Source organism: Acipenser ruthenus, chromosome 22 (genome assembly GCF_902713425.1).
Source record: "Acipenser ruthenus chromosome 22, fAciRut3.2 maternal haplotype, whole genome shotgun sequence".
NCBI lineage: Eukaryota > Metazoa > Chordata > Actinopteri > Acipenseriformes > Acipenseridae > Acipenser > Acipenser ruthenus.
The window spans coordinates 23945701-24234058 of NC_081210.1; the positions used below are offsets into that span (position 1 = coordinate 23945701).

Here is a 288358-nt window from a genome sequence, read left to right on the forward strand (position 1 = left end):
TCTTCAAGTACCTGTTTAAAAAAAAAATAACTAGAGTGAATAGCTGCAGTGTAGTTAATGTACCTAGATTTTTGAAGTGAAGCCAATATACTTTGAGAATACACATTCGCTAAAGGTAGTTTCCGTTGCAGACACACAAGCTGCATTGCAGCTCTGTAGGTCTGTGACTCTGTGAGCTTTGCAGACTTGCTGCAGCTACTTCCTAGAGCAGCAGCAGGGTTTCAATGTCATGTGCAAGCTCCACTGTAGCAAAACCAACATGATATCCTTTTGTTATACAGGCAGCACTTGGAGAGTTTATACTTTCAACATGGGATTATAAAGCAACAGCCTTCCTGAATATGTACAAGCTGTTTTTAAAATCCTTCGGTGCACTGCACTTTCAGGTTACAGCTCATGTTTGACTGGGATGATTGTGTGTGCGCGTGTGTGAGTGTGTGTGTGTGTGTGTGTGAGTGCTAGTGTGTGTGTGTGAGTGTGTGTGTGTGTGTGTGTGTGTGTGTGTGTGTGTGCGTGTGTGAGTGTGTGTGTGTGTGTGTGTGTGTGTGTTCGTAAATATCCCAGCGAGGCTGGTCTGACTATCTCAGACTGTTAATATTAATGGTCTTCCCTCCCAAGCTCGTCGCTAATCGAATGAGCCCTACCTGCTGTAATATTGCTGCTGTTCTTGCTAATTTCTCTTGTTGTCATGTTGTGGCTCCACTTCAATGAAAACGTGAATTACTCTCCTCTTAGTCGGGATAAGTGTGATTTTATTTGTAATTAATTAGCACATTTGCTTATGCAAATGTAGGCAATTAAGTCTTATTATCTTAATAATTGCGTACTAAACAGAATACTCCCCTAATCCGGTTAGAATGCAATATTTATCTACCAGGAAATTATGTATGGCTAATTAAGCTCATTAGTCTAAATTGCTAATTAACTGTCTCTAATTACACTGGGAATATTTAGTTCTGGAATTTGGTGGCGCTTTCTTTTGCTCTTTGTTTGTTCTTCCTCCCCCATTTAGACGGGTGGTTTCAGTCTGATTGACGTCTCTAATGAGTGGCACACAGCTATCAAAGTGAGGCGTTCACTAACAGGAATGCAGACAGCGAAGGGTAGCTTTTATTGAACTCCTTAATCTGTATTTGAAGCATGGCAGTTCAGGGGTGTTATAGTGTGGGTGGGGGTACACCTTACAAATTAGGAGTCGATGGCACACGTTTGCATAGGGACACAATGATTGATGAAATTATTGTACATTCATTTCCATTAAAGTGATACCAAAAATCTATTTGCAACTCCAATGCTGTAACAGACAGAAATAGACAAAAAAAAAACCATTCACCTCTACGTTCCACATCAGGTATGCATTGAAATGAAAAGGGGAGCTGATATTTCTCTGATATTACAGTATAATTCATTGTGAATTGGCTGCCATCTATTTACAGTACTGTATACCCATACACAATTCAAGCCATGTTCACATTCCTCTGATATTCTATCCAAAGTCATGTGAATTCATGGCCATCATTTTGATCCCAAAGAATGGGTGCATTTGGGGCTTCCTATACACAAAGCTGGCTCCCCGGTCCCTGTAACCCACCCCAGGGCTAATGTGATCAGTGGTGTCCCGCCCCTTAGAGCTCTCCGGATGGACAGGGAGAGCTGCTCATCCCCTTCCATCTCTGCACTCATCCATTAGCCCTGACAGGCTCCATCATAGACAGGCCATTCCCCTCAGGGAATACACATCCTTCTGGCAGGGTGTTTAGGGTTAATCCTCAGGGCCATTAACAGAACACGATTTCAAACCGAGCCTCCCAAAGATATCTCTGTACAAGATGGGTATAAACGCCACTTTGTACAAAACATTGACTGCAGAGTAAAAACAGGACATGTAGGAGGTACATTATTCTACCATTAGGAATCATAAGGGGCACTGTAGAAATAACTAAATATTACTGCTTATCTCAACACCTCAGATCTGTATTAAGGTATAGGAAAGATAATTCCACTCAGAACTGCATACTGCTCTAACAGTATAGGAGACTCAAAACATTAGACCAGTAAACTCATCCAATACACTATGTCTTATATTTTTATTTTTTTTAGTAGATGACACTAAACTATTTAGTTAACCTGTAAGTTGCTTAGTGCTGAAATGGTGAATATGGCTTTTTTATTTTTTTAAAGATATAGGAACTAAACGAATGTGTAATAGATTTGTTGTATAACCTGTTGTGTCAATGGTCATCTATGGTTTAAACTGCAATAAAAAGAGTTTGATTTACTTTTGCATTTATTTCAAATGTAAATTTAATTTACACCTACAGCGCTCGATTCCAGTGGATGGCAATGCAACAAGATACTGTAAATATGAACGTTTGAAATAAATAAATAAATACAAATGAATGCAAGATCCTCAAAGAGCAGGGCATTGGCTGGTAAATGTATAGTAAAATAATATGATGCTTTAGGATTTTCATTTTTGTTCATTTAAACAGTGCAACTGCAGTCCAGACAGCTGTATACAACACAATCTAGCTTGTCCAAGCTGCCCTAGATTCACTTTCAAAAGACATGCACAGTGCTGTATACTCAAACATACACATGAAACATGTGTGTTACAATAATCTGAAAAGGAAACATAGCACCAGCGTGGTAATGTATACAGCTCTGAGTCCTGTGCAGGACTGACTGGTTTGGAGTGAGGCAGGGCAGGGGAGCTAGCTGTCTGGAGTGAGGCGGTGCAGGAGAGCTAGCTGTCTGGAGTGAGGCGGGGCAGGAGAGCTAGCTGTCTGGAGTGAGGCGGGGCAGGAGAGCTAGCTGTCTGGAGTGAGACGGGGCAGGAGAGCTAGCTGTCTGGAGTGAGGCGGGGCAGGAGAGCTAGCTGTCTGGAGTGAGGCGGGGCAGGAGAGCTAGCTGTCTGGAGTGAGGCAGGGCAGGAGAGCTAGCTGTCTGGAGTGAGGCGGGACAGGAGAGCTAGCTGTCTGGAGTGAGGCGGGGCAGGAGAGCTAGCTGTCTGGAGTGAGACGGGGCAGGAGAGCTAGCTGTCTGGAGTGAGGCGTTGCAGGAGAGCTAGCTGCCTGGAGTGAGGCGGGGCAGGAGAGCTAGCTGTCTGGAGTGAGGCGGGGCAGGAGAGCTAGCTGTCTGGAGTGAGGCGGGGCAGGAGAGCTAGCTGTCTGGAGTTTATTTATTTATTTATTTATTTATTTATTTATTTATTTATTTATTTTACGGTTCACAGGTTTAAAAAATAATTTTAAATTTAGAATTTAAAAAAAGCTTGATTTTTATTTACCAGTGATTCTATCAAGCAGTTTTCGGTGTGTATAATTTTTTTAAAATAAATACCTGTATTTGTTTCTACTGAAAGGATTGTGGTCATTATTTAAGAAAGCATTCTTAATCTATAGGGAACATGAATGAAGGGCAGGTTAATGACTTCATTGTTTGAGATTAATCTTACAAATTCCATTTGTGGGGGTAGAAATCCTGTTGTATCCCCTTTAAACCAGAAAGCCTTTTTTGATACCACATTAATATCATAGGACTACCATTATCTGAATAGCTTGTACTGTCTATGATAGTTCTATTGCACACTATTCCATTCACAATCAAACAGAATTGCTGATGTATATATTTTAATGTTATTTAATGTCTGAATACTTCCTTGGAACACCAGTGCACAGAATGAGGATGAATTAAAAACTCCCAGTCCAGCCAAAGACCGTAGCTTAAGTCGTCAGAAGGCAGAGACATCAGGGTATTGCTAGCGTCTTTCATTTATCCTTGATATTCAGCAACAAAGCCCTAAGAGATTCCTCTTTACAGAAGATATACACAATAAACAAAACTCTGCATGCCCTGCTGTGGAGCGCGATCTCCCGCTGGAGCACATCAATCTCTCCTGCACCGTCACCTCACAACACAGCCATCCATCACGCCGCACTTTCTGTCTGAGCGAGCAGGAAAATAAAAACTAAAAATGACAGCCATCCCTCTCCATCAGGAGCACAAGTCAACACAAACTTTCATTGTGCTGCTGGTAATTACTGCGCCCCTCGGACCCATTTACTTTACATGGGCTTTCATACATGAGGCAGGGTCTCAGGATACTATTGAATGCACTAATGTGACCGTTTTTTTTTTTTTATAAAGTTTATATAGATTTATAAATCTAGATTTGCAATTTGACATTATTTAGATTTTCCCACAGTTTAGGTTGAAGTATATTTGAACTGAGTCTCGCATTATAAAACCTGCCCCAATTGCGATCAAAAAGCCATCAATAATACTAAATAGAGGTTTGAGGAAACTCTATTTCTGGAATGCACAGTATTCAATTATAGTTACACACGATAGACACATGCTGCACCCTTTGAAGAAATGACATTACACGTACATCAGTGCATTTACGGCATAGCATGACTATACACAGTATGCAAAATACCAGGGTTTTATTCATCTCTTCACCTGGGCAAGTTTTATTTAAAATGTAAAGAGTGGATCTTACCCGACTTTAATCTGTACAGAAATCTGACAATAATCGACCACAAAGATATGCTTTGGTGCCAATCAACATATCAAGAACAACAACAATTGTAATCCCCCATATAATTATAACCTATAAATCCAGTAGATTTCAGTGATGCCTTCCTCAACAGTTATAATTGTATTGCAACAGGAAAAATGCAGGTTGCTTTCACAACAGTGAAACTCAACATAGACTAAGGGGGGGGGGGGGGGGGGTTCATGCTCTGCATTAATTCAAGGCTGCATTGCCTTGATTTGTTGTTACCTTCCCCATATTGGATTATCAAGCAGGATCATTTTGTAGTTTAAAATCCTAGTTCATTGTCTTTTGTTGCTACCTTTTTTGTGTGAAACTGCTTTCACGAAAGGATATGCTAACAACATGGTAATACAATAAGTGAATTTATAAAAGTGAAATTTGCAGAGTCTTCTACATTGCTTTTCATCACTTGAGATTTTACCAGTACATCGGTCGGTCCTCCATATGAAATGTTTATTAGCATTATTATAGTACAGTAATGGTATTGGTTTGCAGTTGTGCCATCCACAATTTCATACACTTGTTTCAAACAGCCAAAAACAGACCTCTTATGATTACACGCTCAATTTTCGGTATGGTTTGGGTTTAAGGCTTTGGCTTGCTGCATGCTTATGTCTCTGTGTCTTAACAGAGTAACCATTAAACTGCTTGTTATTGAGTCAACAAAAAGCTGTCTTGAACTTTATTTTGTCACTGTGGGATATATATATATTATGTCAATTTGTTTCGTGCTGTTTCTGTCGACAGGACGTCCCTGTAAAGGAGGCACTGGCTTATAGAAATATTTGAAATAAATGAGTAAAATGAAGAGACTATGAGCCGGGCGGCTCCAGGGAGACCGAGCTTTAATTAGAATCCTTTCACCTCACAGCCGGCGTCACTCACTTACACCAAATCACATTAAGCATTAGCTTTTTTTCATCATTTTTAATAACAAATGAGTTATTATCTGCTCTGTCTGGTAGCTCTTTGGAGTGTGTTTTCTTTTCCTTTGCACTGTACAAGTTTGCGTTTTTATTGAGATTCACAGCACAGGAGCTATTCCACAACCAGCATGGTTGAACTCACAGCCCATCGTTATCAACACGCAGCGACACTCCACCAACACACACAAACCCCAGTGTCTCCTTCTATCTCTTTTCTTTTATTAAAAAAGTTTGCTACACAGTCGGTCCAGAATTAATCATCAATAAACGGCAATATTCATTTTAAACTTCTCTTTATTTTTCCATTTTTCCATGTTTTGTTTTTATTTCACTTGGTAAAATGTTCTTTTTATTGCCTGGTTTAAATGCCCGGGGGAGAGATACTGCATGCACAGCCTACAAATATTATAATTCCTATCGTATACAGCTATGGGCAAACATTGTGCATTACCTAGAATTTTAGGATTGAGACATAATAAAAAATAATAATAAAAAAACTACAGGAACATAACTTAGATCTTTTATTTAACATCATGTAATCAAAGAAACTTAAAAATGATATTGTAAAAGTCTACCTGAAGCCAGAATAGTATAATATTTCATGTTAGATTTCGAAATGTCACATTTTTCAATTTTTGCCGTTTTTTCGTTAAGTATATGGAAAACTACAAACCGGTATGTAATTCAATATGTTAATGTATCATTATTCAGCAGGTTTCATTCGACTTTATAAAGCAAAATGAGTTAATTCTATTGGGTGATGCAAAACTTTTGGCCAGAGCTGTACTTACTTTTATTGTGTATGTGTATGGTACACAGAATAGGAAACTACAAATGACATCCCAGGTAATATCCTATTATGATTACTAGAGGATTTGTGCATTTATTAGGAGTCATACACAAAAATAATACACAGTAATACAGCATAAAGGCCCACTGATCCTTTAAACTGGTCTCATTCTACATGGTAACGTATATTCATGAGTGTGCTGAAAGGATAGTGAAGGTCATGTATTATAGAGGTGTAGCGTTATCTCTTATACCGCACATGCAGAATTTGGGACACAAATACTGTACACCATGGCTCATAATTTCCAGGCATTTTCCAGATAATGCTTTTCTGTTCAGGTTTTGAGAACTACAGTGACTCCGATCCTATATTCTTCTCTGTCTCTTCCTTTTATCGTTTTATCTTTCCTTTCCCTTCTTCTCTCACACTCCACCTCCCCTTCTCCTCCTACTCTTCCACACTCTCTTTCTTTCTCTCCTCCTGGGTATATCCAGCTTCTTTCCATCTTGTTGTCCTCGGGATATCATCGCTGTGATTTATTAGAGACCCACTAATATTTAAAGCTCTTATCCCCTCCGTTCCTGCAGTAATAATTTAGCACAAAGCCCCTTCAGGCTAAAACAGGATGTAATAAGGGAACTGTTAACCCTGTCAGTTCCACTGCCTTGTAAATCTACATTTCAAAACCAGTTTAAAGTTAACACTACAATATCACTTTACTAGCTGCTACAGCAGTGCTTCCCAGTTCCTTAGCTTTCACCACAAGGGCACACTGCCTCCCTGCCCCTCAGCTCTCACCACTAAGCCATACTTCCTTCAAGTCCCTGTTCTAACCACTAATCTCACCGACCCTCAGCTCTAACCACTAAGACACAATTCCTCCCAGTCCCTGAGCTGTATAAACTGAGGTCCACTGCCTCTTAGTCTTTCAGCTCTAACCACTAATCTCATAGACCCTCAACTCTAACCACTAAGACACAATTCCTCCCAGTCCCTGAGCTGTAAACATTGAGCCACACTGCCTCCCTGTCCCTTATCTCTCACCACTACCTCACTGCCACCCAGTCCTCGCCACTAAACCCCACTGCATGTGTGTGTGTGCTGTGGAGAAGCCTTGCAGCCTTTGCATATAGCTGTGTGGCATAGAAGACCCGGGGGAAGATTGACTGTGAGAAAATCATTCTAAGAAATATATAATTTCTGAAAAGTTTGGAGCACAATTAATTTAGTAAGGCACTGCAGAACATTGTTGTAACTCTGTAGACTGGTCTCCCCTACGTGAAGCTTGTTGAGCAGAGAATGCCTCACAGTCCTGTAACCCGAGACGCCTTCAAATCTTATTACTTTCCCCAAAATTAAAACCAGAGTTTTAATCCTGAAGACGAGCAACAATGATTTCTCTCGCTTTATTGCTTCTGAAATCCCAAGACGACCACCAAATAAAGAGAGGGAGAGAGAAAAAAAGAAAGAACTAACAAATAGAAATAAAAAGAAGGAAAACAAACAGAGAATAGCCCGGGAGGAAGGCAGCGTTTTGTGATCCGTGCGAAACGCGGTTTGCACCAATCTGAGTTTCTGTCAAAGTCTGAAATTTAGTGCCAATTCCTTCTGAGGGATATTTCCTTGAAGGAATGAGCACCTTGTGAGCCGTTTGTTACCGGATTCTACCTCTTGATTTATTAATCACTACAGACTGAGTCTGTTTTACTATCACTGTGGACAAAGAGAAAAACCACCTCTTCTTCTACTGATACACTGTACAGCAAATACCAACCAGCCAGGAGAGCAGACGTGTTGGTAGAGGACTGGGAGCCAGAAGGGCAGGTCTACTGGTTAACGCTGGCGACTGAGAGCCAGGTGATTAGGTTAGCAGGTCGGAGGGATCTTCCCCGAATATAAAGCCTATGAATTTGGCTTGTCCTTCTGTCCTTGTCCCCCTGTCTCTGTCCTGAACGATGTGGGACGGCCTGCCCCTGCTCCTTGCTGCTTGGTGACATGATTTATCTCCCTCTCTGTCACTAACCCGATAAAGGGAATGAGCTGTTTGATTGCTGGAGGTGCCGTGGGCTGCAGGAGTCCTGGGGCTGGCAGGGGAAGAGGGAGGGAGAGGGTGGCATCTAGTGGTGAGCTGATTGTCTAGGAGGCAAGGGTTACATGTTCCACAATGGAAACTCACTATATATGTGGATATACAGCATGAAGTTCCAAATATGCAGTGTATTGCACACAATTTGAAAATACGTAGACATTGGACTGTCTACATTGGAAACCTAAATTCAATTCAAACATATCTGAATGGTACTTTCCATTCAGTTTTTCATAACTTCTAGCATCCTTTCATAAAAGCCGAACTGTTGGAGTGTGAATTGCTTTAAAGTCCCTCTTCTGGACGTCAAAATATTTAAATTTCCGGTAGCAGTTTTTGACCATTGCTGATCGCATGCAACTTTGTGTCAAAAATGGTCACATACTGCAGTCAGTATCCTGTCCATCGCGATAATCTATAAGACTTGGAAAAATGGTATTGAGTGAGAAGAAAACTTCAACGTTTAGCCTCAATGTTTTAAGATTGTGGTGATCCGGACTATGGAGTTTATTTAACTGATCTGATAATCACCACTGAAAATCAAACATTGAACAGTGCATGATGTGAGTGCAGCTTTAATGTAAAAATATGGAACCAAGATGGGTCCTGTCTTAATTATATCATTAAGTGTTTATGTCCGCCATTGTTTTGATCAATTTAGTCACCCTTCCCCAATATTTATAGTTTAAAACTCAATTCACTTTATGCTCAATGACAGATATTTATTACCGAGTGTCTGTGTAAAAATAGTTATTATTATTGTTATAGTTATTAATCTCTCTCTTTTTATAATGCCTTTATATTGCTTTCCGATGTCTTGCACAGTCGCCAACCTCATGAGCCTCTATTTCTGTGCTCCCTACTAATCCAGGTGACGGAAATAAATGAATTGAATGAATAAATAACTACTGTAGACTGACCGTCAGTAAACAGTGAAGACAATATATTCAAAACACTGAGACTAGAATGTAAATGAAAGGCAATATATACGTATGCACACACACAAACACACACACACAGTGATCTAAATGTGATAAATAAAGGAAGGGCCCTGTGATATGACCTGAATGAGTGACAACAAGAACAGAGCCCTCTTCAATATGAATTAGAGTGCAGTCATCCTGCCTGCAATAAAGCACGCTGTGTGAGAGCCATCAATCTGGTCTGGCAGTGGATTATTGCACAGAGCTGATCTCTGAGCCCGCCCCCTGCTGGGAGTCACAGGGCCGCCCCACTGGCAAGGCTGACCGAGCCGGTGATAGATTCAATCAAAAAATACAGCAGTGCTCTCTGACCTGCCTACTGCCCTGTTCTATGGCACTGACACAGGCGGACACCCCCCACCCCCCAGACACTCTATTGGAAGAATATACGGAATGTGTGCTAACATTCTAGAAGCCCTTCATTTGAAAGACATATATACTGTATATCACGCTCATGGAAATTTTAATAGAATGTGACCATATTACAGGAAAACGAGGCAGCACTGTATTCTTTTTATCATATCCCTCCCAAATGAGAGCAAGCTGCTTGTATCAAATTTGATGAACAGAGTTGTTTTTGTTTTAAAAAATGTGCTATTTTTTGGATTATAAGTGCACACAGGTTCTAAATTGATGTCAGATGTAAATATTGATGTTGTTTAAATGTTAACCAACACTTCAAAGAGCTTGTCATCTATTAAAAGTAATGAAAAGTGCTTTCTTCAGTTTGTCTTGAAACAGGTGAAGCTCTGCTCACTTGGTTAGACCAGGTTTTTGTCGCACATTAGCAGTTCATGGAGAATAAGCTCACTCTGGCTCATCTGCCCGATAAACTTTGATATATAAGATAATGAAGGAGTCTGTCCCTGGGTACTTGGCTGAGTTATTGACTGGTACAAGAATATATAATCTAAGGGCATCTCAAATGAAATTATATTGCCCAAGGATAAAGAAAACGTTTTGGCAAAAAGCTGTTCACTATTACAGTGAATTATCTGGGGAACAAGCTCCAAGAAAACTTAACATTTCAGTTTTAAATAAAAAAAAGAGGTTAAGAAAAATGTAGAAACACATGCCATAACACTGTCAATATGGTGCGAAGGTATTTCTATTGTCCTGGAGGGACACTTGACTATTCCATTGTAGGCTAATCAGTTGCAATTCGGCCTCTCAGAAAATAAAACGACAGCCGACTTCACAGATTAATGTGTCCCATTGTGTTGTCCTGTCCAAATCTCATACTGTGTGTTGGTGTGTGAGTTATTGCTTCTGACTGATAAAATGGCTGGCTTGGGTGAACAAAAAAAAAAAAAAATGAAAACAGAATGGGGGAAAAAAGTAATTCATTCTCTGTGCTTTTAAAAGATTGAGTGCATATGGAAACATGCAGTTTGTTCCTCATCATCCTAGTGTCACTTTATTCAATGCTGATGGACATGATGCTGGCGCTCTGTCCTGAACAAGTAGACCAGTCACCCTCTGCACACCACTGGATTTTACTTGGCAAACTGGTAGATTATTTAACAGATAAACAGTCATACCACAAAATAGACAGAAAGGGAAATTAGAAAAGTTCAGTCATTGTTCTGTTAAGAGGCACCTCCCCACACGCACAGACACACACTCACACATCGCCCTATGCAAGATGAATTATTTACAAGATGTGTTGGGAGTGGGGGGTTGCAGAGCTTCTAATCTGCCACAATAACTCAAAACAAAGCAACAACTTGCTGACACTTTAAAAAAAAAAAATCATTTTCCGGTAAAAGGTTGAAGTCCTTAAGCAGCTCCTTTGGATAGTACCTCCCAGGGCCATCCTTCATCTTTAAATGGCAGATCAATTCCGGCTGAGGACTTAAAAGGCTGTTTACTTTATTTTCCATCAGCGTGTGTCCGTTCCCCCCCCCCACACCCCCACCCCTGCCTGCCCGTGAGGAAGCCTTCCCATCAGCCCCTGTGCGGGCGAGGGTCACCCAGCCTGACAGCTCTTCAGCCTCAAAGTGCTTTCACATAAAACATTCATTAAATATTCATTTATCTTGCTTTATCTCGGCATAAACTTGCAGCGATTACAGACATGTAAACAAGAACCACAGTGCGCTATTTTTAATAAATACAACTATACACCCTGGGCGCGCCAGTCTGCCCAACACTCACAAACTTAGTGTCGCCGCCACTATTTTGCTTTTTGTTTGTAGAGTCCATTTAAACCCTTGTGAGGAATAAATATACACAAGACATATTGTCACCCCCTCTGTGGGGGTATGGGATGTGAGAGCCTGGGGTGGGCAAGTCAAAGGAGATCCTAACTGGGACAGTTGGTACTGATGCTGAACCATGGGACTTTAGGGGTGCAATAGTATTGGTGGCACGATATGGGATTGTAAATGTGTACCCAGTCCCATGGATTGTCTCTTTGGGGAACCTGATAGGTGCACCAAGTGGGATGGGAGCAGGGGTGCAAATTTGGCACTATGGCATTAGATTCTAGCACCGGGTACCTCATAAAACACCAGCATCCTTAAATTCTGGCACATGTTTAATTTTTTTAATGATTCCTTGGCAACCATAGATGATGATAGCTTCTCATTGTGTCTGGACTACTCACATGACCACCCACACTTATCCACAAAACATAGCAAGGGGGAGAGGGGCTTGAATAGTTTAGCACCAATTTTCAAAACAATTTGTACCCCTGGATGGGGCTAGACAGCCAAGTAACAGAAAGAAGGAGATAGTGGAAGCCAGGATGGCAATGAGCAGCTGGAGGGCACACCAAACTGAAGTACCCTCTACTAGTTCTATAGAGTGTGATCCTGATTTGAAACCTGTGCCCACCTGACAGTTGTGCTGCCTATTGGCACGAGAAAATTGCGACCCTAACATATAGAAGGTCATAGTTATAAAATATAAATGTGGGGTCAAACATATCACTGGGATCTTTGGGAGATTTACTAAAGCTTGTTTGCACCCCCACCCCCACCCCAAGCCCCACCCAAGCCCCACCCAAGCCCCACCCACTAACACCCCTAGTAAACAAACACAATTAAACCTATCAGATCTTTCTAAGAAACCCAGTTATTACCAGATTATGCCATTTTAAGCAAACTTGCCAAATGAATAAAACAGTTATACAGTGTCTAGTTATTGCTATAAAGGATTGCTGGGCATATTTACTGTTTTTTTGTTATTTTATTTTTGTTGTTCTTTATTCTCTTCAATGCCCTGAATTGGGCTCAGAGTGCTGATGCAATGTTTAGACATTGAAAAAAGCATTCCACTCAGTGTAGCAGCTTGAAAGAGAGGCATTGCTTCGTTGTGTGTGAATTCCGGGGCTGGCAATTAAAAAGTAATATTTTCTGCGGCCGATGTTGGGGTTCCCTTGTGTGCTCTCAGCAGCCGGCACTGTCGGAGATGGAAATTCAATTCAGGGAGGATTTGCCATCGTTAGGGCTGGGGAGGTGGGATATTAAAAATCTATTTAAGAAACAAACAAAAAACACAACATGGCCCAAAATCATGCGTCTTAGGTAATTAAACAAACTGCAATACAAGTATAAAATAATCACCAACACATTTAACTCGTTATGCTGAAATCCAGCAGAGATTCAGCAAGGGGATTTATAACAAGTGCTGAAAAGGTAAAGGGGATATTTTAAAGCAAGCACAAAGGCACGTTTTCTGAAAAGGAATACCATTATCGTATAAAACTAACAAAACATGAGTTGCAGGCAGTTTATTTATTGATTTTTTTTTTTAATTGTTAAAAGTGTTTTATTCTTTTCAGAAATGTGAACCAATGCAAGTCTGTCTGTCCACTTGCCTTTCACAGTGTGTTGATTAGAGGTGTCACACACACACTACTATGTGTTATTACATTGTAACTAATGGCATTTAACATCACATTAAAGCCTCCCAAATACTGAAACAAAAGCAGGAAGTATAGCAGACGTGAATGTTCGGTTACTAATGAGTTCTCTTCAAGACAGTAGACTGACGATCAGACCATGAAAGCAATTAAGATTGTTTGCTGTCAAAATCCATATTTTAATTAGTCTTTTATGAGAGAGAGAGAGAGAGAGAGAGAGAGAGAGAGAGAGAGAGAGAGAGAGAGAGAGAGAGAGAGAGAGAGCAAGGGGGGGTGCACAGACTCATCTCCTGTTGCAGGAGTCGCTGTAATAAAAGCATTGTTACCAGAGATCCACATCCACAAATAATTAGCGCCGTTGTTTTAGCAGGACTAAATTAGCTTAACAGCCTAAACAGAATTTATTAAAATGAATTCCCACTTTATTATTCCACAGGTAGTTACACACACTTAACCAAGCTCACAAAGCTGATCGAATGAAAGCGAAAGACAGAGAGAGAGAGAGAGAGAGAGATAGTGAGAGAGAGGGAGTGAGAGTGAGAGAGAGAAAGAGAGAGAGAGAGGGAGTGAGAGTGTGAGAGAATATTATGGTGTAAGAAATATTCCTTAATTACTTTACTACATAATAGCTGACCAAATAATACAAAGACTAACTGTATTCAGTAGGCGATTTCTTCAGTCTGCAATTACCTCCTATTGTTCAAAAGCATTAAAAGCCTTGTTAATGTAACAAAATGAGAAACAATTGACAATGCTTAACAACATACTTCATACAATCTACATTTTCTTCATGTGTTATTCCTCACATTGCTATTATCATATTAAGCGTACAAAATGATGTATGGCTGTGTCTGTTTACCAGACAGTTACCAAATGGTTGTGATCAAACCATAGCACTTCAGAAATTCAGTTTTGGGAGTTTTCAGAAGCAGACCCAAGTCAAATGCCAAATAAATAAATAATGAAGCTGCGACAACAATACACTAGAGGACACACTTATTAGGGCATTAAACAGGTAAGAAATAGTAACAGGTCCCTTTAATCAAACTGATGGACTGTGAATTAAACTACAGAGTTGATTTATTGTAAAATTAGCAGGTTTCTTTCAACCTTTAGACAAAGTAGTTGTAAATTCTAGACTGGAGTAGCGGTTTGAAGGATATTAGCCCTCTTTCCCATCCCTCATTCGAGCGGTCGGGGCTGGTTTAGTTTGCTGGTGCAGTAACGACCTGTGTTGAGTTGTAACTCCTGGAGGCTAATGGGCTGGGGGAGAGGGGGAGAGGGGGAGAGGGGGGAGAGGGGGGGTATACTGTGATACATTGCTTGCCTGCAACCTTATCAAAAGGGCTTAATATAAATGACTATTAACACCCACTCCTGCACACACTCGCCTTGCTAATAGCACCGATATTTCTGTAAAAATAAACAGCGCTCTCATTAGGTGCCCTGCTATAAATATGAGCTCTAATAGCTGAAGTTTGCCGTTCAAATAAATATATATTGCTGCCCCGCTCTGCATTTGTGTTGTCTGTGTATCAGTGTGGTTGTGAGTATACTTGGGGAAAAACATAGCTGAGAAATTGTTCAGCTGAGAGCTGGTGGTGACATGAATAGTTATTAATTGAAAAATAATGTTAGTCAGGCTCTTTGTATATAGGTGCTGGCTTGTGTGTGTGTGTGTGTGTGTGTAAGTGTGTGTGTGTGTGTGTGTGTGTGGGAGGGGGGCAGGTATTACTGTCAATGTGCGGACAAAATTTGAGAAAATGTCCCCACAAAGATAGTAACTCCTGAAAAAATGACGTCCCCACTTTGTAAAACACCTTTTTAAGAACTAAATATGCCTTAAAAAAAAAAAAAGAAAAAAAAAAGAAAAAAAGGTGCCAAAATATTTCATTTGTTGTCAACTTTCACCCTGTGTGAAGTTTTGTCTGACTGGAGTTAGAAATAGTAGATAAAAAATATAGAGTCAATGAGAAGTCCTCACAAATATAAGAATGCAAACATCTGTGTGTGTGTGTGTGCGTGAGTGTGTGTGTGTGTGTGTGTGTGCGTGTGTGTGTGTGTGTGTGCATGTGTGTGTGTGTGTGTGCGTGTGTGCGTGTGTGTGTGCATGTGCACATGTGTGTGTGTGTATTTGTTTTATCTCCACGTATGGATGTATGTCAGCAAGTCTCTCTGTATGTGTGCTGTGTGTTGTCATGATATCAACACTAGTACTAGAATGCTTGTTAAAAAAGTACTAACAGTGAGGAAAAATATATTGTACGTAATCGTAGGCTATTGAGGAGTGCTGGTAGACAAAGCAAAGGTCAGTGCACAACCACTGAGGAAAGGAAAGGTGGCACTGGGAGTAGAGAGGGTCTCTCAGCAAGTAAGAAATGAAATAGATTGCTTTTGAACGGGAGAGTAGCACTCAATTACAGCAGTGCTCTTTATTAAACAGGGCCTGCAATACTGCATGAGGAGGGGACACATAAATGATCAGCCTTCCACAAGAAAATAGCGGGAGGAGACACTGGGGCTCCATGGGTTAACAAGGCCTACTCTCAGTCACACTGACACACACACACATTGAGCTTCACAGTCTTAAAACTGTGGTGTGCGGACACTTTTACTGCTTCCTCCATGAAGTACGGAAAGGTGAAAAACAATGGGGGCATCATGACCCTTTATCATTTCTACACAGCGGTGATGCTTGCCGCAATCTGAAATTAAAAAAGAGTGTTTTGCCTTGTTTACTGGGACAGCCTGTGCTTTATTATTGTTCCTGTCATTGAAAAAAAGGCGCCTCCTCCCCTCCTGAGCTGAGCTCTTAGCACCCCAGGGCAGCAAGCAAGCCATCGCTTTCCCAGCGTTTATTTATCATTATTTATTATATGGATAGGGCTCTGCTGGGCTCTCTCACATTTTCTGCCTGGGAGAGTGCCGGATAATGGCTGTTAATATTTTCCAGCTAATTTCTCATTAATCGCAAGGCTGAGCAAGAAAAAAAAAAGAAAGCGGACAAACTTATTAAATTAAAAAGCAAGAAGAAAACAAAGAGAGAAGGAAATCTTCTCCTCTGCAGATCTTCCATAACAGGTAGAAGCGCGGAGACAAACCGAGAAATAAAATATTATTGGTTCAATTAAAATTAATTGAGGCTGAGCAAAATAAGGTATCCCAAGGCGTTCTGAAATGGGAGGCTGATCTCCTTAATAATAATTCTGCCTTTTTTTGCGGCAGCCGGGGAATGAAAAAAACATTATTGCATATTAAAGAAGAAAAAAAAAATTAAGAAAAGCAAAAGCAAGGGGGGGAAAACAATCCTGCAGGTTATGGAAACTTATTAAAACAAGCTACTTATTGCTAATAGAACTATCCTATTTGTGTTAAACACATAGAAATTAAAACTAAAGACAATTAAGGTGCAATCAGAGAATGTAGGGCTCTTTAATTCAACCTAATTAGAGTTACTGGGCAATGAGGTTTATAGATTAAGCAGGGTCCAGGTATCTCTCTCTCTCTCTCTCTCTCTCTCTCTCTCTCTCTCTCTCTCTCTCTCTCTCTCTCTCTCTCTCTCCCTCCCTCTCTTCCTCCCTCTCTCTCTCTCTCTCTCTCTCTCTCTCTCTCTCTCTCTCTCTCTCTCTCTCTCTCCTTGCTGAATATTGCAGTGTCAGTGACCCATACTACATTAATACCATTCATCACTGCCTCTTTACCTCCAATTACCGCCCCGCGCAGACAGGCGCCTAACGATTCCTGCTAAACCTCACGTTATATTTACACCCCTAACCTTGTTTGCTGGGGCCGACTGCAAAGTCGAAATTAAACAGAGATCTAATTCCGCTCCCTCCTGTTAATTCCTAACGCTGCCCCCCACCCTTTTCATTTTAGAAGCTTTTTTAGTCGTCTTCTCTTTTTTTTTTTTGCTGATTCTGCTCCAGTCCTTAATTGAATAATAATAAACACCCTAGCAAAGACTGCTTCACAGTGCCTGAGTATTAAGAGGAGGTGAGAGAGACATTTATCAGCTGAAGAGGGGCTTGAGACAGTGGCGTCTCTCATAGACTGTACTGATGGTGTGTTCTTGTTGCTCATTGTTTGTTAGGTGACAGTGCTTGAGAGCGGAGAATGGAATGTTTTCATGTTTATTATTGCAGCTTGTGCAAAATGCTGCTGCCAGAGTTAACAAGAACAAAAAAAAAACAATGAACACATTACCTCTGTGTTGGCTTCCTGCTTCTAACATATAAAGCTTTAAATGGCCCTGGTCCCCTATATCTAAAGGAATTGCTGACCCCATATGTCCCTAGACGCTCTCTTAGATCACAGGATGACCGTTTGCTCAATATTCCACGGATACAGAGAAAGAAGGCAGGTGACAGAGCGGTCAGTTCTTGAGCCCCTAAGGTGTGGAATGATCTGCCACGATTTGCAAGGGAGGCACCATCTCTCGCTGCTTTTAAAACCACATTTTTATAATTTAGCATATGCATTTTATAGGGAAAATGTATCACCCTGTTTTATGCTTATAGAAAAGTGCTATATAAGAAATAAAGATTGATTGTTTTAATACTCATACTCATACAAATAGGAAAAGTACAGAAAAAAACGTAAAAGCTGGTTAGCAAAATACATGTCCATTACCTGATAGAAAGTGATCGATGTGACTCCAGCCCCAGATTATTTAGTGTGTCTCGGGCCGTTGCTTGATTCTCAGTTTCCCTAAAGCGTAGATATATTTATGGCCAGTGGATCAAGTGTTGCTTCAGAAACATCAATCTGTCCGTCTGTCTGCCTGTCTCTGTATCTATGTAGGGGGCCTGCAATGGGGACACCATTGTGGCGACCAATGCATTTGTTACTGTCATTCAGCCTGGGGTTGGGGGCAAACGTGTGTATTGCTCATAGAGGGAATCAATTTTTCATTGTTTCTGTTTCTGCTCCAGGCTAGAGCCTCTGTTCTATATATTGACTGTTATGCTAAAGGGCTTTCTCTTAGTCAGGTGAAACTGGCTATCACTAAGAGCAAGAGAAATCAAGTGGATGGCATTGGGAGCAGTGAAGTTACTGCTGGTGTCAGAGTGCTGGTGTCTTCCAGAGTAAAGCTAGAGTTCATCTATTATAAACTGACCCGTCGGCTGCATGGGTTCCACACAGTATGGGGGTGGGGGTGTGATCTGTTCTGTTGTAGAGGGTCAATTGGTGATGTGTAAGTGAGAGGGGAGGTTGTACAATATTGTTTGATCGTCTATGTTAACCCATCATTATTTCACAGATCACTGCAAACATGGATCCAAAAACAGTATCCATTTAGTTCAAAGTAAATTAAAAGTGTTACCTTTCGGAATAAAAGCTCATTTAAAGCTGGGGTATTATTAAAAACACCTGTCATCAGCAGATCATGTTCTTATCTCAGTTTCTAAACTTCAGCTCGCCACTCGCAGGAAAGAGTTCTGGTGCCACCTGCTGGCATTCAGAGGAATGTCAATACACTCTCCACTGCTCTCTCTGAGGTGAAAATGCAGCAGTAGCCCCACCTAGTGCATAGCTGTGGAGTTGAAAGTTCTTGACAACAGAGATTGTAAAGTTTGGAAGCAAAGAACAGCTTTTTACCCTGCAGTCAGGTCCCAGTTGTGATAAAGTCCATTTTTCCTTGTTTGTTTGTTTGTTTGTTTGTATGTGTTTTGCTTGGGCTGGTATGATTTTCTCAGTGTATAGTGATAACATGTATTATACAATTAAAGACAAGTTGTGAAAAGTACATGTCATTTGATTTATTGCCATGGAAATTAATTGCTTGGCATATCAGTGCTATTATTAGCAGTTAGTTACACAATGAGCTGACATTCAAGATTCAAAACCCTGTTCAAATTTTAACTTCAAAACGAAAAAGTGCTCTCCAGTCATGAAGTCCTTCCATTACAAGAAGTATTCCAAAAACGTCACTTTATATCTATTTTATTTTGACTTGACAGATTACGTTTACTATTTTATGAAAATGCCATCCTTAATACAGGTGTGTAATACGTAAAAGCTGCATCTCCCTGCTGTAAATCAGTGATAGTCAGAATGGGCATGTCTCTTTCACGTCACTCCCCTCAATAGGTAACCCTAGCCCCTCCTCCACCTGCCCTCGCTGATTTATTCGGGGTACTCTCCTGACTCATAATCCCCATCGTCCTCCCCCTCCTCTGTATCATCATAGAACTCTTCCTCTTCCTCCTCGAGGTAATTAGAGGTCTGGCTGCCGACCCTCATCTTCATCATTGAGGATGTGACGTCTGGAGAGAGGCAGAGAGATGCAGCTGCATGTGACTGTATCTCAGAACAGACATGTTTATAAATATTTAGAATTTATGTAAAACCTTACAGCACAGTCTATCAAAAGCTAATATTTAAAGTAACTTAAGTAGCTTCAATTGTCATTTTTACCAACAGATATGGTCATTTTTAACAATGGGATAATGTTATAAAAAAAAAAAAAACTTTAATTAGTTTTAATTCTACAAGGACAATAACTTACATTTAATAAACAGCAGTGAGCCAGCAAATGCACACACGTAATGAACAAGCTTTGCAGGTTGAAATAAGTTGTGAAACTGTGTTTATCTGCTGTGAGTCTTGAATATGAGATGCTTGATCACTAAAGGTTTGTTTCCAAGTGCCATTTATTTTTAGGAAAGATCCTCTTAAATTTCACTTTGTGACAACATCTCATCTTTACACAATGTGCTGAATGGTAAAGAGTATTGATGCACCAAGAGCCAGCTTTATTAAAACCAGCAGCTTCTCTCAATGACAGACTGCTCAAATAGATCATTAATCTCTCTGTGTTGTCACTGGTAAGTGGAGGAAATTGTCCCTGTATTTAAATCTGCTGACAGATGTCTACCATTTTAGAGCAAGAAGAAGGAATTAACTTATTGATGCATGAGTCCTTCCTGTTTTGTTTTTTTGTGTATAATGAGAAATTTTAATGAAACATAATCTTCATGATCTAGCAGATAATGTCAATTAATAATTAATTATTGCTATTAAGGACTTTTTAATGTTGCAGTCTAGTCAAGATAGTAAGCTTGACAAGTATCCACAAGTGGGATAATGACCACAAAGCTAATGTGATTGTTATTGATTACAGTACTCACACGTTACTTCAGAGAGGCTTCCTGATGGATGTGTGCCCCTCACACCCACATGGGAGTGCTGTGGAGAGTACTCACCTTGATCAATCACTTGGAGGCTAGCCGAGGCGTAGGCCTCTCCATACGCATTGCGGGTGTAGCAGGTATACACACCCTCGTCAGACTTCGTGACACCCTGAATCTGCAGCCAGCCGGTGATCCCATATCGCTGAGGTCCTCCTCTTACCTGCAGGGGGAAGAAGATAGACAGGGGGAAGATACAGAGAAGGGCTGGCTTGCAAGTGAAAGTGTGTGTGAGGGGACTTCTGAGAGACCGAGGCAGGCACAGCGTGCTGTGATTCTGTACCTGAACTGAGATGTGAGCATCATCTCCAGGCAGGAAGGTCTCCTTCCCCTTCTTCCTCCATCCCAGGTGAGCCATGGGATAAGCAGACACCTCACAACCAAAAATGATGTCATTTCCTGTGTAGTTCTGCAAGTCTCGAGGTGCGCGAGAGATCAGGGGAACTGCAGGGGCGAAAACAGAAAACATTAGCAGGGCATTCAGATAAATGATAAATACAATTTTCATTGAGAAAAGTATGGCATACTATACCACTAATACTACACTCTGGTGTTCTGGTGATTTCAAAGGCACTACCAGTCATTATTTATACATGGAGAAGCAGAACAGGGCTTGAAGTTGTTTACAATAATATTACAGTTGATCGATTCCTCCTTTTTTAATATGAATTGAAGGTGGCTGGTTTTGTGAAGGTACCCGTTTGTAAAAAGCAGCTGGTATTCTTTCTATTAAATTAACTTAAATAGTTAGCCAGTAGTACTTGAGCTTTTGTGACAGAATTGGGGTGTGGTGTGTTTGAAGTGAACCGTGGCATTTTTTCACGTCTTATACAATTGTGATGCCATCTCATCATAAGCTGTCGGAATAGCTAGCTGTCTGCAATCCCACGTTTAGCAGCACAGCTGCATGGTTAAGGGAATGCACTCTGGATTTGGTTGGGCTGTTGCTGCTTAATAAATTAAAGGCTATTCATGCTGCATTAGCTTGAAACTACCTTGAGCATTGTGCAAGTGGTCATGTTGATTTTTCTCAGTTTCTTTGATAATTATTCAATGCTGATATCCTTACATGATACAAAGCTCATCACATTCAAAAGGTACCAAAGCGTAGCTACAGTAATTACTTATTCTTAGCACATGCCTAATTCAAAGCTAATTTAAGCTGAATAATGACTGTAGTTAAACTCCATATTTACTATCACTGCAAATTGGGATCACTATATTACTCTTGCTTTTAAATAAATGAAACCTAAAATGTATGTTTGCAAAATAAATAAATCAACAGATGCTTTACCTGTGGAGCAGGGGCCCTGTTGTTTGACGCTCAGGTTGGCCGCACCCCCATAGCTGGCCTCCCGGAGTCTGCACTCGTTCTTATAGGTCCTGCCGTCAGATCCACACACAGTCTCCCCAGAGAGACACATACACTGCGGCTCGGGGGTCCTGCTGGAGTCATTTCCACACTCCAAGCCCTCCCCACATCGCCCGTAGAAACGCTGTTTCCCATCGGGGTCACAGATCTGCCCCTCCACATTCCCACACTCCTTACAGCACCCGCACTCATCCAGCACCACGCCCGCCGGGCAGCTAGAGGGCGCTGCAGGGCACAAGTCCAGCCGGCACTCTTCACAGCTGTCCCCTTCCTTCAGCAGCCGCAACCAGCCACGATGGTAGAACCGAGGTGCGCCATGAGCCAATGGCACAGAGAGAAGCAGAGTGAGAGTGATTACAAGGGACATAGGGAACCAGAGTGACAGCGATACAACGCTATCCCTTATTCTCTTACAAAAAACCTGTGTTATTAGCTGCTATGGAACTTGATTCCCGAAGACGTATGCAATGAACTCGTAGCCTACAAGTTTTCATCACCCTTTCAGATGTAGTGTTGTACTCTACCGTGCCTTGAGAAGCTGATATGGAAGGAGCGCAGAAAAAAAATCAATGTATTGTTTTACTGCATGTTGTCCCTTGCTGTTTCCAGGTTAAGCTGCACGAGCAGAAACACAAACTCCATCAGTAACCATCAGGGACATCAATCACATTCCTCCACAGAAAGACGGTGAACTGCACCGAAACGTCTGAAATCTTCCTGGTAAGATGAAAGTTGAAATGAAGTATTTGCTTGAAAGATGAGCGGCTGAAAGATTAGTTTAGAAATAAAAGAGGTAATCTTTTTTCTTTGTCTCTTTTTGTGTGGAGTGGTAAGGCGTTGTATCTTGCACAGTCTGAGGGAAAGTGTTTGTCTCCTTTTGCTTGGCTATGTTGGCACAATCTTCAAATCCATTCCTGTTTCGAAGGCGGGGTGGTGGGTATAACCTGAATGAGAACAAACAGCCTGGAACAGAAAGAAACCATTTCTGTATAAAGATGTCCCGAGCAATACCTCTTTATACTGGTGCCAGCGCTTCTTGCCAGAGCTAACTCGACATGCCCTTTCAAAAATTGTTACTGCATGTCGAAATCATCCACAAGCCCAGCCCTGAGTCACACCTGATTTGAGACTATAATGGTTTAACTATGACATACTGGGGCCTATTCACAAACTATAAAGAGTGTTTTAAGGAATATTTTTTAAAGAATGTATTAAAAAATAAATAAAAAAAAACATTAGGCTAAACAGTGGTTTGAAAAATGTGAATAAACTTTTGGCTTTAAAACACTTCTTGGAGTTTGTCAATAGGGCTCAGTGTTGTGTGCATGTGTAATTTTAAATAGTGGTTGTGTGGGTTTCTGTACACCTATATATTGTGTCTGTATGGTGTTCTATTTTCCTGTACTGTCTTTATTTCTGCTTTCCTGTATAATGTGTCTGTAAGCCTGTGTTTGTTTCTGTTTTCCTGCATATTGTGTCTGTGTCTGTTTCTGTAGACTTGCCCATTATGTCAGGGTATCTTTGTGTGTTACTGTATACCTGTATATTATGTCTGCATGTATTTCTGTTTTCCTGAATTATGTCTATTTGTACCCATGTAAGTGTGTGTGTGTGATTCCTGTCTCCTAGGTTGCCCACTCTGCAGTTTCCAGCTCAAGGTGAGAGATTCCTCAGCCCAGTGCCAGGCTGTCAGGCTGTTTGTCTTGGCCCTGGGCACTCGCCAAACACAGGGAGGGAGCCAGTGATTCCAAGTTGCACTATGCTTTTTATTAACAAAAGTTTGACTGAGCGGCACAAACTTTATTTGAATGTGTAATTGGTTATGTGTTGGCATTCATATGTCTTGGCATTGATTTACCCAAGCAAACAGGGCAAAATAAAGCCATGCCAGTACAAGGTTCTAGAAGAAAGAAAGGAAACACTTGAGACTATAGTGGTGCGAGAAAAGGCTATTTATTTTTTTAAAACATACATTTACTGTCCCTAAATCCTAATCAAAAAAGTAAAGATACAGACCCCATTGAAAAACAGTAGCTCCATTAACAGGTGAAAAAAAACAGCAGTCAAATACCTACTGTACCACATAAAAACGGCACGAACCTAACCAAACCTTTTAGAAGCGAGGGATGTAATCTCCTCCCCCCACCCTCACCCACTACCCACGGAGATTCAATTTTCTCTTTAATATAAAAAGCGGCAAAATAATTCTCCCGACAACAATAGCTCAATACAATAATAGTGCCATTCCTATTACAATCAAAACTTGGTAATACCGGCTTTAAGACCAGGTGATTTTTACAACAATACTGGATTTACATTATATACATTATACATTATTAAATATGTAAATAATAAATAAATATGCTACACACAAAAAAAAACACAGCAACACATGAGAAGAGAACGTTGCCTTAGGTTTATTAACCTGCTACACAGGTACGTATGCAGCAAGTTTACAATGCACTGCTGCTAACAATAATTACTGTTTATATTATTTAGGTTCCAGACTTTTTATTTGCAGTAAATATTCCTCATAAATAAATTAATGTTAGTAATACTGAAATTCCCAGCTGTCTAACTGCAGCTAAATGATGAGCAGGTTATGTCTCTATTCTGAATTTTAATCACATATTATATATCAGATTCTGCCAATCTGTGGATGAGAAACGGTAGAATAACAGTCACTATATTTAAAAAAATATATAAACACGTGCATTTTTCGGTCCACTAAAATAAATGGCTTTACATAATCTCTGTAAGTAAGAAATTGGAGTGTCCAGTGTGAAAACACAACACGAAATAATACATTAACGTAGCATCCAAAGTAGCGCTATAGCATTAAAATATTCAATACAGAAACATGCTTGAGTTACATAGCAGTGTCTAAAAACAAAATCCAAAGAATTTAGACAGAGTGAAGAGAATATATAATATGCTGAACTGAGGAGCAGAACTATTTCTTTAGTTCGGATGAAGAATTCCCTAGTCCCTTCCTCAATAATGTGCATCAGTTAATGTGGAAGTGATCAATGTCTGACAGCAGGTTTATCATGTTTCAGCTGAGAAGTTTCCAAGGCAACCTCAGTTTGCCAGCCACAGATTTTCACTTCAGATGTAAAAACGGGCATGATTAAGTCTGTCCCGAGGCACTTCACAAGTAGGAGTTGGGAAGAACGAAAAAGGACAGTGTGTCAGACATTGGGAGACAGGTCCATTTGTTTGCTGCAATATAGCAGTCTCTTCTGAGTCCTAAGGAGGTTTAATTATTTAACTCAACCCTAGATTATTTAGCAAAAGACATGCTTAATATAGGTTGATAGATTCTGTGGTGGACAGCAGTCTGACATAAACCTTCTTATGCAGTCCTTCATGTATTTTTACTTTGAGGATCCAGTTGTATGCAATAACAACACTGCAGAAGGAATGGAAATGATTATAAATACTTTAGTACCTGGTCTCTTTCCCCTTATACCTTGGGTGACATAACCACAGGGATGGCCTTCACCTGACACAGGCTCACAGTTGGATACTTTTAAAATAGCAATTAAGAAAGGAGACCACTGCAACTTGTCCATTCTATTCCAAGAATAAATCCTTTAAAAATGTAGGGGGTACAGTGCGTGTTCAGAGGAAGAGGTAATAGATCCAGTAGAAAACATTGATTAACATGAACGCCAGGGGGAAGAACATGCGGGAATAGCGGTCAATGTTGTGTGGATTTTCCACATGGAAGAAAGCCAGAATTCGCTGAACCTTCCCCTTGAGAGCCACGAAGAACTGCCCATTACCCAGGCCCAGCTCTGCCTTTGAGCCCACCTCTCCAGGAGTCACCACTCTCACACAGTCCTTCTGGGTGTAGTTTCGCTTCACCACCTTGCTGGGATGGGCGAAACTGGTGCTGATGACTGGAAGCGTCCCATTTGACTCCTCTAAATCTTTCCTAAGCTCCTGCAGGAGAGGGAAGCAGAGTTCACTAAGAGGGGTAGCAGAAACAAATTGAGAATTTGTGATCAGTTTGAGTCAACTTGGGCCAGGGGTTTTTCAGCCTGTTTCTCTTCCAGCCAGTTCCAGTCCAGGACCTTGTTTCAACGATCTACTTTTTAAAGTGAATCGTCATATTCATTGGATCGGAATGTAGCTGGAAGAATCACAAGTTGGAGACCCACTGAACTCAGTAATATAGGAATTTGTAGGATTATCATACTCAAATCGAGAATGAAGGATGCCGAGATGGAGCCGAGACGCAGTGTAACTTACCCGCTGCACGTCCTGGAGAGTGAAGTGCTGCACAGTGCAGAAGTGTGCAATGGCATACTCCAACAGAGCCCCAAATATGAAACTGAAGCAGATCCCCAGGTACACGTCAATAGCCTTGATGAAGCAGTTTGCGTTTGGAAGGGAGGTGCGAGCGCCCATCATCAGGGTGGTCATGGTCAGGACTGTCGTCACCCCTAAAGAGAGAAAGCGAGAGGAGCAGAGGGCGTTTATCTTTCAGAGTTGAAGAAGAGACCTGTCCAATAAGTGGCTTCTGACCCACTTGTTTAGATTTAGTACTTTTGTTGGAACCCGGTACTTACTGCTTTATCTCCAGAGTATTTAGATAACATTAGGTGATCAACCAAGGTTTTAACATACATAAAGAGTGTAGCACTTGCTCAAGATCACATTTTGGGGAGAATGTTAATATTATGGATCACTGTCAGTTGGTGGCTCACCGATGCAGGTGCGGGCTGGGACAGAAGACTGGCTGATCCAGAAGGAGACCCAGGACAGCGCAACCAGCAGTGTAGATGGGACGTACGTCTCCAGGATGAAGTACAGGATGTTACGCCGCAGTGCAAAGTGGAGGACCAGCTTGGGGTAGAAACCTGAGAAAAAATATGAGCCACTTTTAAAAACCCCAAACCACTCTCATTACCTCTGTATTTCTATTATTATAGGACCAGCTTTAGTTAGAGCCATGAAACTCTCATAGCATCCCCCCAGAACCTTGGTGAAGCGCCCTGTATTCCAACATTAGAGAACACACATATAAAATGGTTAAATAATGCCATGCACCATGAATGAAACTTGTAGCAATAATTTGCTTGTAATTGTGCAGCCATCTGCTATTTGTATATTACATGGATAGATTGATCTGGGTAATCTCTATCAGCAAGGTTCTTCTTAACAGACAATGCTTTGACAGTTAATCCTTTGCTAAAATGTATACACACTGTATACACACTTGATGGCGTTAGTTACCTGTCTCATACACAGCTTGTGACACAGAGGTGTAGTAGCTCTCCACTGAGTACTGTGCGAGCTGCAGTGTGTCTAGACCTTTCACTGAATCGTTCCCACGTGTCCAGTAGAAAACCACATCCTGGAGATTATAGCCCCCTGTGTGGAGAGAGGAGTCACCGAGATAAACCAGGGATCTGTTCTGGGATACCCCAGCCCAAGCATGGTGGAATGATTCTGCTTGACCTCTGCTCAGTCCTGGTTCTTAGAACTACTTTGTTTCAAATGACCACAGGTGCCAATCTGAGCTATCAGACTAACTCCTGTAATAATCAGTGCACAGCATCCAACCTGTGATAATGTGATTCTGTAGGTCTTAAGAAATCAATTGATCTAGGAGGTGTTTACCATGGGCTTGATTGCTGGCAGTGATCATTGATAGAACACATTTTAACAAGGTATTGATAAAACGAGGTGCGGGTCAATATATTATCACATATTATTGGGTAGGAGTTATTATCAGGAGCAGTATTGGTACTCACAGCTCTCCAACTGCAGGGTGCACACTTGCCGATCCATGGGGTATTTGGTCAGGTCCATGTTACAGGCAATTGTAGCCGTTATCCTGAAAACAAGATTCAGCAGAGGAACACCTTTTTGAAAGCAGACTACATTATGCAAGATATCGGCATTTATTTGTGTTAAAATATACTTATATAGGGCACTTTCTATCACTTTGTTTCAGAACACAAAGTCTCTCTGACAGAGGTAGACGGGTTTGGATGGCAGGTATTGAAGGTCCTACCTGAGTGCGTAGAGCACAGTGCCATTGCTGAAGATTCGGATGAGGCGGTTCTCCACAGTGATGTCATGCAGGAATGACTTCTTGGAGTCGACAATGAATGTGTCTGGTACCCAGAGAAGCTCCACTAAACGTCCGTCCAGACTCAGGCTCTTATTGCCCTCGAAGAGGAGTCGCTCGTCCGTCCACCGCTGCCTCAGGAAGATGGTCGCTGTGTAGTCCTGGGGGGGGGGGGGGGGGGGGGGGGTGGACAGAAGGGACAGATTTACTCAGGTATTTTTTCCATACAAAACAATATGGTAGCATGTTTGGTCCATTTGTCCATAGACAACTTGTATATTGTATATACTTTATTTACACGTTATAGATTCCTAAAAAAAATATGTAAAATGGGTTACATTTGGGGTTGTTGGATCCCACTGTCCCGTATCAAGACTAACCCTACTGCAAACAATGAAAAACTGTGGAAATCCTCGGCAGCACCCCATGTACTGAAGCAGCGGTGGGTTAGTGTGCTTGTACGTTGGCTAGGGACCGCTGCTCCTTCTCAGACTCACCATGTTGATTTCAGAGATGGCGTCAATACTCGCGATGTCCAGGCTCATCCCAATCTCTATCGGACCTTCTGGGAAGAAAGAAATGGGGGAGTTAGCACCTTGAGGACTGTGCTACTTTATTTGGAGTGCAATTAAGGGCTTGGTGGCACAATGGATTAATGCAATTCACCTGTTGTCCACTTATTTAATACGATTAGCACTTGGAAACTTTGAGGTTCTCAGACATTGCCATCTCTAAAATAGGTAATGGAGACTTAATGTAACTGTCACAAACAAATCACTAACCATTGAAATTGGGCCTCAGGTAACGGTTGTAGCCTTTCATAAGTTTCTGGATGGTGGGTGAGAGATCAGAGTCATTCCTGTCAGGATGCTTGGCTCCAGATAACACGCACGTGCTGGAGAGAGAGAGGTAGAAGAGATATAGCAGAGACAAAGCAAGGAGGAGCCTGAAAACCACCTCAAGTGATGATCTGCAGCCTTTTTTGTCTAACAAGCAAGAGATTGCACAGTGAGTACCATATCTCACTCACCTGTGCATCAGGAAGAGAATGAGGGGGACACAGGTCAGCAGGGAGACAAGCATCTTCTTCAGCAGTGTGGGTGCAAATCCTGAAAAGAAACATGGCAGGAAAATGAACACAAAAAGAGTCCTGACATAGCTCCCAGGACTCATCTAGTGAACTTCCAGGGATTGGACAAAATATTACAAAGGTCTACCATAGCACTGTCAGCACAGTGGGTTGGAGAGGCATGGTAGAGCAGTGTTGGTCGTATGTGATGAGTCAAGGTGTTTAAATTGCATTGGAGGGATACATGATCACCCCTCAGTGATTACTTGAAGAAAGTAGGGGTTGATAAATGAAGCAAATTATTCTATCCAGAAGCATTGCACTTTGTACAGTCTTGGATACATTTACTTTTGCATGGAGACTAGAGAGACAAGGACTTAGTAGGTCTGTCTGTTATGCAAAGTTAATTGTTGACTCCAGACCTGTAACGTCATGCAATCATGAGTCACTGTAGTTTGCTGGCTGACCCACTAGGTGGCAGCACAGTAAAATACAAGACTTAGAAATCCAGTGAAGGAAGTGCAGCTGACTCATCCAGATGTTCATGCTGAGGTACAATGCCTAATAGAAAAGCGGCTGTGGTTTGCATTTAAATGTGACAAATAACTGCAAAATAGAATTAAGCCTGCAGTGTACCCACTGTACTGTAACGGCAATTTAGCTGAAATGCCCAAACTATTTCTATTCATTTCCTTGCCTCCTTGCAGCTCCAAGCTGTGGAAAGACTTTTTGTATCCTGTACCGTACAACACATGGCCTGAGGAAACACAGCTTTTTGAATGATTTTTTTCATTCTTTCATTGACCCCTGTCATATTAAAGTATTAGCCTAAGATTAAATTGTATAAGCCATGTAACAAATTCTCTTCAGCACAGGGGGGGTTTTTTGTAATTAAAAAGTCAGCCCTACAGGTGCAGTTTTGCCCCAAATAATATATATTTACTACAAATACCCGTACTGTATATATACACAGACAGATTGCTATACCATCTGGAGGAAGGGAATTCCTCACCTTCAGTGCTGTGAGGGTTGAGTGCAGTAGTAATCTTTGTGCGTGTGCAGTGAATGTGTGTTTGCAGTTAACCTACAGTCAGTAGTTCCACTTGCCTGCAGGAGACTACCATCTTCCTCTGCTCTTATCAATGTTTTCTCATTGGAAATTAGAACCCTGCTGTAGTAGCTGGTGATGGTAAATTGCATGTGGAAAGAATCATCCACTCTGACTACTTTGTGTCTGCTATGCTTGCTTGAATTGCTTTCATTTATTTTCTGTTTTACAGTGTGCTCAATACTTGTTTTAGAAATCTCTTTGTAGTTTTGTTTTTATAATTGAGAACCTGTGCTGAAAATGACTGACACAAAGTAAAACATATAAAAACATTGACAACCCAGTCCTGCTGTGTAAGACCAGAATCAATCAAGCCCCTCAAAGAGGGATGAAAGTAGTTGTTTTTAAGATAGCTAATGGAAAACGCTGTATGAATGCCTTTGTATTGTATTTTCTTGTTATTTAGAGCAGTTCAGTTAATCCCTTTCATCAATCTTTATTTATTTTACTACAGTATACCGGTGTGCACCAGTTACCTTGACAACAAGTTTGCATGCTTTTTTATACTGATATTTTCCTGGACTAAACCAACAGGGAAATTTGCATCACTTTACAGATATCAAATCTTAACTGATGTGGTTTTTGTTTGTTTGTTTGCTTGTTTTGTTAGCACAGAAACATGTATTATACTTATGATTATTATTGTCTGACATCAATAAGCCATTTGAGGCTATGTTTTCATGCAACATGCATTACAATAAGGTTGTTGTACAGAATTGCTGGGAAATTAATGGATTCTATAAACCAGACCCTTGAGCCTCATTGTAAGTGCACCCACCCACAGTGATAGAGCCAGCACTGTGATGTATAACTGTTATTAATCTTGCAATTAATTCATGTAATATAGGTTTGTCTGTGTCTGTCCTGGAGAAGAGCAGAGACAGAACATTGCACATCTGTTACATAAGAGAGCGAACCCATTACGCACTGTGATCAAATCACATTTTCTAATTCAAATGTATTTATGTAATCAGGATGGAACCCTTGAGAGTCCTGGCAGGTGAAGGCGGCAAGAAAAAAAATTCAATGGCAAAAGCAGACAAATCATTCAAACAGGACTAAATCACTTAAAACAATCATAAAAAGAGTAATACAAGACAAATGCATAAAAAATAGAACAATTCCAATTTACACAATCCTGGTCATCGCCAGGATTTGAAAAGCTGGTCAGATTTAAAATAAATATTTATGAGTGATATAAAAAAAAATATTATGTTCAGAGACAATGAGTTCCAAAGATGAGATGCTTGATAGACAAAGGCACGCTGGCCCACATTAGAGCTGAACTTGGGCATTTTAAAAGTAGGCACACCATTTGATCTTAGTGCATAGTGCTAAGTGATCAGGGAGCAATATAAATCAGTTAAAAAGAGATTGTCTCTTAACGGGACCCACACTGGCCCTTATGCAACGTGAGATGGTAATTGCAGTCTGTACAGATTAATAAAAAAGATATACTAAGGGGAGCTGGAACCAAGGATGATAAAGCAATTCATTATTATTCATCATATTCTGAAAAAAAAAAGCGAAATTAATCATGGATTTGAAATCCCATGATGACAGAGCCTTTGGTGGAGTGAAGCTTGATTTCAGATAAACATTTGTGTGTGTGTGTGTGTGTGTGTGTGTGTGTGTGTGAGAGAGAGAGAACAAGAGTGAGTACTATGTATGAGAGACTGTGTAAGACTAAATTCTGTCTTTCTCTTCAATAATAACTAAAATGTTTATCTAATTACAAATCTAAGTGTCATTTTTACAAAGAGTGTGCTGCAAGTGTACACTTGATGGTCCTCTGGCAATTCGGAGGATTCTTTTCATCCCAAACTAATTTGTCTGTCCAGAACCTAGCAGTCATCTGCAACACACGGGGGTTTAGAAATGACGACAGTGCACATGCAATATAAGTAAAGCACAGAGACAGCTCCAGGGGAACCAGCTGTGATTGTCATTTAACACAGCGCAATATATCCAAGTACATGACAAGCAGATGAACTAACTCATTGTATATACACTGCTTTAATTATTAATACATAATGATGGACATCTTTCACTCCCCTCTCCCTTGCTGAGTGAGAGACGGAGAGATACTTGACATCTGTTTGTGTATGGAAAGTCTAAAAGTCAGTGCTCTCATGCATAGTTTATAACAAATTCATATGCAGGATCTTCCAAAAATGAATAACACATTCCCTTATTCATATTATCAACAGCAGCCCCTGTTCATCAGGATGTCATGTTAGGGTTGGAATTTAATATGCATAAACGGTTCAACTTCGTGTGAGTTGAAAAGTAATTACTAGTTACTGTATACGTTCTCTTTAGCCTGTCTTTCTCATATTGGTGAAGCCTCTCGTTGACGCCTGGAAGTCGACTCTTTCTCCCTGAAGAATAAACTCAAAGTAAGCTTGTATTTCTTTATTCTCTTATGCAAGTTCACCATGGTATTTTCACACTGTATTTTTGCACTTTTACCCTGATTTTCCCATGGTAATACCATGTATTAACCAAAATGTACCCTGGTTTACCATGTTTATTAATATGCTTTACCACACCTCATTGTTCTTTACATTGCTATGCTTTACCATGCTTTCACTGTACTTTATTACGCTTTGTTATGCTTTTACCATGGGAAACTTTTATAAGGGTTGACCCTTTACTGGAATGTCAAAACAACCTCAGATTATGTATTACAAAAAAAGAAAAAAAAAATGAATGAATTAAATATTAAAATCTAATAATCTGAGAGATAACCAACAAGCAAAATCCTTTGTATATTTCTATCCTGTTCTTGACTGTTCTCTCCGGCACGGCAACACCACGATTTAAAGGGGGACGGGGTTCATTTAAAAGAGTGACACACTCACACTCTCTCACACTCACACACTCGACAGAATCAGATCTTCAGGAATGCAGCAGCAGCATTGCTACAGCACTGTGAAAAAGGTAATGGGAATGAAAGGAGTTGTGCTATATCAATGAAACCTGATAACTCATAATACAATTTGCATTGGGAAACAAAAGCATTACGCACAGCTATCTGCAGTCAACGAAGTGGCAGTGAATGATGAATTAATGTTGTCATGAATACAAGTGTCACCACATCTGTCGCCCTAAAACAAAACAATGAATACTCCTGATATGGAATACATTGTGACTGAAGTGTATCATTACAGCTCAGGTTAGAATTTGATAAGAACAAGGGGCTTACCTGGAGGCTCTTCTTAGCAGGTGCAGGCTTCACTCTTCTCTCTCTATCTGTGCTCAAATCGTACAGTTCTCTTCAGTTTGGGATCAGTCCCGTCACCTCCACATCACACAGCAGCCTAATGGGGCACCAAATTCCAAAAGCAATGAACAACAGTGAGTGTGTCTCTGTCTCTGTATCTCTCAGCATCTCCTGCGCTCTTTAACTCTCACCACAAGTCACTGCCTCTTCTATCTCTTCTAAGTTGGGTCTCTCTCTCTCTCTCTCTTTACTGCATGCCTGGGATATAAATGCTGCTCAAAATCTCTCTCCTCTCTCACACTCTCTCTTTCTCTCTCTCTCTCTCTCTCTCTCTCTCTCTCTCTCTCTCTCTCGCTATCAGTTCAGTTCAATTCAAAAAGATATCTTTGGCATAACAAGCAATTACAACAGGCGCATGAAAAGAAAATACACAATGCGTGTAACTGTAAATAGCATTTTTGTTTAAAAATACATTTAAAAAAAAAAAAAATCCAGTCTGACCAAATCATATGTACAGAAACAGGCAAGTTTAAGAAAAAACCCCTATAAGAATGTGATATAAAGGTCAAGGTAAAGAAATTTGTATCTCAGCACTTCATGAGGTAATTTTATACAGGGTCTGCCTGGTGTTCAAGACACAGGGAAGTCGGGGATGGAAATCAGTAGGAATGTCTATTCTCCAGAATGTCCTGTTAAGTCATTGCTTTTGAGAAATCCATAATTTAAAGGAGTCCGGCCATCATATCCCACTGGCTCGATGCAGGCACAACATCTAGCCCTTCTGATGCCACTCTTACAACCTATCCCATCAACAGATCTTCTCACCAGTATCTCTAACACCCACAGCGCACACTGCCATTAAAGAAACATCACCATCAATATCAATCAGACTTGAATCAAAAAAACTGCAGGGGGATAATAATATATACTGCTTCTCTGCAAAGTTTCCAATGGAAATCTTTACAAGTTCCAGATCTGTCAGGAATCTAAACACTACAGAGACTTGTAACACTACAAGGTTAGTATGCAATACCTAAAGGATGAAGCCTGAGGATCAAAAACCAAAATGTCATTTTCAGACTATGGTATTGAATACTGCCTGGTACGTGTCAGTATCTAGTGGAAGTGTATTGCAAGTGTAAATATTACCTTGTGGGGGTGGTGTCATTTTACATAGATATGGAATTATGTTTCTGCAGCCCAGGGTAAGATACTAAGATACAGGGTAAGAGATTGTGGATATTAATCCTGACTTGACTTGTTAACAATTGAGCAGTTGAACATTTCGAAGTCTTCAATTCCGCACCCATTTATATAAACCCCTTGCAGATTTGTGAAGGAAATTTTTTTTAGTTTTTGTGACCCAAATAAGATTGTGCAAGTGTGTTTGACCCTGGGTGTGTGCGTGTTGAGCAACTGGAAGACCTCACTTTGATAGTATAGAATTAGACGTCTGTAGTCTGATCACAGTAAAATGAATCAAGAACAAATCAAGGGAAAAAAAAACTAATGATACTACAATGCGTGTTTCATCTCTGTATTTAACTATGTGCCGGTGTGTGGGTGTGCTTACCCAGTTCTGCAGATGGGATGGGACATAGTCATGTCAGGATAACACTGGGCAACCCAGGTGACACAAGAGAACCAAATATTATGGGCTTATTGATTAAACAGGGTTTGCTGCCTAATATGCTTTCCAAAATGAAATTGATTAATCCAGATCTAATAAGGTTTTACCCTCATTCAGATTACAAAGCTAGATGTTTTTCTAACAATTATAGGCTTTTCAAGACAAACATTTTATTTTTGCTACAGGTAGCCTCAGAAGCAGAAGCCCTAGAAAAGCAGGGAGGCCTTGTCTACCAAGATGTCTGAGTTTCACATGAACACTGCCACTAGTTAACTGGAAGCTACCAAATAGCATTTATTAATATGAATAAACATGTCCCAAATCTATAACATTGCTATTCTAGAATGCACAGTACCTAGCTCCCCTTACCTGTTCCCAAATCTTCATGGTTTCTGTTAATGAATGAGAGCGAGATGGATACAAGGCTGGTATGTACTCAGACAGCAGTAAGGGTGAAACGGAGCGATTTTCTTGTTTTGTAATTTTCACAGTAAATATATTATAAATAATAACTTGTAAAATCCATTACCAACCTGATAAAAGATAGCTGGGGGGTTTGGAATAACTATATATATCATTGATATCTCCAGTCTTGCTATTTAAATCATCAAAGCCACTTATTATCACTACCAGTTTGGTTTAAGCTTTATAAATCTGTATATAGATGCTTGAATAAATTACTTATTACTATAATTATTGTATTGTATTCGATATTGTGTTCATTACTATATTTTCCATTTCATTAATGTGTAGGTTCCAGAACAAAGTTAGCCAAATTAGGTCTAGATAACTCTTTTTTTTTGTTTATCAAGACAGCTGAGGCAATCGAGTGAGGTTTGATTAGGTAGCCAGGCAATCCTACCCTCTGACTGTGCACCTGCTAGCTATGATTACTGGCAGGCTAATGAGGAACAGTGGTGTAAAGGTGTGAGGTAATTGGAAAGCAACGTGTTTAATATGTGGCAGGGTCAGACGCTCAACTCCCAGCCTGGCTGCGGAGAGAGACAGTGTCTAAACTGAGTGCTGTGCCCTTGATAAAGAAACAGAATAGCCAAGAGAGGAAAAGCCATGTGGAGAGAGAGGGGTGTGGGAGGAGAGTAATATGGAAGACATTGTCTTTAGCTCTAGAATCATCTGTTTCTTATACTCCCCAGTGTATCCCTCATATTGTATTGTTGCTTAGTTCTGTAAAGAAAAATATATCAAAAATAGTTGGAGATTGGGGGGTAAGTTGAATGTGGGAGGCAGAGAAGCTGAGAAACCAGTTCTGTATAACAGGCTGAGAGAACAGGGAAAGGACTAGGATTTTTAAACAAAGTGGAGAGGAGCAGAGCAGGACTGTCTCTGTGGAACAGCTCTGTCTGCAGGGATGTAGATTGGTTATCCAGTGATGGACAGGATCCCATTCTAAATGACAAAAGGGTTGAGTATAAAATCAATGTGCCTAGATTTGATGATTTTTTTTACAATTACATTTTGTTATCAAGTTGGTCTTTTTTCTCACACTAAATAGAGCTCAGCGTGACATAAATTAATTTGAGTTACATAATATCAGTTTGCTCAATGCAGCCAGGCTGTTATCATCACAGAACAAGATCTATTGATCTTATCCCTTAACAGAATCTATTTTTGCTCTTGCTCATTTGACACATTCAGCTTTGGATGTCAACAAAACATCAAAACATTCCAAATGTCAAGAATGCTGGAACTCAGCAGCAATGAACTCACAAAATAGCAGCGGCCAGATGGCAGTTGGTTCTTTAAAAGTAGACCTACTCAAGGCTGGCAAAAAAAAGGTAACACTTTATATTAAGGTGCTGCTTATTAATGTTTTATAAATGTATCATAAATGCTTAACAACAATGTTACAGGGTGTTAATAAATCATTATATATGGTTTATAACCATGCAATAGCCATGGACAGAATTACGATTAAACATCCCAAAGTACAATAGGTGTCTAAAAACTGACCCCTTTATAAAACTGTAATTCTGTAATTCAGCACCTTAATATAAAGTGTTACCAAAACAATTGTAGAAAGAAAGAAAGAAAGAAAGAAAGAAAGAAAGAAAGAAAGAAAGAAAGAAAGAACTAGTGGCTGGGAAGAAACAAAAATACACCATCCAATCAGGATGGGAGCTGTGCCTGGCTCTGTGTATTGGGCTATATTGGGTTATTTCTGTCTATGCACCCAATAAACTACTGCATTCCTCAAAATAAGATGTAACACAGTAAGAAAGCAATATTGTGTTTCTCTCCAGAGACTGAATAGTTCAATAACTGCGAGTGAAACCCAATAACCGTGCTGCCAGAGGCACAGTGTGATAAAGTTCACGTTCCCCTGCTCAAAACAAACTTGCTGTCTATATAACACGAATACCTACACCTGTAACAGCTTCCAATAATCCATAGAGGCTCAGGTAGGGTCCTGTTACCTGTAAGATAAGAAGTGAACTTACTGTATAGTGTTGTTGCAGAAAAAAATAGCTTCAGTTAAAGTTACAATACAAGTGAATAAATAAAAAAGATTAACCAACAGTAAGAGACTTGTGATTTCACTGTTGTGCCATTTTTTTTTAAACCTAGGTTAGTAGCCCTTTAGCTGAAGAACACGCTTTTAACAACAGATAAGGTTCAGGTGTGGGGACTTGTGCATTTATAATCAGCTCCGAATTCTAGCTAATGTGATCTGTAGCAGGAAGGCCAGTGTTTACATACTGTTATAGAAACACAATCCATTAGACCCTCCTGCGCCATCAGCATTACATGCCACACTTCATTCCAAGTTTATAAAGACAGATTACTAAAGTGAACTACAAAGGCAGTGTTGTTTTAGGAACAAAGGTGGACTTTAAATGAGACACCCAGGATTACTCAAGGTTCTACGTGCTTCGAATGATAAACCATGCAAGCCAAATACTCAAGAAGCATAGAGAAAGCAGTAAAAATGCCTGTCCTCTCCCCTGTGTCTCTGGAGCTGGGCGAGTGCACTGACTGCTCTTAAGATCTCTAATTGGGAACAGCTTCTTACTCACACCAACACTGAACCTCCCCACATTCCCTGTGCTGTCCACTGCACCAGCGTTGCAGTAGTGACCTTCTTAACCTCCATCTGCTTTGCAATAGCTTCCAGCCCATAACCTGGCAACAGTAACACAATGAGATCAATTTGCACAGCCGTACCTTAACTGGTAGTGTTTACAGATGGGCATTATTCTTACACCCACGTGCCATTCGCGTTGTTTCGTTTCCCCTCTTTTTTGTTCTTTTTTTAGGGTCATCTGTCAAAATGTGGACCCTTATGCACAGACTCTGTCCAAGGTGAACATTACTGCATTAAAGTTCCAAACTTTTATCATAGACACATTGCCTCCTATAGACATTGGGTACGATCCATTTTATTTACAAGATCATAAGGGTGCCTCAGCGTGTGTGTGCACTGGATTTGAATCACATTCTTGCAACTTTTGTTTTTAAAAGTTTTTAAAAGTCTTCTATATGTAGGTTTGCCTTGGACATAGCCCCAGACCAGACTGAGCTTTTTGCATCACAGATAATCAAATCAGTCCCCTTCCATAAAACACCTGAGAAAGTCTTCAAATTGCCTTGCAATATAGTAGTGTCTCTACTGTTTGACATATGGATTCAAAAAACATTAGCACTCCATGCCATCAATGAAGACAGATGGTCAGTGTTGATGTTCAATGGCAGTTACACTTGGTAAAGATGTGATCCTTGAGGGTACTTCATTAGAAAAAATCCTTAGGGTACAGAACAGGTGACCAACTCTGGCTCGATCGCTAACTGGTAACTGGTTTGAAAACAGAAATATCAAAGCAGTAATTGATAGACCTGAACCGGTTACTGGTTGCTTTCCTATAAATACATACATTTCATTTTCCAGCAAAGAGATGTAGAACATACTTTTCCCCATTGGGATGAAAACCGATAAAGAGGAGCCCAAGATAAAAAAAAAAGGCATCTGGGAAAATCCCTGCCAATCCTTATGAAATCTCACGCTGATACCACCTACAGTACTACCGCAGTGATATTCAGGATATGAATACAAATCCTGTACTATTCATATTGCGATCACTTATCTGTGATAGTAAAAGAAGAGCTTTAAGTTATAGAAACTTATGTTTTTTATAGATGCATAGTTTTTTTTTAATTATTATTATTGATTGGTTTGTTGAGGGCTGGGTGGTAGCTGAGATAACTTAACATTTAACATTTCTAATTGCACTACTAAAGGTCTCCAAGAATAGAGTGATTGCATTTGTATCATGAAACAACCCTGCAGTATCTCTGTACTATGCAAGATATGACTTTGGAGCTTAAACAAACAGATGCATCTATTTGCATTCATTTTGGGCAGCAGGTTCTTTGGATAAGGTAAGTTCATGCAATAAACTAAACTTATCCTAGCCATTTCTCAACAAGTCCCGTACCCCTGCTAATGGGGACCGTACACTAAGATATGCCTGATAAGATGTTGCTCTGTGGATCTCCCCAGTTAGATATCTTCTAATAAAAAGGAGTGTCGTTGTTCCTACTGAATTCAGGACATTTTATCAGAGTGGTGAAGCATGGGGTTAGATAAGTAGCGATATTCTTTCAGTGTGTAGCTGTTGTAAGCATCTTCCTCATTCTGCTGTTATACCTGGCCAGCACAATGCAATCCTTTCAGTGCATGCCGACGCAGCCAGGGGGGGCTGGACACTGACGCACACTGCTAGGATGTCCTGGGGGTCTTGCAGCAGCCTGGAAACTGCCTTTGAAGAATTCATGGCTTTTATTGGAATTTTCCATCAGACTGGAATGACATGAGAACCGAGAGAAAGCCAGCCACTGTCACTACCAGGAGGGCATTTATTCAATTTATTTTACCATGGCATCAAAAGTACAAATCGCAAGACAAGCACGACTGAACTCATGAATTAAACACAATATCACTGGGTATTGAAGTTATTGTCAATGGAAACTGTATAAAAGCACAATACTCAGATATACTTGATATTCTGGTAGAATACTCAAGTCCCCTTTGGCCTCAGGTCCCCTGAAAGAATACAAATGAATTATATATACAGTATATGTATTTTGGTTGTGATGGCAACTCACAGCTGAACTGGAACAATCTATTGGTGATTATCCAGTCCAAGCACGAATGCTATGTAAGGCTGAAGATTTGGAAAACTGATTCCTGAAGCGTGCTCTGGAAGCCATGGTCCTTGAGCACATTGCTCTGTTCCAGTAATTGTAAGGTATTTTTGGTGCAGGTACAGTAGATGCACAGCACGGTTAAAAAAACAAACATTATAGAATGGAAAAGATATTTACTTACATAGTTTCAGTTTCAGTTTTTGCTGGTCTGCTGTTTTGGGTGTAGTTATCTTTCATATACTCCAATAGTGGTATAAAGTAACCTGTATACAGGTCTGAAGTGTTGAAAGAGGTCCTACTGCAAGTGGAAATGATACTAATTAATTGGTGTCCACTTGAAGACCCCAGAGATGTACCCTGCTTAGCTTAATCCAGATGGTTGTCATGCTGATGCGCTGGGGAGACTGCACTGTGGTTGATCCCCGGAGCCAGCATCGCAGTCGTTGTGTGTGCTGATGCTCTAGGGAGGCAAAATAAGCTGATCCCTGGAGTCAGCATTACACTTCAGCCATCAACACCAGTCAGAAGGATATCTACATCATTATATGGAAGGAAACGCAAATGGATGGAGACACAGATGGATCACATTAGTTTACTGTAAAGCTGCGTCTTAGTTGGTGCTTATCTTGGCGAGAGCCGAGTTCAAATCAGCATGAAGTTTTAACATCTACTCTTGTGTAATGGAAATCCTGGACTCATTGAGGGCTGTGCGCAATAAGAACAGGTTTGAGCCCTGCAATTCAGGGCAGTAGAAACTTAGGTACTGTACAGAGAGAAAGAGTTGACTTGAATTCCTCTGACTGTAACCAGAGAAGGAGGGAAGGAGATAACGTGAGAAACACACAGAGACACAGAGGGATGACACAGGCTCGTCTGTGTGCAGTGAGCAGATGGGTTCTTGGCAGGCTGTGTAAACAGGAGTCCATCTGGAGAGAAGCTTGGGGACAAGAGCTGGTTTCCAGAGACAGTCTCAGACAGCAGGTATAGCCTCCTCTCCTCCATCTCCAGAACTCCTGAGCACGCAACACTGACCACACACCCAGGTGTGAGCAGCATTGGGAAGGGAGGAAGGGAGGGGTACCTTCAAAATCAACACTTTCTGCTTCTTGCTAGTTAATTCAGCTGTGTTTAAATCCAGCAATGGGACACAATCAGCAATAACAACACTCCCAAAGAACCCAAGTGTCAGCTGTTATGCTTAATCATCAAACTTCTGCTCAGCGAGTGTCGACTTTCACCCTGTGTGGAGTTTTGTCTGACTGGAGTTAGGAGTTAGAAATAGTACTGTGTATGTATTTTATATATATATATATATATATATATATATATATATATGGTAGAGATGGTAGAGACACACACAGCACGAGATCCGGAGAAAGCGCTGTGTGTGTCTCTACCATCTCTGACACCAGGACACCTTTGCTTTCAGTAAGTGCTGCTAAGGAATCACGCCACACGCTCCTAATAACAAACTGCACCCTAATGAGGAGAGCATGCCCCTCCTTGGAGTGTGGTCCATGGTCTGCTTGTTAACTTACAGAATTAATTAGTGGTCAATGGCTGAATGCATTTCACAATGCAGATCTTAAAAGCTCTATTTGAAATTCTAATATACAGTAAGGTATTTTTGAAATTCACACACTAGTCAAAGGTTTACAAATAATGCTGGTATCCAGAATTTATAGAGCCTCTACTGGGACGTAAATCCTGTGTTTCTCAATGTGGGAAGAGTGAGGCTGTTAGTCATTCTACAGGTCTTGTTGCAGAATATTGCAATAGCGCTATTGTTTTCAAAGACAATGTTATATATCTGTGCAAGAGAGATGAGAATGGAGTGTTTTTTCGTTTTCATTTTTAAGGTGCTGGATGACAGTGCTGGAGAGATGAGATTGAAATGTTTTAGTCCAAGTTCTTTTAATGTTTTGTTTTTCTTTCCCAGAAATAGATACCTACCCTTGAAATAAAAAAGCAGAAATATGGGATAACCTGTGTACTTAACCAAGGCAGAAAATTGATGTTTAGTATTGGGCGTCATGCTTTACTATCAGTTATCTAACTGGATGTCAGTGCACTGCTGTCAGCTGAAGGCAGTGCCGGCATTTCTAGTTGCAATTGGTTAATGAAATAAAAACTGTGCATAGGACTGTCACATAAAAAGCATTTCTCACATCATTAACTGTTAAAGCGCTCATTAAAAAACTTCACGACAGGAACAAACGGCTCATGTTTAACTTTACAAAACCCAGAACGTAACTGTGTTATGCCTTTGTACTAGGTTCTGAGCTCTACCTCCACTACAAGGTAATGATTTAGGTAGTCTTCCAGGATGAGGCAAATTAGAATCTGGAAAACTACCAGTATGCTCCATATCATACTCATCATTCAGTCCCACAGGGTTTTGCAACAGAAAACAACACAGGCAAAGGTAAACATAATGTATGCATTGCGGACTGCAGAATGTGGTCCATACAGTTCAATAACACTGCTCTTAAATGTCCAATTAATGTACTCTCTATTCCTGAGGACACACTTTTTACTGACAGTTTAACTTTCCGCAGCCTATGAATGAAGAAATCCATAATAACAGTAGGCTTGAAAGTGTAGTTAACGCAACGCCTCATTGGAATAGAATACCTTGCTTTCTGCACTGTTGCTCTGGGCACTCACTGTGATAAAACAAAATGAAGCATCCCATCTGTCTATAGCATAACACCTCAGCAAAAGCTGAACTCCCTCATGACAATCTAAACATCATTAAAAGTGAAAACATGCATACAGGTAACTTTTTCTCAAAGCTGTGGAAAGTTTGTGTATAGTAGTAGTTTATAATTCAAGGTGTTCATTTGTTTTTTTTGGTTTGGGGTTATACAATGTCACTAAAACTTTTCATACCAAGAAATAAAAGTTTAAACTCTTTTGTCCAAACATTTGGCTACTTCTATGGAATTAATTACATACTGAAAATCAGAAAATGAAATAGGTTAGCAATCAGCATTTTGACTACTGTATAAAATAGAACAGTCAATTATGGTTAGCGCTGCACTTTTCCTTTCCTTACTTACATATCAATTCTGATGGGATTTCAAGGCAATTGGAAACACGCGGCACAGCTTCAAACTGAAATTCTGACTGACATCTGCTTTTTGATGAAGCTTTTTACAGAGCATATAATGAGGTTACTGTAGCATCTAGAAATGTTGCTTTCAAATACCCGGCACTGCAGGACGAGCGCATTTAAAATGAATGACAGTGTTTTCTGAAAGGGTTCAGTGCTGGATTAGGATTTGTGAGTCAATATTATGTACCTACTCGGGCACACTTCACTAACTTTCATAAGCTGCTGTTTGTATTCAGTTCATAACTTTTATAATTAATTATATTGTTTGTTTAATTGTTTTCCTACTTATGTAACTGGATCCAGACAAAAATGTGACCTAAATCGTCAAACTTCCGGTTTACTTATCTTAGATGTTTATGAAAAACAATCTATTAAATAAAGAGAAAGCATGGGTCCAAATACAGGGAGACATGAAGGATAAAATGGCCCCAAATTTCCCAGATCTGTATTAACTAGAATTTTATAGGGGAATGAGTTAAACATCCAACAAGCGTGCCAGGCATCTACCACCCAATTAAATGCAGGCAGCAAGCTTCTTATGCTGCAGTGTGTAGCAAGTGTTACAGTCCTTTACAGCCAAAGCTACCCAAAGGTACTTCACATACAAATAAAGGCAAATATGCACATTAAGGCAAGAGAAGCAATGCCAATTCATACCCTGTGGCAACTGACATTCCCTGGACATCTCCTAGTCCATTTATTGACTAGGTCCTGCTCTTCCAAACCTCTGAGATCTGTTGAAATCTCAATCCAAGTTGATATGGCTGTAGGCTGTGCTTCCAGAATTCCTCTTCCGAGCCCCTGGTGGAGTCAGATGAATCGCTTCCTTCCCTCGCTGCTCCAGCTGCCCTGCATGATTGAAAAAAGAAATGCTACTATTTTGTTACACAGTAAATGCAGGGAGACAGTGCTGGAGAGCTGAGAATGGAGTGCTGTATCGCTCACTGTTATAGGTGCTGGTGTTCATTATTAAGTTGCAAAGTGACAGTGCTGTTCCTGCTCATCAGGAGTTTTAACAGCTCGTCAATGAATATAGAGAAGACCTGCACTATTTTTTCTCAATTCTGGCTGACTCTGTGCTCTCACCAACCAGTTGTCTCATTGTGTTCAGTAATTGATCATTTCCAGAGAACAAAGTGCTGTAATAAACTGATATCGGAGCACACTGCCAATTCAGACTGAGTGATGGAAGTTTGCTTCAAAACTCTCCGGCCTGGTGATCCGTATGTGTAATTACAGCTGATAGGAGGGGAGGGGCCACCACACCATTGGAGGTCGTGGCATGACACAACGATTAACCCTTTGATTCAGCCTAGCTGAAAGTGTTAATTGATAAAAGCTTGTGGTTGAGACCAGCCGCAGCGAGATGAGAGGTGGTTGTGCCAGTCACTGCAGTGTGCGTGAGGAGACAGCAGAAGGCTTCAGGGGAAGGAAAGGCAAAGCGCTGGGGGATTGAAGCGTCTGCAAAAACTGCCTGATAGTGAGCATGTTTCATTCATTAAACAGTGTTCCCTGTTTAACATTTACAATTTATATTGACTGACACGTCTGGGATTGTACTGGGGGTTCTGGAAATTTAAAGAAGGTAGAGGTTAGATCAGAGCTCTGCTTTCCTCGACCTCGCAGAACCCCTTCTTGACAGATCAGCAATACACACTGTGGTTGAGCATGACTCAGAGGAGAGCAGGGGGTCATCACTTTAAATTAATCTGCTTTTTAGAGAAGAGAAAGGAATCACTCATACTAAACTCATTTTCAAAAAGGCTCTGCTCGCATAGGAAAAGCATGACTGACTGGCATGCTAATTCGAATATGAATGGACTCAATGCAAATAATGATCTCCTAGCTTTGTTGTTAAATACATCCTGGACCAGAATAAGCTTTATCATATGTATATAGGCACTTTTTTAATTCTCATAAACTATTCAGATGCTATTCTTGAGATTGTATTTTTAAAATTTTTGAAAAAAAAGGTTTGCATCTGCTGGGTCAGCATTGGGACCTTGCTAAATCATTCAGTATTTTCCAAGTACAAAATGATTAAGGTGCAGTATGTGACCTACAAGAATGATGTGACTTGTACTTCACGGAACTGGCATCACCTTGCCCAGTCTGCTGTGATCTGCGGTTTCCATCTGCAACAGGCCCTGGGAAGAAACCTACTGTAAACAACCCCTCAATATGAACTTTTAATTATCCTAGTAATTCAGTACAAAATACCCTCCTGCTGTCCTCTTCAGGAATGGAGCCTGCCAGCTCCCTGGACCTGGGGAAAGGTCCATCTGACCTGAATTAATTGCCTGTAGTTAAAGTGGCATGTGACTGTTTGCACACAGTTACCAGCCTTTCTCTGTAATGAGGTCTCCAGTGAACAATACTGGAATTAGATCTAGCACCAAACAGCAGCCGTTTCACAGGTTGAGAATGTGAATCTCATACCAATACCCTCCGTGCATACTTTACACTTCAACAGGCTTGCTTTTCTTTCACCCACCATTAAACAGATGCTTTGATTAAGTTGCATCGTCTTTTATCCTCTGTAGAAAAGCTAGCCAACACCACACTTTTGTGTTGATGCTTATGCTTGCTGTTTTTCACATTTTCTTATCAGATGTTCCTCATTTCACACGTCCACAAAACAGTCATTTGCAGAAATTCTCTTCAACATAAAATCTGTTTTAAATAGGGGCATACTAATACTCGTGTTTTCTGAGTAATTACCTTTGAGAAGTGTGTCGGCGGGTATTAAATTAAAAACTTAACTATTAATGTGCAGTCTCATCTAGACCTCATTTTTACTGCAATACTGCTGTAGAGGCCATAAAACGACAATGAAAAGATGTTGTAAAACTAGCAAATGCAACTGATTCATCACGTACATGTTACCTTTCATTAAGCCTAACTCGAGTCACCGCTGTGGAAACTGGGATATGTATTTCTTTATCGAGTTTAATCAGAGATAACACCTTGCCCAGGACTACAATCCCACAATTCACTGCAGACATGACACATCTCTAAGAAATCTAAGGAAAATAAATTTTAAAATGATTTAATATCAAAAGGATAACAGAAAGATAAGACAAAGAATCACTTATAAAATCTAAATGGGTTTTAGTTTGATCACGACAGGTTCTATATTAAGTAATGCTGTCAGATTGTTGTTGATTGTGTAAACAAGGGAAACCGAAGGACCGCATTGTTTTGTGTTGAGTAATGAACATGTTTTATTCCATTTAATTCATACCTAACAACTTCAAATTACTTAAAGGTAATTGTTTGGAAAATATGAGTTTTGGCACACGCGTAATTATCTGTAGGCTAATTTGTAATTTAATTTGTAACTATACAACTTCAGCGGTTAAATCAAAGTGAACATTTGCCAATTTTGTGGGTGATAAGTGGCATGTTTCCACCTGCGCCATAAAACCAGTTTGTAAAACTTGATCTATTTCCAGTATCAAACTGGGCTGCCATCAGTTCCATCTGCATAACAATCTGTCAGGTCAATGCTTTCCTATTATTCGACTACATATAATGTTTTACAGTTTAAAGAAGAGAAATATGCCTTAACTGAGCACTTGGTTCCAAAACGCTCAGGCAGTTTCATGTACATTATGTTAGTACACTTGATACACGGGATGCATGGTAACAACTTTCTGATCTGAACACCAAACAATAATAATAACAGTAACCCAAAGATGAAAATGGACATGGTTAGTTGTCAACACAATAATACAAGCATGAGAGTTACAGGGGCTAAAGGAAACACGGCTGCATTTTTATTTATTTCTTAGCAGACAGCCTTATCCAGGGTGACTTACATTGTTACAAGATATCACATTATTTTTACATACAATTACATTATTTTTTACACATTATTTTTACATACAATTACCCATTTATACAGTTGGGTTTTTACTGGAGCAATCTAGGTAAAGTACCTTGCTCAAGGGTACAGTAGCAATGTCCCCCACCTGGGATTGAACCCACAACCTTCTGGTCAAGAGACCAGAGCCCTAGCCACTACTCCACACTGCTGTTTGCGATCGCTGTTTAAACATTACAGGAACTTGGCCTGTGTCCTCATAAGGTAGGTTTTGTCCGAGTGCTTCCTCCTGCTTCCTTGACATAGCAAACATAAACAAACATACACACACACACACACACACACTGACACTCACGCGCACACACACACACACACACACACACACACATCTGCAGAGTAAATTAAATAAAAAGTTAAAACTAAATGAAATCTGAAAGCTGCAGCATTGAACGAGGACCAGGCTGTCTTCTCGTTTGTGAATGTCACCTCCTCCAAGGTGTGCAGTCTTTGATTCTTCAGGTCTGCGTGTTTAGTGGGAGCCGCCGGAGATGGATGCATCATGAATAAATTGTCAGTTAAGGGTTTAGGCTCCAGCCCTAATCAAAAGTCGCAAAGTCCCTGTTTAATCAATCAAATTGATTTGCAGTGGCATTGTTTCCACAGACAAAGATCCATGGCTACAGCTTTCTCACAAAGCCCCTTTTCTCTTGCTTTACACAGCTGGTTCACAGGTATGACTTCCATTGCAACAGCAAATCACCTTGAGCTAACATTTAAGCCTGCACGCTCTATATTTGGACAAGTTTTATTCCGGTTTGAGTAATTAAGACTGAAATGGCTTGAACTGCTTTTCAATGAGAGTCTTATGTATTAACCAACATGTATTATTATTATTTGTTTATTTAGCAGATGCCTTTATCCAAGGCGACTTACAGAGACTAGGATGTGTGAACTATGTATCAGCTGCAGAGTCACTTACAATTACGTCTCACCCGTAAGACAGAGCCCAAGGAGGTTAAGTGACTTGCTCAGGGTCACACAATGAGTCAGTGGCTGAGGTGGGATTTGAACCAGGGACCTCCTGGTTACAAGTCCTTTTTTTTAACCACTGGACCACACAGCCTACTTATGTAAATGTTGCACAATGCATACCATTTTTGCTAGACATTTGAGGTTCATCTAAGGAACATGCACCCCACAGCAAGGGTGTCTTAGAGAAACACAGTGGGGTATGTGCATTGTTTTGTGGCTGACAGTGTGGTTCATCATTTGACCCTAATTTCACTTCAGGCTTATGTTGATGAAAGACAAATGTCAAAATGCTAGTGAAGAAGCCCACTAAGCCACACAGCCAATCCAAAAGTTGACTTTGTAGAACCAAGCCACATTACACAACATCAGTCTCCATCAATCCCCTGCCTTACCTCCTGCACAGATCAATGCTGATGGCGCATCAAATGATTGCCAGTGTACATGAACACAATGGAGATATTTTAAATTGACAAAGGTAAAAAATAAAGGTACGTTGGTATTCATTAACAGACATCAAGTACTTCGCAGTGTACGCTTCTGGAATGGCAAATGAAAATGCAGCTCATCAAAGTCTGAAAACACAATTAGGTGTGAATTGTCAACAGGGAACAGTGCAGCTCAGATCTTAAACAGGGATTATAGAAAATGTCTACACTATACTACTGTGTGGTGGAGGACGGATAATTCTAAATCACATTGAGGAAAGGGCCTATGATCTTTGTCCGCTCCTTCTGCATTAAATACATTGTACAGTGATATAACTAAAAGACAAGTACTAAAACAAGATCTGAACAAGAGCATTATTCATTTCTTTCAGAGTAAAAGGGAAATAATAAAAGCTGGTCTCCCGTGTAGAATAAAGTGAATAAAGAATGGTTGCAGCCTAGACTTGGTGTGAAAAACGATGTTAAAAATCTCCGCTTTGTGCTTAATTTGCCATAGCGTCAGTGAATCGTAATCGCTGGCAAGAAGAGAGTGCAATCAAAGAGCATATTTAAACCTGGGTATAATCAGCAATGCTGTTTGCAGTCTTGTAAGATGTCTTCTGTATTGCTGACGTGATCATAGGGTCCTGAAGAGACCCTGCTCTGAGCTGTACAAACAGGTTGCTGTCGTAGTTAAAGCTCAGTGTGAAACAGAGTTAACAGTTACTTTATTGTGAACATTACTGATGGGATTGCTTCTGCAAGAGGCCATTGCTGATAATGAAATAGGTCAAACAGGAATCATGTCAGCTTGCAATGCAGTTATTAGTATCACTTATCTATTGCTGCAGGGTTGTTAGGCATCTTTAGCCTTTGTATTGTCTCCCCACAGACATTTACAAAAACTTTTCAACTAGTGTTAACCACCATCTTCCCAAGGGCTTACATGTTGTTCCAGAGGCTTGTGGTACAGTGCTACAAAGGTTTGACATTATGATCTGCAAGAGATTGATTGACAGGAGTTTCAGGGAACCTGGGAAGCTTGCTTGTCTTCTGTGTGGTATAAACCAATGATCACTCCATTCTCAGCCCTCTAGCAGTGGAACCTGCACCTTGATAGTAAGCACCAATACACTCCACTCTCAGCTCTTGAGCACTGCCACCCTGCATCTTAATAATGAGCAATTCTCAACCCTCCAGCGCTACAAAATAAGAGCTAAATCATTGCATTCTAATGAACTACTAAGAAAGCTAGAGAAAGCTGTGAGGGCATTGACATGGGAGCAGGGATTTAAAAGCATGAACATGTCACATTGCCGCTGGGAGGCTATCAAAGCACTATGAGCTCCAAAGGAAACCAAGCAGGAAAAAAAAAATCAAATTCCAAGCCTTTATCGATCTTGCTTTTCACTACAGTCCCCAGTGCTGTACTGTATGTAGTGTGTGCTGCAAGAAATCTCTTGAAGCTGTGGTCTCATACACTTATATATTTAATTGATACTAATATATTATTATTATTATTATTATTATTATTATTATTATTATTATTATTATTATTATTATTATTATTATTATTAGTCATAGTGGGGCTTATTTATACATGTAAGAGTATGACTGTTTTTAACTGTTGCATTTGAATTTATATTTTTTCTATGTATTCATCTGAGCAGCTTCATTAAATTGTATATTGGATCTGTTTAGTTGCATTGATTTGAATATTTTTAACAACAACAATTCACATTTCTATAGCGCCTTTCATCACAAGGATCCCAAAGCGCTTCACACACGCACACACACACGCACAGCTTTTTAGCTTGTGACAACATAATGTTTGTAAATCACATGATTTGACAGATTGGGGCCTGGTCCCTACAAGCTTGTTTTTATTTTTACTTTAAAACTCTTCTAGACGTTGTTATCGCCTGGTCCCATGAAATCTACCCCCTAGCCCTGAACCTTTGATATTCAAGATTACATCTTCCGATCTGTTCACTTTAATGCTTAAACCATTCTCAATTTAGATTATGAACACAATGCCTGAGGTGACCCTCTCATTGCTGATTATCTTTCCTTTTGACTCCTTTACAGCTTGTATATTGTGCAGTATTGTGGCAGCATCGCCACTGAATCAGAGAGATAAGCTAGGAAATCTCTCCCCCCTTCATGAAAAACAGCAAAAACATAAACTAAATTAATCTAAAATCCACTACACAGAGTCTTCCAGTGTTAGTATCCAGAAATGTATCATCACAGTATTGCTGCCACCCTTTTCTTTAACAGTAATTACAGTGTGCACCCCTTGCTATTTGCTGTGAATATAAAAATGACTAAACCACCAAAAAGTACTCACTTAAGGCTTGTTACTACATTGCAGTGTTTGCCCTGCAATTAAAATCTATTTTGTGATGATCTGACTTACATCTGCACTAAATGCTTACATACTGTCCAAACCCCCTCATAAAAATACATACAACATAATGCAGATTTGAAAGTCCAAGCTTCTTCTTGGGACAGGACTGACAACACAGTGAAGCTCTAACTGGACCATGGAAGTTGTTGAATAAAATATATACAGTAGAATCGAACAGCGCAGAAATCAAAGCTAAGACCACATGTTCTTTCCTGCTGTGAAAGAAGAGAGAGGGTTTTTTTTATTGTTGATATTTCCCCCTGGAGAATAGACCTACTAAGTAATTGTACAACCTAAAACTCCCTGAAGAGTATATATAGTGTACAAAAATGAAGAAAAAAATGAAACAAATGAAACAAATGAAAAGTTGTTTTTTTTTGGATGTACACAAAAGGTTTAATTGATTAAAAAATCTTATATATATATATATATATATATATATATATATATATATATATATATATATATATATATATGAGCCATTCCTAGGCCATCACTACTGTCTGGGCTTGTAGGGAGAGTGGAGCTGAAGGGTAACCCTCTGCTCTCTTTTCAAGAGAGATGGGGAGACAGACCATCCCTTGATTCAATATTTATCATAGGAAAAGCCAGCCGTCAGCATTGAGCATTAAAACTTCCCTATAGTCAGCCCCCAGGGCTCGATGACAGGCATCCATTCCAAAAGACCTGGGCTCTGTGGAAGGAGGACAGAGAAGAGCTTCACAGCTGGATGCACGCAGTACATACCATTGACTATCACCCAACGAAATTACCTTTTTAATATTGTGTTTGATTACCACATTCCAAGCACTTCACAATCCATTAAGAAGACAATATAGAAAAAAGACAAGCAATAACCTATGACCTCAAACATAAATCCAACAGAAAAACAGGAACAGATTTGGGTATCATTTTGAGGGCTCTGTTCATGCCTGTTTGCCCTCAAGGAACAGCATTTAACTAACAGTTAAACACTACATGGTACAGAGAAGTCTTGAAATTATGTGCATTTTAAATGGCAGAGAATTCACATTGCTGTGTATTGCCAGCCCTCTATTATTTACTGCTTGGACATCAGACCATTGGATTATAAATAAAAGAGAACATTTCACCTGTACTTTGTTGTCTGTCTATATTATTGGATTACTGCACCTGCTCTACACCTGCACACTAATTACCACTTTGCCACAAAGTGTCAGCCTGGTTCTATGAAATAGAAGTTAGGACAATTAGCTATTGCACTATTTCCTCAGCGCATGGATAGTGTATAAACATGTGAAGTTTAAAAACCCTTCACCAACCAAGCACACAAACACTTAATGCTTTATGTGGACAGGAAAGCAAAGGAGATGAATAATGACACTATTTCCCAGAGGGCTAGCCCTTCTAGTTACGAAGATGAACTCATTACGTTGTTGTGAGCGGATGTAATGACAGTGATCGCTCACCGGGACAGTGACAAATCTGCCTACGTGTTCATTCATGTATCATTTTCTGGGCGTGGTACAAGACAGGCCATTTTGATAACCGATATAGGGTTTCTTGATTCAAATGCTATTTAATTATGTGTTTCTCCTAGCTCCTCTGCATACTGCCTAGTGGCCTAGTGGCAAATGATAAGATATTGTGAGTGTCCCAGCTCTATGTCATGTAAATCACACTGCTCTGGTGCCATCAGATTTAGGCTGTACCATCCTCTTCTCTGTTCTTTGGTGACACCCAGTGGACAACACATATAATTACACCATAAGCACACAGGGTGGGACTGTATGTACTGTGCTGTACTGTATTATACTTTTTATTTGCATAAGACTGACAGTTTGAGAATGCATAAGTCCGCAATTCAGAAATAAACCATCAAACCAGAATGACTCACCTGAATAAAAAAATAATAATAATATAATGACAATTACAAACACACAATGAAAAGTTCTCTCAAAAGTTTATTGTTAAATATTCTTTATACAACATCTCAGCAGGAAAAAAAAATACATTTTTTTTTCTTTAGACTCATTCAGTGAATTAACCAAAAGCATTGATGAGTGGATGAAGCTGATTGGATGGCACTGGTGGGTTCACAACCCCTGAAAGAGTATTTCTCAACGTGTTGCCATGGCTTGGACTCCTAAACTCTCATGGACAGGTTTTCTTTTCTTTCTTTCTTTCTTTCTTTTTTTGTCTGAGAGGCTCACAGTGTTCAATAATAATATCGTTGTTCAGAGAAACCAGATGGTCACCTCCAGGACAGAACACAAACTGACTACCACATAGACACAGACAGGGACTACAGATACTAGAACAAAGAGGCAAGACCCAACCCACTCTCAATAGCATAGCCAACAGTCTCTTACAATGTAGGGTGCCAATTGTAAAAAAAAAAAAAAATCGGTTGTGTTTAGTACTGCAGGCAACCTTAAACTGTTTGTACACACTCCTCCTTTTATCCCATTTTGAGCACAATGGGACATACAGTTGGCAACTATTCAGCTGTTGTAAACAGCATTACATTACTGATAGAAATACACTTTAGAGACACCTGTGCACTGATAGATGTTTAAATTGCATGAACCTGGTACCCAAAGAGGCCGATTTGAATGATCTAATCAAAATGTTAAGAATGGTGCATTTTCCCTAACAGAACTCTAGTAGTCAACGTTAATATGATTTCCAGTCTCTCCAGGTTTTGGTGGGTTGGTGGAATTTTTTTTTTTTTTTTTTTAACCAGTGTCAATACAAACAATAACATCTTGTTGGAACAAAAGACAGGAACACACGAAACCCACAGGAAGTTACAGAAACATACTCAGAAACACTGAAAACGGTTTGCTCAGTCGGTCAGGCTGGGGCTTCTGGGGGAATGGTTTTGGGCGGGGGGGGGGGGGAGGGGATTTGAATTTAAACATGAACATCAAACGAATACGAACAGAGCTTGGCTTCTTTCAGCTGCAACTTAATTATTAACGTGTAAAAACACAGGCAAACACTCCCGCTCATCCATGCATTTATGCATACTGTCGATACATGCCCACAGGCACATCTTTAGACAATGCTTTATTTTATTTCATATTAATGGAAAAAATCAGTGGCAGAACATTTTGTTTTAAAACCTATTGGTGCTAAAACAGACCAGCAAGACTGAGGTGGTCTGTTACAAATAGGTGTATGTATAGGAAACAAATAAAATAAGCATAAATAAAGTAGAATTCATTATCAAAAAGCCATTAATCACATGCAAACATATAGATTTTGTAATGGAATAAACAATTAAATGTAATAAAATAGCACTTTTCACTATAGAATTACGCGGTTGCAATGCAGAATTCATACTTGGTCAGTTCAGAAAGCTTCATGGCTGTGTTCTTGCCAGTAGGAGGTCTGTCAACTGCAGATAGAGCATATTTCCTGATGTGGTAAAGATGTGGCTCACATCAGCTAGATGCCACTAAGGAGTAATAACTGCCCTCTCCCATCAAAATCCTCTGTAACAGACATTTTTTCTCCATCCGACTTTAAATTGTAACTTGTGATTCTGAAGTTGAATCACTGTGGTGTCAGTCCTTTGTCTGGTGTAAGTCTTAAGTGGAGTGAGATGTGCCTGCAAGCATACATACACACCCACATAACATACACACTGTATCCGTACTACCCTCTAACTTATAATTGAATGTTTGAAGATGCAATCACAAGGACTTGCTATCGACAGCCATGTCATTATCCAAATAAAATGCAGGTTCTTTCTTAAAAATAATCCTACGCCTAAATAGCAGCAGCAGAAAATAAAACTACATTCATACTTTTATTTTACTCTCCCTAATTTTTTTCATGCTTTTATTTACTACTGAGGACAACTCAATGCACAGTATTAATTAACATTAATAAGGCATCAAATAAAGCATAGAACTTCATAATAAGGCCAGGATTTACTAAGGTCCAATGTCTGCTTCACAAAGTTTGAAAAACATTTTGTAATGCCCACTTTAAAAATGTAAAATAGTATTTCAGGACCTGTATATTTTAAAGAATCCGTGTAGGATTGTTTATTGTTTATTACAGTGCAGCCCATGATCAAGATTGCTAGCTAGATTTTTGCTTGCAATTTTTTTTTTATTTCTTCATTTGCTATAGGCAACAAAAAGTTGAAAAAGAAAACTGAAAGTACCGCCCACCCACTCACCCATGATGCCTGCCCTCCTGACAAACTGAGAAAACAACAACATGCGTTAGAAAAAAGTGGGGCAGGAGACTCCAGTCCTCAGACCCCTAGCTCTGAACCCCCAACCCCATGCCACCCCTGAGTCTCCAGGGTCTGCCCAGGGGAGCCCCCTCCCCCCTGAATAAACAGAGGTGTCCTGGGCTCTCCACCAGGGTGGAAGGGGGTCCCAGTTCACTCCTGCCTCAGCCCCGGACTCAGGATCAAACACAGAGTTCATGGTCTTTGAACCGCCCGTCCTCCCTCTTACATCACACTCTCAAAGAGCTGCAGGGATCGCATGATGTTTTCATCCTGCGAGAGACAGGGAGAAAGAGAAGAGAAAGATTTATCACTCGAAAATACCACCAAAGCAACACGATTCAGAGTCAGCATTTATAGCCAGTGTCCCGTAATCGTGTTTAATTTTAAACACAAATCTGATCCCTTAAAGTCCCTCATGCTATGTTTATTCAGTTTAGTTATAACAGCATGCACCAGGACACCTCTAGAAGGTGCTGCTGTGCTTGTCTGCTTCATGTGGACAACAATGATGATCAAGAACTGCCTGAATTATACGGCACTACCCTGTAAAGACACTAGAGGGAGATGTTACTCCACAAGGTAGTCACAGTCGGTTTGACGTGAAGCAACAGGGTGCAAAGAAAGCAAGAGGACGAAAACAAGAAACGTACTTCTTGACAAGACATGATGAACTCGTCCAATGTTACAACTCCATCTTTGTTTTTATCCATTTTCTGTCAAAGGAGAAAACAGAGAGACAGTCCTGTATAATTACAACAGTCAACCAGAAGAAAAATCTGTTATTATAACTGTGATTGTGTGTGTTGCATTCCATCACATGTATTTATTTGTGTTTTTGAATTTTTTTTTTTTTTACAGTTGATGAAGGGTGAGTTTGGAGTGCTTGCTGACCTGGAAAAAGGTGTCGACATGTTGCCGTGGCGCGTCTCTTCTCAGCACTGGGTATGTGTACTTGCCCATCATGTCGTAAATGGCTCTCACGATGTCAGTCATCTCCTGCGGACACAGAATGAAACCCGCACACGAACAAGGTCAATCTGGTCTATTATAGATCTACTCCTAAATACACTGCAGTGCTAATAAGAACCCTCGCCATTAACGTAGACAAAAAGGATCCTGGCCATTAGACCTTCGTATAATAGAGGGTGGAACTCCCAGGATGGAACAATGCTTCTCACCTCCTTGTTAATGTAGCCATCATTGTTGATGTCATACAGGTTGAAGGTCCAACTCAGCTTCTCCCTCACTGACCCTCTCAGCAGGATTGAGAGCGCCATCACAAAATCCTGGTGGAGAGACAGACAAAGAGACAGGCAGACACTCCCGTCAAAACAGTTGAGGAGGTTTAGTGGTTCACTTTTGTTCTTCTACACCAAGGATCTAAATTATAATGCCAAGGGATTTTTTTTTTTTTTTGTAGTTAATAGTTCTTCTGGTATTGAGATAGTATGGGTTTAACCTTATATATTCCACATATCTGTCCTCCCATGCAATACAGCAATTGTATTGTATGTTGTAACTAGGTTGCTGAGTATCTGGAAAATGCCTTGAGAAAACTCTGTTTTAAAGGGAGCTGAATCAAAAGAAGGTGTAAGCCAACAGCTACACACACACTTGTCAGACCCTGACTGTCAGTCAGTCTCAGAGCTGGAGTTTGCTGATTGAGGGTCAGCCCTGTTATTGTGGAGAGAGAAATAAAAAATAGAAAAGCAAGATTTTCCTGAAAAAAACTGAATGTTGTGAATGCTGTTGTAGTACTGCTTCAAGACCTCCTGGGTGCCGAGGTGTAAAAACACCACAAACACTACTTCGGCAGCCAGCCCATTCACAGGGTTTCATTAGATCTTCTGTTAACACTTTGACTCCCCGGTGTCTCACAGACTTAAAGCGGTGATGAGAGGCACTGGTTCATTTCAGAAGAATACATGGAGGTGTTCTCTGTGGTTGGGAGTGAAATGAGAAATCCAGCAGCTTCAAAGAAAACACCTTTTGGGACTATGGTTAAACAAGCCAACAAATGTAAGATTCTGTCAAAAAATGAAACACAAACACAAATAGCCAGATACGTACTTAGTTCATTGAGCAACTGTCTTAGTTTTTACCTCAAATTTGACGGATCCATTGTGAGCAGAGTCGAAGGCATTAAAGAGATAGTGTGCGTACATGCTGGCATCTGCAATTAGAAACAGTGTTAGGTGTAGATACTAGCACTTGTTGCTCTATAGTTCAGTAAATCATGCTGTTTTTTGAAGCCACAATGGCATTTACTAGCCCACTGTCCGCCCCCAACAGAATGGCACTCACCTCCCTGTGGGAAGAACTGTGCATAGATCTGCTTAAAGGTATCTTCATTGACCACACCACTCGGGCATTCCTGTCAGGGAGAACACAGGGGTCAGGGCACTAACAGGAACCGTGTCATGTAAGAAAACAATTGAGGAGAAAAAAAAGAAGGATAGCAAGAAAGAAAGAGGGGGAGGGAGGAAGTGGGAGAGAGGGGTGGCTGTAAGAGAAGGGAGAGAGGTGTAGGGAAAAGGGGAAGGAAAGAAAGTAGAGAAGTAATGGAAGAGGGGAGGTGGCGAGAGGAATAGGGAAGAAAGCATGGGAAGGGGAGCAGTGGGTTGGGAGGGATGCGTCAAGGGAAGGGGTGTGTTTTTACGTTTTTGAAGCCGCGATAGAGCACTTGCAGCTCTCTCTTGGTGAAGTTGGTCTGTGCCTCCATCTGCTCCAGCCCTTCAGGCCGGTGACACACCATCGTCATCTCTAGGTCATCTTCCACCTTGTCTAGTGAGAGAGAGAGAGTGAGGGGGACCAAACAAGAATGAGTGAGGGCAGTGGGGATCAGTCAAGAAGTGGAGACCAGTCCAAGTGCTGAAGAGAAGGAAAAGAGGTGAAAGCAGAAGTCACAGATTCATTTATTAATCTGAGATTGCCAAGAACAACTCTCGAGTTGTGATAACTCATTTCCACTAGCGTTCTACATCAGTCAAAACACCCGATCATCTATATGTACAGTACAGTATGTATAAATGAAATCAAGCCACACACATGCTTGTTATTATTTAACTAAATTGAGTTTCCCTAAATGTTATGCAATGTTGTCACCATCTGATTGCCACTGTAAAAACATTAGTCCCTGTTCACAAAGCTGATATATATATATATATATATATATATATATATATATATATATATATATATATATATATATTAGGCTTCTCGAACTACAATGTCATTAAACTGAAATAATACAGTAATTACAAATATGGCATAGTTACAGAGCAACAACATTTCCTAATTACAAAGGAACATGCTATCAGTGTTTTGCAATTACACTGTATTTCCATGTGTCTGTGTATTAACAATGTAATTGCTATGTAACCCCATGTGTCATTACATTGTAATAACAATGTAATTAGCTAATGGACCTGCAACATCAAACTTTTAAGCATGTTTTAGGAATGAGTAAAACATCCAGGAACATTTTGGTTTCCTGGATGTTTTATTCATGCTTAAAAGCTTGATGTTGCAGATTCCCTGGTTAATTAATCCAAAAAGCATGCTGCCTTCCTCCTTACTGCGTCTGATTTAAACATGCAGCTCCTGGGAGCATTGGTGACAGCTACTGCTTCAGTTTTACTGCACAATTAAACATTCATTCATGTCTTTCCACAAGTCTAAAACCACAAAAGCTACAGAAACACATGTCCCAATGGAGAACTCTTACACAGACGATACTGCAAGCACAATCCAATAAACTCCACCACTGGAGGTCTGAGGGCAAGCAAATTCAGTATGCCTTAGTAGAGAGAGCCATGTACTGGAGATGTGCGAGCCATCGGGTACAACACCGCATAAAGAACTAGAGACTGCAAGCACAGACTGCAAGCAAGCACCCTCACCACTATGCAAAAGAGATGGGCTCTTCCTGCATTCGTGGTTATAGAGTTTTGGTAACAGTTCACATTAAATGTCTCTAATTACTGTGTATTTACAATGTAGTTATATAGTAAATACATGTGTACTTACACATAATTACAGTGTTATTATTATGCATAATAACATTATAATCATATGTATATATACATGTATTTACTAAGTAACTACTATGTAAATACACAATCATTTTGAACTTCATCTCATCTCACAGACAGGGGGAACTTTAATGCATCCCACAATACACTGCCCATCACATCAACAAATTCAAGAGAACACAGTAATGGGAACCCGAGTGCCAGGAATTGTGATAGAAAGAACTCCCCCAAGTGTGATACTATACAGTAAATTTATCCTGACACTAAAGTAACAACAAATTCAGAATTACAAAAGTTAAATACTTAAAACTGACCAGCCTTTGAAAGGGTGACCGGTAGCAAGAAGAAACTCTGATGTGTTGAATGAATAATATTTTTTCAGGAATGATTTATTAAAACCTGTTAATAAGAGACGTTAATAAATGCAAATTGAAGCGACGGCAGTCATGAATCACTGCTTCATTGGCAGGAAGAATGAAGCAGCGGGACCATTGTTATTGGAGGAGACTAGAGACAAGTCTACTTCAGACCCCTGCTCTTTCCCTCCAAATTCCTAAGCTTTCACTACTAGGTCACACTACCACCCAGTCCCTCAGCAATCACCACTACTAGACCAAACTATTGCCTAGTCCCTTAACTCTCATTACTGCTAGACCACTCTGCCTCCCAGTCCCTCAACTTTAACCACTATCTTCCCTGTCACTAAGCTCTTACCACTATGCCTTTCTGCCACCAACTTCCTCAGCTCTATCCACTTGACCAAACCGCCTCCCAGTCCATCAGCTCTAACCACTGCACAACCCTGCCTTCCAGTCTCTTAGCTCTAAATACTATACAACACTGCCTCACAGTCTCTTAGCTCTATCTGTACAGACAGATTAATTATATCTGATGTTCCTCAGTCAGCAGGCTCCATCATAACAGCCTCTCAGGGCCATCATTGTAACTGCCAAAGTGTTCAGTGTCCCTTTGCCAGGGAGACGGATTTCCTCTCTCCAGCTCCCGGTCTGCACAGAGTTCAGCACTCATAAGGAGCGACAAGGCGGTTGTGATTTATAGGCTATAATCCACCATTAACACCAGGCCTACCAAAGTCTTTCAACTGGGAGTTTAACTGTGCTTAATAATCTGTTATAGCAATTTATGAAATGTATGTAATAAAATTTCATAGCAACTTATGAAACGTCAAATGAGTAGATAAAGCAAATGTTGGACCCGAAAAGGAAAAGTCATGTTTAACAGAATATAGACACAACCTGTTATGACTTGGAGCTCAGGTTAAATGGTTCATCAGAAAGATATATATATATATATACCTGTGTACAGTAAAACCTGCCAAGAGCGACCACTCATGAGAGTAAGCAAAGCAAAAGTGGTCACTTGTAACAGTTGTAAAATGGACACTTTCACAATGTACAGAAAGGCTACTATTAATGAACACCAAAATGACTGAGTAAAGGGAGTTTGCCCTCAACGCTGACCTCTACCTGCTGCTGTGCTTATCAGTCGTGAGTAACCAGAATGGATTATTAGCTATACTCACCGGTGTGCTGACTTACTCACCCCAGGTGTAACACAAACAAGCCTGTCCCAAGATGTTTAGAATTTGATCTAAACATGTTTCCATCTCCATTAAGTTTTCTTTAACTTATAACATTTTTGTTTTGACTGCTTGGATCTGGCGTGTGCATTAGATTGAGCTTAAATGGTGTCTGTTTGGCACTGTATATATTTCTTTTAGTTTTTTTGGTAGGTTGGAAATGCTCCAGTTTCTTCAGTTTAAAAATGTACATTATCAGAGCAGTTCCATAGCTCAGACTGTTCTAGTAAATCAGGGGCTACACTTACACAAGCATTAGTGCAGTTTTGTATTTATGAGTGAAGTTTGCAAATACTAGGACTCAGCAAAACAACAAGTCTCTCTCCAAAGCGGTGCTAAATGGGAGCTAAGCAGGTTCCCTTTGAAGAGGTAAGGTCTGTGTGGTGCTGTCTCTGTGGAACTCTCTCTAATTAGAAGTGTCCTGTGGGGGAGAGCGATGCTCTGGGAATCACAAAACAGGCTCCTCACATCCTGCCTGTGCAGCACATTGCAAAACCATCAAGAATGAATAGGGACAGAGTAGCGCCCCCACTGGCAGAGAGGGACCGCAACTGAAAGGAAATCATGGATTTCAATACTGTGTAACACGTTCAGATAGCTCTCCACACTGACTGTGTATTTTTTATCAGGTTTCGCAACATGAATAAAGTAAAAAAAGTTATTTATTATCTGGCTCCATGCAAAGCGAGGAGCAGCATACTAAAACTATGCTTCCTGTCCATACATTCTCCATATTACACATCTCACTAATGGAGGTCATTGTCACACAGGTGTCAGGATGGCCAGTCAGGCAGGAAGGCAGGTGTCAAACTATTGATTAAAGTTCAGTGTTTTTGCACATTTTTTATTGCTGTTCACAGTTGTTTATTACTGTCTTTGGGTTATTTTAAAGTGGGTATGCAGCTTCTTTTGATACAGACACAATCAGATAAACAGTCTCCTTAGCTTCAGAGCTCTCTTACCTTCTGCAAACAGTACTTTTATTAACACACAGTAGCACTGGTGTTAGTGCTGGAGCAGTTTACAATACACACTGTTCCTATAGCCTACCAACCCTGATTGGGCTTTCTGCAGCCTTTTAAATATCCGCCTGTCTATCAGATGGATTATTTAACCAAACTGATTAATTGATTGACCAACCAATCAAGGCTTTCCATTCCAACCACATGCTCACATCTATCAGCTCACATGATGAATTTTAATTCGAGGTGTGCAGAACATAGGAGCAATGTACACTAATAATGTGACAGGGGACAGGTCACCCTGTCACAAGCAATTTACTAAGCTGCATTGCAAGAATTGAGGAGAAACCTTTCACCTCAAGGTCACAGAATTGCAGGTCAATCCTGTTTTTTTTAGTTTTTTTTTTAATATCCTCATGATTAGAAGAACCAATGATTCAATATAGACACACTTCTACACAGTTACAGAGTCAGGTACAAACTTAGTTCCTATTGCAATTGAAGGAAATCAGCATACAATCTATGTATGAATCCGCAGTGAGGCATGAGCTTGGTTACTGTTCGTTTTCAGGAAATTCGTTAAACAGAAGTAGGTCACATTCATCATCTTTTGCAAGGCACAGCGAAGGCGCTGCCTAGGTAAGGTAAAATAATGGTACTGCAGAAATGGTTAATTTATTTTTTTCTTTCACATTTTTGGGATAGAGCAGCCACCATCACATCGAGTACCTTTGCTACAATATTTTTGATTCTTGGGTCTGTATATACAGTAGCCACCTTTATCTTACACACTACTGTATTTATCTGAAGCTGTAATGTATTTGCTGGTTCTGTATATGCCAGTCAGTAAGTATACCCCTGTGCAGAGCTGTGCTTGTAAAAACATATACACCTGTCCCTATTATTAATATAACTCTACCTGTGAGGAATGTACGTGCCTGTACCTCTTGTACGTACTGATTCTTGTACCTTTCCTTAAAAGCATGTACCTGTCAATAGAGTACGCACCAAAACTTTTCCTGTCCAAAACTGTAACAGTCAATAGTTTACACACTGTACCTGTCAACAGACTATCAATACTTTGTACACCATGACGTACTGTACACATCTAACAGTCCTTTAAGAATACAGATAAGAAGAAGTATGTACACCCACCTTCACCTGTGCCAGTCAACAGTGTCAATAGCAAACACTCCTGGACCTGTGCACTAGCTGCAGTGGAGGAGGGTGTCAGGAATACTCACTGTTGCTAACGTCGATGAGTCCCAGGAAGTGAAGCAGTTTGAGCAAGGAGCACAGCACCACCACAATGCCAAGCGTCTGTAGCCCTTCAGACTCGCCCTCCTTCCACATGCTCCCCCCTCCCTCTCTCCGTCTATCCCAGGCTTGCTCCGGCACACACACTCTCTCTCTCTCCCCTCCACGAGGGCCAAGGTACTCCACTCTCCTTCACACGAACTTGTGCACCCCCACTCGTCTTGCTCCTCCAGTTGGACTAACACGCTGCCTCTGTAGTAAAAGCCTTTCTTCCAAACACTGCCTCTCTCTGTTCCACGCTGGCAGGTAGACTATGGAGCTTCGGGGTTGTTCACTACTTTGGTTATTCTCCCCTCCCATTCTCTCCATCCCATACTGACTCTCTCACTGTTTATTTCTCTCTCTCTCCCTCCCTCCCTCCCTTTCTTGCTCTCTCTCTCTCTCTCTCTCTCTCTCTCTCTCTCTCTCTCTCTCTCTCTCTCTCTCTCCCTCCCTCTCTCTCTCTCTACTCCAAGCACTGGGAGAAATCTTTGTGTTGTGCCAAATTCTCTTCAGTGTCACAAGCCAAAAAGTAACAAGCCAAACACCTCTGTAGGAATTTAAGTCTATTCAAAATATACTGTTTTTTTCCAAGCTTATGGAAAATAGCCATTTTATATTTTAACTGTAAGTATTTTAATTGTCGGAATTAATGTTTTAATTTTTGCTTGTTTTGTAAAGCGCTTACGGATGGCTTGCCATGAAAGGCGCTATATAAAAATACACTGATTAACTGATTGATTGACAGATTTCAATTAAATCTTAAATAACCGAAACTTCACAAATCTTCCCGCCACCCTCTCTCCCCCTTATTAACTTGTTATAGTCTTCATAACTCCCTGCCCTGTCTCCCTCCTTGCTTCTTTCACATTTTTGCTTTAGAGACACAAGCTTCACCCCTCTTTAAAATCTGCATACCTCTATGTGCCTCATATTTGTGATTCACATAGACATGCTTCTGTTACTTCATACAGCGAGGTTATAAATGACTATGGATGATTTATTTAAGTATAACAGAAATTAAAAGGGATTTTATTCCCAATTTACAACATTATACAGCTCTATAGAGCTGATATTTTCAAACAGACTTACAAGAAGCTCTATGGGGCATGCTAATCAATTTCTTCCATATCTGCGTTGTTTGACAAATATGAAATATACTCAATGTATGAAAAGTCAGACTGGAGAATAAAGTAACAACTTCATACACTCCTGTGAAGTGAAGGGTTAAGACGACAGCCCCTGAAATCGTTCTTGTTTTCTTACATCTACACACAAACGCTTTCTTTCTGTTAGAGGCTGATCTGTGCTGAAAAGCTGTTCCTCACAACTTAAATATATTTACCTGTCCCAGCCAAAGTCACACTTTCCTCTGTACCCGCTGAGCACATACGCTATGTAGAGAGAGGGCATCGATTGGAAACCAGACTGCTATAAACTGTCAGTGTTACACACTGGACTACAGAACTACCCCTCATTATAATATGCCCAGGATATTACTGTCATTAGTGAACACATTTTACATATTAACAATACATTGTTTTACAAACGCTTTAATTTTTTTTTTTAACTGCATTAAAAAAGTTAAAATTATATTTCCAGATATCAGTACTGTACCAGTACACGCGTTTCCAACACTCATTCCAATTAGGGAGTGTGAAGAGGTTTTTAAATGGGCTCCTCCGATGTCTCCCTCTGGAAGCCCATTCTCAGAAGTCTGAGTTCTCGTGATGGATGGCCCCTGACTTGCAGCCCTTTCTTCTCTCAGTTTTATTTATGCATCACTATTTAGCTGGCCTGGGCACCTGCTTCTCATGATTTAGGTAGACTTTAGTGTGCAAGAGAGCGTACTTGCAGTTGGGGATTGTGGAAACTGATTTTAAATCTTGTTGGGTTTGGAGGGACCCTCTTCAAAGCACTGCTTAATATAAATCCCAAAGATAAAAATGAAAACAAAAACATACAGTACCCCCTATCGATTTCAGTCAAAAACAGCTTGTCCATCTAAAATACCACAAGATGATACCCGAAAAGCAAGCCTTGGATCTTGCACTTGAAACTCTTTTATTGGCTTTGAAATGTTTTCTTTATACAGAGTTTTCTTCTTTAGTAACATAACTTAAATGATCTCAACAAGTGTTACAAAGAACATGACACAGGGCTCTTAAAACAAGCAATGAATACCTGCAACACATATTTATGTGTGGTTGACACACAACAGATATTATATTTATATAACAACAAGTATTGACCTAGGATTGAATAATTTTTTTTTTTTAATTTATCTTGCATTTATTCAAATTCAACGGCAGACAGGTGCAGTGCACTGTTCCAAATTACACCCCATTGTTCAACAGAAGAGATGCTTCTGTTGAACCACATAACCCCCCCCACACACACACACACCTCCGTTTCCATGAACCACATAACCCCCCCCCACACACACACACTTCTGTTTCCATGAACCACACAACCCCCCCCACACACACACCTCCGTTTCCATGAACCACATAACCCCCCACGCACACACACCTCAGTTTCCATGAACCACATAACCCCTCCCCACACACACACACTTCTGTTTCCATGAACCACATAACCCCCCCCACACACACACCTCCGTTTCCATGAACCACATAACCCCCCCACACACACACACCCGTTTCCATGAACCACATAACCCCCCCCACCCACAACCCTCAGTTTGCATGAACCACATACCCCCCCCCACACACACACCTCCGTTTCTATGAACCACATCCCCCCCACACCTCCGTTTCCATGAACCACTAACACCCCCACACACACACCTCCATTTCCATGTTTTTTAATTACTCAAGTTGGCTCCCAGTTTGGGCAGGAGCTTGAATTCTCTGGTCCGATTTCACTCCTCGGGTTGGCCTGAATTCTAAAGTCTGAATTCGGGCTGGGAGGAAATTCCATCGCTAAATGTCAATCAAAAATGTTGTAGGGGGTGGGAACATACCGTATGAAACAAAGGCGAAAGAATATCTAGATGGATTTATCTTTTAAATCATTGACCGTCTGCAACAAATTCACATCTTGACCTTTAACTCGCAACTATTTCCTGCCCAAATTTACATGATGACTCAGGTAACTCAGAAAACCATGGAAACGCCTCCTTTTTCACCAACTTGAGCTGTCCATCAACTCGAGTTCGAGGAGAAATCAGACCAATCCGAGCGCACTGGAGTTGGCTCTCCATGGAAACAAGATATAAGGAAAGTCATTCTCAGAACTCTGCAGTTAAACAGGTTTAAACGTAGGGTTAAACTGAAATTATTTACAATAAATGAAAACCGTTATAGAAACAGAGTACTCTGTAAACATTAATACAGTTCTGCAGTCACTTGTGTGGATATCTGTGAAAAACACTATCACTACAGTACTGACTCATGGTGCATACTCTGTATTTCTCAATGTGTCTTTGTTAACAGCTGTGGTTTATATTGAAAAACCGAAATGAGTCACCCGCGCATACTGAAAGTCTGCTTAAAATGTGTTTCCAGCAGTAGCGGAAAATAGTCAAAAGCACTACACAGGCGTATAGCAATTCTATTACTTCAGTCAGGGATATTTTAAATTTAATTTAAATAAAACCAAATTATACTTGCCGATGCCAACATATTCCAGGTATTAAAACAATAAGTGGAGGGGAAACACGCACATGAAAAACAAACAGCCTTATAACATGATAATGAACCTCTACAGAGAGACGTGCTGAATAAATTATTTTGAGCAATAATCTTATAATTGAATATAATTGCCATCCTTGTCACAAATTAACAGAAGTGAAAACAGATTGCTCTTTGAATTAAAATTTATAAGCAAGTAGGGCAGTACCATTCCTTTTTCTGTTTGTTAAACTTTAAATGGAAGTAGATATAGTTTTGCTCAACATGATTGTATAATTAGTTCACTTTGGAGGCTCGTTACGGTCAGTAAAGACACTCTTTTCAGTCTCTTGTAAGGAGGCACTGGTTAATTCTATCTACCCCATATTATAATGGCAATGGTAAACTCTGTTAACCCAGTAGATAATTCACAGCTTATTGAATCAACATACATCTTTAGTCTAGTGATCACTCTTTTCAAATGCAACCATCGGAAACAAAATCAAAAAGCAGAACATTGAGACAAAAAGTTTCCTAAAGAAAAGAAGGTGCTTCCACCTATGAGGGATATGTATTAACTCACCAATACAAAATATCGACATTTCACTGTTAATAATAAGCTGTTTTTGTATATTACATTTTATATTACCGTGTATAAATCTTGTGAGCATACAGCCACCAACCAAATGCTTCATAACAATAAAATCCAGCATCATACTGATACATAATCAATTGTGACATGACTCATTGAAGCACTGATACAATGCTGTCCACAAACATCTTTAACCCTTTGTGGTCCATTTATTCAGTGTCAGGCGTGTCAGGTCTAATTTATTTTCACACCAGCTGTTTATTTTACATGTGCTGTTTAAAAGTCATTTTATTCACAATAAAACAAGTTTAAAGGCACTGCATATCAACATGACACTCTGCATCTCCAGCCCTGCCCCACCCCTTGTTTGCTGTATTTATCACATATCTCTTCACACTCCACGCAACTCCTCGTCCAGGCCCTGGTAGTCTTCCGCCTAGACTACTGGAACTCTATCCTGGCCGGCCTCCCTGCGCCTGCCACCCATCCGCTCCAGCTCATCCAAAATTCCGCTGCTCGCCTGGTGTTCTCTCTGCCTGGCTTCTCCCATGCTACTCTACTGCTCCGCTCACATCACTGGCTTCTGATCACAACTCGCATCCAGTTCAAAACCTTGTACTCGCCTACCGATGCCTTGACCAGACTGCACCCAGCTACCTCCAGACCCTCAACTCTCCCTACACCCCAACCTGACCTCTCTGCTTCACCTGCACTAGAAGACTGGCTGTACCTCCTCTATGCTCCCCTGCCTCCAGTGCCTTCTCCTTCTCCACCCTCGCCCCGCAGTGGTGGAACGACCTTCCTACGTATGTCAGGACTGCCCAGTCCCTGACCACCTTCCGGTGCCTCCTTAAAACACACCTCTTCAGACAACACCTATAAAACTCAACTCCTTCTGGACTATATAGCACTCTGCCTTTAATGCATTTTAACTTGCACTTATCTGCTCCCTATTTTACTGTATGTAATCCTGCACTTAACCCAATCTGTAGTATTTTGTATTTCATTTGCTCTCGTATCTAACCCTGATGTAACTATTAACACTGTTATCTGCTCTTGAACTGCCCCGATATCAAACCGTACTGTGTTTTGTATTTGCTCGTATTAGGACTGAAGTCATTGTATTTTGTATCTTGCTCTTAATTATACTGTAATTCTTTATATGTATTTTTTGTATACAACTGTAAGTCGCCCTGGTTAAGGGTGTCTGCTAAGAAAAAAAAATAAATAAATAAATAAAATAATAATAATAATAATAATAATAATAATAATAATAATAATAAATCATCTCCTGATTTATCACCAAACTCCTCAATAATGCTATGCAAGTCATTATTTTATTACTACAACATCATCTCAAAAAGCTTGGCAAATGTCCACGACTTTCTTTGAGCGCTGGATGCAGAAGCAGCTATCTCGTTTGTTTATGTCCATGTTATGTTGTCATGAATGGACTATGTGTATTGCTCAGATCCGCCTCCTTTTTTTCCTGGCTTCTCTCTGCCTCTCTTTTCCAGAGAAAAACTGACTAGGGACCTGTGATTGACGCCTTTTTGATGATGTCGGACAGGGTCTGACATCGGACCAGAAAGGAAAAATGTTAATATTGGACCTGGTCCGACATAGGTTCCGCAAAGGGTTAAACAGCTCTGTGTTTCTCAAGGCCACTGAGAGTTTGTTTCCAATTCACTGGAGCTCAGTATAAGAATGCCTTCTCTCGCAGTTTTTTTTATAAACTACTAAGCTGTATTTTGAACTACGCATCTATCATCGTGTACTACTGGGAAGCACAGGCTGAAAGGGGCATTCCATTTCCTGATGTTCCAGTTTTTTGTGTGTGTGTGTGTTTATAAGCATTTCTCACAGCTCAGCACTTTCTAACTCTCTGGCTGCTATCCATCTCTGGGCTGCTTGTTAGCTCTGCTAGACAAGCAGATGAGGCCTCTGCACCTACTTGCCACAGTTCTGCTTAGGGTATGTAAAACCAAGGCAATAAATAATTGCTGTGATATTTACAAGGACAAATTGTTCTGCATATCATTAATTATTCCACCCAGAGTGGGTGCTGCTGTGGTGGGGGACTGGGGTATATTTCTAAAAGTAGGTATTTCTGTCAGTCTGGCAGCCAGCCAATCAAACAACACATACAAATGTAGTGATGTCCTAAAAACAGAAGGAAGAAAGCAGAAGATTTATTGTCAATCAATAAATCAAGATAAAGAATAAACCGCTGCCAGTAATTAGTACGTTTGTAAGGTTGCTCTGCTTAGTTGCCATTTCTTATCATATATACCAGGGACACGCAACCCGCAGCCCGTTTATCATCTGACTGCGGCCCAGTGTATTCATTCCATTTCACTTATGAATATATCGGAAATATGTTTTTTTACCTTTGTTGACTTGCTTTTTCAGATTTTTCGCATAAAAAGCAGCACACCATTTTAATTCGTACTGTGGAGGGTAATTGCTTCTCATCAGCTTGTCTCCAATTAATTTCATGAGTCTTCCTCTCCTTTCTTAAATGCACAAACCCACTGCATTGAAAGAACCCATTCCAAACACAGGAGGCTTGTTGCTAGGGAAGTGACATCACTGCCCTGTGACTTTTGCTACATTGCTACCTGCTGTACAACTGAGCAACTCGTCTGCTAAAATAAAAACCGCTTCAGCAAGTAGATATTTAATTTGCTTTGTATTATTGTGCAATGTGTGTGTGTATGGTATAACAGTACAATATTAATTCTCTGTTTTTAATTGTTTTGTATATTTTTGTTTTCCTGTTAGAAAAGAAGGTGCTGCAAACTTGGCACTTGAACAAATGTTTAGTAAACCTGAAAGCTGAAGGTGTGCCAGGGACCGTTTCACTGAGAAGGCAGCTGCTGTAACGCACCGCAAACAATTTCAATCAATCTTTCAGCACGGCAATGAGTTTTTTTTTTTGTTTTAAGTCTCATCAAGGCAGTTTTTTTTGACTGCACAACATTTAAATCCCACAGTAAATTCGATTAAATGTGATTCCCCAAAATATTAAGTATATATATAAACAGGGATTCACAATTCGCAGGTACGCATAAGCACCAATAAAAAAAAAGATGACTTCCACATTGTTCCACTTTTCATATAGACAGCGAGGGTGCTCACGCTTGCAAGGTCAAGCATATTATCTAGCAGTGACCTATACCTGCCTAACCTCCCGATTTTCTGGTGAGTCTCAAGGTCTCTGGGAACTGTCAACTATTGCTGACCATAATTAAACACCAGTCCCCATATTTCACTTAAGGTCCAGAGGGTATCAGTTCACTAAAAAGTCCATTCCTGCTAGCACTATCATTGGCTGCTTCATGGTTTTATTAACAAAAAAAAAAATGGAGAGCGATGGGTTATAACATTAATCATTTTCTTTTAATGGACACCTGAAACAACCAATGATAGCAGGGATCTCGATTTAGCTGTCCATTCTGAGCGTGGGTTTTCACATGTCAGCATTTTAAAAGACAAATATCGATCCCGTCTTTCTGCCCTGATGCATATTCATGTGTGTAAGATGACCACTGAAACCATTTATCCTGAACCCAGCATCCTTGGCAAATCGCTTTGAAAATTGGTGCTAAACTGTTTTGAAAGTTTAGCACTAGAGAGCCTACTAGTGATAAATGATTAAATACCACCCTAATCAAGCTCCCCTTACAACTTCTCACATGACACAAACCTTCTCTCCTGTGTATGTGGTTGAGTGTGGGTAGGCCATTTGAGTAGTCCAGACCCAATGAGAAACTATCAGCATTTATGATTGCTAACAAATAAAAAAATATAAAAACAATAAATAAAAATAAATAGAGGCACCCTGGCATTAGAATCTTGCTCCAAATTTACACTCCTGATCCTTGGCGTCCCAATTGTTTGAATTGTCGGAGGAGGAGGTGGAGCTAGACACCAAACCATTTGCTGGTACTCGCGTGAGAACCTAATGATAAACGTTATGTGAGCCCCTGTGTATAAAGAATGTTTGGATCTAGAATGCTTTGTTATTTAATTTGAAATAATCAATTAAGCATGTATAAAGTGGAATAAATGATCCAAAGCTTACAGATTGCAGAGCTGAATGATTTACACAAACCCAGCAGCATTGTCTTCTCTTACTTTCAGCTGAATACCTGCTTGTATATTCAGGAACATACCATGAGATGTACTGTGCAGTGTGGAGGGCTTATACACCAATTTACAGGTCTTTGCAGTCTGCATAGTGTTCTCTGCAGGGGGTGTGCTAACTCTCAGGTACTGTATATTCACTTTAACACATACAAGATTAATAGCTCTTCTGCAGAGTTTGCTGTGCAAACTGTTTTTAAGGGTTTATGTAAATGAAGCACACTCCTAGTCAAGCACAGATATATAATATAAACTTATGTCAATGATACATGATGTGTGTTGCTCAAATACTGTGCATTGAAATAAACAGTCCACCCTGCAGTGGCTCCCTCAAACAGGATTCAATCAAACACATGCTGAAGATTATATTTAAAAATCACAATAAACCAATAGAAGTATAATCCTCACTGAGGACACATCTAAAAACTGCAAGTCATTAATGCTGCTGTATATTAACACTAAGAAATGAACCCTGGGCCTGGGGTCCCCAGAGGTTTCATCTCATAAATGTTGTCAACAGAGATAACAAATATAGTTGATTTGATTAACCCCAGAAGCAGAGCGCTGATAACTAAACAAATTACTAAAAGAAAATGCGTAATCATTTCCTTGGCTCTCATTAGCACATGAACTTATTCCCAAGTCCCTTATTGCTCTTCGCTGCAGACAATTCAGTTCTCTGTACGGGGTAGCCAGTGTATTTTATCACCACACTGTACATTCATTTCCTTTGCATCAGATATACGCAAGGAGCCCAACTGACCACAGAGCACTGACCTCAGACCCATGATTAGCACTAATCTTGGACTTCTGGAACCTAATGTTACTTTAAGTAAGATAGTTCAAGGTGTGTGCGGTGAAACCAGCTGCTGGAGCAGTGATTCCCAACAGGCTAATGGTTAATGAACTGATTTAGGACCTGGACTGGAATGGACTTCAAGGACCAGAGCTGGGAACCACTATGTTAGAGTAATGTACAGAGTGATCAGCAGCTCCCAGCATAGCTCCCATTAGATCACTGCATTACAATCAGGAAAATAACTAGAAAGTATTCACAATAGAAGGATGGTTGAAACATGCAAGTACAAAAAATGACTTAGGATAATTGCATTTATACCTGTCACAGACAAAGGAAAATAAATGGTTTTGTTATGAAAAGCCTACTCACATCATCAAACCATCAATTTAGCATAAAACACTAAGACAACTTGTTAATATGTGGTGGTGCACCATTTGACCTCTGGAATTGTCTATGTTGATCCCTTTAAAACCACCGTCTGTAACTAATTTGTACTGAATCAATCTGTTCAAAACTGCTGATGAAGGTATATGCAGGAGGCTTTGGAAATGATATAATTTGTTATTGTTGTTGCTACAAACAAGCAAAACAATAAGGATACCAGTAAAACCCCAAATGTTGATCCCTGATTCAATCGGCTGTGCCTCTATAATTAAACATCTCTATAATTAAACATACCAACCTAGTCTTCAATGGAAACACCCAATGCTTGCAGAACTGTAAAAATGCATACTGGGTTTTACAATAAACAAAGGATTTAATTTGTTTGTTTTTATCACGAGAATTGAAAAGTAATATGAGTTTGTGTTTCTTCAAATTGCTGTAAGTAGCAGAGGGAATATCTGATGTAAAGGCTGTGACGTTTTTAACACAGTATCGGTATAAACGGACATTAACTGTCAGTGTCCTCCTCTGTAATTGAGCTGTTTATAATAAGAATAAAACACCAAATTAAAACCACTACATAAAACCTCAATACAAAGTCATTAAACAAGGAATAAAAAAAAAGAGTACATGTGAGCACTTTAAAATGGCAAGTGGGAGGTTTAGAGCTTTAAATTGAGTGGGCTGCTCTCAGACTGTCCAAGCAAGCCACCTTCCCTAACAAGACGGATGCAAACCACTTTGTCTCCTGGTCCTGATTACTGATTGTATTCGTTTTTGTGAACAGCCTAAGGATGCCTCTAATAAAACTCTTACTGTGCATATTTTGTTTTTTTATTACTTCATTTTAATTAATACTTTAATTACGCTCTGTAATGGATTATGTTTTGTTTTTTTTCCTGCAGATCAATTTAATGTAACAAACAGCTGAAGATGTAATTGAACAGTAATTCAGGTTTTTATTGTTTGCTTTTCCCCCCATTATTCACACTTGATCTTATTATCTCCTATAGGCAAGCAGGATGTGCTCATATATTATTATATATACAGTACACCCTCACTATAACGAACCTGTTGGGGTCCAAGCCTTTGGTTTGTTATATCGAGGGGTTCGTTATAGCGAAAGGACAATCAAAATGAACGATAAACTGTTGGGAGTAAGTTAATGAAATGAGATTGTGAATTACATTACATGTTCGTTTCATGTATGCAGTATTCTGCCTTTGCTTTATCCTATCTTTAATCTTTAATCTTTATTTCAACTTTCTTGAATCTAGGTCATGGCAACTGTACCCTAATATTTCATGAAAAAATGTTTTTCAACATACCATACATTTTTTGTTCCTGTCAGAAAATGTCCCTTTGGACTTCAAAATAGGGAGTCTTTTAAATATACAATCCGATAGAGCTCGCCTTTTGTTTTGTGGAACATTTTTCCTTTAACAAAACCCAAGATTAGATTTGGTATCTCTTTTTTTAACCATTGTTCCTTTTAACAAAGGATACTGTGTGTGTATGCGACCATACAAATCATGTTACAGTACATTATTACCATGGGTAATTGGAGGTGTCTGCACAGGTTGCACACTGCTGATGATGGATAACACCAGTGGCTGAACTGCTATCGCAGCGATTCCTAATTTAAAGGAAGCATCTCATTCCACACACCCCTTCCATTAAGCACCATACACACTCACTTTGATGTAGCATCACCTCCGTGTCTCAATTCAATTTAAATTACTGTTGTAAATGGCTTACTACATACATTGATTTAATAATAACACAGCTCTGCACTGCGGGAGATTTTCAAAAGCTTGTATACATCTGAACTATATTGTGGACACCATAGAGGGCAAAACCTACTGTGTCCTTAGCACCACCCTTCTCTGTGATTGGCCATAATTTCAGTATGCTGTGCAACAGAACCCTGCTCAGAGGGGATCACCGTCTGGTAGTTGACTGTGTACATTACACCTGCTAATCCACCCCCGTCAGTCTCCTGCTTGTACTACATGGATACGAGAGGGAGATAAGTGTATGGAGTATTTTAAATAAATGTGGTGTGCAGGGTGAGTCATACAGTCAGAGGAGCACAGGTTCGCATCCTGGCTGTGCAAAGTTGTCAGTTTTCACTAAAGATTCCAGAGGGAGCATCGCATTAGCTCTGGCGCTCCTGCGGGTTAGGCAGGCAAAACTGGCAGGGACTGTTTCTCCTCGCTGCACTAAAGCAGACCCTACCGGCTAGACACCTAGTGAGCTCAGGCTGACACCTGCAGGACTGGCCTTTGTCCTCCAGAGGCCGGTAGCTCCATGATATCCACTCTCGAGTTCTCCTGAGCTGTGTGGGGAATTGCTGCAGTGAGGGGAAAAAATAATTGGACATTCTAAATTGGTGAGAAAATCAGAGGTAAAATAATTAGAGAGAAAAAAAAAGAATAGAAATGAGGCCAGAGCAGGAGGAAGTTTTTAAGTGGGTATGTGCTCAGGTGCTGGCAGGATGAATGGAGCAGCGCAGGCTGCAATGAAGGCAAGGCCTGACGTTTGCTGTTTCAGAGAGCTGTTAATGTTCTCAACCTACTTGCTGTGTCTCTGGAGGATGCTTTGTCAGGTAAGTGGGTCAGCTAGCAGGTGACCAGCTTACCACAAATACCTGGCAGTGAGAGAGCTTCCTTTAGTGATGCGCTGCTGCAGTTTCACATCTGCCAACGGTACGGCTTTAGCTCTAAGGCATTACCAGCCCTATACGGCCCTACTGGTTTATCAGCTGGGTCTACAGCATTTCCAGCACAGTGGTTTACATAGGTGCTGTTGGGTTTCTTATCCACGTAAGTGTATTTGAATTAGGAGTCTAAGTATCTGTCAGTTCCATTGTTGTCTTACAATAGCAACTGCATTTTAGACTGTTCACTTTTTCTGTCACAAAAAACTATTTATAACTTATTTAATTTCAAGTAGAAATTAGCTACTGTATTCACTTCCAGTAAATGTATATTCAAGCCTCACAGATATATTTCTTCATACTTTGAAGAAGTCTGGCCTAGCGAGGGACTACAGTAAGGTATTAGTGATCAACTTGTTACCATGCACTTTGCTTTTACCATTCAAATTGCACTGCAGGTATGCAATTTCCTGTTTCATGGCCATTCGTTTTAAACTCCCTCTCCCCTATTTTAGAAACTGTGGCAAAGTGGTTAACAGTGTGCAGGTGCAGGTGATCAATAATCAGACAAACAACGATAATCCAGGTGCAATGAAAGTTTAATTGTAAAATCTAGTGCCTGATGGCTAACAGCAGTAAACAATAACAATGTTAATGAAGCAATACAGCGGCGTGTATTGCTTATTTATAATCTGTGGGTTTTCCCTAAAATAATAACAGTCCTGTTTCAGTTCACCCACACGTAACACAAACACAAACACCAGTCCACAGTGCATGCTCTAGTGCTCCTAGTGAATACAGTTCTTTAGTGACAACAAAAGTACAGTGTTGTTGATCAGGTTTACTGCTGGCCTTTGGCGACAGCTCCGGATCGTGTTAGCCATCCAAATAATTACAAACAGTATTATTAACAACAAACAAAAACAAACAAAATACTCACGTTTCACAGCACAGGTTCTCCTTCTTGTCATTTAACGTAACCATTCACAAAGGAACAGATCACATCACTATGTCCCCTTTTTATAACGTCACCATGACCCTTTGGTCAACGAGCGCACCCGCTTTTCCAATCTGCGGATGCCACGCCGTTTCCTGTCTGGGTCATTGAGTTTGTATACCATAGCTTTGCCCACTTTCTAGATGGCCGACTTCCACCTAACCCTGGGAATAAAGTGTTGTGCCATTTAGTGCAGGGTATTCTGTTCTCTTTATGCAGCTGCCTCGCAGGTCGGGAGGGAGATCTGACACCAAGACTCATTCGATCTCTGTCACAGAAACGCTTTTAAATATAACTGCCCCTACTGGGTATGTAATTTACACTGCGTGCATGCTGTAGATGGAGTAAGGCAGGCTAATACTCAACCTTATTGTAATATAGCTAGTAACAAGCAAACTGTATTAACTGCTAATATTGGAAGCAAAACCGTGATTTGCAAGCGGATGAGTAAACTTGTTGGCCAAAATGAATAGATCCATCATGGAACAAATAGTTGTGGTTTCAATCAGGAACTGTATTTTCAATGAACTAATGTTTCGCAAAAAATGTTGCGGGATTCGGTTTAACAATTTTGTTTCTTGTTTGAAAGATACAGTTTCAGTTTGAGAAAATATTGACTGGACTGTGATGCATCTTTTCAAAATTGTTTGGAAAGCCGCTAAAACGAAATAAAACAGGAATAAAACATGTATTGTAAAATGCAGTTTTCCAATGCATCACCACTGTGTGAAGAAAAAAGCTATATAATGTAAAAACGCTGTTGGCAGAAGAGTTGTTGGCTGGTCTCTGTGTGTAAGTAGAAATGACAATGGAGCAGTGCTTGGAATTTGAAAAATCAGGAGGGTTCATTCGTATTCAGGGGTAGAACTCATTCCTCCTGGTGCGCTGACCTTACACAAGCCAAATTAAATACAATGGTGTTCAACTTCAGACCTCACGCTAATCAACGTTGAACAGATAACCCAGGCAGCTACTAGGTGATAGACAGGGCTGCTCTCCCAGGTAACGTTTAGTTTTAGTTAATCCAGCTAATCCGGTCCCAGCATTAAGAGATTATCATAACATTTTGTTTTGTCTATTGGTTAAATATATTAATTTGCTCCTTTAGTTACCAGTTGTTTCATCTTGAATTATATCAGATCTGAATGAAAGCTATGTATTATGTTTTTTTTCAATAAGGAAGCAGATCAATCCTAAACTCCATGTCTATTCCCCACAGATCCCTCCACCTGGATCACTAATGGGCATGTCGACGGTGAGTAATTGCCTTTCTGCTTCCAGAAGATTTGATTCCTTTGCTAATGTGATTGTAACTAAGCTTGTGGCTGCGCACTTAATAACTCCTGCATTTCCAAACACTTGTCATCAGGCAGCTTCCCTTCACTCCTCTAACCCCAGCTCTGTTGCTACAGTATCTGGCTATCTGGAGACCCTAGGGACAGCCTTGGCTCATCCCAGGAAAACAGCTGCTCTCCTAAGCAGAACATTCATTAAAGATACATTTACAGATGTTCACAGTACCCGTTCAACTGTGTGCCCATTGCAGAGCGTGATCTAATTGAGATTGAAGTCAAAGGGCATAGAAAATGTCATGCATAAAGGATAATAGAAATATGTCACCGAATGTCATCTAGTTGAACGATTATAATAACATGGCTCACATCACTAACCAGTTTGGCACAACCTGGCACAATTAGAAAGAAAGGAATGGAAGGTGTTCAGGTCAGGATTGGCATGCGCCTGCAGAGCAGTGATGGGAGGGTCATGTGGCACCTGGCAGCACCACGCCTGCAGCCTGAGCCTTTGTTCCTCAGTGATACCAATAGAAACTTGGAATAGTAATGGCAATAGTTTCAATGATAGATCTTTGTCCGTGTCGTATTTGTTACAGGGCACTTCTCACAAAGCTTTACAAAATTATTTTTCAAAGTCTGTTGTTATGAATAAAAATAAAATTGATTTTAAGTTTTTTGTAGATTAAAATAAGCCAACAACAGTCTAGAATATCAAAACTGCATTTTATTAATAAAAATAGACTAACATTATTTATCGCTAATAACAACTAACTACAATGAAAAACCTACCTTTTTTATTAATGCTTTAGTCTTGCCACTCTTTCATCTCAATAGTGGACAAACCATCGCCTGCTCATGACTGCCATTGCTCAACAGAAAAAATAACGTTAATTTGTTTTCCTAAAAGACATAAATCGACTTCCCATAGGATTTTATTTTGTAGGAACACATTTACTTAAACACGGCAGTCTAACAACTATATTTATGTCAACAACATTTTGTTTTCTTTTTACAGTCTCCCTTCTGGCCTGTCTGTAGCACTGCCCTCGGGGTTAATGAACAGCATGTTCTAATTCATGTCAGGTGTCTCCCTCTTATGGAGAAACCCCAAAACTGCAAAACTCTAAATATGAGAGTGTGTGCCTGTATGTCTACCTACTGTACCTGCAAACCTTTAGATGTGTGTGTGGTTATCTAATTAAGACACATATTTACAAACGAGGTGGGAACCACAGCAATCCCAGTCAATGTACAGGAGGGTTAAGGTAGGTTGCACAGTAACACCTTCTCCTTACAGATGCAGAACCACAGTGTGTTCAGCCAGCACAGTGTTTCCAGTGTTGAGAAGAGCTGCAGTAATAAAACAGGCCAAAGGATGGCAGCCTAGACCACAGGAGCTCTCATGCACAAGGAGGCTGAGAGAACGTTGCTATGGGGAGGGGAGGGGATGGCAGGGAAGGGCAGGGGAGGCAGCGAAGCAGCAAATCAATAATAATAAGAGATACACAGGACAGAAAGAAGGCACCGTTACATTACAGCTTTTCAGTCACAATCTCCTTTTCCATTATTTCATTCCTCGTTACAACAGGCAAACTGTAACTCTAACACTGTTTAAAATCTCAAGCCAACTGCGCTCAAAGTAATCACCGACAATGGGCTGTGTCTTTCACTCTCCTGTAAAATGATATGCTATATTCACATATTTATACCTGCAATGCAGTCGCCTTTTACTGGGGTATTTGACTTACATTTTAACGCAGCTTAATATGAAGTGGTGAATCAGGCTAATACACCCCCACCAGGGATGATAAGGGCTATTCAAACTTAAGCACACTGATGTATAGAAACATTTAAACAAAACATTTATTTTACAATGTCTTCAGTGGTTCAGTGCTGGAACAAGTGTTTACTTGTGTTTTGACAACACTGTGTGATTTCACCCAGGCCAGTGGCTCAGTGCCATGTTTATCCTCAGCAGAACACGGGATCGATGCCAGCTTAACAATGGAGACTCTGCAGCCGGCAGGATCCTGATTATCTTGTCTCTCCGAGGAGAAGGGCGTTGCGAGCTGTTTCCGAGTCCGATTCCTGGCTAATTAAAATGTGTTCACAAAAACAGCTCCTTCTTGTATGGGTTGTTATTCACCTGTCTTTATCAACAGCCGTTTATTTTTGGGACAATTATCAGAAAAAAAGCGGTTACATTGCAGGCAGCCTACAGTGTGTAAAATCAAAACCTATGCTCCTTCATAGAAAGCAGGGACCATGCACCTCACAGCATCCAGGATCAAGGTATCTTAAACTGAGGTTTGTGAACTTTCTGGCCAAAAGGCAATTTTGCTTCTTACTATTTCCAACACTCTCTTTCTCCTTATACCAGCGTTCTCCTCTACCCTGTAAAGAACAGGACTGACGGTGACATGAGACACATCCGTGTGCAAGTAAAAATGCACGGCTACAAAATGACCTACATGCAACCAAGTTGGAATGATCAATCACACACACACACACACACACACAAGCAGGCTTTGGCAGGACTGTTCTCAAACTGGGGGGGCGTGAGGAGGTTCAGGAAAAATAACAAAAATTACTGCACACATCTTAACCGATATATATATATATATATATATATATATATATCAACTCTTACAGCTGACACCTCGTGGTATGTCACTGTTTTTTAGATAGCGCTGTGCATCTGACTGGTGCCTTTTAAGCTTGCATAGTATTGGACAAAGCTTGTTGCCATCTGGTGATGTATGTCATTTATCATCGTACTGTGTGGTGTGCACATTAGTGAGCTTTGGACACAGTCGGTAATCTATTATTTGCAGTGCTTAAGTTTGCTCTTATTACGGTGGATCAGTGTCTGGTTCATGCAAAAGAAACAAAAAAACAACAGCAATGGATGTGTACATATGTGTAGAGGGGGGAGGCGTCAAGTACCAGAGACAAGAGGAAGGGGGTGCAGTCCAGAAAGTTTGAGAACCACTACTGTAGGTGGATCATACACACAGACACACAGTGGATCATATACATGACCTAGCAGTGCAGTTACACTGCAATCTTACAATACACATTTCTCATTTTCAGGAATGTTTCTGGGCTCTCTGGCACTCTGGAGTTACACGAGCTGCACCCAGTAGGGTTGAGTGACACCAGGCAGGTAGAGTGCATCAGTAATTCATGACCATCTCCAGCTGATGGATGGAGACTGTCAAGTAAACTGAAAACACACCTGAAATAAATTTGCGTCATAAAAAATGCATGAAATCAATTTTGTAACAAAGCGGCAAGGTGCTTTCAACTTTAGTTTTTTTCTTTCAAGATTTTTTTTGTCTACTTTTTGTTATTTATATCATTACAGTTGTGTAGCTGTTAGGAAACAAGCGGATGAAAACAAACTTTTCAAAGAAAAGCTTGAAATGGCACAGAGGGAATAAAATATACTGTCTATAAAAACAAACAGATTCTCTCTGCTCTACTTTGATCTGTAAGAGATGCTGACAACCATGTCTGTTTGGCTGGAGTTCTGAGCTGAAGTGGGGCAGGCAATGGGTTTGAGTAGCTCAATGGTTAGAGTGCTGGGCTGCAGTGTGAAAGGCAGAGGGTTTGAGTAGCTCAGTGGTTAGAGTGCTGGGGTGCAGTGTGAAAGGCAGAGGGTTTGAGTAGCTCAGTGGTTAGAGTGCTGGGGTGCAGTGTGAAAGGCAGAGGGTTTGAGTAGCTCAGTGGTTAGAGTGCTGGGGTGCAGTGTGAAAGGCAGAGGGTTTGAGTAGCTCAGTGGTTAGAGTGCTGGGGTGCAGTGTGAAAGGCAGAGGGTTTGAGTAGCTCAGTGGTTAGAGTGCTGGGGTGCAATGTGAAAGGCAGAGGGTTTGAGTATCTCAGTGGTTACAGTGTGGAAGGCAGTGGGTTTATTTAAAGTTAAACCCTTTATAACATAGGCATGGATAGAAATATCACGGTAATAAGGATTATGCTAATTTGGATTCCGCTAATGAATATTATGTTAATAAGAATGATGGTAATGCAGATTATGGCAATGGAATGAGTGTGCATGTGTTAGTGACAGGAGGGGGATCTCATGCAGGCAATGAAAGGATTAACTGAAGTTTCAGACCATGAGAGTGCAGCCCAGCACTGAGCTACTGAAACCCTCTACCTTCAACCTTGCAGCCCTACACTCTTAACCACTAAGCTAAAATGGGAGGAGTCTATAACCATTTTTTCTATCTCTTATTAAGTAAATCAGTCCCCCTTTCATCTGCAATTAAGTCACCCATGCATCCACTGTAGCCCTGGCACTACCTCCCCTCTTACTGTGCTGAGCAAGTTTCATTTCTCTGAACAGCCACGCTCACCGGCTTTCCGATGCGATTAGCTTTCTCAATGCTTATCTTCAGCAAGCGGGGTGATGTGGCTGAGCTAATCCTCGGCTCTCAACTCAGAACAGGCAACTGCAAGACAGCTTGGCACTGAGCTTGAAGATGAGCTATGAGCGAGGGAACAGCAGTGAGCATGCAGCCTGGCCATTAGAGCTGAGGGGCTGGGAGGCAGTGAGGACTAGAGGCTACTGGAAGCCCAGTCTAAAGATTAGAGCTGTGGGAGCCTACTTTTAAATATCGTTCTGAGCTCTCAATCCCCAATTTTATTAGATTTCTGTCTGAAGAACATGTGCGATTCCTAGGCTTTCCTCTCTTGCAGACTGCACAGCTACCATTCATGAGAAAGAAATTAAAATTAAAACTATGCACTGAAATCCCATCTCCCTCATTTTTGTAATGCATGCACTCATACATATTTTCCAGAAATACTTTATTAGAACCTGTTTGTTTAGTCCCTCTGAACAGAGCCAAGCCTTGTACAACACCAAGGGGTGCTGTGTAGGAACCTCTCACCTCAACCAGGAAATGGGAGGCTGGAATGCCCAACAGTGTAAGACCTTGAGAAACTCAGTAAAGTTAGTATGTAGGCTGTAGCCATTTCCTTCAATACAATAGAAAGCAGAGAAATCAGAGATGCTCCTGGCAGTTTAATCCCTGAAGAAAGCCATTGCGTTTAAAACAATTTTACAGCACTAAACAAAAATGGGACACCCATCACACACACACAAAAAAAAACCTTTCGTCATATCCTCCCAAAAAAATGGCCTTTCTCTATCTTTCCCATTCTCTCTCTCCACCTTTGTCCATATGTCTCACCCCCCCTCCCTTTCAATTCATCCATTAAAAATAGAAGAAAAAAAAAATAGTAACAAAACTCCAATTTTAAAAAATGACAGTTCTATTAAGCCTTGTCGCCCACTCTCTCCGGAATCAAACTTCTGAATTGGCAATTCTAATAGCAGGTCTGTCCTCCACACTGCGGCAGAAGTGAGAGTAGAGCAGCCAACACTGGGTTTTACACACACATGCACACTGTTACCAAGTCTGTGGTGCTGCACAATGGACTTGCACATGAAATGTGGGAGATTGAACTGGTCCAGGCTATCTTAAAACAAATCACTATATGCACCCACACCCATGAACTGCTGGAGAGCTAGTAGATGACACAAGTCCAAAGCTTTTACTAAACTTGATAGCACACCATCTACTAAGGAAATTGCAGTGCTATCTTGCAAGTGCCACTTGACAAATCAGTGCCACATGACCAATCCTGTTAAGAATACGGTTTGTTAAGATGAATAAAGAAGAATTCAGAGGTTTGCTCATACTGACTGGATTTTTCCTAGACTGCCTGCTTTCCGCATCACCGTGTCGTGTTGCGGTACAAACCCCGGATCCTGACAGTGATGAATGGCTTCTCTGCTGAATGACTGCCTGCCCCAGGGCTGTTGGTTTTCTGTGATGTACAGCAACTGCACATCAGCCAATAGCAATTAGTAAAGCAGCTGATTCCAAATAAGAAAAGGACCATATATCCTTTGAAAAAATGACTGCAGCTCATTTGTAGAGAAATTGCAACAGCCAGCGACCGCAACATAACAATTCCATAAGGCGCCTTTCTCTGCAGAGGAAAGATAAGTCATCTAAAACACCCAATTCTCAGCTCTCCAGCACTCTCACCCTGAAGTTTAATAATGAGCACTAAAACACTCCATTTCAGCTCTCCAGTACTGTCATCACATGACCCAAGTACAATAAAAAATAGGAAAAGCTAGACGGTACATCTTAAGGGAATGACTGTACCATTGATATGAGGAGGGTTTTTATATGAAGTCACTACCTCAAGTGGTTTGACACAGTGGCAACGGTAGCTTCATATAAAAACTGTCAATGAACAGGAGAGAATCAGAGAAAACAGCTGTGTACTAAGTATGACGCAAATATCTCAAAGCATTAGGTCTTCATTATCTGGAAGCAAAAAGTCACATCAATAAGGCATCCATCTTAGGTCCTAAATGAAATTGAAGGGTGTTGTTAAGAGTTTTCCAAACACTGAAAATAAAAGCTTGTCAGCTGAAATGGTTTATGAGATATTAGGAGTTGTACAAGCGGTGTCGGGTTTGCAAATTCATATAAGCTCCCCTTGTTTGGCTTAATTAAAAAGAATCAGGTGTTTGACTCAGCTGTGCTCCTCCTGCCTCTGCTCCTCGCTCTCACACAGCAGTTCAGAGGAGAATGTAAGATCATTTCAGTGGATTAAGTGAACAGCAATAAATGCTGCTGTCCATATTTCACAGAATGAAATGAAAATCGATAGGATCTGTATAAATAACTATGTCAGAGGCAGCTACTGTAGAAGCTAAGTGCTCTCCACAGGAGAGTCTCCAGCCAGTCTGTTCAATTTGTCGCCCCTCCCTGGTTGCAATAGCAGCGCGCTTCGGATCACCATGCAGGTATCTGTGATCTATACGACACGAACAGGAACTGACACTGGCAATACTATTGTTTGACTTAGATTATGATCTTTTACGGGATTCAAATGAATATGCAACCTGCATTATCTTGTAGTGCCGATGTCTCATTTCAGTATTTACCGATATTATTGAAACTTTTTTTCTTGCTAAAACAGACTTGTTGGCACAGTGCAGCTTTTTCCTGAGACAGATATTCCTGCTGTTGTGTACGAGCTGGGACTGTTTAAGTGGAAATGTACTGGAGCAGCTTCATTGATCCTGCCAGAAGACAAATCTTTAGCAAGGCAGCCTGCTGCCCAGTGAATCTCTAATGCTGGATAATGGGCTGCATACTCCCTTCCCTTTATTGCTCATAATATTCCAGACCAGCCTTACACTGTCTCCCTCGAGGCTGTGCCTGTGATTGATCTGAGCAACACATCAACAACCTGTGACCTAATCAGCACCTCAGTTTGATTCTATTTTAAGTGTACTTATTTATAAAAGTGGATGTGAGAGAGGGAGGAATTGGGGATCATTGTGCATCTGTATGACAGTATATGTACATTGCAGTGTGCCACTGTATGGGATTAGGCATGTGTGGCCGTGTGGTGTATCAGTGTGTGCTTGACTCCCCAGTGTGACAGTGTGTGATCACAGTTGTAGAATATTCAGTGCTGGTTCCTGGGCATCCAGCAAGAAACTAACACTGTGTGATTGAGTTGCTTTCCATCAGCTCTAATTGGTGTCACTGTCATTTTGAACAGTTAGTAATCAATGTATTATTTATTTCTTAGCAGCTGCTCTTATCCAGTGCAACTTACAATTGTTACAAGATATCACATTATTTTTACATACAATTACATTATTTTTTACACATTATTTTTACATACAATTATTATTTATACCCACAGTTGGGTTTTTACTGGAGCAATCTAGGTAAAGTACCTTGCTCATGGGTACAGCAGCAGCATCCCCTACCTGGGATTGAACCCACGACCCTCCGGTCAAGAGTCCGGAGTCCTAACCACTACTCCACACTGCTGCCCAATGCATTCTTAAAGCAGATGCTTATACAGGGTCTAGTACAGTCCTTTGATGTGTTACTCCTCCAGTAAAACTATGAATCTTATACGCAATTGCATAGGGAACATGTATATTTCTTATTGTTTTTACCGCCTGCTAGATATTTAACACAGTACACTGCCCTTTTTTTTCACTGCAGAATTTACTGAGGGGTCTCGCAGACAGCGTTTCTTTTGGAAGATGCTAGACAAAAGGAAACAAACAAGGATGAGCTTGCATGGGGGTGTGAATGCAGACATCCTCGTGTATACCCAGGGGGTCGCTGGTGCAGACACAAACACACACACGATCTAGCTGGGCGGGAAATCAAACCCCTGCTATGCTCTTCTACAAGAGTACCTTGTGATCCCATCTGGAGGGGCTGAACTGCTGCTTTTAAACTGCAGTGCCTTTAACATCACAGTTCTCAAAAGCCATAGGGGTAGAACCCTTGTGTAAAAACACACTGCAACACCACTGACATGTGGGGAGGAAGTCCTCTACTGTGACCTCCAACCATTCTGTATGAATCAATACATATAACGCAGACACTGAAGCTGTGAGCTACATTTTCCACTACCCAAAAGTAAGCAGTGCTGAAAATGCTTTGTTTTTAAGTTTAACAGCCCAGTTTAAGGGTCGTAGAATATGTCATTTAAGAGTAAAAGAAAAATATCAAACAGGTATACTTACAGATTTTCTTTTTACGGCATACCTTATCATTACAACATACTGAAGGGTCAAAAGCCCTGCTTCTATCGTCAATTTTGAGGCAATGATTTTGGGCATATTTGTTAAAATTCAGATATTATTTTTGAAAAGGGGCAAGGCTAAAAATACTCTCCAAAGACACACCTTGCCCGAACTCAAACTGAACAAATGGTTTTGCGGTCATCAAACATAGGAGAATTGTGAGCGCTCTACACAGAACATTGCTTCTAAATCACACTGTAAGATATTGATATTTGTTATTCTGCACTGGATTTCAAAGCGCCTTGAGCTGTATCCACTTTAAATTGTTGTTGTTATTGTGTCTACCACTAAAGAATATGACCCCCACCCCTTCCATCATTTTTCCATTTCCCGTCTCTCCACCCACTCCTTGCAAGCCTGATAGCGACACTACCTGAATACATGACCCCTCAGCTCTGAACAGCACAGGAATCACACACAGTCGGTTCTGCATTTGGCAGAGACATCAATCTCTGAGCATTCTTAAGGCATGGAGAGCACACGTGATGCAATGCTATTGAGATACTGAGATAAGGAATTGGGATAAAACAATCATTTGTGATAATACAGAGTGATGCCTTGCTATAGATTTATATTTTTAATGGCACCACGGTAGCTACACACGAGTCGGAAGGAAGTGATGACAATGCATATAATATCAAGTACTGAAATAGCCTTGTTTAACTGTTGCCATGGAGCTGCTGTGTGTTTCTATTCCAATGCTAGCTTTTGAAACATCATGCACAGACGTATGGGCCTGCAGGAGAACAGGTGTTTGTTAATCATGTTTTTAATCTTGGATTTTTATTAGCAGTATAATAAAGGTTGTTTCTGATTTGTTTTTGCTCCATTTCTTCCCATCCAGCCCTCCCTCCTTGGCAACGCTACCTGCATACACAAGCTGGTCTGCCTGCCTCCCAGCCCCCAGCCCCCAGCCCCTGCTTTGTATTCCAGCCCTCACCTTGACATTCCAGCTCAGCTCCGATCCACTCAGACACTCTGTCTGGAAGGGAGGCGAGTGAGCAGATAGATGACAGTGACAGGAGGACTCAATCAAAAAGCCAGGCAGTAGCAACAGAAAAGATAAGCCACAAACACAGAATCAGGTTTTTAGAATCATGTTAGAAGAAACACTGGTATTGATAGGGACCTACTCGGTGTTATTAAAATATGACATATTAAATATCACATGTCTGTGTGAGTGCCACTTCTGTTCTCATTTATTCTTTTGTGTTAATGGTGGTACTCTTGTAACCATGTGTTGGGTTTTAATTATCTTCTAGAGGCGTTTGCATGTATTCTCACAGGCTGCCAGTTCCCTAAGGCTCTGAAACCCCAAACTATGCTCTTCACTTTGATTGTTACTCACATCAGTAAGTTACATTTCTTTTAAAGGTAGACTAAAGTGTAACCAGAGGGGTTGCACTGCATTTGAATGAGGATAAGAGTGAGCACAAACTAGTTTTACAAGGCAATTACATGTGCAGGGAACTGGTTTGTGAGCAAACTCTTGCTCAATCTAATTCAGTTAGAAAACAGTCTGAAGAGTCTGATCTCTGGGGAGTGCTTCTCTTTGGTACAAGTATCTCAGCTTGTATTAAAATCACTGCAATTCCCCATTGGAAAAAACATATAGGCCTACTATTGATCTGCTAAAAGCCCTATTATTTTCTAATTAAGTGAATTAGAACAAACCATTGAGGCTGAATGGATAACTGTAGCATTAATTTGAATGCCATTTTATAACCTCAGAGATATAGACTATCTAAAGGCAAAGCCATAAATATGGGTTGACATACCATGATTAATTTAAAGCAGCTTTAATTTTACAAAATCACACCATTTCTAAATAGATTTTTTTTTTGTTGACATTTTTCTGAGCAATTTTCCTGTAATTACACCATTTAGCCAGCTGGTGGTGCTGTGTGCTACGTAAGAGTCCAATTCAAAGAAAGCATAAGTGTATACTGCACTGTATATATTTAGGATTTAGTGTTTCTGCAGGTCCCCAGTCCAACTGTAGACAGTAGAACCAGACAGAGAAAGAGAGACTGGGAAAGATTAAGATTCATCCTTCTATATTAACAAGCACTCCTGAATGTAAATGAGAGATGAAAGGAGATATGACAGAGAAATTGAGCACTAAATTTTACATTGCTTCTTTTAATGAAGCATCGGCATTCAATCAGGGGAACCGTCGAGTTCTATATTAATTTAGTGTCAACTCAAGTCTATAGGGGCCCCAGTTTCATCACTGTCCCGCCTCTCTTCGTCGGCTGCCAGAGATTTATCGAGTTTATCACGTCTGCGGCTTGGCAGCTGGGAGCAATGGAGTGTCAATGGGTCAATTTCTTAACACTTTATTTAAGGGTTCATTTTAATGCCTTTTATCGCTTGAGTTTCAAGTTACACAAACATAAAAAAGAATGCTTCCATTATTAAGAATGTAAATCTAAATTCACTCACATTGAATTCATATAAACGGAATATCTAATGATAAATAAATTCCACACTATAACTGGATCCCTCTTGAAAACAACCTGGTTGTGCCAACTTAATAAAGTTTTCTGGTGTTTTTTTTAAATCAACTCTTGTTTACAGTAGCATCCCTGTGTCTGTTCATGATAAAGCTCTCCCTGTTTAATGAATTCATGATTTAATGAGAATAAGAAGTCATTAATTCATGTTTACATAAATCATTTATGATTACTTTATACAATTACAAACTCCTGATAAGTTTCACTTTTTTGAAACCACTTGTTTGAAGTTCCTGACATTCAGTTATTGTATTAATGAACAGGTTTTTGTTCCGACTGGGTACCATAAATAATGCTACCTCAAAGGGGTTTAACACGCATACAGTTCTACTGTTTAAGCCACTTATTACAAGACGAGATAGCTTGAGCTAACGAGATAACAAGTACTTGCACAGATGTCTTCCATTGTAATTGTAGTTGCTGTATTATTACATCGTGATTAATAGAAAGTTATATAAGGGACGGAACTGTGCACACACTATAATTGCTTAACTAAATGACCCATGCTGGTATTTAACTCTTTCTCCTTGACTGCCTTCCTCTCTCCTCTCTGAGCTCGTAACCGTGTACGTCTGGGAGCTGAAAGAACCCAGCTCTGGTAGCTCTCAACTCAACCCCTCCCTGTCAGCATCCCATTATTACAGCAAGATCAGCTTCACACAGGGCAGCCGCTCAGAGCCAGCACACACGTTTCAAAAGCAGCGTGCCTGTCCGGCCCCCACTGCTTCCAAAACAAAATGCTGTGCAGCTCGAAAGCTGCTGTATCTATAGAATGGATCTCCGGAATATTGTCAAGACATACTAACTATAGCATTGTATACTGAACTAACACTAAAGGATGCATTCAATATTATTCTTTAGGTTTTTTTGTTTTTTTTTGCAAACACCCTTATATTTTTATTTTTATTTTTTATTTTTTTGAAGTGTTAAATTCTCTTGAGCACGACCTAGCAATAAAACAACAGCAGCGGGGTTTAATAACCAATTCAAACTCGGCACCAGTGGGATTGTTTGTGACACTTTAAAATAAGGGCTGCAAATTCAAATGAACATCCACACGTTTCACTAATACCAGAGGGAGACAGTAGCATTCAAAGAGCAACAAGTCAAATGACTGTCAAACTACTAAATCATCTATTTCCAATATATTGTATCGTCTGCATCATGAATCATCTGTTTCTGATACTGTAGGCTGGCCCTCTTATCGCCACCCTATCTAATGCATAGTGTGATTAATCCAGCACATCGTGCTGTGGAAGGCAGATAGTAGTCTGCACAGATTGGATGCCCTGTTGTTGTCGTTTGGTTGGGGAGAGATGACTATGTCACAAATGAATGGAGGTTATGGGGTTACAGCACAGAAATCCTGCCAGGTAAGGGTACGCTAATACATTCGCTGTAACAACACATGCAAAGTTAGGTAAAGCAGCTACAGAGCCTCTCCATGAATATCAAGAACACAAAACTGTAGAGCATCCTGTTGTTGAAAACGTTGCAAAATGTTTATCGCAGTTACAAAACAGGTTCCAATGCAGCAGCGCTAGGTGATATCACGTCCCAGTAACTTTCTCATTAGTTTCTGATACTCTCAATATGAGGCAAGCTGTGCACCAACGCCTGTGCAAAGCAGTCATCAGGGGCTCATGTACCGAATATCAATACAACAGTAAATCAACAGACCGGGACATTGGAGCATTCATTCTTACAGTAATATTACACCCTGTCTCACACGCAGTGTTGAATATCGAACCGTGATCCTGAGAACCAGGTAGCACACATACTGCCCTTATAAAAGTCTATAAGCATAGCAAAGTGTATTAAAGCACAGTGAAAGCATGGTAAAGCATACTGTACGCAAGCATTGTAAAGAATACAGAGCTATGGGAAAGCATATTAATAAACATGGCAAGCCAGGGTAAACTATGCTAAATGCATAGTATAACCACGGGAAAATCACAGTAAAACTGCAAAACTACCATGAAAACTTTAATAAGGGTGAATCTATCTCAGATCAAAAGGAGACAACAACATCGCTAGTGCATATTGCATGTAAAATAAACTAGCATGATAAAGCGTGAAAAAAATCATGGGAAATTATAGTGTACTACCTGTGCAGGTGTTCTAAAAGAACCTCCCAGCCAAGTATAGTTAACCATTACAGTACGCCTCCCACTACTCTACCACTGAGCTACACACTTAGAACCATCATGCATCCTAAATGTTAACACAATGCTATGCTCTTGGAATCTATCCTCAATGTAAATGCATTGTATATTGCTGCATATCGCCTCAGTGTAAATGCATTTGAAGATCGCTGCCTAATGTGCAAAGAATATAAGCATCTCGTGAACAGTGAATTACATGCAACGCAATTTGTGGCCACTTGGCTACACCCTGAATAAGTCAGTTGAACACTGAACTCTTAAGATATACAGTATCTCTACTAAACTCTAACTAGAAACATCTCAAAATGGGTTAACTCCTTCATATAGGCACCACTCCCGATAGCTGGAGGCATCTCTATAAAACTGCATTGGGATTCTTGGAATCACATTTGATGCCTGTATTTCAAAGGTAGTGTCTGTGTTTAATAACTAGACAATTCTGATGTTACTGGATTTCTATGCTATTCAATTAGATTTGTGGCCAAAAAGTGTTCCTGTATTTGATGTACTCATATGCAGTGTGAGAGCTCAGCAGCGGGAAACGGTTTGAGTAATTTCTTAGCTGCTACCACAGAGAATCCCCATTCTCCACTTCAATTAGTTTAGGAGAAATGAAATATTCTCTCAGTGCCGGGCACGCTGACAGTGAACGAGTGCCTGTAGTTATAGGGCAATATAGATTGGGCAGATAGACAGAAATGAAACATTCTTAATGGAGGAGTGGGGGGTGGGGATGCTGGGTCCAGATAATCACTTTATCAGGGCCTTGGCCTACAGTGGTTTCTACATGAGATGACTACACACAGGCACTCTTAAGCTATTGTTTTGTGTATTTCAGGCAACAAAAGTACATAAAGTAGACGGTGTGTTTCTTTTTTTTATAATCCCTGCCCTTGTCGTGTACACAGAAAACATTTTTATAAAGTACTAACATTGCTTAACCTGAATCAGCACTTCAAATAAGTGGATAAGGGGGAGTTGTACAATGAAAAAACATTTCCTTTGCAAGTTGGGCCAGTGTTGGAAAACGTGAGGCATGCTGGAGTGATGTACCTGGCCTGTATCATCTGGCAAACAGAAACCGCCCGATTGACTCGCTTCTCAAATCTGAAGCAACAGCAGCAATATTACTACAGGTGGAGAGCACTATTTGGAAGAATGTTTTGGAAATCCTGTGTCTCTGTTGTAATTCTACTTAAGCCTTTACAAGGATTTTCTGATGAAGCAAGACTATACTGCAGCAGTTCCCCAAGACAGAATCTCAGCTGGGTTTGATAAGCTAGTAAAGTAACTCAGAGACTTCTAAAATGGAAATGGAAATATATATATATATATATATATATATATATATATATATATATATATATATATATATATATATATATATATATATACAGTATATAGGCAGGGGCGAAATTAAATAAATGGCTTTACATAATCTCTGTAAGTAAGAAATTGGAGTGTCCAATGTGAAAACACAACACGAAATAATACATTAACGTAGCATCCAAAGTAGTGCTATGGCATTAAAATATTCAATACAAAAAAATGTCTGAGTTACATAGCTCTTGCAGTGTCGTCATGTGAACCTTCATCATTGATGATGCATGCAATTGTCTGAATCATTAATGCACAGAGCCGTGATATTTCACTCAGGCACTATTTACGCATGGTTATTAAAAAATGTAAATTAATGGTGAAAATTTACTTTCAGCTAGATATATATATATATATGTGGTTTTAAATTAAAGATGTGTACCTTGAATGCTCTGAGTCTAAATGATTATATGCAGTCATCTAGAGTGTTCCTCTCCTGCAAATGTTTTTTAGGTAACTAAAGATATTTTGCGTGAGAGAGCGAGGCTGAGAGAGGGAAAGTGTGGCTGCTGTCACAGTGTTTCAACATCAGCTCTAAGCCAAGAAAGAAACAATGAATTTGAAGCAACCAATTGTCTGGCAGATATATAGGAAGATGTTGAAGGGCAAGTCATTCTTTGGCTGTTGCTGGCTGGGGAAGACTGGATGTAAAGTGACAGGTTCAGAAAAACAGTTTTCACAAGGCCTTTACTGGTCAGCACAGCAAAACAATCTTTGTGTGTGATAGCGATATTTACAGCTCGCCTGAAATGACAGCTCCAGTTGTCGTGACAACGAGAAGCAACTCAAAATGACAGCCCTAGCTGCTGCTGTGTCAGAGCCAGACATGTTTGTTCAATAGTCTGCTTCTCAAGAGACTCACAGCTTCTAAAGAAGCACATCATGTGAAGGGTAAAAGAAGAAGAAACAAGACCATAATAGGAAAAGCACACAGGTCTTTGTCAAGCAAAGTAATGCACACATAACATCCTCTGAGATCCACCTACTCAATAAGATCTAGAAGTACAGTCCACTGGCCCCTACAAAACAGACTCTGTGGAATCTAGTGTGTATAAATATACTCAGGTCCATACACACCCTAGCAGCAGGAATGGAAAATGCATACTTAAAGACCTGTGTATCCAAGGCTGAGGCGAGGTCTGCTTAATGCTTCTGCTTCAGCCTGCCGGGTACAGCATGCAGCCATCCTCACAAGGCAGCAGGATTCCTTCCCAGCATGCCGATCTGTCTTGACTAATTGGGACTTGTGCTCTTAAGCTGTGGGGTGCCAGTGGGATGCCAGCTGCTGCTCTCAAGTGATGAGGTTTTAGAGAGCAGTACTAGGGCAAGGAGCTAAGCACCAGGGCAGCTATGTAGGGGAGATCCAGGGCAGATAAGCCATGTGTAGGGGAGATCCAGGGGTCGAACAGGGCAAAGAGAGATCAGGAAACTAGAGAGGAGCACAAGGGCAGTGAAGACTGGAGTGATGAGACTAAAGAGAGCACAGTTACAGGGTCCTTTATTGTACAGCTCCGGGTATTTTGATACTGCAAGAATGATCTTCTCTTCCGCCATTGTTTACTAAAGGTGCGCAAGGGAAGCTGTTCCTTATTGGTCAGTTCCCTAGCTGCCACACAACAAAACAGCAAAAATAGACACCAAGCCTATTTTTCTCGCATCGCTTCATTGTCGCTTTCGTGTCACTTCAGTGTCGCATCGCAGGCAGTGTGAACGGCTCGTATCAAAAATTTATGTTTTATTTTTTTTGTCGTAGTGCGGTGTGTCGTATGACACATTTGCTTGTTGCATCGTGTCCAGTGTGTAGAGGCCTTAACACTTAAAAACACTGCAACATCACATGTGCTTCTTGCTTGCTGTCTCTAGTGGTACTGTGCTCTCATCTAAGCATTACAAAGGCACTTCTCTCCCAAGGCTTATGTCCTTTAAAAGTAACCATCAGCTGGGAGAGAGCGAGGCTGAGAGACGAAAGCGCGGCCACTGTCACTCTGTTTCAACATCCACAGGGGACTCAGGCAGTGCTCACAGGGATGGGCTGGGAAAGGAGAGCAGGGGATTATTATACAGTACAGGGGAACGTCAAATATCCAACCGTCACATAACCACCCTGATCAATGAACTGCCTCACTAAATAAATAAATAAATAAATAAATATTAAAAGGCTACGAGAGTAATGGCATTGGCAGCAAATGCAGCTTCAGCGATGGAAACAGAAAGAAAGCATTATAGCAATCAGCTTTTCAGTGTGTTCCCCTTTAAGAGCAGTGATGTTTCAATACACCAGTCGAGAAAGCTTTTTTTTGTGCAATGTGTTTATATGATGGAGCGCACTCTTGCAGATATTGGCAGCGTGTTGTTGTAGCTTTTAACTGCATTTGAATTAAACAAAGCAAGCTTCATAAACGCAATGCTTACTGGCCGTTTGTTTTAAATAGCCGAAGCAAATTTCAAACCGAAGTGCTTATCGGCTGTTGGCAATATCAAGAAAGAGCGCAAAGTACCGTGACAGAGACATTAAGAAAGCAGAACCAAGGAGGCAGGGACTTCTAGAGTTAAGAAAAAAGCCATCAGTTGCAGGTTACTGTACATTTACATTTACATTTACTGTTTGTTTTGTATTTTTGTTTTAAAAGAAAGCTTTGCGTGGAGATGGCTTAAAATCAGCATGAAGTTTTAACATCTACTCTCGTGTAATGGAAATCATAGCAAACCGCATAGCAACACTGTGTATTTGTAGCCTAATTAATCTCATTTACGTTTGCTTACTTTTAAAGCAAAAAATGTCCCCATGTTTAAAGCAGTTTGCGTGTTGTTTTTGTTCACTAACCTATTTATGGATGTGTAAATGCTTTTTCTATAGATGTTCGCAAATCCGACTTTTTCACATATCCGCCTATACCCCAATCCACAGGGAGTGGGATATGCGACATTGTACTGTAGTTATAAATTACATATTTATTGAAAGGGTAGTCGGCTCACTCTCTCCCTCTCATTTTATAGCTATGAGATAGATTCTCCGAGCTGTTTACACCAAATCGTCATCGCTGGTAGAAAACACCTAACTAGTTACCAAACCAGAAAATTCTTAGAAAAGTTGCTTCTTATAAAAAAATGAACTAAATTCAGTTTTAAAAAAAAAAAAAGCCAAAGAAAATACACAGCTGGAGTGGGCAGAACATTCTCCACACTACCTACAGTACCACGCTGTCTAACCCATTATCTCATCAGAAAGTGTGCTGTCTAATCCTATATTTCCCCTGCTGGCTCCCTGTCCAAATCTCTTGTGAAATCTCAAACCCCCCTGCTTCCCTGCAGCACAGTTACTTTCCCTCGGGGGTTTCAATGGTCCTGTCACTTTCACTAGCAGCAGTGGCCAAATTGATGCCCCCAAAGATAAAGGTTAGATCTGAAGTGTCTCCTGGATCTTATTTCTTCACTCTGACTTGCCAAAACCTCCAGAACTAACCCCAAGTACAAACACTTGCACTGCCTGCTGGATATCTGATGCATAACAGGTCATTGTAATACATGTAGCCCATCTCATTCTAGTAGTTCAATTTATTTCCAAACTGGTGCAGTTTGTGTGGCGCCAACAATACCTAGCTACATTTGTGATCAACAGACCTGATGCACAGTACTGGCCCATGTCTCTGTGAGATCATTTGCTCTCTGTGCAGGATATATTGTTGTAATCTGTACCAAAAAACTAACTTGGCAGTATTCACCCATAACTGTGTTTCAGTTGTCGATCACGTTATTAATAAACCTCAATATACATATATATATATATATATATATATATATATATATATATATATATATATATATATATATATATATATATATATATACTACCGGTCAAAAGTTTTAGAACACCTCTATTTTTCCAGTTTTTATTGAAATTTACGCAGTTTAATGTCTCAATGTACTCTGAAATTAAAGCATAGAACAAATAAACAACTGGAGATAAAAAAGAAATCATGGAATCGTTTTGTTTAACAAAATTTAATCTAAATTTTTGACTCATCAAAGTAGCCACCTTTTGCAGATATAACAGCCGAACACACTCGTTGCATTCTTTCTACAATGGAAATCAAATATTGTTCGGAAAGTTCTTCCCAACACTGTTGCAGAAGTTCCCACAAATGTGTTGCACTTGTAGGTTGCTTTGCTTTCACCCTTCTGTCCAGTTCATCCCAAACCAGCTCGATGGGGTTTAAGTCTGGAGACTGTTCTGGCCATTCCATGATTTTTAGCCTACCGTCTTGTTCTTTTCTTCTAAGGTAGTTCTGACATAGCCTGGAGGTATGTTTTGGGTCATTATCTTGCTGTAGGATGAACCCCTGGCCAACTAGGCGTATACCAGAGGGTATTGCATGGCGCTGCAAAATGATGTGGTAGCAGTTTTGGTTCAGGGTGCCACTCACTCTGTGCAAGTCGCCGACTATGGATCCAGCAAAAGAGCCCCAGACCATCACGCTTCCTCTCCATGTTTGACAGTTGGTGTCACACACCGAGGAACAATCCTTTCGCCTACTCGACGGCGTACAAAAACCCTGCGTAATGAACCGAAGATTCAAATTTTGATTTATCGGTCCATAAGACCTTCATCCAGTCTTCAGTAGTCCACTGGCGGTGCTTCATGGCCCAGGCAAGCCTCTTTTTCTTATTTTGCCATCTTAGCAATGGCTTTCTTACTGCCACTCGACCTGTCAAACCTGCAGCTCGAAGTCTTCTCTTCACAGTTGAAACTGAGACTTGCTTACTTCGACCAGTGTTAAGCTGTGCTTGAAACTGTTGTCCTGTGAGCCGCCTATCACGCAAGCTGTTGACTCTCAGAAACTTGTCTTCTGATTCTGTTGTGGCTTTGGGTCTGCCAGACCTCTTCCTGTCAGAGTTTCCTCCAGTTTCCAAGTGCCTTTTGATGGTGTAGGAAACTGTACTCACTGACACCTTGGCTTTCTTTGCAATTTCTCTAAAGGAAAGACCTACACTTTTAAGGGTTATAATGGTCTGTCTGTCTTCCTTTGTTAATTGCCTTTTTCTCGCCATTATGAGAGCAATATACTACTTCCTGCAGTACAATACTGTCCAAATAATGCTTAAGAGGGTGTAGTAACACAGTCTGTTCCAACACTGCTTTTATACAGACAGAGGGTTTGTAAGTAATCAACAAAAGTTGGGACACCTGTAGGAATTGTTAGCATCAACTTTCAAGGCTTAATTTACTTCCATTGCTGCAGAACAGCTGTAAGTTGTTAACCCCTTACTTGTTCCCTGAAAAAGGCCTTTTTGTATAACTCTGAAATGTACATTATTTTTCAGTTTTTGGTAACCTAAACTTTTTTTTTAACCTCTGGCAGTTTACCACTTACCTTTGTACCATTTCAGGTTATTCACTGGACTTCACTGAAAATTGGGGTGTTCTAAAACTTTTGACCGGTAGTGTATATATTTAACCAGTCTGCTTGTTCAGCCTGAATTTCGTTTTAATCTGAAAACTTACTGTAAGAATACAACCTCCCCCAGCTCAGTCCTACAATCTCGATTGGACTTCATTAGACCTCAGTAAGGTCTTTGGCCCCACCAGCACAATGAATAATAACCACACAAGGTTAAGGAATGTTTGCTTCATTCACTCATTCATTCACACAAACATATTCATTCATCCAAACACAGGCACTCATATTGTTTACTTTTGTTTTTAACCATTCATTAAGATACAGAATCTATCTCGATTAGCAATGTGATGATGACTCACCCCTCAGCACAGACTGCACACATGGCACACAGCATGAGCCAGAGCCCTCGAGGCCAGTGAAACATCTTTTTATGATTTACACTGATAAAAACCTCAATACTGGCTTATGACAAACTGAAGACAAGAGCTTTTAGGACACAGAGAAAATGAAGCAGGAGAGATGGAGACAGCAGCATGGCAAGACAGGTCCAGAGTAAGCTGGCTGAGAGGAAATCAATAAACTAAAGTCCAGGGAGAGCAAACGTGTAGGTATAAGAGGCGACTGCAGGGCGAGAGAGCAACAGAACAGAGAAAGAGAGACAGGTACTGAAAGAGCGACGGAGGACGGCATGAAAAAGGGGAATATCAAAAGAGGAAGTAAGAAACAGATACACAGTAACTGTCTTCACTGATGTATGAAGTCTTCTCTAAGCGGTATCAACAGGTTTGACTAGGTGAGCTCACACCAGGACTACTAGCATGTGCAGGAAAAGCAGTCAGTGTTGGGGTTAGGAAACGGGAGGTTGGCTGTGCCTGCATTTTGGTCCATTGCTATACAAAGGGGGGGCAATTGTATCCCATGACAGAGCTTTGATCCTGGCACAGAGCTCTCTGCTAACTTCATAATTAAAATTAGACATCTCTTTTTGGCAACATTTCCCCCGGAGATGAATACAGCTGGCCACGTCAGGATTCCGATTAGCGTCTTCCTGTGGAGGGAGATTAATTACCCAGCATTTGGACTGGAGCAGATATCTAAGAACGCCTAAACACCAGCCTGTCCACCCAGCACTGCACTGGAGAAAGCGCCTGCACTACATACAACTGGACTCGCATTCAATCTGTTTATAAAGCATAATTAAACTTACCATTAGTGCAGATTAACTGTAGTTCAAATTTGCTTGCCAGTGAAGTGATATGATGGCTGGAGAGTAAACTGAGGCCCTTTGCTTGCTAGCCCTACCCTGCTGAGCAGCCACACACAGCAGCAGGTCATTAACAACAATATGGGAAAACATAGAATAATAAAAACACAGCCATTTGAACAATTAAAGTCACACCTAAATGGGCAATTCCTAAACATCCCATAATTGCGCATTGTTTCCTCCCACAAATCATTCTCAGAGAAGATGAGAGCAGCAGTGGAAGCAGCATAAGAGCATCTCTGACCCCCCATCAGACCCCCCTCAGAGATCCCGAGCCTTCTTGTGCATGCGCGCTCAGTGATATAGGAAAAACAGCAGTCAATTTCCCACAATTCCCATTCCACTTCCACAGCATTATCATGAGCTGTATATCATCACTGGAATAGGCTGTTTCCAATTACCCTTTACACCAGCAGTTCTCTAGATGACTAGGATATTAGAATGATTTCACACACCGACTAGGGATCATTACAAGTACATAATAGTGTTCTGCAAAATGTGAAGCAATGTTACTGTGATGTGAGCAGCAGTAATTGACTCCCCCTAAAAAAATAGAAATAATTACCAATAGTACAGGCTTGCAGAGGCTCTGGCTACTGTATTTGTTGCATGTGTTTTCCTGTGGTCAATTACAGCAAGCAGGTTTAAACACGTTGAAAAGGGTTAAACAATCACTCTGGATGGTGAAGGGACTCAGTGGAGGAAGTAGGGTGTAGAAAAGTGCAGGCTGGGAATTGTTCTGACATCATCTATTCCTGACGCTTTTTCTGTTTGACCTGTCTCTCTAATTTTAAAAGGTGTAATTTCCAGCATACAGCTGAAGAGCATGAGAATGTACCTAAAGGGTATCTATAACAAATACTGAAAGAGATCTAGTATCAGATAACCTTTTCATATTCAGTGCTGCTGAGATATTCATTTTGGAATCTACCTTGAATTTATTAAAATCCAAAGACAGAATGACCCGGTGAATCGCACTGTTCCAAATGATGCCACGTTGCAGATGCAGAGCTTGATCTAAGAAAAGGAATTCAGATGTTTACTTGAGTTTTAAACATACCTTGTTTTGTATACACAATCCAAACAAGATGGGACAGGATACTGCACTGTTGAAGTAATGTGTTTCTAGTAAGCACTGCAGGGTTTTCTGTAACACTGGTCCTGCTGGTTCCCTTGACTGCGCTCGCTGTGTTGGTTAATGACAGCCACAGCAGTATAAAGACCTCTTACTCCTGAATCCCAACGGAAGCTCATGATGACTGTGTTTCATTCCACTAACGATGAGCTTAATGCATGCAATCGCCAACAACCACCTGTGAGTAAGACACTACACAGAGAGAGTGAGATGCACACACACACACACACACACACACAGACTGTACACACACAAACACACACACAGACTGTACACACACACACACACACACACACAGACTGTACACACACAAACACACACACAAACACACACACAGACACACACACACACAGACTGTACACACACACACACACACACACACACACAGACTGTACACACACAAACACACACACAGACTGTACACACACACACACACACACACACACAGACACACACACAGACTGTACACACACAAACACACACACAGACTGTACACACACACTCACACACACACACACACAGACTGTACACACACACACAGACTGTACACACACAAACACACACACAGACTGTACACACACACACACACACAGACTGTACACACACAAACACACACACAGACTGTACACACACACACACAGACTGTACACACACACACACACAGACTGTACACACACACACACAGACACACACACACACAGACTGTATACACACACACACACACACAAAGACTGTACACACACACACAGACTGTGCACACACACACACAGACTGTACACACACACAGACACACACACACACACACAGACTGTACACACACACACACACACAGACTGTACACACACACACACACAGACTGTACACACACAGGCAAATTCTTATTCCTCTGGAATTTTGCTTATTATATTATTCTCAAACTAGCCAATTTCCAAAACGAAATGTCCCTGTTTTTATTATTATTATTTTTTATTTTGTACCCTAAAAAAGTGATGTGGAAGATCCTCGCTACTAGTTATTCTTTTCACATTTTCCTATACCTATTTACAAAATAGCCCTCAAGCGCTAGTATAATCTGTTCAACAGCACAATGAATGCACCATTTTTTCCACTAACAATAATCAGTGCAAATTCTGCCAAGCTACACCTACTCAGTAAATAAATGCATAAATTATGCATGGAATAAAACAAAAAAAAAACAGGTAATTGATCATTTGCATGAAATTGTTTAATTGCAGTTGCTGCTCATGTTTTAGTCAGTGTCTAATGCTGTATGGATGTTTGGATGTTCTGTCAATTGTCTGTTCCTTCCCCTTGAAAACAAGATATGTCACCTCAAAGATCTGTCCTGGTTTGCTACATTAAAAACAATTAACTAAAAATGTAATACATTCACTCCACAGCTGTGGAAAAACAAACAAGCAAAATCCTAAAAAGACACACTGCAGGTGTTTTCAGTCTGGATTCCCAAGCATCTAGTGCTAGACAAGCCACTCCTCATACACATATATTGAATAACAGTAAAAATGTGTGATTGCTCCTGTGCACACATAAATATTTAAACAACCAAAGCATTAAAAAGCATGAGCAGAATGCAATACAGGTTGCCACTGCATTCAATACACAACACCCCTATACAATACTTTCACTGTGTCTGTCTGAAACACACATCCCCTGGAAAGAAGATCCAACACATTGAGACATGCACAGTAAATCAGGTGTATGAGTCATTTGGATAATTTGCTACTTGCAGCCAGCATTTTTCCACTCTCAAGATTGTGTTTGTACCTAGATAGTGGCCAAAAAGCACGCACATGGCAATGCAATACTGTGGCCTGCAGGTGACAGCCAATGCCTTCAGTATGACCCCCTCTGGAGTTCCAGGTTTGTTCCACTAGCTCACCTCAAACCAATTTGTTTTCCAGATCTCTAGATTAAATAGAATATCCTAACTGTGTATGTTTTGCAGATTCACGCGCAGTGCTTATTTCAATTGATTTCTTAAAATTACAGTTAACGAATGGTGTTGAAATAGATTTACTGACAGAGCATTGACAATGTAGGTAGGCAGACAGATACATAGTTCAGAAAGAGAGACACCCTGGAGGGCAGGAGGCTAAATCCACAGAATTTGGGATTCACCTGTTGAGGTTTCACCCTGGAACTAACACACTGCACCAACCACTGTCAAAAATGATGATACAGGGATGTACAGATCTCTTTTATTGTTAAATTCCAATAAATAAATAACACTAGACATGAAAGTACTCTCCTAAGCTCCCTGAACACACGTGGCGTGTGAGGTAAGGGGCAGGTTTTGGAGAAGGGGGTGAAGAAACCTCCAGATCCCACCCCCAGTGCTTCCCAGCTGGAGGAGAAAGATCCCAGGTGTAAACTAGCAGCAACAGAATAAAAAAAAAAGACTTCAAACAAAACACAATACAGTGAAATAAAAAGCCCAGAGCTGTTTATCTCAAAGAACCGTGGTTTGTTTTGTTTGATTTTTCCTTCAAAGCACCCCCCCCCCCCCCTCTCAATTTTTCATTAATATTGAATCACCTTTTGCAATTGATTTATATTTGATAATGTTTAGGTTTTTCTTCCAGCTCCCTGCTTACCTTTGGAGGGTCTTCGCTGTTTGGTGTGCAAGGACAGGGTGCCCACCACTGCTCCCATGCTTATGCCCGCTGTCAGGTTCACCTGCCCAGGTGTGTTTCTTTGTGAGCCTTGGTCCCGGCTTCTCACTCTCAGTTCTGGGCCCAAACTGGGAGCTGCTACCCTGAATAATTATCTTCTCACTCTCTATTTATTTCTGTGTTTGCATGAGCATTCAGTTATCTCTCTCTCTCTCTCTCTCTCTCTCTCTCTCTCTCTCTCTCACACACACACACACATACACACACAGCACCTGCCTGCCTCCCTGCCTCCTTGCCTCCTTCCCTCCCTCCCTCCCTCCCTCTCGACCCTGCTGCTATGTTATTATTCACAACGAGAAGCTGTCAACGCTCCAGTACTGGTGCAGATTCCCCAGGACACTGAAAGGCTGACTGAAGGATCAGAACCTTTTGTTGGAACAAAGCTGACTCACACATGCAAACCACACTAAACTACATTACACAGCCTAGCTCCCCACCACACACACACACAGCACCCCCTTTGCATACTAAAACACCCATCCTGTCTGCATGCATGATTAGCTACCATATAGATCTGAATGTGTGTGAGCGAGTAGTTGAAAGTGTGAACTGTAACGTGTGATGTGTGTGTTTCATGTATTTACATGTTTTTTGCGAGTATTAGAGATATGTCAACATTTTTCTTAAATCTGAATTGTATATGCTACAGTCATTCTCTCAAGCCAGGCATTCGTTCAACAACAAATTCATAATGATATTGAAAGTAAATCCAAACCAAAGACTGGTTTGGCAATGAGGCTAAATGAGACGGACTGCCCCTGATATAAAGATATTATTAAGTAACTTAGGGGTTCAAGGTGAGGACTGCAATCCAAGAGATCTGAATTCTGAATCTTAATTAAGATCCAGGCTTGTTGGAAACAGCTTATGAGTGGCATAGAGACTTTAGATCCCAAGTTCAACTGTCAACACTGACATAACATCAAAGAGTAGGAGTTCATTTTAATCTCTGGTCCCAGATTATAACACAGAGAGGTGATCAACAGTACAGGGAATCATATAGGAGATATTGAGGCAACAAGAGTTACTCCAGTCTATGTTTTTGGATCCACCTGTGCATCTGTGAATTATTTACCGAAACCTAATAATTAGTAGGCCATTATTGAATAATACGTCTATTAAACCAGCAGTGAAAGGGCCCTTCCGGATGGCAGCCACCGACAGCAAAAGCTATTCTGGGACTGGGTTAAAAATATGTATACACTACCGGTCAAAAGTTTTAGAACACCCCCATTTTTCCAGTTTTTAATGAAATTTAAGCAGTTCAAGTCCAGTGAATAACTTGAAATGGTACAAAGGTAAGCGGTAAACTGCCAGAGGCTAAAAAAAAAAGTTTAGGTTACCAAAAACTGAAAAATAATGTACATTTCATAGTTATACAAAAAGGCCTTTTTCAGGGAACAAGTAATGGGTTAACAACTTACAGCTGTTCTGCAGCAACGGAAGTAAATTAAGCCTTGAAAGTTGATGCTAACAATTCCTACAGGTGTCCCAACTTTTGTTGATTACTTACAAACCCTCTGTCTGTATAAAAGCAGTGTTGGAACAGACTGTGTTACTACACCCTCTTAAGCATTATTTGGACAGTATTGTACTGCAGGAAGTAGTATATTGCTCTCATAATGGCGAGAAAAAGGCAATTAACAAAGGAAGACAGACAGACCATTATAACCCTTAAAAGTGTAGGTCTTTCCTTTAGAGAAATTGCAAAGAAAGCCAAGGTGTCAGTGAGTACAGTTTCCTACACCATCAAAAGGCACTTGGAAACTGGAGGAAACTCTGACAGGAAGAGGTCTGGCAGACCCAAAGCCACAACATAAGTTTCTGAGAGTCAACAGCTTGCGTGATAGGCGGCTCACAGGACAACAGTTTCAAGCACAGCTTAACACTGGTCGAAGTAAGCAAGTCTCAGTTTCAACTGTGAAGAGAAGACTTCGAGCTGCAGGTTTGACAGGTTGAGTGGCAGTAAGAAAGCCATTGCTAAGATGGCAAAATAAGAAAAAGAGGCTTGCCTGGGCCATGAAGCACCGCCAGTGGACTACTGAAGACTGGAAGAAGGTCTTATGGACCGATGAATCAAAATTTGAAATTTTCGGTTCATTACGCAGGGTTTTTGTACGCCGTCGAGTAGGCGAAAGGATGGTTCCTCGGTGTGTGACACCAACTGTCAAACATGGAGGAGGAAGCGTGATGGTCTGGGGCTCTTTTGCTGGATCCATAGTCGGCGACTTGCACAGAGTGAGTGGCACCCTGAACCAAAACTGCTACCACAGCATTTTGCAGCGCCATGAAATACCCTCTGGTAATCGCCTAGTTGGTCAGGGGTTCATCCTACAGCAAGATAATGACCCAAAACATACCTCCAGGCTATGTCAGAACTACCTTAGAAGAAAAGAACAAGATGGTAGGCTAAAAATCATGGAATGGCCAGAACAGTCTCCAGACTTAAACCCCATCAAGCTGGTTTGGGATGAACTGGACAGAAGGGTAAAAGCAAAGCAACCTACAAGTGCAACACATTTGTGGGAACTTCTGCAACAGTGTTGGGAAGAACTTTCCGAACAATATTTGATTTCCATTGTAGAAAGAATGCCACGAGTGTGTTCGGCTGTTATATCTGCAAAAGGTGGCTACTTTGATGAGTCAAAAATTTAGATTAAATTTTGTTAAACAAAACGATTCCATGATTTCTTTTTTATCTCCAGTTGTTTATTTGTCCTATGCTTTAATTTCAGAGTACATTGAGACATTAAACTGCGTAAATTTCAATAAAAACTGGAAAAATGGAGGTGTTCTAAAACTTTTGACCGGTAGTGTATATATTTTTTCCAATCTACATATCATTTTTTTTAAGTTACATACGCACTATGGGCGTGTTATTGATTACTTATTTTTTTTGGAAATATCTTTAAATATTGTAAAATAAGCAGTTTGTAAAGATGATGGACAGCTTTGTGGTTTGGTGGATGGAGTGGTTTTGTTGGTGTGTGGTGAGGCAGTGATTTATTCCGTACCAATCTGATGCTGAGCTTGTTCAAGACCAATTTAACTCAGTCTTGCTTGCTGTAGCTCCATACTGCATGAAGGATTTTGTTGGAGATTTATAATGATAATTTAAATCTCTCCTACAGCTATAACCACTCCACAGGTAGGCATATACAACATTTAAAACAGTATCAAAAACACTGGCATTTTATTTTGCAAGAAAGGGATACGTTTACAACAAGAAGCAACAACAGCAAGCACATGTTATTGGGCGCTTGTTATTTAATGGCGATTGAACCAGAATGCCACATTTATAACGCAGCCCTGTGTGTTGCAGTCTGTATATTCACATCAAGGTCGGAGGGTTGCCACCTGTCTCTGTTTATCCTGGATCATCCCGGTTTTGAGGAAGCTGTCCCAGGATTTCAACATGCCTTCCCGGAACACTAAATGATATTTACTCGTATGCTTCCAATCTGCTAAATTCAGCCCACGTTAGATATATCAAGTTACAGTACAATATTACAGGTCCCATATTAACTGGTTGTCAATACTATAGTAGTGATATTATCAATGATACCCATTGGATGAATACTGTATATGATTTTTACCACCTCAGAGGTAGCAACCCTACAAGGTAAAGATTTCAATCCTATAAGATTTAAAATTGATATATTTGTATACTGTATATATAACACAAACCTTTGTCAAGAAAATCACCTTCTTAATCTCATGTCAGATTTGTAAGTAGGTACATTTATTTATTTATAAAGTGCGTTTCATACTGCAGTATCTCAAAGCGCTTTACAAGTCAATAAAAACAAGTTACAATAAAAAAATGAATCGAAACAACAATAAATCAAAAACATCGATATTAGCAGAGAAATTAAAAGAGAAGAAAGAACACATTTAAAAATGTGTATAAAAAGTGAGTTTTCAATCGTGATTTAAAAATATAAAGTGTCTCAGCATCTCTAATGTCAGATGGTAGTTTATTCCACAATCCGGGGGGGTACTGTAACTGAAAGCTCTTTCTCCTTTGTAGATTCAGCCCTTGAGCACCAATTACTTTGTTAATGTCTCTAATAAGAAAGCACGATAAAGCAGCTGGAACCTGATCTCTTATGAAAGAGGGGAAACGAATTCCAATGAGGTAGTACACTAGTACTGGGGATCTGAGAGCCAGCCAATCCAATACAGTATAAAAAACCCCATAAATGGACTTGTTTTAATCTCCTTCACACAGCCCCAGGCTGCCATTCACAGCAGAAGCCAATCCTCTTATCTCAACATGTGCCGAGCTTGTGTGCCGTTTCTAAATTCACTACAGGTTTGAAGTAAAGGACTGCCGGATTCGAATGATCTAACCCAGCAAGCAATGAGGAAATAACCCATCGAGTTTCAAATTAATTACGAACATGTCATATCTGTTCCATCTTTGAGGGTCATGCTTTTAACAGAGAGCAAACAAAAAAATAGACTTACAATAGACTTCAACCCCAAGGCCTGCCATGATGCACTGGGCCTGCTGCTAATTTAATTCAGAGACCTAGATTTATGACCCTTGAACTCCCATTGAGAATCAATTTTTAAGAATTTCACAATGAATGTCATACTTCACCTCTTAACCTCCAATAACATGTCAGCTAAAATGCCATCAATCTGAACCTGCATTTCGCACACTGTTATTCACAGATTATTAATGATATGCTGCATAATGAAGTCGATTCCTGATGCTGGGGAAGTTGGGGGAACACACTGGTTGAAATAATGATTGAAGCCTCTTTTTCAGCCAAAATAATTTTGGTGTGTGCAATATTTGCTTTCATACAATTAACATTGATTTGTGCTGCTTTTGCTCGAGAAAACAGATGGTAAAAAAAAAAAGCTTTGTTCTTTTTTTTATTAAGCGTCTTGGGATCGTCACATACAAATGTATTGTGGTACTACAGTACAGTATACACGGTTTACTGCTCAGTTCATGCAATAAAACAGTCATGAAATCCAGTGATTGCACACCACTTTCAGCATCAGAAGTTCAGGAATAACCAACACGCAGTGACTTAACGGAACTGCTAAAACCACTAAAGCAAACCAATGGAAATACAGTGCACTGTAACCCGTCAGATTGGATGGCTGATCAGAACACTAGGAAATAGTCCAGCCTCCCCCATCTGATTCCAAAGAGTGACACACTTTTTCTAGCGGTTCATGAGGTCACCCAAATCCCTCCCTCGCAATTCATGCAAGAGCATTGAACAGAGCCAATAACTCAATGAAGGCAAGCTTTGAATGTGTGAGCAAGCAGGTTTTAGGCACAGCCTTCAAAGATGAAGTGGTTCTGGGACACCTGTCGTTGACAGTGGTATTTGATACCATCGGACAGATTGATGTAATGCATGTTAATTTAAACACTATCTCAATCCAAAGAAACCGCCCTAAAGTTGAGTTGAATTACCTTTTATTGTCACTCTCCTATAAGATATTATACTATTCATCTGTCCTTCTATATGCCAACACTTCCCTCCTTTCCGGTTAACCGTTAACACAATTCGGTTTTCTTTCATCGTGGCTCTTTTAAAAACTTCCAGTGCACTAGGCCTTCACCTCTGGGAGTCTGTAGCAGTCTAACCCTTCACGTTATAGACCTCATTAACACACCACACCACCTTTCATTAGCACTAAAATGTAAAACCAGAACCATACCCCTGTATTTATCCCCAGGTCTATCTCAGGGCACCTAGCATCTAGCGGGTGACAGGCAGAAACCAACATGCAAATGAACCGTGGCAGGATCGTACAATGATCCAATTAGCGAAGAGGATAGATTCAGGTTGTTTTATTCTAGTGTCAGTGTCCCTCTGGGATTCTAGGGCAGTTATCTTTCATCAGCAAAACGAATTACCTGCCATCACGCCGGGAGAGAAGGGCTGGGTACAGGACCAGACTCTAAAACCACCACGCACCAGATTAATAAACTGCTGTTCAGGCTTTATTTATGTGTGCTGCAGGGTTTGAAAATAATGTGGACCACTGAATATACAGTAGAGGGTAAAGAAAAGCCTGCCAAATGCACTTTACTTGTGACCTAAAACAAATTGTGTGTGTTTAACCAAAATTAAGATCATGCCTGTGGTAAAGACTTAGTAGAGAACTACCAAAAGTAACTGTCCTCATCCTGTTACAAAATGTGTGAAGGCATAGAATTGTGGGGGCATAATAATTATTTTTTAAAGTAAGTGCAATAAGAAAAATTATTAAAAAGTACATTGACAGTAGAGCCAGCACTGGGCTTTTTTTATCATCATCACGCTGTATTTGTATTTAGACAAAGGGTCAGTGAGAGTAAATTCCTTCCCAATTCATGCCACACCAAAACATTGCAATTATTGTGGCTGTTGCCTCAGCCAACTCAATGCGTACTGCATTAGTATGATGTCCTGTAATGAATGAACCATTCCTGGCAGCACTATTAATCACACTATTCATGCTCAGGAAACTCAGCTTCATTAATTAGCAATAACATTATATTTTACTGCAAAACAGCCAGCTGGACGTGAGCACAAAGCCAGCACAAAACTCCCTGTGGGAGAGCACAGTGTTTCTCTCTGTCTAGCACCTATTCTTCTTTCCTCTGTCGTTCAAACATTTTAAAATGCTCACTGCAAATGTACATGATGTAAAAAATGTATACTGAAGTCCAGTGAAATCTTAGGATGAATGAAGTTCAATGGCACTACAGAGGCGCTACAATGGCAATGCATCACGAATGTGTTTCTGAGAATGGTGGAAACAGGATGCATGAAGTGCTAAAATATCCCCTCAGCAAGTTTCCCCTTTTTGTTTCTTAAATACTTGGTTTTCCAATGTGAAAAAAGAGAAGTCACTTAGAAGCTCCGAGCATTGCACAGTAATCGGCAGTGACGTTTTTTGTAAAAACATCAATCAAGTAACATATGGTTTCTGTACCAAGGGGCAAAAGAAGGGCAGCTATGATGTTAGAATCCTTTGTTAGAATGGGCCAGCAGGAACATTTTCATAGTTTACCTATTCTAAAAACTAATACACACTGATAAGCAATTTAAACAAAAAATGATATCCAGCGTGTCACCATAACAGGTGCAATTTCAATTTGGCAAAGGTATAGTGCCTTGAAGCTTTGAATGAAATGCTGTTACAAAACAAGGGATTTTAATTTTGAACAGCGCTGGTGCGAAGGCATCTTTAATATTCAGCGTAGTTCCAGACTGAACTCCCCTTGGCAGCTGTTTGAAGTGTCTGATCCACTGTTACTGTCTGAATCCTTGTATTTCTGTGTTTAAACAGATATTACACAGGAAGTGACAGGGTGAACTTCAAAGCATTTCTCATGTGTCTTGTTTTAGAATGGCAGGGGAGGAATATACATACCAGGAATTGGATTTATTGAAAATTTAGAACTGTCTATCTGCATGACACCTACACCAACGGCTTCAGCAGCACTCAACAGACCTCTGATTTACAGTCCTGTGGTTTAATAGTGTAAGGTTAGCAGTGTAAGGTTTGAGATGAGCGGTGGAATGTGCCCAGGACTGACCCGCTTGGCAGGCCTAAGTCAGCGTGTCAACCCAGAATGCCAGAGAAGCTATAAACTGGCACAGGGACTCTGAAAAGGTGGCAAGAACAGTGGCACGCTTTAATAATTCAAAAGCCTTCCAGGATAGAAATGAATGAGAGCATGGAGAATCTGTTTGTTTTATTAAAAGAAAAGAGGAAAGCGACACAAATTAATAGAGCAGCTGGGATTGAACTGCTTCAGTGCTCTTCACACAATTTCAAAGCACTGTGCCAGCCAATATCAGCTGCACCAGAATGCAACTTCTACACAAGACCAGCTACAGCTGAATGTCACTGTGTGGCTAATTCAATTGGAGACGGACAGCTGGAATTGGACACAAGCTGGGCACTGGGGCTTGCAGAAAATTCAGCTGGATTATTTCAGACTTTCCATTTACTGTAAACCCTTTGCAATTACTCTGGTTCAATCTGCATTGCATTCATGCCTTCGTTTAACTTGTTTGTGCTCCATCGCTAATATTTACAGAGTTTCATTTTGAGTTTCATTAAAATTGCTAATTGTTAACTGTAAAAATGCTGTCTCCTGATGGCACATGTTGTATTCGAAACCCAACAGTGCCACCCGTGATCATATTTAGTAAATGCAAGTTCTTTGATTGTGACGTGTGCAATCTACCACACCTTTTAGAGTGCAGTTGCAGTGAGCCCAGGTATGAAATATTCCATGGATTATAGTTAAAGTGATGTAAAACCAGCAGTTTGACAACACTAACCCAGCTATCAATGCAGTTGACTGGCAGTTGTTTTCCTGTACACTGATCTACAGTACATTTGTCACAGGGCCTGATAGAAGTGATTATATGACTAATCTATCCTTTCATGCTCTTGCTGTTTTTATATCTGTATGAGCAGCTAAAGTCAGTTTTTAGTGCAAATCACGCAGTGCACTGTCAGGGAGCCCACCTCCTGGAATAGCACCCCTGACAAGTCAACTTCAGCAGCACAGCTGTTTTCACCCTTAATATATATATGCATTTTAATGTTTGCAGGTTTCTGTAAGCTTTGCCTTACAGTACATTCAATCAGATCTGTTATCTAGATTGGCACCAGGATTGAATTAGTGTTCAAATTCAAGAACTACGAGAGGCTAGACCATGAAAAAAAGGTACAGTAGCATTTATTTTTTTGCACATGAAATGTTATAAAATAATAACCATGTTTTAAAAAGTCACATCACAGCAACAGTCAGACACATTTGAACCCAAGTTCAGACACAATAGAAGAATGCCAGTGCCTCATCAGTGGACTCCAGGAGAGTGACTGGGGAAAGCAAGATTAAACCTCTACGACCCTGACACTGCACCGGGTGGCAGCAGCGATTTCTCACGGCGAGGCACCGTGCCAGCCTGCCAGACACTCGCTAATCTAATTCAGCATCGTTTGTTTTAGGTTGTAGTTATTTATTTGGCAGGGTAGGACAGAGCCTGAGGGATTACAAAATAATCACTTCTAGACTCCAGTGCATGTTCCAGTAATTGATCTTACTGCTCACAATCTCCTCTGATAAGACTCGCTCATTCTCCCCCTCACTGCCTTTCCTGCTTTATCCTCTATTTTTTATGCCGTCCCCTCTTCTCTCCTTCAGCCTCTCTTTCTTGCTCTTTCTCTGAACATTTTTTACATTGTTCACTTAGAGAATGCCTTTAAGAACAATGCTTGCATTGCATGATGACACTTGTCATTGTTAACTGGATGAACATTAGAGTTCTGCAAAAACAAAGCAGTCAAAGGAATTTGAATGGAAATTGGATGTTAAAGACTATCAATACAGCAAGAGATGGACAATTGAATTTCTACTTCACTTGTACTATTTTGACTATTCAAAATAAGCTTCCTTCCTCTCTCAGCCCATTATTATAATTTAATTAAAATCGGTTCTAATCCGTTTATACGCATGACGATATACATCAAATAAATTCACATGGTTTACAAAATTAAAAAAACAGCACCCTGTAAACTATACCCTTGCGCTTTCACTGCTATTAACATGCAAGACTCCTTCAGTGATCCATGAAATACCAATCAGCAATGAATACTAAAACACAAAACATCACAGAATTTAAGTAGCTTGGTGAATACTGTGATGGAATTAAGAATAAGGTAGCAGGACTGACGCAGGTGTCTGGAGAGATGATGAAGAGTATCTCAGTCCAGGGCATGCAGGAGGGAACAAAGCGGCCACGAGGGAAGTGGGCAGCGGCATCTCGGTGAAGATCTCATTCAGCAGCCCCTCCGCTGGCTTTGTCTGCCACAGCTGTAGCCATGGGGAGTTAGTATGCGTGGAAATAGCAGAGTGTGGAGAAATGAAACAGCGATCACTGGAGGGTGAGGCACAACTGCGAGAGCACAATGAGTGCTGTCAAGGGCTATCAGTGTTGTGCAGAAGGGTATGGCACAGTGTTGTGTGCAGCACAAGGGAGGAGGCACAATCAGTGCTGTGCATTTTTTAGCAAGTGTAAACACATGATTGGCTAAGACAGAATGAGGGCTATTGTCTGGGCTCCCTCTAATACAGCAGCCCTGCAGGTGTAGCCCAAACTAGGACAAAACTAAATGCCTGGGAATTGTGGAATTGTGGTTTCAGACTAGGCCTTAATCCCTAGTCTGAAACCACAATTCCCTGTGCAATGGTTTTAAACTGCAGGATACCTGCCCTCTGGTGCTGACCTTACTATTCCCCTGCACTGTGAATGCAGTTGGTTGAGCAGTGGGGTGTGACAGCTTGGGTGCAGGCAGGCGGTATGGAAGTCTGCCATGACGCTGTGTAACTCATTCAAGGCGATGCTAATCAATGCCTTTTTAATGGGATAAATGCTTTGCACTAATTCGCAGCTGAGGCTCACAGTACAGTGTTTCAATGTAGTTCAATTGAAACCATGCAGACTATTGAGCCAGGAGCTTGTTGGTTGCTGATTGGTTTTGGACAGGTATATATAGGTATATATAATGCAAATGGTTGTAGGTTACAGGGTTAAAAGCATTGCATTGAAAGTGTATTAAATTAATACAAATAGCTCAGCCACTATAGAATGAACTCATTTTTCTTCATCAAGTCAAATGAAACCTGCTGAACAATACCTTAACATATTGAATGACATGCCGCTTTCTAGTTTTCTATATACCTAACGAAAAACTGACAGAAAGTGAAAAATGTGACATTTCTAAATCTAACATGAAATACTGTACTACTATCATGGCTTCTGGTAGACTTTGGCAATGTCATTTTGTAGTTTATTTGATTACATGATGTTAAGTAAAATATCTAAATTATATTCATATAGTTTATTTTTATTTTTTTTAACTATGTCTCAATATTAAAATTCTAGGTGATGCAAAGCTTTTGGTCACAGCTGTAGCATCATGAAAATCAGGAGTTCAGTCTGCATAAATTATTTAATTTTGTCACAGTGTTTTATTAGTTTGTCAAAGAAAAATAAACTATAATAATAAATACATATCCTCCTATGAGCGCTGGCCTGTGCTAGCTGGAAGCAGCTTCACAGAACAGTGATTTCAGCAGCTGCTCTGTTTCCTCACATGACGACACCGCTCACAATTTTCAATTATTAGGCTCAATCTGTGTGTTGAAAGATGGAACTTTTCCAGGTGAGTAATTAAGTTTTACTCGCGAGGAGAGTAGCGGTTCCAAAGAGACAGAGTGAGAGACAGAGCGTTACTATACCCCAGGTGTGTGGGGTAGAAACTGAGCTTTTCAGTTTCCTCTGTACTTCCCCCCCAAAAATGTTCATCTCCTCTATGTCTCCTTTTATTGCCACTGTAGAGTTAATGCAGTGGGAATTAGACTGGCTGCCCCAGGAAAAGTGTAATTTGTAGAAGGCTCTGAGCCATGGGCACTGATGAATCTCCTGCAGTCCGCCCCATGCCAGGGGACTGATTTATTTAACTTCTGAAGTCTATGACTTCTGTTTAATGTTAAAAATGAAGTCCCTTGATTCTCCATCACTTGTCAGATAGACATGTTTATTAATCCCAAAAGCAATTGTTAAATTTGCAGTCTTTTTTTATCATAATGTGTGAAGCTAAAACACTGCAGCATTAGAATGGAACGCGAATTTGATTAATGAGTCGCCTTGAATATGGGCCGAGGAAAGGAGAGCTTCATCTCTTCATTCATGCGAGTTCAAGAGCTCTTTACAACTGTACACAATCAACCCCTTTCCATTGTGCATGCACAAGGATTATTTGTAACTCTTAATCAAGGCTGTGAACTTCCACACTGTCCAGATATAATGTTAGTTGTTCTTAAACTACAGTTAATTAAATCGACCCTGTCACAGTCAACCACCCTTGGATTCATGAATTCACACACATTTTGCAGTGCATTTTGCCTTTTTCTATTCTTCTTGTGGTGTGTGCATTATCTAATATTTAAATGTCATTTGTGCAGTGGGGGCTGGGCATTCCAAGGTTAAGACAAACCTCACATGACATCACTATGGTTCATTATGGAGAAGATCTGTGTATTCTACAGGTTCCACTGTATTGAACAGACTCCACTGCATTGGTTGGATTTGATAACTCGGATCACTTCCATTGTCTCCATCATGATTACACTGAGTATGACAATGTGTGTGAGCTTTACACTGAATACATCCGTAGAACGCTTACAGGTCATGTCGGCACGGGTAGGTGACAGCTGTCTGCATGAACCACAAAAAGACCTCCCAGATCTAAATGACAGACCTTTAAATATATAATGTGTCATTCCTGAGACAGCACACAGGTCTTTTTAAATCCACTGTAACTAATGCATGCCTTCATTGATCAGTGCAAACTGGCACATCGTATGCAGGAGGCTTTGTATATTATAACACCTATAACTGTCACAAAGTAATGAATAGCCTACCTTTATATGTCAATGACCTCATCACCAGAAGCTGGAAACAATGCCCCCATGCACCATATATACACTTTATAATGCAGAAATACCACATTGACACCATCCACATTACAGGATAAAACCATCCCCAATCTCTGGTAATTCCCAGTACAATAGGTTGGGTATCATTGCTTTAAAAGCAGAAGCAGCCTTTCTCAGACAAATTGTGTTAGCTGCCTCTGTCATTCTTTCCTTTGTGTGAGTCACTGGTAGCCTCTGTCTAAATGTGAAGAGTAGTATGGCTAAGCAACTTTGTTCCAAACAGCATCTGACAATCTGTTCTTCCAGCTCAGCCATTAGATACAATTACACTAAGTTTTATTTCGGGTCATTCCCCACATGATGTGTGGACTGGTTGAGTTCCTTCAGGTGGGAGAAAGTGCACCCAATAGAGTTATCAACACCTTCCCTGGCATGCTAAGGCCTCAAGCTGGGCCACAGATTCAAAACAACTGTGATGGAAAACTAGTCTGCAACCCTTGTCAGCACTTTGTGATGTAGATCACCTGAACCTTATCCAATTCCAGCGTTAACGTGTAAACTCAATCCCACTCTTGAGCCCCATTAAGCACGCAATTAGAAGTAATCAATTTGACCTTTAATGTGGTTATGTGCCTTGTATAGAAACCAGGTTAGGTGCTGTATAGGTGGCGACAGGTTTGCAGAAGGCATGAACTTGAACATGTTGGTGCTGGTTGAGTTGCAACATGCTTTATTAACCATTCATTGAGATCTGAATGAACCAGCTTTCAGAGGGAGGAGAACAGAGGACAATCATTGGAACAGCATTGTGTATGTTCAGAATGGTATCCACTGAAGAATGAGAAATAGAGCAGACCGAGGAAGAACATACTGTGCTTGTTTTGAACTCAAAATCTGAATCACTCACAGGCAGTGAATGAGAGGTTTCGGAAAATAGCAGACTGCTTCTGGGAAAAAAGATAATCCACTTTGCATGACGAAGGAGCTACCACATAAACAGGATCCAACATCTCCCACATTCATCAATCCCCATCTCCCACATTCACACACTGACTCCACACCTGTAAACAAATACACTCAAACACAAGGGTGCACACACAAAATATGCACAATACACAGAAAGCTCCCTCATGCACTCTCACAGGTACACCCCCTCCCACACACATACACAATATACAATAATATGCTAATTTTACAATAAGCATATAAGTATACACAAATACAAACAAAGTAATGCACCTGTCGCATAAAACGCAAACAAATCACAAATTACAAACAGCAAATTGATATTTATGTACTAGACAAAATAATCCACCTGCACTTTCTTTTACTCACTCAAACTCATAAGACATCTATGCAAAACACTCACAGTCACTTAAATACACAAAACCCTAATAATGCTTGAGCTCAGAAATAAAATGAAAAAAATATATACATAAATAAATCGAGTAAGGAAACCCTACCTTTGCGAAAGCCCACTTGTTTGGTTTGCATGGAAAACGTTCCCATCACCACTCCCATCTCCAGGCTGGAGTATGTGCGTATCTCCGTCTCTCAGACTAAAATACTCTTTTTGCTTCTCGCTCTTTATACTAGATTAGCGTCGTGTAGTGTATTGTAGTGTACTGTAGTATAGAACAGTGTGGTGTGTAGCGTAGTTCCACGTCTGTCTCACCCAAAACACGGACCAGCAAAAAGCTTCTCTCTTTCTCTATCGTGGGGGACTGGGAGAGCTCAGCGTCTGCAATGCGAGAGGGTCTCTGGAAAAAAAAAAAAGATTCCCGAAGACAGCGAAAGAGAGAGGGAGAGAGAGAGGCGGGGACTCTGTACTTCCAAACCGATACTCTGCGTGATTCTGCACATACACCAGCGCGATCAGTCCTGCTGTTATCACAGAGCATTCAGCTTGCTCACAACCGGGCTAAGAAGGGGCTCCGCGGGAGGTTGAGCTCGGTGTGCGTTGGGATGAGGACTTGCTTTTAATGCGTTAATTAAATGTAACACCGGGGAAAGCTAGTTAGCCGAGCAGTGTACTTCTCCACTGTGGTTTTATTCTACAGAAGGATGAAACAGTAAGGAAATAGCACGTATATCTCTCAATAGACCCGCTGAGTTGCTGCATCTCGTTTACAGCGATGTCCTTTAGTTTAGTGGAAGGAAAGTTGTTGCGACTGTTTGTGAATAATCCAGCATAGTTTATCCAGGTGCAATTTTGACCTGGAGGAACAGTAGTAGCAAGTGAGTCATATTAAGATATTATACCATTTACCCAATTAGGTTATTTTTAAATTCACCTTCACCAGCATACTTCTAATTCCAGCCGCTGGTGAGCCAGTGAGAGCGAGCTGGGGATTTGAACCCATGTTGCCTGGTTTCAGCAACATATTGATGTTTACAGCAATTCCATTCACTTCGAATTGCAGACAACAATCCACAGGCCTTAGAATCTCACAGTAAAGACATTTTAAAAGGTGTTGTTCTGTTATTGACCCTGCATAATCAGCTCTTCAGGATTGCTTTAACTGTCTTCCTCCTTGAGGGGAATTCATACAATCACCATCACTGGTGTACCCTGCTCCAAGATGGTGCTTTGTGATTTTCTGAGCTGGTGCTAAAAAAAAAAAAAAATGTACATTACAAATCCCTTTTCTGTTCTTAAGTCAGCTGTTTATTGTGTAATCTTAAATGAATATGCATGCTGGAGTCTGTGTTATGTACCAGCTGTGTGCCCAGTAGGAGGCCAGTAAAAATGTGTTCAACCAGCTTAGCATAGGGTTGAACCAGTAGAATTCCAGCAACCTATCCAGTTCGAACCAGGACAGACAGGTCTGAGATTAATAGTGAGCAGTGGCTGGAGGAAGAAGGGTGGTGCTGGAGCAATGTGGAGAGGCTACTTCACAGGTCAATGAAACTATATTATAAGAAACTATAGTAAAGTTAGCTCCTTTATGACACACAGCTATATATGTATACACACACACACACACACACACACACACACACACATTGGCATACCATACCATTATTATTTGTACAGTCTTAGATGATTATTTTTTTATTGATTGTAGGGCATTTAGAACACTGCCTCCTAGCCTCCCTTATCCAGGCAATACTCTGACCTCAGGGGGATGAAGCAAAATGCATAACGAATTCAATACTTTCATTACTCATTTACTCAAGTTGAACTACTGACACTACTGAAATGGAAATGAAATCGTTTGACATGCCGGGATGGAAGATGTGGTGTGCTTTTAAGCTAATGGAGGTGTGGGTAGATAGCTCAGTTATCCCCACAGCCGAGGCTGAGTGTGACGTTTGAGAAGTACTGCAGTCCGGTATACGTGTTGTTAGGGTTGAGGGAAGAGAAAGACCGTTCCCTGATCTGATAAGGATAATTTGTCTTCCCCCACAATCTCGTCTGCCCCAGAACCTGAGGATTTATGGAGTTTTTAAACGGGGGGTATTTAGCGATAATTAACGCTCGTAAAACCCCAATCTTTCATCCGGCTGAACTTTCATACATCAATCGAAACAATAGCTCAGAAACGAAACGCTGCACCACATTTCGTGAATAATGCAGAGCCTGGAGACTGGAATTATTTCAACAGGACGACTGTTGATATATATAAATGAGGAATTAATTAGAGCTCTTAATTTTTAATGATGTGTTTAAACATCATTAAAAATTAACAGCTCTAATTTATTCATCATTTTATATATATATATATATATATTAGACACCCCATCTAGTCGGTAAGCCTCAAATTTCCCACTGTGCTAAGGAGCCAGCACTCCAGCATGGTGCTTTTCTAAATAAATAAATACATTAAAAAAAGAAGAATTTCAAAAATGAAAACTGAAAATAAAGGTTCTTGGCTTTACAATACAGAGATACGCAGTACACTCTCACCAGCCTTGCTCAGTGTGCCACCACCCTGAAAAAAGAAATTACTGCAATATGCCCTGGTAAAAGAATGGCAAAGTGTAGTTATAAAGCAATGTGAGGGCATGGTAACCCTAAAGCACAGACATGGTTTAAGCCATGGTAAGGCATGGTATAAGCATGGGCAAAGCATGGCAAACTAAAACATAATCAGTATTTTTTAAACACACGTCAACAGGAGCTAGGCTTTACTTTATTCATACTGATGTGCACGAGCCATATTAAACATCTGGAATCGGTGAAGCCATCAATTGACAGTAATCCGCGTGACACATGATTTCCTTGATTTCAGTGCAGATTGGGTCTGGAATTGCAGTGTGTGTATATAATGCAGTTTGACTGGCTAGTAAGTGTACATTATTAGATAGCAAGAGAATGTAATCTGCAGTTGCTGCACAATGTGTTATAGTGATCCCAATGCAATCCAAGTGCTGCTAATGGTAGTAACGGGGCAACTAAAGTGCAGCCAATCTGTACCCTGCTGTCATTTGTTCCAGTTCAGTGCACACAGAGAAATGGCTCTGCGTGTAACTGACATGATGCCTGCTTAACACACAGCACTGACACCTGGTGTTCATTAATGGCAGTACACCACTGTAAGCTTTACTGTAGCAGTACCTGTTGTGTATACTGAACAGCACAAACAGGAAGCTCTTACAATGCGGCAGCTCTGAGAGGCCTGGGAGTCAGAATGTGTTTTAATTTCAAAACAATATGATATTACATTATATTAAATCACAGCATACTGTTGAGAAGGACATACTATCATATGTTATAGGCAACTACAGTGTTTAATGACAGCTAGTATTTTATATAGGAGGAGGCCCCAAAGAATAATAGTGGAACAATACCAAATCAATATTTGATATGAAACCATAAAATACCATTTATGTTTGCAATGTGATACTGCACGAAATATTGTACCGTATGAAGCAAAAAAACAAAGCATATGTGTCATCACTGCTGTAGGGATTGGCTGCCTTCTAGTGGTTTCAATATGAAATCACACTCGAGTTCAGTGGAAGACCTCAATGTTGTTCCAAAAACACAAGACTCATGAATTACTACACAGTAACTACAGTAAGCACGGGTTCCAAAGAATCCTAATTATATCAGCCCTGGTGTTCAAGAGTCTGTATAAAAGCAAATTATATTGGTTCTAAATAAATAAATAAATAAATAAATAAATACGGGTCAATGTCACCACCTGTAGATCGGTCGTCTTTTGGGACATCTCCCTTATTAACCAACACAGTGGATTACAAGCAGTGCTTCGCCTACTGTGATAAACCTTTACTAACAGCGAACTGATGAAGGGCTTTGCATACTTCGTTAATGATATACCGAGGGACTTATTCACAACGCTCAAGCTCTGTTCAAGTATGTTTTCGGGTGTAGTTTTAAAATACTGTGTAGTTTCATAAATGTGATGCTTATTTTGTTTATTAAAAAATACTTTTAAAAACATTTTTATTGTGAATTACAAACTGTGAGTAACACCCAGTGAATCCTTGCAGGGGCTCCACAAGTAGGATTTCTTCACATTGCTTCATAGTGTAGCTTACAAACTATATTAAATATGGCTGTTTAGTGTTTGATGTAGGTACACCTCTATCAGATTAGTAGTTCAGAAATTCTGTGCAGATAGATGGAGTTTTAAAACCAGCAGAGGCCTCTGTCACTGCAGAAAACTAATATAAGCGTAAAATTATGTGTTTTGCTTAATATGAACTTCTAGTGTAGCTCCTTTCATAGGAGGTTTAATAGCAATCATCTTTCCCTAATGTCAGTGGCGATCTCTTCCCAGAAGAGGGCAGTCTTGTGCAGTTTGTGCACACATGCAGCTCTCCCTGTAACAATCTGGAATCTCCAAACTAGTACGTTTCCTGGACTGATCAGTGGATATTATATTGAATACTTAAACACTTGTGATACCAGTTAAATTGGTAAATTACAGTTTGTTATTTGAAGAGAGAATGTCTGTTCAGGGTAACCAAGATATTTAGGGAGTAAGGGGTCTGAGTAGTGAGGTAAAACTGGCAATTAACACCCAAGCTATTAACACACTCCGTAGCAATTAACAGCCAGTGGCTGTGCATTTCTTCACCTGTCCCAGTACTTTGAGATGTATAGCGCTATGATCTGTCTGCACCACATTTACTAAAACATCTGCTCTGTTCTTACCTTGACCTGGTATTGCATTTGAAATATATTTTTGTCCACAGAAGAAATTAAATATTAAACAGTGAAACAAAAAAGAAAAAAACAAGCAAATGAAAAAAAGAGAAAAAACCATGTTGCACCAAAAAATGCAGTGAAAGATGGACCTTTGAAATACAGTATACCATGATAAAAGCCTAGCAGGTGTAGTGGATGCTTTAAAGAAAAGATCATTATGTCAAATCAATGAAAAAACCATAGTCAAAGCCGTACTAAATTACAGTACGAATATACCAAGATATCTTTCAGAATGGGACTGACTGGCAGCACAGAAGGCTGAAGTCCATTGTTTGTCTCTCTGCAGGCCAGGACTGTCAGCAGAGTCTGTCTGTCACAGGCTGTGCTTGACTCCTGATTACTGTATAGCAGCTCTTTAGCCATGCAATGCCAGCACTGCACTAGTAATACTGCTGGGCTATCATATTTCATTTCTGGAGGGCTACACTGTTTAACTTTTGACCCCCCTGCACAGGCAAAATTCACAGCCCAGCGAACAGACTCTTTCATTCCATCTGGCTTGATGGAGCTGAAGCAATATCCGCTCCCTGGTCTGGAGTGGGCAAAGTGTAACAATAATCGTAAGCTGAGAGGACTCTGCCCAGCTCACAGCACTGTCCAGACAGAAACACATGGAGAGGACTACTGACCACCAACTAAAAACGCTCTGTAGTTCTCAAAAAAGTTCTGTAGTTCAAGTGTGGTTGCTATTTAGAATGGGACTGACTGGCAGCTCTTTGAGATAATTTCTTTGCAATTTGGAAAACTTCTGGGTAGTTTTAATGTAGTCAATAACATATCAATAGTTACAATGTCAGAGAGAGACACTGCTTCCTTTACCATGGCTGTATCGCTGTATTCAGTTACCACCGGCACATCTAAGTGGAGGAGAGGCACTGGAGCTTTTAATGCCAGGGCATAGTGAAGTGGACCTGCTCCAATTCACGGCTGTGTTGGAGTTCCTAATGTAGGCATGATTAAAGAGCCCCAGACAGCCAGGGGGCTGCCAGCAAGCCAGGGGCTGAGAGTAGGAAGATTAAAGAAGCTTTGATCAGCTCTCCCTGAGGGAATCAGCTGCAGGCCTTTGAGAACTCCCGTGGATCCACTCCAGTATACAGAGCTGCAATGATCAGGGAGGGGTGTATAGTATGGTCTGGCTGACATAGCTCACATTTAGAAAATAACTTTTTTATGGCATAAGTAAAGAACCAAAAAAAGATTATCAGCATAACAAAAAAGTGGGACCAGTTTATTAATAAAGCTAATAAGAAAATGTATTTTGACACTTCTTTAAACTTTTTGTGCAGCAAGTACTGTACCCTACATGTCATGTTATTGCTGCAAACAGACATGACTTGTATTTCTGTTCTGTTTTCTCATCCTCTCTCCTTTGTATTGCCTAAGTGCATAGCAAGTAGAGAACAATAACTGCAGGGCATTTAAGCATTAACTGCTTGTTAATGAAGTAAGTCTCCATCTCTGGTGCAGATTATGTTAAAATCACCATTTACAAATGGAAGAAAATCATAAACAGGTGGCATACTTGGGTTTTAATCTTTTAGAATGCAAGGCGTCATTTCTTTCGGATTTACACCAGTCCCAGCTATCCTCTAGATCTGGCAAACAGAACACGCTTGCAGACAAGCAACATCTGTGTTTTCTTTCCCGTGGGTTGAATGACAGATGTTTAGTATCTTAAAATACTTAAATTAAATAAAATACACTGCATGCAATGGAAAGCTGTACCTATGTACCTGAAGCACAGTAACACAATGTACAGACGTGCTCAAATTTGTTGGTACCCCTCCACAAAAAACGAAGAATGCACCATTTTCTCTGAAATAACTTGAAACATCCACCATTGTTTATTCCATATTTAATAGAAATCAGACTTTGCTTTTGATTTTTTATTCAACATAATATTGTAAATAATAAAATGAATGAAAATGGCATGGACAAAAATGATGGGACTGCTAAACTAATATTTTGTTGCACAACCTTTAGAGGCAATCACTGCAATCAAACATTTTCTGTAGCTCTCAATGAGACTTCTGCACCTGTTAACAGGTAGTTTGGCCCACTCTTCCTGAGCAAACTGCTCCAGCTGTCTCAGGTTTGATGGGTGCCTTCTCCAGACTGCAAGTTTCAGCTCTTTCCATAGATGTTCAATAGGATTCAGATCAGGACTCATAGAAGGCCACTTCAGAATAGTCCAATGTTTTGTTCTTATCCATTCTTGGGTGCTTTTAGCTGTGTGTTTTGGGTCATTATCCTGTTGGAGGACCCATGACCTGCGACTGAGACAGAGCTTTCTGACACTGGGCAGTACGTTTCGCTCCAGAATGCCTTGATAGTCTTGAGATTTCATTGTGCCCTGCACAGATTCAAGGCACCCTGTGCCAGGCGCAGCAAAGCAGCCCCAAAACATAACCGAGCCTCCTCCATGTTTCACTGTAGGTATGGTGTTCTTTTCTTTGAAAGCTTCATTTTTTCGTCAGTGAACATAGAGCTGATGTGACTTGCCAAAAAGCTCCAGTTTTGACTCATCTGTCCAAAGGACATTCTCCCAGAAGGATTGTGGCTTGTCAATATGCATTTTAGCAAATTCCAGTCTGACTTTTTTATGTTTTTCTTTCAAAAGTGGAGTCCTCCTGGGTCTTCTTCCATGGAGCCCACTTTCGCTCAAAAAGCGACGGATGGTGCGATCAGAAACTGACGTACCTTCACCTTGGAGTTCAGCTTGTATATCTTTGGCAGTTATCCTTGGTTCTTTTTCTACCATTCGCACTATCCTTCTGTTCAATCTGGGGTCAATTTTCCTCTTGCGGCCGCTCCCAGGGAGGTTGGCTACAGTTCCATGGACCTTAAACTTCTTAATAATATTTGCAACTGTTGTCACAGGAACATCAAGCTGCTTGGAGATGGTCTTGTAGCTTTTACCTGTACCATGCTTGTCTATTATTTTCTTTCTGATCTCCTCAGACAACTCTCTCCTTTGCTTTCTCTGGTCCATGTTCAGTGTGGTGCACACAATGATACCAAACAGCACAGTGACTACTTTTCTCCATTTAAGTAGGCTGAATGACTGATTACAAGATTGGAGACATGTGTGATACTAATTAAAGAAACTAATTAGTTTGAAATCTCACTATAATCCAATTATTTATTATCTTTTCTAAGGGGTACCAACAAATGTGTCCAGGCCATTTTAGAATATCTTTGTAGAATAAGCAATAATTCATCTCTTTTCACAGCTTCTTTGCTTTATTCTATGACATACCAAAGGCATTCAAGTATACATGATAAAATAGCTTTTAATTTCATCACTTTTCAGGAGGAATGAAGCATTATTTCAATGAGCTTTAAGGGTACCAACAAATTTGAGCATGTCTGTATTTGCACAAATTGCATTATTTAGTCACCATGCACTGCATACACCACTGTGTTCTGCCAGGGCTTCTGTGCATATGATGTTATTTAATATAAAGAAGACTCTGGAGCTTTGCTGTGCTCATTTGATGCATACAGTAGCTCTATCACATTTTTAAAACCAAGTGCTTAAAAAAGCTATAAAAAGCTAGCCTTAAAGCACTCCTGTTGTTCTCAAAGAAAACAAGTGTTAATACAAAATGTGCTCCTGGGATCTTGATTTGAATGCATTTTCATGCTGCACCACTACTGCGGATTTGGAAATGTTTTAGTATTTCTCATGTGGCTTCTAAATAGATACAGTTTCAGTTACTACGGTAGCTTGAGGAATATATTATTGCTATCCAAACTGCCTGGTAATTGCGTAGCATTATTTTGAAAATGTGACATTTTATGTATCATTTATCTATTATTCCTACTTGTTAAATGGCATCAATTGTATTGCATCAACTGATCTATGATATGCAGGCTGTATCATACATGTATTCTGCTGAAGTTTCTTGAGATGTTTACTGCACTCATTTTTCTGTGGCACTGTTGATTTTAAACAGTGAACACTGCTTGCAGCAAATGCCATTAGAAATCATCATGGATGTATCCCTTAATTTTGCAGCTGCCCAGTTAAAAATGGGGTTCACTCCTGCCTAGGAGCTGTTTAAAATACCATGGTCCTATTTTGAAGAAAGAGCAAATGCAAATATAAGTAAATTTTCATGATATAAAAAATAGGAAGAAACAGATTAGTATTCTAAGTAGCATCTTGCTAGTTTTGTTCCTCTTAAATGATTGTATTTCTTTCTGAAACTTTGCTTTTTCACTCACTCCTACTCATTTCATGACTTGCTCTCCCAGCACATCAGCACTGAGCTATTCAAAACCATTGCCTTCCACACTGCCCCCCAGCACCCTATAGCCACTGAGCCTCAAATCCACTGCTTTCCAAACTCAATCCCAGCACTCAAATCACTGCTACTGTACTCATACCTGCTTTGTTTTGAGCCCTAACTCACAGTTCTCTCATTAGCTGCAGTTGCAGCAGCTGTAGTTGGTTTATCATTAATTATGCATATTTTAAATCCTGCATATCCCAGTAACCTGCATGAGTTTTCTCTGATTCTCGTTTCAGACAACCATTACCTTGTAGAAGTAGAAGCTTTTCACTGCAAAGCTGAAAAATCAATATTTCTGTTTGATGGTGTCCTTTTAGTCTCTAAACCTGGTGGACTGCTAGCACAGCGGACAGCATAACCACATCTATGAATGCAGTCCTGTACTGCGCTATTTCGGGAGTGCCTGGGTCTTTAGCAGCATCCTCTTCTGGTTAGATAATTCATTAGCTTTTCATACCCCTAGAGACCTGGGTTCCAGTCCAACCCAAATCAGGTCACACATTAAATGACTTAGAGGTGGTCGCCAGTGCCTGTCCATCCACATCAACAAAATTATTACACACAACTTGGCACAGTAGTCTCCACTTGAGAGAGGCTTAGGTCTGATCAGCAGAGGATGCTCGGTCAGGATTGCGGCACCATATGCTGCAGAGCTATAAATAATATAAATAATACATCCACATATGTACGGTATTAGGCCGGTTGAAGAGATGCGCTGTAAAAACAGATAGTAGACAGTACATTAAGTATACCTAGAACCTTATTCTGCTATCTCTACTATGGCCGAGTAGAATTATAAAAATGATCTTTTCACTTTTAACATCATCCTCGTTCACATTTAAGACCCAGAGCTGAATGAATCCATCTCGTTCTGTGTAACTCAGAGGAACAGATTTCATCTTGTATCAGACATATGGTAGCAGCTCTTGTGCTGAAGAAATCTGTCAAAATTCCAACATAAAATGATGAATTCTGTCAAAACGGTTGTAGTGTAAATTTGTTATAACTTTTTGGTTTGTTTTATCTGTCTCTGCAGATTTGATCTTTTTTCTCATACTAAAGTTACTGAAGTTTATGCTTAATTAAACAGTTTACAACAAAGACTTGACGACTGCCCCCCTCCCCATCCCCACCGCTACACAAAGAAGAAATGAATGGGTTCTTTATCATGCTTTGTGGAATGAGAAATAAACATTGTAAGCTAATATCAAAAAATGTCTCAATAGCAACACAGTAAGGCCTTGGTTATTACCTCATTAAATAGACTTATGATGAACACCTGAAGAAATAAAAAGGTAGGAGCCATCAGCCTTTCCCCAGGGCTTGTTAACAGAGAACAGGCTGCTGCTGTAAAGTCTGGGGTCCCGGCCTTGGTTAATCACTGTCCTGGATCCTGACACCACAGTGATGCTGCTAATCATGATCCAATGACCTTTAATAGCAGACATACAATACTGTAATTGCTGTATAGGGAGGTCAATGCAGCCCTAAATATTCTCTGGGGTATTTAAAATCCAGGCACATCAACTAGCTGTTGTCCATGGTGCTGAAGCTGGTTAATTCCCCATGTACTTTAGACATGCTTCTGGTCAGAAACCAATTGAATTAATTTAAAATGTATATTAAATATGGACTGGAGAGGAGGGCTTTTAACCAACCACAGGCCAGAATTTCCAACCAATATAGTTGCAGTACTGTTTTACTGTGCTAGAATGTTGTGCATAAATACTGGTCTAGGACAGGGAACCTCCAGAGAGTACACAGTACAGAAGTGTGAGGCTCAAAGCAACAATCATGATAAATTATTAGGTTCTGCCTCTGGGTGAGCACGTGTTGCATCATGAAGTGTGAAGTGAAATATTGCTGCTTTAGCACAGCAAGAGGTGTGCGGCTCATAATGTTACAGTGCTGGATCTATAAAACAAACTTAACAGGATGCAATTCACTGAAACATCAGACACAGCATCAACAGGAAATGAGACCCCAGAGATCCCTGTAGATTTACACCCTCTCCCACAATCAGCATGCTGAGCACTTTCAAAAACACAGCTCCCTGCCAGCTGCATGGGCTATAAACCAGATGGGCTTGATGTATAGACGGAGATTAGAGCCGCATCAATCCTCTGAGTTGACATTAGGCCTTATAGCAAACACGCTTTTACATGCTCTACAGTTTTCAACCTGGCTTACAACCAAGCATGGCTTTTTTTTTTTAAATAAACCGGCTGTTCATCAAAACCAGCACTTAACATTTCCATGGAGAAGCACATCAGCAATTAGGGAATACTTAAAAATAAATACACAGAATGTTATGTCTCATTAGAAACCAAGATATTATTTATCCGTTTTAATGACCTAGCAGTTTTCAGAGCCCTCATAAGTTTGAGTCTATTTTTGTGAGTCTCTGTGGTAAAGAAGTTCAGAAGACTGCATCTTGAATTGGTTGCCTAGCTAGCTTTACAGTACTTTGAAATGAGCTGTTTCCTACTGGTGTGATCACAATCCAGGTGTTCTGTACACTGTTCTTCCAAGTATTGGGACACAGTGTCTGTACTGACAGGGATCCAATCTGGCACTATTTGGTTTCAACCCTGTATTTTTTGGCTAAGCCAACAGTTTATAAATACAGGTTTGATCCATGTCGGTTTTGGCTCAAGTGCAATTTAATAGTTTCTATTTCCTACATTTGTGTTACAACTACAGACACAGTACACAATATCTAATTAAAGCTTACGGTAGATGACGAGGGAACACTTTTGTAAAATAAACTAGTATTCAAGTGCAAATAAACTCAACATAAGCAAGCAGAGTGCTTACGAGTAAAACACATTTCTAAAGGTCTTTGCACCAAAATACAATCTGCTTCTTTTGTGTGAAATCAAAACCGATAACAAATACCTTTGTCATACATTGACTCCCTAACTGAACATATAAATGGCATATACTAGTTTTGTAATATTACCAGTTTTACTTTCCTTTCCCCCCCAAGAAAACTAAAAAACTAAACAAATGGAGCACATTTTGGTGTGAAGGCATTAATAAATCAGGCTCATTGACTCAAATCTGGTCTTACTCATTGGTCAGCTTTTGACACTTGACAATTAAGGCCCAATCTGTAGATCTCAACATAATGCTAAAAACCCACATGCTCCTGCAGCACCCACTCTCGCTGTCCCTCCCACTTACACAGTCACCAAGCTGTCCCACTTCAGCAGCAAGTTACTCAGGTTGATGGATGGCTCTCGTATGGAAACGAGATGGTAGTGAGATTGATGTGCTGGGAGATCAAGTAACAAAATGAGTAGGAGGGAGTGGGAAAGCAAAGTTTCAGAAAGGAATACAATTATTTAAGAGGAGCAGAACTAGCAAGATGTTACTCAGAATACTAATCTGTTTCTTCTTATTTTTATACCATGACAACTTACTTAGATTTGCCTTTGCTCTTTCTTCAAAATAGGACCATGGCATTTTAAACAGCTCAGTGGTTAGAGGACAAATTACCAGACAACAGTGTGGAAGATAATGGGTTTGAGTAGCTCAGTGGTTAGAGTGCTAGGCTGCAGTGTGGAAGGTGATGGGTTTGAGTAGCTCAGTGGTTAGAGTGCTAGGCTGCAGTGTGGAAGGTAATGGGTTTGAGTAGCTCAGTGGTTAGAGTGCTAGGCTGCAGTGTGGAATCAAAACTGTGAGGAGGAATGATGTTCCACAGCTCTCTTTACTGGCTTTAAATTACCTGTAGAATTGCTGCAGTGAAAATACAGCATGATAGCAATCACCATGCTGCTGGCAATTCTCTCTCTCTCTCTCTCTCTCTCTCTCTCTCTCTCTCTCTCTCTCTCTCTCTCTCTCTCTCTCTCTCTCTCTCTCTCTCTCACTCTCTGGCTGACAGAAAACTGCACTGACACTATAAGTGACAACACTGACAAACACTCATTGACATCCTAAGTGGCACTGCGACAGACACAGTCTCTAACAATAATGCACACAGTGACACATTCAGTGATGCACTTACTGGCCCCCTTGCCCAAGCCTAGACCTGCATTTTCAATTGGTGTGAAATCCTTGCAGTTTCACTATACAGACGGGGAGAAAAAGACGACAGATTGACTGTAATGTTTTTATTTTAACTGCAGTTATGCTACAGGTAAGTTGTATTTGACGCCTTCACATTTAGTTGATGTGCTTCCTTTGAACAACAGCTGTGTAGATGACAATGAAGTTACAGCTGAATTTTAGACAAACCACTGCATTCCCTCTGCAGATACCCTTTAGATTCACTATTGGGTTCGGTTCATTCAGAAGTGCCACAGTCAATGAGCTTCGCCTTTTCTTTACTGCTATTAATTGAAATGAAACCCCAGAGAAAGGAATAGAAAGACAAAGAACTCTCTGCAGTGCTGACTGAAGCAGCCTGCCAGCAAGCTCGGTGCACAGTAAAGTCCTTTTATGAGACAGGGAAGCAGATAACTTATTGTTTATGAGCTAAGTGATTTGCTGCTCAAACTTGGGAAGTTTCTAATCAGTTTTAATACCAGCAGCCCCTCGCAGTAATATTGAAAAGTTAGTATAACAGATCTTGTGCTGACCCACATAAAACCGTAATTTATTCTTTGGAAAAAGTTCAGCTTGGACCTATGGAGTGTGATGTTCAGGTAAATGTTGTGTACATAACAAATACGTAATGTTGAATGTTTAATGGTAAGAAGTATGGGTGCTTGAAGCTGTCCTTACACTCAATACTATTCACAGAGTTTCAGCTGGTTTATTTAAAGATTGTTATTTAAAGTCGGTTTTGAATAATTTGATAATCATGCACAAGAACGCGGATTAGAGAACATGATCAAGTTGGGAAAATAAAGGTACAGTACCATACAGACAAGGTCAACTACCAAGGTAATGCCTGGTTATCTGTGTGTATTCTGATTACAATGCTTTATGAACACCAAGCTGTGTCTAAAGTGTTCTTTAAAGAACTTGTGAATTAATTTGAATTAATAATAACTGAATTAGAAATACAGTAACTCAGTGGCCAACTAGGGAGACACAAGTTGAAGTGATTTATTTCTGTAGTTATGAAAACGTTTGATTGATGGGATTAACGTACACTTAGAAAATTATAATCTTTTTGTCAACATTTGTTCATAAAGATCACGTATTGCTAATTTCACACCAGTTCTGCACTCAGACTCAATATTTTGTTCATACTGCAGTTATGTCAATTTCTGAAAGGTACATTGATGTTTATTGAATATCTTACAGGACTCACGTGTGTCAGTAATTGCTAACAGCAATCAAACCACAATTAACATGACAATTATCATATAATTGTTTTGTGAGAACATGCTGATATGGGGTTGTGATTTTATAGCTATGATGTAGTCATAAAATGACTGCAACACTGCTTGATAAATATGGTATAACAATCATAATTATAGGCTAGTTTCCTAGCTATTATAAACAGACATAAAAAATGCAAAGTTTTTTAAAAAGCAAGAGATCCATGCTTATACTATGAATGCACTGTTCTTTAGCATGGTTAGCTGTGTTTTCCCATGCTTTACCATACTGTAGTTCCCAGTGATTCACCACACTCCCCTATACTTTCACTATGTTTTAATAACACTAGCCTGGGCCACTCAGGAGGTAAACTGGACCAACACAGCAGTGTTTCCAACAGCGTTTTTAACATCTGCTAATTCTCTTGCTTTTTTCCATGATTTGTGTTCTTCCTCAGTTTTTGGGGGGGAGAAAAGTCCAATTCCATAAGATACTTTGAATTACTTGCTTGTTTGATTCCTTTTTTTAATTAACAAGTGTTTTCTCCTTTCATATATGTATATAACTGCAATAAACAATTTGAAAAATGACAGTATAAAACTATTCAGTTGGGTCAGCAACAGAACTCAGAAGTGCTTACTGAGATTGCTTCCAATTCTTATATAGTCTGGATATGTAGAGTGGTTGACAGCGTTGGATCTCAACAGCACAATTGAGTCCTTGAAATCTGACATTTCCAATAACCGCTGTGGTTTTGAAACAATACAAAAGAACACCCCCCTGAACACTTTCTCATCCTCCCTTAACCTCCCCTATACATTGGAGCATTGATTGACAGAGAGCAATGAAGCAGCGTCTGCTTTATATCAGACAGGCCTGAACATCGCATTGTACATCTGAGCAGGTGCACACACACCAAGACAGGATATCTCTGGATTTGATCTGCAGTACAAGAGACTTCAGTCAGTAGGCTGATGGTATGAATTCTAACATTTAAACACAGCTCTCCTGGTCTTTTTTTTTGTTTGTTTGTTTGTTTGTTTTCTTAATACTATTAATGTTAAAGATGCATACATTTTAATAATGCAGTACACACACATTAAATCACTGAAATTAATAGTTTTAGAGTGACACTTCAGTCTTACGAACACCCTCCACTGATGTGTTTGTAACTTTGGGGGTCTACTGTAGAACCTACAGCACAGACATAGCCAAGTTGTGAACATCATACAGAATATCAACTGACTTAAATATTAGGACTTTTACTGAACTTACATTTTTCACGTAACCCACGAGCCAAATAGACTCTCTGTACAAAGCTCCTTATCGTTTAAGCACATTTAACGAGCGACAGTATCAGTTACGTTTACAATTCCTCTGTTTAATCTGGTTCTGCTTTGAGTTGCCAATGGGGATCACTACCTCCGCTCTAAACATCCTGATTAATCGGGGAGCAAACAGTCAGCAGCCTGATCCCCACTATGTCACAAAAGACTGGAGGCTGCGGGGTTTAGATAGAGAACCTCCCTTCCCCTTCCCTTCAAACTCACAGGCATGCCCTAGCTGACCTCCTACAGTATATAGAGGGGATTGATGCTTTATGAATAGCATCAGGGAGGCAGGTTGACAAATTATTCATCTGCAGATTCAGCTCTGTAATGAAAGCAAACTGTGACTGATATCTCTGCAGTTGACAAAAAAAAAAAATATATATACAATTAATCTAATCCAGTGTGCGGTTATGAGATTTCTGTACCATGATCCTGGGAGCAGTTTAATGTTCTTCAGCAGGTTCCCTCTGCACCCCTCTGATCACAAAGAGAGGCTTTCAAGAGAGCTGAGAGCACAGAGCACTCACATTCACCAGGGATGGGTCACAGGTCTCTAAAAGATACCAACAGGGAGGTATGCCTTGGCTAGAATGTCCCACCCTGTCCCTCTTGAGATCTGATCCATTTGCCCAGTTAATCTCCCCTCTTTGAGATCAGCTTCAACTGGTTGACAGGGGATGCCTCTCTCACAAAAGGTGACAGATGCAAAATTGTGTTGATAAAGAACAGAAATACGGTTCACAATAGATTATGAGCCACATAAAGACATCTGCCAAATAAACAAATACTAATAATATAGATTATGAGGTACACATTGAGATGTTATGGCATTTGCTTTGCACAAAACCAGCTTTCACAATTGAAACTTATTTTATGTAGAAACAACATAAGGAGGGCTAAGAGCAAATGACCAGCAAACGTGTGCATGCAATCAATGCAAAAACAATGAGAGGACATGGCAACTTGGCACCCAGCTGGAAATCACTTTGGATTTTATGGTGCAGCCCTTACTACAACAGTGTTTAATCGATGACTGATACAGTGTGAAAGAGCTCTGCTGGAGCTGAATAGCATCACTGCGCAAAAATCAACCCCCTTTCTACAGCCTGCCTAATTCAATACAATGAAAGCTCCTCTAGTGCAGTCAGTATTAAAGGAGATTAGAATGAAATGCAGAGTGATAACCAGAGAGCTGATTTATTGAGGAGCTGCAGATCAGACACTTCAGCATTTATTAAAACCCTTACTGTATACTCATTTCATATATTGAATTCTGTATAGAGAATAAAGTACAGAGTGGCAGTGCTGGAGAGCTGAGAGTGGAGTGTTGTGTTGCTCATTATAAAGATACAAGGTGGCAGTGCTGGAGTGTTTTCAGTACTAATTCACCGTTAAGCCCTGACTGTCTATACGAAAGGAGACAGGAGGCACGTGAAAAAGCTTGTGAAAAGTGCAAAATGACCTTGCAAAACTACCAAGAACCCAAGCAGCTTTCATACTGGGGGTGTACAGCTAATACACTGACAGGTACATTTAGGTGTTTCAAATCCCTTTTCCAGCAGATCAAGCTTTTTCAGGCACAGCCATGGGGGGGGGGGGTGAGCTGTAAAACCCAGTTGCGCTCCTTTTCAGCAGGTTTTTTGATGGCTTTGTTTTCTTTCCATCCCTGGTTCCCACGCTGATGCAGCAGTAATCATATAGAGCCTATAAAGAAGCCATCATTGATCTCAGCACGTGTATCGAACAACCATCAAGACAGCGTGCTACTGAGGGTTCTATTGAACTTCTTAGTTTTAAAAACAGTATGTGATGACTGAAACAGAAAATTACACAAACTGAATCTAAACAAAATAAAGAATACATTATTTAAGATATCTCAGCTTTTCTCATACCCATACCAACTTAGAAATCTATATTCCTACAAAAAAAGTTTCATTGTTGTGAGATTTCATAGTCTATCAAATTCTTATGGGATATATTTTGTGAGGAATACAGTAGCAAAGTGTCTTTTTATTCTATGTTTAATTTACTACATTTTTATCAGGGGAAGGCACATTTACCAAGAGGAATAAAAAACTAGATTGTATTTCTAAACTGAAGAGAGGACAGTAGCTGACAGGACACGTGTTTTCAAAGCTGCTCAAATTAACAAATGGTTAGTGAATGGTTATCAATTACCCCTGCCCTACAGCCCACTGCCCTACAGCTCAAATACAAACTCAATTCAGAAAGGATACCTTACCTTTCGCATAACCCTGCAACCTCCTGCTGGAATGAACTGCGATACAGTGTCCAGGTCTTGGGAGGGAGAGTAGAAAAAACACACAGCACTTTATCATTATAACGCTGTGGTTTTTTATTGACTCACATGTAAATGCTATCCTGCACAATATTAAGATATGATCATTAACAGTTTTATTTACCAATATCACCTATAATGTGCAAATAAGAATTTCAATAAAACCCTCCCTGTTCACTATGCTTTTTTGCAGGAATGTTTTGATTCATTTCACATTTTTTCTTAGCTAATACGTTATTTCAATGTTTTTTTTTATTATTTTCTTTTCATTATGTGTCCTAAATCCAGACTGTTATCGCAGGATATGGTTGAAAATACACACACTCTGCACCAAATGCATGGATACGGAACAAACAAAAGTGTGTGTGTGTGTGTGTGTGTGTGTGTGTGTGTGTGTGTGTGTGTGTGTGTGTTGTCTCTCTCTAATAATATTGCCGCCTAAGCGAGAGATGCAGATTTTTTTTCCTCAAACATTAAAGCCAGCATTAGTGTGAGAGAGTTTTGTCTACAAGATGGCATTGATAGCATTTGACAGGAAGGAGTTTTGAAGGTCAGTTGAAGTTCACTTAAGCACAAAGTGTCCAGCAGGACAATGCATAAGTGAGTAATGAACTGAAAGAGTTGAAGCACTTCCTGATGAAGCCAGAAGTTAAAGAGCCCCTGAATACTAAATCGTGTAACTCAATCGGGTGACTGGGAGCATGTTCAAATTCCTATTGGGTTCCTATGGGCAACCCCTCCACCTCTTTGATTGTGTTGTATTATTTATATTATTTATATACAAAAGGTTTAAAGCAAACATTTTGATGTCATAGAAGAAATACTGGGTCTTTTTTTAAAAAATCTGATCAACAGCGGTTCTTAAAACCACCGTCCCAAAATGTATAAACCTGTTTTACTGCAAACCTGTTTCCACTGAATTTGAATGCTCTTAAAACCAGGGTCAATAAATCACCCGAGCTGGACTGAAGGTATCAAAACAGCTGTTTAGATCATTCCCTTGTGGTTTAAAGTCCATGTTTGGATCGAGAGCCCAATAGAGCTCCATTGCTTTCACTGCGAATGTTAAATTAAAGCGAGCAGTCCATTTACCATTACAATGCAGTCTTAACCACACATGCATTTAGTTACTATCATTAAGTGCCACAATCCCAGCTAGGTTTTATTGGGACAAGGGTTACCTATATAAATTATATCATCTTTATGATAATAACCCAGCACACTAAGCTGAACCATTTGTTTTGTACTGATTAGAATCTGTACCATTTTAAAAAAGCCATTTTGTTAAATAAAAAGCTAAACTTTGAAATCCAACACACATTCTCCTACAAGAGGCAGAATGCTGGTGACTGCAGAAGTCCACACTTGTTAAAAAAACATATGATGTTATTAAGGTTCAGTGGTGTGTTCTTACCTTTGTTGAGTGTCCCAGTGAGGAATCTGTGGATAGACCGGGCAAACTTCACCAGCCCCAGTTTACAGCGCTTGGCACAGCCACTCATCCTGCAGACCAGAAAAACCCGAGAGTGGAGAGTATATCCGCCTGTATTTCAAGTGCCTGCCCAGTTTAAACAAGTCAGTCCTTTACCTGCCCCACTCAGGACACTTGCTTTGATCAGAACTCTCCCTCCACAGCTGAACTACAGACAGTTCCCAAATCCATTCAAGGAAAAAAGCTGTGGACCGTTCTTTTTTTCTGAGAGCGTTGCTGCAGTTGATAAAGTGTAATTGATCTGCTCTTTTCAAAGTCTTGCCAGGTTTCTGCTCCTCTCCCTCTCCTTGCCTGGGCTGTACAGGTCAGTAAAGTCTTGCCAGGTTTCTGCTCCTCTCCCTCTCCTTGCCTGGGTTGTACAGGTCAGTAAAGTCTTGCCAGGTTTCTGCTCCTCTCCCTCTCCTTGCCTGGGTTGTACAGGTCAGTAAAGTCTTGCCAGGTTTCTGCTCCTCTCCCTCGACTTGCCTGGGCTGTACACGTCAGTAAAGTCTTGCCAGGTTTTTGCTCCTCTCCCTCTTCTTGCCTGGGTTGTACAGGATAGTAAAGTCCGTCTTGTATTTGATTTTCAGCACTCCTGGTTGTGGACAGCTCCCTTTCTCACAAAGCAGCATGCAGTACACCTCCACTCACTCACAGCGCTTGCTCTCTCTCTCTCTCTCTCTCTCTCTCTCTCTCTCTCTCTCTCTCTCTCTCTCTCTCGCTCTCTCTCTCTCTCTCTCTCTCTCCCTGCCTCTCTCCCCTGTTATGTGTCAGGAGAAGTCAATTTGTCCATCCATCCGTACAGGATCCTAGACTGTGCTGAAAAGGGCTGTTGTCAGATGATTTGTTCTGAAGCGGATTTCACTCTGCACTCTTCACGGTATCTTGGGGTAGGGTAGAGGGGAGAAGGGAGGGTGAGGGAGGGTTAGAGAGAGGGACATATGGAGGAAGAAGAAGAAGATGCGATAGATATTTGTGTTCTGTCTGTGTTGCCCAGTTGAGTGAAGCTAAAAATATAGGGACTTATTTCAGACTTTATCTGTGAAAACCTCAAAAACTACCACCTAATCAAGTCACCGTACTTCAGACAGATTGCCAGCAGGAGGCACTCCCAATGCACTCACCATCAATCAGCTTGGATAACTTAGAACAGGGGTTCTCAAACCCGGTCAATGGGACCCTGTTCTAGCTAACTTGAAATCTGCAACTGTTTGAAAGCTGAACACAAGTAAAAAGGTCAAATTAAGCAAATGATCAGTTCAATTAAGGGTCTAGTTAAGTAATTGAGAGCTCAGCTGGAATGAAAACCAGCAGACACAAGGGGTCCCCAGGACAGAGTTTGAGTAGCCCTGCCCAGGAAAGTGGCTTCTAATTACACAAACAGCTTCCGGATAATCAGTGACAAGAGTAAGGGAGACAGTTCCTTTTAGCAGGACAGAGGGTAAATGGATCATTTTTCTCAAGGCATCTGCAGCCTCATTACTGTGGCTGGTTACAGTCTATATTTAGCTTGTTACAAAAAAATATAGATTGGAAATGCAGATGTAAATATAGATGTGCGGTCAACGGAATAATTGAGAAACTGAGGATCATGGCTGGAGTGCACATTGAATACTGATAGATACTTCTGGCTTAAACAATATGTAGATTGGATAGCACAACCTCTGGATAAATTTAGGAAACAAATAGGAACTAAAGTTATGCGCTTCCACGTCAACTGTGAAGTATTTAAGTACAGGAAGCGTTAAGAGGCTTGGCAACTGGTTCAGCAAAATACTAATTTGGGATATGTATAAAAAAGTCCACTCCCCCACCTCAACACCCTTGTAGCCTGTGATAATATCATAGATAAACCGGTATTAACTTTTTTTACCATTTATTTGTCTGAATGAACTACTGTTTTTCTGTCAGTGTTGAGCCATGCCTTTGACAGGCAGCTATTAATTAAAAAACAAAAGAAAGCATCATATTCATAGCTGTGATCTTTCCAGGAGAACTGAGTTTCAGCCCGGCCTGACGTGAATAATTTATTGCCGAGTTAAGCATTAAAAATGAAGTGATAAAAGCTGTTGTCAGATTGTTAGAAATGTTCAACTGAAATATTGTTGTAGGTCAGCTTTGTGAGCAGTGATGCTATCCCAGGTATGGATTATCCCTTAAATCAGCATCCCAGAGATGACTGGGCAGGGAAAACAGTGTGCTGTTGAGGGGGAGATAAATATCACACTGGCTGTTTTTACACAGGAAAGCAATGCTTCATGATATTGTGTGGAAATTGCTCCAGGGCTGGGAGGAGCCATTAGCAGTGATGCAGATTCTAATACAGCCCATGATGGAGTGATTGAAAACCTTGTTACCGCCTCGTCCTTCAGTCTGTCTGTTTCTTCTAGTTGTCTGTCTGACATTTGTCTACCTTTTGTCTATCCGTCCCTCTGCTTGTTACACTCTGGCCAACAGTCTGGCTGCAATTGGCAAACAGTTCTAGAAAATTGTATGTATCGCAAATTCACAGCGACGCAAAAGAGGTCATGCATTTTAAAGTGACAGTTAAGGAAACGTCATTTGCCATGTCCCCTGTGAGAACATGGCCTATCAGCTTATGTAATCGTGCTTTACTGGAGAGAGAGAGAGAGAGTGAGAGATAGATTGCTTTTGGTTTCATAGATGATATATTCCCTTCTGAGTACTCAAGCTAATTTTACCTTTATTGACAGTTACTGTGTGCAGACTGTGCGAGAGCAAAAGGCAGTCAGTCATTTCAAATTTTCAAAGGCTTCTGCCCTACACTCCTCGCTTTGCACTAAGCTACTCCATTTAATAAGGTTCCTACAGCACTAACGGTGCATTACACACAGGCGTGTTTAAGTAAACCTATATATATATATATATATATATATAGTGCACTCTCTCGTAGTTTATGAAATGGGACAGCCCCATTAATGTCCAGTTCAGTTCAACGTCTCTCAGCTGATTCCAAAAACCTGCTGCAGCATTAACAAACAGCTCAGAGGCCATTACTGCTGAGGGCTTCAACTCCCGCAGTTCCTGCTGACATGTGTTACTGGGTATCTGAAGTTGGCTTTCATATTGCAAAGCTGGGTAAGACCTAATGCGTATTTGATGCCATATATCTGAAAGGTAGGATAGTAAAAACTGTTCACGAAACACACTGTTTGTCTCACATATATGTGTAGAGGGCTAAATGACAAGTTCTGAAAGTGTAAATTCCCCCTCAGGATTCAGGCTTTGGTATTGTGCACATTGCTAGTAGATTCTACTGCTGCCAGCATCACAATATATTATTATGATAAGAACTCTTTGTCTGATAGGCATGAGGAGGTTTTATAGCATTGTTGTGTAAATATCTGTGCTATTACACCATTAAATTTAATTCACGTTAATATGAATCTGTTTTTGCCAGTTTTATCCCCCATTAATAAACATCAGAGTACATTAACTTGTAATCTATAATTTATGTAACACCATCACACCCCACTTCTCTGACTTCTATTTAACTTAACAAGAAATCAATGATGTTATACTGCAGGTGTAGTATAGCTAAAATATTAAAGGAGAGACATGCACATACAACCTTGAACCAAGTAAAAGGTTATGATTGAACAGAAATTGCAAAAAAACAACCAATAAACATTAATTTAAGTTATTAACCTCCTAACCACAACATATTTTTTATAATGTAGTAACCAATGGATTACTAAGAACCATGCAACAGCAACAACAATATCATCAATCTACTGCAAAGCATCACATTAATGATGTTATGCATCAGTTGTGGTGTAAAAGAGGCCGGTGAGCAGTAATGGCAACATGGGATTTTGCACACTTGCAGTAACCACATAAACACTTGGATCCTCCAGGTATGCCCTGAAATTCATCTGAAATTGTTACTGATTGAGTCCTGTAACTTTCCAAGTCAGGATAACTATCTGCTTTAGATTGAGCACCAGCTGCAAATTAAAGTTCTCTCTATAAAGCAGCACGGCTTTCTACTGACACTGCAGGAGGCATTGAGGGGGGTGGGGGGTCGGGGGCTGGCTGGCTGGGAGGGGTCCCAGTCCCTTAGTTATCTGCACACTGGCACAAACTGTTGAAATAAATGTATGATGTAATGAATAAACCTGCACCCAGTCCTACTTCAATTAGCGCTTGGGAGTAACTAATGCAAACAGGAGCTCTGGAAATAACATGCAGAATAGTTACTATCCTGATGCAGGTTTTTTCAGGTGGTGCTCAAACGTGATAATCAATAAAGTAAAGTTGGGAATCTGGGTTTTAGAATAAAGGTTTTTAACAGCATTTAATAAACCTTCCTCTTGCCATAGTCTTGTGAGGTTCCTCTTGGCAGAATTGGGGAGGTCAATATAGCAGAACAAACAAGACACACTCACATGACAGGTTAATTTAACATGTGAATGACAGAAAAGACAATTTGTAATAAATAACAGTTGCATCTCCCTGTTCGAGGTCAGTTTTAGCTTTCACGCTCAATTGGTAGGTGTTCCAGAACTTCACAGATTACTGATCTACAAGGAAAAGTCTTGAAAGTGATAGCTCTGTGCCACTCCGGAAAGCAGACATTGATTCCTATTCCAGCCCCACAGCCATTGAGAATGTGTGCCCATCATGTAGAATCAGTGATGTCATGACTGCTCACGGTTGCCTTGACAGTGTCAGGGCAGGTGTTTCCAATTTTCAGTCCAACTGTTGGCAAGACCATATGCATGAACAAGAGTAAATTAAACTAAGTGTAAAAAAAGAAAAACTAGAAAGAAATTGAGCAGAACACACACTTGTTGTTTTTTAAGCAGAACATTTTCAACCAGGGGTGAATCAGTCAGAATTCTACGACAGCCCAGTTTGACAAAACTGTCATTTTTTATGGCAATCTACCTAGAAATAGTAAAAATCTCAGTATTTTTGTACGAGGGTTTTATTGGTTGATATCCCACAAGCATATCGAGAACGCATACTATATGCCTGTTCCTTGGATGATAAATTAAGCTGTTGAAAAACAGACAGACTGTAATCTTGAAGATTTATGAACATGACCATATATAACCAGACACTGGATCATTGTTTAAGAAAAACTGTAAGCAGTTCAGCTTTTCTATCTACGTAAAACCTGATCAACACAGAAGCCAGCTGTGCTGACACTGAGAACAGAAAGCTTGCCTGGAAATGTTGACCCCCCACTTCACAGCACTGAGGGGAACAAGTGAATCTTGACATGTAAAAATACACTAGTAAGCAAAAGAATTAAGGCCACTGCTATAGATTAATCAAACATTTCTATGCATTAGAAGCATTTGGCTGCTTAATTTAATGCACGTAACTTGCATTATGACACTAACTGGAAGCTATGCTTATAAAATGTTAATGTAATTGACTTGTATTTGCTACAGCTGAGCTTTTTCTGGCACTCCTGTGACAGAAGTATGACTTCAAGGCATTAAAAGAACAGAGAGCTGCAATAGCTCCTTCATACGAATACAAAGTCATAATGAGCTGCATTCAGTACGAATTACTATCTGATTAGAGTTGAATAGTTAATCAGTGATATATCAACAATTTATGAACCCTAAACTCCTGACTAAGACATTAAAGGGAATAACAGTTTGCGAACTGGTTCAATCAAAAAGCTTCATTATTATTTATATATTTATAGAACATTTTTTGTTTTTTTTCAAAGTGTATTTTCATGAATAAAACATGGTTTGATATCATTGATTTTGTCTTAAAGTAGATTATTGTCAGCTTTTTTTAACAACAGTCTAGGAAAGTTGTCAGGGCACCAAACCTTACATTATTCATAAAACAGACTTAGACTTTATTAACTCCTGAGGTAATCCTTTGTGAATATGAATAATATTTTCATAAACCAAATATCTCCCAGAAATTCCTGTATAATACACATCTAACAGTGGATTCTTAAAATAATTTGTTATTTATGTATTTATTTACAATTGTATTCATTGGAGAAACCACATGAGCTACAAACAGCTCGTTTATAAAGGTGTCCCAGGAGGGAGGCAGGAGCAAGTTACCATTACATACAAGCATGCAGTGAGCACACAGTTTCACTCAAAAAAGTCTCTTCAAATGAGAAAGTGACACTGTGGATCTGAGTTCTATGGGTAGTTTATTCCGGTCTGACTGGGCAGCTGAAACAAAAGCTTTCCTTCAATAGTGCTGCTCATTGTGGCTGAACATGGTTTAATTGTCTTTGTTTAGTGCAGCTGTGCACAGTCGATGAGCAGGTTCTATATTGTGGAAGGATCTGTTGAGAACCTGGCTTTCTGCCTCAACAGAGCACATAAAAGATTAAAGAAAGATAAAAAATCATATTAATTTAATAATACAAATGAACAATAGTACATGTTCAGCACATGTTCATTGTGTGACCTGAAACTCAGGCCTGGGAAAAGAACCTGTGTATTAATGGTTTTAATAGATATTTCTCCCTTTTTTTTATTTATTGTGTTTCAGAGAAGGCACACAGAGGTAATTTATTTTTTTAAATACAAAATGTTCAATGTGTTCAATCAGGGCAGAAAGCCAGGAACTGATTCCATAGAAAGCTGCAGGGGGTTCTTGCTAAATTGCACACAATTGCTTCTTACAACAGATTCTACCATAATATCCCCTGCTTTCAGCAGTTTCGGATACTGCTTTTTCAATGCGCTAATCATCCTGTCTCAGATTTTGTGCTATTGAAAGAATACCACAGGTCTGTAGGAGTGGTAATGTTGAGCAAAGACTTTTACAATGTGAATCTAAAAGAGATTTTTTGTCACATGTATCTTAAAACTATGCAGCCTGGTGGTTTAAATAATGAACTAGGGTTGTCTTGGTTCCTATGAGCATGCTTGCATGTATTGTGAGAGGCAGGCTGACTCGCTGGACACAATATCCCTTCTCTGTATTTTCAATTGATAGATATTATTGTATCTCTGTAAGTAGTACTGGCTGTGATATGTATATTTCACATTTTCTTTTCCTCAGTTCTGACTATTCCAGCATTCTGAATGTCTTAAATGTTTTTAAATATTTTTCAAATATTGCTTAAATCATGTATTAATTATTTGGTCTGATTTCAGGTGCATTAAATTGTCTGAAACAAATCACTAATAGTTTTTAGCTGGGATGCTACACGTGCATTCGTTGCCTTGACTATTATTTGAGATTGTGATGTGTGGTTCAGTCACACGGCACTGAGGATAGTCATAGCTATGACTGAAACATCTGCACTTATTTGTACTTTGCACTTTAACTGCACTTGCACCTTGTGTATAAATAAAAACAAGCTTTGTTTTTGCATTGATGGCTTTTTGGAGGGTTTTTTTTCTCCAGCATCAGTGAGTCTATTTCTACCTGCTTTCCATCTATTTATTGAGACTCTTATGCATCTGTACCACACATTTGTTGGACGCATTCCTGTAAGGCGCAATAACTTTTGGATTACACATACCGCATATAAACATATTGGTTCTTTCAACTAAGTTCTAAACAGTTGTTCCAAAGACAATAATACACTCTACTTCTCAATGCAACAACTCTGATCAGTACAGTTGAGGGTTTCTTTTTTTTAATCTTCTGTTTAAGACAACAGTGAATTATATTAGTAACAGCAACAGCAAGAAAGGCATAACAAAAGCAATTATCACAATAATATTTCATATTCAGCAAATTGCTCCAGATCTTATACACTGCAAATCACTCATGAATAACATCTCCTCGTGATGTGTCAAATTTACAAGTATTTCCTAATGAAGAGAACGTGAAAACTTTACGTTGTGTACATTTCCTTCTATAATATATTATAGTACAGTATAATATAAAACTCAGCTGTATTTGGTCATAGTGGGGAAAAAAGCATAGAAAGAGACCGGAGACCTTCTGATCAACGTTATTGGCTTTTGATCTGGTATGAGTTATTTTTAATACAGTTGTCAGGACAGTAGCCAGAGAACAAAGAAAACGTCAGATGCTCCATAGAACACCTGACAGTAATACGATGTTAATTCTGCTGTCTCATAGTTTTTAAACCCGTTCCTTCTCCAGTGCTACACTGAGACCCTGACTGATGCCAGCTAATGCAGGCTGTAAAACAGGCCAAGAAGCAAGTGGCAGAGAGCATTGATTATTCTTTTTAATCTATATATAATTAAGTAAGGACTTGATCAGACTTGGCAGCTGCTCAAACCCCTGCACTTGAAGCGTGTGATGATTCAGCATTGCGGGTGGAGGAATGCAGCGAGGACAGTGTTTAATGTCATTAGGAGAGTTTCAGGTTAACCAACCAATTTAACTCTAACCTCAGGGAGGTTTACCCTTTAACTCTGTATTAATCCCACTAGTAGGACATGTGTAAAACACACATATTGCACAATATGCATTTAATATCAACAGAAGCACTTTAGACTAGCAAGCAACTTGACCACCTGTACTGTAACCTACTATGGTTTTGGACTGAGACGGCACTTTTATACTGTATGATTTCACTCATGGGTAGGAAAATTGGAAATTTAACAGAAACTGTGAATAAATTCAAACTACAAGCATATGTTATCTAGCAGTACTTTTGCAGGAGCTGCAATTTCAGTGTATTCCCAAAACACTTCGGCAACTCAGGTTTAATTAAGTACTGTAATTAATCTTTTTCAAATTGCTAAATAAAAAAAAGTAATCAGTATTGAATGTGATTTCTATTTGTTGATGTGTACTACAGCTGATAGGCTCAATTCAAATAAATGTTAGTAACTTTCAAAATAATGTTATAATCGCATCAAATGTGGATCTTTTTTTATTACTGTTTTGATTCGATAAACACAAAACAGAAAATTTACCAAAGTAAATATTGCTCTAAGTAAAACTGCTCTGTTTATTGGATTGATTTATATTGTTGTCCTGCTAAAAGTTATTCAAGTGAAATGTAGAAATTAAGATTCACAGATGTTTCCCTATCATTTTGTATTTATTTTATTGAAAGCTGTTTCACCAGGGGGGCTAGTCTGCCGGTTGCAGTGGGGAGCTGGGCAGTACAGCTGCTTGTATAGAGAGCAGCAAGCAGTAAAGCACACACCATCTATCACTATAAAACATCGCCCAACCCACCATAAAAAACAATAGGGGCGGGAGGAGCAGTTAGTTTTAATTGCAATGAGTGTCTGTCAATCAGAACCCTGATTTCATTGTATAAAAGTCATCTTGTATTTTTTTATTTCCTATTCTGCCTTAGTATCCATCTCTTATATTATCTTATGACATTTATCCAGCAGCACTAAGCACAAATCAACAGTCACCATTGACACTTTATAGGGAAAAGATGTTGGTGACAGTCTGTGCACATTGCTCCTGTTCTAACTTATGTGCATTTGCTAATTCCCTTTTCCCTAAACCTTGCAATTGTACGGATGAATATATTTCAATAAAAAATGCAATGCTGCAGCAGCGGAAATTTGAAAAAGTTCATTTTTCAGATAGAAAATTACATCTGGATTGTTGTACTATACGGTAAACAATAATATCCTGATGTCCCTGCAATACTCTGCTTGGCCTACCACACTAATTGTGTTGGTATGCGTTTCTTGTCAGTACAACAGACTCAGCATTTAATATAGGCCAATTGAGAAATACTGAGGGGACAGAATAGGGAAAACCAAGACACATATTGGTTATGTTAAGAAAGCTTAACTGTACAATATGCAACAAAGAAAATACTCTTTTACTTATTCTTAAAAAAAGAACACCAATTGTATTTGAATTACAGCTACAGTTGCTCATCAGCTCTTTAGTATCTTTGAGAAACATGCTGATTCATACTCTGGTGTATTTTTAACTTAGCTTGATAAAAAGAAAAAGCTTTCCCCTCAGCAGTTTGCTATGGCAATGCTATCGATCACCACAATGTGTACTATATTATTGTTTTCATATGGGAAAAGGTGAGAACAATTCTAATACCAAAGGGAAGGTGGGGTGCTGCATAGGGAACAAGGTGGAAAAAAGGAAAGGTAGATAGGCTTGCAGTCAGCACCTTATGCAAGATAAATAAGTAGGAGGCATCATTTGTGTCAAATTGTTGTCAGTGCTGGAGATGAAAATTGCCTGAGAGCAGATTGCACTGTCAAACTGTAGTGGCTCAATGGGAGCATGTCCAGTCCCAACATTTGGCAGCAGAAGGTGCTACTAGGTTTGAGAAATCTTCTGACAGGTGAATACCAAAACTTAAGAGAATGCTGATCACAACTACTGGTATATTAGAAATATTTAATATAAACAAAACTAAAGATAATATTTACTAAGCTACTTTAAAAATGAACACCCTTAAAAAATACTTCTTTTCAATAAAAAGTGCTGCTTTGTTCCTGTCGCAACATATAGGTTCTGTAGATGTTGCTGTTATTGCATTCCAAAATAAACTATTACCAGAAAAGAAATAACAAAAGAGCAGTTGAAATCTTTGGAATCTGGGAGAAATTTGAACACAAATCACAAAAAGCTGTGCATTTTTATTTGACAAACAACATAGCTCATCTTTAAATGTTGCAAAGTCAGCTAGAAATAACTCATGGACATGTAGAAGCCATTTAATTAAGATGCCTTGTTGTTTGAATTGAAACAATAATAGTTTTAATTGGTTTTAGAAAAATAGAACAAAATTAAACATGCCCATGATCTGTAAATGACAGAGCTGTCCTTGGATGGCACGTTTAGTGCTAGGATGCAGTGGCGGTTCATTGACCAGCGACTGCCTCTGTAATTGCTCTTTTCCCATCACAGCAATATCCAAGGCTGGCACTGAAATCAATCAGGCTAAACAGAACAAAATCATTTCACAATTAAAACCGAGTTATCAGCAGCCTGGGGTTTGGCTCATTACTTTCAGATGAGAAACGAGTATTGCAGTGAATACTGTACTTTTAGTGGTGGGATCTCTCATAGTAAAAAAAATGAACTGGCAAAACATAATCAATGAGCTATAACAAAGAATAACAACTCTATCTATTATCCAATATTTCTACCCTGATTTGTGGGTAAGGGACTGAGCCCGACAACCCCTATGAGCGAATCTCTGTAGAAAACAAACATCAAATGAATGGAAGTATTTCAAAGTCTTAAAGCCTCAACCTGGCCCTTCCACTCCTGGTCTGTGTTCCAACCCATTTCTAAATTGTTTAATTGCACCAATTAAACCTCCATCCATACCCTGTTAAACCTGGAGGGAATGGCGCTCCAGGACCGTGATTGGATATAAATTAAACACATGAATAGCATTCATTTAGGCTGGTAAACAATGCCTACTTTCTGTACAGCTGGACAGAGACATAGAAAAAAGTGAGTGTCCTTGCACAGAACTACAACCCAGAGGAAACCTTGGCTTAACAGAAATGATTTGCACCTATGGCAAAACAATGGGTCCTGATACAGTAGCAGTTTAACCTAGGAATTTAGTTTAGGGATAACCTAGCCTTGTCCAGTCTACCAGCATCCCAGAAAGGTGTTTGGAGACACTGTAGGGATCATCCATTAACATGCTTGGTATTGAAGGAGAAAATAACTTGCATCTATGGAATCCCGGGTTCATTGGAAGGAATACAGGACTACTGTTTTTGTTTTTGACAAAGGTGTATCTGGAAGCTTGCTGTTGCAATCGATTCCTGAATTCTACTCTCACTCTGAGCACTGACAGTCTTATGTAACCCCAGGCTAAAATGGAACAATCTAAGTGCTTTTAGAAACTATCTTGTGTTCACTTGACTAAGCCCAAATCATTGCCCGTCTTAATGGATTATGTGAAAGCAGAGTAATACCATGCCTCTCCTCACCCCAGTCCCTTGCTGAGAGCACTGAGCTGGCAAGAGGTCCTAAGCTGAGTAATGGATGTTTGACACATTGAAAGAATATGAATTACGTATGGCATTTAAATGGAATGCGTAACGAATACGCATGGCAACTTTGCTGCACAGCTTGAGTTGGCATGTTATCAAGCTTCTTGCACTTTGTTCGTTCCCGGTGTCTCAATGTTAATTGTGAATACTGTATACTGCATGCGGTAGCTAGAGAATGGATCACAGAAATACCAAGGCAGCTAATTGAAGCCTGTCTGGGAATTGCCAGAAACACGTGACCAATAAGTCTAGGTTTGTAATAATAAAAAGTTTAAAAAAAAACAAAACATCATTTGCAATGCATGTTTGTGACTGGTGAATAAGTGACTGGATTCTTGATTTTGGATTCTGGATTTCTCAGCGCTTTGATTTTGGATTCTGGATTTCTCAGCGCCGTCTTAGCCCCCCTCAACCTAACCTACCAATTTACCTATCTGTCAACCGAATTTTTGGAAGGTAAATCTATATAATAAATACAATATTCCGTATTTAGAGTCAGGATGCTTTATATTTCTATAACAAGGTGATCAATAAGGACTACAATATTATTGTTTCTTTATAAATATATAGTATGTGCATGCAGGCCTTTTGCTAAGTATATTCCATCTGCAGTGTTGGAATTTTAAAAAAATCTGTTTGTGTTTATTTGCTTCATAGCCATATTGTTTGTGGTCAATAAAGCAAATAAGAATAATTGTTTTGGTTTCTGTTGTCAGACCAAGTTCTTGTACAGTAGTACAAAGTAACATTACAGTTAAAATGCAAGGTTGTAGTTAATGCATACCCCATACGTAAGCATTAAAGTATGTACAGTATTTATTGAACGTACTCATGACTTCAAGGTAATGTTGCATTTTACTCACCCAAAAAAATACAAGATGACTCACAGTGTCTAAATTGGAGAGTAATTACTCAGTGACCCAAAACCTTATCTGGAGTGCAGGGTCCCAATATGCTAATGTATGACCCTGTCATATGATACTGCTCAAGTCAGTGGCACAAAGATCTGCAGCCTCCTCTACCAGAATTGAGGATAACAACGATAATAATGGCTCTTTCCACCTTTTAGATTTTGCAATACAAGTTTTAGCTGACTCGAGTGCAGCAGTTTGGTCAGGCAGAACCATATAATTTGTTTCTTGCAATCACAGTACAATTGGTATTTCAGAAGTCATTGATCCAGAAAATTCCTAATCTATTTTCTGCTTATATAAAACTAGCAACTCGTCCGTAAACCTTCCTCCAACCAACCGACAGTCCAATTGGAGTCCCAATCATGCTAATATTTTTTGTATGTGACAAAGGGGCCTGCAGAAAAACTGAATTTTAGTTTTGTTTTAATACAAAGTAGAAATAGTTAGAATCACACTGACGATTTTAGAGAACTAGAAATATGCTACAGCCAGGTGCTTACACACCCCAAGACTAAGCGTTAATTTTAATAATGCAGCAAAAAATATCTCAGAGCAATGCAATGCAGTGCAAGAACTCTACAGCAGTACATGTATCTATATTATATGTATCTGTCCTTTCAGATATTATTTTAGTGTCTAATAAACGTTACGATACCTTTTTTTTTACTACATTACTGTATGCAGCGTTGCTTTCAGTCCGATTCCACGTTCTGTTTTGATCAAATTTACACTATCTAAATAATGCACACTCAATGCATTGAAAACATGTGATCGCATTCACTTCATTGATAATCACATTTTGAATGTTATCACTCCACATTATACAGGCAGTGTGAAAAGGGTATTTGATTAAGTGAAAAGCACACAACGCACAGCTACTTATTCCAGCATCAATACTGACCTGGCTGGTACCAATCGAGTAGGCAATTTATGCACACAAGCACTTTCCATTGCTAATACGGGATTGACTGACTGGACTGAATACACACAGCCAGCTGCCTCCAGTTAGGCTTCTGACAGTAATTTGTGATAGGACTGGCAAGGCCATACATATACGGAAGGAGGTCTCCTTTATTTATAGTTATAGTCCACAGTTTCCCATCGTCAGCCAATTCTTCAATTATTAAATACCAGTTAGGATAGAAATTCAATTTATACTCTTTGAATAAACTTGCTGTCAACTTGTAATGTCAACAATAACCAGCAGGACATAAAATATTCCTCAATGTACCAGACAATGATTCCATCTATGTACCTCAAAACCTCACCGGATCAGACACCCAACTATTAATCAATCTGTACCCATATACATATCATTGTAACTGGTCATCAATTTTCCCTCAGTCTGAACCCCTTTGACAGGAACAGTGTCCAAACTTCAGTGCTGACCACCTAGTGAAAGAACCTCCTCCTGCTGGGGTATATAAAAAAAAAACCATAAGCATGAAATAATGTATGGATTACAAATAATTGTAAATGCTTTTCCATTAATAGGATATGTGCACCAACACCATTAAGAGATACAGCAGGACATAATGAATTGTCCACTAAAAAACTAAACTAGTAAAAAATGCAGGCAAGCACAAATGTACTGTAATTATCTGAGAAATTGCTCAGCACAATGGTGTTTGTACAGTACAATAAAGCAGTTTCTAGGGACCATTTTCCAGTAAACACAACAATTCTCACTTTGCATTTGCAATAGCCTGTTGTGTTGTGTTCAATTCTCCAGGCATTTGCAAGACACATCTTGAAAAGAAAGCAATCACTGGTTAATAAGAATGGTTTCTACATCAGTCTTTTGTTCAAGGAAAACCCAAATGATTTATTTTAATACAATGTTTGGACTGAAAAACACATCAACTATATAAGGCTATGGTTTGTTGAGAATTGAGAGAACAGGTATGTACAGAAAATTCTTAATGTTTTTGAAAGAAATACTCTGAAACATGTTCACAATTTTGCTAAACTGTTGGTAAAATAACCAGTTACTGTACATGTACCACAGTACCTACGGTACGCTATGTATAAAATTCAAAGAAACATATTTATCAGGTACAAGGAAACACGGCATATATTTATTTATTTATATACAGATTATATATATATATATATATATATATATATATATATATATATATATATATATATATATATATATATAAATGTGTGTGTATATTTATGAAACCTAAACATTTTGAATATGTAGATCTTAATCTTGAGAAATCTTTATCAATGCTGAAGAGAGAATTGATGAAGATGAAGATGAAGATATTGAAGAAAGACATGTGCTCCTAAATCAACTTTTACTGACTTTCAATGCATATTTGACTAGTTTCACAAACCTAAATGAGCACTAATCTTGGACTACCTTACCAAAGATAACATTAGGGAGTTAATTAGTGCTAATCCGGGTCTATGAAACTAGCCCATTCAGTTTACATTCATTGGTATAAAATCCTGAGTGTTCTTTATCAATGAGGCTTGCTTAATTTAAACTCTGTTCTTTTTCCAAGTGGATGTCTCTTATCATGCCTGAATTTATCGACACCTGTAAAGACAAAAATACTTATGAGTCTAGGAATGGGTTTAGGGTACTCAAAACACAAGCTGAAAAAAAGTATAAAATCAACGATTACCCAAGCAATGTCAGACACAAAGAAAAAATATATTTTCCTTGCAAATACTGTCACATGTTTAAAATGATGATTAATACCTTATTTTATTTCAAAGTGCTTTATTACCTGCCATTTTTTTAAAAATTTACAAATACACAATCTCTCTCTTATCTTTCTCTCTCTTTCTATACACATTATAGATACGTTGTTCAAAATTGTCAGTTTTGTATCTTTCCTTTTTGCTTAGTTTCGCCCCTGATAAATACTTTGTACTGCTTTTAAGATGGAAATCGTTGAGCAGACTATCAATTGTCATCTTAAAATACAGGGATTTTTACAACAGCAACAACACCTGTCAGCAAGGCATGGACCAATCTTTTGTACATTTGTGTATGTACTCTATGCCCCTCAGTGCACTTACCTTGCTTTTCCATGAACCGTGGGATACGCAAAACTTTAACATATTTCATTACATAGAAAAGAGGGTGCATTATAGCAACCGTCCATGAAAACAGAACCACTACAGCCAGCAAGTTGTTTCCAATAATCTGCAACACAAACATCAGCGTTTGACAGGAAACCCACTTGACATTTGTTTAATTAAAAAGCTTTTATAATACAGTAATAGCCTTTTTTGTCAACTTTACTCTAGTTACTCTGCTGGTGTTACTCTTGTTACTTTGCCAGCAATAATCTGGTACCTACTGTGCCAATTCTGGTGTAACATACCTTGTCTGTGCCACCTAAAGTGCCCTGTGCTGAAAAGAAGCCAGCGAAAATCAAGCCCCAGACTCCACTCCCCAGGTAAACTGAAAGAGAATGTGAGAGGGAGACATTACCACCATAAAGACAGACTGTATATATATTGTAACAAATACACTCTGCTGTACTATATTTTTATTCTGTTCCCCATCCTCTTCCAGATCAACAGTAACCAGAAGACTGTCAGTTTGGTTTAACAGGGCGGTGCCTGTTTTTTTATTGGACAATCCAAAGCCTTAGGTGATAATCCATACAGGGGTCAAACACAGTTCAGGTTCTCATACAGTCCAGGTTAATCCGCCAGAAGGGTGGTCATAACAGTCCAAGTCATACACAGAATTATTTTTCTTCCTTTTAGTTTTAAAGCAATAATTCTTACCAGCACTTTTCTTTCTCTCTCTCTCTCTCTCTCACACTCTCACTCACTCACTCTCTCTCTCTCTCTCACTCACTCACTCACTCACTCACTCACTCACTCTCACTCTCTCTCTCTCTCACTCACTCTCACTCTCACTCTCACTCTCACTCTCACTCTCACTCTCACTCTCACTCTCACTCTCTCACTTAACCACTTTGTACTCCTTCCTCCCCGTGCTGTGCCCCAGCCCTTTTATAGGTGGATGACTATGTCTAATTTAGGGCAGGTGTGGCTACCACACCCTGGGAACCTTGCATTGTGGGAATTGTAGTGTGCTGTGGGTGGCCATTTTGTGACATGTAGTCCTTTACCTGCTGCCATTTTGTGATGGTAGAAAGTGCTGTCAAAACCTCAGCCCTGATGTATTTACCATCTACAACCACACCCTTTACTTTATCACAATATATATATATATATATATATATATATATATATATATATATATATATATATATATATATATATATATATATATATATATATATATATATATACACATATATATATACACATATATATATATATAGTCATTCTGACAAATAAATGTGTCAAACTGGTTTTGGGATTTCTAAATCAAAGGACACCTCCCCTATTTTAATATCATAATCAATGAGGAAAACTTACCTGAAATGACATGCAGTGGATCATCAATCTTATTCCTCAATACTAACCACTCCATTATGAAATAGAAAAATGATGAGGTGGCTCCACACATTACTGAGATTCCAGGGATGTAGCTATTGGCCCCTGCACACACAGTTACCTAACAAGCAGAAGAGGCCAGAAGTTGATTAATTATTTAAAAGCCATGTTTGAAACATAAATGACAATGACAAGGGTAACACTGAAACAATATAGAAATTAACATGGACTCCCCGCTGGTCCACAAACCACAATAGTCTTTTACAGTAGCACAGTAGTTATTTGATGAGGAAAAAAAAACAACAGTACTAGCAATTTTCTGTTGGGTGATGGGTTATATAATATTGATATAACCAGTGTTCTTGTGCACTCAGTTATGTTTTTAATGTCAGCCTGCATGCATTGTGCATCTATGTTCTGCACAAAAATGTGTACATGACAGTAAGCATCAGCGTGCTTTTAAGGGACCAGTATGCAACACTAGAAACACAAAATTATTGACACACTGTTGGCCAGGGATTAAGTGCACGTACACACCATGCCAGCTATTGTGGTGTTGATGAAACAATCCACGTCGTAGTAGCTCTTCAGCAGACGTTGTAAGATGAGCCCATAGAGTCCAGAGGAGGCTCCTGCCAACAGAATGTTTAGGACGCAGAGAGCTGCTAGCTGACCCTCCCCTGGGGCAGTTATCTGGTAACGGGCCCCAATGATAAACCCAATAAACCCCATCATCTGCATAGAGGCTCCCAGTGCTGCAAGCTGACACAAACAAACAAGAAGAATCATCAAAACCTTGTACAACAATATATGCTGTTTTGCAAACACCTCTCTGAATTATTCTTATACCACTTTAAGTGCTGATAGAAGCAAAGCAGTGACTATGGATGCACTTGTAGATAAAAGTAAACTTGTTTTAAAAAAAAAGAAATTGCTGACATATGGGATGCAAGTTTTATGTGTGTCATGTGATGCCTTGAACTCCAGCAGTAACAAGTCTGGCTAACTCACAGGTAGGTTGTGCTCTCTCTGTTTAAACGTGGGAGTCCACCGATCGATTCGTGCTCCTATGACATAACAGGCTACCAATGCCACAGTACCACCAACTAAGAACACCACCCCGCTGCCACCATAATCCTGGGGAGGGGAATAGAGTGTGGTCATGCTCGGAGGAAACACAAAAGGACTTATAGTATTGTCTCCTATATGAGATTTTACACCACAATGTAATAATTTAAAATAAACTGTTTAGCTACTATATACATTTTTTATAGTACAAGCAAATCTGTTATTTACATTATCCATTATTGTTTTCAACACTTTCATTTAAAAAAAAAAGATTGTGGTCTTAGACCTGAACTGGTAATTTGGATTGTAATGGATTGAAAAAGCCGTGCACATCCCAGACCCAGTGAGAAGCAATTGGATACACAAACCCTAGAAAACAAAAGAAAAACAGGTCAATATAAGAGACATTTTATTTCACTTTCAATTGTAACGTCACGATTAAATTCCAAGAACTGCAGTGCCTCTTCATTTGAACACCACTGTGTTTTAACTGGGTTGTAATAACATAGCCCAGGGATTCCCAAACTTTTTTACCTGAGGCCCACCTGTTCAGCTGCATTAGTCACTGCAGCCCACTATTAGCACTGGGGAAAATGTCAAATTAAAAACATCTTATATGTTTAAACCTGTAACATTATAAATATACCAAATATAAACTGTCCTTTATTCATTTGAATAAATATTGTGAAAGATGGAAATCACATAGAATATGCACTGTGTGAAAAAATTATAAGTCGCCCTGGATAAGGGCGTCTGCCAAGAAATAAATAATAATAATAAAAACATTTTGAAACCCTCTCATTTGAATAAATAAAATAAATTGCAAAAACTAAACAGATGTTTTTATCAAACATTTAAATGAGGTACTTTGTATAATTGAAAATTTTAGAAATGCAGTTATTTTTCTTGGTCATCAAACAAGAAAGTGCATGTCTCTTATTATTCACATTCATAAATATATGAACAGGAATCACTTTTGAATAAAATCAGTACAACGTGCACAAAAAATAACTCTTAAATCCTAATTTCTGAACTCTGTCTAACTAAAATGTCCAGCCTTAACCTCTCACGCTGAACTGTCATGCACAAAAAAGACGAATGCGCACAATGCAGAAGGAAACGAGAGCCTTGTATAAGCTATTTTTTTTGCCACTACTCTGTACAACCAAATACAACTTGCAAAATCACATTCAGTTGGCTTGCAACATCCCCCTCCCCCCTCCAAAAAAAATGAAATAAATAAAAAAATTCGGAGCGCAGCTGCGCCACTTAACCAAAAGAAAACTAAATCCATCTGCAGCGAAATTTGAATCAATCACAAAACATTTTTGTTTATTATTATTATTTTCCAACAAAACATATTACAGCGTTATTTTAAGATGACTGACTGTGAACGAGCTAGTTATCAATAAAATAGAAGTATATACAAACATTTGAATACATAAATTACCGGTATGAAACTGTATGAAACAGTTTGATTAATAAACTTGATTTAGTTAATATTGAAACATACATATTTTAAGTGTTATTAGCTAATTAGTCACAAAAACGTATTCATCATAGGCATCAATTGAATTTTTAAATGAATGTTATCAAGTACAAAAGTATAAAAACATTTCTACAAAAGAAAAAAAAACATTCCAGCATCAAAACTGAACCCACGGTACAAATGCATTCAAACTCCTCCTGTAGCTGCCGTTTTTGTTCTTTATACTCAGCAAAACGTATTCTTTGGTAGCGGATTCGACATATTGTAATTTTATTAATACTGAACACACTTTTTACATCTGCCAGCAGAGTGATCACATGACCTTAACACTGCCCTATTGTCAGAGCGCAGCGTGAAGGAATATCTGCTAGAAAGTGTCCTGAGGGCATCAGATGATTCGAGGGCATTTGCCAAGCACTCCCACCTTTCACTTCCAGAGCTCAGCAACTCTACGAAATCAACCCAACCCAACCCAACCCCAACCTGAAGCAACCCCAGCCCTAAAACCTAACCGTAACCAAATGCCTGACCTTTAAAAACCATCTGATGCCCCCAGAACACTTTCTAGTGGATATTCCTTTGTGCTGCTGAGGAGCTCTCGCTCTACATCCCGCCTACAGGTAGGCAATCTGTTAGCTTTGATTTGTGAATTTCTGCTTTGACTGATAGTCTGCCAGTACTGCCTTGATACACTTTATTTTTCTAGTTACAACTGACGCTGGTGCCTGCTTTTCGCTATTAATAGAAAAAAATACATAGAATGTCATTGCTCCCGCGGCTCACCCAGGACTGTGTCTGGACCGCGGACTAGTTTGGGAACCCCAGACATAGACCATACCTGCAAATACATAGCTGGATATGAGGTAGCCTATGGGCTCTGTCCTCTCAATAACAGCTCCCAATGCAACAGTCGTAGCCACAGCACATCGGGCATAATTAAAAAAGAAGTGACAGAGGTTGGGGCTACCCAAGGTGAGGAAGTACTTGGAGCCAATGAAGCCACTGCCCTCTCCAAAGGCAAAAGCATACCCGTGCAGCCAATAAGCCATCAGAGTGATAACTAAGAAAAAGAGACAAAAAAAGTGATGCAATTTACATGCTTGCAAAATAAACTTTTGGACACCCTGACATTTATGTATCTAGGTGTAAAAATGATATTACTAGGAACCTGGTCTCTTGAAAGCAGCATGGATTATGTACTGTCTGCAGGTCATTATGTGAACTTCTGCTCCATTAACAGTAATGTTTTGCACACTCTTCACTGCATTTCCTGTAAGAGGCTTGAAGGGGGATTTCAGGGTGAAATGTCACCACTTTGAGTCATTTTCTTGGGTAACACTAATGAAGTGTCAGTAATTGAAATGCGTTTACATACTGAATTAATCAACGTATGATTCTCTGTGTATATATACTAAATCATATATTAAATCAATCATATATATTAAATCAATCCATGATGCACTGCATACTTACTCATGTTACACCCTAACATTAATTCACCAAGAACAAAAGTTATTTGAAAGTGTTAACTAACCCTGGATTAACTTGAAAAACAAATGAAAAATAAAGAACAAAAATTTCCTGACAAATTGTTTTAGGCTATTCCTGTCTCAAAAATGTCTACTGAAATGCAGTATATTGTTTACTGTTTACCATGTATTATTTATGCATTCATTTTGTGTTATTTTTTATATCTTATAACAAACTCCTTAAACACTTCTGCACCAAAACTATCAGCAAGATTCATCTCAACAGTTGCTCTTCAGGGAAGACACAGTATTGATACAGGCTAACACTTAAGCCTTCATTTTTTGTCTTAAAAGCTCAATTGTTTTAGGCTATTCCTGTCTCAAACAGGGATGTTGCTATTTAAAAAAAATATATATTATTTATTATAGTGATTTAGAAAAGAAATATTTTAGCAGGACATGAGCCATTTGATATTTAAAAGTTTGCTAACAACATACATACAAAAATGCATACGCTCATAAATGTAAAAGGAAAATTGAACACATTAGGCAAGGTGATCACAGAAAGTCTGCTCTTTGATCATCAGCTGTCAGCCTTTAATAAAATCTGTATCTTAATATGTAGCAGCATTATCTGATATGGAATGAAACAGAACCTGGATTGATACATCGTCTTTTCAACAGCACAGAAACTGAAATGCAAGTGCTGTGATTGAAAGAAATGTTTAATATAGTAATTTATCAGGAGAGTACTACCCCTAGTGGAAAATACACGAACAACAATCACTTACAAATCCCAGGAACATCATCATTTTAATGAAATTTAACTCCACGATTTGAAGCCTGTTTAAGTGTAATACAGTTTAGCATTTATACTCAGTATTTTTAATGGGAGTCAAACTGTAGCATCACTTAAAAGCAATGTGAAGCACAGCAATGCTGTATCAAAATGTTAATGAAGTTAACATTTTGACCAACAGCATTATATATATATATATATATATATATATATATATATATATATATATATATATATATATATATAAACCATGTATCACTAGGTACAGTACCCAAGCATTAAAATGAATAGATTAAGTGGGAGTGATTAGTGGGAGGGAATCTGATTTAAAACAGTCAAAAAGTTTGCAGGAAAGCAAAACAATGCCTCCTCTGTAATGTTTCCAGCAAAGCAAATTCTGAACCTGCACCCACAATAGGCCACAACTTATTATGAATAGCTTGCTATAGATTTTTTTTTTTTTTTTTTTACTTTAGTACCAGGAAACTGGTCTTCTCTGGGAGTTTTTACACTTCAACTTTCGCCACTGTGTTTCCCATTGATGATTTTCATTTAAAAAACAGTAATATATATATAAGCCACTGTGTATTGGTTGATCAGATCAAACCCAAGTCATTTAATTCAAGGTCTCTGAAGCAGTTATAGTACTGATATGGAAACATATAGTTTCGTATAATAATTGTTATACTTACAGGTGTCTGCTAAGTTTTTGAATATAATATTTGCAGTATTGGATCCAGAAGTCTTTCCAAGTTCAACGAATGTAAATCCAAATTTAAAAACTTAAAAAAAAAAAAAAAAAAAGAAAGAATGGATGAAATACCCTATGAAGCATTTGTTTTTGTAAAAGCAGACAGGTGCTAATGATATTACATTTGGAAGTGTTGGCACTGCTAGTGTTTGCAGTTTTCGTAAAGTTGTTTCTTTCTGGACTCACATCACTGTCAGGTGTACCAGAGTTTTAAAATACATTTTTCGATGCTTGTAGTCGTGTATGTAAACCATGATGATTCGTCAAAAATCTTCTGTAATGTACTGGCTTCCTTAGCAAGTACTAGGGTGTACAGACCACCTGACCCCATGTTCAACTCATGATTCCATAGATTCAGCATTTGAACAACGCATGTATCCATACAAAAAACGCGCCTCTATATCGTGTGTTTGTGTAAAATTAAATAGTATAACTCACACATGACCCAGATCCCACAAATAATAAGAAAGAAGTCATTGACAGCGCCTGCGTCCACGCCTTTCATCTTTGATGCGATTTGGTAACAATAAAGCGGTAAGTTGCTCTCTTGAAGAGTCAAATATTGTTATGTATTTATTTATTTTAATAAGGTGTCTGAATCGCAGTCATGTAATTAACTACATTGTGTTAAATTGTACCCCCTTGTCAAAATAAATAACAACTAGCACACTTCCGCTCCAGGAATAATCCACGTGACCGCGCGAGGCAGGCAGTAACGGTTTTAGTAAACCCGGTGGTAGTGCAGGTGGCGAAATTAGGGTAAAATGTATGTGAAATCGGTTTTACTTTACTATAATGCAATTTATTGTGTTCACATTAATCATATACTGTAAGGCTTCCCCAGTAGAATTGGCATTAAGGTAAACTATTTTAGTAACTAACGACCATTATTGATCATACCAGCTCCGATAAATAATCCACAGCTGGATTTTAAGATTTACAGCACTGGGGATCAAATCGTACCACCTTTCTTTTCATCAACCACCTTTCTCCAGCCTTACTCTAAAACTAATGTGGTTAATGCAATCCGGTTGTTGGTTGTTTATGATATTGAAACTAAACCCTGTATTAAACATAATAAAATAAAAAAACAGATATAACAATAAGTAATGTTTTAATATACTCAGCAACAGAAACTATACAAAAAACATGCTCAGGAGAGTGTTGAGTTTATTTAGCAGGTATGTAATATACACTACATAAGAAGTGTGTGTGTGTGTATAGGAAGTGAAAGATAGCAATAGTGTTTATTGTGAAACAAAAAATGAAAGTAAGACTAGGCATACAGTTTGTACTTACACTGCACTGCATAGTCAAAGCATGAGCAGGTGGGAACCAGAGGTTCATCTGTGCTGGTGATTCTGTATGATACCCAAACTAGAATTATAAACAGCATAAACAGATTGAAATATTTAGGGCTGGGATATCTGAGAATTCTAACATTGCAAGTGCAGAATTTGGAGGCAACTAGCACGTTAAGAATACAGTTTTCTTGATCAGAGGAGGAAGTCACTCTTTCTAAAAAAGGGCAAAGGCATATTCATCTAGTTTTAGTTCTTGTTTTTTTTCAAAAGGCGGACGGCCTACACACTTCCTCTGTGCAGCCACACAGCAGAAGCCTGGGCGGTGCAGTAGACACAGGAACCATTTTCTCTGTGCCTCTCAGTCGAACATGATATATTGGGTATAGGGAGCAGGATACAGCGCTCTTTTAAAAATGAGTTTCGGCAATGTCCCCAGCAGATCCGAAGTCATGCACTGGAACGCTAGTAAGCTGTCAGACTACCTAAAATCGGTGAGTTCACTGTGTGTTTGTATGTGCGGTTGGGGGGGGGGGGGGGGTACCTGGCCGCATTCTTTGTGTTTGTAGTTGCATTGCTAAATAAAAGAATACTGAGGGCCTGTATTCACAATCCTGCTCAGATTCAGAGATCACTTTTACATCCCAAAAAAAGCCTGGACAGCTGCTAATGGACCAGAGAACAGGTGTCAGGCTAGTATGGGTCTCTTTAAATCCCCCCTCTTTAAATCCCCTCCCTTTTAATTAACAGTGTGAATTATTAACATGAAAAGCAATACATTCATCACCTTGCCTAGTTCATTTGAATGTAGCTGCCTGGTTTGTTGTACAGTTGATAATATTCAAATCCTGCAGTACTATAATTCTCCTTTTAGTCATGCTGGGGAGCTGGCGACCAACAAGAGTTTGGTATTGGTACTGATATTTACTGGTTCATAAAAAAAGATGCACAGGTTTACAGCACATAGATTCATGTAGGATTGTAGACACCCATCGATTGACCTTAGAAATAAGGTCATTTAAATGTTTAGTTTTTTTTTTTCTTGAATCAGTTTAACCAGCTCTTCCACTTGTCTCTGAATCAACATGACCAGTTAAAAACTAAACTATAATCTCAGACTAGGACAGGCCAGGGCTAGCCATTGCTGGAATCTCCAAAGAGCTCCCCCACAAGTCTTGATCTCACAAACACATGCAGACATATTCATACGCACATACACACACACGTGTACAGCTGTAGGGCTGGCATGTACACATATTCAATAGTATTTGGTCAGGAGAGAGAAGTATTGTAACTCTTTCACCACCTGCAGAATAGAGGAACCAGGAACTCTTGAAAGAGTTAAAAACATACGTTCTGTGAAAAGGCTAAGCTCCAGACTAGATGTAGTTCACAAGTAATAATCTTATTACATTGCCGAGACTGAAGCGGTCGATGTCTGGCTGACAAGAGATATTAAAACTGTTCTCGTACACGGCTGCCTCGCTGTATCATCCACATTATGGATAGGCCTGTAAAATCACCTCATTACCAGCTAGTCATCCGCCCCGCTGCTGTACCTGTAATTAATCAAATAGAGCAGCTGCATCACAATATTTCTGCACTGTATATTTTTGCCATTTTCCTATTATTTTTCCAATATTTACCTATACTTTACCCCTGCTTTCACAATAGTTTATTACACTTTTTTATTATTATTCTTTATTGCTAAGCATCAGCAACATATTTATAAGACAATGACCTTTCGAGATCGAGTCATTGAAAATTGATGTACAGTAGAACCAACAAAAGCAATAATAGCGTCAAACAACCAAAACTACCAACCTGATGGCGATACTCGATACTCAGAGAAATGCAGCTAATGGTGAATCTTTGAGGAGCCTACCAACCAGAAGCCTTCTAACCTTTCCCTGAATGAAGCTGTCTCTGGAATGGGTGGGCAGAGTAGCTGCATGGCTGAATCCCAGTCACAGCTACCTGATAAATGAGTGGAAAAAAGACACAGGGATTTTGACATTGTTTCTTCCCTTGGCCCCTTCAGAGCCCAGACGTGTTTTCATCATTCACAGTATAGCAGAGGCTGCATTGTACTCTGTCGGGGGTGCTTCTGTCTCTCCTCTCTCGTGGTAAATTATTAACCTTCACTTAATACCAGGAAAGGAATCTTTTATGGTACGAACATTGAAGATCGCAAAATAAGATATAAAAGATGCGCTTGTAAGCAGTTTAAAACCCTTTCATGAGCCTTAATTCAGTTTTTATTATTCTTCTGAACATTGCGTCATTTTTTGGGGTGGGGGGGGGGGGGGGGGGGGGGGTTGTGGTGTGGGTGTTGGTGCTTATTTTACTGCTTTCGTTTTTGTTTTTTGTAGCACACGTATCACTAATGCATCATTAGCTAACATTAACAAACACCAGTTACAAAGGAAGTCAGTCATAATGGAAATCTACATTTATGATTTTTAAATAGCAGTTTACTGTTTGTGTTTCGAAAGTCTTGATGTATTTCACATTTTCCGTCGCTACCGACAACGTCGTGCACTTCGGCTGCTTGTTTATGAATCAGTAAAGGGAGGCAGAAGCTATGTGTTCTGCTCTGTGAAATCATGACACTTTGAACTCTAACCTGGAACGCTGTGCATGTTTCACATCAGGGAAACCATCTGAAAACAGACCCGATGAATACCTGTGACCTTTCCAATGAGAAAATGGCTGAGGGTCTCGGCTCAGCAGGTCACTGTTCCGTTTGCTCAAGATGCACGGTTAATACTGTACATGTCTGCTATAAAACGATATGCTTACTATCACTGCCATTAAACCATTTTGATATTTTTTGGTCTCCCGAAGTTGAGAAATGCAAGTTCCGTTGAGAAAAAGGTCAAAAATTACATCATTTTTCATCAGAAGTTTTAGTCATGGTGGAGCATCAATGTTATTCCCCTACTTAGTCACTAACAGAAGTAATTCCTTTTACAGACAGGAAACTGCTTATGTGTTTAATAATTAATATTCTGTTATGAATTTTTGGGAATCCGGTAACCCTCTTTACTCACGAATGCAGTCAGTAGCTGCATCAGTATTTGGTACAGCCTATAGATTGTTGGTGTTATAAAACATTCAGTGATGAAAATATTTACAGATGATGGAAACATAAATTGATCCTTGCCAATAAAGCATAAAGCCAGTGGTATCTGCTTGTCGCCCATGTTTCGGATATGTTTAGGATGTGTCGGCTTAAAGTCCAGCATACAGATTATTAAAAAAAAGACATAATCGCACTCAAGAAGGTGCAAAGAAGGGCAACTAGAATGACATGAACTATGAGAAAAGGCTAAATAAATACATCTCTTTAGCCTAGAAAAAAGAAAGGAAAGAAGAGACTTGATTAAGTCTATAAAATCATAAATGGTATAGATAAAGCTAACCCACCTCTTCAAATTTAGCACAGAGAGTAGAACAAGAGGGCATACATGGAAGATGAGTAAAAGTAAGTTTTGGACAGTTTTTTACACAGAGAGTTATACATGCATGGAATAGCCCACCAGGTGAGGTAGTAGGATGTAAAACACTGGGAACGTTTTTAATTCAGTGCTTTTAATTTAGATCCCCCCTGTACTGTAGAATGGAGCGCTAACAAGGGACAAACCTTGATGGGCCAAACGGTCTTTTCTCATTCCTAGGCTTTTCTTATGTTCTAATATTGTGGTGAGAAAAACAAGTGCAAGACTTTCACTCTTCTTGCAAAACAAGACAGAGCTTGTGGAAGAAATTAAATAAGAACAAACAATGGTTTATCATGGTCGATGAAATTAAAGCATAAACACAGCATTGTACATTGGAAAGAGTCTGAACTGTGGAATTTTTCTTTCACAGCTCAATATAAAGGACTGCGATAAGGTTGTCAAAAAGCATAACATTAATGGAGCTCGTTTTTTGGTAAGTATGCGTTCAAAGATTTTTATTTTAGTTTACAAAAAAATCCTGAAATCAAATACATAAAACACCCTGTGGAATAATACAAACATTGTATACTTCAATGATAGAAACAGAATATTTTAACATAAAAAAAATTAGAAGAAAAAAAAAACTCTTGGTGAATTCTGATGGTGAATTCAATCAAAAGATTGCTTTATTAACCATTTTTTGTGACCCACTATGTGTTTTAAATGAAGCATTTATTGAATGTAAACTCAGGTTTTTTAAGTAATGAAGTAACATGGATGAATGGAGGAATAATGTTGGTTATATTTTAGTCTAGCCCTGGGTAAGGTATTATTGCTTGAGATCAACAAACCCATTGAAATGTCTCCTTTTTACCCTTTTAGGAAATGTCGGACAGCGACATGCAGAAGTTCCCAAAGCTACATACACCGTGAGTACTGGGGAAGCCTCTCCTGATCCCTTGAGAAGCATAGTTTGGGTAAAGCTGGACATGCAGTGTAAAAATATAAAGGAAAATCAGGTTTAAATCATTATGAAGAGTGACAGATGAGATGCATGTCAGTTCATAATGATCTCACCTGTGGCTCCACGTTTGGTGTTAGGTTAGTAGGGACTGTAGGTGTTATGTTTGGAATACAACACAATTCAACTACTAAACTCAAAATTAAAACACCTTCTGACTGCATATTAGCACTAACAATATTATCACCCTTTTTATGTTGCTTTTTTATATTTTAATGTGCATATTTCAAATACAGTGATAGATGATATGGCCACACTTGGAACATGTGACCTAGACAAGAATTAGTTACCCTGAAGTAGCATCGCACTTATATACCGGATTTAGTTTCTGAAGCAAACAACTGAAGCATTTTCATTACAATGAGGTCCACTGATAACAGTGCTCACCTGAATCAGAAGTTAGAAAGAGTCCTGCTTTTACTGCTCAGATCGGCCCATACACCCAGACAGAGAGGAGATATAAGTCACTGACCACATTTCTAGGCAGCTTGTTGTCCTGCACACTCATATATTTGTCTTTTTGTTTGACAACTTGCATTCATAAATAACTTAAGAGAAGTAGCTGTAAGTGTGTGGTCATGCAGTGGAAGAGTTGCTCATGTGTTTGCCGTTCTTATCAGATTGAAGGCTGCTTCCCTCTTCCTTTTCTGTGTTCTGCATTCTCTCTGCCTTCCACATAAGTCTAAATATATATATATATATATATATATATATATATATATATATATATATATATATATATATATTGTTCTCTGGAGTCCCATACAGCAATGCCTTCTTACATCTTACATCATCTTACATCACATCTACCATGTAGAAGTGTTGCAGGAATCGACCTACCGCTTCTGGGTGTAAGAAATTTCATGGTTTTAAGGTATGGTATGGATGGCTGTTATACCGACCGGTGTGGTTTTACCATAGCAACCAGTGCCAATTTAATTTAGCTGAATATCTAGAGCCATGCATTTATGCCCTGTCAATGATATACAAAGAGAGAAAAAGGAAATACCCTTGAGCACAGTTCTGCTATTATTTATGTAGCCCTCATTGTAAATCATAATAACCACATGTAAAGTATATGTGGATTGTGTAACAGGAGAGAATAAAAAGAAGATGTGTCCTCGCCTGCTAGCTACAGGTCTACTGAGTGTACTAGTGTGCTGGCATATGTTTGTGGTAAGAACCTGACTGTGGTGCTGCACAGCGCTGGTTCAGACACATAGCTGGGAGCTTTAAAAGGATGAGACAGGCAAAACACAGCCCAATGAGGGGTGCGATTTAGAAAATGTGTGGCATAATCTTTCTGACTAAAGAGGAGGAAAATATGGGCATATCAAAGAGAGACAAAGCATGCAAATGTAAATATTGGTTACATTGCTGCAGATATCATTGAAGCCACCCATGCATCTAAAGTTAATGGCGTAAATGCCTTAAGCAGTTGGAAAAGAAGTAATGTTTGGAAACATATCAAACCAGGCAGAGCAGAACCTCTGTTGCAACATTGCATTTGGAAATTGTAGCACCTTTTTATTAGTGACTTGCACAGACAACATCAAATGTGAATATGACAAATTGTATGTTAATGTGTCTGGTTTCCGTCTCACCTGCTGGGTCATCTATCTAGTACCTGGTATGTTTTTAAATTTGAATTGCAAGATCTTTATAAAAAAAATTAAACAATTAACTTGAATTCCATTTTTCTCATAATTGTATTATCTTTGCATATTATTTGTCAAAACGTTTGATTACATAAACTTTACCAATACTGAAGATCGTCATATGCCTTTATACATTCACTCTTTAAATAAAAAAAGACTAGTGTTACACATTAAATGGATTGTATTTTCAGAGCTGTATTTTACTGAATCAATCACATGAAAAGCAAACTGTAAGTGAATTAATTCCTAACATCGTTCCAGTGAGAAATATGATAACTAGACATTTTTTTTAGCTGATGTAGTCATCTATATTTTTGGCCAGCCTGCCAGAGTACACAAAAAAATGGAACATTTAGAGAAACATCAGCAATTTAATAGACAATTTAATTTAATAATAAAGTAGCACTGACCATTCAATACACTTATCCAGATTATTGCTAATATGATTTGCACATTTTTTTAACTAATTTAAAGGATCTTTCTGAATGGTCTTAGAAGTGTTTGGCAGCATTTTGTAATGACCCGAAATACGAATGAAGATGCTGTATTCGTTATGGGGAATGATTGTACGCTTGAACATATATCTACATGCTCAACAGAGTGTTGCTGTGAGACGGCACTGTGAAGCGTTGTGAGGTGAGGTGCAGCGGAAATGACACGGGTCACTTGTCGGTAGTTAGAGTGCGGTTTGCAGTATAGCAGGGTGCCGTGCTCTGCATTCCGCCCTCTCTGTGGTTTCTTAGTTTCTGATAAAGCTGCAGATGGCTGCCGCTGGACAGACTGTGAGTCAGCAACTGAAGCTGGGAGCAAGTCTATACTGTATACGGAAAATGCTTTCCTGCAATGTAATTGGTCAAGTGGTTGTTTGGTCATTTTTAATATTTTATGGTAATGAAACATAGATCTGTTTTTAGCAACCAAAATTAGCACTAATCTTGTCATGTTTTACTAATTTTTTTTTCTTTTTTTTTCTAAGCTTTACTGAACTTAATAATTACAGTTCTATAGTGTACACTCATGGGGCAGCGAGAGATGTCAGTTTATTTAGTGTCCAATGAATTACACAGGCAGTTCAATTTCTGTGTGAAGCTCTGCGCGACTACACATACAGTACATGAGGTTATTGGAGGTCTAAACAAAACAACAATCTCAATATTATATAGGTGTTTACCAGGGTAATCACAAACAATAAAGACATGCGTGTCACCATGCTTTAAATGGAAAGTTTACTGAGTACAGAGTGGCACTGTTAGTTACACCTACATGACCTCTTCCACAGAAATACATCGTCCTGTTCATATCTGAACCCCAACCCCCAAAGATGCTTTGGTAGGTTTCTGGTGATTACAATCTCTTAACAGTAAGAAGGTCACATTCCCCTATGCTCGCTTAATGGAAAATTCCTGTCACAGGCTCTGTCTACTAACGAAGTGACTGCAAGGTGTGTGTGTGTGTGTGTGGCAATAACATCAGCAACTTCAGAAAGTGATGTGAACATGTAGAAACAACAAAAATAACCAACTGACGAACAGATAAACTTATGGAAATGATAACAGGAACTTATTCTAAATGCCACGCTTGCACACGCACACACACACACACACACACACACACAGCCCCAAATGCAGGCCCACACCACACAAAGAGTTTTAGCGGTGCCCTTATGTCATTTCACAGGAAATCTGCAAATCAACATGGTCTGAGCATGAAAACTGAAGCACAGAGTAAAGAAAAATCCTCCTGAGTATACAGAAATGCTGGTTTCCAATGCATAATCGTAAACATAATAGGCTTTTTACTGCAGACCAATTAACTGTTAGCTGAATATATATATATATATTTAGGGAAAATATGATTTCATTCAGTAAACTGTGCAACTGTTGAGCAATGTGTGTTTGGATTTCATAAACCAAAATACAAATGGATCATCTGTCTCTCTTGCTGTGGTTCTTTAAAGAGCACTACAGTATAATTGTATTGTTGACAGCCTAAATTTAGGTTAAAAAATGCAACAAGCTAAATGACTTGTTCATGTAAAGATTCACCACATCCTGCTAACTGTGGTGTCATGAAGGGTGGGGAGGTGATCCTAGCAGTATATAAAAGACCAGGATAGTTGACTGGCTGGGGTTAGGTTTCACTTGTCACTGAATAAATGAGAACTACAGCAGTGACTGTCAGCTCTCCAGCACTGTCACCCAGCGCCCCAATAATGAGCACTAACACCCCAGAACTCTAGTCCGAAAGAGACAGCTGTAGACAATAAGATCTCAAACAGGATAGAATCTGATCATCTTCAATGTCTTCCTCACAGACTAATAAGCCGACTTAGTCATGAGATCAACAGAAAGGAAGAGAAGAGGGGCTTCTTCAACAAAAAGTGAGTTTCTGTCGTTTTCTGTAGAAAACCCTGATCAAACCTACTACTGTACATTATGTATACGATGTACTGTATTTATTTTAAACAATCAACATTCATTCATAACTGCACCGAATTCACTCTGTGTCCTTTTATCCTACCCAGGCCAACCGTCCATAAAATTCAAGAACCAGGTATGGAAACTCATTATTTGTTTCTGTACTATCTGATCAGCTGTTTTGGGTAAAATAATTAAATTATTCAGGAGGGATCTGTGATGTATCTGCTCTCAGAGACCAGAAAGATCACAATACATAACTCGGTTTTGCAAGATCAGAACTCATTGATACCAATTGTACGTGCCTCTATGAATTATTGTGTTTAATAACTCTATTAATTAACTGTTTGAACTCTCTAACTAGAATTCTCTCAAGATCATGCCTCAGGCTGGGATTCAGAAGAATTTGTAAGTACATTGTTTCAGTAAACACGAAATAGCTGGAAAAACACACCACTTCTCCTTGCTGCATTTTCCTTTTTTTTCCTGTGGAGTAAAACTTTCAGTATAAAAATAACAAGGGGTTGATTTTAGCCTTTCCTGCTATCAATTCAACCCCTAAGTGAAGATGACAAATGTTTCGATTCAGGCCTTCATTTAGTTTTTGTGGCTGATGGAGCAGGAATTGGCATCACGATTGGCTCACTGGACAAAGATATAGTGGCAGTGCCTCTGTTCTGACCGTCCCTCCTGCAGGATGAAGACGACTATGAAAGCCCAGACGCAGAGGATGACGTTGCCAGCGGGGGGGATTACGAGTCTCCGAACGACGACGTGCCTGAACAGGATGAAAGTGACAACGACTACGAGCCCCCTCCCTCTGACCCACCCGAGGACCATCAAAGCAAGATCTTGCCCGCTAAGGCCATCTGCAACAACTCTGACTACATCGGTGAGGCAGGGCCGGGGAGGGCTGATAAACTGACAGGGGTAAAACAGGGAGGGTGGTTTAGACATAGGGGTTGCTTTAATAAACAGTGGCTCTGTAGAGTTACGTAGGGTCTGTTTTTGACAACCTAACAGGGCTGTGTAGCTGTACTGGGCTAAGCGACTGTTGATTGTGTTTCCAGATAACCGTAATCGTGCATCTTCTGTGAGAACTCTCCCTGGGCAGCCTCCTGTCCCTCCTCAGAGACCCGGAGCCACACTCCCGCTACCCTCCAGCAGGGGCAGTGTGAGTACATCCTGCAGGCAATCCCCCACACACACACACAAGCTTTTTCTGTCAATCCCAGGCTTCTCAATACTACTTTCTGTTATCTCGTTTCTGTTGCAGATGTCCAGTCCGCTGCCTCCTAAATGTGAAGAGAGAGGCTACAAACCCCCCAAGCGTAAGTAACCCAGGACTAGCTTTATATCACATGACACAAGATATTACATCTCAGTAGATACATGCTGTAGAAATATAATATATGCAATTGTACTAGAAAGGAAGGAGTCTTGTTTATTAGCTTCTTTGTTTTATTACCATAGCTGGTTTACCAGGAGCTCCCTCAGTGGACAGGACTAGGAAGCCGACAACAATGGAGCGCAGTTTACCAGGTCTACCTGAGAGAGGGTCCCCCAAGCAGGGTAAGTCTGGGTGTATCTGGCCATACCCTCTCCTAGTGCAGCATGGTGAGTGGGTAGCACAGTACTGTTTAGAGGGAAGCAACTTGACTCTGCATCTGAGTCTAACCACAGCATGTTTGTTTTTTTTCTCTAAATGATGTTGAGTTGAAAGAATCGTATTGTTTTTTATTGGTCTGGTTACTCTCTTCCAGGAAGGAAACCCCCCTTTGGTGATAAGGTGAGATCAACCCATTTCAATGCTGCAGACCTGTTAACTTGTCTAATATACTAATATGTGTATCGAGTCTTGTTTTTATCATTTTTTCTTCATAATGCACTGAAATGTTAAGCCTTTCTTTAGTTCCTTAGTGCTGAAAGTTGAAGTTGTATGTTTGTATGTTTAGTTATTTTTTTTATTTATTTTTTACATGTTTATGTTTGTGCCCCAGCCTACATTTTGATCTTCCATAACCCTTTCAGGTTCCCTGATCTTTTCTGGAATGTCCCCTGTATCCAATATAGCAAATGTTTCAGCTAAAGTAGCAGTATAGAGTTGGGTGGAGGGTGAGACCTGGATATTGGCTTGGGCTCCTCTAAATGACCAAACAGTCTGTTATGAATCTCCACCTGAGACAGGGAGAATAAGTTGAACCCAGACTCCAGAGTATCAGAATTGGACGTACTGTAATATTTACTAATTCACTTTCTTATTGTTTCTAACCTTCTAACCTAATCTTTTTATACTTTATTCCACAGTCACTTGCACAACCCAGAAGGTAGGAAGTCCTGATTACCTTAACATTATACTCATACAATATGCCAGTAAAGTAGCTTTTCCTATTTTTAATTTATTTATATTTTTATCAATAGTTATTTTTACAGGTCTGTAAATTAATTGACCAAGGCATTCTCGTTACTGTACGTACTGAAAGCACTTTGCTGAGATTAAAGCAATTGTAGCTGATCCTGACTGAGAAAAAGTTTAAATACACATATAGTCTTGACTCACACACCTCATCTCACACCTGTGTGAAAAGGGTCGCCCTCAAAACAGACATATATTTTTATTAAGGTAATGAACAGACTAGTTTGAGCATACATTCTGAAGAAAAAACTAAAGAAAGTAAGGAAGAGAAACGTTTCACCCAATGCCTGTGTTTTGTAAGGGGCTAGAATGTTTTTTTTTTTTAATTTTCACAAGTAATTACCAGCCTTAACTCCAGGCACTAGCCCATTACAGATTGTCTTTATGTAATTATAAAAAAAAGGATGCTGAGTGGCTTGTTCTGAACACAATGGTGTTGTACAAAGCTTGTGTTGATTACGTACTGACATACTCTCTCTTGCACACACGCACAATCTGCACTCACTCACACGCTGAATATGTTTTTGTTTTTTTTCATGCTCAACATCTGTGAAAATAGCAATCCTGCATGGTATTGTTTTCTTTTCCGATTTTTAGCGTAGAAAAAAAATATATAATTTTGCAAAGTGCACTCCGATGTCTCGCACTGACTGCACCCTACTCCACCCCGCCCCTCTCCCATCCCACAGCTAGTCTCCCTGGCAATGTGTTTATTCTGATTGTCTCTTAAAGGCCACCCTCGGCAGAGAAGCCACCTGACTTGCACAGAATGGCCAAACCCCCGATGCCCATTGACCGGAACGACTCAGCCATGGGTCGAAGACAACCAGCTTCCAGGTGGGGTCCAGCACAGTGCCGGTGCAAGAAGCAACACAGCCCAGGCTGTATTTCCACTGCAGTTTGGAATAAAATCTAGGCTGTATTGGAACCGCATTTTACACTACTATACCATGAGAGCTGTAGACTGTCTAAGTGGATGAAATTGCATCTCTTACATATCACTTCCGTTTGTACAAACACACACACACACATATTTAACTGATGTCTATCTAACAGCTTTGTCAATTGAGCTGAATAATTTAAATTCAGAAATTTGGGATTCATATTTGATTCTGATTTATGTTTTGAGGCACATATCCGTAATGTCACCAAAGTGTCTTTTTATCATTTATGAAATATTGCTAAGATTAGGTTTTGTGTTTCATTGCCAGATTCTGAGAAGCTAATTCATGCTTTTGTCTCATCTAGACTCGATTACTGCATTGCTATTTTTGCTGGGTTACCAGACCATGCCTTTTCACGGTTAAAGCTTGTTCAAAATGCAGCTACATGGGTGATTAGTAAAAAAAAAAGAAAAATGACCACATAACTCCTGTGCTTGCTTCTCTACACTGGATTCCAGTAAGATACAGTATAGAGTTGATTATAAGATCCAACTTTTGCCTTACAAAACACTACATGGCCTGGCACTTGATTATCTAAAAGAGCTTTTGTACCTAGACATGCTTTAAAGTCGGCTGATTCTGGTCTGTCCCTCCCAAAGAGTAAGACAAAAAGGAAAGGAGAAAGTCCTTTCAATGACAATGCTCCCTGATTATGGAACTACCATCTGACATTAGAGATGCAGAGTCACTTCATATTTTTAAATCAAGATTACAAACTTTTTTAGACTAGCATTTTATACACAATGTTAAAAGTGTCCTTCTCTTTTTATTTCTCTGCTAATATTGATGTTTTTTTAATTGTTTTAATTTATTTTATTGTCATTTTCTTTGTTTTTATTGACTTGTAAAGTGCTTTGAGATACTGTCGTATGAAAGGCACTATATAATTAAATAAACTTACTAAACTTACTTACTGTTAGGAAACGAACATATACATTTTAAAAAAAACAAAATCTTTTTTTTTTTTGCAGACCATGGGCTCAGGACAGAAGAGATGAAGTAAGTAAAGAAACCGTCAACAAAATTCCTCTCTTCCTGTACCTATTAATTTACATTAAAAATAATATACTTTCATTTTTTGTTCACAGCCACAGGACGACAGTAAGTACATTCTAACTTTTTTGTGATATCAAATTAAAAAAAACTACTAATATATCGCGAGCGTGGCAGGTTTGTTGTCAGTGTTGCTGCCAATCGAATTCTCTTTTTGTATTCGTACCCCCTCCCCTGCAGGTGCCCTGATGCGGCCCCCTATCCCACAGCCGGGGAGTTCCCCATTCAACTCCAACACTTTCCCACTGCGATCGAAGGGCCTACCCCCAAAACCAGGGCCCATCAGCTCTAACAACCACACTGACAGGTAGAGCGACAGAGCCACTGATGAGTACCAGACTAATCCTGTAGTATACTTTCTATTGACTGCTTTTACCATATAACATCAACACATTATGATTTTATTAAGCCAAATACTGTCTCAATCAAGTTAAAACACTCAGTAGGGACAGGTTAATGTGCAGTGGTTTAATCTTATATTTATGAGTTAAAATCTGGCTCAAGTGAATATATATATATATATTTGGTAGTCTCAATCTATCCACAAAACTACCACACAATGTAACACAATTGACAGTCTCTGTCAATGGCAGTTCAGGTCAGGGTTAATATGTGCTCACAGAGCTGTGAGGAGAAGCTTTAACTGTGTCACACACACTGTCACCTCCTTGTGGCTCCAAGAATACCTGCTAAAGCCAGCTAGTAAAGCACATAACTTTTCCATTGATTCACTTCAGCTTCTTTCTTCTCACTCTGACAGCCTACCTCCCGGTGGGTCTCTGCCATCCAGACTTCAGTCAGGTACGTTCTCCTTAGAGCATGAAAGACAGGAGGTCATAAACACAGTAAAACAAAAATGCAGGTTGCCTACTGATTGGTAAAGAAAGCATCCTGGAAAATGTAACCAAGAAACATTTTTTTTAGTTTAAAATGGCTGAAATATTAATGTATGACTTTAACTACTATACATTTGTCTCTGTAATGACATTAATGTTTAATTTTGAGAGAGGCATACTTTCTCATTCAATACAGCTTTGTATTGCTTCATACACGGTTTCCTTGCTTTGAACCTGGCCGGCTGAGTGTAGACAGACTACAAGTGTGTCTCCAGCAGTGTGGGGTAGTGGTTAGGGCTCTGGACGCTTGACCGGAGGGTCGTTGGTTCAATCCCAGGTGGGGGACACTGCTGCTGTACCCTTGAGCAAGGTACTTTACCTAGATTGCTCCAGTAAAAACCCAACTGTATAAATGGGTAATTGTATGTAAAAATAACGTGTAAAAAAATAATGTAATTGTATGTAAAAATAATGTGATATCTTGTAACAATTGTAAGTCGCCCTGGATAAGGGTATCTGCTAAGAAATTAATAATGCAACAGAAATAACATTTTTGTATATCTATATTGTTTTTTTAAAGCTATCAACATTAACCGGTCTCCCTCAAGAGGACCTAGTGATGCAAGGCCACCACTCCCCCCTCCTCAGTCACAACAACCTGCCATGGTGCCAGCACCTTCCCTTACACATGACGAGGTAGGGGTCACCACACACGCAAACTGGCATTTGTGAGCATAGCAATTTACTCATTGTACTGTACACATAGTGATTTATTGGATCTCCTCATCAACATGTCAAAATAAGTTTATGGTTGAAATCAGTGAGGAGTGCTGTGGCAACAACGTGGGCTATAACTGATGTGATGAGTATTTCTAAAATGTCTTATGGTCAGATTTGACTGGGGGATGACAGCACACAGATTATACAAGGACATGCTAAGCAGTGAACACATAGGGATATACTATATACAGATTTAAGTGAAGTTGTCTTTACGTATTACTACTGATCACATATACCAATTCTGTGCTCACCAAACTTGAATTAACACCATCTGTGTTGCTGTCGCACTGACTAGTGCTCACCAGGATGGGTATTTCCAGGATGTTATGCAATATATTAGTGAAGAGCAGATGTTTCATTGTTGCGGTTTTCTAATTATTTTGTACTGAATGGGACAGAATGCTTTTTATTGCTCTAGTGCAGACCAGTAAACAGCAGGAAGCAGTAAGTACCAAGATACAGTACCAAGGATGCTGTATGGAGAATAATGTCCTGTGAATGACTGTGCTTGTGTCTTTGAACAGGGCTTGGATCCACACTGGTATATGGCCCGCATTACTCGTCCAGATGCAGAGGACTGTCTGAGGAATGTGAATGAGGTCAATGGGGGAGGGGGCCACTTCTTTTCAGAATATAATTACTGTACCCCCAAGTTTAGTTCAGCTATCCAAACTAATTCTGTAACACAAGGCACCATAAAAAAATAAATATTTCCTCTAAGAAAGACTTTATCTTGATGGATGAACTTGTATTTATCTAAAGATGTCAAGAGTTTAAAATGTATCATTTGTATTGTTATTGTCAGCTTAATGTATAGTGTTTGGTGTTGTGTTTCAGGACGGTGCATTCCTGGTTAGAGACAGCTCCAAGCAGTCAGCAGTCCAGCCATTTGTTCTCATGGTGCTGTACAGAAATAAAGTGTTCAACATTCAGATTCGCTACCAAGAAGAGCAAAACGTCTATCTACTAGGGACTGGATTCAAAGGGAAAGATGTACGCCTGTGTGGTACTTTCTATGTATTATGACTATGACTTGTTATTATGCACATACCTGTCATACCATCAGATGGAGTGTTCAGACTAGATATCAAATATAGTGTATAATATGCTAACTGTATAAACTTCAGTATATTTATTTTCTGTTTTCCAGAACTTCAGCTCAGTGAGTGAAATTATTGACTACCATATGCAGACCCCTTTGCTTCTGATTGATGGGAAGAACCGCAGTTCAGGGCAGAAAAGTCAGTGCCGTCTGTCCTATCCAGCAGGATACGAGTAGCATGCAGTGAGCACAAGTGCAAGGTATCCTAGTCAGATCTCTCACTGGTTTCCAGTGAGTGTAGTGCAATGTTTATCCAGAGCTATACCTTCGATTCTAGTGTGAGCAGTACACAATATTTATGAAATATCTACCTTTGAAGCATAAGGTGGAAATAATTATTTTAAAAATGTTTCACAATAAAGAAGTTTTACTTTTTAATTTAACAAAAATAACAAACATGGACATTTATTTAAAACAAAATACAATTGAGCAGGCTTGCGTGGCAGGCTACCCAAGTGGGATGTATCACTCATCACAATATATCATTCTCACTGCAGGGGATAACTAACAGATAAAGAACATGTGATGATCAATAAGATATGTGTTTCTTTAGCACATGTTAATACTGTAATAGAATATCATAATGCCAATAAGTGTTAAAGGAAGTGTATGTAAAAAGATGTTTATACAATGTTGTAGACTTTGGCTGTAATTAATACATTTTTGGAAGTTGTTTGACTATATAGGCAATGAACTGAAACTTAAAGATATCAAAGCATTCTTTATGTTAACTATAACCTGTGTACTTGGTTTAAGAAATGGAACTTATCAAGTACTTGCACTAATGGCTTCGATTGTGGGTCACATATTACAACTGCTTTTCTTGTGAATTTTATGGATTGTTCTGTTTTCATTGTTTGTGTTTTTATACTGCATATTTACAGTTTTTTTTATTAAAATCAATTTTAAAAAACTTGTTTTCAATATTACATCTCATATCTTAGACTCTTCACAGCTGTGTTGGATCTATTTATTGTTCTAATACTGTCCTGGGATGGACGTAGCCCTCCTCCTTTCCTTTTAGTGCCTCCGTCTTGTCTGGGTGGCCGAAGCACACAATCAGATTGCACTGCAACAGCTGAGTCTTCACTGGAATTTAAGAAAAATAACACCAAACACACCAATTATCTTTCAATTCATTGAAAATCTGGCATACTTTTTTGCAAACAGTAAGGATTATCTAGTGTCTGCAATTATTTATGACAGAACCAATAACATGAAAAGCAAAAGCAATATCAAATCAAACTACAAAACATTTTGTATCTTCTTATTGGCTCCAGTGTTTTTTTTTTTTTCTGACTTATAAATAACATAGTGGCTAACCTGCCAACTTTTCCAAACTGCCAGACATCTTATCCAAATGTTTAATGATCTTATCTAAGTCAATCTGATCAGCTCTGTCCATCTGAAACAAATAAACACATTACACTATACTGTCATTATGGCTCTACCATAAAGCAAAGAAGTGTGCAAGTTTGATATTAGCATTTTTTATTCGAATAATGTGTACTTTTATTAGGTATAATAGATTTAGAGAAAACATGGATCTGAGGATCATAATTATCTATTAAATCACTGAACCAACATTTTTATTTCTGAAAGGCATTAGGTAATTATTCGTTTATGGGTCAAGCAGGCCATTTATGTCTGTCCATAGTGTTATACTTTTACCAAGTACTGTACACTTTTTAATTATAACGGTACAGCAGGACTCATTTGGACAGACGTATAGACTGACCGCATATCAAACCAACGCAAATTTGTTTTTGGGAGAGATGACAGGTTTAATCTTTAGTGTTTTTCCACTTGTCATCAACAGCTTTGCAACTTATCATTTCCTACTGCCTCACACCTGGACAATGTGTGGGGGTTATTTTAACCAGGACCAAGCAGTAATGGTTTAATACATAATAACTGCACCTATAATAGTATTGCTCATAAATGTCACTAAGCAATGTTCTTAACAAGGAATTTACAGAAATTATAATGAAAGAGATAAAAACACATTAATGATCTTTGGTAAAAAATATTAAAATTTGTTTAAACTTTTGGCAGTAAACAAATTCTTACTAAACTTTCTTCCCTATTCACAGAAGTAGAGAAACCTGGGACGTAATAAGAACAAATAATTGGTTTTACTTCACTAGACAAGCAACAAGCAGATAGAAAAAAAGCACAAAACACAGTGTCATACTACAAAACACTAACAAACCTACCAGTAATTGCTTAAAGAATGAATAGATAAAACTCTTTGTGGCAAGATATTTGTTTTGAGTGAGTGAATACATTTAAAAACCTGAAAAACTCATAAGAAAAAATAAATCACATAGATAATAAGTATGGAGACCTGAGACATGTTTATTTAATCTTAATTTTAACAAAGCACAAAAATGAACACCACAAAATGTTACAATACTTGAAAACCATTACATTTTCAATCTTTTTTCGAGAAAAATATAGGTTCCACTAATATAATTCATGCATCTGCCAAGTAGAGATATATTTTACATAGTGTCTGCCACATCATTTTCTTTGGATTCCAAAATAGCATCTTGCCAGTTTGACTCTAACACTGCAGTGCATTTTAGAAACAAGTCTTTCAGTTTCCCCAAGGACTCGGCCACTTCTGGGTCTGTGCGCAAAACAACCATGTCATAGGCCATCCAGGTCACTTGCACTAAAACAAACAGGGTAGGTTACTGTTAAGAAGCCCATTTTACAGTACAAACCTAAAATACTTGAGAAGTAGTGAAGACTTCACATGCTACACAAAGATTTATCATCCATAACGATTAAACCCTCAATAGTGCTGAAACTTGAAACTAAAATCCAATGACAAATGTTTCCACTAAAAATGGGGCAGCAGTGTGGAGTAGTGGTTAGGGCTCTGGACTCTTAACCAGAGGGTTGTGGGTTCAATCCCCAGTGGGGGACACTGCTGTTGTACCCTTGAGCAAGGTACTTTACCTAGATTGCTCCAGTAAAAACCCAACTGTATTAATGGGTAATTGTATGTAAAAAAAATGTGATATCTGTATAATGTGAAATAATGTATAATGTGATATCTTGTAACAATTGTAAGTCGCCCTGGATAAGGGCGTCTGCTAAGAAATAAATAATAATAATAATAATAATAATAATAATAATAATAATAATAATAATAATAATTTTCCTGTCCTACTGTAGAACACTCGCTGTAACAGAAAAAGTGTGAGCAATTAACAGTATGTAATTGACTCATTGTGTGACCCTGAGCAAGTCACTTAACCTCCTTGTGCTCCATCTTTCGGGTGAGACGTAGTTGTAAGTGACTCTGCAGCTGATGCATAGTTCACACACCCTAGTCTCTGTAAGTCGCCTTGGATAAAGGCGTCTGCTAAATAAACAAATAATAATAATGATAATAATAATAATAATAATAATAATAATAATAATAATAATAATAATAATAATAATAATAATAATGTAAAGAGATTTCATGTAGTACCTAGCACTGCAAATGCAGAGATATCTCTGGAGGCGACATGCCATGTACAGTTCTAACTTAGCCAGTACATGGGATCTGGGAGGTGCTTATTGAACAAATATAGTAATACACAGTCTGGGTGATTATGAGAGCAAATTAATGTCTGGGGATCTGTGAGACAGCACATTGTATACTGTAAACAGCTAAACATGTGGGACTAGATCTTCAATACTGGTCATGACCCTAAATACTATACACAGCTACAGTGCTGACCATGTAAATACAGTTTATATTTAGTAAACAGTCCTGGCTTATCTGTCACTGTCAAACCACTGAAAGTTTTATTTTATCTACCTGATATTTTTTCCATATCCTCTATCATTTTTTCTAAATCCTTGTCTAAGTCCTCCAGCAGGTGCACTGTTTCCTCAGGGTTCTGGCGATATGTTCCAGAATCTTTCATCTAAAAGTAATGATTACAAATAAACAATTGCAATAATATGTGAACGCCACTTATAAAATCACTTTTGTTGTTTGTTTGTTTGTTTGTTCGTTTGTTTGTTTGTTTTTTTAAAATCAACCACAAACTGTAATTTCATACAACAATGACCACTTTATTGAAACAACTGTTTTATGAACAAAATGTAGCCATATCAATACATACCTGGTAAGTTACGTTAGTCAGTTAGTTTGCTGTTGATTTCCCATAAGAAACAGCAACAAAAACACATTCAATAAAGAGCCATTACATACATAAACTGAGGAAAAACACTAACGTCCTCTGGTTCTTTTTAAACAACAAAAACGGTTATCTACGGTACGTTTACTAAGCAGTGGAGATATGACAGTGCCTGCGGAATGAAAATTTTAAATTACAAACATTTAATCTCAGGCCCACTTTCAAGTATAAGACTTGTTTAAAAAATGTTGTTGCTGATATAAACCTGTGAAGTGAACTTTGTTAAAATATATATTAAAATACACGTTGCAAAAAATAATAATTTCCTGTCACTAACTACATTTCGACAGTCACTAGAAACTGGGATGCTTTACAGAATGACATATTTATTTTGGTAATTCGCTGATTTGATAGTATATCATAATATTATAAAATGTGTATTATATTTTAATTATGTACCTTAATATCTATATTGTCGACTGCCTTGTTCTATCAAACAGTGCTGCCCAGTCACAATACCTCAACCGAAACTGCGCGTGTGTGCGGCGGTGTTGTAACGAATTCTATAACCTCTCAGAATCCTGTATACCCTGGCATAATGCGCATGCGTAAAATGAGATTGGCCCACAGGCACGGCTGATTCTTCTGCTCGTGTCTGAGGTGAGTTACGGGTGACGTGCACGCGCAGCAGTTGTCTGATGCATTTTGCAATCATTTACCAACATCCTTAATAAGGGACGTTTAAGGCACGATTAACGAATGTTTGCGATACACAAAACACTTCTTCCCACACTCAGGACTATTTAACGAAACAGTTTAGTATGAAACACCGTCCTGCACAAAAAATTCAAGCTCTTGTTAGTTCATATGAAAAATGCGAAGGGTGAGAAAGTGTGAAGTTTCCCTTTTTAGTGGGACTAACGCACGGCTGGTGTTTTGGCCAGCTTTGACTTTTGTTGTTTTTACCGACAGTGTTTTGTTTTTGTATTAATAATTTATTTTCCGTACACTTCTGTGTATGTCCTTCTGCACTAGTAAACCCCTATCACAAGGGGAAAAAATGGGGGGCCACAAATCTGTTTGGCGCCAGGCATGTATGTATGTATGTATGTATGTATGTATTACAGTATGTAACAAATATATAAACAAATGAATGTAACGTTATAGCTACTAGATAATGCATTCATTTAATACTGTTACGTAATGTGTATTTTCGTTTTTAATCAATACACAGGTTGCTCAAGAGCAAAAATAAATAAATAAAAATACAATTAGAAAAAAAAGTTTATAAAAAAAAAAGCACACGCTACGCTGCTAGTAGATAACAATGTCCTTAATGTAAGTAACTATAATGCACACAGTAACTGAATCCTTGTAATAACTTGCGTATCAAAGAACACGTCAAAGACGTTTTTAATTAAATAAACCACATCTCATTAGACTACACATCACAAAGGAATAATGTCGTCCTGTCGATAATACGTATTCAGGATGTTGGTAAATTATTGCAAAATGCAGCTGACAACTGCTGCGCGTGCACAACACCCGTAACTCACCTCAAATACTAGCAGAAGAAGAATCAGCCGTGCCTGTGGCCGATCTCATTTTACTCATGTGCATTGTGCCAGGGATTCTGAGGGGATACAGAATTGGTTACAACACCTGTTGCCTTGCCCTCCCGAGTCAATCCATTGTGTGTAATATTTGTATTAAGTACAAAATATACGGGTTCCATTGATAAAACCGTGCAGAAAAATAAAGCCTATCAGTAATGTTTTGCTTTTGTATATCTGAAATATTGTGAATTGTGAGGGTCTGGAACCAACTCCCCAGTAATGTTGTTGAAGCTGACACCCTGGGATCCTTCAAGAAGCTGCTTGATGAGATTCTGGGATCAATAAGCTACTAACAACCAAACGCGCAAGATGGGCTGAATGGCTTCCTCTCGTTTGTAAACGTTCTTATGTTCTTATGTTCTTAACAAAAAATGTTATCCCTGATGTTCAAAGTAATCCATATGATCTGTGTATGCGGGTTTTCTAAATACCAGGATGCCGTTTTGAAAAAAAAAAAAAAAAAAAAAAACGCATCATTTGTTACGCGCACCGAAAATGCTTTTGAGTACAATTACTTTTAAACACATTCAGTTGCCACTGGGGGGCACTGTAACACTGTACTTATTTCAAATGAATAACGTATAGCTACCACAAGATTACACCACACAGTAAAACAAGGTGCTCAGGACAGTCTAGCTTTTCTGAGGCACTCAGAGGGGTGTGAGGGGGTAGAAGGGGGGACGAGAGTCGCTGGCAAGTTATAACGAAAGCACTTGATGACATATTTTTAGTCACCAGTTGATGTTGATTTATGGCTATTTATGCGGGTGTAACGTGGCCTGACTGGTTTTAAAGTGTATTACTGATAACTGATTAGACAAGGGGGCTAGGGGTGTCGTGTTTTTTTGTTTTGTTTTGTTTTTTGTTTTTTTCAATAAAACTAAAAAAGTGCCGTTTGCTCAGTTATGCCAAAACCGCACTCTCTGTTATTACACTTGTTTTACTTGTTCCCGTTTCTCCTCAGTTGTATTTCCAAATAGTCTGTAATAGTCAATAGCCTGTAAAATTTACAGGTGCTTGTCCCTATAACATTTTCAACACGAGTTAGTGCTCGGGGAGTCCAGGTCATTGACGAGTGTTTTTAATGTTCGAGACCTTAAGCGTGGTTTTCAAAAGTAGAAAATAAAATCACATTTTTAATATATAATATTTTTAAACGTGGCTTAATTTCATATGGTATATATATGTGTGGTAACCACGCACAATAGCCTGCGTATTGTGCATATTTAAAAACAGATGCCCATATTTAGAGAGCTTTTACTTACTGTAGTCTTAACTTGCAACATTTCTGCAAAGGCAAAATAAAACTGCGAGTGTCGCACAATGAGATATTTATACTGTAAGATCGCTGCTGGTATCAGCTGTGCCGATGTCCCTCAAATACACCCATTTGTTATTTAATGCAAAATGCACCGGTGACCAATTGTGCAAGTGGGCTACTATAACTAACTAAAATTACCGTTTAAATTAGTTATAAAATAACAGAAAATATTCGGTAACAGAAACAAAAAAGAACAAAAATATATTCGGTCTCCAATTAAAATAATATATTGCATCCCGATTGTTTTGTAATTGAATTCAATACATTTTGGCTTTATTAGGTACCACAAGTCTGGAGGTAGTTTCAGCTTTGTGCTGCTTTATTTAACAAACACAGCGAATAACAATAATAGCTTTCACACCATAATATTTATAATTTGGTCAAACAAAAAAATTGTGCGAAACTACAAAATGCATACATAGCCCGCAACAACTAAATACTGAATTGTATAAAAAGTAATATATATATATATATATATATATATATATATATATATATATATATATATATATATATATATATATATATATATATATAATGTTTAACCATTTAATAAATTAACATGAATCTTAACCCGTTAATTCCCTTGCTATATATATATATATATATATATATATATATATATATATATATATATATATATATATATATATATAGATAGATAGATAGATAGATAGATAGATAGATAGATAGATAGATAGATAGATATTTATATATATAATGTAGAAAAATAATAATATCGTTTTAATAATAGTTTATAGACAATCTAAGGACAGTTTAAAATCTTAAAACCTTATATACATTTTTTTTAATCCGTTTTTTGGGTTAATTTTGTAATATAAACACAAATCCTGTTGTTTTTTTAAAACGCTATATACTTGCAGGGTTAATGTAATACAATGTAGTATATGTTTGATCAAACTTTCGTATGGTTGTAATCTATTTTTTTTACTGCTCTTCTACCAAAAATATAACAATATTTATATTTTGGTTTTAAATAACAATAAAAAGAATCCGCAGTAATTTATATTTGAATATATAATTAGTGAAATAAATACAAAAACAAACAATTGAGCAGTGACTTTGATAAAACTGAACTTTAATTAATTAATTACATAGATAAGTTTGGAGTAGAGCGAGGCAAATTATTTTTTATTCCCTCTCAGGCTCATTTGGTTTTGTGTTTACACTGTGACACTGTAAAAGAAGGAGCTCCCATATCTCCTTTGGAAACAGAAAACTCAGGCAAAGAGAACGTTTTTAATTAAAAGGATGCATTAAAAAAAAGTAAAAGTGTGACCAGTTACTTTAAAGAAAATCTTAGTTTGGGAAAGAAAAAAAACGTTTAACAATGGAAAATAACTCCACCCAACTTTTTGTAAGTATCAAGACACTGAAATGTGGCTATTATGGTGAAACCTGAGAAATGGTCCCTAAACCCCGGCGAAGCAGCTCCACCAATCAGAGCCCAGGGGGCATGGCTAGCTGGTGTATTAAAGCTGCAGGTGAGCCACCCGATGATACACCTGTCAGCAGCTCTCCTGTTAGGAAACAGGTAGATAATTTAACCTTTTTGAGAGAGAGAGAGAGAGAGAGAGAGAGAGAGAGAGAGAGAGAGAGAGAGAGAGTTAGAGAGAGAGAGAGCGCTTGATAATGAGCTCATTCGACCCACAGGGACAATCTCCCCCTCGCTGCAGCCCTCAGTTCCCCAACATTGGGCAGGAGCCCCCAGAAATGAGTATGTACGGCGACAACTACTACCATCCGGGCAGCCTGCCCAGCCCCCAGAGGCCACCAAGTTATGACCTTGGAGACTACAGCGGGGCCACCCCCAACCCTTACCTGTGGTTCAACAGCTCAGGGATCAACAGCACTCCCTACCTGCCCGGGTCAGGTGCTGCACCATTCGTTCCACAGCACTACGGCATGCAGAGACCCTTCCTGCCAGGTGGCCCAGGGCTCGGAGCCGCAGACCTGAGCTGGTTCTCCCTTCCCTCCCAGGAGGACCTGATGAAGCTGGTGAGGCCACCCTACTCCTACTCTGCCCTCATCGCCATGGCGATCCACAGCGCCCACGAAAAGAGGCTCACCCTCAGCCAGATCTACCAGTATGTGGCCGATAACTTCCCCTTCTATAACAAGAGCAAGGCGGGCTGGCAGAACTCCATCCGCCACAACCTGTCCCTCAATGACTGCTTCAAGAAGGTGCCCCGTGATGAGGATGACCCAGGTAAGAGCAGGCTGACAACTGAGTGCTAGTCTGATTTGAGCATTTACAGTATTTTAGCATATATTACTGACACACCTTAATTTAAAATATACACCTGAACAAAATCAACTTTTTTTGCTAGCTGGTGTTGTTCTGACCTCTACTAGCTTGTCTTGCCACTACTGTTTTTATGAGAACTTTGAAGGTATTTAGCCAGAATTAAATGTAAAAAATATATACGTAGCACATGATTTCATGGAAAAAAAATTAATAATAATAATAATAATAATAATGACTATAGTGGCTCTAAAGGTTCGATATTTATTGATGTTCTTAAATTAGAACTTATGTTAGTGGAAATGAAAATAAGTAGGTGCTTTCTGTGTCCCACTCTCTGCAGGCAAGGGAAACTACTGGACCCTGGACCCCAACTGCGAGAAGATGTTCGACAACGGGAACTTCCGCCGAAAGAGGAAGAGAAAGTCAGACTTAAACTCCAGTAGTGGCGGGGGGGCGCTGAATTCTGAGAGGCCCGAAGGCAGCTCGCTGGAGGGGGGTAGCCCCCTGAGAGGAGCCCCGCTGGAGGAGGGGGGCTCCCTAGAGGGGAGCCCCAAGGCACCTGAGGCTTTACTGGACAGTTCAGAGGCAGGGGCCCAGGACAGAGGGCCCTCCCCATCATCCTCCGCTACTGCCTCCTCCCCCTGCCTCAACAACTTCCTGTCCAGCATGACATCCTATATGAACAGTGGCTCCCCGACTCTGAGCAGGCCCACGGCACTAGGATTCGGGAGCGAGATCTCTCAGAGAGCAGGACAGACCATGGGCGGCTTTGGGGCCTTCTCCCCCAACACCCTCAGCATCCCTGGAGTCAGTGGAACAGAGTGGACGTCCCCAGCACCCCCCTCCTCACTCGGCTACAGCAGCTCCGTCCTCAACCAGTTTAACAGCCACTTCTACCCCAGTCTGAGTTCTGGGGGGCTTCTCTACCCCAGGGAAGGCACGGAGGTGTAGAGGCAGGCAGGCAGACAGACAAATGTAGGAAAGTAGCACCTCTCTCTGTCTGCCTGCCTTCAACCTTTAAAAAAAACAAACAAATACAGGAAAAAAATATAAAATTGTATTTTTTATTTTACCCAAAGATTATTTGTAAGGTTTTGTTTGGTAACAGTTTCTTGGCCCATTGTAAAACACAATTAGGGAGATATTGTAGGATTTTGTGTGTTTAACCAAAGACATTTCTGCCAACTCTCCTGTAGCATTATTTGTTCTGCAAGGTTACTGCCAGTTAAGGTTTTGATACAGTACATTACTGTACTTTCTGCTATCTAAATAGCTCCAGACAGAGGCTGTATCATGTATTTATTCAAGCATGATAGTCAATTCATAGGACTTCAGTGTAGTACTGGCACTTTAATGCTATATGATTTTGTTATGCCCTTTTCAATTCATCCAGATCACTAAACAGTAATTACATTGAGTAATATTTTTTCTGTTTTTATTAAATGCATTCTTTACATTCTCTGTCACAGTAATTTGAATTTGTATCCACAATGAAGGCAAAAAGCTTTTGTCTTGCAGCCAGGTATAGACTTGTGTCATGCTAGTTTGTGATGAAACTCAGATGTAATTAATTTACAAGTGCCTCCAGCATTTGTGGCAAAACATTTAGTTAAATTGATAAAGGCATAAGTCAAAATGTTTGTCTGCTCGACCTGCTAAGAATTAATTTAATGTTTTGAAGTTATGAATGAAGCTTGCATCTTTTTGAATTAGGTTATTGTATTGTAAAAAAAAAAAAAACTATGTTTACTCTTTAAAATGTATATTTAAAATGGTTAAAATATTCAGAGAGATTGTATATATATATATATATATGTATATTAGGTCTTGACGATTGATGTATTTTAGTCATTGTTTTAAAAGTGCTAAGAATTGTTATTGAGCATTTCCAGGGCAAGATACTCTATGATTGAAAGAACACTGTGACACAACTTTTATAATTTTATATGTTACTGATGTGCTGTAAATACTGGCCATTGTGGGCAAAGGGTATAATATTTGTAATAAAGTATTTTTTAAACAGAAAAAAACATTGAAATGTTTCTTCCTGCAATTACTCTTTTTTCACTTACACACCCTGCGAATGAGACAGGCTACTGAAGAAGTCAGACCTTGTCACTCTGATAAATGTCATTAAGGTTTGCCTTGAAGGGTAGTTCTCCTTCATGTAAATACCAAATGATATTGGGATGTATTCAAGAAGAATTAGCATGCCAGTAAATCCTTAGGCCTGCAATGTACATAGTAGAAATGTACCAGTTCCTAAATGCTTCAATTATGCAATTGCCTAAATAGCTGGAGCCAGGAACTCTGGCAGATAGGGAGATAACATGAAATGATTAAAGATGAAAGCCTCTTTGTGAAAGTGAATCTGATTAAATACGCTCTGGTTTTACAATCCTAGCTCACTCTCTTGTGTATACTACAAACATTGGCAGCAGGTACAGCCTAAAGCACTCTCCACCACAAAGTCACAAGGTCAAATACATGTCAGGTCCATTGGTATGGAACAATCTATCTGCTATTGTAGAACAGAATCAAATTGCATTTTATAAGGCAGATAATAATTCTGCAAATCAGGGTTTATCCTCTGCAGCTTTGAAATAATGGAAGTACTTTACATACTGTATACTTACGCTATCAGTAAAATTCTTAACTCTCCATCAGACGGTTGCTTATTTGAGTAGTGCGAGTGATTACTTGTATTTTATACAGTAAGGCTCATCTCGTAGAAGAGCCCTCTATTAAACTTATTTGAAAAAAGACCTGTAAAACAAATGTATAGCTAAGTACAAACTGAGGGCTCAGAACCAGAGGGGCGTAAGTGACATTTTTGTCAAAATGGCATATTATATATCAAATTAAAGCTCTTGATCTATCTAGTGCCAATAGGACCTAACTGAAATTACAAACTGCATTGAATAAAGTGAGAAAGTAATAAAGGTAAACTTAGTGCCAGGAGGGCGTAACTAGCACACTTACACCCTACTGGCATGGAGTGTTGCATTGTGGGATGGCTGAGTGACAGCAGATGAGTCAAAATGGCTGAAAAAAGCTGTAAAATAAAACTTTGTGTAAAAATCTAACTTTTGTGGATATTTTACTCGGTTAAATTGAGGATTCAAGCAATGAATTCACTACAGAATAAGAACCAGACCATGTCAACTGTAGAAAATCTTGTAAGTTATATTTTACAGTAGTATTTTTAAGTATAATTTATGAAATATGACTGTATATGTGAACATTTCTATTTTAAAGATACATATTGATTTATTAATTGTGGCTTTCCCAAGATCTTCCATGCAAGACACATTTTTCTAAACCCGTGCTGCATTTATAAACCGGGGGCCAGTTTCACAAACCACTTGTAGGCAGCAGTCTGCTAAATCCATCTGTATCATGTATTAGAACAATCATTTAAAAAAAGACATTTGGCCAGATTTTACAACAACAAAAGAGGAAAATTCAAATGACATATTCAAAGAATCTTCTTGATGAAATGAAGTTTGATATTCATGAAAACGCCTAGACTGTTATTTGGTTTCCTTCAAGCTTTCTGTGCTTTGTGAATAAAACATGTAAGATATACTGCATTTCGTAGCATTGGCAAACTGGGAGGTTGTCAATGGATCCAAAACACAAAAGCTTGCACAATTGCAAGAGTCCTTCAGGCTGAGATTATTGTATTGACAGAGCTCTGAGACACAGTTCATGTGGTTCTAGTCCCGACTGTGGACAGTCCTGCCTTTTAAATATTTGTCCTTGTACTTAGACTGGTACCCCGCTTATCTCTGTGCTGGACAGTAAGATGTATTTAGGGGTGTAGTTCTACCTGGAAAGGTGCCCAATAATTAGGTGCCTAATTATTGTTACATACCTGTTAATAGGTAATGATACCCTTTTATATAAACAATAACTTAGCCTCGCACTGGTTGCTAGCCCTTAAAACCACCTCTGCCTGTATTGTATGTGTGGAGAGATGTTTCAAGAATTGGAAATTTGCTTCAACTGAATGACGATAAGGGGGGCAGTTAAAAATAAATGAATTATTCAACCTTTAAACTTCAGTTTATATGTGATTCCAGCGTGTTCATTTAAGTTACAATGTTCCAGTGCTTTAAAACCAGGAGATGTTTTCCTGAAACCGAAATCTATAATCACATCTTGATTTTACCCAAGTAAAAAAAATGCAGTTAAAAGCAATTAGTTGAAGGATTTCCCCTAACTGCTGTTTACTTGTTATTAGTTTTAGCTGTAAAGCATTAAAAAGATGATTTCAGTCACTGTAAGGTGACCAGATGTCCCGGTTTAGCCGGGACAGTCCTGGTTTTCTATCAAAGGTCCCGTTATCCCGACATTTTTCTCGAAATCTCGCGGTTTTCAGCCACTTCGCGACACACTCTAAATACCTTTTGTCAAAATAACGTAAACAACCGTTTCCTATAACTGAGTTTATGGCACCTGCAGTGAAAACTAAATAAAACCTGTATTTGTTTTTTACTTATTCATTGTATTGATCCACACTTATTCATATTAAACATCATTATTTCATTGTAAACAGGCACTAAGTTTACCCGTTTAATCGACTCTGGTCGACTTTCCTTTTGCTGTCCTGGACACGGCTTGCTTTCCTCAATCAGTGGGCCCCAATTTCCATTCAGTTTGGATAAAAAGTAGGCCTGAAATGTTTTGCTCAAGTCATGTTGGCTCATACAGTATATAGAACAGAAGTACCAAGGCTGAAGCCAGTGAGACAGTGTGACTGACAATGCCCCTGACAATGACAAGGGCAGCTCGAGTTTCATAGGTTCTGGCAATGTGCTGAAGTGTGTGCTTTATTTATGGGTAAACTGCTGTGGCCTGCCTGGAGCACTCAAACAGCAACTGTAAATACAAGGCTGACTCCTGCTATCCTCAGGCAATTACAGGTTATTTACAATGAGAGATTAATGAGAGGGGGAATCTACCCCCCCACCCGCCCCCCCCCGTGGCCCTCTTTATAGGGTTCTGACAGGTGTCAATCTTCTCCCCTGTATGACATTAGTGTTAGCCAACTGGGGCACTGCTCTGAGTATCCCACATTGATGTTAGCCATGGAGAACAGGCAGTCCAGATAGAGAGCTGGATCTCACTGTTTCCCAGATAGGGAGTGATCTAGAGAGCTGGATCTCACTGTTTTCCAGACCCCACTGACTGCTCACTGATTCGATGACCCTGTCAGCACATTCGATGACCCTACAGGAAAAGCCCTCATTGGGCTGTTCAAATTACTATAGTCACAGGCTGGGAAACTCCCAAAAATAAACTTAGGAAAGACGAGTTTTGCTTCAAATCCCTTTAACAAACCTGATGAGCAAAATATCTGCAGCTGAGCTATGACCATCAAGCACAGCATGGTGGGGTTGACTCCTCTCCACTGAAACGATGCGATTATTCATTTAAACCTGCTTATTAGAGTCACTGAAGGAAGATTTTTATAGGAACTGTAGCTTTTAATTCAGAAAATATACTGTAAACACAAGGTTGCATGTGATTGGGTCCTTCTAAAATTGTGTCTTTGTGACTTGCCTTCTCTCCTGTCGCAAAATCAATTGCTACAGCAGTGGTAAGTATAAGTACATGGTCATTAAAAACACATGGTCATTTTATAAATGTGGTCTTTTGATGCAGGTTTGATGATGCATTTATATTAGGAAAATGTTTGTCTAAAGAAAGGGTGCCAATAAGGTGTAAAGTTGGCTTCCTGAAATGTTGAACTATTTTTATAGAGACAATTCAGTTTCAAATACAAATACCAAAAATAAATGGAACATTCAAACATGAATACACCAAATACACGTTGTGTTTGGAATACACTTAAAAATGCAGGTACATTAACTACATGCGCCACCCTAATATTTACTACACGCACTTAGCAAACATGCTGTGATGTTAAGGATGGAACATTACCAACACGTATGCAATCGTTTTATTTTCCCGATAGTATAATTTTGTACTTTTCCAAACAAGGGTCCCTGCTTGACAGGAGTTATCCACAGTATTGTTTGAAAATGCTGATTTACTGGAAAAAAACTGGTTCTATTCTAGTATGTGAATCCTCAAATTCAGTACTTTCCGGTATTGCTAGAAAAACGGCTTTTTTAACAGTTTTTTGCTGCTGAACCCCTATCTTTACCTGTAGCTTATTTGTATAACCTTCCTTTCCACTTGAGTGAACTACAAGGATGCATGCAGCAGTGTCACCTGAAAGGATGTGCCAACGGAGGAGTCATTCTCTTTAGACTCCTAGCAATCCCACCACTAGACCATTAGAAAGGACTGCATGGGAAACTAGGATGTGTCTCAATAAGTGTTTACACAAAGAGAAGGATAGACTGCTGATTCTGGCATGTAAGACTGGATTGAAACAATACTACAACAGAAAAAAATTCAATGGAAAGAGAATGTTTGACTGCTTGTGTTTGTGCTTTGTTTTCAATTAATTTAGGCCAAGCTTTTATCGTAGGGGTCACACTGAAAGTTTGCAACTTTTAAGATAATAAAGGTCAGCTGTAGACTAGAAAAAAGCCCCTAAATTAAATATCTGAACTGTTGTTTGGCAAACTTTTTTAAGGAAAGTTATCCTTTCTGAATAAACATGCCTATGATGTTTTTGAGCTATGAGAAGCCTCCAATAAACTAACAAGGCTGCTTTATTATACAAATAAAATACAGAAATACACAGACACCCCAGGATAACAATTACATGCCAGTTTCGTTCAAGTAGAACATAACTGGTAGATTCAAAGGTACCCAGTCTAAGGTATGAGCCTTAAATAGTTTCTCCCAGGGCTCCATACAGGAACTTATAGAGTAACTAACAGCATTATACATCCCCACCTGTTGCTACAACTGTTTAAATAAAGTAATTGTCATTTTTCTTTTCATTGTTAACATCCTGACAACTTTTTACACATATACCTTTAAAGTCTGTTTCAAAGCTGTTCTCAAAATTTCCGCTCTAGTGCACTGTGGTTTGAGATCTGTCCTCTAAATCAGTGGAGAAAGAGCGATTTAAAAAAAACATAACAGCAGGTGCTCTGGCTTTTCTGTTCCGTACCACATCATTGATCGTTATTGCAGTGTTACCTGTTTGACAATGTGGGCAATAACCCTAACACTCAGTGCCTAGAGTGGACATTTTGTAAAAAGTTGTCAGGATGTTAATAATAAAAACAAAAACTGCAAGTACGTTATTTAAACAGTTGTAGCAACACATGGGAACGTGTAACGTTATATTTTTCAGAACCCGCTTCTTACTCTATAGTGTCAGTTTCTATAACTAAATAAAATGTTGATATTCATAAAAAAAATGTCTACTCTGTTGTTAAGGAAACCAATAACAGTTTAGATCAGTTTGTATTAATAACATGGGGTAAAGCTGTGAATAGATGTGATCCACCATTACTTATATAAATGTAGAAAAAAGCCCCAGTATATCTTTCCTGCCCTTTGGTATAATTCTTTTGTACATTGTACTACAAAAAAAAAGAAGAAAAAACGAAATAAAATAAAAACATACGTTTTTCCACCAGCAGTGACCTGCTGTCTCTTCCATAATATATCTTTTTTAGAAGCCTAGAATAGTGGCGGTACCACAGGGTTCTGCTCCACAAGTGTACACCAGGCAGCAGAACCAATGTGAATGCACCTGGAGATGTCAGATGAGTGTGATTCTAATCAAGCCCCAGGCTTTGTCAGGGCTGTCCATCAGCCTGCCAGCGGTGACGAGGCCCTGTCCTGGGCTTGTGCCTTCTGTTTACCTCTAAACAAGGGCAGCAAGCCTTCTCTTTGCGCCTCCAACAACTTCCTTGGGTAACTTATTCACTTTTTATCTCATCTTTCCTACTAACAAGACTCTGATAGTGGAGGTGTGGGCCAGTCTGGTTTCTTTGTGGACAGCTGGAATCATTCTGAATTTTAATGACTGTTCTGCAGGCACTTCATTAACTCCAAAAGGTTTAGCTTGAAAAGCAGTTGGCTGTGCAATGTGTTTGTGTGTTTATTTTGATTGTTTTGCATCAAAGGTGAAGGTTTGATAGCACTGGCTGCAGACAGACACCATGTAGCACGGTCTCCTGATCTCAAGGACCACTTTCATTCCAGGATGTCTCCGGATTGAGCCTGATTGTACTGCAATGTTCGTTGCTGTGACCCATAAAAAAAATGTACATCTTAATATATTTACACACATAATAGTACATCACTTGCAGTTACTGGTATTGTTTTTGCTGCCACTATTTCCAGTTCCTTGAAAGACTGTTCTATGGTCATTATTAAAATACATCCCTTAGTTAATGGAAGAAAAACAGTGAGGTTTTTAGGCAGGTGGTGATGAGGCAGCTGAATGTACAGAACTGCTCAGAAAGTATTAGCATGCTGGGCACTGTGAGCCTTTGCAGCTTAGTGACTCCTTTCAGTACTATTGCCCTGCTCCTCTCTCTTCAGTCATACAGTATGACAGACAGCTGCACTGCCACTACAGTGAGAATTCAGTATTGGTAGGGGTAAGTGTCAAACAGCATAGCTGCTGTAGATTGCAGTTTAACTACTGTGTTGAACTGTAATAAAACTGCAGAAGGAATAGTATTCGAAAGAATTACAGTAACAATATATGATAATAATAATAATATAATGTCTTTATTTTTATATAGCTCCTTTCATAGTGGACCACCATCACAAAGAGCTTTACAGAGGTAGGCTGTGAACTGTGCATTATATGCAGAGTCACTTACAATAGGACATTGATTTAACATCTCATCCGCAGGATGGAGCACAAGGAGGTGGAGCACAATATGGACACTGTGCACTGCTGTACTGCACTTTAACTGCGGTTGATCTCTATAATGAGCACTATCAAGGGCTCTGTCTCTTTAAGAACAGAGAAGAAGCCAAAGGAGGAAACTTGAATTTTTTTTTTTTTTTTCTCAGTAAAACCGTTAAAAGTGTGAAAGCGCTGGACGCCAGCTGAAAACTTGTTTGACCTGTCTAATTGCCAAAAGAGCTTAACAACACTTTGTCCTTCTGAACGCTTCAATGTCAAGTGTACGCCACTCAGTGTCAGTGATCAAACCGTCTGTCAACGAGTGCTGGATCTGTCTGTTAGATCAAATTACTGCCAGCTTTTCAAAATTATCCACTACCTGATACCCCTAGGATGAAATATGTGAATTGCTCAATGCTCTAAACAGGGTTTACATTGGTTGGGTAAACGCAAGCCTGTGTATATTGTGCAGTTCAAGCTCATTAAGTTTACTTGGAGATATTAGTATGTTTTAAGACCCCCAGGGAAAACTCTGTTTCATTCCATTATTTGAAGTATTTCTAAATTGATTTTATGGTTATATTACACATAAGCTTTGTGCACTCTAGCAGAAAAAAAAAAACCTTAACTATGAAATCTAAACTAAATTAAAAAAATAAATAACTGTAGGTAATAAAATGTATGAAATCTTTGCAATATAATTTGCCTGAACACACTGAATAATGTAATGCAATTTTGATGCCACAGCCATAACTCGTGTTCACAGATTGCAAGCCTAGCTGTTGGGGTGTGGTATGACATCATTCTGATATGCTCCAAACCTATTTGTAAGCGAGGTTTCTCACTGTGTGTGCTCTGCAGAAAGGTCATTTTCCAAATACAGTTATTATCCAGGGAAGAGGGTGAACAGCCTCATTCAGCTTTTCAAACCACTATTTATTTGTATCTACTGTTCCCCTCAGGGCTAGGAACATCCCGTGAAGTCTCCAACAGATACCCCGAGCCATGTTCCCACCACAAGCTGAAACAAGTCTTGACGAGTTTTATCAGACGTGCCTGCGGCTGCGCTGTTATCGAAGCTCTCCAGTTTTTTCCAGTGTTCTCGTTTCTTGTTAACGCTGAGGTAACGGCCCATTCCAAGCTCTATCGAAGCCCATCTGGACAGCAGTGCCCAGTTCTTGCGCGCTGCTGCATAACAATAGAAAGACCTCAGGTCACCTATTAACTTTTAATCAATAAGATTAGCAAATAAGTGTGTCATGTGCCAAGTCGAGTTGTTTATTGACAAAACAGCCGTCCTTTTTTAACATGTGTCTTTTATTTCAAATGCTAATTCAAATCAACAAACAAGTGTGTCTCTCGTTTACCCCCACCCTGCAAAATCTGTTTGTACGCAAACACGGCCTGATAACTATTCAGTGCTCTGTCGCTGCCATGTAGTGCATTCAGAGCACTCTGTCATCAAAGAGGCTGAGGACATACACATGTACCATTTTCATAAAGGCCAATACAGTACATCTTTAAACCACTTTCCATTTCATGAACAATCCTCTTTAAGTATGAAAGTGGTCTATCAAGCAGGTAATGACTGCTGTTTAATCAATTGAAGTCCCCTCCCTTTTTTTTTTTTTTTTAAAACCAAGAAAAAGCATGTCACCTATAAAAGTTTACCACTGTATTTTTGCAGTTTTCCCATTGATGTACTGTGCATTTACCATAGTTTACTATGTTTATTAATATGTTTTACCATATCATATCTCACTGGTCTTTACGGTGCTTACCAATCCTTTACCATGCTTTCACTGTGCTGTGTTACACTTAGCTATGCTTTTACTATGAGAAACTTTTATATGGAGAGGCAATGGTGCTTACTCACTGTAGAACATACAGCCTTGTTAGCAGAAATATGTGTCAGGGACCTGTTTCACAAAGCGCTTCTGAAGTTAGAAGCTGGAAGGAGTCTAGCTCTTCTGTCAGGTTTCATGGCGGCTCTGCTGCTGTCCTGCTAGTTAGTATGATTCTAGGTGATATGAATGATAATTACCATGGCAACTGTACTCTTGTGCGGGTCATCCAGACAGATCAAAGTTGAAGATGGAGTACACTTCACTGAACGGACATAAAAACATAAAAAAACCCAAATAAAAGAATCTTGCTAGCCTCATGTCTTGCCTCAACACTCAAAATGCGAAGGCTGGTGTCTCATATTGCCTGTGAGAGAGAAGAAAGTTAAGATAAATATATTGCAACTTAATCAATTCAATTTAAAAACTCCACATTACTTTAAATATCCAGCTACAGTAATCCCTCGCTAAACCGGACCTGTCTGGAGATAGACAAAAAGTGGTCCAGTCTAAAAAAAAATAAAAAAACACACACATTTATGGTGCTCATTTTATTTTAAATGTATAAAGTGCATCAGTGCTCAAAGCAAAACAAACATAGTAACAAAACAGGTGTTTCTGATTTTTGCACTGATAAGCTTCTGCTCCACTGCAAATTCCACACCTCTTATATACGTTGACTATGAAAACATTAGTAAATGGAAAATGTGTCCATTTTGTTTTTATTCCATCACAGTTTGGTGCTCATATTTCTTATGTATGTCGTGCTCAGTACCTTGTCGCTGCTTTTCCAATAGTAGTTTTCTACTTCACCACACATTTCCCTATTGTATATCTATTGTCAAGTATTTATTACGATGTGACAGAACTTCAAAAGAAATTTGTACATCAAAATGTCTGTTTTTTTTATTTCCTCCTAATTTTCATATTTGAGTCTGAAAACTGGTCTGTTGATTTCATAATATATTTCTATTTATTTGAGCTGCCCACTCTCCTGTTAGAATCCGCCATCCACTCCTCTTGTGAACGGGCTAAACTCCTGACTGGTGTGTGAAATCCACTTATCGCTTCAGCAAAGTGAGCACGATGGCTTCCCGCCCATTGTCATTCTGTGTGAGATCATTCAGATAGTCAAGCGATGTGGGCTGGGAGTAGCAGGGCTGTTCTGTGTGCTGGTGGGCAAGGGTCAAGGCCAATGAAGGACACAGTTTAGTGATACTGCAGGAAACTTGCTTTAGTTTCTGTAACTAACTATTACAATTAAAGTTAATCTCAGCTTTTTTTGTAGACATTTCTCTCTTCTTTTCACTATTTTCTTAGGTTTTTATCTAGTAAGGTATTTTGAATTATGTATTCCTTTTATTTATGAACCATATATTGAAAGTGAATTGTATATTTTGTTATTGTCTGGAACTTTATGATAGCGATACTGTATTTTGATGTCTCATACAGCACAACACAGTTTCACTCTGTGGAAATACATATCAGGGATTAACCTGCTTTAATAAATGGCATTGAGAAGACTTCATTATTCAGAAGCAAGAAGCAATTGAAAACGTGCATGCGTATTATTATAAACACGAATGCATTATGTGCGTTGAAAAAAAAAGTATTATAACTATTATAATTCATTATTATTGAAAAGCAAGACAACATTAGAATTAATTCGAATTGACCATTTATCTTTAAAAAAAAAAAAAGCACAATGCAGAGCTTCAATCAGGAAGAATGCTGTAGAAGACCAGAGAAAAGCAGGCATTATAGACCCCGTGTGAACAGGATGGCTGGGTGGTGATGTCAGACCAAGAAGTCAGGCACAAGTACTGCCGGTTGAGACGCACATGCACTAGTATTTATCAAATAATAAAACAAACGAACAAAGGACTTCTACAAAATAAAACGGCACAGTGGCCAAAATAAACAGACAATAAGTAAAACAAGTATCATGCTGATTTTAATCCAGCACGAGTAGCAATTGTTTTTCAGTTATTTTGTTTTTCTCTCTCTCTCTCTCTCTCTCTCTCTCTCTCTCTCTCTCTCTCTCTCTCTCTCTCTCTCTCTCTCTCTCTCTCCCCAATATATTTAAATAATAACAACAGTAAATAATAATAATACAAAATAATATAAATAAACACAGGGCCGAGGTGTACCCCGTCACACCCTGCTACACATCTCTAACAGGCACATTTTTAAAAAGTGATGGTTGCACATTATTGAGGTAGTTTGAATAGAGTATTAAAAGTTAGTGAAGTGTAAAATGTTTTCACTCTAATGTCAAATATGCAATAGAGGTATAAACATGTGTTAAATTTGATGGAATCTAACACTGTGAGACGACAGGTGTAACTCCGACAGGCCTCCCATTTTATTTTGTCCACAGCAGAACAGCAATGCACATTTAAAAAGAACTGAAGCTGATGAAAGATAGAAACATGTTTTGGCCTATTCTGGTGTGACCGGTGTAGGCCAACAGTGAACACCTTTGAATATGTCCAGTAAAAACAAATACACATCAAAACCTAGCTGTCACGCTTAAGGGGCTGAATTAAAAGCTAGTGTGGGTTGAATTGCAAAACAAATGTAGTAACTTACTAACGCTTTTTTTTATTTATTTTTTTATTTTTTTTATCAAACCGGTAAATAAAATGTACAACTTTTAAGCAGCTGCTTAATTTTGTTTGTGCTTTACGAATTAGTTTGTACATTTCTGTATGAACTACTGCAGGATTTTTCCATTTAAAACATTTAAAGTCAAGTATATTCATGTTCTTGCAAACATCTTTTTAAATGTCGTTTCTCGGGTTATCATTTAGTAAGGAAAGTGGTTCAAATCCTTAAAAAGCAAGTAGCTTGAAATGTAGTTTTCTTACATGTTTTATGCTGTTTGCAGCCACTCTGAGCATTTCTTATCACAGTTACTCGAATACTGTGCTTTTTATTTTTGTTGCTCTTTCAGTCCTCAGTTGCTTTTTGTCAAGCTGAAGAATGCAAAATGAATTTATATAATTCAAAAAGAAACTCCTTTATACAGGAACAGGACAAAATGTTTTTTTTAAGAACCCGGTGCTAAGATAAGGTGAGATCTTGAGGTCCCGTCAGGACTGAAAGGGTTAAAATAAGAAGTCTGCATTAAGGTGCTTTCTTCTGAGTTTAGTTCTAGAGATGTTCCATAAATACACATAACATCACCCAAAGTGTCATTATGGAAGTAAATATCACTTTTGTAGCAGGTTTTCTTTTCAAACTTTATAAAAAAACATTGCATAACACCTGGTCCTTAATAGGTTAATCAGCATGTATTCATTCATAAGTTTGTTTGTTTGTTGTTTCAAGCCTTCGGCGGGTGGGGGTGGTGGGGGGTTGGTCCCTTTATGTTTGGTTTTGTAAGTCAGACGTGCCGAGTCAAGCACATGTCAGGGCTTATATCTCTTTGGAAACACAGTATTCACCTTGTAATTGTGATTTGTAGATGGTTAACTGCCATTAGTGTAAGAATTGCACATATTTGCTGTCCAGTATTTGCATACATCAGACCACTCAAGCAAGTTCCACAGGCAAAGTAGTTTTCAATTTTTTTACTGGGATACTACTATACACTGCTTGAGGTAGACTGGCACCTCGCTGGAGCCAGACCAAAAGGAAGCTCCTCAGATTAAGAGACTTTGGGTGACCACCTTTACCAGCTCGAATGGCTTGCTATGGCTTATTTTGCAAACACACGAGAGACGGTCACAGCTGGATATTGTCACGATGTAACCCATAATAAAAAGGAGCATGTTTTAATAAGCTGCTGCCTGTCACTTCCAGCTCAATCTGGAATAAACTGCAATACTTTACAGCAGTTTTTTTTTTTTGTTTAATCTTTCCAATTCAACTCAAACTGTGTGCCAGGCAGGCACTTACAGGAACTGCATGTCAAAGATTTGAAATTGAGAGCCCAAAGGCAAAGATCTTATCAGGGGGCTCAGTGCTACACCGCTGATAACACATCCACCTGCCACCAGCAAATATTTAGGAAGATTTCAACGAGATCAATTGAATTTCACACTTTTCCATGATTCCATTCTTTAATCTGCTTGTTATTTCGTGTTACGATTTAACTGATAGACTACAGCTATGGCCAAACATTTTGCATCACCCTATAGAATTAACACATTTTGCTTCATTAAGTCGAATGCAACCTGCTGAATAATGTTACGTTAACATGCTGAATTGCATACCGCTTTGTTGTTTTCCAAAAACTGACAAAAATTGAAAAATGTGACATTTCGAAATCTAACGAAATACTGTACTACTATTATGGCTTCCGGTAGACATTTGCAATATCATTTTCTCCCTCTCCCTGTCAACTCCTGCTCATTGTTCTGTACCCCTCCCTGGGCCTCTCACTCACTTTCTGGATGAACTCAACTATCTACTCTCCTCCCTCCCCTCTCTGTCTACCCCGACTGTCCTGTTGGGTGACTTCAACATCCATCTCTCCAACCCCAGCCACTCTGCTGGATTCCTCCCTCTCCTTTACTCCTTCGACTTCTGTCTCTCTCCGTCCCCTCCTACCCACAAAGCTGGCCGTCAACTGGACCTCACCTTCTCCAGGGCCTGCTGCCCCTCCACCCTCTCTGTCACCCCCCTGGACCTCTCTGATCACTATTTCATCTCTTTTTCTCTGTCTCTCCCCCCTCTCCCTGCTCCTCCTACCCCCACTGTCACCTCTCGCCGTAACCTCCGATCTCTCTCCCCCTCTTTCCTTGCCTCCACTGCTCTCTCTCACCTCCCTCCTATCGACTCCTTTTCACAACTCTCCGTAGACTCTGCTACCTCCACCCTCTTCTCCTCACTTTATGTTTGGTTTTGTAAGTCAGACGTGCCGAGTCAAGCACATGTCAGGGCTTATATCTCTTTGGAAACACAGTATTCACCTTGTAATTGTGATTTGTAGATGGTTAACTGCCATTAGTGTAAGAATTGCACATATTTGCTGTCCAGTATTTGCATACATCAGACCACTCAAGCAAGTTCCACTAACGAAATACTGTACTACTATTATGGCTTCCGGTAGACATTTGCAATATCATTTTCTCCCTCTCCCTGTCAACTCCTGCTCATTGTTCTGTACCCCTCCCTCGCCGTAACCTCCGATCTCTCTCCCCCTCTTTCCTTGCCTCCACTGCTCTCTCTCACCTCCCTCCTATCGACTCCTTTTCACAACTCTCCGTAGACTCTGCTACCTCCACCCTCTTCTCCTCACTCACCTCCTCCCTCGACTCCCTCTGTCCCCTCACCTCCCGACCTGCTCGCCCCTCCCCTCCCCATCCCTGGCTCTCCTCTGCACTCCACTCGGCAAGAATCACACTGATCTGCTGAAAAGAAATGGAAGAGAACCAAACTCTCTGCTGCCCTAGACCTTTACCGCACTCTCCTCTCCTCCTTCTCCTCTACTCTCTCCTCTGCTAAATGTGCTTATTTCCAATCTGTAATCCAAGCCTCCACTAACAACCCACGTAAACTATTCTCTATCTTCTCCTCCCTCCTAAACCCTCCCCCCTTCTCCTCCCTCCTCTATCTCCCCTGATGACTTTGCCTCCTTCTTCTCTTCTAAAATCTCAGATATCCGCAAACTCTTTAACACCTCTCTCTCCCCCGTACCCCCTCTTGCTCCAACCCCTACACCCACTATATCCCCTACTAACTCGCCCTCCTTCTCCACCTTCTTGCCCCTCTCAGACTCTGACCTCTCCTCCCTGCCCCAGGGTCACAAACCCACCACGTGTGCCTTGGACCCCCAACCAATCACCTCTTTCAAGCTGCTGCTCCTGCTCTACTCCCCTTCATCTCCTCCCTCCTCAACACCTCTCTACTTTCTGGTATCTTTCCCTCTGCCTTCAAAAAAGCCTCTATCACTCCCCTCCTCAAAAAACCTACCCTCGACCCCACCTCCCTCCAGAGCTACTGTCCTGTCTCCCTCCTACCCTTCCTCTCCAAAACCCTTGAGCGGACTGTACACCGCCAGCTCTCTGCTTTCCTGTCCAACCACTCTCTGCTTGACCCTCTCCAATCTGGCTTCTGCTCTGCTCACTCCACTGAAACCGCCCTCCTGTCTGTCACCAACTCACTTAAGTGTGCCCGAGCTGCCTCTCTCTCCTCTGTCCTAATTCTCCTCGACCTCTCTGCTGCCTTTGACACTGTTGATCACTCTATTCTACTATCATCCCTCGCTGACCTGGGGATCTCTGGCACTGCTCTGGCCTGGTTCTCCTCCTACCTCTCCAACCGCACTTACCAGGTAACCTGGCGTGGAGCAACCTCCACACCTCACCCTCTCTTAACTGGAGTCCCCCAAGGGTCAGTCTTGGGTCCTCTCCTGTTCTCTCTCTACACCCGCTCCCTGGGCCCCCTCATCACATCCTATGGTTTCTCATACCATTTCTATGCTGATGATGCTCAGATTTTCCTCTCCTTCCCCACCTCTGACTCCACCATCTCCTCCCATATCTCTACCTGTCTGTCTGCTATTTCCTCCTGGATGCACTCGCATCACCTCAAACTCAACCTCTCTAAATCTGACCTCCTTTTCTTTCCCTCCTCCTCCCCCTCTATCTCTCTATCTCTATTCCTCTGGAATCTACCACACTCTCTCCCTCTTCCTCCGCTAAGAACCTCAGAGTCACCCTGGACCCCTGCCTCTCTTATTCCCAGCACATCTCCACTCTGGCACGCACTTGCCGATTCTTCCTGAGCAACATCCGAAGAATCCGACCCTTCCTCACCAACTACGCCACCCAGCTCCTGGTCCAGGCCCTGGTACTCTCCCGCCTAGACTACTGCAACTCCCTCCTGACTGGCTTCCCTGCGTCCGCCACCCGTCTGCTCCAGCTCATCCAGAACTCTGCTGCCCACCTGGTGTTCTCTCTGCATCGCTTCGCCCACGCTGCTCCGCTACTCCACTCACTCCACTGGCTCCCGATCACCGCTCGCATCCAGTTCAAGACTCTTGTACTAGCCTACAGATGCCTTGACCAGACTGCACCCAGCTACCTCCAGACCCTCCCTACACCCCCACTCGACCTCTCCGCTCCGCCTGCACTAGAAGACTGGCTCTACCTCCGCTACGCTCCCCTGCCTCCAGATCCCGCTCCTTCTCCACCCTTGCTCCGCAGTGGTGGAATGACCTTCCTACAGATGTCAGGACTGCCCAGTCCCTGACCACATTCCGGTGCCTCCTTAAGACTCACCTCTTCAAACAGCACCTGTAGAACTCCTCTGTTTGTATCCTGGGACACTATCACCCTTCATTTAAATGTGCTTTATTTTGCTCTTATCTGCCCCCTATTTTACTGCATTTAATCCTGTACTTCAGAATACTGTAATCTGCCAAGTGTTTAACCTGTAGTATTTTGTATTCAATCATATCCTGATGTAACTATCACTATTTAATCATATCCTGATGTAACTATCACTATTATCTGCTGTATTATTGAATTGTGTTTTGTCACACTTGTACTTTGCTTGAACAAAAGTTATTGTATTTATCTTGCTCTTATTGTATTACTTGTATTGTAACACTTGAAATGTATTTGCTTACGATTGTAAGTCGCCCTGGATAAGGGCGTCTGCTAAGAAATAAATAAATAAATTACAATTTTGTAGTTTCTTTGATTACATGATGTTAAGTAAAATATCTAAATTATGTTCATATAGTTGTTATGTTTTAAATCATGTCTCAATCCTAGAATTCCAGGTGATGCAAAACCCTCTTGCATCACAAAACATATTTGATTTGATTTCCATTCATTATGGTATGGTATTTCAGCATGCATTAACTCAACTGTAATTCAACTTTTATGAAATCGGCACCCCCTTTAAAAAATATTTCCAGAAGAAGGTCCTGAGGAAATTTGCTGGACATTTAAATGTTATTTTTTCTTCTTGTCTCTTGCTATTGTTTATAGATTAAATACAGAAGCAAATGCCAAATGCCCATCACTCATTTCTATACACAGTAGATGAGAATTACGGATCTGTGTTTGTAGCCTGGGGAGGGGTGTAATTACTGCACAATGTTGTGATTAAAACAATACATCAACAGGTACACCTGCCGAAAGAGCTGTGGCATCGTTCCACACACCTGCAGAAGAGCGAAAAAAAATGCTTACACAAGGGTATCAGCACTCTCAGACTGGCTGGGTGCAGAAGCTGCTCTCGGCAGAGATACACTTCATGCCACTAAGAAACACCACAATGCACTCCAAGAACTGCACTAACCGTGCTGGTACTGCGAGCCACTCGGGGCCAGGTACACGTCCCACACCAGGGCAGCAAAGCCCTGCTCTGCTTGAGAGGAGACCGGATCAGCACGGAGACCGGATCAGCATGAAGACCAGCTCCAGTTTGTTTTGTCCATAATGCCAGGTGCATAAAAGAGCCATAAAAACAAAAGAAAAAAAAGGTTTTATTTATTAAAAAGCTGACTAAATAGTAGTGAATAAGACACAGGGGGCTACATTCTCAGAGCTATTTAATCCAATTTGTCATTAGCTCAATTCTTTACAGAAAAGAAGAAACGCACCCAATGAAGTTACCAAAACAGGAATAAACAACTAAGGCTTTGAATTCAGGGGCTCGCATTAAGTATTAAGTTGTTTCTTATTCATTTTAGACGTTTAATTCGTGTTTTTTTTTTCCATTGTGCAAAAATGAGGCTAATGAGGAATTGCAGTAAATAGCTGTCACTAGTTTCCTATCATTAAATGCTGCATGTTTAACAGCAGTTCTTCCACCATCACTACATTGACCGTTGTCTCCAGTCCCCCATGCTTTATGCCTCATTGTAAATAGATCCTGTTTGATGGACCCGCAGGATAGGAGCAGCAGTCAATCATAGTAAATCAGTGGAGCCGGACCCAGTGTTTCCAAAACAAATACATTCAAATGAAACCTTTTCAATACAAACAGCTCAAGTGGATCATTTTAACAGAAGTGCCTTTTGTAGTGGGATTATTAGATGTGTACTGTGCAGACTGAGATGAATATGAGCGTTTCAGTTATTACCTGTCGTTGTTTAATGCCAAGCCTTGTAGGCACTAATCTACTCTGCCTTCAGAGATGTCTGGACCACAGCCATTAATCAGCCAAAAGTATTTCTGTCTATTGTAATTCATAATCTGTTTACGGGACAAGCTTTATAAGTCCATGTATTGATACATCTTGCTTTTTATCAGGGTTTTTTTTTTAATCTAGTTGTATTAACAAGCTTATAAAGAAGGGAAAAAAACACATTTCTTTTGACTGCTGTTTAGCATAATGGAACAAAATGAGTACAATGTGAATTTGATCACTTATGCAGATTTGCTAAGTTTTTCTCCAATGCAAAGTTGTATTTTTCTAAAGCACACTGTAAGTAAGACTAAAAGCTGTTAGAGCACAAGTACAGGAAAGCACAAGGATCCTCAAGAGAGGACAATGGCGTGATAAAGCACACTCGCTCTTTCAGAAAAAGAAGAAGGAATGCACCCAGGGTGCACTAAAGCTGGGAAAGCATCGTAAAATAACAGGGCAAACTACAGTAAGCTATGATTGCATTGCATGAATAATCAAGTGAGGATTGGCCATTGAAGAACATGGCTGGCAAACTCCACTCCTCAGATTCCATCATTCTAGTTAGATAATGAAGTAATAATGTAGCTCGTTAGGTGGAACTGGAACATACTGGAGGAACAGAAATGTGTTTTGGGGGGTTAAAGAGCTGCTCTATAGGTTGGGGTTCCAAGTATTCCTCTGGCGGCTCGGTTAACAGAGTGACTCTTGGGCGGCGTCACAATATCAGTGAGAGGCCCAGCTGTCCTTCTGCCAGTCTGCCTATCTCTCCGTACCACAGTCGTGGTCTGTCTCGGGGTTCTGTTTGTGCAGGCCTAAGCCGCTTCTCTCTCCTCACAGGGCTGGGTGCTCAGGAACAAGGCGGTGTTGTTGGCCTGAGCAGCACGCTGCTGTTGACACAGTAAACACAGTGACTTGCCGCCTGCTTTCCTGCCAGCAGGCTGTGCAACAACCCAAACCAACCCAAAACACATAACAGCGCCAGGGCGTTTTACCCATGCCACGACTCTGAAAATGACTGCACTGCACTGATGTAGGGATGCAAAAAACCTGTTTGGTTGCCCAGTCCCATCTTTTAAGAAGAGATGATGTATGGTAACAAATAATACTTTACTCATCTCTAAAACACAATAATAGTTTCCTCCCTCTGTAAAAATCAGCATTCCTGTACAATAAATCAAAAAGTAAATGGCCAGTGTTATGCTGTAAACACAATAAATAATGTAAGTGATTTTCCACTTGGATAGACTTGCATAACAACCTCCTGGCCAAAAACTTTCTACATTTACAAACTTTACGACAGTATTCTGTGATAAAATCATGGATAGGTGCAGCAAAAGTAAAAGTACGAGAACATGTAACCACTGAATCACAGAGACGTCTGATTAAGTTACGGTAAGGTATGGTTATGGCACAAGGATAATCAGCACAGTAAATTATTACCATATGGGAACTGAAAAATCACTGCAAATTTACCCATTTACTATTTTGACAAACTGTATAATTAAGATGGCATTTTTGGCCTGTAGTATTGTATAATAATCGATCAAAACTGTGGAACTCTTCAACAAACACTGCACTATACACCTTAGATCTGTTTAAACTAAAAATATAAACTGCACTGTATGTTCACAAAAGAAGGTTTTATAAATATTGAGGAACCACCCTAGATTTGAAGTCAGGCCAAACGTTGGGGCATTCAAGGTTTGACACTGTCCACACTTAACACCTGCAGAGGCCATACTTCACTGTCTCTACTGCCCCCTCTGGTGGAGTTCTGTATTGACAGATATTTGACTCTGGTCCATATTTTCTAACCCTGGCAAGTTATTATTATTATTATTTATTTCTTAACAGACACCCTTATCCAGGGCGACTTACAATTGTTACAAGAGATCGCATTATTTTTACATACAATTACATTATTTTTTTACACATTATTTTTACAGACAATTACCCATTTATTCAGTTGGGTTTTTACTGGAGCAATCTAGGTAAAGTACCTTGCTCAAGGGTACAGCAGCAGTGTCCTCCACCTGGGATTGGACCCACTTCCCTCCGGTCAAGAGTCCAGAGCCCTAACCACTACTCCACACTGCTGCCCTACCTACGTTATGCTGAGTATCTCTTTCTGAAACAGGTATACAAAATCTTTCAGGATTCTTATAGTGTAGGACTAATATTCTATTACTAAAATCCTATTTTAGTAATAAAATATTGGCCAAACTTTATCTTCCCTTTTGATGTAAAGATCTTGTTAAATCTGGCCCATCGTACTGTTTTCTGCTGTGTTTTGACAGTACATACTCTAAAGTACACAACAAATCTGGATGAAAGGAAAGCATTCCATGTAAAGGTCATCCTCTCAACCCAAAACACACTCCTAATGATGCTGTGTTTACCGACACACTGTTAACAACAGATAGTGGGGCCATAGTTTTCCTCAAAACCATACTGGCTTGTGCTGCTGTGTTTAGTAAACTACCCCCTCACTCCTACACCTGCCTGCCCTCATGTACAGTACCACTGCCACTGGGGGGGTGGGGGGGGGGGGGGGGTAAGCAATGTTGTGTGTAAATACAGCACTCCTGGGACACAGACACAAGGGCGAATGGATGTCCTTTGGAATATGGACCCATTTCTGTGGCTGACACTACTGTATCATACAAGAAACTGGATAGCTTACATTTCCTAGACATTTTGAAGTTACTAAATTACCAAATGCTTAATCCTAAATTCAGCCTGTTGTCTAAATCTGAAAGTAGTCAATTATTTTTCAGCAATAGTTAACTAGTACATAAGTGGCCACTCCAAGTAAATAATAACTAATTGTTAGAAAGTCAATTAACTCTGTACTAGGTACTTCCATGCCTTTATAATTGTACTACTTGTATACGTCTGCGAGTAATTGGCACTAACGTAGTATCTAAGCAGTATTTAATAGTGCAGTGGTTGATCTGTGGGTTATGGACTCGTCCTGTAAAAGGCTATTGACTCTGGGAGTATATGAACATGAACTCAATGATGGTCAGACTCATATCTGCAAGCTGTAAAATAGATAGAACAGGGTTAACGTCTGGGTTAGGAATGCACTATTTTGTATTTAAAAAGCTGCAAGAAGTTTATTTAGTATTTTCAATTCCTTGTCGAGGAAAAAATAAGTTTAAGATTATGATTTTATGTTTGAATAAAGTTTCATTGATTAACATCCTAGCTGACAAAAAAACGAAATATTAATATTTTATTATCTTAGGTTTAGAGAATTGTTTATTAACAATTCATAAGATTAGGTTAGGAAACAGAAACGTATTTGGGAGAGTCCTACATTTGTTTTAGTTTTTTGTCCTTAAAGGGAAGATACATCTCGAGAAAGAGTGATGGGTTTATGCACAGTAGCATTGCATATGTGTTCAGTTTGTGTGCTGATACACCTGGAGCAGAAGATGTCCCAGACCTTTCTTCAGTGGATGAATCGATAACACTCGCTTGGGAAGACTGTGGATGTGGGTTTGGGTCCAGCCTTTGCCCTGTTAGTCATTTTGAAGTGTATTCCAACTATTGGCTGCTGAAACCTCAAAAGAATGCCTTAACAAAACAGATAAGACGAAACCGTTTGGTAAATATCAAATTGAAGGAACAACCAGTTTTGATAAATATCTGATCTCAGTTGATAAACTGAGGAGATAACCAGAGTTTTATAAATAAACTTACAGTATGTGGCAAAAGTGATTAAGTAACCCATGTGTTCAAAGATACTGTGTTCTCCGTTCCTTATAATTCCAAAAACAAATCGAATTGCTAATATCATATTATTAAATGCACTTTTAGAGGTAAAAAAAAAACAGGCAGAGCCCATTGAGTCTGGGATAAGCACAGTGAATGCATTGTAAACTGCAGGGAAGTACATTAATGTTAAAACCAAGCACAGAAAATAAGTATATGTGAGCACTGAAAACATTATGAAAGCAAAGTGAACCATAATAGAAAAGCGAAGAAGGAAGCATGTTCACGCGGAGAGTAAAATGGTAGAAGTGTGTTCCCATGGTGGTTGTAAAGTGGGTGGCACCACACACCCCACTAACTCCTAGCACCACATGTCCTCTAGCAGTTTGTAATGGCGATATTAAAGCCATGGTAAAATGAAGCAACGTTCAGAATAGATCCAAAGCCGCTAATCCCCCGCAGCTGATGGAGAAACCATCTCTGCTTGAGGAAATTAAGAATATAGAAAATCCACAATTGCAAAGTTCCACAGGACCCACAGGAACAGGAAGTCCAGCTCATTTCCTTGACAACCACGCATATTCGATCCTCCTGAAAGATGGGTTAACAGCTCCACTCTGTTTCTGCATTTCAAACTGGTATCCAAAATAACTGGTCTTTAGCATACATCCAAGTAACATGTGCTGCCTTTTAAACTCCCCCTGACTAGTCCACTCGACTGACAGAGTCCCTGTCTCACCATCAGCTTTATATACAAGAAGAGGAAAAAACAACACAACACTTGTATTCTATTTTATCATAAAATATTTGAAATGTCAACACCACAAATCAACTATTTACAATGTCGTGGTAGGAATGAACTATGCCAGTGAATCCACATGTTGTGCATGGTGGTGTTAGTATCAGGGGTGTTTATCAGCTAACACAGAGTGTTTCTTCACTAAATACAAAGCTCTCTGTGTTTGGGCCCACTCTTCTGTGTGCTCACAAACAAGCTGCCATGTAAACACAGGGAAGGTCACTGCTGGAATACAAAGGGAGCCTCTTTGTATTGCAGACAGAAAGTAAAATCCATTTGAGATGGGCTGTATGCTGACATATAGGCCAGTCTGCACAGTACTGTAGCTCTTGCCCTCCAGTATCAGCAAAAGAGTGACAGCGTAATTGATTTAAAATTCATTTCTTGCCTTAGTAACACTTTACATTAAGCCCCTTTAACTACAATGCACTCATAGTGTAATAACACATTTCAGTTACACATGCGGGTGGAAAGGTACAATGCAACAACATTCTTAATGTTGTGTAATTACTGTACACTGTATTTCCAGCAGGGTTTGCAGTAGCAATGCAATCACTATGGAACCAGCCATACTTCATGGTTGCAGTATTACACGTTTATTGTATTATCTTAGTCACAAGTAAGATTTTTCTTTTTTATTCAATGTATTTATTTCAAACGGCTATATAGTATTTTTTTCTTCAGCTGACTAAAATAAAATAACACTCAATAAATGGCATTTATCTTCAGCTAACCTAAATGAAATAGCACTTGGTAAGTTACCTTTGTTAAACATGAAAAGTTACGGTATGCCAAAAACGGATGTGTTAAATACAGTGTTCTAGGTTGAAGTGCAACTACTCATTAATATATACGATCCTGATGAGTTATTAATCTTTTAGACGTGGCAAACGGGCAGTACAGCTCAAAAGAAAGGGTCACATCATGTCACTAAAAGGGATTACCTGTAATTGTCTTTCAATACAATGTCATACCACTTGCAAACAGGTCTGATTAATCGATTCATTGATTGTCAATCGGGTGATTAATCAATCAATAGGAAATGTCCAGATTAAAACCCTGAGTTGCTGCTATACAATTTGTGAGGATTTCTTACACAGTTGAATTTCTCAGACTCAGTATAAAAAGCAGCTGTTGATCTTCTGAAGGAAATTGAGAGTCTATTTGTAGGAGCAGTTTGATTGAAGCACACAAGTCTGTAATAGCAAGCGCAGTAAAGGAAGGGTTTCAACATAATCATGTATCTGTTCTTTGAGGAGCCAGGACTTCACAAAGAGGCGCTCCTGTCCCTCAGTAAAGCTCTGTGCTCCAAAGCTAGCTCGCCAGTCATCTCCAGGCACAGCCAGACTGCAGGGAGCTCTGTGCTCACAATAAACAGCGCTGTGTTGTGAACACAAACAGCCCAAAAGTTCCACAGCCAGATTCGGGCAGAGTACAGTTTAATAAACACATAGGCTCTCTTCCGATGAACTAAACACTGGGAGGCAATGAAGCTTAGCGGTCAGAGCTGAGGGACATGGAGACAGGATTATTAGCCTGGTAGTGATTTAACATCTCTACCTTCAAAATGCTCAATCAGAATGCTAAAGTAAAACTATAACAAAGTCACATGGGCGAACATTTGGGGCTCGTGTCTGCACTGAAGGAGGCACTGGCTGAAATGCTGGTCTACTTGACTTAGTTCTTATTGTTAATATCTTAGTTTTATTTGTGCTTTGTCATGTCCTATGCCTCCATCAGAGGTAATGCTTACATAAAAGTACATATGAGTTTGTACACCTGAGAGAGAGAGAGAGAGAGAGAGAGAGAGAGAGAGAGAGAGAGAGAGAGAGAGAGAAGTAAGTGTCACAGGGTGCTGAGAGACTCATTAAGAGCCAGATCAGTTTACATATTTACTGCTAACATATTTATACAGTTTTTTTTTTTTTTTTAAATACTACATAGCCTCAAGCACACGCCTCTTGCATGGCATATTAAGTCACGACAATATGAAAGCTGACTTGATAAATGACTCCTAATCCCTCTTTGCTTTTGAATACTGCTTCTGCTTTTTACCAACTGATTTTCGTTTACTGAGTAAGTAATGGCTATTTTAAAAGTGGCAGCTATGGTATATCTCAAAACCGCATGCTAACACTTCATCAACATATCTGACTTCAGAAATATATCTCTTGAGTAGCAAATATATTAGTAACACTTTTTATTGATCTGCAAATCCCCATTTATTGATGTTCAGTCACATGTCAATACACAGTCAATAGCTACACTATGTAAAGGGTTGTATCCACCACTAGGCTGCCATTGCAATGTTGTGCTCATATATTCCATATGTGTGTTGAGAATGTTTATTAAGACTTAGATTGCTAGTTTCCTGCTGCAACAAATATTTCAGGTTTGGCATAAAACCGACATCATGTCATTTTCATGTGGTTACATTTCTTTATTACATTTCGATTATTTATATTATAACTCAACTTCAATAAATGGGAAATGTATTAATTCAATAGTTTTTTGATGTCGTACCAAATAGAGCATTCCCAATATATGCTTTGCAATGGATGAGTGTCAACTATGCCTTTGTTATCCTTAGGCTGGATTGCATTTTTGGAAAACCTTTATGGAAAATACTCATTTAGGCCTGTCAGCACCTCTTTTTGCAGTCAAACTTGGCTAGGCTAACCTGGCTTTCACATATGTGTTTTAGAAAAAGCTGCTAACAGATTTAAAGATGTGCGCCACGGGATAGCCAAGATGATTTTGTTTGTCAGCTTGTGCTGATGTAACACTTCAAGCATCGTGGATGTGTGGAGGTGGATGGCGGTAGTGTTGGGGAGGTGGGTAGTGTATGATAAACAGGGGGAGTCAGTACGAGATTGACCTCTGCAGTGTAAATGAGGTAGTGCACATGAAGTCTGTAAAGCGCTTGTCTGAGCAAGTGGACAAATGGTAAAGCAGAGCAGGCAAGCTTGTAGTTTGTATCTAGTCCCTGTTTGTGCATTGGGTGACCTTGCCCTGGCGAAACGCAGGTCTGAGGTACGAAAACAATTCAGTGACAAACAATCACCTGCCTTATCATTTCAGGCCACCTTGATAATAGTGTTAGAAACGAGGTAGACAGTACACAAGAATACAAATAGCATTGTCAATGAAGGACAGATCATCAACAATCAAAACATGTTCAACTAAGTCATGGTTTTATTGACATTGCTTTCAAGAAGCCCACAAATTCATAATGGATTGCCAATAAAATAGCATAGACTTTGAAATGGATTTACGGCCATTGTGTTATCGATTGTGTTTTACTGTTCAAGGGTGTCTTACATTACATAACTTACCTGGATCATCTTATCTCCCTGTTACATCTCGACATGTCTGGTGAGATTTAAGCTGTTTTTAAACCGTGCAAGACATACAGAATTAACTGTGAAAAAGCACTTGTCATTGTCACAGCACCTGCTAGCTGACTGCCTGCATGTTTCTAAAGTAAACACAGTACACTTCTATTTATCATGCAGAGTGGGATATGTTTGGCTTATATATGCACAGGCTTTCAAGATGTGCTTAAATGAAGAGGTTTGCAAGGACTGAGGATGATTTGGTTGTGTCGTCAATAGAAAACTGCCGTGGGTGTTTTACTGCTTTGAGGAGGAAATGTATATCAATCAGTTAGACACCAGGTATCACCAGCAGTCCCGCCCAGTATAGCCACAACTTTAATCCACACTTTAGGGAATGAGGGTACAGTAAACCCTTTTTTTAAAAGACAGGACAGTGCATATACAGATACCAGCATGGGCTCCTATATGTATATGAACTGTCCTGTCTTTCATAAAATAAAAAAAAATGGAAAAATTCCTGCACACTTCTTTTCAATGACATTTTCAAACATGGTGTCTTTCATTATTTATACCCTGACTTGAATCAGTATAGCTGTGGAATTGTCAATATCATTCGAGGAGCTATATCTGTATTGAACGGATCTATTTATCCACGTGGGTATTTATGTTAACAACACAGATCCCAGGTGAAACACCTCCCAACGATCTATCATCTTGACAGGGCTGTGCTGAGGGTAGAGCTGAGCACACAAACAGAGCAGGCCCTGAATCGGTGTGTCGTTTGCATAAAGCAAGGCCCGAGGCCCAACGTAACCAGGGGAGAACTGGAGCGCTGCCTGCGAAGAGGAGCTGGAGGGCTTGTCTATCAACCCCCAGATCACTCACAGACACACCTGTTCAATCCAGACCCCACCCAAAAACAACACAGGAAAAAGCTGTCTTTAAATACAGGAGCTTCAGAGTTAAAAGCATTGAGTGGCCCTCTCCATGATGATGCTAAACACATAAACATGTATAATGCTATTCTGGGTAGCTCATCATAGTTTGTGAGGGGCCATATGAGAGATGTCCATTAAAAGGCTGCAGTTCTGTATTGGTTTTAAGTGCCAGTGTGCTCAACGCATAAAAACATCTTGGCCTCCCTCTGCTGGTAGTGATAGGAGTTTACATACAACGGTGTTGATTCTAAAAGTAAAGTAACACTGCCATCCAGTGGTACAATTCTGAAGTGAAGGAGTTACCTTAATGCAGAATACTCATACAGTCAACAATATAAATGTTTATAATAAAAGTATAGTACATACTTGAAGAAATTGGTAGTAGTTTATAAAAAGAAATAAAAAAACTGAATGCATGGCCCCTGTATATTTAAACATTGCAAATTAGTTTGTGCACCTTTAGTATCCAAACCACTGTTCAGAAAAAAAGACTACACTTTCCGAGGTGTCTCACACAAACAGTCAGTGTTAATTTCCTTGTACTAGTCTTTTCCCAGTGTAATCCAAATGTGTTTCTCAGCATGGACTAATTAAATAAAACCAACACACCTGGAGAACACTGTACCTGTCTGCAGCGTAATATTCTACACTATCAAGAATACTCTTTAAAAGTTCTGCATGTTATGTGTTAAACATTTTACAAATCTGAATTTGTGGAAAAATATTGCAGTGAACTGTGATTGTGTGCCACACACTATTAAACAGAACAGGGATAGATATTAGCAGCTGGACTTAACCATAAGAACATTGAAATACTGCTCTTGAATAAGATCTGTTTTTATTTTTAATCATCATAAATGCACCTGTTACAAGAATGTTGTGGTTTTCGAAGGATTACCATTAAAACACAAACACCTTTATACAAATTAATCAAAACCGACAGTTATTTTATTTCTAGTTGTTTTATATAATTGAAAAACAATTATATAATTCAGTGAATCCATAGAGCACTTGACAGACCTACAACCAACAACCAGCAACTTTCAAGGAATAACCAAAACACCCCACCATTCAAAACAAAGCACCTCTCATAGAAATCCTAGACCCTGCCCCGGGATTGTGTTGAAACCATCTTGACAGCCTCTCCCCAGCAGATATGGCGAGATATCTTTAAATACGGATGTGGTTCACTTAATTTGTATAATGTATAATGTGAAATAATGTATAATGTGATATCTTGTAACAATTGTAAGTCGGCCTGGATAAGGGCGTCTGCTAAGAAATAAATAATAATAATAATAATTTACTGCAAGGATGGGAATATGACTCCCATTGTATAGCAGTTTGATCTATTCCTGGTTTTAAGATTGAGTTAAATAAGACACACCTGAGCTTGTTATCTATACACTGTGGCTTATCAAGCTCGTAATAAAACCTGAAATGGGTAAAACTGCTATGCAACATAAGTCTTATTGCCACTCTTCTGCTGTATTAACCCGTCAATGCTATTTTATACCTGCAGATCTTACCTGTCCTTGTGCCTCTTTGACCCTTATAAAAGTTTACCACAGTAAATGTACACACCAATTTTGCAATGGTAATACCATGCATTTACCATAATGCACTTTACCATACTCTTTGCTTTAAAATGCTTGCTATGCTTTGTTACACTGCTATGCTTTTACTATTATACATTTCCATCATTATTTACTTCACAGAGTTGAACAATAATAGAAAAGCACTGGGTTTCTCAAATAAAATATCAGGTTATTAAAATGGTGTAGTTTACACTGTGTTAAACAGTTTGTACATAACTAAGACCATGCTTAGAACATGTTACTGTATAATATTAGTAAAAGAAAAACTAATATTTAAAAAGGTGTTTTTCTACTACTTATAACCTCCTCTGTGACACAATAGTGCAAAACACTTTCAAATGACACCCCTCCAGTTTCAGACTGGAACAAAAGCAATAATTATCCAAGGTACATTTGCTCTGTGGGTAAAGTGTGGTCTGTGGGCAGGACTATCGTAAAGCCCTCTTGCATATAAAATAATTAGTTACTAGTTAATTAGTTATTAATTATTAGTTAATTAGTTACAGCAAGTGGGAAAAGCTATTTATTACATGGTCAGAGGGGGGTGAATACCACCACCGATGAGAAGCTAGGAAATGAACCTGCTTCTTCGGTCCCCTAAAATCTTTCCAACCATTAAGTGTCATTTAAAAAGTGATAGAACATTGTTTTAAATCAGGTTTATTTGGTTGTACAGTGCCTTGACCTACAGCCAGGATTTGTACTGTACATGTGAAATTTTTAAGTGTGATTACAATACTATCAATAATGGTTCTCAAGATGTATGCAAAAATAAATGTGTGAAACATGTAGATAAATGGACAGGCACCTACATACTTCCCCAGATCCCGATTATTCCAAACGTTTGCCGATATCAGGTCTCGTTCTAAGGGGTTTTATATATAAAACTCCATAAAGTGACACAACCCGTGCCAGCATTTTTTTTTTTTTTTTTTTAAATGATTTGTGGAAAGTTACATTGTTAGGAGTAACCACACAAGTCACTTAAATATGTAAGCTTGTTTGTGTACAGACCACAGCTACGTCAGCTTTTAAATTGCAAAAGGAGCATCACGGACAGCTGCCAAAAGTTACAAATAGGACGTCAAAATGACACGATACAGATTGCATTCTAACATGCTGTCGAACTGGCTTGAGCAATCTGCTTCACATATTTAACAAAGAACAAACCACTGCCAACACAGAAACGGACACTTACATTAGTTCTATAAAAACGGATTAAACACAAACACGGTAGATGGAAATTAACCTGGTTTATTGTAATTGACAAAACATTTCTGCATCAAAACCACTTTCAGTAAAATCAATGACTTCAAAAAAGGTATTAAAACTTCAATGAAATTCATCAGCTCTTGATCTGAATTTAGAAATACTAAAAAATAAACTAACATTCAATGACAAATTAAGTGAAAAAGACATCAAAACATACAGATGTTTTTTCTGTATTTCTAAACTCATCACTATTGAATGTTTATATGGTGTTGGGTTCCTCAGAGTACAATGGGGACTGATCTAAGGTCTTCTGCCACAGTCTTGATTTCGTGTCTATTCTATCGCTGGTATTTTATTACTCCGGGGATACTCGGTACAGCATACTCGTACAGTTCCATTATTTAAGGAAATTGAATTATTGTTCTGCAACTCTTTCTCCTCCAGTTTTGACACAGCTTCCCCAAAGCATGCAAAGCGCTCTCCATCACACCTGGGCCAGTGAAGTGGAGCGAGGCACACATGAGCGAGTGGAAACTGAGGATTCCGAGGTTAAAGGGAATACTGTCCAGGTGTTCAGTAAAAAGGTCTGTGTTTAAACAGGCAGGGGCAGCGAAGCCACCTCCTCCAGGCACTCATTATAGGCCTCCTGGTACTCCTCGTGCGGCTTGATCATAATCACGCAGGTCGGCCTCTTGGAACCAGCGGATGTCCCCAGGTCCTGAAAACAAGAGGAAAGAGCAGGGTACGTCATGCTCACCGACAGAACTAAACTGCACACCAGCTTTCTTCCCCACTTATCTAGCTTTTCATTTCCACTGGGCATCCAACTGAAGGGCATTCCCAAAGTAGAGTGGTAGTCGGCCAACTGCATATTACTGTTAGAATGTAGACATCTGGGGCCACACCATTAAAATACACAGAAGGGGTCGATACTTCGCTGGTGTGGAAGGAACACAAAAATCACATCAGCCAGTAAACACCAGGGGGCTATATGAGCTACTATCATTAGTACAGATACTAATTCGTCCCAGTACCTAAAGTTCTACCAAGGTCAGTATCTCATATAGCACACAACCCATGCTTTCCAATCCAGATGTTATTCCCCCCCCCCCCCAAAAAAAAGATGGTTCAAGCCAGCAGCAGTTACAACTACCCCAGTACTCTAGTCAGCCTTACCACTTTGGATGGAATGTACGTATAGGGGAGGTTCCTCTCTTCACACATTACTGGTATATGACAGTAAACGTCTATTGGAAGCGTATCTCCTGCCAACACCACAATCCTAAAATAAAAACAATAACAGGTTAACAAGCCTGTAATGCAGAAACCCACTATACAATAGATTAAATAAAAACAAAAATGACAAACTAAAAGGCATTTTATGGTCTTTAATGCCTCACCTTGGATGTCTATAACATTTGACAGGCATTGTTGAATGAATGTTTTTGCTCCAGATAGGAATACCGTAAAACTTCAATTAAACGTTTACTTACAATATTTACCAGCAGACCCGGCGCGTATTGGAGACCGGCGATTATCTGAGACCAGGCCATTATTTGTAGTTACGGTAACTCCACTTACCCCTTCTCGCCCTTATTGATGAATTTCTGCACCTCCTTCACGCCCCGTCTTATCTGCTTCAACTTGGAGGCTGCAAAAACAGGGAACAAACAAATCTAGTGTTGTCTTTTGAAGTGAACAGCCTATATTGATTCTCTTTTACTTTTATGGAAACATAACCACTGCATAGCAGTTTGATCCATTCTTCGTTTTGCTAGGAGTGGCTAATCAATCTCGTAATAAAACCTGAAACTGCTATGCAGAAGAGTTTACAATTTCACCTCCGAAAGAGACCAGTGGCAGGTATTGATTACCACATATCTAAACGAGTCCCTTACATTATAAACTCGGCGTGTTCCGGTATATGCAACGTGCGTTCTCGATTCTTATTGGCCTCTTCCTCCATTACGGAAACATCTGTGCAACATCGTCTCTCATTAGAGTAGTAACAAATCGGTGATCCTTCCAAAATGTCAGTCTTGTTTTATTGCAGACCCAGTTATTCCCAGATTACATGTTACAACTACCGTCTAGTCTTAATTATTCCTCACTGTAGCTACAGCACACGTGTTTCTAGTTAATGGTCATGGTAACGTGTGTACCTTACGCCAGCACGTGCATTTCAAGTAGCATAAAACAAACTACTCCAGCGATCTGCAAAATCAAACTTCTACATAACTCTACCATTGCCTAAAACGCTTTGGAACTACTCAAGCTGATGTAATGCTAATTAATAGGAAGGGTACTAGCAGTTGTAGCGTGCTGTACGAACACCATGCATTCCCACTAAGAAGTTTACCTTTTTTAATGCATTTATAAATCTTCTTTGTGACTTTCCTGGAGGCCAGTGGCTGGGCAATTGGGTTGAGGTTTGTAATCAGCTGCTGGTAGCTTCTCTCGGTCCCGGTGGTCTCCTCCTCCTCCTCGCCTGTAGTTTTTTCTTTTTTAGCTTTAGTCATTTTTTTTCCTGTTTAATATATCGCGGCACCGAAAACACACGCGGGTCTTCCAATGTCTTCTGAACCAAACTAAACCGCCCTCGCTTCCTCTTCCAGGTCACGGAAACATCAGTGTCTCACAGATCTTCTATTTCAGTGAGCCCCCTACTGCATAAAGTGAATATTGCAGTTTGTGCTGGAGGTTATTTTGTGATTACAGTAGTACTAACAACCAATTAATATTGCAGTAATATTATCTTGATTTATTAACTTACTTAGTAATCTGATCTACATGGATGTGACTAAAAACAGCAAGGTGTCCCGGAAAGGCATATTGAAATCCCAGGACACCTTCCTCAAAATCGGGACCATACAGCGAAAACAGGTACAAGTGGCAACCATACTCCACCTACATTACGCTGCAGCAAAAAATGTGCAGTACATTTTTGAGGAGACCAATCATTTTATCTTATAATGATAGTATATATAATAACTTTTTATTTAACAGTACACATAACAAGAACAGCAATTAAAAGCTTAACATGACAACAAGAACAAAAACGGACAGCAATTTCCTTAATTTTAGAACTTGGAATACCAACAAGGAACACCCCTTCTCAAGGGAAATAGCACAGTCTCTACCTGCATGGAGAATAACCACAAGGTAGTGAGTCGAGGGAGGGACATAAATATTTTCCCATCTTTTTCATATGTATTTTAAACGTTTTAAAGCTTAAAAAACACTAGTACGCAGTGTATATTATAACATACTTTCAGAACAATAAACACTTGCAGAAGGAAAGATCACAAGAATCGCTGAAGGTAAAACAGCACACGCACACCCAGATCTAGATCTCTGTAAAACAGAGAGAACAATACAATGTGTTACAATGTTTCTGCTTTAAAAAAGTGTGTAACATCTAATAGATTTAATGTGGGAGGCAGCAGCACATGATCTTCATAGCTTGAGCATGGTTGAGGATAATGGTGTCATCTCTGAGATTTCCCATCCCTTTATCAGTGTCCTGGTCTAAATGATAAGTTGCTCTGCTAGAATGAGTGTAAGGGCTTATTGATATCAAAAGAACTTGCCTTTCATCTTGTACTTCACTGATAACTGGATGTTTGCTGCCAGCTCTTTTGCCTCATTATAAGGGATGATGAACTAAAAGCTGGCTTTGTGAAATCCCTGACATACCTGCAGGTGCTCCACAATGTCTCCCTGCGTGCTGACCGCCCTGCGATACACCTCGCTGTCGGGCTCATTATACATCATGGCATTCTGGAACATGAGCATCACCTCCCCCTGGAACCCCTCCAGAGTGTCTACCAGCCCCTTCGCCACGCGGCTCTTCAGTCAGGAGATCCATGGGTCTGCAGCAAGATTACAGCATCATGCCTCCACCAAGGTCAGGCTGGGCTGGTCAAATATGCAAACAGGAGAAAATCGCATACCCCAGACTCACCTTTTCACAACACGGTAATATTCTGAAGCAAATTTTTCATTAACCGGCGTAAGGAACATATAAGCATACCTGTAAATACAATGAGTCAATAATAAACTGCACAGCAAGATTTATCCATCGATTTTTCCATTTGCACATCAGAAAGACCTTAGGTACAAGTAATATAAGGCAAAACTGCACTGGGCCGGTCACCTGACCCCCTGGATATACTTCAAGAGTACACACATGGCTACAGAATCCAGGCTGCACCTACTTGTGGCTGGCTATGACATTCCATGTCTGCCGTAGAATCTTCTTATTTTGTTGAGAGCAGGTCTGTCTCTAGGGGGTTGACTCTGCACTGAAGACAACAAGGAACAGCATATTAATAGTATAAACCAAACAAAAATAAAGGTTTACTTGAATAGTCAAGCGAATGACAGTTTCTGAAGTCTTATTTACTACAGTTCCTATTATCCACTCATTTGCCATCTGAGCCCATATCTATTTTATATTTTATACACACCTTGATTGAAGGAAGACACGTTGGTTAAATCTGGCTTTTGCAGAGTGATATGAAAGTAGTTATTGACTAGGCATTAATATTGAGTGCAGGGTAGTAAACAGTGTAATATTTAAAGTGAACTGTATTCCAGAGAGGCATTGAGAGCTTTGTCGATACTGTGCTCCTCCTCTAGGGGCTCACTCTCTGTGCCGTCTCTCTCTTCCTCTAGGGGCTCACTCTCTATGCCATCTCTCTCCTCCTCTGGCCGGTCACTCTCTATACTGTCCCTCTCTTTGCTCTCTCCTAGCTCTCCCTGATCACTCTCTGGCTCGGACCCCTGATTATCCAGATGTTCTGGAAGGAACCCACTAGAAGTCTCGCTCTCCACATCTTCCTCTTGCTCGGAGTCAGAATCAGATTCCTAAGAAACAAGGGGCATTACTGAACCACACAAGCAGATTACTATTACTAAATCCTCCTTCTGCTCCATGTCTGATTCGTATTGAGCTGGATGTGAAAAATGTATAACGAAACTGGAAAAAAAAAAAAAAAACAAGATGTTTAAGTCAGATCTAAAGAAAGAGCAATACAGGAGTACATGCCAGTGATCGTTTTTTGAGTGGTGCTCTCGGTCACACTGCATGTATTGGTCCCTTTAAAATAACTGCAACTAATACGGAATATCATGAATTTGTACTATGAGCATTATACAGATTGCAGACTGATGACTACATTATTGATGTTGGCTAGTTCATTTATAAATGAGAGCGAACCAAGGTTTATTAGCACTTGCAAAATTGCCACTGCTGCAACTTCTCTTCTGTTCATTTGCTTGCATTGCAGATATTTTACAAACAATGCTACAGATGAAAAGCTGCTGCTTCCTGATACATACTGTTTATGTACCCATGCAGGGATAATAAATAAAGTCACAATGCTCTTTTCATATAAAAAGTTATTTTCTTTGGCGCAGTTTATTATACTTTAGTCGTACAAAGAGTAAATATTCAGGATGAGCTCAAGATCAAAGCAACGCAACAATGGAAGCCTGCTGCACACACAAAAAAAGAACAATGAAACAAACCGATTCTTATTTTTTATTAAACACATTTGTTTTTAAATAGAAAAAAAAAAAACTGTACATACAATATTACTTTACAAACTTACATAAGATCTGCATTTCAGCAATACTAACAAATATGACAAAACTCTACAATCAAGGTAAATCTAATCAATATATTCGGCTCCTGAAAGCAGGGGTTTGCCAGAGTTGATCAATCCAGCATCTTGAAACATGTGAGTCGTACCAAAAAAAAAAAAAAAGAAAAATAGTCATATTAACAAAAATTAACATGTGCTGAAGTCAGGCCAGGAAACAGTCTTCTTAATACACCAACCCCCATCTCTACTGCCCCAGGACAATCTCCATGCAGTGTTACAACAAACAAGAGAGAGTAACTAACCACTCATCAACTTTCAACTAATGATTAAAAGTTATGAATGACGAAATCAGTGGCAATAAGCACATACCAGTGAACTACCGTCCACGGTTCAAACACTAGTGCCTGTATGGGGTATTGTGTAAAGGTAAGATACTTTCCCTGGCCTTCTACCACTTAAGAAAGCTCATGCCCCCATTTGAAGGGGCAGCATCTTACATGTGTTTAGAACTAGCATCAGCACTGGTCTGGTACAGGTGCAGTGCTGTTTAATGCAGTCATGTCAGTCTCAGGGCTTCAGTCCAAGTCTCCTGCATGATAAATATGCTACCTCCCAGATTTTCAGACCGCAAAAGATCATATTCTCTTTTTATGGGGACCTGGAGCCGTTCAGAAGTTAGCCCCCCTTTTGTCAGATTTGGTAAAAACAACATTGCTGGTCGGCTAAAATGTTCATTTCTTCATTTTCATGTCTGCTTCAATTGCACACCGGCGACCCCTTGTCCCGCCGTCCTAAACAAAGCAGAAAAGAAGTCAGAAACTTTGCTAACAGGCACAAAGAGAAAAGTATAATAATAATAATAATAATAATAATAACAATAACAATAATAATAATAAAATGTGCAGTAAATTGTTTACATTTGTATCCATTTCATAAAAACGATATCAATATTTTACACACATTGTATCGTTAAACATACTAGAACCATGACAGCTGTTTCTTGTTGAATATTACTTTTTAAGCTCAGTAATTTTATTCAATGGATAGGCGCCAGCATTATTCAGCCTCTTTCAGTTTTTGATGAATCATGACACACACATTATTTACTACATCTTATAACAAACAAAAAGGTAACACGATTAGTCCATCTGATTAAAAAAAAACTAGCTTCTCATTCTTATGTATCAAAAAAAAAAAAAAAACACACACACACACACACAAGTCAGTAAACCAGGACAAGTACATTCATAGGAACTGAAACATAAAAGAAAACAAAAGGGCTTGCAAAAACGAAAGTTTTTCAAGCACATTCAAATTTTGGGCCAATAGTTTACCTTTTGCAAACAGGGTTTGATCTCTAACTTACTGACTACATACCTTTTCCATGATGAAAGCTCCTTTTAGTAACTTCTCTACAGACTCCTCTCCTCTCCCTATTTCTGGACGATGAAAACTTTGTAACCTGATGGGAACTTTCTACTAATCTCCCACATGTCTACATGCACAGTCCATGCAAAGAGCTATCCTGATGTACTCCTCCTTCTGTAACATCCTTTCCTACAGAAGAACCATGGGGACGGGACGGGACGTGATGGGACGGGACGGGGAACTTGGACATTATGCTTTTTTCTGGTTTAATGCTCTACTGTACCTTACCTAACAAAATACTTTTTAAAACTCTGTTGTGGGCTATGCAGCCATGCAGCAAAGTACAGGTTTTTTTTGGTCATTACCTCACACATGACTACATTTTTAGGAATGCCACATGCAGGTACTCTGGTTTGAAAGTGGTTACCATAAACAATGATACATACAATATTTTCATAAACATCCATCAGATCATGATCTATACTGTGTGACTGGACAGTCTTTCAATTGAATGTTACCAACAAATGTGTGCCTGTGGTATTTAGTACTACTAATCCTGAACTCCAAGTGGTCGGAGTTTTGTGAGGGTTCATAGTTCAAATTTGACAGCCGCCAATGCCAAGAACCAACGTTGCCACTTAGCAACAGCTTTGACATTACTGCAGCAAACAGACAGACAGATGACACTGTGTCCAACAGTGGCCTGTGGACCTTTTTTAACCTTGTCTTCTCTATTCTTTAAAAAAGCATTTATATTTGACAGAAAGTGGACACATGCACTCAGTGTGTGTGTACACATGCATGCATCTCTCTCAATACCCAGGCATATTGCTCAAATCCCTGAGCAGCTCTGTATTTCAAGTAACAGAATCATTCCACAGTCATTCGATACTTACAAAGAGAGAGAGAAGGAAGGCAGGAGAGCCCATGGGGACACTGTCCTGTGAGAGGACAAACAGAAACACCAATCAGATTCCACAGAATCTCTCCGAGACACAGACTCACACACACCCACAACCACAGCACCACACAGGACACACATACGACAAACATATATACTTGTTTTTTCAGAAAGAGGAGGAAATCACATGTATAAGTTAACAGATTTTGAAGCTTGTTCTCATGAGCAACAGCACCGTTATGTACTTCAATCCAGGAAAAAAATAAAATTACAAAATGTCTACAACTTGCACTACACTAGTTTAAAACACCTGTATGTATGTATGTATGCATGTATGTATATCTATACAAACATATTATGCTGCTATGGATAAAAAACATGTCAAATTGAGGGATTTGAAATTCCCAGTGTCATCTAAAGATGGAAACATTCTTCAGGAAGAATCATGGTTCAGCAGGACATATTTTAAAATCTGCAAGCATGAAGTCACAGGTCAAGCACAAGTATAAGACTTAGCAACACGCCTAAAACACACCCAAATCCAGCAAAGTGTTTTGATGAGACATTTCACAAGACCACAACCTACGAATGCTTACAGTTGAAACACAACGAATAAGCTACGCAACTCAGATATTCTTAACATTTCTACAACTTTTTATTTTTTTTTTATCGTTTTATTTACCCTGTGGCACGTATTTCCATTCTAATCAGTTTTTTTTTACCTAGAACTATGAAATTTCACACATACTTTTGAAATACCTCGTAGTTAAAAACACCCTGTTTATCCCCTCTAGAAAGTCACTATAACCACCATGACCTGAAAGCACAGAAATCCAAGAACACTTAAATTGTACACTGGTGTCTTTGAACCTACAAACTCTGTTACTGGACTGCAAAAAAAAAAAAAAAAAAAAAAAAAAAGGTAAAATCGGACACCAAACTCAATTTACTATTCAAGCAAACAGGCACAACAGGTCGGATGCATATTTATCCTGGAAAACTCAATTAAAAAACTAAAAGAAAGGCACACACACGGACTTACACACACCGACCTTGTCCGAGGAGTCCTGTTTGCGGGTGGAGTCTCTCCCTCGCAGGCTCTTCGCGCTGATGCCAGACTCAGACGTCTGCATGATCAGCTGGGTTGCCAGAAATTGCTGGAAAACGAGAGAAAAACAGGCTGCATTAGACTTGTGCACAGGGCTGGAACATGAAGAAAACAAGAGAGAAAAAACAGGCTGCATTAGACTTGTGCACAGGGCTGGAACATGAAGGGTGCTGTGACTGGACTTCTCCGATCTCCACTGCATGGCGACTCACTGATTATTTTCTGATGAATGTTTAAGTAACAAATAGACTTGAGATCCGTGTTTGAGATGTTCTTACAACGTAACTGAAGCTAATCATTTGCCAGTTGTTTGGCCGTACCTGTATCTGTTCCAGGACGTCTCTCTGCATCTCCACAGCCATGTGGTAGACGTCGTGATCGGAACTGTTGTACATCACGGCATTCTGGAACATCAACATGATGTCTCTCTGGAACTCTGCTGTGGTACGTATCAGACCGTTCTCAATGTTCTTCTTGATGGTGGAGAGATCCATCGGCCTGAAGCAACAACAGATTGTCAGCAAAGATTCCCACAAACCATCCTTCATTAATTTAAGGGCAAGGATAATAGATAAGGATTTTCTCTTACCTGTGCACTATGCTGTGATATCCTGGGGCAATGTCATCTGTTACAGGCTGCAGGAATACATTTGCATATCTGTAAAACAAAAGAAACAATACAGGTATGTTTTCTAAATCTAGAATGGACACATTGACAGTAGCGTTGACTTGGAATGATTTTCTGGTCATGTCAGCTCTTACCTATGATTAGCAGCCGCTCTCCACACCAGCATGATGGCCTTCTTCCAGATCTTCTGGGCCTGAATAGCTTCCTGGTCCTCACTGCACACTGAGCTGAGGAAAGACATACAAGCATTGTCATTGTTGGAGGTCCTCAGTCAAAAGAACCTAAAAGCGCTGCAATCCAGAACTAGCACATCAGTATGAATTAAGAAAACAGGACAATCAATACAGCATATATTGTATTTGTAAAAAATAAGTAAAGAGGACAATCTCATGTAAAGCTCAAGAGATTGCATACAGTCTTCCCTATCAAAGAAATGTTAGTCTCAATGGGATTTTCCTGGATCATTAAAAGGTAAAATAATAACATTTCTCCTTGCTAGTGGCTCAAGTTGCTCAACTCTTTTTACTCACAACTGTGATGAGGCGGGGCTGCTGGGGATGGACTCGGGTAGTGTGTGCATCTGCAGCGGTGCATTGTGGATGCTGTAGCCGTCATCGCTCTCGCTGATTGGTGGCTCGTTCTCCATTTCAGACAAGTACGCCTCTCCAGACTCCTCCTCCTTAGGCTCGTCCACACTGGCCTCCTCACTGCAGCCATCCTCCTCCGTCAGGTCCTGGGAGGAGTGATATCAAACAATACATCAGCCAATGAGACTGTGCCGCGCTCACAAGGCAATGTGGAGGTTAAACTCAAAATAAAATACATGCCAAGAAAAACACATCTAAGTCAAAATGACTCAGGGGGTGCAAGTACTGCGAATTGATGCTTTAAACAAGCACAACAGATCTTTATCAGATATCCAGGTAATATAAAAAGGTGATGATCTTTTAATAGGGTAAAAGTTAAAGGTGTATCAGTTACCTTAAGGTGTGCTTTACAAGATGGTCCATTCTCATCTTGTATTGAATCTGTTTGAGGAGAATTCATTTTGGTTAGATACCTATTGTTATTCTAAATGTAGTTTCTGTCTCAACAGCTTAGGTTTCAATTACTTTTTAAAAAGGACCCTTAACCCACTCAGTGCCACTGTCCTCATTTGAGGCCAGTCTACTTGGTAATTTTTGGGGAGTATTTTTAACTGGCATCTACCTGTTATTTAAATGTTCTCTTTAACTAAATTGTTATGATAACTTACTCTAATTTCATTAACCGCAAAAGTGAAGTCTTAATGTAATGTATCAAATACAGCTTATGTTCTGATTTTTTCAAAGAAAAATGCATTTGGTGCTGTGGCAGGAAGAAAGCCCTTCATGTAAATAGTGTGTGTGTTTGTGGGAACGTAAGGTTGGCAGAGATGGGGTTAAATCTGTCCCTGCCAACAATCGCAGGCGATTAGGTAATTGAGTGCTAATTGGGGAGTGGCCACATGTATAAAAGGGCAGAAATCTTTTGTTTAGTGGAAGGACTTTAGGTGTGTTTGGAACTGTATTTTGAATCTGCAGGGAAGGAGAATGCCCAGCCTATAGGCGCTTATTGGATTGTTTTGCATTAACCTTTTATTTTGGCCCTTATGCCTTTTTTCTTTTTTATAATACACGCTCCTACAGCAGCTTCTTGTCTCCGAGTCTCTTTTTTGCCGATACCATCTTGGGCCACAGCGCTATAGTGCCACAGGTACTTATCAGGCTAATAGAGCAGGGAGTAAAAGACATGCCTACCTGGGCAGTCCTGCTGAGACGACTCCTCGCTCTCACACTTGATGTTCGATGGGGAGGAATGGGCAACTGGGGAGGCCTGGAGCAGAAACAACACTGGGCTTATTAAGAGATATCCATTGCAGTGTTTTTAAAATGTGAACTGCTACTGTACGCTACTTTATTTTGTTACAAAACTGGATCATTATATAACCATGTAAGAAAAGTCCTCGGGACCTCATTCAAAATGCACTGATTCGTTTTACCTGTCTGAATTATTTTCTTCTAGAACTTTCGGCTTTTGTTTCGGCATAGATCACAAAAAATGCATTTATATATTAATGTGTATTAATGAGATTATGATGACCCTACATTTTTATTTCAGTACAGGCAGAAATAACCTAATGCACTACTGTCCCCTCTCATATATACCAGTTTTATGCACACACCTCGGACCTTGCCGTCATGTCCAATCCATTCTCTACAGCACTGAAACCGGGCTCAGTTTTGATGGTGAACTCTGGTGCAGTGGTTGCAGGAGACTCAGAGTTCTGGGATGTTGGGTGGGGGTCAGGGACTGTGATGGGGACGCTGCTCTCTCTCCCTAGCTCCTCCTCAATCATCTCCTTCTTTATCTCCACACTTTCAGTGACCGGGGTTTTGCTATTCTTCACACAGTCCTGAGGGGGTGTTGCGGTGCTCTCTGGCAGCTGTAGCCTGTCCTGCTCTGGCTTGAAGGGCTGCTCCCAGGGCCCAGACAGCGCCTGTGAATCAGCGGCTTCCTCGCACAGAGACAGGGCTGCCTCCACCGCTGCTGCATCCAGAGCCTCAGAGTTATCATCCACCTGCACAGACAGAGAAAGAGAGATACTGAAAAGTGAAGTAAAGGAGAGCCAGGGTGGTGGGTGATGCAGCAAGCTCATGCACTTTTTACCTCTAAAGGGGCTGGGAGGGAAACTCACAGATGCCCACACGACTGGTGTTTCTGTGCACTAGCCAGGTCTAGGCTTGATTTAAAAAAAGCTGCCCAAACTCTCATTCATTCATTCCTGCATTTACTATTAGTCATGCTTCACTTGGCTGAACCACTCGGCACTGGGGTTATCTCCACAGCAGTAGATTTGAAATACCTTCTCTTCGATGATGGCAATAATGTCTCCCACGGTCTCGAGGTCCAGCTCGTCCCCCATGTAGGACACGGCAACCAGGTCCTCGTCCACCCCCAGGTCCCCCTTCGGCTCCCCGGCCGTACCCCTGACAGCAGGGCAGGGCACACACTCGCTGCTCAGAGCACTTGGCACTAAGGAGGGGGTCTCCGCCAGCACAGCCTGCTCACTGGAGCTCTCCAAGGCCGGCTTCACAGCAGCCTCACTAGCTATAAAAACAGACAGGTCTTACTACAGAGATCTGCTCTTTGGTCCAATAAAAGAGAAACATTGCACTGAAAGGTGTCCTAACAACTTTTATAAAAAAAAAAAGCAAATCAAAAAAAAAAAAACACAAGCATTACATGCAAGGACATCTGTTATTTCTCTATCTTGTAGCAGCTGTTTTATTGTGTGTTTTTTTTTAATTGACATTGTTTACAATGAACTGCCTCCTTCTCATCAGCTCGCCATCTACTATAGTTAAAAGAGGAGTTGCTTGAATATAAAGAACAAGCAAAGCTGTGTTTCCACTGTCCATAACAGCATTCTGGAAACCCAATGAACAACGTGCTATTCTGGTTTAATAAGAATGGTTCCTTGAGCCAACTGGGCTTCTTATCTACAAAGAGGTAAAAACATTGTTTCCAAGTTTGAACGCACAAAAGAAAATTCCTTATAATTGTGTGCTGCTCCTCAAGATGAGGCACCAGAGCGCAGTGGAAACACAGCTCCAAAGGGTCCCCCTGGGAGGTACAAGCTTTCTAATGCATGCAGGGAGAGAGGAGGCAAGTCAGACCTGTGGGCGGGGGCTCCGTGGCGGGAGGCTGGCAGGCAGGCTCTGAGGAGGGCTGTGCTGGCAGAGGCAGCTGTGCGGTAGGTTTAGCGACGGCACAGGCAGGCTCGCTGCTGACAGAGGAGAAGGAAGCGAGAGACGAGGTGAACTGCACAGGGCCTGCCTCTAAAAGCCGGGAGAGCGTGGGGGCCCCTGAGCACGGAAAGCAGACACAAAACAAGCACATTAAAATTAGGCAGCGAGACAGGCAGCACATGTGATGCATCACACAGAACAAAACAAACTGTATAAATGGGTAATTGTATGTAAAATAATGTGATATCTGTATAATGTGAAATAATGTATAATGTGATATCTTGTAACAATTGTAAGTCGCCCTGGATAAGGGCGTCTGCTAAGAAATAAATAATAATAATAATAATAATAAAGACACAAAAATAAAATAAAAGTTAAATACTGTCTTGAAAGAAAAAACTAAAATCTTTCCAGGAATGGCTGTCAAGGACCCTGCCTGACCTTAGACCTTCAGCTATTCCAGGTTCAAATTTTGGCAGAACTGTTTGGAGATCCCTGTGCTGCTCCCTTCTTTAACTGCATGGTGTTCTCTTAGAACACTGCAGACCTCAGTCTCTCGTGCTGGGACATTAGCAAATGTAACTTCTATACAATGTTGGCAAAACATTCTAATTTTAAATAAAATAATCCTTTCAGGGTATTTACTGCAGCCTATATCTGATCAAGCTTAGTAGAACTTAGTCAAATTGTTAACAATGTAAAGTCTTCAGAACTCAAATAAGGGTTCCATTCAAAATATAGAAAAAAATGGTTACCTGTGGCTGCAGGCGATGCAGGGATGGCTGTAGGGGCCATCTGTACCTCTGCACTGTGCACACCTGGAACCATGCCACCCAGCTCCATGTGCACACCTGCATTGGCACTGTGACCTGCAGACATCTGCACCTCTGTCTCACCGACCTGAAACAAAAATAATGACAGTGAAAGGTGGCATAACTGGAAATCTTAGTAGCAGAGGCAGTGGTTTTTATTGGACAACTGTAATTCAACTAAACTGACAGAATAATATTGGAAGCCAGTTTCTCAAAGCATTTGGTATTTATTATCCTGAAAGCAAGCCAAAGTCCCAATAACAATATGGTGGCCAATTAAGGAGTCAAAGTGAAGGGTACTTTTGCATTTTGCCAAAGTAGTTTCCGTGATACTGAAATTATGAAGTTGGCATCTCAAACTGTTTATAAGATATGAGCTGCTGGAAAAGCTGAGGATTTACTAAATTAGAGGCACTCCCTGCTGGGATATTTCATTTTGGTATATTGGGATTGCTCTAACAGATCCATCATTACTGAGCCTGGTGTCCTTTAACACAGTAACCTTTACATGTCTCAGTGATTTTTATAACTACAAGAACATTTCCACTGCTGCACCCAGGATGTACGTATTTTGAGACCTATTGTATTGTGGCTACATGGCATTCCATTATGGACTTACCAGGCGGGGGCTAGTAGGCAGGAGGCTGCCTTTCTTCAGCAGCTCAGACAGCAGTGGGGAGGGGGGTGGGGTGGCCTTCTGCCCCAGATGTTTTTTTTGGGGCGAGTCCTCCATCAGAGAGCTCAGGTTGGCCTCCAGGTTTGCGGGGGCTGTGCTGGGGGGGGCGGGAGTCTCTGGGGCGGGCATGAAGATTGGGGCAGCTGCAGGGACCGCTGGAGCTCCTGGAGCTACCTGTGAAAGAGAGCAGAAAAAGAACAAACAGTTTGGATTAGACCAGTGAAACTCAATTCAATTTCTTGATGGGTCAACAAAATACATGAACTACTTTTAATTTAATTTTTATTATTTCTGTTTTTATTTTATTTTAATATCGGGCTTTTCTTTCTCTGTTCAAGTTCATTATAGTTAGAATTTGTATCCTTTTATTTTATTCATAACTGAAAGTTGAATGAAAATCAATATATCAAAAACACACACTTGGCAGTGCGTGATACCAAGTCCTGGTGAAGTCCTCTAATGAATTCCTTGCTACCCGTTACTTACACTGGCGTTGCCCTCGTCTGCGGCTGGCTGAGGGGTGTCAGCCATGGGGTAGTCCATTCCAGGAGAGTTGGATCCCATTGGTGAACGCACCGTCACGCTTGGCAGTCTCTTTGGGGTGTTCTTGGCAGCCTGTCGGACTGGAGAACCAAAGCAAGTGTGTTAATACAACCCCGGTCCTGATGTACATGACAGCCAATAGTGCTATCTCATCATTCCTCTAAATTGCAATTATGTGATTATGTCCACTGTACCCTGGTATGCAGCATCAGTCGCCGCCTTCTTCATCTCAGCCTCTTCCTCATCCTGCTGCTTCTTCCTTTGCATTAAAACACAATTCATACATCTCATGAAGATAAAAATGTATCTATATATACAAATTTATTACATCGATTTATCATGTCAAGCAGCTCACTTTCGATGTTGAAAATTAATCTGAAAATTAATCTGAAATAAACAAATACATAATACTAACATGTCTATGTGTGTATATAATAACACCCTTACGTGACAATGTCATTCCAGATTTCTTCTACTTTGTTGTCCAGATGACCAAGTTGAATCAGCTCTGCTTCTTTCTTCAGTTTCCTTGGTAAAGGCACATGTTTTTTAAACATTATTATAGATGTCCATTTTGTCTTTTCAGTAGATGAATCTACCCCCCTCATTACTTCTAATATTCCCTAATAACAACCTCTACATCTACACTTAATTGTAACTCCTGACAGCTGTTTAACCCTGTTTGCAACAGCACTGTCTCTTCCGAAAAAGTTCTGCAGAATCTTTCACTGTACATGGTTCATAATGCACCTGTGTTTGGCACCGCCAACAGGCTGGTACTGTACCTGTGTTTTTCCTGAGTCTCTTTAATCAGTTTCTTCAGCTCTTCAATCCTCTCTGCTGTCAGTTTCCGAACGATCACGTCCTCCACAGTCTCCACAACCTCTCCTTTCTCACCACGCTTCCGCCTGAGTTAAACACAACAGAGCTCAACTGTTGAACATCTCACATATAAGATAAAAGGGTAACAGAGGAAACAAAAGTCTCTCTCACTTACTTTGGGGTCTCCGTTGTTTCTAGGAGCTCAGAATACTGGGATGCACAATGCTTTGGGGGGGAAAAGGAACATGTGTTTGTCAAAAACTACTGCACATTTAATACATAAATATATTTAATCTAACTAAGGGACTTTATTTTAAATTTGTGCAGGGGAAACTCATCATTGGTTTTCTCCCACTAGTTTTGGAGCTCAATTCTGTTTTGCTCATTGTCTTTGGTTTCCTAATTCCAGAAAGCTGACCCAAGGGAAAGCCAAAGCAATTGTGAAAATAGAATTCAATTCAAGAAACAACACATCCAATGTAATACAAAGAACATCTTACCTTCTGTGAGAACCAGTCTGGAGGCCTGCCTGGCTCTGCAAACGGTTTGATGGCTCTGCTAACCGAAACCCTGGCAACCATCAAAAAATGACAACACAAATAAACAAAAATATACAGACAGGGAGAAATTGTTCTCCTTTGATTACAACACACAAAAAAATGAGCTTCTCACAGTGGCAACAGATCCTACATTGAAATCACTCTGCTAGTCAATTAAATTGACTTCAAATGAAAGCAGTTGAACAGTCGAACTCGAAGGAACTGGAATTGGGTATTGATTTTAAAAAAAAAGATTTGGAAATGGACCCCAAACCTTTATGTGCCAACCATATAAGAGCATGCTGTGCTGTAACCGAGGGATTTCTCACCAGTTCTGGTCTCCACTCCTCATTACCGACGAGGCTAGGCACAGCTTTTCTCTGATGGACCATGGCTCTGTCGGACCCGTGCTCGTCAGCTTGTGCTCTTAAAAGAAGAAAAAAAAATACATCAAACTAAAATATACGCATTGTCGATAACCTATGCTACACCAGTTTTAAATGTGCTTATTTTGTTTACGAACTTGATGAGAAATAGTAATGGACATATTAGTGGATGTCATTAATAATCCGCGAATAATGAACAAAGAGTGTGCTGAGATAGCACAGTCCTAGTAACGGGGTGTATGCTACAACAAACGGCTTTGTTTTGAGGAGTAAGAAAACATCCTTATTTATAAAATGTATCGAACACTCGGCCTTTCCTTTACTATAGTTTTCGCGCCACCGCACGCCGGTTTGCATGTTTACAGTAGTTTTGTGCAACGATTGTATGTTTTGGTGTTTATTTTTTGTAATAAATTTGAACCGATATACAATACTTACTACCCACTCCGGTTGCCATTTTCTTTTCTTGCTAACTACATACATTTACATCCAGGTCAACAAGAACTAGGGCGTAATTCTGGGAAATGTAGTTGTTTGACCTAAGCAATAAATTTCTATTGCTCAAACAATTACATCATGTAGTCGGGGGATTAGCTCAAATGGTAGAGCGCTCGCTTAGCATGCGAGAGGTAGCGGGATCGATGCCCGCATCCTCCAATCGTTTTTTTTTTTTTTTTTTTGTAAATAATAATCTTTACAATTATCTGTTAATAGAAACTGATATGATTGTTTAAACACAATTCAGAACTATTGTATTACTTTGATACAAAGCTTGTGATTATTTTCTGTTTAATCAGTCCAATAAAATGTGTCATATCTTCTCTTTGTCTATACAAAACATTTGAAATTATTCTGTTTTATGTTGGCAAAGCAAATCAATTGTATATGGCTGTTAAAATATATATTTTGCAAGGTCTTATTAAACGCCCTTGAACATGGTCTGGATCTTTCACCAGAAAAAAATATCAGCAAGAATGTGGATGTTTGTCGCCGCTGTAAATTTAAAATATTAAATAATTAAAAAAAAAAAAAAAAAAGTTACAAGCGTTGTAACTTTTTTTCCCCAATTATTTATACAATATTTCAAATTTACAGCGGCGACAAACACCCACATTCTTGCTGATATTTTTTTCTGGTGAAAAATCCAGATTTAACTCCCCCCGGCTACACTGTAAGAACACTGCCGCATTAATGTAGCGTAACAGACAATATTAAAAATCATTCAATACTGCTATTCTAATATTTGCCCAAAGGTTTTCTCAGACATAAGCTCTGCCAAATGGACACAATATAATTGACATTTACACGCGTGCCTTTTAATCAAAATATTTTGCTAAACTATTAAAAGAACACAGTACTCCTTACAGCTGAATTTGGCTCAAAGCAATTCAAATAACACATACTGTGAAATAAATGTTACGGTAACATTAATTATTAACATTATAATGTGCCATTCATTTTAACTGAGGACCTAGAATTTATATAACTAGGACCAGAGCGTTTTTAAGTTGGTATTGCATGTGTTCATACTACTACATACGACATCAGGTACATTTAAACCGAGACAATTGCATAACAAAAACGTTATGAAACTGCATCACTGTGGTCGCCATTTTGAGCACACCTGCCCTTCACTTCTGTTTCAGAGGCTGTCTGTTGGAGCCAGAATGGCGTCACAGTTCCATGACCATCTCCGTGGCGACTGACCAGGAAGTTGCATTCTGATTGGTTGCGTTGTAGGTTTAACGTTGAGGATCAGGTTGCCATTGGGTGGACGATCAGCCTGGGTCTTGATTGGCTGTCGTGCTGAGCGCGATGTTTAAACTGGATGGTTTGTATACAGTTCAGTATTCCTAAACTACTTTGGGAGAAAGGAAAAGAATAGTTAAGTCTTTTTAACATAGAAAATAAGGAAGCTGTTTGAAAGAGGTGAGTAAAACATTTGTTGTGAACGATTTTTAATCATGCATGAGATTATAGAATGTTCTAAACCTACTGTGTTTAACAATAATGATAAACAACGTGCCGTTTTAGTTTACCGACCTGGATTACCAAATGAAACGTGTTGGCTGAAGTTAATTCAAATACTGGTGTTTTAATCTTTCACAGTCCTTAATGCAACGTGGCAGAACATATGAGGTTAAAAAATACAAATTAAAACACACGGTGACTTCTCGTGTTTTTGTGTAACGATTTTAAAGAAATGTAGTAACATTTAAGCCATTTTTAAATGTGTAGATTCACGATTCGATATAGATAGATATATAATGTGTTTTAAAATACACACCATCAATCCTATTTATTTGAAATACACACTTTCTTTCCTATCTGTCTATCTATATCGAATCGTGCATCTACCCATTTAAAAAAAATCGCATTGCTAGATGAATTGGGTAATCGTTTATTTGTATACTATTATAAATATATAGCATTCTTTTGATAAAAACCCAGGGAACAGGACATTCAAAGTACGAGTGTGACTAGACTGTCAGGTGCCGAAAGTCTCATGAGTGTGGGGCATTTTAAAAATGCAGCAAGATAACAAAACACGTCGTGTACTGCATGCTATTAGGAACAGGAGTGTTCTCCGCAGTCTATAAATGCATTTCTCTAATTTAGAAATATACACGTGGAGAGGATTTTAAGAACAAGGAAATCCTTCATTTTAAAGTCTCCATCCGCCGATGACTCAAAACTGTTGTATTATTACGAAGGGTGTAGTATTTTTGAACGGTAGAATCTCATTAAGATTTTATAGAAACATTTGTCCGTGATCTTTTATGGTTTACTTCTTAATATTCTGTCAAACTTTTTTTTAAAGGTTACTTTCATTTGCTGCATGCTTTGTAGATTTAAAATGCATGTTTTATTGCACTGTGTTTGGTACATTTTAAGTTCCCCAAAAGTTCATAAAAACGTAAAGCTCTTACAGTAGAGCTTGTCTTGACGAGCTTTTTTTGGATTATACTCTTATACAGTTTATATCAATTAAGCAACCTTTGTCCTATTATTGTTTTAAGGGGTTTAACAATGCTGCAGGTTAAGCCTGCCTATTGTTGACATACCAACTTGCTTCAACTTGACTCCCGTGTTGTCATGGTGAAAAAAAAATAAATATGATTTGAAAAGCTGTTGCAGTCGTCTTCTGAAAACCGTTGCAAAAATGTGTGCCCCATGTGTAGGAAACAAACAATTAATCAAAAGCCACACAACTCCCCTTGGGGTGCACCCAGATCTGGAATGAATTACCCGATCAAACAAGAGAAGGACTAGGAAACAAGCTAACTACTTGCTTTATAGAGAATTTAAAACCAAGCTACATTTAGCCTCATTAAAAGAAGGATTAAGTCTTTAGTCCAAATTCTCGTTTAAAACTACCTTGACCCTTACGCTCCCAGTCTTTGTTCCAACCCTGTTCTAAATTGTTTAATTGAACCAATTAAACCTCCTTCCGGACCTGACGTTCATTATATAATTTTACCTGTTAAACCTGGAGTGGAATAGCCGTGACTGGACACCGGTGTTCTAAGTTCTAGTGCTTGGCAGTACATTTTAATAAAACTGTTACAACTACATTCAAGCTAAGCATACAACATGTCTTACTCTTGTCTTCCCTCTCTCTAGGTGTCAGAGTTGTTGCAAAATGGCACACACAGTTGCTTCTCCGAGAGCCTTTTTCTCTGACGAAGAGGAGGCTCATGTTTTTGAATCAACAGCTGCTGAGTGTGGTTCAGGAATTCGCAAAGGACTCCTTTCAGACTTCTCTGTCATCTCCCCTGGAGAAGGCAACGCACACAATGTAAAGGTCAGCAGTGTTGGATTTTATATTTTGTTCAGTAAACTTCCCTCCTTGTGACCAGCTTGCCATGTTTCTAGACAGGGCAGCTCTTTGTCATGTTTAGTATCTGTTGTTTGTAGGTGGTGTCGGACAAAATTGCTGTATGCAATTGAGTGGCTATCGGATACTGTCTTACTGCTGTGGTTTCATGGCTTCAAAGCAAAGTGTGGAACGTGGCTATCTGCATTAATCTGGTGATCAAGTTTCATTCACTGAGACAGAACATGTTTACTATAGTGGTTAGAAAAAAGTTATTTGAAATTCTAACCAAATGTGGCTTTGACATACTAAGCTGTTAAACAGAGCAACCTTTTATTCTTTTGTATAAATATAACTGTTCTTCCAGATGTTGCCATATCTCTAGAGTTGTTTTTTTTTTTTTCGCACACATTCTGAAATGTAGTGGTTTGCCTTGTTATGCATTGAAATGTTCTTGATCTGCCCATGGCTGCTTTTAAAATTACAATACAGCTGCACAGGTCCTGTTGCAATGGCTGTAAACGCAACCTTGCCAGTTTAAAGCCAATGAAACTACTCTCTCTCTCTCTCTCTCTCTCTCTCTCTCTCTCTCTCTCTCTCTCTCTCTCTCTCTCTCTCTCTCTCTCTCTCTCTCCAGTCAGCAGAGGCGGCTCGGGCATCTTCAGAGGACTGTAGCGAGAAAGTGAAAATCTACCTCCGCGTGCGACCCTTTACTGACCCTGAGCAGGAGAAAGGGGAAGACCAGGTGTGTACTCAGCAGGGTTTGATTGCCACTCTGCCTCTTGTTTGTTTGTGGTATGGTGGTGGTGGTAATCCCAAAGCCAACATAATGCTTTTGCATGAATCTGTGACCTAAAGGAAACCTTTCTCTCTCTTCAGGGATGTGTGTTTATTGAGAACTCTGCGACCCTTCTCCTACATGCGCCAAAGGACTCGTTCACAATGAAGAACACAGAGCGTGGGATTGGACAGTCCGTGCACAAATTCACCTTCTCGCAGGTACTACGGTTCTGAAATAGCTGAAATGGCTTTCAAAACTTTACAGATTGCTAAAATATCTGAATGCCTTGTTTTAGATTTTAGGTCCAGAGACAACCCAGAAGCAGTTCTTTGATGCTACAATGAAGGAGGTGGTAAAAGATGTGCTGGAGGGGGAGAACAGACTTGTTTACACCTATGGAGTCACAAACTCTGGAAAGACCTACACCATACAAGGTGAGAAAAGGTTAAAAAAGAACTGTGAATGGGGATATGAGGGCAGATGAGTTTCGGTATAGTATGATTCAACAAAGGAACGCTGTAACCCCTGTGTAAAAATAGTTGGTTGCATGAAAAAGAAAATAAAGATCTTGGACTAGCTTTACTGTTCCATAAAGCAACATAAAATTGAAGAATCATTAGAAAATAATGTAATTGATTGTAACAGTGGGGTCCAGTCAACTTCATCTAAATGACAGTAGATCTAAATACTAATACTGTTTATTAAAAACTTAATAGTGCCTAAGGTTTTAAAAATCAAGCCTCCAATAATTCGCATTTGTCACCTTTTAGTTTACTGATGCCTTTTTAAAAATCTGAAACTGGAGTTTATTTTGGGAGGGAGGATTTAAATGATGGCAGTATTGAAATCTGACACTGTGTTTAGATCAGTTGAATAGATCCCTGTGACTGATTGCCTTCTGTTGTCTCTTGGTGGTTTACTGCAGGTACCAATCGTGATGGTGGGATTCTTCCCCGTTCCCTGTCAGTTGTATTCAATAGTATCCAGGGCAAGCTGTATAGTGGGCTGGACCTGAAACCTTCCCTGTGCAACGAGGTCATCTGGCTGGAGAGCAAGCAAGTCATGCAAGAAGAGATGAAGAAGTCTGCATTTCTAAGAGAGGTGTGTGCAAACAGCTCAAAAGATATTGAGGTCATTTTTGTAGTTAATAGTAAGAGGTCAATTTGATCATGCTAAACCCTGCCCAGGTTAACTAGAGCTAAAGTATTTAAATAACTGCTGGAGAATTACCCTTGATTGCATCAACTACTTATTTTTAGGAGTAACCACATGATAACAATTGAGGTGGTTTGATGCAATCTGTATGATACTCCACAATACTTGGTTAATTTAAGGGTGTTTTCATTTTGTATAGTTTCAAAAGTTGTAGCTGCATGACAAACTACCCCTTTCTGCACCAGTTGCTAATCTCCAGATTCTTGCAAAAGATTTAAAAAAATAAATAATATAGAAGAAACTGACCACTTCAAAATTTTGGAAATTGAATAGGAGGAGGTTCAGACCCCTATGAAGAAAAGTGACAGTGGCAGTTTCAGATCCAGGTTTGAGACCAGCAGCTTTGACAGTGGCATCGCATTCTCTGCTGCTAGCCAACTAAGTAGTCAACTTCACAGCCAACTGGAAGGTAAGTCTCTCGGTATGGGTTACTGAGTTTCAAAGCATCTCCAGCCTCCCTGCTTATAAGTAGATGAAAGCTGATTTGTGGATGTCAGATTGTTTACATGAGTGTTCTGTGCCATCAGATTCTGGCAGCCGCTGTAAAGATCCTGATGTGGTGCAGATAAGAGAGGAGGGCTGCGTCCAGTACTCTGTGTGGGTCTCTTTCTTTGAGATTTACAATGAATTTCTCTATGATCTGCTTGACACGGTCCCCTCTAACCAGAACCGTAAGAGACAGACTCTGAAACTGTGTGAGGACAAGTACGGGAACCCCTATGTCAAAGGTGAGAGACGTTTTAACTTTTTAAATCCAGAGTACTATTTTATTAGTATTGAAATATGTAACTGTAATCTCAACGATTTGTTTAATAATCTAGATTTGAACTGGATCAATGTGAGCAGTGCAGAGGATGCGTGGAAGGTGTTGAAAGTGGGCAGGAAGAACCAGAGCTTTGCCAGCACCAACCTGAACCACTGCTCCAGCAGAAGGTACACTATCCCAATAAGCAAAATTATAAGTTTCATTATAATCAAAATTATTGTTTTGTAACGTTAATGTTTATCTGTTTTCGTTAGTCATAGCATCTTCTCTATTCGAATTCTGCACATTAATGGTGACCCTGAATCCGACTTGGCTCCCAAAATCAGCGAGTAAGTACTTTTATTCATGCATCGATTCTGCAGAAAAGCCTGTTGAAACACTTCATACTGCGTTATTGTTACACTTGCTATTTGATTACATCTCCGGTGTCTCCTCTCAGGTTATCTCTGTGTGATCTGGCCGGCTCTGAAAGGTGCAAGGAACAGAAAAGTGGAGACCGGATGAAAGAAGCCAACAATATCAACACTTCCCTCCACACCCTGGGCCGCTGCATTGCAGCGCTGAGGCAGAACCAGCAGCATAAGTAAGCACTGGCAGCAGGATGTTATTGTCAGCGGGGATTGGCAGAGCCTTTCCTTGTCACTGTAAATTCTTCATCTCCTGGATTGAAATAAGTGCATGCTTTTCTTTTCTCCCCAACACAGGACTAAACAAAACATGGTTCCGTTCAGAGACAGTAAGCTGACGCGGGCGTTCCAGGGTTTTTTCTGCGGCCGTGGGAAGTCCTGCATGATCGTCAATATTAATCAGTGTGCCTCCATGTATGATGAGACTTTGCAGGCCTTGAAGTTTTCCGCTATTGCCACCCAGGTGAGCAGCGTTGAGGTTTTATTTAGTATTTTAACCAGGATGTTGCTAGTTGAGAGGTGTGGGGAAAATTACAACATTGTTAATGCAGGGGAGCGTTCATAGTGAAGCCTTCAATGACTACATTCACAAAAAGCAACATGGAATTGCAACTTATTCCCCATGCAAAATGAGAACCTTGCAGTTAGTTACCGATTGTACAGAATAAAAATCCTGCAGGAGGTTTTCCTTCAACTTTTATTTTCTTAAATATTGGTTTCAGATCTCCTTGTGATACAAATTCTTATTTTTGTCTACCAAGCTTGTACATGCTCCACCTTCCAAAACTAGAGTCGCTTACATCCAGTCCCTGCTCCGGGAACATGGTATGCGAACCAATGACAGCCTGTCTGAGGACGAGGAGGCGGGGCAAGGCGAAGAGAGTGACGATGAAGGAGACGTCACTGTGTTTGACACAGATGTTAGTTAATTTTTATTTTTTTCCCCCCTGAAGTATTTTGTCCTGATTTTACTAAATGCTGTGGACCAGATCTCTTATCATAATAATAAAATACAATTTTCTGTCCTATAGATAAAAGCATATAGATTTTAGAAGGTACATCTGTAGTAGTTGCACATTAGGGCTAGCAACAGAGCAAGACGCCCCCTGCAAATGAATCAATCAATAAAAAAAAGGGGGAGATGATCCATTTTCAGTAATTTACTAATGTCTGCCTCACATTGCAGTGATTTTCAATGTGAGGCACTAATATATTCTTTATAATCTTCAGTCCCTCCTAAATGCAATTGAAGTCCTGAAGGAAAACCTAATCCAAGAGAAACAGGATAAGTTATCCCTGGAGTTCAATATACGGGAACAAGTGTTTAATGAAATGATGGAGCACATAAACGAGAGGGAAAACCAGTTCAGGTAGGCACATTTGTGTGGGTAGCCTTGTTAAATTAGGAAACGTCTGACTGACTGTGTGTGTGTTGTTGTTTTAATTCAAGTTTTCTCCTGCCCAAATATACTCTCGTCCTATGTTGACGCCACATTTTCGGATTATTTTGTGTGGTTCTTGAATACCTGAAGTACATTGCAGCTGCCTATTTCAATATAGGAGTAAAGTAAGGCATAACTTATCGTTCTTGTTTTAGTGAGATTCTTGAAAACGAGAAGGAAATTATGGAAGAGAGATATGAAAACAAAATCCAAAACCTCCAGGAATCTTTGAAGAAGTATTACAAACAAGAAATTCAGGTAGGAGGAGCTGGAGCTTGTAATGTATCATGATACATTTTAAACCTTTTGTAATACATTGTGAGAGAAGAACTGGGCAATCCAAGTTCAACTATCTTCATATGGGGCTACGGAATTCAGAGGCTGCATTGGGAAAGTGTCAAGGTTGATCCACTCAAATCTTTTGCATTGTTAAACAATTAATTTTCTATTACTATAGGAGAGGGATGAGAGGATTGAGGAGCTGATGGCTGTCCTGCAGGATCCATCGAAGGAGTCCAAACTGGAGCAGTCTTTCCTTGACGGGTCCCAAACCCTGCACGAATCCCCCTGTGGAGTGAGGAGGTCCAAGCGGATTGCCAGCAGTGCCCTGGATCTGAAGAAAACCAATGCAGAGCTGGAGCTAGTCAAAACTGAGCTGCAGGAAAAAAATAAAGGTTAGTCTTCTAGCGCACCAATTGTCCTCGGTGATACATTTATTTAAATGTTTTACAAGGATATTTGCGAAATGAGTAATTTTATTTATTTTTTTTAATTCTAGAACTGAAGGCATTTCAGGAACTGGTAACCCTGCCCCCTTCTGCAAGCGCCCTGACTGCTGCTGTGGACAGAAAACTGGAAGATGGGCAGAAGGTAACATTTCAGCTGTTTTGAGTGTGCAAATGGTTGTTAATCCATGTTGGATAACATTGTGGGGTGGGGTAGTATATACATGATGCATTGATCAGTGTGGTCTATATACAGGTGTGTTTTTTAAGTTTCTCGTTTCTTTAGTTCTGTAACTGATTATGGCTCAGTGTAATGGGTGACCTTGCTGAATATGCAGTTTTTGTCTTTTGTCCTGCTTTTCCAGAGCATCAGGGCATTGCGCTCAGAACTCCAGAAGCTGGGCGAGTCTCTCCAGTCAGCTGAGAGAGCCTGCTGCAGAAACACCAGCGCAGAGAAACTTCGGCACACCCTCAACACCTGCGATGAGATTCTAAGCAAACAGGTAGAGGATTATAAATCTAAATCCAGGTTTAACCCACTGGCTGCTAGAACAGGTTAACTGATGTGCTTGGGTCTATTTTTACCTCTTGAGTTTTAAATCCACTGCATTTGTCCCAGTGTATAAAAAGTACTGGTAATCTCAACCTCTGGAACAATCCTATCTGTTTCCACACCTTTTTTTCTGCATGTGCTTGTTGGACCAGGTGACACATCCCCCCCCCCCCCCCCCTTTTATTTTTTCTTTAATGGATTTTCAACAGTATGAAACAGACCCATCTACTGTAGGTGTACTAGCAAGCCAAATTTCCTTTACCTTTTCTTATAACTTAGATCACAGAGATCCAGTTTCTTCTTGTTTGCTCTACGCCTCACCTTCACAAAGGCAATAATATCTTTCCTATGGTACAGTGAGCAGTACTGTACACATTACTCCAGGTGAGGTCTAAACAGTGCCTTCTATAGCTCCCTGCTATTGATGTTTAATTCTATCACCCTGCTACTCAAGCCACCTTCATTTATTTCACTGTACTTGGGCACTGAGCTGTTGGATTTAATGATGTCTTCAATACCTTATTAACCAAGTCCCTTTCCTGATCGTTATGCTGCATGGCTGTTCCAGTATTGTTCGTGCTGGACTAATCCCTTATTTATTTAATATTCCTGTTTTGTAACCTTTAAGGTCCAAACCCTTCTAGATCTGGTGCATTGCTCTTCGTTGTTTGCAGATCAGGGGTCGACACCATGTCGAGTGGCAACGGACATTTTATATATTTAAAAAAAAAAAAAAAAAAAAAAAGACAAACAATGAAAGTTATATACAGTTACGTGTGTCTGTGTGAGACGTATTCACTGCTACGGATATACGTGTCAGTGTAAGGACAAGTTGCCAACACCTGCAGATACAAAAGTGTTGGCAGAGTAAGCCCAGAATTGTTCTTAAATCATTTTCCTTAAGTAATTGATGGGATTGGTTAGTTAGTTTTTTAATTTTTTGGCATGTAGGTATCCACTTAATTTGGAGATGGGTGTTCTCACATTTTGTTTCTCTGTGGTTACTTTTTTTTCTTCCCCATCCTGCAAGTACAAGTGTTTGTTTCTCCTGCCCTAAAATGCAGCTCAATTTCTCAACTGAACTGCTGTCTGAAAATATTAACATAACTATAACAAGGGTTGGTTTGTTGGCTGGTTCTCCTTGGCATGTGGGTATCCAAATCGCTGAGCTAAGAAGAAAACACAGCTTCCGATTTGGTGTTTTGCTGTTGAGAAGGTTCTAAGTTGATGTTTCTGTCTTGACAAGTTTTTTATTTCTTTAAACCAAGGACCAGACCTTGGCTGAGCTTCAGAACAACATGATCCTGGTGAAGATGGACTTGAAGAAGAAGACTGTCTGCATTGCTGAGCAGTACCACACCGTGCACGCCCTGAAAGAGCAGCCCAACTCCTGCAAGAAGCGGGGGGGTGCCAACATGGAAAACCAGCAGCCGGAGAAGAGATCCTTCCTTCGGACCATCCTCAAGACACCACTGCGACAGCAACTCGCACCCGCTGCCACCAACAGTCCTTACAGCTGCCTCATGCAGTCCAGGCAGAATCCACCTCGGGCCACGCCCAGCAAATACAGAATGAAATATTAACCTCTCCAGGTTCTAAGCTGATTTTGATATATGCAACAAGGTTTGGATCTGTTTTAATATGTTCCCCCCTCCAAAGAATTTAGAATATTACATTTCTAGACCAAAGTTTTTGCTGCTTTTTTTTTTTTTTTTTTTTTAATAAACACGAGGCATTTGTTGTGCAGAGCGTGCAGAGCTTCCACACCTTAGTGCTTGAGAGGAGGGAAAATCTGAAACATTAAGAGCAATTATTTGTTCCTTTTCTACCTGTTTTAAAAAGCGAGCAATACTTACTGGTTCATAATCAGTAATAGCATGCAGTGACTTTTTTTCTATTTTTTACTATCTTCAGTTATTCTCACGGTTCAGTTGCATGAGGTAGGCATTTATAATCTTGCATATAATAAAGTAGTTTTATTACGTCTAAATCCACAACACATCACTATTTGTGTTTTTAGTTGCATGTTCTAGAAGACCAGAAAATGTTCAATATCAAAATGTAAACTACTGGAGAGGTGTCCATACCTGAGCAACTAAAAGAAATTCAGTATTATGTTTACTCACCTTGTAGTAGCATGAAGCTAAATGCTGAACTGTTTTGTATATATGTTTTCCTGTCTCAACTTCTGCAATACTTGTAAAACTGTACTATATACTGTCTATGTGCTGTGTTCATTCATTGTGCAATATCTAATGCATGTAAAGTAAACATTTATAAAAATAACAAGCCAACATGGTTTTCAAAGATGATCCTGTGTATTTGTTATGTAAATGGATTCTGTAAATGTACATTTAATTGCAAGAAACTATACATATTGGCCATGCTGCACATCGCACAGGTAAGCCAAAGTAAACGAGACTGCTTTAGATAAAATTGCAAAGACAAAGCTTGCTACACCCTGTACCTGTCAGAATAGAACACTGCATAATTTAATTAATTTTTCCCACAAAAGAAAATACCCACAAGAATGCTAGTAATACACAGTAAAATCACTTCAACCTCCAATATTATTAACATTAAAATGTTATTCAGGCACTCACCTTTAATAACGGAACACAAAAAAATATACATTGTACATAAATCTGTTTGCAGTAAGTTATTTGTTGACCTAATTTTGGTTCATGAAGAGTATGCCTACAGTATGTTAACTTCAAATAATGAGGAAACAAAAATCCAAAAGGTACGTAATATTCTCGAGTGCATACTGATGAATTCTAAGCACATTTACTGTGCCAGTTTGTTTTATATTCCTATACTGGGGTTGGCATAGGAAAATGCTTTTTCCTAACATACATTAGGATCAGTCTTTGAAAAAGATTGTGGACCTTTCTGTTCTTAAAAAATTGACAAAATAGCATTTTCCTCCACCTGTAAACATCTCTTGGCTGCAGCACAGTTTGACGCAGTTATGGAAGGACAGATGGTTCAAAGGAAACTGTTCTTGTCATCAGGCTCTACGGCGTTACAGAGGAGAGGTTGAGAGGTGACATTCTCCGCACTGGAGTGTTTTTTGCTGATAAAGGTCCAAAAATAAAGGGCAGGGACAGGTCGGACGAGGAGGTTTCTCCCTGGCCTCGGACTTGTGAAATCTGACGAAGCAGAGATTTCCCTTCCTCGTGGGCCTATGGGACGGAACAAGAGAATATTATTAGTCTATTAAAATGAACGCAATACCCTCATCTTAGTGTTACCAAATCCAAACTACTTACGTCATTGTAATTACAGCATCTTTGTGCACAGATAGAGGCATCATCATATTGCTTGTTTTTAAAGTAATATTGGCCCAGATATCGAAATGCAGTGCTCAGTTCCACCTGTTCCATCAACTCCTAAAGGAAGGAAAGAAAAAAAAAAAATCAAGCATTTAGCGCTGTGGTAAGAAGTCAGTTTTCACTTTGTGATTTGGATGAACCACCTATTGTAGTGGTGCTCAAACTTTTTAGCAGACCACCTGGATTGTTTTTTTTTTTGGCAGACCACACAAACAGTATAGCCGACTGAAAAATAAGTACATAAAAAAATCACTATAATACTAAGAATAACCGTAGACTTATCTTTGTTTTAATGCAATGGGTGGCTGTTGGGTATTTTTTACCTTGCAGTTAAATAGTACAATGCATGGCGGAATCTATTTTTACCTAAGCACAGTTCTATTAATAAATTACCAATACACAACATATTAAACTTGCAATAAATACACATTGTTGTGATGTATTTTAAAGTTTTTAAAAATAAGTGATAATTACAAGAAACAAAACCAAGAGACAAAAATGTAACAAGTCAACAACTTCATGAAATCAAAGAAAACTAAAAAACTTGGGCAGCTGGTGTTTTTATTGATTTGATGAAATTTAAAGAAATGGTAAAATTGACTTAAAAAGAGTTTGTCTTGAAAATGTAAACTGTCTGTTACGATAATGATTCAGTGTAATTCAGCTGATCAAGAGTACTCAATTCTGTTATGTTAGCCTCTGTGCTGCTCTCAATCGCTCCATACAAAACAGTGCTGACATAACAAAACTGTTAGACTCCACGCCTCAAACCCAACTACAGCTGTATGTTAATGCAACACAGTGCACGCACGGTCATGTTATCCCTTACTTTACAAGCTGCTGTGTTGAGTGCATGTGAGCGCAATACACGAAAAACCCCTAGTAAAGAATACATTTTAGACACTCCAAAACTATATATGACGGAGAGTTTAAACCTTTTTTAAACTTGGAGATATTCTCCATGTATGCATTTTCTTCCTGCTTCTGTAGCTGAGTTTTAAAGGTCTCAAATGTTGGGTTTGCAATGGGATCTATAAACTACACTGCTGCTTCCTTTCTGTAATTATGTAACCTTTCCACGGACCACCTGAAGAGAGCCGGTATTGCAGTGTATTGCAGTTTTCATAAATTTATTGTACCTCTTTAATAACATTTTTTGTTTTTAAAAGTTAAAAACAATTATTTCACAAAGCCACGTGCTTACCCCACATTCAAATATTTCCTTAATGTATATGACGTAACACTGGGCAGCCTGATCGGATTCATTCAACTGTTCATGAAGCCTGGAGGAAAAAAAAAAAACAGGGTTTCAAAACAATAATTACATCTGCTTCATCTAATAATCATGGATTATTATTATTATTTTTATAAAAAGGCAGTAAAGTGGTTCCCAACTGAATACTGCAGGTTGCAGGAGTATTTTAGGGCAGGGGAACACAACAGGAACTAATAGAAATTGACGCACATGGAAAGAGTTTGAAATCTAAAAAAAAATGTTTATTCCTGAACAAAACAGTTCTATACATTCATCTTTATATAATTGCAAATACTGTATTAATAATACTTACTTAGCCAACTTTACCAGTGCCATTCTTTCTACATCCCCCACAGAATATGCTCTCCAGTAACACTGTGTTCAGAACAAAAGAAAACACGCTCAGTTCAACACTTTCAGCCCATGATCTTGGATCACCTAACGGATTACCTCACGTTTACAGATTTTTGGATTTTTCATCTCAGTTACATGATAAAGGCACACATAGTTAGAAGAAAGCTCATTGTACGAATACTTTGAAAACAACAAACACTCAGCTTGAGTGTCTTACTAAAACTCTAAAGAAAAAAAAAAATGACTCGCCTTCGTTGCTTCCACCAGCTGGTTCAGTTTCTCATAACATTCGCCCAAAGCTACAAGCATTCGAGAGTCATTCGGCCTGCAAATGTGAAGGTAAGCATTTTGACTGGGTAAAAACCAACTAAAACCTAAATAAAAGGAACCTGCACCAAAATATACTAGTACAGAGGTCATTCATGGAGTTCTATTGACATACCCCCAGATTCTTATACTCTCACTAACTAAAGAAAGTCCTATAGAAGTGTCTTTACAGTATGGGGATAATAAAGCTGGCTCTGTTTTCTCAAGTCTTGTGGCACATGGACTAACCTGAGCTGGTGAGCTCTCCGATAGTAGTACAAACAGTAAAACGGCATCTTCAGGATCTCATAGGTCTGTCCTAATCCATACCATGCTCGATAATCACGCTTATTCACTTCAATCGCATGCCTGCAAACAAATAAAATAAAGCTTTAAGCTTGTTCCAGTCTTGCTCAAAAACCTCTTTGTGGCTGCTGTAACCTTCAGTCACACACTCCCATTTCCAGTACATGAGAAACTCATTGCCAGCAGACTTTAGGATACATACTGTTCCATAAATCCTGTACTGTGCATTAGATATTGATTTTTAAATACCGCTTGGGACAATTACCATCAGCCTATTCCTTCTTTTTCATCACAGAAGTTTATTTATTTTTTTATTTTTTATTTTTTTTAAATAGAGTTGATAAAGGTTGCCGCTGGAGATACCTGTAAGCCTGGATGGCAGCCGATGTATTTTTCATCTCCATGTATTCGTGTCCCATTAGTGTCCAGGCACCCAGGCAGCGTGGATTGAGCTTCAGTGCTCGCTGGAAATATAACGCTGCCTTCTCATGCTGCGATCGTAAACTGTAATAATTACCTGGGGCCAGAGTCATTATTCGCTTTTAGTGGGACAATACAAAGCCGCTGAGAAAAGTTGACAATTTACAGCAAGAAATTATTACAATAAAATGACAAGCTAAAGAATGGTCACAGTACATCAGTCACTTATTAACCAGACTCATTTTTACACTGAAAGTTCTTATTTGTATTTATTTTTTAATCAATGCCACTTTGATTAGCAGAAAAACATGTGTGTTACGCTGTAAAATACAAGTTAAAGAAAAGCTGAACTTACCAATCACGCAACAGGTCTCCACTCTGTACTTGTCTATATCACACAGGTTATGTGCTAGATAACTCAACTCAGGCTTCATAGTCTATAAAATAAATACATTTAGAGGACATATTACAAAAGTAAATTTCATATATAAAATGAGAACCATCAATATGGCTTTGTAACAGATTTAGATAGACATGTCTCCCTTGTAGGCTTCATTGGATTTCACCAGGGTAGGGGATAATGACGTAACTCAGACACTCCCTTTGGTTTTATCTGCTACTGCATTTGTTTGTGCCAATCTTGTCTGTCTCGTCACTAAGCAAGAACCAGCCCTGGAGCGTTGTGCAGAGCCAAAAGCCTCACTGTTACCCATGTGTCACTGCCATCCCATGAGGTAACCAACAGAACCGAGCAATTACATGTGAACTGACTTCGCAGCTAGTACATCCTGAGAAAAACACATGCTCTAAAACAATATATACTGTACTGGAAATATATTGATACAACAAGTTGTAAGAGATCTAGCATTATTATCTTTTTCATATTCAACGCTGCTTTTGTCTGTGCAGTCAACTAAAGAAAAAGTACCAGTATACATGCTTATACATGGTACGTGATAAAGGCCTCCTTACCCTCACGTAGAGAAGGTTGGAAAACGTATCCATGTTTTCAATCCGATAGGGGTCCTGTTCCCTTAGCTCATTAAACATTGACAAAGCTTTATCTATATCTGAAAAACAAAATGAACAAAACAAGGTGTTTATAGTTTGATTAAACAGAAAAAACTGTGCATCATACTGTATTTATTACACAGAGTACCTTCCAGGAAAAAAACATAATATCTTCTGGCAATAGGGCAGTAAATACAATAAATGCTTTGTACATATCCTGGAAACAAACCACTTAACCACTGGGAGTTTGTTTTGGCAGCCCTAGCTGGGAAGTATGGAAGCCTTTGAGCACTTTTAGAGCACACTGAGATCAGAAGGATATTCTAACCTCGGATGTTGTGGTAGGCGACGGCGATCTGCGAGATGATGTAGGTGCTCTTGGAGAAGCCAACGTTGATAAGGCTCTGGTACTTCTGCAGAGCTTCTTCAATCATCTGCATCTCTGTGTAAATGTGAGCCAGGAAGAAGTCCTTCATCCAGGTGTCGGGGAAAGACATGGACTTCAGCTGAAACAAATCGCACAAACACAAGCAAGAAAAACATTACATGCAATAATACATTCTCAGAGATAATGCATTTTACGCTAAAACAAAAGCTTCTTTTTTTAAAAACAGAGTTAAAGCAGATTTCCTGTGTAGGACTCAAATGCTTGAGTTTTACTTTACCATTTCTTTGTTTTCAACGAGGTTGCACAGTTCAAGCCATGCTCCCCAGTGCAAAGGCAGGCAGTGAGTCGCTTCGACAAACACATCAATGGCTTCCTTCAAGAGGTCAAGCTTCCGCAGGACAACTCCATACCTAAAAATAGAGTTCAATACATGTAGAAACAGATTTTGATTTCGGATAATGTGGAATTAAATAGGATTGCCAATAATGCATACACATTGCTAATCTCAACACATTCTAAGCACACTACCACATTCATATGTATGTATACTGCTAATAGTGTACCGTAACTATGATTTGCAGCCTCTGCATTTCAACGGCAGTTGAACAGCACAGAGTAAAATAATTGTTTATAAGACACTTAAGCTACAACACTGGCATGACAGGAATTTTTAGGCTGCGATGTTAGTAAGCAAATAACTATATGTTTCTATTTGAAATGTAAGAGTTAGTTGAGAGATTCTGTCACATACAAGTAGAGACCAAAGCCGTCCAGCTCCCTGGCTTTGTGCTTCTTACTCAGCTCCACTCTGAGCTCTCGCAGCGTCTCGTTCTTCACCTGCCCTTTCTCCAAGGGGCCTGCCACAACATCAGAAACATTTCTAAGCAATTCAGCAAATTCATACACTGCATAAATAACATCCGAGTGAATCTGATCAGAACTTACAAGTAACAGCAGGAGTCGTAACAAATTAAAATGAATTCCAATAGAATCTGTATAGGTTGGCAGGCCTTAGTTACTCAATCAGCACTCTCTGTCTTGATCTGAGGTGGCACTGAGCAGCCACAGCAATTGATATCCAAATTAATCCAAATTGCTGTAAAACCAAGGCATGTACAGCAATGTTTCACAGATCACCATTAAGGCAGCAGTGTGGAGTAGTGGTTAGGGCTCTGGACTCTTGACCAGAGGGTTGTGGGTTCAATCCCCAGTGGGGGACACTGCTGTTGTACCCTTGAGTAAGGTACTTTACCTAGATTGCTCCAGTAAAAACCCAACTGTATAAATGGGTAATTATATGTAAAAAATAATGTGATATCTGTATAATGTGAAATAATGTATAATGTGATATCTTGTAACAATTGTAAGTCGCCCTGGATAAGGGCGTCTGCTAAGAAATAAATAATAATAATAATAATAAATTAACCTTGGACTTGATCAGGGTCTATAATACCCTCTTATGGGAACTGAATTATTAAAATTAGGGAAACAAATCTTACCCAAGCTGTCCACCGTTTCATCATCTTTCTTCTTTTCCCCAGACTATACAAGAGAAAGTTCATTCAAACTTTTAAAAGTACATATCTCTTGACGTCTGTTAAACACGTGTATCACACCACGTGTTAAACAGAGCAGCTCTACTTCACATTAGGAGTGGGATTCCCAGCAGTTTTTTTTTAGTTTATGGTATTAAAGTGCATTTAGCCCATCACCTGATACAACATAATTTAATTTTTTATCAATAATTTGAGATTCAAGTATTTAATCAAAACATTTTTTTTTTAAAGACATCCCCCACCTCAAAGAATTTGACTTGGACTGCTTCATTCAAAACAAAAACTGTTTTCCACCGATTGGACCGAAATACTGCATTATTCCAAACTCCGTGGCTGGGACTGTTCCATAAACATATGCACAATTAAAACGCATTATCTTACCAGATATCTGGAGTACATGTAAAGGAAGTATGCCTTCTGACTTCTGCAGCCTCGCAAGAAGTATGCAGCACGGTCATACTCTTTCAGGTCAAAGAAAGACTTTGCTAAACTGTAAGCATCCAAATCCTGCGCGTCTTCCTGAGGGAAAAGAATTCAAATGTGGTTTTTTTTATTGCAAAATCCCATTTTAAACATACATCTGTATGGGTGTGAATGGTGCCAGCTTTAGGTCATGAGTAAGAGTTTCAGTAAGTAACCACGTTTGATCACAATTGGATAAGAGGTAAGAATGCATATGAAAGTCTACCATATCCATGATGTAAAGCTAATTTGCATCTTGTGCTAAAGAATGTCTCCATTTCATCACACTTCTCTAGATAAACTCTAACGCTGGAGATAATAAACAACATGCCACTGCACAGGTACCTCTGTAAACGGAGGGGGTGGAGGCAGCTCGTTCATAGGGAGAGGGTCAAGCGCAAATGCAAGTTCTGAAGCCCTGAAAAAGAAAATTGTAGGCATGGGGGAAAAAAGCAGTGCTTCATCTGTGTAACATACTGAAAGGATAACCAAACAGAGGTTTACAAACCATGACAACTGCCTATTTGCTGATGACGTGCTGTTTATTGACCCGGTTAACTTAAAGTAAGCACTCTTTGGTGAGCAGTGGTGAACTATCGGTACAATCCAAACACGCTTACAAAGCTGCAGTGCCTCATTCTCTAACTTCAGAAACTAGACCTTGCTGTCTCTCGAGTCCGTTTACATTCCCTTAAGATTGTGGTATCGGCTGCAGGCATACAAGCTGCCTCCCTTTTTAAAGCTTTCCTTTCCAGTCTGTTTCTATGAACTCAACGGTCACGATCCTGCTGCTTCCACTACCTGCAGCTAAGCTCAGAATGCCATCTGCAGAACGCTGAAGTTCAATTGAGAGATGTAAACAAGGGGAAAATGAATGGCATCTCACTTTTAAAGGGTGCATTCGTAATACAGAGAGCACTTATCCGAAAACAACTATAACACAGCCATATATATATATATATATATATATATATATATATATATATATATATATATATATATATATATATATAGTGCACTGAATATTTTATTCGTCCACTGGCTTCACGGTGCTATTGATTCAGACATATCGAGAGCATTGCTAAGTAAGCCAGTTAAAGACTCACCATTTGACACTGTGCAGTAACCCCCTCTCCCTGCACAGCGCTATGATGACAGTAAGTTGTTTCTTTATTTCTACCAGATCCCCGAACTGACTGCTCAGCGCCGCCATTTTTCACACACAATCACCCCAACCAGTCACACTACGGGAGACTGACTCTCGCCAAACACTGAATATCACAATAATCCGATCTGTCATTGGACGTTTAGTTCCTTCCAACTTCCAATCGAGTAGCGGCGTTCTTGATCTCAAATCTTGTTATTTTATTTTTATTGCTACGGATTTGATTTACTGTTATGAGGGTGGCTAACGTTTGATTTCATACGATAACTACTGTTGTAAAAAGAGAAAAGTTGTAATGTTTGCATATCCTCTTACACCACAGGGAATCGCTTCGAGGAGTCCTACAGTTTGAGTTAATATGAATGACCAACCAGTCTTAGAGGATATACATCAGTTAAACTGTAGATGGCACAATTTACTAACTGATTAAGGTGAAATGTGCTGTTCTGAGGTCTGTACACGAGACTGACGAGGGTGCCCCCTTGATGTAAAATTATTGGATCTGTATACTGTATTATCATTCATTAACAGCCTTTGGCTTTGGAATTGTCTGATTTGAGAGGTTCAAAATTATTACAAAACTTTAACCATTTTTATGCAGCTTTCTATGACTATGCACGATTCTCTCCTGCGTCAGTCATAGATTGGACTTGACCTGAACAGACCTGCAGCTTGAATCTATCGAAATGCAGTGCTTTTGCATTAATACACTGTTAATTGCTACTTTAATCAACAGTTAGTTACAGTGCCTCCACAGCCGACTGCCCCAATGAAGTGCCTTTTAATTAAACAGGTTTTCCAGTTGGCATATAGCAGAAGTCCAGGCTAATGCATGTTCTCCTCAAGGCCTTATGAAATTCCCAGTTAATTATCCACCCGCTCGCCTGATATCAGCTCTGGGTCTCCGGAGCCCGGGTTCGATAACCAGCTCCAGTAAATAGCCTTGTGTAAATCTGACAAATGTGCGGAAATAAGTTCAACTGAAGGGTGTTTAATAACCCCTTCATAAAGAACAACTTGGTAGGGACCCAGCTGTATCAGAGTTAACCTATTCCATCCTTCCTGTTGTTTGGGTGCACTCTGTATCGTTTTCAGTGGCAGCTGTCACATCCTTGTTACTTTTTTAAATCATGTCTAACCTTTATTATTTTCAAGGTTATCCATCTTAGTCGCCTGCGGTACATGCTGATTTAGTTTATTGTTTACCGCTGAAGTATTGAGTAAGGAGCAGTTGAAAGACATCACCCAGACCTGTTCGAAGTGCTAGTAAAGTACATAATCATCAAATCATCTGGAAGCTGGAATTCAAGGAGGTCATACCAAGTTTATGCAAAGATAAATGGAATGAGTGTCAGTATAGGACTGAAGGTAACAAAGGGTATTGTCATTGCAGGTTCTGTCATTGAAAGCATGATGTTAGTAACAGTGCACTGAGACAGCTAAAAGATGGGCTGAGCCTCAGAAACAACAGTGTCAATACTTATGGGCACCACTGCAGTTAGTCAGTTTAATTCAATTAAAAACAATGTTCCTCTCCAATCCTTCTGTTCGTTGCATGACAGTTTCTCCTGAAAGGATAGAAGCTGTGAGTATTAAAACATAGATTACCATGGCCGACAAGTCAAGAGGTTTTTTAATCATTTGTGTAACCAGCGGCTACCGTTACCAAGCATAATGCAGAAATATTAAGAGACAAAAACAGATTTAATATAAACATGTACTTTTGAGACAATTTGGTAAACAACAATGGTTAGGAGCAATAAAATCATCTAAGTAAATCAGTTTATAGTGACTACTGAGTGAAAAAAAGAACAAGAATTAATTAAAACCATAAACATACCACTCCTAATTCTATACACATTAATATATATATATACACACACACACACACACACATGCGCACGCACGCACACACACACATGCGCATGCACGCACACACACACTCACACACACACACACATGCGCATGCACGCACACACACACATACACACACACATACACACACACACAGAAATAGTAATAATAATCGCAATAATAATATTAATGCAAACTCGACAAAAGAAGTAAAGTGCATAGAATCAGTGAAATATGCTTCAAATGATGGTATTGCACAAGATAACCCAACCATCATCTCATAAAGAATGCATTTTAATAGCAGCATTCAGTATTTACCCACGTTATGGGCGACGCATATGAAAATGGATATTTGCACACACACACACACAGCCTGGGAGGGTTTGGTTTAGTTCACCCCTCAGTTTGTTCTTTGATTTATCAGCTGTGCTGTACAAGTTGATAGCACAGCACCAGCAATGAATCCCTCAGTTAGACAGTTTTAATGCAGACTACGTTTGAATGGCAGTGGTGATAAGGTCTGCCGCGGTTCAGATCAATTGAATAGACCCCACAGTAGGTATGTCCAGACAGCATACCCAGTGGTGGAGAAACACAGTTAACTGGTACCATGCTGTTGTTTTATTTTTAGTAGGGGTATATTTTTTTCTTTTTTTGCAAGCACATGACGACTAAGCCCACATTCCTATAAAAACAAGTGTGGTACAAATATAAAGAGATGAATTACAAGGTACCCTCAAACAGCCAATGAATACACATTGAGCACTGTTATAAACCATACCACATGTGGTACTGGATGTTCCTGCCTTCCTGTTTCCTCCAGTCTCTGGCTGGGTTTTCTCAGCTGTCAGTCTGCAAATCTCTAAACAATTTTGCCATCATCTGTATTCAGTTTCACTCTGTGTGGGGTGCTCAGATCTCATAAGGAAACCCTATTAGTGGGATGTGTAGCGGTTTGGTCTAGTGTGGGCACTGTTCAATTGCTTTGGTCCATGGGGATATCTAACAAGATTTTACAGACCTTGGCAGCAGCCAGGCAAAACTGATTTGTCAGCTAGCACAGTTTAAGATAACATTATTTGCTGCTGAGAAATTAAACCATTAAGGTAACTAACACCTGGGCACAGTGATCAAATCAGATTAGCAAATCAAATTAAAACGGTTTCTTTCCTATCCAGTAAAACGACACAACATTTTTTAAACTAACTTGATGGATGAACGTCTGTGAAAATGTAATTCTATAAAATACTGTACTTAAAGGGCAACTTGGTATGGGTTTGAGATATCATTCATCTTAATGTATTTCTCTTAAGATTTAATTTCACATGTATCTGTAATATGCCACATATCCAGCAGGGGTGTTGGTGTACATACCTTTCAGGGTCATGGTGAGTGTGTGACAGTAGGTGGGTACAGACATCAAAATCCATTGCTGTGGATTGTTTTTTGGTATGCAAATAACATTAGCTCTCACATTTCCTCTATTGGCTCATACAGTATATATATATATATATATATCAACTGTGTGGAGCACTACATGATTATTCATAAATCACTGGAGCTTAATTTTAACAGTGAAGGACCTCATTTGGGCCCCTCAGTTCAATGCCTAGTATTCTATATACATCAGCCAGCCAGATGCTAATAAATGAAATTGAATCTGTGAAGTTAAAACATCTCAACGGTTTCTCTTTTAAATCTCTCAGTTCAGCTCCATATAACATTGTGCTCTTTGGGAAACTTGACATGCTGAAGCTATTGGCCTTTAAATAATATTGATGCTGACAAACCAGCTCTAAACATCTGACAACATTCTGAAATCCAACCTCTGTATTTGCAAAGCAGAGGTTATGGAGAGTTTATCATTTAACAAAAACAAGAAATGGTTCTCTGAAGGCAAGTATTCTGACAGGAAGAAAATCATTTAAGCTGTAAAAAAAAAAAAAAAAACATGTAACTGCTCCTTCCTGTAACTAAGCTCCTTCCTGCTCGTTTTCTACCATTTTAAAATTGTTATATTCCTATAGGAAACCTTTGCATTTTACACTTACTTTTTCTCTTGCATAAAGCCGCTTGTTTACCATTCCAGAAAGCTTCACTGAACAATACTAAACTGGTGCAATACTTTCACATTCAGCATGTCTTATTTTACAGAGGTGGTTAACACTTTGACATAATGACATAAAATGAAAAAAAAACAAAGCAATAATATCTGAACCTACATAAGAGCACTCCTGGGAACTCACAAAACTGAATTCAATGAAATATTAATGGAAACAATGGGCTATAATGGGAGTAACAGCTGTCCCATTGGAATTATTAAAGTGTTGCCTGTGACTGTCCCTGATTATGCAGGAACATAATTCTGTGTATGGATTTATCTATCCTATATTTATTGTCAGTGTAAGACCAATAATTGCATTCCCTGCTGAGTCTAGGGTTACAGCCACGGGAATCCTAAGATATTTAGGTCCCCTAGGACTGCGGACTAATTAAAAACCTCCCATGGACAGAATGTTTTCAATCACGCTGACACAAAGACACTACTTCAAATCCTAGTTTGTTTAATTCACCCCACTTCACCTTGCACTGTTTTTTATATTGTGTTTCAGAACCAAACAACAAAGGGCAAAGAATTTTAAATGACTATATTGTTATTTAGTTATTTTTAGTACACCTGCTTCTTTAGAATTCTACTTCCACTTGAATAAGACACCCTTTAGGGCTTGAAAGCAATAGGGTTTGTATATCATAGTTAATATAAGAAACATTTTAATCCCCATTGGAACCAATTAGCAGCAACTACACTTATAATGTATATAGTGTAGATCTGGCACTCAGAATTGCAATGACAAAGCATTTAAAATGTTTAAACCACAGCAGGTTTTACATTAATATCAGGTTTTCATCTCATTATTTATTCAGATGTAATGTGTAGTGTTCAGTGGCTGCCTCTAATCATTTTGAGAGTGTGCTTTCTCTTGCATTCTTTGTATGACAGTAAGAGATACACTTTCTACAGGTTACCCACTGAACACTTGTAAACATACATCATCACCTCTTCAAATCTATTACCCCAGGTAACACTGCAAAAATCGAAAGCTTTGAGAATCTAGCACAAAATAACTTCTATCTGCAAGTCTACAGTGGTATTTATTGTGGTCAACACAGAAACATCCTGATTCAGGATGGGGATGAGTTGCGTAGAGTATAGACATTGATTTTCACTTGTTGGATATCATGTTCCATGGATGTGAGATCTGTATACATGCAGAGCAGAGATATCTCTGTTTGCGTGTCTGCACATGTGTGGGTGTGTGTATTGGGGCATTGCTCCCTCGGGATAAAGAAAGACACATCTGAGATCCAACCCCTTTTACAATCAACAGAAGCTGTGGTGAACTGCTCTCTGTATATTTGGTCAGGTGGCTGCTGTGACCTTTGGTTTATGTAACAGTCAAAGTCGTAACAAATAGAAGTTAAGAATTGGTCAAGTGTGATTTTAAATTTTGCAAAAGTAAATATATAATTAAAGTTTGCTAAAGCCCTGAATCTAGTTCTCACTGTGTAACATTAACATGGAATTTCCTGCTTTCGTAATGATAGGAGTGTATTAAAGACGGGGGTTGCGCTTTAAAACATATGACCCAGAGTTTGTTAATTCACTGTAGCAACCTTACTAAACTATGCGAAATGCAGAGAAAGCCCATCCATTGTTATGTTTATTGCACACATGAAATAGACATTTTATTTTAATAAACCATTTATCTTCATCATGGGATGGTCCTAAAAGCTTGATGAGAGCACATTTAATGTGTAACCCCAGACGTTTCTAGTTGATCTGTTCCTCTGGCAAATGGTGTCTAATGCAGGAGTTCTACACTACTGTCAAACATATCATCCACTGTTCATCTCAAGCCAAATGAACTGGCTTTCCATCTGCTTCTGTCTGTCTGGGTATGAGAGTTAATTGACAATATAGTATTGCAGATATTTAAACACACAGATTCACTGCATCAAGGTCCATTTTAATGGGAAGGTGTATCAAGATTTTCTGGGGAATTAGCCAACATGCAGTGATTATCCCGGCCAGATGTTTAACTAGTAATTAGAATTTCACCAAAACATCTCATCTGAGGGATGCCAGTCCCTGCATTAAAATGGCTTCTAAAGTCATGCTGGTTAAGCTTAGATAGAATAGTGCTCCCTTTTTAAATCAACAACACTTCATGAAATGGTCACCCATTCAAGTACGGAGCAAGCCCCATTCTGCTAATGTCTGATGAGATCAGAATACTAGTTGATAAGCTGCTGACCTGAAATGGTTGTTTCAGAATCTGTTTATTAAACTTAACATTCAGGACTGCTATACATAATGAAAATCTAGAATGGGCGGGCTCACAATTGCTCACTTTCCCAATGTCTGGGAATGTGCTTCCCTGTAGAAGGGAAAGCTAGACTCATCAGAAATACAGGGCGCGCTTCCATCGCCCAACATGAATACGCTTCATTACCAATGCAATGGCAGCAATTGAAATTGTTTTTCAGAAGGTGTAACATGCATGGCTCGTCACTGAATAATAGTGAGTCAGACACAGAGCATTGGGTGTTGACATGCCACACAGGAGCGCAGATTTAATTAACACAGTGCTGCCACTAGGGTACCAGCAATGGTAGCCCTAGTGCCACATTTAATAAAGAAAACAAAACAAAACAAAGATACAAATAAAAGTTTGCCACACAAGGCGAGTGCTAGCATCATTAAAAGAGACGTCCCGCTCCAGGAACCTACTACACTACGCAAACCCTCTCTGTACTGTTTGGGCCCAACATCTCCTAAACTAACCTACTGCTGTTGGTCCCAAAGTCCTGGCCTCCCAGTGACTCCGGGTCGTTGCGATGGTCCTGGCTGGGCACAGCCTCCCCGGGCACACCCCCCAACCAATCCGGACCTCCCGATCAGCTCAGCGCCCAGCGAGCCCACCTGCTCAATTGGTTGCTTAGCAACGTGTCTCCTGCTACTCATCCCAGCTGCACACATCCGCGCAAGAGCCAGCGCCAGGGTTCTCTCTGTCACAGAAGGAAAGAGTACTTATGACTTGATAACTTATGTGATCATACAGGAGACATTTCAAAGTTTGTTCCATAGCCTCTACTTCCTGACCTCATTCATATAAAATGAAATGTATGGTTTTTTGGCATCATGCGGCACCTGTAATAGATTTCATGCAGCTGCAGTCTTGTGCGTGTCCTGTCCTATTCAGCCTGCAGGGGCCCCTGCAGCACTTGAGCTAATGAGAAGCCTGCAGTCTTGAGGTGTATCCCTTTAGGGATTCCCAGTTGCTAAGCTACTGCTTCAGTACAGTTTACAAAAAATGCACACCATAATGTGTTTAGTTAGCCTTTACATTTTTAAGTTTGGGGTTTTATTTTTTAAAAGTCCGGTAGGTGCCGTGTGCACTCTGACTTCAATCGAGTCGGTTGTTTAGGCACAGTCACTATGCTGTCACTGGACCCTTTGTGACATTTGTTTATCCAAATTGTACTGTGCTGTATTTGCACAGGATAACTGGATTTGGAATCCCAATGAAAGCGAATGGCAGAGGTTCCACTTATATAATATTCTGTACAATAGTTTGCATGTACAGTGATAGATCTGGTATTTGTTTCTGGTTATTATGAGGGTCCAGAAGCTAATAGAGCTATGTAACTGTACTTTACTAAGTTGTGATGTCAGTACAGTCTTCTTGAAACGCCTGGGGATTTCCTCAGTAAGAGTTTATACCCTGTTCAGTGTAGCAGAAAAATGGGCAATACCAATCCCCAGCCCTACTCTTGCTGTAAATCATTTGTTCCCATAAGTAGTGCCGGTACTGTAGTTTTACTGAGCCTGTCTTTAAAGCAGGGTACTCTGCATTGCTCAATGATGCATTATTCAAAGCAAAATAAACGGCGCGTTCCACTTTCACTCGGTCTGCTGTGTGATCGGAGACAATGTTTCCCAGCTGAAAAGCTAATCGAATGGTGGCTGCGTGTAACAATTTCTTTGGAATGTTTTCAGTAAAGAAATTAAGCCGTTTCAGGCAAATGAAAGGGAAAAGCACCGAAACAACCTTTTTATTTATATAAACAATATTTTAAAAAGTCTAGGTTTTTAGGATAAATGTTTTATTGTTTCTATAATAGGATAAAAAAAAGTGTGAAATTGAAATGCAGTTTTGTGGCACTGTAGTTTGTATACTTAGTATACCGTAATAATAAGTGCATTATAAAAATCACAAAACAGTTCGGCCAACAAATGGAATCAAGCATTAATGCCCAGCTCAGTGGTCATTACCTGCAGATAATTGACTGCAGCAACAGTTAGGTCTCCCAAGATCAATTGGTAATGGCCCCTCCAGAGAATATTAATGCTATCATGAACCGAGCTAATGTCTTAGTGGAGGAATCCCTTTTTAAAATGTGGTTTTGTTTGGACTGGATCGCTTTGACTGCTTCAAAACCATGTTACTGTATAAAAAGCAAGTATCAAGATCCTGTTTAATGTGAACGTTAAAATGGGCCCAAACAGAGAAAAACTATTTGTAAATGCTGTTATGGCACTCTATCAACCAATTTCTCACACTTTTACAGCAGTACAAAGCAGCTCGGTAACGTTAGAAAAGCAGCTAGTCAAAAGAAATCAAACACTTTGAATGGCAAGCTCTTGAACTATTTCATTAATTTCATTACTTCCATCTCCACTAGGCCTTTCAATGGTTAAACAGTGAACCTCTTTATACAGTAATGCCAGTAAACTGAGGTCATCCACAGAAACTCGATTCAGCGTTGCCAAGGTCGCAACCCCAAGAGCTGTGACGTCATGTCAGAAATGTGGCCGGTACAATAATTCACTTACTTATTTTAACATGTTATCTTACTTTCATGTGCATTAAAACGACCTTCAGTAAACCCTTGGTTAATCCCATGTGCATAACTTCAAAAAGAACAGTGACTAATTGAGAGAGTGACTCAGGCTCCTGTGCATCATTTCAATGGGAGCCCTCTCACTCAGCTATTGAGTACAGTACAGTGCAGTACAGTACAGTGGGCTTACTTACCATAACTCTTCATTGAGGTCCGGGTTCCACCTTTTAAAACATAATATTAGAAGATTGCCTTCCCTTGTTTATGCGATGGCTTATGAAACAGAAAGGTTATGCAGATGCAACAGCAGAGGAAGGCGGAGGGAGGAGAACCACTTAGGTAGGTCAAGGACGTTTTTCATCCAGCAGTAATTTCATAAACAAGAATGCAACAGAAACGCTTCAGGAATACAGCACCTATATCTTTGCCCTTTTGTTTTCCACAGTTGCTGTTGTAAGTATCATATTGTGATCTGCGGACCATGGTGACCTTAGTGTATTGTTACACCCAATAATGGAGAGTCACATTAGTCTGATTGGATTTTGCAGTCCATTTCAAATAATGTTAATGATAGTACCCCTTCTAAAAGTTCACCAAGTTTGCTCTATAATGTTGCAGTTTATTATACGTGGCCCATTGCCTATACAGACTGTGATCTATTGCGGGTAGCTACAGCTTTGCTTTACTAGTGTGTGATTTGCTGCCTTGTTTTCCTGTGGTTCGCCATGCTTTCATTTGTTATACTTTACTACACTTTGCTATGCATTTACCATTGTGTGTTAAAGTTTACAGCGGAACACCATGGTAAAAGCATATACCGCAGTATACTTTTACAAGGGTCAGTGTCCCCACTATGCTCCCCAAGGTACCGATAGAGCTATTCCAGGTCTAAATAACTTACTCAAGAAAAGGTCTTTCATTAAGCAGGCTGGTTGGGTATTGGGATGTCCTGCCCTTTTAGTAATCATTACCATGTGAGGAAATGAAGACCTCAGAAGGACTGGTTCTCTCCTTTCTCATCCCTCTGTCCAGTTCAGCTCTTATTCCCTTAACACCGAAGCCTCGCTTTGAGTACCCAAAGGCACTCATATCTGCTTTTCTATTAAACATGCAGATTGAGTTGTATGCTACTGAAGTCTTTCCTTGGGGCATGAAATAAATAAAGTGCATAAACAAGGGACGGTCTCTGCCTGCAATATCTGAGTGAGCCGTATCCCTGCCTGGGCCTGTGCCTTCGATTAGGTTGATCATTGCTTCTTTTAAGCAGACGGCGTCTTTTACTGCACCCTGGGGTGGTTGGCTGGAGAATACACTGCATCACATTATTGAAAAATCAAACCACTGTCCCATTACTCACTTTCACACAGTAATAGAGATGAGTCTCCTATAGCTAACCTCATAGATCGCAGCCTGCTTCATCTGTCTGGCTGCTGGGATTGTCCAAATGTCATCGCCTGGTGCCTACCCCCCCCCCCCCCCCACACACACACACACATAACTCTTCATTACTTTTGAGATGAAAAGATGTAGCAACCTTCTCAATTCTCTAAATCTAAAGAAGAAACCTAACATCACTATTATTTTTTCCACAAAAATTTGCAGTGCGTGGGCCTCATTTGGTAGCTTCTTTATATAGTTTTTATATCTTTACACAAAAAGGCAAGTACTCAGACACACACAGACGCATGCATGCACCCTCATTCTGTTTGCAGTCAAATAAATAACCAAGGGGTCCACTGTGACTGGTTACACACACACTGGGAAAACATCATTTTTTTGCAGCTATGCAATTAATAAGAACAACATGCCTTTGAATCATTACTGCGAGTCCTGGGGCAACATTACATTAACTGCATGCTTTCATCGGGAGGCTGCAATGTTTACACAATAATAGTGTTTATAGCTGGAGGCATCCCTATCTTTCCCAGGTACTTATTATTTTTAAGGCTGCAATAAATAACCTGTAGACCCCTTTTCAATCAGTGCTATCGGAGCTCCTTGGGCGTTATTGTATTAAACAACTAATGTAAATGAGGAATAGGATTGGTCTGTGTGGTGATCCTGAAAAGCAAAGGTGCACCAAACAGCAGGCTTTTTAAATCCACTCTTCTGCATGAATAATAAGATATGCTGGTGCCCATCTCTCCTTCCGACTAATTAAAGTATATACAGCTAATAAAATAATTATAGTACCTACTGTGTACTGACATCATCTCGAAGGTTTCAGGTTTTTTTTTCTATAGGTTTATTTTTTAAGAAATATGTTGATCCTTCCTTGCAGATATTTAAATGCAACACTTTCAGGTCACTACATGAAGAGGTTGCATGACGGAAGCCAGTTGATATTGAAAATACGTCAGTCATTAAAAAGAAATGATCACAACTGGGAAAGTCAAGGGGTGAAGGCATCTGGGAGTTTAAGTTTGTGGAAAGGAAATAAATGGCAGGAATTTGGAATGGATTTTTCTTGAGAAATATATATTATTGTTCCATGCTCTATCAGTAACCAATAACTGATTGTTTCAAACTTTGAAATAAACGAACAAACAAACGCTGTGTACATCGTGTCCACAGAGAATTGTTTTGCTTCCACTAAATATTCCATGAAATTAGCCTCAAACTACCAGCGGTGTGCTCACATGTGTCACTGAGACATCCCTTAGGGGTCATAAAGGGACACAACATCTGCTTAGGACCAGACTGCTCACCAAGCCTACTTGTGTTTAAGCTCCATAAAACCCCTTTGTGGCTCACTTGCCTTGATTAAGCTTCTTGTGTACGAGCCCCATCCTTGATGTGAGGCGGTGTACGCGCTTGTGTGTTTGTGTGTGTGCGTGTGTTTCTTTGAACTGTAGAGGAAGCAGGAGAGAATAGGAAGGCTTGCAGCTGCCAGCGAGTCACTTGGGCTTTTACAAGCAAGTGGATGGAAATGTTAATGCATAATTAAGGGTGACATCGTGATGTGTGCTCTTTCAGCTGATTGAAGGCTGAACCCACACCTGAACTCATTTCATTAGTCTGTTGTGTCTGTTTGCTTGAAATGCACAAAAGCAACACTTTACTGCCAAAGCTGACTGAAACACTGTACAATAAGCAGCATTTCAAATAAAACTGTGGAATTGATCAGGAATTGTTTATCACTTCAATAGAATTGAATAAAAAATAGTGAAAATGGTTACTGTGGTAAAACTATTTACTGTAGCACGCGGGTGCTGTAGGTAACACTAAGTGTTATTGTTTACTATCTAATAGGCCACCATCTGTCTCATTGAGATAACTTTAAAAGCTGCTTTATCACAGGCACATGCAAAACCATTCCACCAATGGCGTCTGTCAATTCGGTAAGAAGGTTGGCCTTAACGGCAGAAGTGAACAGTTGCTAGGTGGTATCAAAATTACCCTTTTTCTTTGATATGTCATTGCATTAGATTCTTCTTTTTCAGTCAGCTCTTATCATTCGGTCCCAGACCGGTGCATAGCGTATTTCATTCCTGAATGTCTTGTTATATTTCACTTTTGACCATAAGGTAGATTGGAGCCCAGGTCTTCAGAGGTGGAAAGCTAGTGCACTAGCTAACCCACGGTATCCACCTGACCCAAAACTCTGGAGGGCTTTCATGGTTTTGGCTTTGTCTCCCAGGGGGTGGGATGGACTTTCTTCTCTGTGTCATCCAAGCATTTATGATAAAGGGAGACCAATAAAGAGTATCAGTCACAGGGAAGTGTGACACGCTCCTCCGTGGGGGGTGTGATGTAATGCAAAGTGTCAGGACAGAGGGGCAGTCCCATGGGACGAGAGGCAATCTCAGAAAGTGTGCCTGCCTGCCTGCCTGCCCCTCCCTCCCTCCCAATGCAATTACCACACACAGGAATGAATCCTCTTTCACAAATTAAACACACCTCTGTCTGATTTGGGGTTGTACATTAACAGAACTTAATGACCCCTTTTGTTCTGTTTAAATATTGAATTATGCCAGAGCAACTGGATTAGAAATACTGGTAAACATGATCCGATTCTGTGAAAACACTTTGTAAGTGAAGGTCCCTTTTACAGTAAAGTATAAGTCATGTACTGTCAACATGGCCTAAACGTGAATAAACCAGATTTGTGAACTATCGAATCAGGTAATATCGAGGGAGCACAATGGCGCCACCATCTCCAAAATGGCGGAACTATCTAGTGATGCTGTTTTTCCTAAAGGAAGTACGTGAGAAATAAAATCTAGAATGGGTTCGTGGGTAGAGATTTGCAGGAATTTTTACGTTTTTTAAGGTCTATCGCGAAATACTAAACATTAAAACTTCTTCAGAAACAGCCTGGAGTAAAAGCGAGAACAGTTACTGTACCTTGCTTGGCTGAAATGATGCTCGCTGAATAACATTTTGACACTACTTTCAATGGGGTATGATTTTTTGTTTGTTTGTTGATCAGCCTATCTCACATATTACTTCTACTGGAGTCTGGAAGCTCATGCAGAGGGTGGATTCGCTTCATGATGGAATGGATCCTACATCACAGAGCTGCATTGGAATTGTTCACTTCCTGCATGAATTTGCTACAGTAAGTGCACTGTTTAAAACATTCAGGCATTCATTTCACATAAGTCATTAACCTTTGGAATAACCCTTGAACTGTCTGTTTGCCCTTTGCTTGAAATATACAAGAGAATAAACTAAAACAAAGCAACAATCCTCAGATAAGCTGGTATGAAGTAAGAGCTACGGAACAGAGAGCAGAGCTATTACTCCCACGCTCCAGGCGACAGTAAACGAGATTAGAGTGCATTGATGAAAACACAATCTACTCGGATCTACAACTGGGTTTGTTTGTACACTGTAAAAATAGAGCCTTTTATACCACAGCAGAGATGTGTGTATTAGACTGATTACATGTCCCTTAAATAGGGTGCTAAGGGGTTATAGCTAACAAGCTATTCTTTTGTTTGAGTCCTGAGCTGAAATTGTTATTTAAACATATTCTTTGGCCCTGTATGCTTTTCTGGAATAACATCACCACAGCCATGTTTTGTCCAGGTGCTGTTATGTCCCCATAGAACTGCAATCTATATATATTTTTTAATTGAATTAATTAATACACTTTGTTCTTTTTGCATACTTTGTTGACTTAATTATATTTAGCTGGGGAAAATCCTAGCTAAAAGTTCATTGATTTTGAGCCTCTGTCCAGCAGGGGTATTCAGGTCTGGATTGAGGTGAATAACTGAGTAGTATTTGTAAACTCTCATGCCACCTACCAGCACTGTGCCTGGCTATACCGAGTGCTGTTTTCCACTGTGCTGTAATAAAAAGGAATGATTTATTTAGTGTAGCAAGTATAATGCTCTTCAAGACTGGGCTGTTTAACTTAAACTGTGCCCTCAAGTGTGCATTCAATTTACAAGCAAAACAATTCTCAATTCTTTTCATTTTTTTTTTTAATTTAGTAGTTGCCAATTGATTTTAACCAATTTTTCTTCCAATTTGAAATATCCAATTGTATTTTAGGCTCAGCTCACCGCTAACACCCCTCGAGAGTGGCTAAGATGAACACACACTGTCCTCCGAAACGTGTGCCGTCAGCCGACTGCTTCTTTTCACTCTGCAGGCCTGCCATGCAGCCACCTCAGAGCTACAGCATCGGAGAACAATGCAGCTCTGGGCAGCTTACAGGCAAGCACGCAGGCGCCCGGCCAGTCTACAGGGGACGCTGGTGGGCGGTGAGCCGAGGACACCCTGGCCGACCTAAGCCCCCCCCCCCCCGGGCGGTGGTTGACCAATTGTGCGCCGCCCTCCTGGGAACTCCCATCCACAGTCAGCAGTGTAATAGCCTGAACACGAACTGGCGACCTCCAGGTTATAGGGCACATCCTGCACTCCACGTGGAGAGCCTTTATTACATTTTGCTGAATGTTATTTTTTAAAACTAAAAATAAATATTATACATGCCATATTAATTGTGCATTACTGGCATCGATATTGTTTAGACACAGGTGGCCATGGTGCCTTTTAACCAAGCAAGTTTGGAGATAAAGAAAATCATATTTCTATATCCTTTGCAGCCTGCTCGGTGGCAGATATGCAGTGTTTAATATTCCAGGCACACAAGCTGAGCTGAGGCAGAGTAATGGGACTGAGTCTGTGTACAATCAGAGAAGCTGCCAGAGCCCCTGGTTCACAGGCAGGACCCTTCAGAGTAGCAGAGTAGCCGAGAGCTATTAGGAACATTAACTCTGGATAATAAAGTTGTTACGGTCTGTCAGTCGCGGCATTAGCAGAATGTCAAACTGACCCCAAAGTGTCAACAAGTTAATAGTCTTTATATTGCTCTTATTATTACTTGTCCCTGCTTGCTAAAGCCGATGCACCAATAATTTATTAAATAAAGTAAAAGAGCAAAACTTGATCCAGACACGGTTGATTCATGCTCCGAACAGGATTTTTCACACCTTGCATGATCATGACAGCGAAGAATGCCCTGGATCCAGAAGGCTGGAGTTAAACCCGTAGCAGTATATGCCTCTCCGAGGTGTCAGAGCTGATAAGTTGATTTAGTTCCTGTGCTCCCACCCCTTAGGCAGTGCTTCATTGGTCCAGACCCATGGCAGACAAGCCTGTCCTGGGAGGAGACAGGCTGCTAAGCCCTGGCTGCGTTCTCTGGCTGGTCAAATCGAAGTCCTGTGCTGTTCTGCCAAATTATATGCCCTTAAGCAGAAATGAGAAGAAGGAATCGGTTCAAATCAGCTTTTACTAATTTCTGACAAACCATTTTGGCAGGGTCTGAGTAGCAAAGTGGACTGATGCACTAGCCTTTCACCATTCACTTTTTTATACTGCAGTCAACTGTATAGTAAAAACAAACTAAAGTGTAAATTGAGGATACATAAGAGTGCTGTAAGATATTACCACCCAACATCACGTTCTATATACATACTGTATATCTTACTCAGTAATGAATAAAGATCACTGCAAATATACCAGTCGTTTAATGTTTTGGTTCAAATTCATCATTGAAACATATGAAACTGCGCTCGGCTGGCTAGCGATTGTGACAAAATGCAGAAGATTTTTTGGCCCAGAGTTAAAGATCAGATAAGTCATGAGTCTTCTTACAGGGAGCTACAGGATGTTAAATGTCATCTATCAAGAAATCCTCCAGTTGGTTTAATCAAACCATTGAGACAGCAGCCTGCCCGCATACGACATCACTGTTCAACTGGGAACATCAGAAGCTAAAAGCATATTTTCAATCCAACCAAGCCCTTATAATTCCTGTTTCAATCTACATTGCTTTCCGGTGCATATCAAAGTCAGTATGACAGCACCACAGCCCCGGTGATCTGTGTGTGTGTGCATGTGTGAGTGTGTGTGTGTGTGTGTGTGTGTGTGTGTGTGTGTGTGTGTGTGTGTGTGTACTCTGTGGATGTCAGACTAATTTAAAAAAATACAATTTTTTTGTAGTGTCTGGTCGGTTGGAATAAAAACCTGGACTGTTTCAGGACTGGATTGGACCTCCATAGTTGCAGTGGATGAATTCTGATTCACACAAGTGTTGAGAGTTCTAGAGCTGGGTTTCTATTATTGTATTCTAAGCTACAGGATCTTGCATTTGTTTAAATTGGACCACAGAATAAACTGCCAATTGCACTGTCCTGAATTACGCTGCGTTACTAAGCAGATGCAGAGCTTGAATTAATGGACATACTTCCTTCTTTGTACATTATATTGTTATATAAACAGTATACTCCAGGAACATACCTAGAGCACTGTGTTTATTTCACTCATTTGTGGAATAACGACAGGACTCGTGGATGTTCACGGAGTACCCTCTTTGTAAGCATTGGATATGAGAGGGGCTGTGGAATAGGTGTAGTACATTAGGTGCAGTGAAATAGATGTGGTGTGCATTCAGGTTAATGTTACAAAAGGTGGTAGACACACACAGATACACTAAGAGATATAATGAAACAACAGCTATGGAGGTGTGTATTTATATTCTAGAGGTCAGCGCTGTGTCTCAGTCCTCCCAGGGTCTACCCGCATTCAATAGGTTTCATTAGTCACTGAGGGACCAATATTTAATAAGCAACATTCATCAGGGGACAGATTTATAATTCCAGCACATAAAGGAACTCCAGCAAACAGCCTGGGTGGTGAGCTATAAGTCAGAGGCAGAAACGTTTACAAGGGCTGATTGGAATCAATTCAACATGTTTATTTATGCTTGCCTCAGCAGTTCTATAAACATGTGCTTTATCAGTTACATTTGATTAAACCAGAGAGTAATGGAAAAACAAATCCGCACGTCATCTTTCGCACAAAGGTTTGTCCACTCGTGTAATCATGGTGTTGGTACAGAGGAACCTGTGGCCTTTGCTCACGAGTTTGAAAAGAACAGGTTTATCGATATGTAGAGCAGTGCAAGCTGACTTCTGATTAGAGTGCTAGCTGAACCTCAGTCTGGAGTTGTGATGCCATGTCCAGAAGTTTAGAAACAATTTGATTTAATGATGTGCTTAACTGGTAGTAGGTACAGTATTTCATTTTGTGAGTAAGTATAATGAGTGTTTGAGTTGGTATGACGCTAAAAAGAGTTTTAGCATAACAAGGCTCCCTGACCATCAAAGCTCTTCTTCTGCAAACTCACACATCACACGTGGACCATGCATCTCCATCAACCACAAATGCAGGAAATGAAACCACGTGTATAAATGTGAGGTGCATATTTTGGTATTTTAGCTTTTTGCCTTCAAAAGTGCATTATACATAAAGTAGAAAGTCAATTATCCAAACTAACTATACTGATACTAGTTCGCATAATCGATCAGTATGGATAATCAAACAGGTATTAATAACAATTATTGTACCTTTAATAACGTATAGAATAAAGTTAACATACACAAGTACCTACTGATGATATATAGCTAGTAACCTATTCTATCACATTAAGCATACACAATTACAAAGCTTTACAAATCATTAAATTAATGCAATTCAGTACAACTTTAACACCTACAGTTAAGGTAATGAAATACTGTAATTAAACGTACCATCTACCAAAATCATCAAATAATACAATTCAGGACAACTTTGACACATTACAGAACTTTATGAATCATTAAACTTCAAAAATGCAGTAAAATGATTCTATACTTTGATAGTTGCTGTTAAGGCATTGTAATAACGTGCAATTGAAATGAATAAAATAAAAGTTATTAGGTGCTCAATCACATAGACAGGATCTCCAGTCTGTACTGACAAAATAGAAGAAAAATCAAGAACGAGGCGACTGTTTTAATTTGCTTAACTGCAACAATTTAAAGCACACAATGCTCCATCTAAGGTTTTGGTGGTCTGAATAATTCTGTAATTTGACTCAGGTACTTTTTTTGGCAGCTAAATCTCGTAGCCGTTTTAGCAGCAAAAGCTGTGTGCCTAATACACTACACATAATTCATCACGTGATTACAGGTGCGTTCGGTTGATTAGACAGTGCGGTTGATCAAAGATCAGATAATTGACTCTACTATATTATAGTAGTTAGGGGGTTCGTTTATTTGTGTTTTAAATTTGTTTCCTGATGTAAGCGAACCCAATCTCGCTGTTTTTTCCCTTGTCTCTTGTGATTGCGTTTTGTAATCTAAAGGGTCAGCAGGTTTATCCGCTGCTGTGTGCACTCCTGTGTGAATTACCTGGAGCCTTCAGCAGAGCTGCTGTAACAGAGGTTAATAACTTAATCTTCGGCCAGTAACCTTTCAACTTTAAAACGTGGTGTATTTTAAAAGATTAGAATTCATATCATGTGGGTTGAAGTTAATGCAGGTTATTATACTCTCTTGTTTGGGGTGCAATCCTAATTTTATACAAGGAAGCACAGGTGAGCTTTCAATTTGGTTTCTGTTATAACTTCAGGATGCTTCCTCCTCAGCGCCATGCTTAGCCCTGGGCACAAGCCTTATCTGAAGACAAGAGATTATCAATTTCCCCTGGGACAATGAAAACACAGCCTTAGGCCATTGCTATTGCTGTTTGAGTAATTGCTGGAGCAGCAATGGGTTTATCAAGGCAGTGCTTTGCAGTGAGTTTGGGTTGTTAATAGAGTTACAAAACTATGACAATTAGCTAAAAAATATGCAATGTCCTGTCTTGTTTTATATGATGAATAGGTTTGTCAGTTTTTGAGAAATTCATATATTTACACAGAACAAAAGAAAGGTGCCTTCTGACTATATTTATATTGGGCTGGGATTTGTGCATAGTACTATTTTATTAAAGAGTACCACAGTCGTTTTTCTGTTCACTCTACCACTTTTTTGTACCCTGTTTACTATAATGCACAGTGATTCAACATACTCGGAACACAGTGCCATGGCCACATTTTATAGTTTAACTGCAGTTTCTTTGATTGCTAGTTGAACTAAGCACACAGCGCCATCGGGTGGCCAAACGTTGTAACTGCTGCAAATATCTTAAAGATTTTTCCACACATCACTCTTGACTTGTAAAAGGATAGTGAAAGCATGGTAAAACACAGCAACACATGGAACATCACTGAGAAGAATGGTAAAGCATTTAGCTAACCTCTTTAAAGCACTTGCATAGTAAAAGCAAAGTAAATTGAAAATCTAAACTTTATAAGGATTATATCTATCCACTTTTGTAACCATTAAAAGTGCCGTTCTGCAACTAGATTTAAATACATGTTAATCTCCTTCCTTAAAATTGCTGTTGTTTGTTTTTTGTGTAAGCTTTTTTGCAATATCAAAACAGCCTATCAAAGCATTTAATTAAATTCTGATATCTTTTTGGCAATGTTCATCCCATCTATTGCAATTAGAGAAAAGATCAGTCAGAGTAAATTGCTAATAGTGTTTCTGATTAGGGAAGAGATACAGTGCTGATATCAGACAGGTACTGCCAATCTGTCCGCGTTCCAATATTTAATGCTCCTAATGGACTCCATTTTAGATAATGCTGGGTATTATCTGTGCGACGCTTGTGTCAAATAATACAGTAATATGGGATTTCAAATGGAAGAGAAGGCCACAGTTTGGTTGATTTCCAGCTGGGACCATCGGCGCCACCTGTTGTTGTTTCCAATATTTTTCAAATTGGAGCAAAAGACAGTGGCTTGGTTTAAATTGATTACGGCTAATACTGTACAGCAACAAGAGATAAACAGCTTATTATCCACTTGTAAGTGTGATAATTAGATTCCTGTTTGTTACTGTCCAGCTAATTGATAGCAGTGGCTGTTACTATAAATGTTGGAGCTACCGGTACTCCCTAGTTCATTATTTCCCAAGCTGATAGACCTGTACATATGTAACAGTTTAGAGACTTGCCTATCATGAGAACCGCTTGTCCACTGTAACATAATCTGGAGGGAGAAGGAGGCTGTCTGTCTGTCTGTTCAACTGGGGGTCCTAAGCCACTGTTAACTGCTTTCATGTATCTAGAAAACTTCTTGTCAAATTCTACTGAAACTTGCTAAGGACATTCTGTAGTAATAGGTACTGAGTGTATCAAAACCTGAGGGAATAAAGTTGGCTGTTTTTCTATTTCTGACTGCTGTTCGGATGTCGTCAATTTTTAATCAAACTTTTTTATTGAATGTGAACAATAATGTTCAGTAAGAGTAAGGAATGAGAAGATTGTTCAAATGGCACAGTGTGTTCTGAAGCTTAAAGATCAGGCAGGTTTATCATTGAAATTTGTTCTCCCCACAATGGTTTTAATGCCATTGTGCTGGCAGACCAAAATACTGTGAACTTTAAGAATAATGCGACACACTGTCTCCTCTCCTTCTCTGTCTGTTCCCTAGACGGTCCCTGGTTGCATGAATACATACATGCTTACAAAACATGCCAGTGTATTTTCTAAGAAGAAATGTGTAGACACAGCTTTGATTAATGCTCTCTCTCTCTCTCTCTCTCTCTCTCTCTCTCTCTCTCTCTCTCTCTCTCTCTCTCTCTCGCTCGCTCGCTTGCTCGCTGTGATTGAATTACACAATTTTCATAGATTTTAAAATATGTGGATTCTTCTGACTGTATCTATTACATCCATGAGAGATGAAAGCACAGACTGGGCTCTTGCCCCTTTTAGTTAAAGCCTTCAGAACTCTCGAAACAGACGACATCTGTTAAAAAGCAAGCAGGAGAGTGTGGAGACTCCCTGAGGACTGATCCTGGAGCTGATAAAGTGAACTAACTGAGCATTAACCCACACTCAGGGGTCTTCGTGTCAGGGTGAACCCAGAGACAAACTCAATTGTGAGGAGAACAACAGACATAACAAGTATTCATTTTGCGAGGCTTCATTTGCTTTTGAACACTCAAAGCAATGGAGCACATAACAGGCTCGTCCAAGCTGATCTGTATTGATTTTTCTATGAGCAAGATTTCATAGCTCTCTCTCTGCATACAAAGTATGTCTCGCCTGGACACTTCAAAATCCAGGAACTTACACTGTATATACTACAGTTGGCATTCACCAATATTATCCTGATTATAACATGTTTCTAAGTGCATGTATTTAATAATGTAATACATGTTTAATCAGTGTAGCTGAAGTGTAATGACTGTACTTGTATTTTGGAGTGTATCTGAAAGGATGGTAATGGGGAGCTTGACAGCATTAGTAATGCAGTAGAGTCTATTAGCAGATTCTATTACTCTATTTGCATACGGCTAATCAAGGCTTGTTTTTCCAATATCTGAAATATGATGATAAATTATAGCGCTGCTATAGCCAACTTTTGATTTAAGCATTAGTGCCAACCCGGCCATGTTCTGTTAATCTATTTGTTTTTTTTCTCTTGCTCATCTGCCAAGTCTATCAATTGCAGATAAAGTCTGATCTTCAGTTTGTGCAGCCATCTACAACTGCCTCAGTAAGAAAGCCAGCCTGCGTGCATTTAATCAATGTACTGCCAATGTTACCATCAAGGATTTACCCATCGTAGAGTAAGTTCAAAATACCCCTTCTGCATTACATTTCCCAGTTTAAGGGACAGAAAGTGTGATTATACAATCATTGATTCTACAATCAATGATCATGACTTCTAGAATAATATATACGAATAATAAGAATTTGTAAGGGTCACCATTACACTGGAGAGGTCAAGTTGTGACGCAAAGTGAAGAGAGGTCTGTTTATTAACAGTTCAATCACAGACTCAAACAGGAACACATAATATTCAGCAGTCTACCGACAACTGACAGCAGCTGCTATAATAATGTAGACAACTTCCAAAGAAGGTCCTAATCCTATAACTGAGCAGCTAGACATGGTGTTACTTGTTTACAGTACCGTGGCTCTACGTCCATCAAACTAGTCAAATACATGTGTCATGTCTATGGGAGGAGCTATAACTATAGTAATTAATGTAACCGTATACCCTATGATAGTGCGTTACAGATTGACTTTCTGTCATTGGGAGGATGCGCTGGCTGGAATTTCATCGGTGTTTGGAGGCGTATTTGTTTGGATTAAAACGAAACCAATAACAAACATACTTACATTGCTTCGATTTCCTAATACCAGCTACTAGTCACAAACAAGAAAGAAGATACAAAGACCCAGCTGTTCGGTTTGGAATGCACCTGCAGACGGGATTCAGGTTAATCCACTGCTCCTTTCAAGGGTGCGAGCACAAACAGGTGAACTTACTAACTGCATTTGTACAGCTGAAATGTTGCAACTGTGACTAACATGAATACACGAAGCGTAACCTTGGGAACAGCTCTGAAGCAACCCACTCCTATCCAAATCAGGTCAGCTCTTACCATTGTGATTTCGATTGCCCTGGTTTTTACTATGCATTTACAGTGCTTTTCCGTGGTTAATGGAGCAATAAACATGGATTTAAACCCTATTTTCTTACCTCTCATTAGCATAACAACATTCTTATGAGTCCCATGTAAACTGGCTGATTTTCATTTTATTTTGGCTCAAGTGAAGCTTGAAATTGGCTGTCAGAGCAACAGGAAATACTAAGCCTCAAACTCATGAGTCGGGTAGCGTTCCAAGTACCACAGGACATGAATGGAAGCCCCTATTAATATATTACAGAAATACATCTATGTAGATTTTTTAACATTAAAAAAAAAGAAAGCATTCTTAATGTGAGCCTTTCATAACATAACACAAAAAGGTAATATAAAAATAAAGAAGTGAGCCGGTCAGGTTGTGATGTGCCAGTTCCCCCCCCCCATCTGAATCCTTTCTGTGACACCCATTATGAGAACACTTCTTAAGATTTGGTAACCTATTACTCTTTTAATTGAGGGATTGCCAACAAGAGTACTGTAGGAGAAACTGCTGAGCGCTGGGGCCTCCTCCGTCTCATTGCCTCCAGGATGAAATGGGTTTTTAATCAGCCAGGGGGTATGGTGGCCCTGAAGTGCAAAACAAAAACAAAAAGAAAGTATGCCAAAAAATACATAGTGTCTTCTAAAAGTAGTGTGCATTGTTTGTGTAAAGTGCACATCTTTTTAAATGTATCCCAAAAAAAAATGAGTGTCTTAAAAAATGTAGCTTGCATCTTTTAAAATGCATGCCACGAAAAATGTGTGCCGGAAATAAGTCTTTTAAAACGGATGTGACGCGCTCCCTTCGATCAAACTCATGCAAATTCAGGTTTAATATTCTAATCGCAAATTCTGGTTTAAGTTTGATGGAGCATTTTATTTTGAAAATTAGTAGGGAAGGTTGCCTAAAACGAGTTACTCAAGTAAAACTGGTCACCAACGTTTTCACCCCAGCACACAGCATCCACCTGCCGGCAGTGAGTGTAAATGATGTTTTGTGGTAGGCTGCTCAGCACTCACTGTTGCAATTATATTTTGTGTGCACGATTCATACTTTCTTTTTGTTTTGCACTTCAGGGCCACCGTAAGGGCGAGACCAGATTAGAAGCTAAGACTGGTGGCGACAGCAGGGTTAGTAATGCTGCACGACAGCCAGTTCTTGTGAAGTGGAGCCGGGGAGAGTTGCCACAGGTCCAGAGCGGAGAACTGAACTGGCTCACAACAGAAGAAGGGCAAGTCTTAATGCGCACATAACTCACTTTGCTCCATACTCTACTTTTGAACAATCCAAGCCCAGATTTGACAGCTGTCCTGCCCTGATAATGCTCTAAAAGGATCCAATTAGGTCTGTCTGAAGATGACGTCCTGATGTTGAGCCTCCATTGATTGCTCGCTAATGCGTATTGAATTTTAGTTAAATGTGGCCCGGGGCACTGTTCTGAAAAGCACAAACACGCGATGTCAAAGGCAACTAATTCCCTTTGTATCGACCCTGCTGCTAACAAGGCAACCTTCTTGTGTAATTAACTCACATCCTCATTTCCCTGAATTGTCTTACTGTTCTGTACCTTCCCTCTTAGGAAGATACACTAATTGTTTGGGTTCTTTATTGCTTTGTGCTGCCTGTGTGATTTCATTTGAGGAATGCCTGTTAACAAACAAAGGAATGTTCTCACAAATCATATCTTTATGCTATGTGATTGCATCTAGAAACTCGGTTCTCAAGCATATTACTGCAAGATGAGGAAAAATTTCCGCCTAATAAGAGGACAGGATGCACTTTTCAGTATATAAAAGAAACTTAACTATATCAAAGATGTCTGACAAGTAAGAATAACAACATGTTACTTCATTTAAACTACTGCCAGGGTGAAGAAAAAAACGTTTTGTAATTTGAACTCCTGATCTGAGTCAAATTACAAAATTAGTAAAATTTAAAATCAAATTAGTGAGCTCTGATGTTAATTGCAAATAAAATGGCTCTCTTCACCTGGGGGCGAAAATCATTATACTGTATAATATATCATTTGTATTTCAATGAATGCCATATAGTCAGCGATTTGAGTTAGGACACCAACGCCAGTGAGAGACTGCACTGTATTCTCTCAACAGCTTTCACACTGCAGTAGACTCATCGCCAGGAGAACAGCGCAGAGACAGCACAGGGTAATGTGAAGGATTAAAGGGAGATACATTTGAGAATTGTACGAATTTCAGATAATAAAAGTCACGAGGGGCTGCAATATAGATCATTTATCTGGATGGAACAGAGGCTTGGCAAGCAAAAACTTCATATCTATAACCCCCAAGCTTATCGCGTACCTGGCTCTCCGACATTAAAAAACAGGGCCTGATAAGAGTGGAGCAACACAGCTAGGCACTATCTAAGATTTGTGTTGTCTGTTTGATAGCAGTGAATAAAGGCTATGACAGTTAAAGCCTCTGTGTTGGTCGTTAACAATTTAAATAAGGAAAGGGGTCTACTATTTACTATGAATAGAAAATGTGTTTTTTAATTTTTTATTTTGGTATTATATTAATGTCAAAAGTTGGACTGTTATACTTTTAACTTAATTATATCTGAAAGCATTTGTTTCAGTAAAGTTAAAATTCCTTGTCGGTATGTATGATTTCTCCCCTTTGCTCTCTCCCCTCTGTTTACACCACATTATTGATTATGATGATGCCATTATCCTTTCAGTTTATTAAAATATTGATTAACAGCAGAGCAGCTCTTACTGTGAGATGCCAAGCACACGGTTTTTCATAGATCTGACTGAAAAAGATAACGAAGCACAGGGACTTAACTGGGGCTGCAAGAGACAGAGTAAATGCAACTGGAGGAATCAAAGATCGCTGTACTGCATAAAAACTGCCAATTAGTCTATGTGCTGTGAGAAGCAGGTCATGTGACTGATGAGACAGCTGCAGAGGATTGTAACATCTGAATGGTGTAAATAAATGTGTTCAATAACCCAAAAGCTGAGTGCAGTTGCTATAGTGATGAGCAAGCTGTATCAAAGTGGATTGTCTGTTTCAGAAGATCCCAAGCTTATATATATAATCATATATTAAGAGCTAGAAATAAATACATTTAAGATAACGATCATGCAATTTCTGTTGCTGTTTTTTGAGCTGCCATCCAGAGCCTGACACAGAGCCTGACACTAAACATGTGAGCGCCCAACAGACACTTCACAGGATATTGGCTCAAGACAAAAACATGAAATCTGGATGAGCTTGGGTTGAATCAAAGGAAACTTGTCCTAGTTATTTATTTTATTTATTTTAATAATTGTCAACTTTCTGACGCATGCTCTTAATTATGAATGCCTGTCTCATTAGGGACTGCCGTTTACTGCATCGTTCCTCTGTGAGGACTGCTTGAGACAGATGGACAGAGTGATGGATGGGAAATACCCCCCTCCCTCGGAATGGACTCATGGGCTGGCAGCTTACCTTGTGTAAGAAATCGTTGTTTAATTCATACCGAACACACGGGCCACACCACTGGAAGGTTTTAAATAAATGATTATTTTATTACATTGTTACACTAAATTGTATTGACCTTTTCTGGGAGAACGAATGCAGTTTGATTGTGCAATTGAGCCAGGAAAAGGGCCCCACCTGCAGCCTGCATGCAGAGACAGTATTAAGAGATGACCGGATTGTCTGGGTTTGGTTGTCGTTAGTCTTCTAACTGTCTGACTGATTGCTCACCATGCTGTAATGTGTACTGCTGATAGACTCCCAATAGAAATATGTTGTGTCCTTGTAAAAACAAGTTTGGAGGCTTAACCTTTTAATAACTAGTTCACATAATAGAGAATATGTTTTGCATTTTCATCAATTGATGATACCTGCTGCACACAAAGATTGGTTGATTGGTTCCTCAGCTCTGATCAGATGTCATTGTTAAGCATCATGAAGATTTTGCCAGCTAGTTTCTGCCCTTGATACCTGTCATACTTCTAAAAGTTTATCACTGTACATTTGCAAGATATGTTTCCAGTATAACATGCTTTTCCCTGACTGTACTTATTTAACATGCTTCCTTGTAATACCTTGCTTTTATAACAGCTGGATTCAAACAAAGACAATGTTGTTCTGCGTATCATGCTTGATTACTAATTAGTTTGCAAACTGTTCTGGGTAGAGGCAATTGAACCATTCAAGAAACTACATTTATCTATACAGATACTATCTACAATTAAGAGAACTGTTTGTGTTTATCCTGCAGTATGCTGTACAAAATGCATTCGGCAGACAGGAGGTTGAAATAGGATGTATTAATATATATATATATATAAATAACATATGACTCATGGGACGAAGGGGGTGGTGGCTCTGCTTCAATGATTTAAACAGTGGCTGATCTCAATACAGGACAGCAGTGTTTAGTTAAGAACCCAGGGTGTGTAAAGACTGATGTTTCTGGAATAAAAAATAAACACAGTCAATGTCAGCTTTCATTAATTGTGAACCTGGGATTAAGAGGAGTATTCACACAGGAAACTAATAGGGTGGTTTTTGCTCTTGAATGTTGACTTTGGATCACAGACTTTCTTGGAATTAGTCTTCATTATGTGTGCGGAGAAGATTAAGGCTGGAATTAATCACGTTAGCTAATCTCTCCTTGTTTGTTCTGCTTAATTTGCCTGAGCATATATATCACTCAGTCCTCCGCTGAGCGACCGACAGATAAATAGCACTGTGAGGCGTTTTGACCCGTTCTGCTTCCTTGTGAAAAAAAGTGTTTGTTAAGTTGAATGCAGTAACGCGTGAATAGTCACATGCAAGATGTATGAGCAAGGGTTTTTTCTGGTGAGACATTTTTAATAGGATCAGCAAAATAATGTTGGAAATTGTAGATTGAGTTGTTGAATTTTGCTTTGCTTTCAATTTCCACCTAAAAAGATATTAAAATATATTTTTGTGGTCTTTAAATATATATATATATATATATATATATATATATATATATATATATATATTGTAACACAGCAGGGAGGGGGTTAAAGCCTCCATGAGTGGGAAACATGTGTGGAATGCACATTTGTTTAGTTTAATTGTTTTGGTTTATTGTTTCATTGATTTGTTAATTGTTTTATTATTAATTATCCCCTGCACCTGGTAGCTATTGTTAAATTAAAACCAGGTGCAGGGTATTTAAGAGAGGCAGCTAGTCTGCTCAAGGCTGCTGTGGAGAAGGAGGCAGAAAGGTGTGCTCTGCTTCCTGGCAGTCATGAGCTAAAAAGTAAGTGCTGTATAAAACCAGTGTGTTTTGTAAGGACGGGGAAACAGTGTAGCTGTCCCGTGTTAGCCAGGGTGTTCCTGTGTGTTAGTTAGTGCTCGTACCGAGCTAGGTGTTTATTTTGTGTGTTTTGGTTGATTTTTGTGTTGATTAAAAATAGCGCACCAGCGCTTAAAATCCATTTCTGTGTGCCGGGTCTATTTTTAAAGGGGCAACGAACCCGAGTGAGTGGTGAACCTTTTACAATATATATATATATATATATATATATATATATATATAAAGGGGGTAGAACAAGCAAATTCCACAGGTGGGTTTAGGGGCTGTCACTGATGCATGGTCATGTTACAGGGGTTTTGTGCCCGGATAAGAGGTCAATGACGTTCTACAAGCAATACAAAGTATACATATATATTAAAACGTTAATTAAGTTAATATTAAAGAATCTTAAATATAATTTTCTTTTAGCAACGGTGAATTAAACTGGGTAGATAATGAAGTGCAAAAAATAACGTATTTTTAAGGAAAAGGTGTTTCAATGGGGTATGCTTTTATTTATTAGTCGCTCTCTGAGTAGAAGATTATTTGTCTCGCTCGCTTGTTTGGTGCTTCCGTTGGTGGAGGATGATTGTAAATCTTCTCAGAGACAGATCTGTTAAAAGTGCCAAAAAAGCACAAATTGTGGGTGTTGTCGAGAGATTGAAAATGATACCTTATGTGTTCAAAAGTGGTCTCGGGTTGCACAGGAGTCAAATATGGGTCAAAGGTTAAGTATAATCTTCTGGACGAATATGCCATTTTGACATCGCTACTGCAGTATTAACCTTTTTTTTCAAATGTCTCAGGATGCAAATATAGCCTTCATCCAAGTATTATGTTGTCATCCAAGGCTATGTTGTCTAAGCAACATAGCCAAACCTAAATTTCAGTTTATTTAAAGTTATTTTGAATATAAAACCTCCACCTTTGGGTTTAATATATATATATATATATATATAAATACTTTATTCTATATCTTTGCCTAACTGAAAGGCTACTCCAGATGGCCAGTCAGGTGAGGGATAGTAAAGGAAATACCACCCTATATTTGCACTGACCATCTGAGCCACCACCAAGCTCCTCCTTCCAGCCAGTCTAAACAAGATAAAGTCCCACCCCAACATCTGAAAGTAATGGAAGAGGCATGCCAGTGGTGAGGTGTGGTGTGCCGCGGTGAATGAGAAGCTGTCAGGCCAGCTGTTAAATCAAGTCCATTTAGATTTGGGCACGCTTTGCTACACAGCACTGGCTTGCAGACTGACAGAAAGCAAACCTCATTGAAGTTCCTGTTTTGTAAAAAGAAGGGAAGTGGTTTGATTATTAGTCTCGGGGCTCCTTCTTGCTGCTGTCTCTCTGGAGATGAAATATAAAAGTAAACTTTCAGGCCCAAAGGCACAAATTTAGAGATCTGTTAAACTTCAATATCCAGGAAGAAAGATAATCATCAGTTCACAAAACACCCGCTGGCAAACACACACAGAAATAAATGCTATTGCACCAAAGCATCGCTGATGAGCCTGGGCAATTGCAGCATCGATTTCTGTTTTTTACAGTCTGGACAGTTTATTGAAATGTTGTGCTTAAGCTTTACCAATGACCGTGGACTTGCTTACATTATTGTAATAAGCTCAACTTCGCCAGACACCATTGATTTGAGACCTATTGCTTTGCTTCCGAAAATCCAAACAATTCTTTGGAGCTTTCTCGTTTTCTGTTTCCTGCTCACCCCGGATGTGGATCAAATGTTTACGCCCACTCGCCACTTGATTGGTCAGTATTGTGATGTACTTCCGCCCATCCTACTTTGGCCTGCTCAGGGGCAGCTCGGATTGGCAGCCAATGCGGGTCGACTAAACTAACACGGAAACACAGTATCAGGGGCAGCAGGGGTTTCAACCCGGGTTGAGGGGTGCATGGGAGTGAGGTGTAAGAGCAGCGCGGCACTTACAGCAAAGTAAACGGTGAGCGAAAACGGGGCTAGAACCCTGGGCCTTGTTTACCTACTCAGTACATTTATTATTGAACTATGAGAAGAGGATAGTGGCCCCTACATTTCAAGAAAAACAAACTTGGATTAACTTTAAATAATAGAGCCCTATCGGCAAACATAATAAAATGGTGGTGAAAGTGATACACTGAATATCCACACGATTCAGTATTGAGGTGAAACCCACTCTGTGTTTACACACTGTGGAACAGCTGCAGCAGTTCAAGCCTCGGGTTGGGGCAGGACCACTCCAGAGTAATGCAGTCCTTGGATGGAGTCCATTAGAAACACTACTACCATCTGATGCTTTGGGTGGTCCAGGTTACAGGGAGAATGTCTAGTTTATATGGATACTCTGGAGCATTTTACAAAATGCTAATTTACAGAAAATGGCACATTTGCACACACAGTTTCTGCAAGTCATCCTCCCAAGAGACGTTTTCTTCTCTGGGGGTATCATTCTTCCCTACGACTCTCGTGCACTCACACTGCTAGAAATCCAGATAGCAGACAGTGTCTTATCCCGTCCCTCTTTGATATTAGCAACTTAAGCCCATTCCTGTGTTCATCATCTATTGATGTTATCGGATACCAACTTGCAATAATGAATACCAATGGGAGCCTGAAACAATCCTGCTAACACTCCTTATTTTGTAATGCTGAGTAAAAGTAGGACAGTTTCTAAAGTATTCATGACAGGGTGGTAAAATGTGTATTTCCTTAGGTTGGTAAGTTTTGCAGTTTATCCAGATTTTCCTTTGCTTCTACCCTGTATTTGCTGTACCATGGTTACCTGTGGTTCTTACAAAGCGTTACCACAGGTATCTGTGCTGGACCATGCTTACCTGTGCTTTACCATGGTTTCACCGTGCTTTACCTTTTGCGACACTGTACTCTTACTATTTGTGTACTGCAGTAAACTTTTTATAAGGGGGTAGAACAAGCAAATTCCACAGGTGGGTTTAGGGGCTGTCACTGATGCATGGTCATGTTACAGGGGTTTTGTGCCCGGATGAGAGGTCAGTGACGTTCTACAAGTAATACAAAGTAGCACTGAAAGACAGGGATACACTTCAAAAACAGCTACACTGATTACAGGTAGGTAATAGTAGTTACAAGTTTAATATTTAGTACATGCACTTAGAACCTAGTTCTGTGATTATGAGGATGGAACTCCATATATTAGCCACACGTATTTAACAAAGAGATTTTCCTTACCACATCATTTTGTCGTGAGATTTTGTTTTATCACAATGAAACATCGAAATACAGATATAAAAGATAAGTGATTGATATTTAGACTGAAGCGGGTGGCAGATATTTACAAGTGTGTTTACATATATTTACAGGTCCAATAAAATGATGATGATTTGCAGCGTCCCATCCTTGGTTTTTAGTGGCACAAGTTGCTCCAGCCTGTCTGAGTGATTTAAGGCTTGCTCTGAAAACAGATGCCTGCATTTCAGTTTACTGGGTTTCAGACTGCTCTTGGGGAGCCAGTATGTATTCTGTACCTGGATAGCTGTATTGAAGCTTCACTACACCTGACACATCATACAGGACCATCCAAGACTATTTCCATATTAAACTGCATGTCTGTTGCTATCATAGTTATTAACCTTTGCTAGGCATGCAGCCTCATACAAGTACTAGACCAGGGGAGTCCAATCACAGTGCTGGGTGCCCATTCCACTCCAGGTTTAACAGGTAAAATGATATCATTAACTACTTCAGGGTCTGGATGGAGGTTTAATTGGTTCAATTACATAATTTAGAACAGGGTTGGAACAAAGACCAGGAGTGGAAGGGGGGGACATGGAGATTGTAAGGGAAATCGTGGCTTCAGTTTGAGGGCAGATGAAAGGTTTGGCAGAGCTAATTAGTTTAATAGTTTCAGGTCTGGGTGTTAGCTCTGCCAATCATCTCTGCCTGTCCTGAACAAACTAATTAAATAAGCTATAAGCTATTCAATAATTATAGGTGACTACCAGGGAATGAAAACAACTGCGCTGTGCTTTGTATTGCGTAATAAGAACCAGCGGTCATTTAAAAATGACTAAATATTTGATGGGGGTAAAAGGACTTAGCCTTCCCCCACAGTTAATAGAGGATGGAGTTAAGGAGAACTTACCTCTTTATAAGTTTAGGTTATTTCTCCAACAACAAGTCTTTTCTCTTAACACTGTGACAGCTCACCTGATCTACAAGGTGCTAAATCACATATGGTTATAGTTATCTCAACGAATGTGCTCAGTTTCATAGTTTCAGGCATCACTTTTTAAAACACATCAGTAAGAAATGCCACATAAAATGAATGTGGATATATCTTACATGCACTCGGGGCAGAGTGTTGCGGGGGGACAGGTTAATGGTTACACGCTGGCGCATCTGATGTAAGAGGTTAGACATTATTCTGAGAACTATTATGAGGTCACAGGGAGCTTTAAATCCAGATGTAATGCCTAAAACGTGAATGATACAAAGTGAATCTAAACTACAAGAAGGTCTTTAAGGTTTTCTCATGCCAGATCTTTGTTTCATCGCTTTATCATTCAAGCTGCAGTCAGTGGGTCCAGTGATGTTTAGTTTCTATGCTCCCCTTCAGTTGCCGTACAGTTTCCTTTCCACAGTTTGCTTCCCACAAAAGCCACTCAATCGGAGAATTTTCTATTGTGTTGTCTAACAATGCTTTTCATATTTTAATAAAAGGTGTTCAAATCCCTCCTGTCAGTCAGTCATCACAACAAATGGCATGACATTTTTCCTTTGAGTAATTATATTTTTTCATCCTTTTGTAGAATTTCAAAATTAGAGGCTTGAGCTCCTGTTTGAAAAAAAAAAAAAAAAAAAAAAACTCTTGGTGCTGTTTAAATGCAGTTATTTTTCATATCAACAGTGCACCTACAACATAGTTTAATTTGTGCTAGAGTTTGTGTTGTAATAACTGTCATCTGTTTGTGCTTGAACGTCCCTGAGGACACTTTTGAAAATGAGATGTATTCATCAAAAGAGGTGCTCTTGGTAGAATTATTATTGCAAACTAATACACCTCGTAAATAAATGTGTGTGCTTTCGCTTACCCTGTCATATTGAAATCAGCCATATCAATCTTCACACAGACTAATGAAATAACAGCTCTTCTCCTGTTTCAGCGGTGTAGGGCCAATGTGATTAAATGAAGAGAAGACTAGTTACAGAAATATAATACAGAAGCATGTGAGGCAGGGCAGGTTTCCCTGACTTTAACTGTTAGCGAAACAGTAATGCACTTTACCTAATATACACAGGATTTAAAGCAGATAGTTTCATTTTTCTGAGAGGGTCAAGTCACCCAACTCCCTGAATGATTCCCTTTTAACTACTAAACACTGCCAGCTCCCAACACCAGACGTGGGTTTGATCTGTTTAGTGTCACCACCTTGTGCAAGCTCAAGGCTCTGATTCTTCTTTTGAAATTAAAAATGTTCCCTGAAATGGTCACAACTGACCCTACATAAGAAGGTCAATAAATAAATAATTAAATAAATAAATACTGGTACTTGTCTTTTGAGGGCAGGCTACTTGTAATTTTCTGGAGCATTTTTAACTGGCATCTACCTGTTATTTTAACTTTCTATTTAACTATATTGTTATGACAACTTACTCTCAAATTACATAAATACTTGTGTTCAAAGAAAAATGAATTTTGCACTTGATGGGTTAAAATGTATCATGTTATTTAACTTTAAGGCCGACGTTTTATTCGGTTTTCACCAGTGCAAAGTTTACCTCTATTTTCTGACAAGGAAATGTGTAGAATGTTATACAGCGAGTACGAAACAACGCAGAATGTAAATTAAACTGCTTCTGCCTAAACCCAAGTTGTTTCTTGCTAGTTGAAAACATCAAGGGCTAGATGATGTTTTCATTTAGAGTCTTGTACTGTAAATAGCCTTATGTTATATGCTTTAGAATTGTATTATGTGTTTTTTCCTTTCAGAAAATAATTGTGCTAAAATTTTGCTAATGACAATTTGGAATCACTCCTAAGTTTTCAGGCCTATGTTTGTTTTTCTTTAAACAAAATAAAAATCAAGCCTGTGGACTTTTTACTGAAACTGTTCAGATGTTTCTTCTCTATTAACGTGTGGACCAGCTGTCCTGTTTATGGCATTGAAACTGTCTGCATAGACTGGAGCCTGCATGCCTGCTTGCCTGCATGCTGTCTGGTCTCTGCCTCTCTTTGTGAGAGCCCTGCCATTCTCATACTCCTGCTCTATCTCAGATACCTCCTGTCTCCATCTGACCACTGCTCAAAGAGAGAGAGGTCACTGTGCCCCTGCTAAGTGCCTATTTAATCCCTGTTTCCCTTCAGATGGACTCCCTACTAGAAAACCTTTGCATTTCCAATGGGAATCTGGAAAGCAAATAGCAATAATAAGCCTTGTTATTTAAGTATGATGAACCAAAATCAGAGCACAATAAATAATTAAACAAATACAAGAAATCAATAAGCATGTGCGCAGAAAAATGGGATTTCCATTGAATA

General features: G+C 39.6%; 12 protein-coding genes, 2 long non-coding RNA genes and 1 other non-coding gene across 29 annotated transcripts; 4 read left to right on the forward strand and 11 right to left on the reverse strand.

Annotated features, from left to right (window-relative positions):
• Positions 1 to 19343: 19343 nt before the first annotated feature.
• LOC117412796 (kazal-type serine protease inhibitor domain-containing protein 1-like) lies at positions 19344 to 22146 on the reverse strand. The gene is made up of 4 exons (XM_034021371.3): positions 21702 to 22146; positions 20691 to 20851; positions 20423 to 20570; positions 19344 to 19483 (listed from the first exon to the last, which is right to left on the reverse strand). The coding sequence occupies exons 1-4, from the start codon at positions 22144 to 22146 to the stop codon at positions 19344 to 19346; spliced, it is 894 nt and encodes a 297-aa protein (XP_033877262.2).
• Positions 22147 to 23732: 1586 nt separating this feature from the next.
• On the reverse strand, positions 23733 to 33612 carry gabrp (gamma-aminobutyric acid type A receptor subunit pi). 3 transcript variants are annotated; one of them, XM_058996186.1, is made up of 10 exons: positions 33250 to 33612; positions 28895 to 28973; positions 28647 to 28759; positions 28362 to 28429; positions 27808 to 28025; positions 27545 to 27627; positions 27024 to 27161; positions 26495 to 26647; positions 26037 to 26230; positions 23734 to 25727 (listed from the first exon to the last, which is right to left on the reverse strand). In XM_058996186.1, exons 2-10 carry the CDS (start codon positions 28945 to 28947, stop codon positions 25404 to 25406), a joined length of 1344 nt encoding a protein of 447 aa, XP_058852169.1. In that variant the 5' UTR covers positions 28948 to 28973; positions 33250 to 33612; the 3' UTR covers positions 23734 to 25403. The 3 variants fall into 3 exon arrangements, with proteins under 3 accessions (XP_058852168.1, XP_058852169.1, XP_058852166.1); XM_058996185.1 differs by lacking the exon at positions 33250 to 33612 and having other exon boundaries at positions 23733 to 25727; positions 28362 to 28426; positions 28895 to 29045; XM_058996183.1 differs by lacking the exon at positions 33250 to 33612 and having other exon boundaries at positions 28895 to 29045.
• A 19182-nt stretch (positions 33613 to 52794) lies between these two features.
• Positions 52795 to 136719, reverse strand: LOC117431744 (Kv channel-interacting protein 1). 5 transcript variants are annotated; one of them, XM_058996187.1, is made up of 8 exons: positions 135991 to 136719; positions 57765 to 57889; positions 57410 to 57479; positions 57208 to 57278; positions 56284 to 56391; positions 55997 to 56101; positions 55756 to 55818; positions 52795 to 55375 (listed from the first exon to the last, which is right to left on the reverse strand). In XM_058996187.1, the coding sequence occupies exons 1-8, from the start codon at positions 136076 to 136078 to the stop codon at positions 55328 to 55330; spliced, it is 678 nt and encodes a 225-aa protein (XP_058852170.1). In that variant the 5' UTR covers positions 136079 to 136719; the 3' UTR covers positions 52795 to 55327. The 5 variants fall into 5 exon arrangements, with proteins under 5 accessions (XP_058852170.1, XP_033908937.2, XP_034783021.2 ...); XM_034053046.3 differs by lacking the exon at positions 135991 to 136719 and adding an exon at positions 116657 to 117030; XM_034927130.2 differs by lacking the exon at positions 135991 to 136719 and adding an exon at positions 102632 to 102856.
• A 14327-nt stretch (positions 136720 to 151046) lies between these two features.
• LOC131699457 (uncharacterized) lies at positions 151047 to 152303 on the reverse strand. Its single transcript, XR_009308150.1, has 3 exons — positions 152218 to 152303; positions 151910 to 152036; positions 151047 to 151421 (listed from the first exon to the last, which is right to left on the reverse strand). It is a non-coding gene; the product is annotated as an uncharacterized LOC131699457 (long non-coding RNA).
• Positions 152304 to 152810: 507 nt separating this feature from the next.
• LOC131699535 (putative ammonium transporter 1) lies at positions 152811 to 154656 on the reverse strand. The gene is made up of 4 exons (XM_058996620.1): positions 154322 to 154656; positions 153848 to 154072; positions 153293 to 153431; positions 152811 to 152857 (listed from the first exon to the last, which is right to left on the reverse strand). The coding sequence occupies exons 1-4, from the start codon at positions 154472 to 154474 to the stop codon at positions 152811 to 152813; spliced, it is 564 nt and encodes a 187-aa protein (XP_058852603.1). The 5' UTR covers positions 154475 to 154656.
• A 1710-nt stretch (positions 154657 to 156366) lies between these two features.
• LOC131699456 (putative ammonium transporter 1) lies at positions 156367 to 159518 on the reverse strand. The gene is made up of 3 exons (XM_058996189.1): positions 159325 to 159518; positions 158828 to 158917; positions 156367 to 156927 (listed from the first exon to the last, which is right to left on the reverse strand). The coding sequence occupies exons 1-3, from the start codon at positions 159389 to 159391 to the stop codon at positions 156647 to 156649; spliced, it is 438 nt and encodes a 145-aa protein (XP_058852172.1). The 5' UTR covers positions 159392 to 159518; the 3' UTR covers positions 156367 to 156646.
• A 704-nt stretch (positions 159519 to 160222) lies between these two features.
• LOC117973823 (lymphocyte cytosolic protein 2-like) lies at positions 160223 to 176738 on the forward strand. 2 transcript variants are annotated; one of them, XM_058996190.1, is made up of 21 exons: positions 160226 to 160681; positions 164061 to 164123; positions 164513 to 164559; positions 168624 to 168689; positions 168834 to 168862; positions 169091 to 169134; positions 169423 to 169618; positions 169797 to 169900; positions 170003 to 170057; positions 170200 to 170298; positions 170490 to 170515; positions 171034 to 171053; positions 171875 to 171979; positions 173058 to 173085; positions 173175 to 173187; positions 173320 to 173446; positions 173900 to 173940; positions 174556 to 174671; positions 175280 to 175354; positions 175593 to 175748; positions 175906 to 176738. In XM_058996190.1, the coding sequence occupies exons 1-21, from the start codon at positions 160604 to 160606 to the stop codon at positions 176032 to 176034; spliced, it is 1617 nt and encodes a 538-aa protein (XP_058852173.1). In that variant the 5' UTR covers positions 160226 to 160603; the 3' UTR covers positions 176035 to 176738. The 2 variants fall into 2 exon arrangements, with proteins under 2 accessions (XP_058852174.1, XP_058852173.1); XM_058996191.1 differs by lacking the exon at positions 175906 to 176738 and having other exon boundaries at positions 160223 to 160681; positions 173877 to 173940; positions 175593 to 175728.
• A 1326-nt stretch (positions 176739 to 178064) lies between these two features.
• syce3 (synaptonemal complex central element protein 3) lies at positions 178065 to 180570 on the reverse strand. 2 transcript variants are annotated; one of them, XM_034051898.3, is made up of 3 exons: positions 180462 to 180570; positions 179678 to 179786; positions 178065 to 178534 (listed from the first exon to the last, which is right to left on the reverse strand). In XM_034051898.3, the coding sequence occupies exons 2-3, from the start codon at positions 179784 to 179786 to the stop codon at positions 178362 to 178364; spliced, it is 282 nt and encodes a 93-aa protein (XP_033907789.1). In that variant the 5' UTR covers positions 180462 to 180570; the 3' UTR covers positions 178065 to 178361. The 2 variants fall into 2 exon arrangements, with proteins under 2 accessions (XP_033907789.1, XP_058852175.1); XM_058996192.1 differs by lacking the exon at positions 180462 to 180570 and adding an exon at positions 179988 to 180433.
• A 3905-nt stretch (positions 180571 to 184475) lies between these two features.
• On the forward strand, positions 184476 to 187238 carry foxi3b (forkhead box I3b). Its single transcript, XM_034052292.3, has 2 exons — positions 184476 to 185169; positions 185549 to 187238. Exons 1-2 carry the CDS (start codon positions 184593 to 184595, stop codon positions 186157 to 186159), a joined length of 1188 nt encoding a protein of 395 aa, XP_033908183.3. The 5' UTR covers positions 184476 to 184592; the 3' UTR covers positions 186160 to 187238.
• A 29344-nt stretch (positions 187239 to 216582) lies between these two features.
• On the reverse strand, positions 216583 to 219195 carry LOC117431684 (H/ACA ribonucleoprotein complex subunit 2-like protein). The gene is made up of 4 exons (XM_034052914.2): positions 218916 to 219195; positions 218138 to 218207; positions 217733 to 217838; positions 216583 to 217274 (listed from the first exon to the last, which is right to left on the reverse strand). The coding sequence occupies exons 1-4, from the start codon at positions 219073 to 219075 to the stop codon at positions 217149 to 217151; spliced, it is 462 nt and encodes a 153-aa protein (XP_033908805.1). The 5' UTR covers positions 219076 to 219195; the 3' UTR covers positions 216583 to 217148.
• Positions 219196 to 220045: 850 nt separating this feature from the next.
• LOC131699516 (uncharacterized) lies at positions 220046 to 221273 on the reverse strand. The gene is made up of 4 exons (XR_009308189.1): positions 221026 to 221273; positions 220774 to 220860; positions 220521 to 220589; positions 220046 to 220428 (listed from the first exon to the last, which is right to left on the reverse strand). It is a non-coding gene; the product is annotated as an uncharacterized LOC131699516 (long non-coding RNA).
• An 815-nt stretch (positions 221274 to 222088) lies between these two features.
• LOC117413436 (bromodomain-containing protein 8-like) lies at positions 222089 to 236997 on the reverse strand. Of its 7 annotated transcripts, none has more exons than XM_058996194.1 (22): positions 236784 to 236997; positions 233662 to 233758; positions 233294 to 233363; positions 232969 to 233018; positions 232757 to 232879; positions 232419 to 232499; positions 232166 to 232230; positions 231915 to 232051; positions 231372 to 231602; positions 230696 to 230840; positions 229869 to 230057; positions 229055 to 229299; positions 228374 to 228769; positions 227949 to 228024; positions 227152 to 227198; positions 226701 to 226903; positions 226305 to 226397; positions 226132 to 226200; positions 225863 to 226040; positions 225487 to 225591; positions 224430 to 224474; positions 222089 to 222956 (listed from the first exon to the last, which is right to left on the reverse strand). In XM_058996194.1, exons 2-22 carry the CDS (start codon positions 233682 to 233684, stop codon positions 222897 to 222899), a joined length of 2631 nt encoding a protein of 876 aa, XP_058852177.1. In that variant the 5' UTR covers positions 233685 to 233758; positions 236784 to 236997; the 3' UTR covers positions 222089 to 222896. The 7 variants fall into 7 exon arrangements, with proteins under 7 accessions (XP_058852177.1, XP_058852176.1, XP_033878520.3 ...); XM_058996193.1 differs by lacking the exon at positions 236784 to 236997 and adding an exon at positions 235426 to 235486; XM_034022629.3 differs by lacking the exon at positions 236784 to 236997 and adding an exon at positions 234157 to 234220.
• trnaa-agc (transfer RNA alanine (anticodon AGC)) lies at positions 234303 to 234375 on the forward strand. The gene has a single exon. It is a non-coding gene; the product is annotated as a tRNA-Ala (tRNA).
• LOC117412898 (kinesin-like protein KIF20A) lies at positions 235517 to 245142 on the forward strand. Its single transcript, XM_034908811.2, has 19 exons — positions 235517 to 235647; positions 237343 to 237523; positions 238173 to 238280; positions 238415 to 238534; positions 238612 to 238750; positions 239242 to 239417; positions 239805 to 239940; positions 240059 to 240259; positions 240353 to 240464; positions 240552 to 240626; positions 240737 to 240880; positions 241002 to 241167; positions 241466 to 241624; positions 241935 to 242074; positions 242302 to 242404; positions 242604 to 242820; positions 242925 to 243016; positions 243237 to 243374; positions 244693 to 245142. Exons 2-19 carry the CDS (start codon positions 237362 to 237364, stop codon positions 245005 to 245007), a joined length of 2703 nt encoding a protein of 900 aa, XP_034764702.2. The 5' UTR covers positions 235517 to 235647; positions 237343 to 237361; the 3' UTR covers positions 245008 to 245142.
• Positions 245143 to 245720: 578 nt separating this feature from the next.
• On the reverse strand, positions 245721 to 254133 carry LOC117431124 (cell division cycle protein 23 homolog). The gene is made up of 16 exons (XM_034051764.3): positions 253924 to 254133; positions 253163 to 253235; positions 252737 to 252874; positions 252299 to 252341; positions 251551 to 251656; positions 251077 to 251209; positions 250740 to 250917; positions 250373 to 250470; positions 249756 to 249837; positions 249344 to 249497; positions 248924 to 249043; positions 248618 to 248693; positions 248328 to 248389; positions 247964 to 248042; positions 246697 to 246816; positions 245721 to 246609 (listed from the first exon to the last, which is right to left on the reverse strand). Exons 1-16 carry the CDS (start codon positions 254028 to 254030, stop codon positions 246442 to 246444), a joined length of 1737 nt encoding a protein of 578 aa, XP_033907655.2. The 5' UTR covers positions 254031 to 254133; the 3' UTR covers positions 245721 to 246441.
• Positions 254134 to 288358: the final 34225 nt, after the last annotated feature.

What these genes read in the sequence shown, in the direction of transcription:
- LOC117973823 (XM_058996190.1), top strand. Translation starts at nt 160,604, where the DNA reads ATGAGTTTCGGCAATGTCCCCAGCAGATCCGAAGTCATGCACTGGAAC. An exon ending in TGTCAGACTACCTAAAATCG is followed by an intron (nt 160,682 to 164,060) that starts GTGAGTTCACTG and finishes TTTCTTTCACAG; the next exon opens with CTCAATATAAAGGACTGCGA. An exon ending in TTAATGGAGCTCGTTTTTTG is followed by an intron (nt 164,124 to 164,512) that starts GTAAGTATGCGT and finishes TTACCCTTTTAG; the next exon opens with GAAATGTCGGACAGCGACAT.
- gabrp (XM_058996183.1), bottom strand. Translation starts at nt 29,037, where the DNA reads ATGAGTCCTGGGAGCTATGTCAGGACTCTTTTTGTGTTCATTTTCCTG. An exon ending in ATTCTCTTCCTGATGCACAG is followed by an intron (nt 28,760 to 28,894) that starts GTGAGTGAGATA and finishes CTCTCTCTCCAG; the next exon opens with CACGTGCGTGTTATCTGGAG. An exon ending in ACAAGCTGTGTATGAGACAG is followed by an intron (nt 26,648 to 27,023) that starts GTAACTAACGCC and finishes ATTTTTTCTCAG; the next exon opens with GTTTCTACCCCAAGCTGGTC.
- LOC117431684 (XM_034052914.2), bottom strand. Translation starts at nt 219,075, where the DNA reads ATGACTAAAGCTAAAAAAGAAAAAACTACAGGCGAGGAGGAGGAGGAG. An exon ending in TTATAAATGCATTAAAAAAG is followed by an intron (nt 218,208 to 218,915) that starts GTAAACTTCTTA and finishes CTGTTTTTGCAG; the next exon opens with CCTCCAAGTTGAAGCAGATA. An exon ending in ATCAATAAGGGCGAGAAGGG is followed by an intron (nt 217,839 to 218,137) that starts GTAAGTGGAGTT and finishes TTTTTATTTTAG; the next exon opens with GATTGTGGTGTTGGCAGGAG.
- LOC131699535 (XM_058996620.1), bottom strand. Translation starts at nt 154,474, where the DNA reads ATGACCACACTCTATTCCCCTCCCCAGGATTATGGTGGCAGCGGGGTG. An exon ending in ACACCACAATAGCTGGCATG is followed by an intron (nt 153,432 to 153,847) that starts GTGTGTACGTGC and finishes TCTGCTTGTTAG; the next exon opens with GTAACTGTGTGTGCAGGGGC. An exon ending in TCCACTGCATGTCATTTCAG is followed by an intron (nt 152,858 to 153,292) that starts GTAAGTTTTCCT and finishes CACCTATAAAAG; the next exon opens with GGCTGGGGCACAGCACGGGG.
- LOC117431744 (XM_034053043.3), bottom strand. Translation starts at nt 63,054, where the DNA reads ATGTGGAAGGAGGGCGAGTCTGAAGGGCTACAGACGCTTGGCATTGTG. An exon ending in ACAGTTCTTCCCACAGGGAG is followed by an intron (nt 57,279 to 57,409) that starts GTGAGTGCCATT and finishes TTCTAATTGCAG; the next exon opens with ATGCCAGCATGTACGCACAC. An exon ending in ATGGATCCGTCAAATTTGAG is followed by an intron (nt 56,392 to 57,207) that starts GTAAAAACTAAG and finishes TCTCTCCACCAG; the next exon opens with GATTTTGTGATGGCGCTCTC.
- syce3 (XM_034051898.3), bottom strand. Translation starts at nt 179,786, where the DNA reads ATGAAAGATTCTGGAACATATCGCCAGAACCCTGAGGAAACAGTGCAC. An exon ending in GGATATGGAAAAAATATCAG is followed by an intron (nt 178,535 to 179,677) that starts GTAGATAAAATA and finishes TGTTTGTTTTAG; the next exon opens with TGCAAGTGACCTGGATGGCC.
- LOC117412898 (XM_034908811.2), top strand. Translation starts at nt 237,362, where the DNA reads ATGGCACACACAGTTGCTTCTCCGAGAGCCTTTTTCTCTGACGAAGAG. An exon ending in AAAGACCTACACCATACAAG is followed by an intron (nt 238,751 to 239,241) that starts GTGAGAAAAGGT and finishes GGTTTACTGCAG; the next exon opens with GTACCAATCGTGATGGTGGG. An exon ending in ATTACAAACAAGAAATTCAG is followed by an intron (nt 242,405 to 242,603) that starts GTAGGAGGAGCT and finishes CTATTACTATAG; the next exon opens with GAGAGGGATGAGAGGATTGA.
- foxi3b (XM_034052292.3), top strand. Translation starts at nt 184,593, where the DNA reads ATGAGCTCATTCGACCCACAGGGACAATCTCCCCCTCGCTGCAGCCCT. An exon ending in CCGTGATGAGGATGACCCAG is followed by an intron (nt 185,170 to 185,548) that starts GTAAGAGCAGGC and finishes CACTCTCTGCAG; the next exon opens with GCAAGGGAAACTACTGGACC.
- LOC131699456 (XM_058996189.1), bottom strand. Translation starts at nt 159,391, where the DNA reads ATGAAAGGCGTGGACGCAGGCGCTGTCAATGACTTCTTTCTTATTATT. An exon ending in TTGTGGGATCTGGGTCATGT is followed by an intron (nt 158,918 to 159,324) that starts GTGAGTTATACT and finishes TTTTTTTTTAAG; the next exon opens with TTTTTAAATTTGGATTTACA. An exon ending in CAAAAACTTAGCAGACACCT is followed by an intron (nt 156,928 to 158,827) that starts GTAAGTATAACA and finishes TCTTTTTCTTAG; the next exon opens with TTATCACTCTGATGGCTTAT.
- LOC117413436 (XM_034022629.3), bottom strand. An exon ending in ATCTGGAATGACATTGTCAC is followed by an intron (nt 232,231 to 232,418) that starts GTAAGGGTGTTA and finishes TTTAATGCAAAG; the next exon opens with GAAGAAGCAGCAGGATGAGG. An exon ending in AACAGGACTCCTCGGACAAG is followed by an intron (nt 224,475 to 225,486) that starts GTCGGTGTGTGT and finishes GTCCTCTCACAG; the next exon opens with GACAGTGTCCCCATGGGCTC.
- LOC117431124 (XM_034051764.3), bottom strand. Translation starts at nt 254,030, where the DNA reads ATGGCGGCGCTGAGCAGTCAGTTCGGGGATCTGGTAGAAATAAAGAAA. An exon ending in CCAACCTTCTCTACGTGAGG is followed by an intron (nt 249,838 to 250,372) that starts GTAAGGAGGCCT and finishes TTTATTTTATAG; the next exon opens with ACTATGAAGCCTGAGTTGAG. An exon ending in GCACTGGTAAAGTTGGCTAA is followed by an intron (nt 248,043 to 248,327) that starts GTAAGTATTATT and finishes TTTTTCCTCCAG; the next exon opens with GCTTCATGAACAGTTGAATG.
- LOC117412796 (XM_034021371.3), bottom strand. Translation starts at nt 22,146, where the DNA reads ATGTCCCTTGTAATCACTCTCACTCTGCTTCTCTCTGTGCCATTGGCT. An exon ending in ACAGGGCCCCTGCTCCACAG is followed by an intron (nt 20,852 to 21,701) that starts GTAAAGCATCTG and finishes TCGCCCCTGCAG; the next exon opens with TTCCCCTGATCTCTCGCGCA. An exon ending in CCTCCAAGTGATTGATCAAG is followed by an intron (nt 19,484 to 20,422) that starts GTGAGTACTCTC and finishes GCCTCTCTCCAG; the next exon opens with ACGTCACATCCTCAATGATG.